This window comes from Phytophthora infestans, genomic scaffold (assembly GCF_000142945.1).
Source record: "Phytophthora infestans T30-4 supercont1.40 genomic scaffold, whole genome shotgun sequence".
In the NCBI taxonomy this organism is placed as follows: Eukaryota; Oomycota; class Peronosporomycetes; order Peronosporales; family Peronosporaceae; genus Phytophthora; species Phytophthora infestans.
Window position 1 is genome coordinate 1138824 of NW_003303719.1, and position 212424 is coordinate 1351247.

The following is a 212424-nucleotide window of genomic DNA, read 5'->3' on the forward strand; positions in this document are numbered from 1 at the left end:
CAACTTCACTCCAAGGTCGACAGAGACCTTCGACACAGTTACCAGTGTCCCCGTCGCGAGACGGACAGAGATCGTATCTCTCGTTGGCACTTCCAGTGCCTCAGCATACAGCTGACTCCCTTCCAGGGTGGAGCGGCGGGCGTAGTTGCCCGAGGCTCCCGAGTCAATCAAGACTCTCCATGGCTTTGCAAAGCCCTTCACGTTCGCTTGAACGACCAGCAAGCCCGGCTTGCACACACTCTTCTCGTAAGAGAGCTCAGCTCTCTTCGGGGCTGAGCCCCGTTGTCCTCTACCTCTTCGAGGCACAACAGAACTCAGTTCTTCCCCAGTAGGCCGCCCCGCGCCTACTGGGAGTTGCCGTTTCCCGGCGATGACCCGGAGGGTTGGCTCGCCGGAGCCTCGCGCTTCTTGCGCAGAGGGCAATAGGCCCTCAAGTGCTTAGTGCTATTGCACACAAAGCATCGGCGGATGCCGGCGCGCTGCTCCGCAGCAAGAAGCTCCGCTTCTTCGTCTTCAGCATAGCTGAGGTCCATCGGCTCTGGACCGCTCGAAGAGCTTGCGCTACCAGCGCTCCAACCAGGTCGCGCCGACCTGAAGTTGTGCTCGGCATTTAATGCCACATTCACCGCCTCTTCGAAAGAGTTAGGGTGTACACGGAACACTTCCGTTCGAGCTGCGCTCACACGAAGTCCCTCCATGAACACGGTCACGCTGACCAGTTCTGGAAGAGGGTCCGCCGCCATTCCGGCGATAAGAGTTCTCAACTCTTGGACATAGTCCAATAACTCCTTCTTACCCTGGCGGGTAGCAAGGAACTTCGACCGGATACGGTACGCCTGATTAGGCGGCGCGAACACGCGCGAAAGCTGTTGCTTCAGCTGATCCCAAGTGGGAAATGCAGCGTCAACAGACGTGCCGCACGTTAGTGCCCATTCGCGAGCGCGACCTCCAAGCCTGGAGATAGCCAGCGCCACGCGCTGATGCTCAGACTGGAGCAGGGCCGATCCCATGGCCATCTCGACCTCACGGGTCCAGAGAAGGAGATTCTCTCCATCCTTCCCCTCGAAGGTTTTTACGCTCACCATGAGCGGTTTCAGTCTCATAGACTCTTCACGCGTTATCGACGCCGCCGCCGTTGCGGCGCTCATCTTCTCTTGGACATGCTCCAAGAGCGCGTTCTCGTAGCGGGAGAACGATTCCAGCCTGGCAGTGACCGCCTCTGGACCTTGCGATGCAAGATGAGCCACGCCCTCCGGGCCAAGCAAGGACATAAGCTTAGTAAGCGCGTCCTGCTGCGCCGGGGGCAAATTCGCGAACACGGGGTGTTCCATCCTCGCAGAGGATATAGTCAACCGACTCAGGAGCGGGATTGACTACAAGTGCTACCAAGTGCGGCGGGGCTGCCGTAGCTTTAGCGTCAGAGGAAGACGTTCGACTCAAAGAGTCACTAATACTAAGTTCCTTATCCAAAGGACACTTACAGCCCAAGACCAGGGCTCAAAGTTAACACCTTAACTTTTATGCTTCAAAACCAGAAGTGATTTATTTACTATTATTGCGGCCAAGCCGCCTAGGGGTAAATGTATCTCTTTAACTATCTAGCATAGTTAAACCTAATCAAATGCATAACGTGTGGCTTTCAGCCAACGTACTGAGAGACCTTGTTAACTCTCCAACTTATGTACTGAGAGTTTGTTAACTCGCCGGGTACTTCGTACCCCTGTGTGTTCCACACCATGTAACCCCGTTACAAGAAGTGTACACTTGTACACTTCGGACGCAACGCGACAGAGAGCGACGACCCTATCAGTGTCGCGCATGTCCCGCAAGTTGCATTCGATCCCACCGTTGGAGCAGCACCTTACGCTGCCGCCTCCTTTGCCCATTCAAAAGTCGCAACGTCTAAGGCAGTCGTTGAGTCAGTCTCAAATCGGATTGAGACACGTTCTTACTTCAATGACCGTATCAAATTTGGGAGTTGATCGACCAAATATGGTAGAACTTCAAATCACAGACAGTGACTGTGTCGGTGGTGCGTCAGTCCCAGCAACTGACACATCACCTAGAAACGGTAGCTGCGATGTCGGCGTGTCAGCTCCGGGAGTTGACACGGTCGTGAATGGTTCAAAAATCGCGAAGGGCTCCGACGAAAGGCGTCGAGGTGACAAGGACATGTCGACTCCGGTAGTCGACACAAACTCGATTTCAACATCGAGAGGGGACTCCGCCGAAAGGCGTCGAGGTGATGACAGCGCGTCAGCCCCGGGAACTGCCGACGCGGCAAGTAGTGTTGTAGACTGCAAACGTCCAACACTGAAAACGCTTGCGTGCTCGCGTGCAGCCGGACTGAACGACGAAGCGGAATGTAATCGAGCCGGGCTTGATCATTCGCGTCCGCGGAAAGAATCCGCCGACGATTACAAGGGAAATCCGTTTAAGACCGGGCCTGGACGAGGAACATGTGAAGCCGGGCTAATGCAACTAGGCACGTTATTTTGAACATGCACGTCGCTCACTGACTACCACGCTCACATAGCCCCGCTGGGAGCCGAAGATGCAGACTCCTACCGCAACTATCTCGGCCGTCTACTATCCATTGGTGAAGAAGTAGTTACTAAGCGCAAAACGGCACAGAAACGCTATCGAAAGCGGCGCGAGCTTCGTCTTCAGAGCATGTTCCGCACCTGTCCCGACAGCAAAGAGGCATCACGTCGCTATTCACGTGGTGGTCAACGTGGTGACAGCTGCGACTTCGACAGTGATGTGACTGTTTTAGCCACGTAAGTTAGTTCTTGTAGTTGGCTTACACAAATTCACATCGAGAATTAGCGTACACTTAGCATTCTCGATATTCTGGTTGTTGTCTTTGACTACTGACTTACTTCGAATTGGTTTTAGCTCGTTTGCTTTAAAATTGCCTCGTGATTGAAGTTGGTGAGCAGCAAAATTACTATGTAGGTACAAATACATTGCCATATCTCGCAAGAGCTAATCTATTCGTTTGAGGTCTAAGAAGTCATGAGCCCAAGTTTCTCTATCGCATAGATAGACCAGGTTCGGAAAGCCCATGTCGACAGATAGATCTAAGAGGTAAAATCGTGTGCTGATTCCGAATCTCCGGTCCGTGTTTCCTAATTCTTAGCGGTTTTGAAGCTACTCGAGCTTAAATAGAGCGAGCTCGCAAGGGCGAAAACTCTGGTGAGTAGGGTTTCCTTGTTTTACGTGTCCTTATTGGTCTAGACAGCCTTTTCATCCGATTTGCTCTGCGCGAGCAATCACTGACTTGGGTATTTTCTTTGTACCTTTTCTATCTGACAAGATTTGTTATAACTTTAAAAAGCATTTCGAATCTTATCCTTGCTCTTAATACCTTTTTCTAGCGAATGTAATAGATATTTGACAAAAGTTTTGGGCCTTTGAGTTAGGCGTTTCTCAGCGCTGATAGCATTAAAATCGCTGCGAGTTAGGAAAAACGGACTAAAATTTCGGAATTATCACACGATTCTACCTCTTAAATATTACTGACAATTTGGGTTTTAGGCCTATCTATGCGATAGAGAAGGTTGGGTATCGTGATTTCATACCGAATAACCTTAGTTGTGAAATACGCTTTTTAAAGGTATACCTCTCTGGCCCACTCCAATATGATGGTTTCTGTTTTTAGTCGATTGCTCGAGAGCCAGAGCTCGCCCATTAACGAATAGCGCATCAACTCAAAGCCCCAGTGAGGACGCACATGTGCATATTTTTAGCCTGATTTAACATCGATTATGGTAGAGTAATCTCCGCTCAAACACCTCGCAATCTAGAGGCCGTTAGGGTTTTTGTCGCAGTTCAATCAATATTTAGTGATATTAAACCATATTTTAAGGGCAGGTAGACCAGACAATTATCAACAGTAGAACGCGTTCTTGTACGCAGAGATGCGCCAGATGCGCTACGAATTCGAAGAGACGGAAGCGAGGTTTTATTTATAAAACCAGAGCATTAGTGTAAGCCAGCGATAATTATTGACCAATCAGCGATTGAGTAACAAATAAACCAAGAATTTCGAATAAAATAACTGAAATTAAGATTGTATGATTAAAATTAAGCATAGCGCTGCTCGTACCCGAGCGTTACCGCATCGACAGCAACTACCACCGACATAGGCATTCGCCCATTGACCGCAACATTCCTTGAAACGTGCGGGAGCGTATAGTCATTGCCACCACGGCTAATCAGCACAGATTCCATGGCCTTTTGCAAAGTGACAAAACACTTGTCAAGCGTTTGCCACCTCAGCTCGTCAAATGCCTCTTTTACTACCCCAATGAGGCTGTCAGAGTCGTACGCGGCCTTGCGATATTGTAGAGCTTGAATAGACAAAAAGTATTCCAAATCCAATACGTTCAGGTCTGGCGATCGCGCTGGCTGGCAACGCATCTTCACCTTCCAGCCATCAATATCCCCTGCTTTCTCTAGCTGAGCATCATTTTCGAGACATGGGGTCCCGCATTATCTTGTTGGACGATAATAGTAGAGCCCCTGCGACCTAATAAATTTTTAAGTTTGAAAACAGTTTTTATAAAAATAAGTACATACCTGGCATCTTGGCTCGGATTGCAGAAAAAGATTTGCTGACAAGATATTCCTGGTAAAGGGACCGAGTCATTGACACACTCTTAGTAACAAGTGTACCTTAAGGTCGATTAGCAGAGCTACGAAGGGCTTCAACCTTTTTAGCTATAGGCCAAATTCTGATCTTACCATCAAAGTGCTGCTCTTTGTGGAAATCGTATCGGGGCCGCGCAACCGCAGCCAAAAACATGTTTTTACCGATGTTCCTTTTGTTCGGACATGACCGATAGAGAAGTTGTTCATTTGCAGTCAGGTAATACTTCGTGGCACCCTTATAAAGGTTAAACCAGTGTTCATCGACATGAACGGGGTCATACATGTGATGTATTCTATACGTCCTAGCACTTTCACATTTTAAAACACAATAAGTTTTTTTAGTTAAAAAACAAAAAAATTTAAAAAAAATTACATGCTACTCTACCTAGCGGCAAGTCAACGTGACTTAACACCCATTGAAGACGCTTGCTCTTGTGGTTATCCGTAAGTGTAGGCATTAATTAATGAGAGGAAGCGCGGCGTAGTGTTTCGTCGGTAAGGTGGCGCTGGAGTGTACTTCTTCCGGTTACAGCAGCGAACGAGAGCTGAGTTTAACGTAGGCACAGATCCACGGAGAAGCTTACCGCGGACACTCCGCTCCACTAGGAATAGCACAATACGAAGACGTAAAGTTGGTGCAATATCCTGCTTCCCGGGTGGTTTTGACATCTCGACGATTGTATTTCGAAAAGTGACTGAGTGCGTATAAGCCTCCGCCAACCATGAATTTAGTGGTCTGTACCCAGCCATGTAATTAGAACAATTTAAGCCAACGGAATGGTCGTATTCGTTTAGGTGCGATTTAAAAAAAATACCCCAATCGTCATATTGGAGTGGACCAGAGAAGTACACCATAATTTAGTCTATCAAAGACCACAGATGGAACCAATCTTGCATCGACTTTTCGTAACGCTCCCGTACTTAAGCTTAATGTTTGTAAATATTTCCTTTTATGTAGATTTAACCTTCAGCTTTGCTCTGCAGATCAGGTGTACCGGTATTGCATAACTAAAGCTATTCGGTAAAATACTTTGGAATTAAGTGCCTTTTTATGAACATTGGTGAATTATAAAAAAATAACTCTAAGAGAAACACAAAATCATTTAAAAACACAAATACACATTTCGCGGCCAAGTTGCCAGTTTATACCATCGTGCAAATGGTCGTTCTTGTATGATCTAGTTCAAGGCTGTGTGGAGTCACACCATTTATAATTTTAGGCTACGGTATTTGGGGATTTACATGAAAAAACCGCTTTTCACACGACTTGCATTTCAGAAAATTGCAGACCTGCTCATATGCGTAGGGCCTACGCTACCGCATCAAATCGTGTGGCTCATGGTGCTTCAAGAAAAAAAGCCCTCCGAACCGGGCCGGGAAATTTTGTATACAAGCTAAATAGAGACTTTAGCCTAGACCTAGCTAAGCATGCTAGTACAGTAGCTAACGTTAAGCTAAATCAGTTATCCTTTTATTTTTCTATCGTAAATGTGAATTTGCTGTAAACATCGATCACAACGTCTCGAACTGCCATCTGTCTAGAAATTGCACCGTCGCTTTTTAAAAAAGGAATAAATGTACCGTATTAGTAAATCCGTGGTTAAGAGAAGCGTGGCATTTTTAGGGGGTTAGGCTCGGTGTTATATCGTCTCAAAGAAGTATCGAGCAGGGTGAGCAATATCGCGAGTAAGGAAAAGGAACAAGTAGTCGCAGAAGAAGGAGAATAGTCGCACAAGACGTTAGGCTTAGTTAGGGATAAAAATTAATCGATGGATCTGGTACCACCGCTAGAATACGGTAGGCATCCTTCAAGCGCCACGTGAAACGTGAGCCAAATTTGAGCACATTCATCGTTTACACCCGATTCTTGTAGCCTCTACAGTCGGATAGCGATGGATCTGTCTTATTATATATAGCCCTGCTTCTCGCAATGTAATAGCATTTCCACAGGTAGTTAAGTTAAATTATGCGCAAACCCGGATCAAATAAATAAATTTTTGCAGGGGAGCCTTGTTTTCAATAAACAATGTTCATGCCTGTTTATCCATGCCATCCAAGTGCGACTCCCACATCCTAAAACTCCATCCCGTCATTTTTTGGTACATCTCTGTATTTTTATCACCAGTAGCATAAAACCACGGGTAAAATGAGAAGGGAAGAGGCAGGCATCGAATTGTTTTATTTGTGATCGAGTTACCATTTCAAAACGGCAAAAATGGTTGATTTACAGGATATCAATGTGGATTTGGTGGTTGATCGATCCCGAGCGGACGATTTGACTGCCGTAGCTCGATTGATCAGCCAATCTAGTTAGATCGATTTGTACCTTTTTTAAGTATTATTTAAGAAAAGAAAGTAATAATTTATAATATACATCGATTGACTAAAAAAACCTATATTTTTGTAAATCGAGCATCAGGCTTAGAGAAAAAGACAAAAACATTAAAACGTACTGTTGTTGTTGTTAAAGGTAAATGCCGAAGTAAGTAGATTACAGTCAATTAACTTTGGCCTCTAAACTTCAGTTCTCCTGGCCATCCACCAGATTAACCGGTTTGGGACCGGTCCATTTTGGAATGTCACGCCGGTTGGCCGAACCGTGCGGAGTCGGTGCATATCAACACTCCCACTCACCGCTACTGCACGTCGTTCCTCTTCTTGATTCCACTTGCTTCGCGAAGGAACGCTAGCGACTTCGTTCCCAGTGCTTTCGTAAGCATGTCAGCTAGCTGCTGCTTCGTGTCGATGTAGGCCACCTTGATTGTGGAACGTTCCACATTTTCTCGAATAAAGTGGTGACGGATATCCACGTACTTGGTCCTCGCGTGATATCCAGCGTTGCTTGCAAGTGCAACAGCACCTTGATTGTTTTCCCTGACCTGCGTCGCTCCCAGTTGCTCGCGGCCCATGTCCTTCGGCATGGCACGTGTCCACAGTACCTCTTGAGTACAAATGCCTAGTGCCATGTACTCTGCTTCCGCTGAGCTAAGCGCAACCGTCCTCTGGTACTTGGACTTAAACATCACCGGAGCGCTCCCAAAATGACCATGACGCCAGACACTGAGCGTCTGTCGTCAATGTTGCTTCCCCAGTCTGCGTATGTAAACGCTTCTGCCTTGACAGCTTGCGTTCCATATCCACTCGTTCCACTTTTGTAAGCGATACCACGATGGCGAGTGGACTTCAAATACTGCAGAACACGAATCGCTGCCTTCCTGTGTTGCGCTCCAGGATTCTCTAGAAAGCGTGACAACTGCGTGACAACGTAGGCAATGTCCGGCCGAGTGCAGGTTGTGATGTACATGAGGCACCCGACTAAGGAACGATACGGTCGTGACCGCATTTTGGCACGTTCCTTTTCCGTAGTCGGCGACATCATCTTCGAAAACTTCAGGTTTGCTGCTTAAGGGTTCTCCACCATCTTAGCGTTCCGTTGATTGAATAGTCCCACAATGTCGTCAATGTACCGAGTTTTCTTGATCATCAACGTTCCACATTCTATATCGTGGTCAATCTCCATTCCCAAAATGAGTTGGCCTCGCCAAGCTCCTTCATCTTGCATGCGCTCTTCAGGGCGTCCTTGACCTCGCAAATTTCGTCGCGCGTCTTAGCCGCAATGATCATGTCGTCCACATATAGACATACGTACACGAATGCGTTTTTGGAACGAGTTGCCATTCCACGCTGAAACTGCGTCCATGTTCCGTTCCAAGAATGCGAATTCAGCTCTGACTTCATAACTCGACGCCACTCTCCTGCTTCATCACTAGCAATAGCTTCTGCGTATGTGTTAGGTGTATCTGGAACGCCACCAATGCTGGCCGCGTACGCCAACACTGCCTCTGCGAGCAAACCATCTTCGTCGATTCTGGCACGCTTAGGAGATGGCGGTCCATCACTTCCACGTTCCACATCTTCATCGTCACCGTTCCCAAGAAATAACGGTTCACGAGGGCGCGTAGATCGTTCCGTTTCAGGATGGAAGATCATCCGGTCCTCGTGGAACGATGGAGGCTGCGAATGGAACGTTGCCAAATCCAACCCATTTAACCTGGGTTCCTCCGGCGCGGGTAGCTGCTGTATTTCTGCGTTCCGTTCCGGTTTAAGGTCGTCCATCTCAATGTCTTGAGCAGGCACCTCTGCTTCTTCCATCGGCTCATCCTGAGCAGGCTGACGCTCCACTTCAGATATTGGAACGATCGTATCATCGTTCCTCGTCACATGAATGACCGTTCCTGAAGCTGGCGACTGCGTGTCATAGATTCCGCCCACCTCACGCTCGTACAGCTTGACCGACCGTGTCACCTTGACCTTCTACGTATCCATGTCGTACACACGATATCCTTTTACGCTCTCAGGATACCCGAGGAACGTGCAATTGAAGCACTTGGGTTCCAGCTTCGTTCTCATCACGTCGTCCACATGAGCGTACCCTTGTGATTCAAATACACGTAGGTGTTCCATCTGTGGCTTCACCTGGAACGCCAACTCGTACGGCGTGACATCAGAGTTTGATGTGTTCGTGGAACGGTTGATGAGATACACTGCAGTACTAACCGCTTCCGCCCACCACTGCGTCGACATAGACTTGTAGTGCAGCATGCTTCTTGCCTTCTCCGTGATGGTACGGTTCATGCGTTCCGCCACTCCATTCTGCAGAGGGCTGTATGGAACGCTACGCTGATGCAGGATATCGTTCCGTTTGCATAGTTCCAAAACTGTCTTGTTCACGAACTCCGTTCCATTATCGGAACGTAGACATTTTAGACGTTCCCCCAACTGGTTTTCGTACAATGCCTTGAGCTCCTTCGGTTTACTGCCCACCTCGCTCTTGCTCTTCATAAAGTACGCAACGACAAACCTTGAGTAGTCGTCTACGAACGTCAGAACATATTTCGCACCACGCTTTGAGATCGTTCTCATTGGGCCCATTACGTCCGCGTGTACTAGTTCCAACACACGCGTCGTTCTCGTTAATGATCGTGACGGGAACGTCGTCACGGTCTGCTTGCCTTTCATACATCCACCGCACAAAGTCTCGTTCCCATTTTTTACATGTGGGTAACCAAATTGTGGAACGTTGAGTCTTCGGCAGCGCGCCCTTGTTAGGGTGACCCATGCGAGCGTGCCAAAGCCCCCACTCGCTGTCAGGATCGGTGTATTGCACGAAATGTGCCTCCTCCTGTTGACAGTAAGAGGAATGCCTTACCGACCTTCTTTCCTGACGCTATTGCAGCGTTCCGTCCCCAAATTACACAGCTGGAGCTCTGGAACACCACGCTCATGCCTCGTTCCGCGAGCTTCCCGACGGATAATAACCGTCTATCGAGCCCCGGAATGTGGAGCACGTCCACCATTCGGATGCGTTTACCGTCCAAACCAGTCAACTTGACCGTTCCAGTTCCTGCGACGCGCAGCTTCTTACCATCTGCTATCGTCACGTTGATGCCACTGTCTAGTGCCTCGTACCCAAATAGGTCGTTCCGGTGAGGGGTCACGTGCGACGTCGCACCACTATCAACCAGCCACCCGGCCGAGCGTTCCCCACCAACTACAAACCCTGCATCGTCTTGACTGCTCTTCTTCGCAGCAGGACAGTCCCGCTTCATGTGACCCACTTGGTCACAGCTGAAACACTTGCCCTTGAAGCCAACGTTCCATTTCGGACCGTTCCATTTTCGATCGTTCCATTTTTGACCGTTCCCTCGGCCGTTCCGGAACTTGCCTGCGTTCCCATTCTTTTGGAACGCCTTCTCCGTGGTTTCCTTCTTCTCAAGTCGCTCGTACTCCTTCAACAGTTTTTTCTTGGCCTCAATGAGCGTCACACCCTTGGCGCTCTCCACGATAGACGAAATGAGCTCGTACTCAACGGGAAGGCTGCTCAGCAGCACCACCAGCTGGCGTGCCTCGTCCATGGGCTCTCTCAGCGTCTGCAACCCGACGACCAGCTCGTCAAACGCATCCAGATGCTTGGCCATAGTCGATCGACTCTTCATCTTGAACTCATGGAGGCGACGCGTCATCGTCACGCGGGTGTGGAGCGTGGTGCGGTTGTAGAACTCTCGCAGCGTTCCCCAAGCTTCTATGGAACGAGTGGCCGATCGAATCTTGGTCTGATGCTGGAGCTCCACTCCCTGAGCGATGATGCCGAGCGCCTTGCCATCATTGACGAGCCACGCCTCGGTGATCTCATCTAGTTCTTCGGCTTGACGGCTTAAATATGCGCAAGCAGGCCCTTCCTGGCTAGCGTCATGCGCATATTGTACTCCTAGTGAAAATAGTTCCCACTCCCGAGAAGGACTTCGGCGCGCTTGGACGGCGTCATGTTTTGGAACGTTCCGGTAGAGTTGAGTGCGGCTGTTAGCCTATTGTTGCTGTTAAAGGCAAATGCCGAAGTAAGTAGATTAAAGTCAATTAAATCTGTCCTCTAAACTTCAGTGCTCTTGGCCATCCACCAGATCAACCGGTTTGGGAACGGTCCATCTTGGAACGTCACGCCGGTTAGCCGAACCGTGCAGAGTCGGTGAAAATCAACACGTACATTTATTCCATCCAAATAGAGGGTGTACTTGCATACTCTTACAAAATTAAGATAAACTGACCTCTAAGCTCTCAGTAGTGAGCAGTGATAACAAAATGAAGTATATTGTTTTTAGAGGTGCTTAGCTATCTATTGGCTCCGTTATGTCAAGGTCGACTCTTAGATCCATCGGCATTCCATATAAATATAATAGAACAGCGTCTTTTGCCAGCCAGCCGACCCAATTTGAGTATAACTGTGGAAAGGGACCGAACGGTGCGACTTTGCAGTCAGAGCTTCCAATGGTATGGCTTCGAGTAGGTGTGTGTGCATTAGGATGATTCTAATCGTTGTCTGTGATAAAGCGCGCTGTAAACACGTTTTGAGCCCACAACGTAAGCTGGGCCTCGCTCATTGATGGATATCCGGCTTTGTGGCGGCAGGTCTGCCATCGCTGTTCATTCGTTAGCCTGCCTTAGTGGGCGAAGGTGTACGCGGTATTGCAGTGTTTGGCGGGAAAAAGATAAATGCCATCGCTAGCCGGTAAAAATTAAGACACTTTGCGTTACGAACGCTAACGATGGTCGTGCGCACTTAACATCGGGTACATCTCCTTATAGTGATTCATCTATTTAATGTGGCCTCCCGACGCTATCAATACAGAGATGATCGTCAGTAGACGGATACAAAGCCGTATGTCACGGATAAGCTCTGGATTACACAGCTGTGTGTAGGGCAGTTGCTTCACCATTGGTCATACATGTACAGTGTCACTGACACCGTACATGACGCTGTCAGTAAGGAGCTTAGCATAACCAAAGTGACATAAAAAAGTATTTTTTTCAATTTGATCTCTACAAACTTTTCAAGAATATTAGCTCCTTATTGCCGCACCTTACAGTATACTCAAAGTGCCTGTGTACTTGTCAATTTGTTCTATTTATATAGAACAAATTGACAAGTACACAGGCACTTTGAGTATACTGCTTGCAAATATATTAGTTCCCATGCGCTCCTTATTGACGAATTACTGTAAAATACTACTGCAGTCATGTACCACTGGTCCAGAGGATATTTAGTTATACACAATAATTCTTCTAGAATAAAGAAAAGATTATGTTTCTGCTACTATCTGAAGAGAAAACATTATATACACCCGATAGGATCTGATCAACACAACAACCCCAGCACAAAACGACAGAGCCGCGGTCCAAAATCCCGCCCTTTTAAATGCACAGCGCTTGTGCTGCAGGTCGCATCTGCTTAGGCGATGACGCCCCAAAAGTAGTGCCAGAAGCTCGAAGTAGCTATAAGTGAAAGTAGCTCTTATTTAAAGCTACTTATGAAAGCTCCATTTCATCTTTTCAAACCGGAAACCGCAGCACCAACGGCGCGACGTCGCAGCGCTCGGCACCCTCCAGCACCTCCGCTTCAGGCATGGTAGGCCTTAGCGCCTCACAGCTACCCCCGGCGACGCTTTCCGCTGGTGATACAATCGAGTATTTCTCGCGTGCATTTGTGCTGTTCGATTCGCGCGAGCACCGGACTACAATCGTTCTTCGTGTTGCCCCTGATGACGACCCCGACTACCCAGTCACTGTGGACACCGGAGAGCCGTTCCCACTGGACATGTGGTGCAGGCTGGTGTCGGACCGGGCCGGCAACAAGTACAAGCCGAGCTACGCGTTGTGGCGCACGTTGAGGACCTACTCATTGCGACCAGGGACGTTTGACGCCCCCACGCGGTCCAGAACGCTCAGGACAGCACTACAAGATGCGGTCAATGATGCATTTGAGTCTACGTGCCGCCAGCTTCGCTTAGAAATTGAGGGTTTGGCGAACACCCACGCTGATGAGTGTAACGATGACCAGGCAGCGGTGGAGTCAGATACTTCGACGTCCAGAGCATCTAGTACGCAGAGCCAAGTACCTCCGAGTGGATGTATACGCGACAGCGATACCGACGAAGGCCGCACATGCGAGGAAACCGCAATCGAGAGCCCCATAACTGATGATGCAGAAAATGGTATTATTCCAGCTGAATCCATTATTTTGCTGTCCAGTACATCTACTTTGCCCACTAGAGCTACAGAAAGTGGTGCAACAAGTGCAGAGTTGTCTGACCAAGCGCATACACCCGAGGGTTCCACCGACGAGACTGCAGGAGGTTGCATCGCGACTGATGTAGAGCCACGATTTGTTCCGGCCTCCAGCACAGTCATTCCTGACCAGACTCTCTCTGATAATGATCCATCTCGTGCTGTGGCGTGTGCAGAAGGTCGTCCATGCGGGGGTATTGGCGTTGAGCAAGCCAAAGCCCAGCCACCAGTACTAACTGCATCTGCTGCTGCTAAGACTGCTTAGAATCAAGATATTCTGGACGCCAATGAGTATATGAAGACCATACCGACGCGTTATATGCTTGAAAAGATTCGTCAACGAGAAGAACAGCCTATACAAGAATGAAAGCAGAACAGCGGGTATACAATGCTATACAACACCAAGTCCGTGAAGAACTGGTTTGTTTACGTGGAGGCACTAAAGTTTGGTGCGATGACGCGTTTTATTGGCCACGCCTGTGAACCAAACGCTGCATTCGTGGAACTACAGAACCGCAGTACGGTGAAGGTATTTACTGGCCATCCACCCCACGGCTGCCCTTGCACCTCCATACGAGCGTAGTTTGCGCCCATCTGCGCAGACACTGCAATACCGGCTTCAGATCTCTTGTGTGGGACAACTGTCACTCTCTTAGCCAGGTTAGATACTACGTAAACTGTATTGGAGCGTACAGCACACGCAGGCGGTGGAATGGCGCCGGTCCACACACCTATCAGGGACTCTTTGATCATCTCGGACACTCTGCGTGTGAGGGACTGCGCCACCGCGATCTCGAAGCTGAAGGGACGCATACTCGACAAAACATCGTGGCAGCAAGCTGATAGCTCTCGCAGGAGCGTACCCATCTTGAGCCGGCGTCGGAGCGTGTAGTCCCGTTTCAGCCGCGCGTTAAAAGTCTCCACCGGATTACTCGTAGCAGCAAAATCTGGCAGTGTGGAAAAGCGTTGCCATCTCCAGAACCGCCCGTACATCCACTGGTTCGTCCTGTACTGCGCGAATCTAACAGTGTAAGGATTTCCTAAGCTCCCGAAGGCGCTGAAAGTCTAACTCGGATCGCGTGAAGTTTAAATCGTACACCCCACGTATTAATCCAGCCGATATAACCGAGGAAAGCTCTTAATCGCCTTGTATATGTTTTTGACGACATGAAAAAAACACATAAGGAATGTTAATCCCTGCGTCTGGCCAAACACCGAGTTAAGTGCGTTATACTGGGCTTGGTCTGCATCTGCCATCGCGTATCGAACTACCAGATTCTTGTGCGTAATAAAGTAGAATACGCACTGCAGTGATAGTAGTACAGCCTCGAATACCTCCTGGGTTTCTTGAGAAACCACAAACAATGCCACTAGATGAAAAACTCGTGCACGATCAGACACACCGACGACAATAACCGGGTAGCCACGGTGATTCATCTTGTACGTGGCATCCACGCCATGACGTGACTCTTAACAACATCGAAGGACTTCGGTCCCTCCAGGAACGCGTCTGCGACGGACGCCTCGGCCGCGAAGGCCTTCTCTTACCACGGGATACGCTTTGGCATTTAGGCGAGTGCCAGACGGCCACCATGCAGGTTCTGGAAGGCCCCCATTGACTAGTGGTCCACACACTTTCTGCCTACGCACGCTGTGTCACGCTCATGACGCCTCCCCATGCCACGATCTCATTGGCTTCTTCCTATCCTCTGCCTTCAACTCGATGCACAGCCACAGAACGGCCACAGATTTCATAGACGCCACTTTTAATTGTGCTGCTACCGTAACGTGTTGTGTTCCCCAACTTTTGAGGTGCTGCCGCAGATCTAAGGTGCCGAAACGTAGTGTAGTGTGAAATTGACGCGTTCTCCTATCCGAAAGGACATGTTATGCACATTTAGAGAAGAAAACACGCTATTTTTGGGTACGACAATCCAACGTAGATCTTATATAACAGGCATATCCAGTGCTGAAGTAAATTTATTTAATTTTTGTTTTGAAAACGTTAGTTTGGGATCTTAGTATTAGAAGTTAGAGTAGTCTTGGGTCAGAAGACTCGCCTCCTAAAACTCTGGATATAAATCCAAAGAACAGTACTTTTAAGAACTTTATTAATAAAAGTTCGGTCCATGTCCGGTAACCTTACTTGAATTGCGGAGCGCAACAAAACAAAATGAACAGTACTATTTTGTGAGAGAAGGAAAATGTCATTTACAATGTATTAAATTATCATAAACATAATCGTGGGTCCCATCTCGCCTACTTTCTCAAAGGAAACTTCTTTCAGTAAGGGTCAGTCTTTTATCCGCCAACAAACTGAGAAGGGATTAATACAATTTCGAGACTCCGCAGGACCTTTAACCCGACATGAATGCTCTATGGTGTGGTCAACACATATATTTTTACTAGCCGGCGCAACATTGTGAAGACGGGATTTGTGGATCCCAAGACCATGCCACACAAGTTGTACCGGAACGTTGTGTGACACAACGTTCCGGTGGGGGACAAGAAGGGGTGTCGCCCCTAAAAGCGTTGTCAATGACCCGCAAACTCGATTGATGATTGGTCCCATCCGTGAGGCTCGTACCGCATCGCCCCTGTCCTAAGCGAAGTTTTGTATAGCAAATGAATATAAACAGATGGCTGCAGGTTAATGTGTCCTTCCGTGAGCTAATTATAGGCAGCAGTCTGATTAGGGTTAATAAAGAGGCAATAGGAAGAGCGACGGCATACAAATAGCTAGAGAGCTGTTCGACCGAAATGTTATTAACAGCTCTCATCAGCGGACCACTTTAAAAATTAATGGAGGCAGGTCATTCACGAGCGTAACATTCAACCGGACGAGCTTGAGGAAACGTTTACTTTTTAGCACTAGCTGTGAGATTTGCTAGTAATCTTACCCCGTAAACGTCGAACATGGGCGTTCGCTTAGGACAGGTGCGATGCGGTATGTCCATACGGATGCCTGTTACACCGGTATCCTATTTAGCTTAACTTTTGAACCCGCACTTTTTAAAACTTGCAGCATTGTTTTGCGCAAATCATCCGTATGTTGCCGCCACGAGCGTTGGTTCGTTTGTTTACGGACTTCGTAATACGTTGTGTTCCAGCGCTTTTCCTGCAGCGGGTGTGGATTTTAGTAAGTATTTTACTTCTCCCCCCCCTTTCCTCACAGTGATGGCATAGAAATATTCGGTTTGGCCACTTATGATTGGTCAGATTCAGTATCATAAAACGGCGATTATCTCTTCAATGATGCGCAAACCCAACCGATCCTCTGCAGTGCTTCTGCGTTCATTTTTCTATCTCCGAACTCGTGGCAACAATCACAAATTGTCAGCAACACAATCTGCAAACCAAGCATAACACTCTCTCTCCAGCGAGCTACACCGACGTGGTAGAAATTATGCGCTCATACTTCGTAGTTATCCTCGCTGTTGCTGTCCTGATCAGCAGCAGCACTGCTGCAGCAGTCAGTCCGCAGAAATCACAAGACTTCGCTCAATCGATCGATGCTGCCGGCGTGGAGCCGAGAAGCAGAAAACTGCTGCAAGCACAAACGACGAGCAATCAAGCCAATGGCTCCGTTGACGAAGAGAGAGCCGTGATACCGAGTGTGTTTAAAAACTTTGGTTCACGCGTGTCAAAATGGTTTGGCGACAAGAAGCTATCGACAAAGCTGAGGTTCTACGCAGCAAAGATGGACTTGGACACGGAAGTGCAGAAACTTTTGAAACAAGGTGTCGATCCTAACATTGTATACAAGAGACTCAAACTCGGCCGCAATGGCAATCGGAATGTCGGCCTGGACCCCTCCCCCGAGTTCAATCTATGGTATAAGTATGCCGCAGCCTATAAGGTTAAAAACCCCGCCTGGGTGAATACTTTTGCTGTCGCTGTGTGAGAGCAACTGGCCACCACACGACGTTTCCCATGGGCTAATTACAATACGTCCGACGAAAAGGTAACCAGGCATCGTCATTGCTTGTGATCAGGCGTCAATCGGTAGCGCTTTCATTCGTCCTCTCGAGTTCTAAGACAACGTCGTCGAATAGAGAGAGCTTGGTTCCCACCGATACAATGTTTCGCTTTGATAGTCGTAGCCACTCCATAATCAGCTCAGCGAGTGTAGGTGCAAGTCTCAAGTTTCCTTTGGTCCAGATCGCGCGTGGCGATATCTGCATGCAGTAAGTACAATTTGCGTGCGCAGCAAGATGCCCATTGCCCAGTGATTTCGCTCGTTTGCGCGCCTCAACTAGAAAAGAATTTGACACAAAACAAAAGGAGTAAAAAATGGATTGGTTGCCATTACACGACTCGACCATGAGTTGTTGAACAAAACAAGATCAAGGAGTGAATGTAGAGGTCCTAGAAGCTCTAGTTAACAACAGTCATTTTTCATTTTTGCCACAAAAGCTTTCTCAATCTAAAACATCATTTGTGGTCGACCACAAGCTTGCTGCTGCCACTTTTTACCTTAAAAAAAGGCCAAAAAATTACAGGGAGAATTCTAAATTTTACGGAAACCTTTCTGTCTTTTTAATCAAAGCAGATTCGAACAATTACTAGTAGGCACTAAACTCCGTCCCGTGATCTTGTTTAGTCACTAAATTCCGTCTCGTAAGCTGACCGTAAACTTTACCGTAAACCGTACCCATTTTTAGGTACCATACTTTTACATGTCCGGATACGTCATAAATGACTAGTTCATACGAGAGCAACTACCACTCTACTGCGATTAAGCACAATTTGCAGCCCGGGGTAGGTCCATAACCTGCTAAACCTTTTATATTACTAATAAATATAACAGATTTCGGGTCGAATAAAGTTAATAGGAGGTCACGTACTCTCCTGTACGAAACCCAAATTACTGTCTTGTGCCGTTGCCGGCTCATTTCGATTGGCGAAAGGACCCCCCCCCCCTACCACCACCAGAGCGTGTTATTAATAATGGCAGTGGTGTGTAGCGGATTGGTAGGGTTGTTCGGAGTAGCTTGATCCCTAACCTAGCAATACTCGAAATAATTGCAATACTTATTTTTGGCTCCGACAAGATTACAGTAACGTATTACGTTTTTCAGTGAAACCAGCTCAATTTTATATTTACTTGTCCGGGCAAGAATCTCGAGTTCCGAAAACCATTTTTTTTACAGGAATAGCTGAAAGCAACCTTTTACTAGCTCTAAGAAAAACTTCAAAGAGTTTTTGCAATGTATAATTGAAAAAAAGTGGAATCGCTAAACAAACAATAACTGTATTACTTAGTTCCCTAGAAGAACGTATTGTCGTAGGCATCTTTTGCGAGGAAAAAGTTACGAAATTTGCGCTACCTCCACCCATCAGAAGTAGTTTCGTACTATTCCACGCAGGTTTCAGCCACATTTTTGCACATAGCGTTAAATACGTTTCATGGGTATAGTAGCAGTGGTAATATCCAATTTTCTCTTGCAGGGAAACAAATATTTTTGAAAACACGAAATCCAGTTCCTTAAGATTTTAGTGGAACCCTAACGATGTTGGAAGCGATAGCAGATTGCTTGAAGATGTTGTTGAATGTAATCTGGAAGTAAGAACCTTCCTTTTGCAAAGCATGTGACCCATGCTATTGCGAGCACATGGCTACCTCGTGTTGGACTCATTATCAATCGGGTCATGCGGTCGCATGCGGGCAACTAGAGGTGTCTGATTGGCTTCGACATAATTAAGGAATATGTGGTCGTATGGGAAGAAGTTAAATAACGAAGCTCGAGCAGCGTCTTTGCCAATGTGAAAAAAAGTGTCGTTCGATCATGGCTAGGGGACGCATGGTAAAACATACTTCCTCCGTCCGAAAATATAAGACCAGCGCCACACATAACATTGTCCAAAGATATAGGTCTAAGCTCGGTTCGTATCACCCGAACTTAGCATATTTATTGCCTTCCACGGCTACCCGTCATAGCGGCTTTCGAAAGAGTACTTGTTGCCTCCGTCAACGTCCATAGAAGCCATCAGCACAGAATTTAGGGAAACGAAAATGCTATCTAGAACGCTGTAATGAAGCTGCTTGATGGCTTCGGCGATATTGCTGACCAGGTCTTCGATAGTTTTAGCCTTCTCCTTGTGCTGGAGCGACTGTATGGAGTAAAAAAACTGAGGTCGAGGGCATTAAAATCCGGTGAATTAGCAGGTTGTGGCTGAAGGCGCATCCCCCACCCGCCCTCCGCGCATGCCGCTATCACAACAGGATCATCCGCAGCCACATGGGGGTTTGCGTTGCCGTGCTGCAAGATGACTCGTTTGCCCGAAGGCCAAAGGCCCTTAATGCAGGGAATGACCGATCGGCAAAGCCACTGGCGATAGATGTCACCATCCACTGCGTATGTCTTCAATTCCGAGGTCGATGCTAGAAGATAGCAAATGGCCACACGCCAATTTTCTCATCCCACACTTTATGCCGCCTTAGATCCCAACGTGGGCGAGTCACAGCAGCGAGAAGCATCACCTAAACAATATTTTTTTGTTCTTGACCGGCAAATGGGGATCCTCCTCGAGCTCAACCAAATAGAAGCGTTGCTTCACCTTAGCTAGGTAGAGCCACGTTTCATCCAGGTGCACATACTCCATCATATTGTCGAACTGCAGCCCATCTCTCCCCGTCTTCTGGACAAATCCAGAGGCAAAACGAGCTCAAACAATTCTCTGATTGTCACTTAGCATGAATTTCAGGCATGCTGTGTGACATCTAAGTACCCCCGAGAGAAAGTAGTAATGCAGAGTAAATTTAAGTATACCGAAGTAGTCAGAACGGACTGCACAGGCCACGACCTCTTCTTTGGGCGGCTGCAACTTCACGCTCGAGCGCAGATAAGCTGCCACGACTTCAGCACGCTCTTCCGACGTGAGGTTCTTCCTTTTACAACGTGCGCTGTCGGCTCATCTGGGCTTGCTGCGAAGAATAAAAGCCAAAATGAGGAATGACGCCGTATTGGGACTACCACAGCTCGTCAACCACTCATTCAAAATGCGCGCGAAAACCGCCAGAAGGGCCGCCAATGTTTAACGCAACTTTTAGACCAATCATACATCAATAAAATGCGATTTTGACGCTAAAACGTTTTTGTTTTCTTCTTCTAACCCATGCATTATATTACCGGACGGAGGAAGTATTGTGGTTTTCATCCATTTTGGCAAAGCGGATGATCCGAGATCCACTATATCGGATCCGATTTGCTGAACGCCGTCGAAATAGAAAGTAGGGGTAAGGTAAGATTGCTATCTCGGGCCGGATATGTCGATGGGAACTTCGAATTAAAGGGGAAGTGCCAGAATTGCCGTCTTTGGAAGGCATAAGTGATCTGCCCAAACTCATTCGCTAGAACACTTCCAGTCTAACCGCCATAGGGGAATTATAGCACCCTTTTACTCGGCAATCGCGCTACAGTATGCATACGTTTAGTGTTTATCTCTTCCTCAATAAGTAAAACTGAGTTGTGGGCGGTAAGGTCGTCTGGAGATGACGTCACCCATATCATTAAGACCTTAAGTAGGGTCACATATAGCTAATTCGAGCCTAATTACCCTACACCCTGCCCAATTTATTTAAATCGGGCCCCGAGATAACACAGCAAATCGGGCGGCAAAATTGATGAAAACCACAATACTTAGAGAGAAGATAAAAGCGACTACAAACATTTGTCATATTTCAACATGAGCTTATTTGCTTCTTCGTTCTATCTAAAAACGTTTATAACACTTCGCTTCACAAGCTGCTACAGTATAGCTCGACCAGAGCTCTATGTTTTTTTATTAGCGGTATTGTGCTACTGACTCGGTCGGAACTCCTATACACATTCCTTTCCCCACATCCCCTTCAGCAAAGCACCTAGTTTGCTGGCCTGGACGGCCATCACGCACTTTTGCACTCCTATTTGCCTTCCAAAACTACAACCCTTGTGTCCCGTGTGACCAGCCGCTTTAACCTGCTGTGTTTCAAGATCCGGCAAAGACTCTGGATCAGAGAGCATCTGCCTCCGCAGCGGACAATAGACCGGGAAATCTTGATATGACGGCATGCACACCAGCCAACGCCACCTGCAAAACCGATTTTAAGCTATTTAGCGCCACGTTACCCTTTTCGTACAGCAATCTCATTTCCGCCGTCTCCAACTCACGCATTGTCTTGTAGCTAACCAACATTACTTCGTACAGCGCCTCACGCTTCGCCCAGTTGTCACAGCGCATGGCACTGCTCTTTCCAGCATCTGTCATCTCCGCAACTTTCTCCTCAGAGGACGAGGTGATCAAGTTATTCTTCTAAGCCACACGCGTTGCAGGCTTTTCAGAGGGGTAATTTCAGCTAGCTCATAGACTTAGTGCGCATACTGTAGTATCCGTTTCCCGGGATTGCAGTAAGCAGAGTCAACAAATTTGTTAATCTTTTAATCCACTGAGCATACATGTATGCTCACCAGCGTACCGATTTTTTTAACCATAGATTCTCAGCAACGCAAGCCTCATTTGAGATCAAAACTTAGCACAATCCATACCGAAGGGCCCTACAAGTACATACTTAGTTTTCAGCTGGATTGCAAGCCGGAACTGGGGTTCGCAGCAAGTCGTAGAAGCTTAGGGGGAAGGTTGGTGTTGTCCAGAATGTCCGCAGGGCGTTCCATCAGCTCAGATACGACGTGAAATGGTCTACAGGGGGGCATCAAAACAGTAGGAGGGAGATATATAGAAGCTAATACGGCATTGTACATGAGTGAATCCAACTAAGATCAGCCTGATGTCATTAACGACCCTGCTTACACGACTTTGGTAGAACGCTTGCGTGCATCGAATGTAGTTTGTATTGGTAAATTGGATGCGTCAACTTCTTCGGATGCGAACGATGAAGACGGCGAAGCATCGGATACCTCAGGAGAGGAAGAGGGTAAATCATATGACTTAATTACTGTGAAAGGTCGTCAGTAGAGACGGTGTCCATTCATACTCTTTGATCAAGGGTCCCCTGTGCAACCTCGGCCGACTTGCTTTTCAGTAGGGGTAATTGGCGAGCGTACGTTTGCTAGCTACTTCTATCAAGTGTACCCGATACAGACATTGAGTAACACAATGACATTTACTAATTCGAATCTTTCTCGTCGACGTTGCCGGTCTATCCTTCTCGATGACTGTGTAACGGATCGAGCCGTCGAGTGGACCACATGGCTGCAAAGTCAGGTGATGAGTGGCAGTACACGTGGAATGCGAACGACGGGTTTTGCATGGATGATGAGAGGGAGGTGGACGATGTGTGAGCGTGCCGGCTGGCAGCCATGGTCGTGAAGCCAGCCGGGAACGATGGGTGCCTCGCACACCGTGAGTGCAGTAGTCAAAGAGGTGATTGGCAGCACGAGTGGGATACGACGCCAGTAGGAAGGACGAAAGAGGCCGACATGAGTGTGCTGGCTAGTGGTCAGGCTCATGGGAGCCGAAACGAAGGACGGAAGAGGCCCACGTGAGTGTGCTGGCTAAGTGGCCAGGCTCATTTGAAGCCGAAATGGATGATGAGGAATAGTGGGGTGGGCTATGTTGAAGTACCGCGCAGCAGCCGCACTGCAATGAACAAAGGAGGGGAGCAGTGTGGGGCGAAGAACCGGGCAGCTCACTTTTGGATCGGCGGCATTAGCACAGGACCTGACACGTGTGTGGCGGAAGACGCACTTGGGAGACGGAAGAGGGAACGAGGACCGGCAGACGAAGGCCGTCCGAGTCACCGAAACGGAAGAGCGAGCGAGCAGGGAGGGGGCGGAGGCCGACCAACTAGCGAGCGAGCTACAGCCAGCGGAGCACGTGACGACCGCGCGGGCAGCGCCAACGGCAGGAGGGTTAGCAAGGGGCTGAGAGGCACCTGAGGCCTGTGTGAAGATTCGGGTAGCGTTCGGTGCGGGGAACACACGGGTGACGAAGTAGCGCAGCGGCGTGAAAGGCTGGTGCTTGGAATAGTACACGAGGGTTAAGAAGGAGCGAGTAGTGCAGCAAAGGTTGTGTTGCGTAAATATAAATAGGAACGGACACTTCTCAGTGGACGTTCCGGCGCAGACTCGAGTGGGTTCTGTCGGCCAGTTGAGTGAGGGATTTCCGTACGGGCGGCGACTAACCAGGGCGAACCCCCCCCAGCGCAGTATTTGTGGGAGTAGTACGACCTGCCCCACGGCCGGACAAGATAATTGGCTCGTTACATGGTGGTCATACAGGGGCCTAACGCAAGCTAACGACAAGCATTACGAGACGAGATGGCGGCCACGAAGACAGCAACGACTAAGGGGTCCAGGGTAAAGCCCAGGATCTCACCACGCTACGCGAAGAGCCAGATACTGGTTTAAGAGGAGGAGAAGTCGCGAGAAACCTTCAGTGAGAACGCGGAGGGAGAGGGCGACCGTGCGGAGCAGCAGAAAGAAGTTAAACGAGAAGAATGGGTGGCGGGACGCACGGTAACGCTGCTAGAGTCGACGGAGGAGAACAGCAGGACCCGACAGACTCGTGACGACGCTGAACTTGTCGCAGATGGTGACGAAGATACTCCGACGGGTGGCGGAGCGGCGAGCCAATCAGCGGTAGTTACGATGGCCTAGACCATCAGCGAGTTGCGGGAGATGGTGGCTAGGTTGCTGCCGGCTCCGGTGGACGCCGGACACGAGGAGCGGCGGTCGGACCTCAGAGAGTTGAATGCTCAAGCATCGGCGCAGCTCTGGTCGCTCGAGACGATCCGGACAACGTTTAAGTAGGGGCGACGACCCAGGAGACGCTTACGATCAGCGACGGCGAGTGTCGGCGCGTCGATCGGTGCGCGGAAGGTCATCCAGGTCACCCCACCGCGCCGATAGTAGGGGAGATTTGGAGGACGGGTCAGGCGACGATCCTAGCAGTTCGAGCAGTGAGAGCGAGCCCAGTGACGACGGCAGTAGTGACGAGGCCTACCCGAGAGCTATTCTGACTCGAGCGAAGGAACGGAGCGGCTAGGGCGGCCACACCGGCGGTATCGAGATTATGAGCGCTATGGACGGCGAGGGCGACGTGAACGATGGGAGCGGTACGACGCACGGGAAGATCCACGAAGGAAGAGCGTGAAGGACTTATATCTCCCCACGTACACACCGTCCCCGAAGGTGTCGGTGTCCACCTGGATCGACCGGGTGAATTTGGCGCTTAAGGGTGCGGAGGAGTCTGGACGCGGTCGAAGGACGGATAGAGCACTCTATTTCGTCCTCGGCACAAGCTGATGGAGACCGCGGCGCGTTGGTGGCTTAACATGGATCGTAGGCTTCCTGACAAGAAGCGGTTGTGGACGTACCTGAAGAAAGCATTGCTGCACCGCTATGGGGAACGGCTCGACAAATCGGCGGCGGAATGGCGCGTCAACGGTAGGCGCATGATGCCAGGTGAGACATATGCTGATTACGCGGCGGTACTTCGTGAGCTGGTGGGTAAGAACCGGGTGAGCGAGCGTGTTCGGTTGGCTCAGTTCTACAGGTATATTGATAAGACCACGAAGAAGCTGGTGCAACAGGAACCGAAACCGAAGACGCTGGAGAGGGCGGTAACTAAGACACGAAGATTGACGAACCAATGGACAACGTTGCGCAATGCATCATGAACATCGGGCAGGCGTGGGCAACCGCGCCGAGTCCCTATCTCATACCAATGACTGGGACGACCGGCCAAACGATGGTGATTCCGGGAATAGGCGGTCTGCCTTCACGTATGATGTCCATGGGGCACGGTATAGGATCGGCAGAGGGCGAGGCCGGGAGCGTGGCCCTCTTCACAAACCCTCAGGTCGTGTGGAACGACTACCCTGGCACGTGGGACGTGCCACCGGGCCATACGTGGAATGGGAAGTTCTGGGTCGAGACTAGAAGCGGGATGAAGCAGTCGCAGCAGTCCGACAAAGAGGCGGCGGACCGAAAGGGACGGCACCAACGAGAACGGGACTCAAGCGGTGACGACTCGGACGTACAACCCGTGAAGAAGAAGACGAAGGCGACAGTGAGGCAGTTGAAGGGAAGTGACGGCGGCGCCGCGGTGGCGGGATTACCCAAGGGTGGTGGTGCTGTCGTTGGTTTCGGCTGTGGGCAACCCCTGCCCGAACCCACCCCGGTGCTTCGCGTGTGACCAGCCTGGACATTTCGCGCGTGAATGTCCTGATCCGGAAGCAAAGGCGCGGAAGGACGAGCATATGAAGAATCGCAAAGAGAAGGGGAAGGAGCCGGCGGAAAACTAGAAGCGGACGCAGTGGGGGGACCACAGCGTTCGACACCAACGACGGATCCCCAGCAACCGGTGCAGGTCAAGAATGGAGGCGACGGCACGGGTGGTGATAAGGCAACGGATGAACGAGGAGAGGTAGAGACGGAAGAAAGCAGTGGGAGTGACGAGGCTGAAGGCAAAGAGGAAGAAGAGGGCGGAGGTCCAGGGGTGGAGGCTGTAGTGCAGCGTATGGAGGAGGACACGCAGTGCGAGGATCAGGAGCGCGCGCGGCGTTCTCGGGAGACAGTGAGACCAGCTATGACGACCACACGATACTCAGGTGCGAGTGGTGGGGAGACGAGCGAGACGGGACGCATTGACGGTGCGGCTCCACATCAGACTCAAAATGGCGCAGTGTGCAGTACAGCGGCCGGGACCGGAGGGCGTGCGAGCGACACCAACGATGAGGGCGTCGCTATCGCACAGGTACTGTGGGAACGTCGAAAGGCGCAAAAAGCTGCCAAACACCAGTAAGTTAAACGAGCGGCGGAACGGCTGCGGGTTCGTAGCCGGGCGGCGGCCGAGGAGTTGCAGCGCGTCGATGGCAAACGTGGGGCTGCCCGTCGCCAGGAGCAAGATAAGGCTATGCAGGAGCTGGAGGCGCGACGAGCGGTGCAGGGAGACGAAGCGGTGGTGAGGTGTGGTGACGAACCGGCGAAAGTCCGATTAGTCCAGCGGCAGCAGGCTTCGAAGGCGCCGGACGGTGAAGACGAGTGCGGAGTCGTGTATGTCGGTGCGGACGACGGGTTGCCGACGGCGAAGCATAGAAGCATAAAGCTGGACAGCGGAGCCCGGTACACGATCACTGGCGCGGGCTGGATGCGATATGGAGATCGGGTGCAAGGCGCGGCACCAGTTGACTATGTCGAAGACATTGGTGAGTTTCTGCTCGATGGCGTAGGAGTATGGCAGCTCCACCTGCGCAGCGTGTTTGGCGAAGACATCGTGGTTGACGCGTGTATTGTGGCTGGGTGCACGGACGAATTTCTTCTTGGTGTAGATTTCATGCGAGGACGTGGAGCGGTGATGGACTTCAATAGCAACGAAGTACAGTACCGTGACAACGGGCGCCTGGTTGCTATACCTTTCCGGACCTTTGACAAGGAAGGAGGGGCTAAAGTGGCTATTGTCCGCATTGCACGACGAATACAACTTACGGGTAGTGCAGTGACTCCGGTGGAAGTAGCGGTGGCCGCGGAAGATGGCGAACACGGCATTTTCGTACCCACCCAGCACACGGGACCGGTGACGCTGGCCGCTACGGTAGCACAGGCGCGTTACGGCAAAGCCTGGGTCCCGGGCGGAGACAAAGCACGGCTACCACCTAAACGGGAGCTGAATAGGTGGATACCGTTGGACGAGGGCATGACGGTGCTGGCGATTAACGGTGCGCTGCGACGCGAAGATACTGAAGTGGCTGGGTGAGCTAGGAGACGTGGACACGCCGCTGTCAAACGAAGGCGATGTCCGAATTGGCGAAGGAGACGAGGCAAGTAGACAGTTGATGATGAAGTTGCTGCGGGCATACCGAAAGACAGCTGAGAATACCGGCGACTGTCCACCCGCGACGACCCTAAACATTGAACACCACATCGACACGGGAGATGCGGCCCCAATCATGTCAAAGAGGAGACCTTTGGCGCAGACGGACGACCCGGTGGTGACCAGTAACGTGACAAAGATGCTAAGGGCAGAAGTAATCGAATAAGGAGAAAGTGCGTGGGGATTTCCGGTAGTTTTGGTCAAGAAGAAGGACGGTGAGGTGCGCTTTTGCGTCGATTATCGAGCGCTTAATAAGGTGACGAAGAAGAACGTTTATCCTTTGCCACGAATAGACGAGACCTTGGAGGCCTTAGGCGGTGTGGTGCTGTTTACGACGCTGGATCTGAAGGCGGGGTATTGGCAGATTCGGGTCGTCGAGGCCGACCGGCCCAAGACCGCCTTCACCACTAAGTAGGGGTTGTACCACTTCGTGCGGATGCCATTTGGTTTAACGGGTCGCCCTCTACGTTTCAGCGCATGATGAACAGCGTGCTACGGAGGCTTACATGGTTAACTTGCCTTGTCTACTCGGATGGTTTTGTCGTCTTCACACAAGGAGGCATTGAACGGCATGTGGTGGAGGTCGCGTGCGTGTTGGAGCGTCTGGCGGCGGCTGGATTAGCTCTAAAATTGAAGAAGTGTATGTTCGCGACAAGAAAGATGGAGTACTTAGGACACGAGCTCAGTTTCGATGGGGTGCGACTACTAAAGCGTCTAGTGACGGCGGTACAAGACTTTCCGAGGCCGGTGGACGCCATTAAAGTAAAGCCGCTCGTACATCTCGCCCGCTATTATCGTCGGTTTATCGAGGGCTTCGGGTCGCTCATGGCGCCCATGATGAAGTTGTTACGCAAGGATGCAGCGTGGGAATGGACAGTGGCGCAAGAGGCTGAGTTTGAGCACGTGAAAGTGGTCTTGACGACCAAGCCGCTACTGGTCTATCCCAACTTTAAGCTGCCATTTCGTGTGGTAATGGACGCAAGTACTGTCGGATTGGCGCTTGCTTGATGCAAGACCATGGACACGGGTGGCAGCCGGTGGCCTACGCAAGTAAGGTTAACAGTCGCACGGAGTCAAACTACGGCATTACGGGGCTTGCGTATTTGGCGGTAGTTTGGTCAATTAAACTATTCAGGCCGTATCTGTATGGGCGGACGTTCACAATCGTGACCGACCACGCGGCCTTAAAGTGGCTGATGATCAGCCCTAATTTGACGGGCAAGTTGCACCGCTGGGCCTTGACCCTGCAGGAGCTTGAGTTCACCGTGGAGTACCGACCAGGAAGCACGAATGTAGTGGCCGACGCCTTGTCGAGAGCACCGGCAAAAGTGGCGGCAGCATTCGGGCGGCGGCGACGTTCTCGTCAACTGGTGGCTATAGAGGGAGACGCACAGACAGCGAGTGGTGTACGGGCGGGGGCAGGTAGGAGTCACGACGGCGAAGTGGAACGGGCACCGACCAGTCGGGCGAACGTGGTGGCGAATGCGGCCGGGTCGGCGCCGGCCGAATCTGAGGCGGCGAAGACAATAGTACGGGAGGTCAAGGATACTGTAGAGGAAAGTACGCGTGTCACTACCAAAGGTGAGCCACTGGTTCGGGCGTTGCCCATACTGGAGACGGCGCATGGTGTCGATAAGTCGATGCGGCTGGAGAAGGCGCGCGAAGACCATCGACCTCGCCAACGCGACAAGGTGTGGGACTGTCGTATTGAAGCGGCGGAAATAGAGCCTACGCGGCCACTCACAAGGGCGGCCAAACGACGTCTGGAAGCGGCTCTAAGCATTATGAATGGGCGAAGCGATGGGCAGCAGTCCCAGGCAGCAAAACCCGCACAATCAGTCGGACAAGACAGGCAGCAGACGCAGCGCCGAGTACGGTTTCAACAGCCACTGGAGCAAGACGCGCTTGGACATACAATGCCCCGAGGTGCTGAGTGGCGTCGCGATGAGCAAAAGAAGAAGTCGGAAACTACGATACAGAGGCCACCGGCGATGACTGTAGTAGCCGAAAGTGAGTGGGGCGATGGTAGCCAGACGGCCGAAGCGGCGGTAGTAACGGCTCGGCGAAGAGAAACTGGAGGCACGTCGCGGTCTGAGGGCGGCGGCCGACAACGCAACGTGCCGGTGGCCAGACAGCTTGTGCCGGACGAGGAATCGGCGGTGGGCGGAGAGGAGCGGAGCTACCCGATACGAGGTGGAGAAGGCCTGCAGGACAGCCAGCGACCGCAGAACGTGACGCGGAACCCAGTAGACGATGACGTGCTCGATTCGCACGAGCAGCAGCGACAACTGCCGACGCTACAGCTGACAGATGACGCGGTGATACGGCGCAGCTGCGGCGTGGACTGGTGCAGCGCATGGTTAAGGCACGTTCGTACAGAAAGATGGCGGTATAGGTGCGGCATAACTTGGTGACGGTTGAGACGTCGCAAGGGCGACGAGTGGTGCTTCCACCTGAGCTGTGGCCGGTGGCATTCAAAGTGCATCACGATTCAGTGTGGGCCGGCCATTTACGACCGCCACACACGTACGAGAGGATATCCGCGCACTATTGGTGGCCGGATTTACAGCGGAAGGTGAAGCGTGGGGTGCGTGGCTGCCAGGAGTGTGGCAGTCGAAAAGCTAAACCGCGTGATGTGGTGCCACCCTTTCGGAGTATTAGAGGAGGTGCAGTCTGAGATAGGTGGGCTTTAGATGTGGCTGGCCACCTGCCGGTGGCCGACGGTGGGAAGAGATACGTTATCGCGTCTGTCGTGTACGTGACCCGTTATGCGGTGGCAAAAGCGGTCGATCGGCACACGGTGAAGAATGTAACCAGGTTCCTAATGAAGGAGATTGTGCTTAAATTTGGTGTATTTCGGGAATTATCGACGGATGGTGCGCCGGAGTTGACGGGGATTGCGATCGAGAGGCTGGTTGCAATGCCGCAAGCTGAGCAGATCAATCCGGTGTTGTATAGGCCTCAGATGATTGGCTTGGTGGAACGCTTCCATCGTACATGGAAGGATTGTGTGGCCACGTACATGCAAGCGGACGCCCAAAATGACAGGGCTACGTGGGTGCCCTTCGCATTCTGCGCCTACAATTCCGGCAGGCATTTGACGGTGGCGCTTTCACCAAATGAGTTAATGATGGGCAGGCGGTTAGGGAGGTTAAACGAGTTGTTAAGTGTGAACGGCGTCACGGAGATGGGAGAGTTGTCTGTCTATCATAAGCAGTGAGTTATGGCGATGCGCAAGGGTTACGAGGCAGCGGAGAGTGCGCGGGAGCGTGAGCAGCGCCGCCAGGCCTCCTACTACAGCCGAAAAGTGAAGAAACGGCGTGAATTTAAGCCAGGCGATCGGGTGTGGGTGTACCGACCGCTTCAGGACCAAAAGCAAGTAAATTTGCCCACCAATATATGGGGCCGATGAAGATTATTGAACCTGCAGGGTTTGAGATCTTCTTGGTCAAACGAGAGGATCAGAACGGGGCACCCGAGCGATTTATAGCTCACGTGGCCTTCCTGATCACCTACTATTATTCGGTGGACTTGCTGAAACGTGGCGGCAGACATCGCGGTACAGCTGGCGTATGAAAATTTGGGCGAGTCAGGTGAAGATGTCCAGTCAGCAAGCGCGACTGCTGGATCAGCGAAGGCGCCTGTGCAAACAGCAGTGGGAGGAAGAGTGGACAAACACGAGGAAAGGACGATGGACCGTGACGAAGCATTGCGAGTCACGTGTGGCGCAATGGTGAAGGTCCGAAGAAGATGACGTCGAAACAAGGCCGGATGTTATATTTTCGAGTACGGGTTGCGACCAATACAGCGAAAGAAATGTGCCACAGGAGCCCCTGAGAGCGTGTGGGTCTCCGGAGCGGTGTACGCCGAATTGTACGCGGCCGATAGAGTCGTGGAAGACTCTGTGGCGGAAAAAGGCGTGTAAAGGATTGAGCAGTCGAGTGGACCACATGGCTGGAAAGTCAGGTGATGAGTGGCAGTACACGTGGAATGCGAACGACGGGTTTTGCATGGATGATGAGAGGGAGGTGGACGATGTGTGAGCGTGCCGGCTGGCGGCCATGGTCGTGAAGCCAGCCGGGAACGATGGGTGCCTCGCAGCCTCCCCAATCAGCACACGGAGCTCATCAGGCGTCGAAGTACCACCATGTCCGCCGTATTTCACTGCACCCCGGTTTACTCAAACTCATACAGGTCCGGTAGACTGTCTAACAACATAGGCTTCATATTTATGTTCTTGACTTCATATCCGTAGCTCGCTAAGTCGGCTTTCAGATTGAACATCTTGTTTACGTGGGCCTGTACAGCATCTACGGCTAGAGCTGTCGACGTCGCGACCCTTGGCACTGATTCGACGTCGACGACGCCGGACGTCTGATCTTTTGCACTCGATGTCGCGTTGCACCACGCCGACACTCATACGATTCTCGTAGTGTGATTGGTCGAAACTATGTGAGAGAGCCCAGTCATAACCTGCCATTTTTCAGCTTGCCAACTGCCATATTTACATGCGCATGACACCCACTTCTAAGAAGATCCTCATGGATCTTGGCAAGCCACGAAGGTTTACTCCGCGCCCAGCGCATCGTTCATTTTAGACCCATTCAGCGCCAATTCAGTACAGCCAGACTGATTTGGCGCCAAACTTGTGCACCTGTTCCGACCAAATGACAGGAAGCACTCGTGTGCACGAAACCAACGCGGAGCAGTAATTGATGTCTGGGCACTGCCGATATTGCCAATCCCTGCTTGCTGCTGTGCGACCTGCGCATCGGACGGCTTGTATCAATAGATGAATTGGGCTTCAAACGGCCATGGAGCATGAGCAACAACGCCACATTTGGTGAGGTTGCTCTCCACAAACAGCAGCACAAGAGTGACCCAAAGGTGGGTGTCGAAGGGGTGTATTTTTTACGTCGTTTGCATTTCTGGATGTCGAGGTGTAAATCTTCGAATACACCAGACGTCGACAGCTCTATCTACGGCTGAGCACTTCATGTTTGTTAACTCATCTGAGAGTCTCAATATCGTGCTTCGCGAATCGTAGCATTCTGCTTTTTCTCATAAATCTCACAAAGTGCAACCCACATCTCTGTCCCGGCCTCGTGCTTGTCCACCTGCTGGAGGCTATTGGATGGAATTGTTGTGCTATCATTCGCATGATCTTATACTGCTTCTTATCAGATGCAGCTTCTGACTCTTGACTAGTGAGTTCCGCTCGCCTTCAGCGATCTCCAGCAAGTCGTGTTCACGGAAGATCGCCCGCACAATCCATTTACAACACCGCCAGTCCTAGCCATACCAACCGTACGGGGGGTCGTTCTGATCGGGGTTTTCGGCATGGGGAGCCCAAGTACGGCTTGTACTGGAGGTGAAAGGCCTCTGGGATGCGGCCCAGGAACCAACGCCGAATGCGGCGGAAGGCAAGGCTGAGAAGGACGTTGCAGCGGCGGCGACTGCGTCGGCAACGCCGGGATCGTCAACTACAATGGATACAGTGCCTATTCCGCTGCACGATCGACTCATGAAGCAGAAGATGGCGATGTCCATAATACTGGCTGCACTGAGTGAAAAACTGGCTTCGGCGTGCTACTTGTTGACCCACCCGATGTCGATCATGCATCACTTGCGTATGACGTACAACGTCAAATGCAGTGCGAGCATTGGTGCGGCCAAGAGAGAGTACATGGGGCTCGATTTGAACGGGGATGAGTCGATACTGGAGCACATTCAGACCACGCGTCGTGTCCTGGAGGAGCTTCAATAGCTTCACTTAGAAGCTGGAGACGAAGAACCGCGACAAAACTTTATGCACAGTCTTGGCCCTGCACGGAAGAGGTTTGTCGGTGTCGCCTACTCTCGAGAATATGCTAACGCGCTGCCAGGCAGAAGCAATCCGTCGGGAGCAGCAAAAAGGACATCGCTCTTCAAGTGGTCCGCCTAGCAGCGGCATGGCAGCCGCCGCTTTTAATCCTGAGCAGAAGACCAACAAGTGAGGTGGCACCAAACAGCAGCAGACGGAGAAGAACATGTCGAATATCAAGTGTTTTAGCTGCAGTCGAATGGGACACTTCGCGAGAGACTGTACTAACGAACACGTGACGTTTGGAGCGGTAAAGAGAGAGGCTGTCAGCATGGCATTCTCAGTGGAGGACGATGCAGCTGACAACCGACGCGAGTGGATCGTAGACAGTGGTGCTACGAGCCACATGACGCGTCATATGGACAACCTGATAGGAGAGCGCGAGCTAGAGGAGCCACGTACACAAACGGTTGCATCTGGTAACAATTTGGTGGCAACCGCCATTGGGCAGGCGCCTTTGCTTCTTAACGGACATGAAGTATGTGTGCCGCAAGAAGTGTTATTCGTCCGCGGCTTGGCGCGTAATTTGGTTTTTGTGGCTGCTGCGTCGAAGAACGGGATGGAGGTCGTGTTCAAGGACGTAACGTGTGTGATTCGCTCGCGTAGCGGTGTCACATTGGAAGCATCACGTGCTAATCAGTCGATTAATGTAGTGGACGCAGTGAGCGAAACAATTCCTGGTACAGCTTTAATGACAAGCGAGGCACCGCACGTTGAAACGTGGCACCGTCGTCTGGGTCATTTAAACACTCAGAGTCTTCACAGCGCTCTGACAGATCTGAAGCTTACGTGGCTTGGGGCCGTGGAGCAGTCCTGCCCAGCCTGTGTGAGCGGAAGGCTCGCTCAGCGACCGTTCCCAGCTAAGAACAGACGCGTCTTGAAGAAGGAGCAGATGCTGTTGGCGATTGACTACGTAGGACCAATGCATGTGACGTCATGCGAAGGGTACACGGGCTTGATCAATATTGTTGTGGAACCATTTCATTTGGACATGGTGTATCCATTACGTGAGAAGAGCTTAAGTGCACAGCTGGAGGCAATCAAAGATTGTATCGCCAGGCTGAAGGCGTACGTATCGAGCTATCGATTGGCTTTCTTAAAGTCCGACAACGCCCTCGAATACGTTGGCAGCGACATAGCTACATTCTGTAAAGAGAAGGACATCCTGCAGGAATTCGGCACCCCTTGCAACCCACAAAAGAACGACAAGGTTGAACGCTGCAACCGGGTGATTGTTGAGATGGAGAGATCAATGATGTTGGGTCCCAACCTTCCTGTACACTATTGGGCCGATGCCGTGGTATGTGCTGCGTACATATGCAACCGCTGTCCGAGCAAGGTGCTCGACGGGAAGACCCCGATGAAAGCACTGCTGGGCTCACCACCAGACATCAGCAGCCTACGAGGTTCTGGGTGCAAAGTACAGGCGCTGATCCCAAAGGAACATCGTAAGAAACTGAATGCAAAGACCCGCAATGGTGTCTTCATTGGCTACGCTGCCGGTACTCGTATTTAGTGCATATTTCCGGGCAAGGACGAGGTGAAGTTGCTACAGCACGTACGGTGGTTTTCTATGGAAACCAATTCCTCCCTCCCGCTGATGACGATGAGATCAAGATCAGTACGGAGCTTGAACTTGAATTGGTTCAACACACTGAGCGTCAGCTGCAGCTTGTTCCTGCCGAAGAAGAAAAGCAAGACGATGTCATCATGACTCCGGCATTTTCCGACTGGGAGACACCCTTGAACCGACCTAAACGTTCCGGGCCAGTGGGAGTCCATCGTATAGAAGCCCGTCTGCAAGGCGACCCCAGGATTGAGAGGGCTAAACCACCGGCTCGACGTTCAACACGGATGTCCAAGCCAAGCCGACGGCGCCTGGACTACGAGGCGTCGCACCTCTCCTCTGCAAGATGGTGGAGGAGCGCTGCACTGACTTCAAGATTGAGCGTGTAAACGTTGCAGATGCGTTCATTTATGGCAAGATGGCTCCAAGTGGTGTTGGAGAATGGGCACTTTCGTTGGACCCAGTTTACCTCGATGAGGTGTGCCAAAGTGATAATCGGAGCGAGTGGGAGCATGCGATGGATCAAGAAATTCGAAGTCTCGTCAAAAGTGGCACGTTTGTGGAAGTCCCACTGCCTTCAGGACGCAAAGCCATCACTTCAAAATGGGTCTATAAGAGGAAGACAAATGCTGACGGTACTTTGGATAAGTACAAGGCTCGTGTAGTAGCAAAGGGCCACAGTCAGCGCTGTGGTGAGAACTTTACCGAGACATTTAGTCCGGTGGTGCGTCACAGCACGCTGCGAATTGTGCTCGTAGTTGTGATATCAAAGCGTATGAAGCGCCTGTAATTGGACGTCAAGACAGCGTTCTTAAACTCGGGACCTAATGGCTACGCCTAGCGCCTTCTTCGAGCTTTATATGGGCTAAAACAGGTATTCCGCGCCTGGTACGAGAACCTATCTTCGTTTCTGTTAAGTTTGTGTGTTTCGTCAAGGCAATGCTGACTTCTGCCTGTTTGTCAAGGGGTCCGATGCTGATTTGATGAATGTTGTTGTGTATGTGGACGACATACTGGCTTTCGCCATGAGAAACGAAGATTAGGAGCAAATATAGTCTGCCATGGAGAACGAGTACGAGGTGAACAACTTTGACGACATCACCTACTTTCTAGGGCTCGAATTGCAGTGGTCGCCTGCTGGAGATGGAGTTTGCATTGGTCAACACAAGTACATCTCAGCAATTCTCGAACGTTTTGGCATGAACAAAGCAAAGGCGGTGCTGACACTCATGGAGGAGCGCTACAGGGATCTGCTACTCCAGAGCTAAGAAGAGTGCTCATTTCGGCCACGACCTGTCGTTGGAGCTCTGCTTTATTTGGCTGTCATTAGCAGACCGGATGTGACTATGGCTGTACGTCTACTTGCTCAAGAAACGGATCGTCCGTCAATTGCAGTGAAGAAGAGCGTCGACCGTGTCTTCCGTTATCTGAACGGAACTCGTGATTTTGGCTTGATGTTTCAGAGTCACGGCGATCAAGGTCTCGTTGTGTACTATGATGCAGCGTTTTCCAGGGAAAGAGAGTCACGCTCATCGACCGGATACGCTATCTTCTACAACGGAAATCTGGCTGAGTGGGGATCCAAGAAACAGTCCATGGTAACGCTTTCGTCGACTGAAGCAGAATACATTGCTATGAGCAGCGGTGGGCAGGAGTGTATTGAACTTAACTCGGTGCTAGACGGCTTGGAATTTGCTGAGGAAGCGATTCTGGACATGGAGGATAACCAGGGTGCGCAACAAGTCAGTCACTCAGCGATCCCGTTACATCAGCACGAATACCCATTGGCTGCGCGAGAAGGTCTCAAGCAACGAAGTTCGCGTGCAATACTGCCCCACTTACGAGATGGTGGAGAATCACTTCACCAAACCGTTAGGCAGAGTCAAGTTCGAGTATTTCCGTAATACCTCGAGTTTCATCGAGTGGGAGTGTTGGGCATTTAGCAAACCGATGGTGATGACGAACACGCGACTATCGGAATGCGTGTGGCCTAGGAGAGGCGCACGTTGAAGTTTGTGGTGAGCGAAGATGAAGCTGGATACTACGGTACGTGTGTACCCTATTTACATGGGCGAGCTGCAGCCAAGAACTGCATCATCACTGTAGGAGCAGTACATTGTAGCCAATTGCAATCACGAGAACAAGGTTGGGCGCCATGGAGGCGAGCGGGAGCACGCCATGGCCTACATGTGTAAGAGCATCCAGTAGTTTGAATTTTCCGTATGTCCCATCATTAATCACTTTCCTACTTTCTTCCTGACCACCAAGTGAAGCCTCGACACCCTTTCCTTCGCGCATACTTCGCTGTCACTTCCTCTGCTGGGCATCTTACAATACGTAGACACGCCGCGGGTCATGGTATCACCAATGATGGTGCTCTGACAGTCGAGAGCGGCCTTGTTTTTACTGAAGTAAGGTGTCGTTCTATCCCGTCAGGTATGTCTCTCCTCCCGTCCACCTTCCGTCCACGGCCACCAACCCTAATTTCACACTGTGGACGTGGATCAAACGGACCATACGGCGTCCACTGCCATATGGATCCAAGTGAAATGATTGGGCCATGGAAGCATAATCCACCGTTATTTTTTTGGCTAATAAGTCTTCGCCGTTGAGTGAGGTGGCTCAAAGATCTGACAATGTAATCTTGTCGCGCGAAGAAAAATACTACATAGCTTTAATGTTGGTTCTTTGGAGACGCGGCGGGTGGCTAGGTCCGACGATATGCGCGTGAGCGGCTTGGATAAATAGTTTCTGGCAGGTTTCAATACAGTATCATCACATACAAGTTTATTAAATAGCAAAGTAATTTGTCTTATCTTGGTCAACCTACGTGCATAAGATTATTTGTGCAAAGAGAGGTTTTAGCTGAACACTCAAACAATTCAAAACGGTTATGACTGGGTACGAAATCACTGGATTGTCACGTCCTCTGGATTTATCCAGTACCGTATTTGAGATCTCCTACTTCAGACCCAATATTTTTGAAGTTGTATTGTTGCAAAATACACAAGATCTGTACATGTACCGACGCATCTCTATCACGTATTATTTAAACAAAACAATTTAGTTATCAAGTTATTCTTCGGGAACTACGAAGTTATCTGTCGTGACGCGTATCCACAGCATGGCGCACTACTCGTAGCAGCTCCCAATCAGGTTCCCTCCACAACCGAAAGCTTGTAGGCGTATGAAATGGCAACGCGCTTGAACTTCTTGGGAGGCTTGCCAGTGCCAGAAATACGGGTTCTCCCTTTCCGTTGGCCGTGAGGGGAGTGCGCGCCATTGCGAATTTCTGGGTGGATAGTTACAGTCTAGCACGTTTTTTGTACTCTGAATTAGGAGATCTAGACTTGTGCGCTGTTCCATTCTCGATATGTGATTGGTTGGAGGGCAGTCTGAATTAGGAGATCACTCTGAAGTAGGAGATCTCAAATACGGTACTGTTTTCTTTCCAGCAAAGCTGTCGTTTTTGGAAAAAGTGCTTTTCTTAGAAAAATCACTTTTTTAAAAAAAATTATGTATCGACTTTGCCAATCTTCCCCTCAGATCCGAATCATCCGACCCCCGCATCCAAAATGGCGATGGCAATTGGGATAAAAAGCATCACGGGCGATGCGCACTTCTTCGAGGAGAGCATGAACCTGGACCGCATCCGTAAGCTGCTGGACAACAAACTGGGTGTTGCCGGTCACAGCGAGAAGCTCGAGGCCATGAAAACTCTGCTCGCCAGCATCTCCAAGGGCGAAGACGTGTCTCCATTCTTCGCTGACGTGGTGAAGAACGTGATCGTGGCCAGTGTCGAAGTCAAGAAGCTCGTGTACATGTACCTGGTGCACTACGCAGACGCCAACGCGCAGTGTCGCGAGCTGGCGTTGCTCAGTATCAACAGCTTCCAAAAGGATCTGGCCGACCCGAATCAGCTCATTAGAGCGCTGGCGCTACGGGTAATGACCAGTATCCGCGTCCGCGACATCGTTCAGATCCAACTCATCGCTATCCGCAAATGCGCGGCCGACGACTCCGCTTATGTCCGAAAATGCGCCACAAATGCGATTAGTAAAGTGTTTGTGCTGGATCCGGAACAGAAGGACGTTCTGGCTGAGATCATTGGGGAATTACTCAATGATTCCAGTACAATGGTGCTGGGGAGTGCCGTACAGGCCCTTAACGAGGTCTGTCCGGACAGACTGGACCTGCTACATGGTCCTTTTCGGAAACTCTGCCATTTATTGGCAGATATCGACGAGTGGGGGCAAACTGTGACCCTCCATGTGTTGATACGGTACTGTCGAGAACAGTTCCAAGCCCCTGCTGTACAGGAGAAGAAGGAGATGTTCCCTAAAAGGAAAAGTAAGAAAGGTTTCTATTCGGATGAAGGCAGTGGCTCGGACGACGACGAGAAGCAGAAACTGATGAAGAACCGGTCGCCGTTTCTATTGGGAGGAAATTCCATGCCCTCTGTTGGCTCCGTGTTCCGTAGTGACGCGCTGGCTAGCGGTATTGGAGGAGGAGAAGAGCTGGATGAAGACCATCGACTGCTGCTACGCTCGTCCATCCCGTTGCTTAAGTCGAGGAACAGCGCGGTGGTGCTGGCTGTGGCTACACTGCATTACTATTGTGGCACACATAGTATGGCTACATCCACGTTGATTGTGAAGTCGCTTGTAAAGATCATGCGGAACCAGCGTGAGATCCAGTACGTTGTGCTGTCCGTCATCTCGTCTATGGGCACGTCTCGTCCGGACATGTTCCGGCCCTTTCTGCAAGAGTTTTTTGTACGTGCGACGGATCCTGCGTACGCACGGAAACTCAAGCTGGAGATCTTGACGTCTTTGGTCACGAACGACAATGTGAGTATCATTTTACGCGAGTTCCAGGCCTATGTGCGTCACGTGGACAAGTCTTTCGTCACGATGACGGTGCGTGCTCTGGGGCGTGTAGCTGACGCGATGCCGTCAGTAGCGGAGCGCTGCTTGAGCGGCTTGATGCGTCTGGTTCGCAGCTCGAACGACCAGGTCGTGGCGGAGAGTGTGGTGGTGATCCGTCAGCTACTGCAGCAGCAAGCTATCAGGAAGGACCGTCTTCTGGTCGTGCGCTCTTTGGCTGCAATGATGGTGACTGGCCGTGTGACGAGTCCATCTGCGCGTGCTTCGATCGTGTGGATGCTGGGAGACTTCAACGATGATGGCAACGGCACGACGTGTGCGGCTGAGTCACTTCGACTGCTGGTTAAGGAATTCTCGGACGAATCGACTGAAGTCCGGCTTCAGCTGCTGAATTTGTCAGTCAAACTGGGTCTACGAGAGCCTCAGAAGCGCACCATCCAGCTGCTGCTTCAGTACGTGATGGAGCTGTGCAAGTTCGACATCGACTACGACGTCCGTGACCGTGCGCGGTTGGTCCGTGCTGCGCTCTCTGGAGACGCGAGTGTCGTGAACCCGCACAAGTTGTTTGCGAGCCAGAAACCAGCCCCGCTGATTGGCTACGACGACGAGAGCAAGACGCGCTTCACGCTCGGATCCATGTCGAATGTGGTGCGGCACAGTGTCCCTGGGTATCTGACGTTGCCCTCGTGGCGATCGGCCAAGCCAGATCGATCTCTACGTGATGAAGCTGTGGTTGTGGGCACGACCCGCAGCAATTCGTCGCGTCCTGGCGCCACGAAGCCGACGAAGAAGAAGGAGAGTGGCTCGAAGGGCTTTTACAGCGACGAGAGTTCCGGATCCGAGTCCGAATCGCAGTCGGAATCCGAATCGGAATCTGAAAGTGGATCCGACGATGACTCGGAAAGCGGTAGCGACGCGAGTGGCTCCGACTCGGCTTCGGAATCCGACAGCGACGTCTCGTCTTCGGAAAGCGAGTCCGAGGCCTCTTCCGAGGAGGAAGAGCGTTCACGTCGACGTCACAAGAACAAGACAAAGTCCCCGTCACAGTCGAAGAAGACGAAGCCAGTCAATGCATTCGACTCGCTGGATCTCGTGGGTTCTCCCGGTATGGCTCCAGCCAGCACGCCTTCCATGCAGCCATTCCCTCCCACGGCTGCGTCCACTGGCGCATCTGCTAGCAATCTGCTGGGCGATCTCATGAGTCTCAGCGTGTCTTCGTCGACGACGCCACCTCCGCGTCACGAGCTGCTGTCGTCGCTGGCTGGGAACGGACTGGACGTCCACTACGCGTTCCTCCGTCAGCCGTCCACGCACTCACCTGGCCTGAATGTGGTCCAGTTGTGGCTGGCGAACAACTCGAACGAGCCCATTGCACGCGTCCAAGTGGTCGGGAAGAACCCGCAGCAGGTGGTGTCGTTCCCAGAGCTGCCGGTCTTGTTCCCTGGCGGCTCGACGTCCACGGCGCAGCTCCACGTGGATTTCCAGGGACGTGTGGACAACATCCCGCTGGAGATCAGCACGAGTGCAGACACGTACGACGTGGATCTGTCTCCGCTTGTTGGCGAGCTGCTCGTGCCGCAGCAGATGAACCTGGCAGACTTTGAGCGTCGCATCTCGATGACGGACGCGACGTCACTCCACACGAGTGAGCTGACGCTGTCTGCTCCAGTGCAGATGAACGCGGTGGTGCAGGCTGTCCAGAAGCAGTGCAACGTCGCTCAGATCTACGAGATCAACAACATGAATGGGGTCGTGGGGAAATGCAAGTTCGCGGGTCGGTTCCGTAGCGGCGACGCCAGTGCGGAACAGGTTCTGATCGGCTTGGAAGTGCAGCTCCAGAGCGGCAAAGGACGTCTCCTCATCGTCATGCGGGACTCGGTACTGGCCCACCGACTTGGTGCGAGCATCAAACAGTCTCTACCACTTCAAGTGGAGTAGAAAAAGCAGTGAGAAGTCGTGGTAGGACGACAATGTAGACTGTCAGAGGAGACATGGACATGTACATGGGATGAAGACAACTCGGTGCGTGTTTTGTCATGATTGTTGGAGTTTTGTAGCGAAAGGTTTCAGTCCAAAACAGCATCGCCGCAGTCGTGCCGAAGAGTGCAAAGGTCAATTGTGTTCCTTTCGATATTCTCATCTGACTGGAACGTTGTTTGTATCCTCCAGCTAGATACACGGGGTAAGCACGAGATCGGGGTATTGGCATACAAGGAGCTAGAAACTCTAAATGTAATACAAGATCATGTCCTCGTCAGCTTAATTTATTCTTCTGCTGATGAGGGGATGAACTATGTGGGGACGAACTTTGTATGTAAAATTAAAGTTTGTAGGAACAGACTGAGTTTGTGTTTGTCGTTGCAGGAGCTGCCAAAGCAAGTTTTGGCACACGATACTCTATCAAAGTGCGCTCGAAAATCATCCCCACCCCGCCAATTGCTCGAAACCCCGAATACAATTTCAGATCATGTCTTCCTCAACTACATTTGTTTTTATTAACCCCTTCCTTACCGACGTCGTAAGATACGCCATAGAGGAATTCCTATGTCGTATTATACGACGTAGAGCACACGACAATAGGAAATGGCTCAGGCAATACTTTATCCAAGTCATTATAAATTAATAAGATCCGAAAGGTCAAAACGAGAAAAGTTAGATACAGGTCAGAATAGGGTGCGGAAAGGAGAGGCAAAGATAACGGGAATGCGATACGCGGATACAGAGGGAATGGCCAGCAATGCCAGTCATTACAGAATTTGCCGGATGGCCCGCATCCGCTCCAGCTCCCGAGTTAAACCCGCTGCTGTTGCTGCAGCGGCCCGTGACATAGATTTCAGACATCTCTGGCGGCAATTGCGAGGTGTAGGATGGACAGCCAAGCGTCCTCGTGGTATTCAGCGTAAGTGGAGCTACGTAAGGCCTGACGGCGCGGAAACGTTTGTCGGTGAGGATGCAGTAGTACTGTTTGCTATTAAGTCTGGATTGATCCAAGACATTGAAGGCAGCGAGAACGCAGACGGAGATAGCGGGAATGAAACAGCCGAGGCCACAGTGACCGAAGGAGTCCAAGTAGGTGTTGAGGATGCTGTGGCTGACGACGTCCGTCCGTCTCAAATCGGCACTACCGCTCAGCTATCCGAAAACAGCTTGTATGAGTTTTTTGGAGCATCCAGCGACTCGGGTGTGGAACTTTCGCAGGCGGCGGTGGCTTGGGCGTTTAACCTATTGCTAAGTAGCGTACCGTCGGCGGAGCCAGATCGAAAAGCAGCCACCAACCTGCAACTACTGTCAGAAGCGTCTGGAGCCGAAAGCGATGCTACCCCAGCGGCGACGCCAGCTGCACCAACGGACCGCAGAGAAACATCGTCAAGAGCGACGTGAATTTTGTTCCAGACGACGAGGATTTGGATGCTTATGAGAGCTTCAGCTCTGAGGATAGTGCCGCAGAAGACTTTGACGATGGAAGTGATGATGTTGGCCGCCCCGCGGCTACATGGATTTGGTATCGGACAACGATGCAGTGGAGATGGACGAAGCTTATGTTACGTCGCTTCAAATTGGTGCAGAGACGCTGAGCAAGAGCGCGATTCAGCAGCGAGCTGGGGCCTTACGTGGGATGCAGTGGACACCAGCAACGTCGTCGTTCGAGGAAAACGTTCCCGCGTATCCTGGGCTCAACATGGAAGATGTCAGCCGACGCAAGAGCTGCAACGCATTTGCTACTCGCCGCTACTTACCTTTTTCTACTTCATGCTCAAGTCACTATGGATAATGATCGGAGCGGAAACCAATAGATACAGTCTACAAGAAGTGGACCATCGAGCACGGCGCATACTATCTAGGCAAGCCGACCGCCCGCACGAGAATCGCGAGACCATTGTCCAGATCCGCCGCCGTTTGAGAGCGTCTCCTGCCTACCAGACGCACGAGATCCTGCATGTGATTGGGCTTCTCGTTGCCCGTATGCTGTGTCCACAGAAGTGCCGTTTCTCAGCTCACTGGTCGATGTCAGTCGATGGCGCTGCTCTCGCCGGAACGTTTGGTCAATTCATGGGTCGTAACCGATGTACGGATATTCTACGTGATCTCCATTTCGTTGACAACGAAGCGGAGCGGACGCGCGACAAGCTCTGGAAATTGCGTCCCATTGTCGACAGCGGTTTTTGGCTGGCTGGTCGCTACCGGGCGTTTTTTCTTTTGATGAAGGCATCCTGCCCTCTACGTCAAAGCGGAACATCACTCGTATATTATGCAAGATAAGCCTCATAGATACGGATCGAAAATGTTCATGTTGTGTGACTCCAGGACAGCTTATTGCCACATGTAATGTGTATGTCGTAAGTTTCTACTTACAAACTAATATCTAACTTCTTATGTCGTAACTATCTAGATTCGAGATGTACGCTGGCAAACGTAATGTTGAAGAAAATGGTGATAGCTCATTCGACAACAAGACAGGTGCTGCTGCTGTCGTGCGTAACCTGAAGATAGATCTGAATGAGAGCTCACGTCACCAATGGCATCTTGTCGTAATTGTCAGATTCTATCCGTCAATTTTACTTGCTGTGGAGCTGCTAGGAATGGGAGTCTACGTGATTGGCACCATTATGACGGACCGGCTTGGATACCCGAAAGAAGTGAGAGCGACCCGGAAGACACGACCAGCAGCAATCCCCCGCGGCACTTTCACGTTTGCCCGTTCTGTTGATGTGCCGCATATGATTGCTTCTCACTGGTGGGACCGAAAGCCGGTGCATTATCTGTGCACCGGCTCGGCCTTGGCTGCTTCTACTATCAACCGGATGATCAAGCAGGTCGGCTCGGTCACCGTTCCATGCCCAGCTGCAGTCAACGACTATCAACGCTGGATGGGCGGAGTTGACGTGCATGATCAACTCCGCCTCCAGTCGTTCTCACGCCAGACCTCTACCCGGTTTTCCAAGTACTATAAAAGCTTGTTCTTGGGGTTCGTCGACTTGGCGCTGGTGAACGCATACATATCGCATAAGGAGACGGCTCGGCTTGCCGGTACAACAGCGATGACTCGGGGCGAGTGGTTTTGCGTCCTGCAAACCAACTTTTGCAGCTCAAAGTGGAAGACTTTGCTGGTGTAGTGGTTACGCCGCCGCCAAGCAGTCAGAAGTGTAGGCGTGCACCCGCTCGGTTGACGCACGAGCTGGAGCAGTCGGAGGACTGGGTGACGGTAAGTGGAGCTCAAAAGAGACGTCAGAGGTCTTGTAAGGTGTGTGCACTCCTGAGGGCCAACCCGAAGAAAAATTCTTTCGCGACAACTTACTTCTGTGAGCGCTGCTCGGTCGACAACGCCAAGTGCTGGCTGTGTAACAAGCTGCGGCATACTTACAAGGGTGAAGCGAAGACGTGCTTCGCTATTTGGCATGATGACTTTGACCGTGGTCAAAGTATTCCTGTGGCGCTGGGCAAGAAGGTCGTCCTGCGCCGCCCTGGTAAGACGGCGGGTGAACGGAAGAAGACGCGACGATAATTGAAGCTCCGCGGCGACGATGCTGATGACAAAGGAACGGGAAACGTAGCTGGCAGTGACGAGGATTAGTACTGCCTGGGCCACAGGCTTTGGAGCCAGCACGATGAGCTGACATGCAAGCGATGTTGAGTGTTAGGTGCTAATGTACTTTTTCTCAATTTATGTCTTTTTTGCTTCCTGTTTTAACATGTGTTTCGATTGGTTGTGCCACTCTTTTGGTCGCTTCTGCTGTCAACAGGGGTAACTTACGACATCTAGGAGAGGAAGGCCGCCATCTACGTAGTATAATTGACGACATCTCTAACAAAACCTGTTGAAATCTTATGCAGTTTCCCGCAGGCGGTTATGTACGCCATACAAATATACGGTGAAACTCTTCGTCGTATTATACGACGTAAAAGTACCGTGATTAACGTGTTCGGAGGCCTGAATTCCGGTATGGAAGAGGTTAACGAAGCGCTGTTGGCCAAGGGATAAGCTATGTTTATACAGCTCAGTTGTATTTAAAAAAAATGCAGGCTTCATTTTTCACAACATGATTACCTATTTCAGTTTTAGGAATTCTGGGATCGTCCTAGTCCAACAGAAAATGGATAGACGAAAATAAGGTCTCTCACACACGCGTGATGGGTAACGTACTTTTTTGCGTGCAACAGAGAATGGGCTTTCAAATAAATGACGAAGTGGCAGTAAATTACGCGGTAAGTGCTCGGTAAGTGCGTAAGTTTGATGTCGTTTATAGTGTACATGTCGCCTTTTATAGTCTACATAGTTTCTAGCGAATCCAATCTCGTCGTTTGCTTATGTGTCCTATACAATAATATGGCGCTGAGTATGAAAAATTGAACGCACAGCCGTTTTTCAAAATATAGACTTGACTGGGCTTCCCTGGAGCAGGAACACCTCGCAAAAAAACGCTAAGTCCCACGGGTTCCGTATAAATTTGGTTTGGTTCTGTTTGGCTTCAAAGTGATACCAAAATCAATTCGTGTTGAAGTTACCAGTAACTAATGTCTGCACTTACTTCTCTTCTTCCGGTTCGTCTTCAGCTGGAAAGTGGCTCTGCAGCTTGATCACCTTGTGCAAGTACCGCATGCGCAAATAGCCACCTGCTTCGTACAACAAGTCGCTCAAATAGTTGCTCCACTTATCGTGAGTTGCTCCAAAGAGCAGTAGCTCTAACACGACCAAGCAACAGAGGCCGCAGGACGAGCTATCCTGCTGCTCACAGCCAGTGATAGTTTCGTACTGGATCTGGTCCGTCATCTTCAGCATTGGCTCTACGACAGTGCACACCGCCGTTCTGGGCGACGTGATGTTGCTCTTCAGCTGCATCGGGTCGAACAGGAAGCATTGCTTTCTCTCCACGTCAACGTAAAAAGCACCCCAATGATATCCGAGATTGACCGCACTAATAAGTTTCTTGACCCCTGGTTCAGCAGCACCATACGAGCGAGCGATCCGCTCCCTCTTACAACTTGAGCGAGAGGGGGCAGTCGTCTCGCTGGTGGCTCAACGTCTTCTTGCGCAGCGCGAGTGGCGGACCGTATCTTCACGCGGTTTGCTTCCGCTTGCTGCTGGCGCGACAGCACGACAGGATCCCGGGAAGGGGTCTAGCGCTGCTTGCTGTGGCCAGAATAAGGAGAAAGCTCTTCTTCTGGTGGCTGTGCATTACACAACAGCACGTTAGACAGGTAAGAGCACTGCAAGGAGCCATACATCACGGCTTACCATCGATTTGAGTGGGTTGTCTGGGAGCGGGAAAATCTTCGAATGAGCGGTCCAAACGGCCTCACAGACTTTCAAAATTTTGAATGTCTCAATTTTGCTGACACGGCAGGCCGAAGCTATTTTTTTGTCCTGCGCAACTGCGGGATAGTAGCTGGGGATCTGTTACTCCATATATTTTGAAAAATACCGAAATCATACCGAACCAAACCGAATATGCTATTTCTGTAGTGTGGATATTCTGTTGCTCTAGACTGCTCCGGAATTCTGCGCAGTGTCTCTCAACTTGAAGTGTACTACGTTGCAGGTCATGTATAATGCATATTAAGTCTAGAAACATCAAACAGAAAAACAATACAATCACCCAAAAAATACAGAAAAGCCTTGCATCTATGGCAAAGTAGCTGGGCATCTGGTTTAAATACTCTTATCTTACAATAAGACCATTAAAAACTCTACTGTTGAGGATGCTTTTAGTGGTTACAGCTGGTGTGACCGGACGTGCTTTTCATCAAGAAATGCCGACTTAAAAGCGCCACTAATGTGCCGCCTACAGAAGAATTGCCATCCATTCAGCGTGTTTGGTCGAATTCTGAGAAGCTCACTTTGGTCGTCAGTCTTGAATAGGATGAAGGGCAGGGGGTGCTAGCTACTGGCAGCGGCAATGAAGGTAATGGCGATGACGCAGACGCCGAGCTGCTGTCTTGCATGGCCGACACGGAAGTTTTAGAGCAGAAGGCACTTGCTGCTGCGTTGGCACACACAAGCATCGCGTCGATACCATTCTCTTTCTGTTTCACAAGAAGTTACAGAATAGAAATATTCTCAGCATAATAATCACGCAATACAAACACTTTTAAAAGAGCCGGATCGGTGGCTCTCTGTTTTTGTGTTGGGGGTCGGTGTTGCGCCCTTCTTAGCTTCGGTGATGCTGTACAAGCGATAGGGATGGGGACGTAAGAAAACGTAAACTTAAAATCCAAAACGACTAGACGTAAGGTTAACGTTTTCGAGACGTAACAGAGGATTTGAAATCTGCTTTGGACCAGAGCCTCTGTCTACTCCCTATCGCTGGAGCAGAATCTACAGCAAATTGACCGGGGCTACAGCTTGCTCAACCAGCCACCACTATAGAAGACACACCTTTACCATCATCACCTTCTATACTTCCGCTGTTCAAGATGCCACGTGTTCACAAGCAAGAATACTGGTCATTCGTTCGTCTTGTAGCGCCCAGCACAAAGATGCCACCAGGCCAAACGGCGTGGAAAACAACGGATGCAAAATTAGCCTACTGTCTCAAGTGCAAAATTACGTTTAAGTACAAGTCCGGAAGTAGTGCAAGTATTCGCCAGCACATGACCCATGAACATCCCCTCGAACTCGGAAGCGTTGGCTGGGACGCGGCCCTTAAGCGTGTGATGTGCGCACTCGCTTCAAAGCGTGAATCAAGCGCAGTGATATTCTTTCCAACAAAGAGAAGAAAGAAGATCAACCCAGCTGAAGAAGATATGACTACTCGAGCGCTGATTGAATACACATTTGCCTGACCAATATTACAGTATCACCTCTTTCTTCGTTTTAACAGGGTACGTAGCCCTAAGTGTACCCTGGTTACATGAAGTGTGACACTTCACACTTCAGGAGTATGACACGTCATACTTCGGGATATTTGGTACAAAGTACCAAGGTCGTTCAAAGCCAACCATTGGTTAACGACATTGAATTTCTATAGGTGACTTATAGTTTGTATTAAACCCAAGCTTTATCTTTCTATAAATATACTCAGTTTATCACTTCGCTCTCTTTAACTAAAGAGTGGACCTGTGAGCTGCCGTTCACTGAGAGTTTGTATACTCTCGGAAGATAACTTCCTCAAGCGCAAGGTGCTGTGTGACCCCGTCACACTTGGTAGCACTCGTAGTCTATCCACGCCACCGCGGGTAGACTATCTGAACCTCTCCGAAGCTCGTTGCCATGGACAGGAACGACGTCTCCCATATGAACGACTCTCAGTTCGAGTCGGTTCGGAAGATTGCAGACATCTTCGGGATGGAGGTCCTACAGAGCGTGGTGGTGTCAACACCGGCCGAGCCGCTCGAGCGCGTCAATGCGTTCGACGTGTACGAGCAGAGCCTCATCGCGCATGTGCGGGAGAACCTGCAGGCTCCGGCGGCGGAAGCAAATCCGCCTAACCCGAAGCCAATACGGCTGAAGGTTAAGCCGTACGAGGGGAAGGAAGGCGAGAACCTTCACTTCCGGGTCCGAGAAGTAGAGCTTGCGATGGATGCGGGTCTCATCTCGACCGAGCAACTTCGTGTTGCTTTTGCACTCTCCAACCTTAGCGGCCGTGCTAAGTGTTGGGTGTACACACGGGAAGCAACATCCCCTGGATGTTTCACATCCTGGGCTCAGCTGTGTGAACAGCTGCGAGCCGCGTTCCTCCCGGCGAGCTACGGGTACCGCCAGCGTTCGCGCTTCCTCTCGTGTAAACAAGGGAGGCGCGAACTGCACGAGTACGTGCAAGAGATACGGGAACTCACGGCGTCCCTAGTGGGAAACCCACTCAACGAGCACATCAAGATGACTGTGTTCATGAACGGCTTACGAGTGGGCCCCGCACGCACTCAGCTGTTCCGGGTGCAGTCAAGCACCCTTGAAGAGGCGATTCAAGTGGCTCTTCAAGAAGCGTACAGCCATCGCCACATTGCGTACGCCGGCCTCAGCATGGCCTGGGAGTTCCTTGTCGGCTCCCGGTCGAACAAGCCCCAACGGACCAGTTCCCATGGAACTCGGGTCCGCCGAACAGCGTGACATCCGCTGCTTCGGCTGCGGGAAAATGGGCCACTTCAAGCGCGACTATCCCGCGGAAAGACTCAGCGGACGGGCCTTCCCCAAGCCCGTCCTCAAGGGTCGCCGGCGGAAGCCAGGATTTCGGGGACAGGGGAACGCAGGGAACCAGTAGGGGCGGGGCGCTCTACTGGGGAAGAATCAAGGCTTCGTGATGGGTGCGCGGGTGGCGCGTACCACGGGGACTTAGCCCCTGAGAGTCTTCGCACTCTCGAATCGGCGAAGAGCAGCGGCGGGTTACTCGTAGTACACGGATGTGTACGGGGATACGATCATCCCTATAGAATCTTGATCGATTCTGGGGCGTCGAAGAATTTCGCACGCCGCCAGATGGTTGCTTGCAACAGCAACAAGTTGTCCGATGCTTTGAGAGAAAGCAAGGACAACGGGACGGTGTCAGTGTGACTGGCCGACGGGAAGGTCGTCACTGTCCCCAACGTCAAAGTGGATCTGGCTGTCAAGTTTGAAGACTTTGACAGCCTCGGACAGTTCACTGTTCTCGATATGGATCCATATGATATGATCCTGGGCATGCCCTGGCTTGAGAAGCACGAGCCCTGGATCGACTGGCGAGGCAAGGCAATCGGTGCCAGCCGCCATGCGCAGGCCGACAGAGCATTGGTGAGTCATGTTCCCACCTCTGTCAGGACCCGGGGCGCCCGCAAGGGCTGCCAGGGTACCAAAGCATTCGGCAGATGCTTGGGAGTCGTCGACGTATATGACGACTCCGAGGATGTTTTAATGGTGGCAGCGCCCAGAAGAGGCGCTGGCCAAGTGGGTAACTTAGGTCCACAGGCGGGTAACTTAGTTCCGCAGACAGCTGCAGCTGTCACGAACACTGAGAACAGCGTGTTCAGAGTGGGTAACAGAGTTCCACTCACGGTCGCCCAGACCTTAACCGAAGAGGAAGGTGCTGAACACGCTTCATGTGTGGGTGGTGCAGTGCCACACGCGGTCGCCCAGACCTTAACTGAAGAGGAAGGCGTAGAAAACGCTTCCTGTGTGAGTACCACAGTACCACATGAGGCCACGAGTGCCTCGGATGTCGTAGCGACGACATCCCTAGGCGTGGACAGCAAAGCTCCATGTCACGGTCACCGTCGTCAACGACGACGCCGCCCCAAGTCGGATCCGAACTTCGCTCCGATCGACGTCGCTCCAAGCGACTCGGCGTTCTGGGCCCGGGCTCCTCCGACAAGGCCGGTGGAAGAGTGTTATCACATCTTCGATGGCGAGACCGTTTTACGCGTCAAGGCATGTGGTGTCCACTTGGAACCGTTGCTAGAGGTTGTAGAGATACTGAACCTCGAGGAAATGACGGCTGAGACTTTCCTGGCCAGCCTCAAGGCTGGAGAGATTGCTGAGATGGTGCTCATGAGACCGGAGACCACTCGGGAGGAGCTGAACTCCTCCTCTGTCTTGGACGAGAACGTCCTGGAAGACTTAACAAGCAGCGTCAGACGCGCTTAGGTTCTGAGATCCTTAAGAACCCCAAGGATCCGGTGTATCCTTTGGTGACGGAGTATGCGGACGCGGTGAACAAACACCCACCGACCCAACTCCCACCGGATCGAGGCGTACGGCACGAGATTGATCTCGTGCCCGGAACAAAGTATTGTGTCACGAAGCAGTGGCCTCTCCCGCGCGAACAGTGCGAGGTCATTGATGCCTTCTTCGCCACGAAAGCGAAAGCAGGCATGGTGCGGGAGTCGAAATCCCCGCACTCGACGCAGACTTTCTGCGTTCGGAAGCCTAACGGAAAGTGGCGTCTGGCTCACGCCTATAACAAGCTGAACAACGCAACGGTGCCGGCCCAAACACCAATCCCACGAAAGGATGTGTTGTTGAACAACATGGCTGGGAGCGTACTGTACCGTGCGCTGGATTTGGTAGACGGATAGCACCAAATCCTGATGCGAGAGAGCGACATCCCGCTCACCGCGGTAAGCACTCCAAGCGGCATGCTTTGGGAGTGGCTCGTCATGCCACATGGCTTGTCTAACGCCCCGGCGACGTTCAATCGCCTGGTGACGCAATTGTTCCGCCCTTTGCGCACCTTCGTACAGACGTACTTCGACGACATATTCGTCCATAGCCGTGCCGAGGGAGGCAAGACGGCCATGGAGGTGCATCTAGGACACCACCGTCGAGTGTTCGACGTAATGCGAGCAAACAAGCGCTACGCCAACATCGACAAGTGCGTTTTCGCGTCACCAGAGATGAAAGTTCTCGGTTGCTTCGTAAGCAACGTGGGCGTTCGAGCTGACCCAGACAAGGTCAGGGCCATAGCAGTATGGCCGACGCCCCGATCCCAAAAGGATCTTTGAAAGTAGTTGAGCTTGGCCAACTACCTTCACAAGTACCGCACGGGGTACGCGGGCTTCGCTAAGCCCTTGTCGAGCCTCCTTCAGAAGGACGTCGACTGGCGCTGGGAGCAAGAGCACCAGGATGCTTTTGACTGCATCAAGGCCAGTCTCCAAGAGGCCCCTGTCCCGGCCCTGCCGGACGAGACGAAGCCGTTTAGCGTCGCCTGCGATACCTCCGATCACGCCATCGGATGTGCATTGCTGCAGGCCGACACGGCTGGACATGAACGAGTCATCTCGTTCCAGTCCAGGCAGCTCAAAGCCGCCGAGCAGAACTGCCCTTTCCATGAGCTCCTGGCAATGAAATATGCCCTTGTGAAGTTTCATGTTCACCTTTTTGGGCTCGAGGCCCTTCGTGATCTACACAGACCACGCATCCTTGAGGACGGCGACTTACTCGCCTCACCTCTCCCAAAGGATGGCGAGGTGGCTGTCCTTCTTCGCGGAGTACAACCTCCGCGTCGAATACAAGCCGGGCAAGCTCAACGTGCTTGCTGGCGCCCTCTCTCGGCGTCCTGACTATGAGCTGGCCCACATCACGCTGGTGACAACGGATCTATATGATCGGATACGCATGACGTATCGCGACGATGAGGCTGTTGCGCCTATCGCCAAGTTCCTCATGGCAGGAACGAGCGCGAAGTCCGACTGGCATTCGTCGCAACAGCGCTCCCGGCTTCACCGATACGAGTTTAGGGATGGCCCCGTCTATTACCGGGTGGAGTCCAATGAACTTCCCCTTCCCGGGTGGCCGTACCCAACCAGGACGATCTGAATTTGGATATCCTCGCGGAGGCGCACGACGCGCCCTCCAGCGGCCACTTGGGCCGCGAGAAGACCTTTCTGTCGGTCTCTCAGTCCTTCTGGTGGACCCACATGTACAAGTGGAGCGCCCGATACGTTAAGACATGTGAAACATGTCAGCGGGTCAAGCCCGCAGGGCACTCTTCGGCTCCACTACAGAGCCTGCCCGTACCGGCTGACTGTTGGAAGTCGATTAGTCTTGACTTCATCTTTGGGTTTCCCGCCGACGGACACGGCAACACTGATATTTTGGTGTTCGTGTGTTGGCTGAGCAAGATGGTACATCTTGCTCCGGTTCCCGTCACTGTTACAGGCGAACAAACCGCAAGGTTGTTAGTTGATGGCGTGTTCCGCTATCACGGTCTCCCGGAGACGATTGTCTCGGACCGAGACCCGCGGTTCACGGCTGCGTTTTGGAAAACGCTGTTCCCTTTACTGGGACTCGTCTGCAGATGTCCACTGCGGACCATCCGCAGACAGACGATCAGACAGAGCGTGTCAGTCGAGTGCTTGAGGACACTCTGCGCAGTGTGTGCGCGGCTGCGCCACGTACATGGTCGACGCAGCTTCCAGTTGTTGAGTTTGCGCTCAACAACGCGGTGCACGCGTCCACGGGGTTCACGCCGTTCTACTTGAACGGCTTCCGTCACCCCAGCGTGCGCCTCACTTATCGAGGAGACACTGACTCCTCTATTTTAAGGGGGGGGGCTCGGAAAGCCCTTTCCTCCCAGGTCTCGGATGTGAGACCAGTTTCGCTGCAAAAACAAGTGGAGTCCTTTATGGATACCAAGCTGAGCGTTGTCAGCAGCGTCCGCGATGTCATGACAGCGGCCCAAGATAAACAAAAGGAGTACTCCGCCAAACATGGAAGTGGAAACTTAAGTATATTTAAGGCGGGGAGCTTAGTGTTGCTAGACACGAGGAGCCTACCTCTTGACACTGTCAGCTCTGTCGGCAGCAACAAGCTGAAGCACCGCTTCATCGGACCATTTGCAGTCCTGGCCAGACATGGTGCGACGTACACCATCGACCTGCCAAAGTCAATGACGACGCACCCGACGCTCTATGTTGGACGTCTTAAGCGGTACATTGATCCGCAGGGGGTTGCTGACTCGCAGACCCACCTTGACCCAGCTCCTCGAAGCGAGGGCCGGTCACAGACGCCGACGAGGGCGTCGGAGCAGGCACCGAAGCCTCGGTCGGAACGGCAAGGCTGCGGTCAAAATCGTACGCCGGAGGGGCTCCGTACGAACGGACCCCGGCGCCATACGCCGAGTACGCTGAGTACGCCGGGTACGCACCATACGCGTACGTCTGGGAGTGCGTCGAAGGCGGCTCTGGACGTGGCAGCAGGGCCTCGATCCGTCAGATCAAGCGAAAAGCCTCGTCCAGATCGGACGAAGAGGCCCGGCGATCCACCCGCAGATGCAGGCTCGCGACCTCTCGCTCCAACAGGTCTAGGCGGCCCGCAAGACGAGCGAGCTCGCCCTGATTCCCGGCCGGGGCGGCAGCATCACCGCCAGTCCCAAGGCCAAGTGCAATCTCAAGCACGAGGACACGTTGACGGAGGCGGGCAGCCTCAGGGCCCTGTGTCGGACCCGCAGTCGGAGCACTCGGATGAGAGTGGCGTTCGGGAGGCGCCGAGTACTCGTACGAGGGCACCTCCGCCCCTGTATGACCGGAATGGGGAAGTCCACTTCCACGTGGAGCGGATCCTCCAGGAGCAACGGCGTCGCGGTAAGTGACAGCTCCTCCTGAAGTGGAGGGGTTATGCCCACTCCGAGAACTCGTGAAAGCCGATTGAACGTCTCCTGATTGACTGCCCGAAGGCTGTCGCAATCTGGGAATAGAAGCGGCGGCAGCTTCATAAGTAGTCCGGGGCTTTTTGCCCGAACGGGGTACGGACGATGAATACATTCCGTACCCGCGCTCATCGTGAGAGCTGGAAGCCGCGCGCTTCAGGATGTCCCTTGGCAGCATGCGCTTGCCGACCAAGTGGGCAAACCAAACACGAAGATCACGCTGGTCCAGGATGCGGGACAGCAGCTGATCTTCATGGAGTTCCCGTAACTCCGTGGGTGAGTACTTAAGAGACTCTACCCATGCCCAGGACATGTCCTCACAAGAACTCCACGTGGGACAGTTGTCGGGCATAACCCAGGGGTATCCCCAAAGAGGATAGAGACCACCCCGGGTCTCGGGCTTCTTACGACAAGTCGTGAAGTCCTTGAGAGGGATGCGGTGTGCCGCGAGAAGCACACAACGAGCAGCCTCCGAGCTGTCAACGAACAACTGTTCTCTCTGAACAAGGGCACGTTCTTAGATGCACCTAGAAGTGCGGCCGCCCACAAGGCCACGAGGAGCGACGAGAAGCTCTAAGAAGAGGTCAGCCCCAGAGCTCTCCTCGGGAGGCCAATACCCTCTTGAGTTGATGACAGCTCCCTGGCTGACGGGTGCCACCACCGAACCCCCACGCACATGCTGGGCAGCTTGGAAATCCTATTGCTGCTCGTCGAGGTCATTCGAGACCTCCCGGGGCTCAGCGATAGCACCCGCCTCCTCCTCTTCTTCCTCTTTCTCCTCCTCTTCATCCGAGGAGTCGAAGATACTCTGATAGGAGTGTTGAGTCTCCTTCTTCTCACGGAGTGGAGACTTAGAGGTTATACGCTTCTTTGGGGGCTTGGCGCCTTCGGCTTTAGAGGGCTTAGCATGCGCAAGACCCTCGGCAAGCGAGAGGCGTTTGCGAGGATTCTCTTCCTCATCGCCACCGGCTTTGAGAGTGCCCTTAGCCTTGACGGCCGGACTCTCAGAGCGCACAGGCGTCCGGGGACTGTGATCACATTGATCACAAGCGAGCGACTGCACGCTGTCATCCTTGTGCTCACTGGGCACTGGGCTGTGCCCTCCCGCAAAGCCCGCAGGAGCATCGTGCGTACTCTCGGACTGGGCTTCACCCTTACTACCAGAATCAAACTCACGTTCTACGAATCGAGGGCTCGGACGATTGTCTGGAGAGGCCGAGGGCGACGGGCTGCGGCGCTTGCTTGCTCGCTTGCCCACAGCCGCGTCACCCGAGGAACCGATCGCCTCGGAGGCCACCTGAGTAGCCTCCAAGAGTGCCGAGACTTTGCCGTGAGGCTTAGTGCTCTTGGCTTGCGCCTTACCGGCCGCAGCCTTGGAGCGTGTCTGAGCACCGCTCTTTGCTGTGCCACGAGGCATGATAACGGTCGAAGTGGAGACCTAGACGAACAGAGCACATATTGCTGCTCGAGGCTCTAACTGAGAAGTGAGCCTCCGCCGCGCTCGCGCGGCCAAGTCGAGGGTTTTCGACTTTGAGAATGAGAGTTTGTGACGAGCACCTCTTTATCCTGATTGGTCTGTAAACCGAACCTAAGTGGGGGAGGATGTAACGGGGTACGTAACCCTAAGTGTACCCTGGTTACATGAAGTGTGACACTTCACACTTCAGGAGTATGACACGTCATACTTCGGGATATTTGGTACAAAGTACCAAGGTCGTTCAAAGCCAACCATTGGTTAACGACATTGAATTTCTATAGGTGACTTATAGTTTGTATTAAACCCAAGCTTTATCTTTCTATAAATATACTCAGTTTATCACTTCGCTCTCTTTTAACTAAAGAGTGGACCTGTGAGCTGCCGTTCACTGAGAGTTTGTATACTCTCGGAAGATAACTTCCTCTAGCGCAAGGTGCTGTGTGACCCCGTCACATTCGCACTTCATCAAAGGCTGCTACGGTAATTATATATCACACAGTCTTCCATCACTGTAGCACATTATGACGGTGGAGGTGGAGCTCGTCACCGATACCGTGTCGCAGCCACCTTGGTCGAGTCGAACAGTCCGAGGTCTCCTTGCCCTGCCTGGGAGCCTTCTCGATGAGTTTTTCTGCTGCTCGTCGAAATAAAGCCTTCGTGTGAAATAGCATAGATTAACAAAAGACCTATCATAATGATTGACGTAAACTTTACGTAAGAAAAAACACACGGGAACCACCAAATCATTACGTTAAATCCGTTTACGACCCCATCCCTAACAAGCGAACGTTTATACATCCATCAGAGTCTGCATTGCATTCCTATGCATGCAGCTAGTCATCAAGGAGAGACGACTACAGTAGAGACTACGACGAGCAAGCTTTGAACAGGATTGTGTAAACTAAACTCATCGGAACGAACCTACTGCTTGTCCAAGATCGCACTTTGCAATGTTGCCCGAACAAGGAATGTCTTCCCAAACTTTGTGGATGACTGGGCGGCAAACGCTCGTTAGCTACACCCACTACCTCCTTATATCCTTTTCAAGCTGATGGCGTATCGTCTATCTTTCACGCTAATCCCTGCAGTCAATCATTTTTTAAGCTAATACCATGTTGAAAAGGTCCCATCCGAGTTGAAAACCTGAATTTGGGATCTGATTATATGCAATTAAAATAGTTTTGGATCAGAATAACTCGAAATAAAAATCCAGATAACATTTGTCAGTAAAGGTTTGCACCTTAGGTTCCCTGGTTGTGGTCACCCGGTCTCGTCTGGATGCGCAGCTATGCTGGCACAGCTCGGTCACTTGCACGACGAATTTGGTCATCCGTGAACTTGAACGGAGAACTCAGTAGTGCCTCAAGCTGCCGGTCGCGGATCTCGATATTGCGAGACAGCTCTTCGACAATCGTGGGCAGGTCCCTAAGATTCGTAGCCAGCGTTGTCACCTGGCCCAACACCTTGTTCACGGTCTCGAAAATGCCTTTGAACATGCTACTTGAGCTGTAGGTTTTTAGAACACGAGTGCGAGCATTCCTGTGGCGCTGCATTTCTCGCTCTATCTCCAGCCACAAAAGCGAGCTGGCAGATAAACAGCACACATCGGACCCCTTCTCATTGCTTTGGAGGAGAACACCAAAGAAATAACCGCAATTCACACTCAGAATGGGCCCTCCAGTTTCTCCATTCCCCGCCAAGTAAAGTTGCATGGACATATTCAATGCTGACGAACCAACCGGATAGCTCGCAGGGGTTCGAGTAAATGCGCATACGGGCAAACGTATCGACCACATCGATTGCTGCTCCACGTCGTCCTCCGACGGCATACAGTTACCGATATTTGGAATCGGTCTCAATAGTGGCGCGTCACTCACCCCTTCCACCTTCATCAGCGATAAATTGAGATACGGAATATCGACGACGTGCTCGTACCCAAAGGTGATGCCGAACAGCCCAGTAATCTTGCACTCTTTTCCTTTCAGATGACCTGACGTGAGGAAGAAACCGTCGCGCGATATAAAGAATCCCGCTTGGATACGCTCGAGACTGGGTATTTCAATTCGCAATAGAGTTGGTTTGGCACGCTCACGGGCTTCGTCGACTCGTCCGTCGAGAACGGACTGAATAGTCTCAGTCTTTGCTTGATCGCATGTCACCAACGGCTCTTGGTCAATCGCCTGCGGTCGCGTCTGCATCGAGCCCATCGCTGTTGTGAAGCCCGTTCACTTGCAGTTGTGAAGCAACGAACAGCAAGATGAGTGATAATAAGTGATCTGTTGCCGGTTAGTCAACAAAGCCCCATCAGTTCTAATACAGGACCGTATTGAAAGTAACTTAGCTCAAACGTCTTGTTAAACTCAGATTAATTAGGTGCGCTCCATAGCTCGATGGCATTGACAAAAGAGGGACCACCTTCCGTGAGACTACTCGTCTGCCCCGTTGTCGGCACGATGAATATCGCGATACTTTCCCACCGCTTCTTGAATGGCCACCCACATAGGTGATTGTGACGTCACCAAAGTGAAGGCAGCTTGCCCGTGATCAAGGAGATCGACTACGGTCCGAGTGAACGCAACGCCAACGAAGCGTTGGGAGGCCAAGTTGATCACGGGCCCTCCTGATACCCCTTTGTTCATATTGACATCGGCTAGTTGATGAATGGCATTTGTCGCTTCAGGAGTCACTACACGAGTACTGATCCTTCCACCAGTAATGTTTGGCCAGTACAGCATGCCCGGGTTTTCCAGACTGAAGCCACTGATGATGACCTCGTCACCTATCGTGAGATCGGAGGCTGGGGACAAAAAAGGTAGAGATTCACACCCGTCCACCTTCCGGATGGAAATGTCGACTTCCGGAAAATCGAGGACAAGCTTGCACTGCACGTTGTGTCCAAACAGTATCTTGGCCGCACAGTCACCACTCTCATCACCATTTATCCCTCGGCTAACGTGGCAAGCCGTCAGTAGGAAGCCATCGGAAGAAATGAAAAAGCCCGTCCCATGGCTGTGGCCACTCGGTGCTTGGATGCGCAGTAGTGCTGACGTAGCTCGGTCACTTGCACGGCGAACTTGGTCGTCGATGAGCGTGGACGGAGAGTTCAGTAGTACCGCGAGCTGCTGGTTCTGGACCTCTATTTTGCGAGACAGCTCTTGGACGTCCATGGGCAGGTCCTTGAGATTCGTCGCCAGCGTTATCACCTGGACCAGCACGTTGTTCACGGCCTCGAGAATACCTCCGAACATGAAACTTGGGCTGTAAGTGGTGAGAGCACGAGTGCGCAGAAGAGCAAGTGACAGCTTTCAGCTTAGCAGCCGAGTTCAGTCTACTGTCTAACTCACCGCTTCACGATGTTGTATTTCTTAATGATGACTGATTTATTGCGCCATTCATTTTAATTAAGACACTTTTGTAAGCATTTTCGTGCAAGTGGATAAAACGTGACTAGCATCCCGGTGGCAATGCATTCTCGCTCTATCTCCAGCGACAAAAGCGAGCAGGCAGATAAAAAGCACACATCGGACCCCTTCTCACTGCTTTGGAGGAGAACACCAAAGAAATAACCGCAATTCACACTCAGAATGGGCCCTCCAATTTCTCCAAGTAAAGTTGCATGGACGAATTCAGTGCTGCCGAACCAACCGGATAGCTCGCAGGGGTTCGAGTAAATGCGCATAAGGGAAAACGTATCGACCACATCGATTGCTGCTCCACGTCGTCCTCCGACGGCATACAGTTGCTGATATTTGGAATCGGTCTCAATAGTGGCGCGTCACTCACCCCTTCCACCTTCATCAGCGATAAATTGAGATACGGAATATCGACGACGTGCTCGTACCCAAAGGTGATGCCGAACAGCCCAGTAATCTTGCACTCTTTTCCTTTCAGATGACCTGACGTGAGGAAGAAACCGTCGCGCGAAATAAAGAATCCGCTTGGGTGCGCTCGAGACTGGGTATTTCAATTCGCAAATAGAGTTGATCTGGCACGCTCACGGGCTTCGTCTACTCGTCCGTCGAGTACGGACTGAATAGTCTCAGTCTTTACTTGATCGCATGTCACCAACGGCTCTTGGTCAATCGCCTGCGGTCGCGTCTGCATCGAGCCCATCGCTGTTGTGAAGCCCGTTTACTTGCAGTTGTGAAGCAATGTGATCAAAGAAAAAATTTAAAAAATAGATTGCAAAACGTTCTTTAACGTAATTATCATTTCAAAATGCTCGACTCCAATAATAAAAAATTCGATTGAAAAATGTCAAAATAATGATATTACTGCCTGAGTTGGACAAACGATTTGTATGCCTTGAAAAACTAGACTCCTCGACAGACGTATGAATTTATATGACTTCGACTGGAGCCGTATGGCAATGTATTTAACGAGGTGTGCTCACTAACAGCGCGTCACACAGAGCACACGTTCAAGTGCGCAGTAACAAACTATATACTTCCCTCACTCGCGCGCTGATTATATCCTACAAGCTATGACGCTCGCGTACGGAGACAACGTTGCGCACAAATGGTAGCGGTGTAGCTCACCACGATTTCTTTTATTTTATCAGCTGCAGCGGTCATGAGTGTGCGCGTATATTATCGATGTTAAGCATAGCCCACTACAAGTACGTATATCATAAAGAAGATTTGGAATGCACCACAAAAATAGTCCCAACATTTGTGATCCGTCGGATTAAAGGAACAAGGCACGAAGTAGTCCTAATCTGTGTGACTCTTCGGATTCATTCTGACTTGCTGCGAATGCACAAAAAAAATACCAGTAAATAGTCGATAGTAGACGAGTTTACTCCGAGTAACGTGGTTAACCTGATTGTCCCCTTGTGCTGTTGCCGGCTCAATTAGATGGCGATGGAACCTAGCTAGGGTCATAAGGACCCCCCTTCCTCCTCAACCAGCAGCGTACTAATAGCAGGTGTGGGATTCGAACCCATGTGTGGTGGATTGTTATGATTAACACTTTCAGTAAGATATTTTTTGGTATCGTCATAAATTATCTGTAACCCAAATTCACAAAACAACTCAATCCCAGCAAAGCAAAACTGGGGACCAACCACTTCTTGGTTGGCTGGCAAGTCCTTGGGAGTGCATCCAGCTTAGCTCTCCCCATTATCCAATTCAACATATTTTTTTACAACCCCTTCACCAGCAAGCAATGCATCTTGGAAGTAGTGGCGTGATATTGCTCTTATTGAGACAATTAAATATTTTTTTAAATATCGAGTATTTCCCTGCAATTACTGATTTCAATAAAAATCGAGAATCTCATTGCAGTTGTATTATCGGAAGGCCTGATTACAATTACACGACTCGACCGTGAAGTTGCAAGGGCTCTACGACTAGCAGCATTCAACGGGGGCTGGGACAGATAAGTCACTGGATTCTTTGTGCACTACAGCAGATGTGTGTGTGGGACATACCGATGTACGGAGTTTTCTGCTCGAGCATTGAAGGGAAGAGTGCAATTTATGAGCTTTGGTTGAAGCTTCTGCTTACGTTCATATCGAAGTCGAGAAGGTATTTGGCTTTGCGCGATGTAGAGCGGCATCAAGTCACTGCGATCGTGAGCTTAAGCGAAGCTGAGTGGTCATGTGGAGGCTGTAAAGTTTACAGTGCACGCCGTTGAATAGTACAGTAATGAATGTGGTAGCGACAGGAGAGCGGCAAGTGCTGAAACGGCTACGTCGATATTCTAGTTGAGGCGAGCAAACCAGCGAAAGTACTGGACCAGGCGGATACACAAATTGGCATGGGCATCCCGCTGAACTGGTTATGACTACAAATGCAATTTACTGAAGTTTGTCTATATTCGACGACGTTACCTCAGTAATTGAGAGGACGAATGAAGGCGCTACCGATTGACGCCTGGACACAAGCAAAGACTATCTCTGGTTTCTTTTCCGTTATACGTTTTGTGAATATTCCACGGGAGACGCTGCCTGCTGGCCAGCTCTCACACAACACCATCAAACTTGCTCACCCAATTGGGGTTTTTATCCTTGTAGGCTGCGGCAAACTTAAACCACAGATTGAACTCGGGGGGGGGGGGGTCCGCACCGACACTCCGGCTGTCGAGATGGAGACGTTTGTATACTGAATTAGGATCGTAACCTTGTTTCAAGAGTTTCTGCACTCTCCTGTCCAAGTCCACCTGTGCTGCGTACCACATCAGCTTTGCCGATAGTGTCTTGTTGCCAGCCCACTTTGACACGCCTGAACCAAGTTTTTTTAACACGTCAGGGACCACGGCTCTCTCTTCGTCAACGGGGCCACTGGCGTGATTGTTCGTTGTTTGTGCTCTCAGCAGCTTTCTGCTTCTCGTCTCCATGCCGGCAGCATCGATCGATTGAACGAGGTTTTGAGATTTCTGCGGATCGACTGTGACAGCAGTGCCTCTGCTGATCAGGACAGCAACAGCGAGAATTACTACAAAGTATGAGCGCATGAGTCGGTGTAACTCGCTAGTGAGACGTGTTGTGTGTTGCTCGTTTTCCAGATTGTGTGTCTGACAATCTGTTGTTGTGGCCGGATAAAAGCAAATGACCGCGATACTAATAGTATCACGTTCATTTTTTAGTATTACAATCGTATGTATTCAAATATGACCTGCTCTTTATCTAACGATTTCATTAAATGAAAGAGTTTTTTGCCGTTTTATGATGATGTATTTGATCCAGTACATGTACACTGGATATTAGTAAGGAGTACTGTACCCCCCCCCCAATCCCCGCAGGAAAAGCGTTTGTAAACAAACGGGTTACAAACCGACGCTCGTGGTGGTGAAGAAGTGCGGGCTCAAATGTTAAAATGTAAGCTTAAGAGGATAGGTATCCTTCAGCGCAACGTTGGGCACATTAATTGTTTGTTGTTCCCACTCCAGTCAGATAGCGAGAATTTGTCTACTAAGCCCTGCTTCTCGCAACGTAAGAGTTAGTTACGTAAAATTACGCGCAATCCCGGCATTGCCGGATCAAAAATATAAAAGCGTGCAAGAGCCTTGTTTTGATTGACCAATGTTCATGCCAGTTTTTCCACACCATCCAGACATCATCCCGTGGTACCGGTACCATTTATTAATTGGTGGACAGCCACCGTTACAGTACGGTACTGCACTCCTGGACACATTTATACGGAGTGCAACACGTTACGTATAATACTATTGTGTACATCTTCATGCATCTACTTTGAGCTTTCGATCCCTAGTGTTCTTTTAATCGCCAATAGAAACTCAGCCCTTACAAATTTATAGTTTGCTAAAATGACACATGTTTTATTTATATAGTTTTTTTGTAATAGGCCGTAAATTGTGTCCGGTTTGACAAATCTCTTTTTTGTGTGTGAGTTTTTTTGTGTGTGAGCCTCCCTATAAAGTGCAAAAATGCGAGCGTTAGCACATTTTTGCTATTTTGAAGCGTGTTTTGCAACTTGTGTGAAAACCGCACAGTCAAATAATAAAAATTGACTGACTCGACACACCTTTGCTTGATCGATATTGATGGAGAATTTTTATCTAAGGTAAACTGCCAGTTTAAGTCATTCAGATTAGATTAAGACCGACCAATAGCAGTTAAAGATGCAGTGAATTCGCTATAATTAAAAAGGCAGACGATTCCATTTATACCTCTCGGTTTCGATCTCGCTTCCAACCGCTTCCAATCTTGAAGCGCCCCAAGGCTTATAGCAGCAAGGAGAAATTGTAAAGTCAATTCGAGAAGGAGGCGACATTGGCGAGCAAAATTGCATTTCGGTCCGAAACTTCACGATCTCATCGACGGGGGGCTCGTGCGAACGGAGTTGATACTATCAGCAAGAAAAAAGCTTTACTAAATAACTACATTAGCATGGACAAGTTGCAACTTCGAGTAAAATATTTTTCTGACTTTCGCAGTTGTGGGATTTTCCTGTTGAATCTCGTAGAAAACAACACAAGAAACTCCACAACTTCCAACACAACGGCGTTCCTGCCAGCCTTAAAATAGCTTCCTGATTAAGATACAAGGAAACCGTGCAGCACGACATCTTGCGGCTACCTGCTCGTCAGCGCAAGCAGAGTAGAAAACGAAAAACAAAGACACTAGCAGGTAGACTGCTAACACACGAGATGCTTCAGCAACCGGACCAACACGCCAAACCAATGACCAAAAACGAAAACAAAACACTCAGTTATGAGTAAGAGAGCAACGAATAAACCGTCTTGGTGACAGCATCAGGAGGAGCATAAGCAGGAGCATAAGCACGACCACCGGAGTGTACAAGACCAGCGGCATGAGCTATAGCTGAATACAGAAGTGTCGACCCAACAAAGCAGCCATGCCGAAACAGTTCTGTATGTGGTAAGGTTGTAGATATTTTTCTTTTAATACACTCCATCCTTTGATCGTACTCGCGATTATCACTTTATAAAGCTAAAATGGGAATTTTCAAGCAACGGGTGAAAATAGCTTTTGAGTTGAGGTAGCAAAAGATGAAACCAACGCAGGAGAGCACAGGAGCGAGCGGCCGTAGTTAGTTTCAGAATTTCCTAATCGCGCTTAAGCCCTCTTGCTTCCGCCCTTCAGCCTCCAGCACTCCGGAAAATGGTTCGCCTTGCAGCTCGATCCTACCTGCATTTGATGCCTAAAACCATTGAAACAGGTTTTGACGCACCATTCTACGCGAAGGTCGTTCGAGTCGAGGCAGATACAGTAACGTTTCATATAGTCTCGAAGGGGGGGAAGAAGGAAGTGTAAGCCGGGTAGTTGCGGAAACCCACGTGGTGTCGGCCAGCGAGGTGAACAGAGCAAGAAATCATTCACTCATGCGACGTGCAGCTGCTGTAAAGGGCTCTGATCATGTTTACTACGGTCAAGTGGTAGAAGCCGAAGGCGATCAGCTGTCGATTCTATCCGACGGACAGCAGCTCACCGCTGAATGGAAGGCAGTGTCGGTCGTAGCACCGATTGTAGCCCTTCTATTGGAACATATTCAATTTGACAGTGATGAATGGAGCGCGCGCGAAATCGAGGCTGTCGAAAATACTGTTCTAGACCGAGTACTCGGACAAGATATCGTGGGCTCTAACCAGATACCGGATATATTAGAAGGCTTAATCGCAGAAGCTAACTATCCCAGTGCAACGAAGGTCTGTAAGTGGACCGACCCTTCAACGGGTCAACAGACCGAGTTTTCGCTGCAACACGCCCTTGACTTTGCGTATTATGTCGATGGAGGAGTGAAACCGGTGCCACCAACTGTGGGGCAGGCGTTTTGCTGCCCGCCACAGTCACAATCACCGATTGGTGGTGGTGATGGTGAGGAAAGAGAAGGAAGTGAACTTTTCGATCCTTTTATCGACGACGATGATACTCCCCAAGACCAATCGGAGCCGATTCGTGAGGGTACGGTTCAAGTCACTACGCGGCCAGAACGACCAAAGCGTTCCCGACAGCCGGTTAGCTCGTCGGATGATGGTGTTCATGAGGCAAAGCGACGTCGCACAGCGGTAGACCAAGATGCACTCATTGTCGAGAAACTCAGCGATGACCCCGAGCTACTGGAGCGGTTTCTAGCTATTAGACAAGCCAACAGACAGTCTCAAACGGTTCCGAGGACTCAAGTGAGCACGAGTTCTAAGATGATTGGGCAGCCGCCTCCGCGGAAAAGAGTGACCGTAGCATCAAAGTACGCATTTGCTCCACGAGATGATCAACAGGAGGTACATGAGCGAGTGACATCAGAAAAGCATAAAGGTAAGCCTGCTACTATATTTGTCAAAGGTATGGTTCGGTCCGAATTTGTGAAGTTTAAGGCGCTACCGGGTGTCTGCACTCGGGCATATGATATTCAATTTAATTCTGGTGGGCTGTCAATTCGTCACTTCGCCCGACTGACAGAGGACGAGAGGATGTCGTGGCTAGAAAGTGGAGGATCAAATTTTGGCAACCTGTCGGCGACGGCAGAGTTCGCTGCAGCTACTCCTGCTTCGCGCATAGAGGATGCGGTAGAAGCAGCAAGAGTGTTCCTCACGTATTGCCGGGAATACTGCTGCTCAGAGCTGATCGAACTGGTCGAACACATCGTTTAGTTCATAGAAGAAACACTCATGAGAGTTAGCTGGAGTCAAAAAGAGCTGTCGACACTTGTTTACTGGGTAAACGATGTTTTAGAGGACTTTAGAAGTGTTGCAGAAAGCGATGGTGACTTAAGGCAAGTGATGAGACGCTGCTCAACGGATGACAGGCTTCTGAGGGATCTGATGTTCGTGAAAGTACATCAACACGTCAGCGAGATCAAGAACGAGAGATTAACGGATGAAGCTCGAACAGGGGGGACGAAGCGCGCACCAACTTACCAGTTTACTCCTCGGCAGGACGGTAAAAGGCGTCTCGGTCGGATATCGAGGGACGTGCTGCGCCAACTTCCAGTCCAAACCGAGCCAGGCTCGGGCAAGTCTAAGAGTCTGTGTATGCGTTACCTTTCAAAGGCAGGCTGTGCACCCGACGCAAATGGCGCGTGCCCCAGTGATCATGGTCATTTTGCTCCACATAAGCTGCCGGCCTGCGTGAAAGAAGAGATCACTAGACGATTTGGTGGCTTGAAGGAGGAGCACCGACAATTATGACTATCCAAGATCAGCGGGGCAGTACGGCCATCTTTGCAGCTCAAGTTTGTGGCAGCGGCCGGAAATCGACCTGAGAAGCAGCAGAAATGGGTATGCTCACGCCTTAGTTCGGACGCTACACAAGTGAATGGTGTGTTGAGTAACGACCGATTCACTGCGGTGGATGTGTCCCACATGACTGCATCGGACAAGGTAGTATCAAGTCTGCGCCCAAAGAGGACTGCTAGCGTCAACGCAGTATCAGAGAACAAGCAATGCAAAATTGGTAAAACGATGGTGTCAGCAAAGAGCAAGGGTGATAGAGTACGCTGTCTCAAAGTAGCGGGTCATGGAGAATCCACTTTACCCCAGAACGAGATACTTAAGCGAGATACAAGTACTAGTCACCAGAGGCCTTGTAGACATCCAACTATTGGAGCAAAGAGCACGACTGGCAAGGTTTCCTGTCCCGAAAGATCGCTTTGTAAGGCCGGACAAGCAACACCGGTAGAGACGGCGAAAAAGGGTACAAGCGGTTGCCGGTCAAGACCTTGTTACAACGAAGTGTCATCAGTCCGTGGCATACAGCACCAAATGCCTCCACATATTAACGGTAGACAGTATGGTCTATCGTTGATGTCGGCACAGAAAATCAAACACGCATTGGAGGAAGAATTACTCGCCGATGAAGCCCGAATATCAATTACACATCGTGGAGTGGGATTTGTCCGCGCAAAACAGCTCGAGATTTCGCCGTACGAGATCGACAACGTAGCGCGTAAGTCGCTGTCCCATTTGGTTCGGACACGCAACATGAGTGTCGAAGAAGCAACACAATTTATCCGTGGCGAACGCAACAATGACAGAAGGCCGAGCAAAGCAATTGACCCAGAACGACTACGTCGCGTACTCAGAGGTTATCCACATCTCGATGAACTAACTAAAATTGCAGAGGTCGGCATCGATGTACAGTGGCGTCAAGGACCGATGAAGAATCGTCCACCTCCTAAGAATCACGGCTCGTGTCGTCGTTATTTGCGCGCGGTGACCAGGTCAATTCGCGAAGGCCAAGACTCTGGTCAGTATATGGTTGTGGAGGCCGATATCCTCGACCGATGGCCTGAAATTATCTGCAGTCCTTTGGGGGCTGTGGTAAAGAAGGGTGTAGATCCGAACGAGGAAGTTCGCACTATTCATTACTTATCATTTCCGAAGAACGACTCGGTAAATTCCGCGTTGGTAGCGGATTCGATTCCAAAAGTGCGCTATGAGTCGGTCGCGATTATTGCAAGGCGAATTGAATACTTGGCTACATGCGGTTACACGGAGAGAATTATGATGCTTAAAGGCGATGTGAAGGGTGCTTTTCGGCATTTACGTACCCGAGCTAACCAGGTTTTCCGTATGGCAGCCTTTATCAAGGAGCTAGAAATTATTATTATCGATCTGGCAGCTCCGTTTGGGTGGTCGGGGTCGCCGCCATGCTACGCGTTATTTGGCCGGGCAATATCATGGCTCATGGGCTCAAATTCACCTGCGTCAGTGTCAGATTCCAAGGACAATGAACCATTTTTCCCTTACGAGTGTATTGACGATCATATTTTAGTGGAACCCGACGCAGGTGATAGGTTACAGTTAGCAGAAGCAACACTTCGTCACGCTATGCTAGCCGCTCTTGGACCTCGCTCAATCAATGAGGCAAAATTCTCAGCCTGGCGCTCTGAGATAGTGGCGCTCGGGTTATTGTGGAACACCGTGCGGCGTACGGTATCAATCCCTAGCGACAAAATATCTAAAGCACACCGACGCGTACAAGCGATACTTCAGCGAGGCACCGCTACGAAAACAGAATTTTACCAGGTCCTCGGGTCTCTTCGACACGTAGCTACATGCTTGCGAGCTGCTAAACCATTTTATCAACGGATTCAATCTCAATGCAACGCAGTGCCACGATTTGGCAAAACACGTCTGTCCGGTGGCACAACAACCGATTTGCGGTGGTTCGACCAAATCCTTATGCATGGCTGCCTAGCAGAGCTACCGTTGACGATATTCGGAAGTATGGAGACGATTGCGCCTCACGTTGAGTTGTATATGGATGCGTCTAACGTCGGATTGGCCGTGCTTGATCCTGCGGCTAATGCATTTATTCAGATACAATTTGATGACAAAGAACTATTGATGATTGACGAGCTACACAAATCTGGATTTTCTATCAATGTCCGTGAGCATTTGTGTATTGCTCTTGCGTTATGGACTTGGGGTGCGAAATGGTGTCGATTAGCCAAAGGGAAGCTTCTACTTATAAAATGTTGGAGTGACAATACTTCCGCTGTTGCGTGGTGCAACAAGCTGCATTCTCGGAACTCATTCAGCCAAGAACTTAATAGGTGCATTGGTCTGGCCGAAGTGTACTTTAATTTACGTGTATCCGCCGACCATATCCCAGGATCGACGAATTGGATGGCGGATGCAGCTTCACGAGCTTGGACCGAACCTCATTTAACCAGATGGACTAACTTTTCTTCTGGCTGGACACAGAGCACAGTGCCGCTGCAATGCAGAAGACTCTACATGAACTTCTCGAACAGCTTCAATCCTGCTCATTGGCCGCGTCGTCGGCATCGCAGTACAGCAGTACATGGCGACAATGGTGTAAATGGTGCAAGTTGCTTAACTTCCCGAGATGGCTACCCGAAAGCCCACGAAAACATTCCTACCAACTCGCTTTATTCGCTATTCACTGCTGGAACTATGGATGGGGACACACAGGATCAGGGAATTCTGCTGGCACCGTACTCTCGAAAATTCGCCATATCTCTCGTGGCATCATCGACGGATGCTCGGTTTCAGCGTCGCATCCTTACCAGGACACCAACTTGCAATCACTGGCATGCGGAGGAAGGACAAACCTCGTAACCCAAAATCTCCTGTTACAACCGATATCCTCAAGAAACTCCACGGGTTCCTCGATTTCAAGTCCGCCCAGCACCGAGTCATTTGGGGGGCTTCGGTGCTGGGTTTCTTCTTTCTTCTCAGAAGATCGGAGTATTTAGCCCAAGGAGCAAAAGTGTTGCCGTATGCAATACAGCGGTCAGATATTTCATTTGTGGATTCCGACGAGAGACCGACTGATAAACTACACGAGGTAGTGGCAGTAGTGATTACATTCCGCGGAAGTAAGTCCGACCAGTTTGGCGATGGAAGCAGTCGTAGACTGGAGCGTTCAGGGTATCAATGGTGCTGTCCAGTTTTAGCAGCATGGAATCTTGTTCGACATCACAAGTCACTCGGTGTTGCGGAAAATACGCTATTGTGCAAGATCAATGTGGCTACAAATCTGCAGGTCAAAGATGTCGTAAAGGCGCTCAAATGCGCTGCAAGCCAGGCGGGTTACAATCCAGAAAGGTTTGGGTCTCACTCACTGCGCAGTGGAGGTGCAACCGCACTCTTTAATGCTGGATTTGATAGTTTGGCGGTCAAGTTATTTGGAAGGTGGAAGTCTGACGCTGTGGAGCGTTATACCCGTATTGGGGGACGGCTAACATCGCGAATGGCAAAAGACATGATGAAGAAGCCTGCCTTTGTAGCGAACTTTGGGGCATCCTCCACGCCACACCCTGGCAGCGGAGGCGCAACAATACATGCTACTTAATGTGTGCCAAGTTGGCACAACCCCCCGAATCGATGGCGACGACAACTGAAATGGGAATTTTCAAGCAACGGGTGAAAATAGCTTTTGAGTTGAGGTAGCAAAAGATGAAACCAACGCAGCAGAGCACAGGAGCGAGCGGCCGTAGTTAGTTTCAGAATTTCCTAATCGCGCTTAACCCGCCACGCCACACCCTGGCAGCGGAGGCGCAACAATACATGCTTCTTAATGTGTGCCAAGTTGGCACAACACCCCGAATCGATGGCGACGACAACTGAAATCGGAATCTGCAGACCCGCCAATGTACGTGTGAGATCGTACATAAAACGTCGTCGTCCTTAATAAATCAAGTCAAATTTGGACCTAAACTGGCACATCTGCAAAATGAGCTCGAACTTTAAGCCGCTCCTACAAGCTAAAAATAGCTCGTTCACGTTGCTCCACACCTAAATACAATGTCGTTTTAAATCTCAAAACGTCGGCAAGCGGAGGTTCGCAGTTCTCGCGTGCTACGTGGAAGCCAACATTCGATATTATGTGTACGACCATTTCAGTGTTAATGATCAGGCGTCGATACGATTACACGTGGAGCCCTGAATATTTGAAGCCCGAAGTCCGATTTGTTTTTATGGCAGAACATGGGTTCCTTATCGCTCCAACCAGGGATCTACGATGTGGAGGCTTCGATCACTGCTCAAAGACGTGTCGTCTAGCTTGACACTTATGCCCTATCACGCCGGACACTTATGCAGCTTCAAGGGTGTGCAGACCTGAGATAAATCAAAACAGCAATCATTTCAACAGTTGCAATGACGTGTAGTGCGATCCCTTTTTGCCGACGGTTCCCCGGCGGTGACACCAGGGAAGAACAGGTTCTGATCGGCTAGGCTCCAGAGTGTCAGAGGACGTCTCTTCTTGGTGTATTTTAACGGGAGGTTTCAGTCCAAGAACATCATCGGGGAGATGATATTGCTGATCACCACAGTCGCTCCAAAGCGCTCAGCTAGGTACGACCCGAGGCCGTTGATCCAGTCGAACTCGATGCCTGTTGTGATTTCCAGAACGACGTGTAGTCCACCACGATCTCGACCACAACTTGCAGCAGGAGTTTGTACAGCTGACTTGTCTTCGGAAAGAACATGAGCAAACACACTCGTGCGTATTTTGTGATGGCAAAGAGAGTGCTACGCTATTTTAAAGGCACTCGTGACTATGGACTTTTGTGGAGAAAGCCTGCTAGTCCGGATTTGCATTTCATTGCTAATGCTGATACAGATCTCGGTAGTAAAAAGAATGATCGGAGATCGATCACTGGCTCTGTGCTTCAGATGAATGGGTGCACGTACGTCTACAGAAGCCACAAGCAGTCAAATACCCAGGACGATACTTGCAGTGCGGAATTCATTGCTGCTGCTGAGTGTTCGGTCATAACTGTTTGGACTCACAATCTTTGCGAAGAGTTGAATCTCTGCTGTCGTTGCCCGACTGTACTGTATCAAGATAACCAGTCTACGATCAAGGTGATCAAGGCAACGAAATGCAATTACAAGATCAAAAGTATGGACTTGAAGTATCACAAAGTGAGGGACTTAAACGAGCGCGGAAACTTTGACGTCAAGTACTGTGATTCAACGGATATGCTCGCGGTCATTTTTACAAAGCCGCTGGAATCAATGCAATTTGCGAAACTGCATGAGCGACTGAATGTGGAGCCGATCCCAGTTCTGGAGAGCAGCGCTGAGGATTAGTCATACCGCTACAGCGCAAACCTCGAGGTGAGAGTGTCTGAGCATGTATTAGTAGGTCGAGCTCGGCTGTGAAGTGTGTGGTGCACACTAACTGGGATATGTTCAAGGCGTATGACAAAAGACGCTCGTAGAGAATTCTGGCTCAGTCGAGAATATACCTTCTGTCCGAGAGGTGGCTTTTGCTGCCCCTGTGAGCGTGTCCACGGCCTTTGATCCCTCCTCTGCGATCCCTTGTCGCAACAGATTGTCGAACAGAGGGACGTGAGTGGCGTTCTGGGTTTGGCATTTGGACTTGTGGTTTGGAGTCTCCTGTACGTAACCTTGTTGACGACGGATTCTATAGGTGACTGCGAATGCCTCCCCACACGCACACTAATAATATTTGTGTTGGCTGGGCTATTCTAGATATTATCTAGAATAGCCCAGCCAAAGATCTCAGCTGCAGCTAAATACGAGTCCTGTACCCCTAATAAGACAATTTTTGATTGGGTACTGTATCAATCAGTACAGTGGGGACTGCCAGTATGATGTACTTGACTTGAATACTTCGGATTCGTTTCTTGACGATGAAATGCTTAGCAGCTTCTTGCAGGACCAACTTTGCCAATGTGCTGAATGTCATAAATCACGCCACAACAACGGAACCCTGTTCGGCTATTCTCATCTGACCTAAACGATGCACGTAGCCTCCAGCTAGAAACACGGGTAAACACGAGATGGCGCTGCTGATAAATCCTCGCCAGAAACTTGGAGATATATACATGGCTCAATATCCGACGGTATGGGCAAAACCCTAGAGCTCAAGAGAAGCCCTACTGCGATGACTGGAGTCTTCCGCTTCTGTCTTCGTTGATCCAGACGCCCCTTATCCTTGTGTGTTATCTGCAAGTAAATTTTTCGTGCTGTAAGAATTACAGAGGTGTTCATAATGTGGTTACAGATAATTATGCAGTACTTGAGCTTTAAAATCTTTTTTTTCGGTTTGAGAGAGCCAAAATAATGTCACCCAAACTGAACATTAGCAGTACAGAAGCCAAGAGCAAAACTTCAGACACCCACACGAGTTCCATGACACAGTATGTGATGCGTCTAGGCTGACTGATGAAGGGGCTAACATCGCTGGAACGTGAGCTGGTACGATAGTTATTGCGTAAAAAGAACGCACCACACAACATTTGCAACAATGGGCTCGTATCTAGACTGGTCCCGAGAAGCCTTGGACGCGGATATATTCTCAGCTGAATTACAGGCATTAGCAGCCCATGCACATGCTTTGCTACCTTAACATTCCGGATCAGCATACGCTGCACTCGCATAGCTTGAGCCCTTGTTCCTTGCTGAAGAAGATCTTGAATAGCGCGACACCACAAGGAAAGCCTGGAGCTTGATCAAGCTCGTGATAGTCCGTCACCACTAAGCCACAACCAGTCGCTAAAAATGGTGCTGGTGTAAAGCTGTAACAGACTGAAATTATTTTGCTACCATTTTCAGGTTTCGTGCTCAGTATTATAAACTTGTTCGGTCCGATAGTACGTACTTTGTACCAGAGTAGGTAAGCTTGAATGGCGTAAACGCCGGGTGAGATCAGATGTTAAGAAAGGATGATCATGAGAAACGCTGTAGCGCTTATAAAGGTCAATGCCTGTCGTCGTCTTCAATGCAGTGGACACAAAGTCGACCACGAACTTTACTTTTACTTGAAAGCCCATCATTTGAAGTTGCGTTGCTCGTTCGATAGACTACACGCTGAGGAAAAATATTTGTTAAAATAATTGAGAGGATGGCTGCCGAAGAAAACGAGATTGGAAGCAGCACAGCCGATTCCAATGTATGCAGCGTGTGTATTATCGTTGATCTCAGCGTCAAGGTAGGCTTGAGCACGACTACGCCATAGCTCGAATCTACTCGTGACGGAGTCGATGACTTTAATGCCACAACCTGTTGTAGAGACTTCAAGGTTGACAAGCGACTGCAAATCTTTTGAAACGAATAACTTTCTACTAGAAAGTCTCAGTACTCTTACTATACGCATTATCTATTTCAAAAGAAAGCTGCTTTGAGGGAGGGCGCGCAAAAAGGGAAGGTGCCGCCCCCACAGTTCAGGCGGATGGAAGCTTCTAGAAGCTTCCTCAGCCGCCTGTGTCAATTTAATAGTATATTACTATGTCATGCTAGACCACAGTAATTTCTAGACTACACCTTATTAGCTATAAAACTAACCACTCACATTCTTAATACATTCACTCATCCCCGAAGAGTCGCGCTCCGCCTATCCCAGCTGTCACTTGGGAACTTGCTTGGATGAACCACAAGTGGCTTTCTGGCTTGGTTGTCTAAGACTAGCGCTAACGTGCTATGGTTTTGACTGAGGCTTCGGCTGAAGCAACGCCTTGTATGGGAGGCGCAGGTCCTGCCGATAGACTTCCTCCTGTCATCGCCATCGTCCATCAGGCTGCCTCTGAAAGGGCGTCTGTGCCGCCGCTCCTCCAAGGAAGAGTGGCGGCGAAACCTGACTTCGGCCTTGTGCCTGATCTCCTCGCGGAAACAGAGTCTCCGAGTCCGCCTGCTACGGCATCTTCGTCGGCCCCGTTGCGCCAGCGCATCTCGATCTTGGAGGTAATACTCTCGCCGAGCGCTCGGAGCTCCTTCCCACTGGATCGGAGCTCCTTCCCACTGGATCGGAGCTCCCGCTTGAGCTCGACGCTCCATGGGTACCGCCAACACCGTTATCTTCTGCTTCTGTAGACGCGTCCGCGTCGCTCGATGTTCTGTTGGCTTCACCGTGCTCGTCTCCGGCGTTGCTTGTGGTTCCGTCATCGAAACTAGGCTGCAATTAGCGAGACCATAAAGTCAATACATGTTGGCCTTGCGCCCTGTTTAATGATTCCGTGTCTTTCGTCGGCGCTTGGTACGGCGCTGGCTAAAACTACAAGCCAGGTACTGAAGCATAGTTATCGATGGGCACCCACGAAGGCTCCTCTTCGCCCACCCACTCCACAAGTAATTCGCTTCGTCGTTTTTGAGTTTGCTTGTTCAGCAGACGTCGTACATGTCCTTTTTGGCCCAAACTTGGTGGAGTTCGGGAGTCCCGTGTGTTTGGGATCGAGGTGCTTCGTACTCAGATATACTCGATCTCCAACGTCGAATGCTTGATCCGTTTGATTCCGGTCGTAGATATCGCGCATCTTCTCCTGTGCTTCTGATAGAGCTTCTCGACAACGAAGTAAAATCGCGGCTTGACGTTCATGAAAGTGGGTTCCACTCCGATTCTTTGGAATCTTTTCGAGTTGCTCCGCAGCAAGTTGAAGCTGGTTCAACGGAATATATCCGAGATCCGCTTCGAAAGGTGCAAGCTTCGAGCTCGAGCTAACAATTGAGTTGACTGCAAGCTCAGCGTTAGCGAGATGGACATCCCAATCATCCTGCAATGGTCCAACGAAGCAGTGAAGATACTCTTCCAGAGCTCGATTCATGCGCTCTGTTTGACCATCCCCATGGGCTCGATGTGCAGCAGTCATGCTGAGCTTTGTACCAATCGACTTAAGGACATGTTACCTGAACGAAGACACGAACTTTCGGTCCCGGTCGGACACAATGTTGGTTGGCATGCCATGAAGCTTCCAGATATGATCCACGAAGAGTCGGGCAGCGCCTGCCGACGTGACTGTCTTCGTAGCTGGTATGAGGTGACACCGTTTTGTGAGTCTTTTGACGGCAACCCAGATGGAGTCGACTTCGTTCTTGGTCTTTGGTAAATCCGTGATGAAGTCCATTGAAATCGATCTCCATCGCTCGTCGGGTATGGCGAGAGGTTCCAGCAAATCTGGCGGTTTAGTCGAGCGCGGCTTGCTCCTCCGGCACGGATCGCAGTCTACTATAAACCTCTGAATCGACTTCAACATTCGGGGCCAATACCATCGTCGAGCTAATGTTAAGTACGTATGGTCGGCTCCAGGGTGACCACTATAATTGAAATCATGGCACTCTGTAAAGGCCCTCCCTTTCCAACTTGAGCTCGTTGGATACGACGACAGGCGGTACGTCGTCTTCCGGGGTCTGGTACCACAGTAACCCATTCTCTTCAGAGTAATACCGGTACTTCTTCTGCTGTTGCCGCTCAACCTTGGACCGCAAGTTGGCTGTACGGTGCTTGATGACCGCGAAGATCGCTTGTACATCACGACCCTTCTTGTCTTCGCTCTTGATACCCGTGGCAAGATTAGTGTTCGTAGTAACTTCGCTGATCGCCAAGCTACACGACGTATCATCGAAGCTGATCACACTCAAGGCTTGGAAGAACTTTGTCTCCGGTTGAAGGTCTGGCCTCCGGTTTAACGCGTCAGCTATGCCGTTCTTCACACCCGGAAGATACGAGAACGTCGGCTGGTACTCGGCTAGGATATCATACCAGCGTGCTAGTCGACGGCTAGCCATCTTCTGTGTGAAGAGACCTTTAAGACTTTGTGGTCGGTTTCAACGATCGGAGGTTATTCCAGGCAGTAGATACAGAAAGCCGCAAGTGCATGAACGATAGCTAAGAGCTCTTGTTGCAGCGTCGGGTAGTTAAGCTCCGCTGATTTCATCTTCCTGCTAGTATACGCAATTGGACGCTCGACACCATCGACGATCTGGAATAGTGCACCACCGACCGCGAACTTGCTGGCGTCTGTACGAAGACGCATAAGCTGGCTGAAGTCAGGCAGATGCAACACGGGTGGATTGCACAGTCGCCGCTTCAACACTTTAAAGCTCTTAGCTGGTCGGCATTGAAGTGGAGCTTCGCGTTACGCTTATCTTTTTTTATTAAGAAGAGCGAACATGGTAGCTGTCAGTGAAGCATACTCTGGACAGAAGTGCTGCACGTAGCCTGTTAGACCGAGAAAGATGTGAAGCTCTTCTTGCGTCCGTGGTACCGACCAGTCCTTCATCGTCTGCACTTTGTCGGGGTCCATACGTACACCGTTGCGCACGACGAAGTCGCCAAGGCACAAGATATCTACCGCGCACAAGACACACTTGGACAGTTTCACAATCAGCTCGTTGTCGCGCAAAATAGCGAGAGTCTTGCGCAACGCTTCCAGATGATCTTCGATGCTCGGTGACCTCGTGAAAATGTAGATATCATCGTAAAACGACTTCGTATTCTCCAAGCTACGGAAGAGCTTCTACGTCAACCGATGCATTGTTGCCGGCGCGTTACAGACTCCCCTAGGCAAGACCAGGTATTTCCATAGTCAATTCGGCGCTTGGACCGCGGTGAATTGAATGTCTTTCTCCCGTATACGCACTTGATAGCATGCTGACATCAGGTCCATCGTGGAGAACCAGTGCGCTCCCGACATAGCGTCCATGATGTCTTTCTTTTGGGTCATCAGGATGCTTTGACGCACGGTATTGGAGTTCAAGTACCGATAGTCGTGTACGATCCGCCAACCGACTAGTTTCCTCACGCAGAGCGTTGGTGCAGCGTGTATACTGATACTGGGTCGTTCAACATTTTCTTCATCATATCGACGACCCAAGGCACGATTTCACGCTGCTGTTCTGGTGACTGTCGCCAATGCTGACGAGACATTGCGAGGTTTGAATCTTTCACGTCGATTCGATGTTCGATATCGCGTTTCTCGGGTAGTTCTTCTGGGAGTTCGGGACGAAACACGTTTTCTTTATACTACAAGAAAAGATCGAATGCTGGGTTGTCGCGAAACAGCGTTTCCCAGTCCGTTTCGAGATACCGCTGTGCTTTAGCATTACCGACATTATCAAGTTGGTCTCTCCGCTGCAATGCGCGCGCCACTTGCATGATAGTCTCGTTTGTCAGTACCAACATGAAGTCTGGTTCATCCGACGACTTAGTCTTGATTCTTAGAAACTTCCGAAATTTCTTTCGTACTTCGTCTGCACACCACTCTCGTCTACAGCACCCATCGTGAACATCTTCTCCACGACGCTGTCCTTCCCACGGGTACTGCTGCTTTCATCAGCGTTTCGGAGAGCACACTCGCGCCCCGATGACATCTTGCCATCTTTCTCCACCGAACCCTTGTCGGCTAACGCGTCTTTTCGTTGATCGCGAACAACACTTGGGGATTCTTCTTGCGCTCGATCAAAAACGCGTCCGGCCGCGGACGTCATATCCGTTTCCCAGCGCGGCGCCTCGACGAGGGATCGGGTAGTTATGCCGATAGGCCTTTCTCTATGACAGATCTCCGAAGCCCGGAGGCAATTACGGGTCTGCCTTCCTCGATCGGCTCGTAGAGCTCGCCTGTTCTGCTCCAAGTGCAGGTCTTGATTCCAGCTCCTTCGATTTGTCAACCCCTCCAGTTGATCTGCGGTTGCATGTCCTCAAAAAAAGGGATTTTTTAAGGATGCAGTCGAATTCGTCGGGGATCGCGTACACGACATCGACACATTTGTACGCTTAGTGCATACCAGACACCGCGGCGCTAAGAGGTAGGACCTTCAGCCCTGTCTCGATGATCTCGTTGTCTCCAACTTTGACTCGGATGTTCTTATCAGCGAGCTTCGTTGGCTGGAGCTGATGCTGCTCGACCCAACGTTTGGACACGTAGATCGTTGTAGCACCACAGTCCAACAGCATACGCTGAGTGGAGAAACTCCGAGCGCTCACGCGGATTCCTCCTGTTATCGAGAGCAACGGGCGTGAGTTGTAGACTAGAGGGGCTTCGCACAGAACGTTAAGGCTGATATTCTTAATCTTAGATGTTCTGGTTACGCTCTCTGCCATTTCAGGACCCTCTTTCACTGGCGTGATTGATCGTTTTCCCGCGTGCCTTGTTCTTTCTTCCAGGCAAAGCAGTTGGCCTTGATGTGGGTAGGCTTCTTGCAGAAATGGCAGATACGGCTCTCGGTCCGCTTGGTGTCCGGCTTTGGTTTGAACCGACCCCTTCCGCGAATCGACTTTCCCTTGGCTGGCCTGTCTTGTCCCGAAGACCGATGATCAACGGTGCGTTTCTTGCCCTCGCGGGAAGGACGATCGCGCATTTCGTCCACGGAGTGGGTGACTTCGTATTTAACCGCTAGGTCCATGACATCGCTCAGTGTCTCAGGGTTCTCCAGCTTGACGTAGCCACGTGTTCGTTATAACAGTCGAAATCTGCCGTCTGCTTGGGCCGCTGAAGCGTTTCACGCAGTACAGCTTGGTAGTTCGACGCCTCGAGGTGTTGGAGCACATGGTCACGGAAAATACCACGTGTGCTCCTCGCTCCGAGTAGTCGATGACCAATGTAGGAACCACCCCGAGGCTGGCTTCTCCATCGCTCACCCAGCGATTCCTGGGAGGCGCGTGTTCGTGTCCTCGATCGGGATGTTGTTAATGCGGCAGGCGCTCTCGATCTGGAACGGTTATTCGCGTATGTCCTCTCCCCTCTTGCCGGTGAACTTGGGTAGATTGGTCGGCACTCGCGTGCGGTCTGCCATAACTTGATTAAGCCGGTCGATCTCAACTTGCAGCTGGGCGTTCGTCGCCATGGGCTCCGTTTGTCAGGTCACTGGGACCAATAGGTGCTACCAGTATTTCAAAAGGAACCTGCTTTAAGGGAGGGCGCCAAAAAAGGGAAACTGCCGCCTCCACAGTTTAAGACGGATGGAAGCTTCTAGAAGCTTCCACAGTCGCATGTGTTCAATTTAATAGCATCTTACTATGTCGTATTAGATCACAGTTATTTCTAGACTACATATAATACTAATCACTCACATTATTGATACAGTATCTGTGTCATGTGTGCAGCAGTGGTGTTACCTACGGCTCTCGTCGATACAGAGAGCCCAAAGTATGCACTTATTGACATTCGAAACGCTCTTTTTTGAAACGATCACTGCATTTGATTGTAAATTTCTTGGTAGTCAATTTAATTTTTGCGAAGACTAAAAAAGCGGTCTTATTGTCAGATGTCACAAACTTTCTTCTCTTCTCACAGATTTTGCGTGAATGGCGAAGATGACACTCAGCTCTGGCGAGGTGAGAAGAGCATTTACTGTCACCATTGACACCGTGGAAATCCAGTCCGTAGACAAGCTATGAGAAGAGATCAAGTCGCAAAGCGAAGGCATTTAGACTCCAGCATGTCTCTTGCAGCTGCTCTCGGTAAAGAAACTAGCCGGACAGTGGCTTATTACTGACAATGCAGACTTTGTGACGCTTGATAGGCACGGAGACCCGGTGGGCTTTGACGAGATCCATCCGTCGTTGCTAATAATTGACGACCTGGTTTTTGGAACAAGGTTGCAACCATCCGAAAGCGATATCCACGTGCTGGCTAAGTTTCGCCCAAACGGCCTTGTCTGGGTAATACTCATGCACTTGAGACATTTCCTCAGATTGATACCAAGGCTGGAGATTACGTGGCGTTGCCAAACATTACTCAAGGTTTGTAGATTATCTTCGGGTGAGGACATGATGCTGTATTGTCGTCCTCAAGTGCGTTAGATATGGACGTTTCTGAGTGAGAATGTGGTTAAAAAGGAAAAACAGGATTTATTGCGGGGCCACTGGCAGACAAATCTGCGTCTATTTTAAATTTTGCAGCTTCTTTGGATCGTCAAATTTGTCTGGGTTCGTTGCAGTATTTTGGAAATATCTTTCGTGGATATCGGAACAATGGAACATGCGAAATCTGGGCGTGCCTGGATGGAGTTAACCGTACTAACCAGAGAAAACTGTATCAAAACTCGAGAAGGACGACAGATTTGTCATTTGCAAGCTCGCTTGGGAAGTTCAATGAAGTGCATGATACCCGTGCCGAAAATGAGTGCTTCTTCTTCTATTCATGGACACAAGACGATTGCCACCAACCAAGAATTCGGTGATAAGGTTGCGTCGAAGTTTGACACAAAAAGTTCCTGTTCTGTGAATGACAGCGACAGCGACGAATAATTCAGTGAGGATGAAAAGAAAGATCGCGTTGATTCATGCTCCAGTACACTACCAAGAAGGTGAAAGGATGTTGGAGCGTGTCGACTCATGCTCCAGTACACTACCAAGAAGGTAAAAGGATGTTGGAAACGGGAGCGGAAGCCGCTGTCAAGATGGATATGGTCAAATACTTTGATGGCAATAGTCACATTGGTGTGATCAATCATCTATATGGTATTTCCTGTTAGCTCATACACTGCGTCTCTTTTTGCGGAGAAGAAGTCATCAGGGGTTGATGAAGCGTGCCAACTAATTCCTAAGTGGATGGGTTTGTAATTGAATAACTTCAGCTCTCCTGACGATCCAGGTTTAAGGTATGCTTGCTTTGAGAAGCACAACGTTAGGAGAGAGTAGCGACCCCAGTTATGCGTTATTTCGAGCCCACCTTTACGGCAAGGAGTCTTTAGCTACTAAGCTTGTTTTTGACACATCTCACTTTCGCGACGTGAATCTCCCATGAGATTATTCGTGTATTTCCAATCTGTAACAGCAGTACGAGAAAAAGATCATGGCTGATTATGGCAAGTGCGTTGCGCCCAATGCCATTTTCACACGTCACAGATACTTTTCGCAGTTTATGTAACGTACACATTCCTCTCTTACAACCCCCAAGTCTAAATTTCCCCCCGGCGCCCATATTCATCTCATTATCGTATCAATCGCCAAGGACGGAAGAATCTCCACACAAGAACCACCAAGATCCTCCTCCCGACACTTAAAGAGCCACAATGTTGCTAAATAAGCTCATGTTCTGGCTCATGATAACAGAGGCCGTCGTGTGTCTGCTGCTGAGCCTCCCGTTCGGCCAGTGGATCGCGCACGCCGTCATCACCTTCCTAGCGAAGACTCTAAAGGACACCCCAGCCAGTACAGTCGCCACCGTGGTGCTCTCCATAATTTCGCTGCTCTTTATTTGTACGTACACGAGTATCTGTGTTTGCACAGCTGCATCAGCTTCAAAGATGCACTACAGCCCGAGATCTAGCCAACTCTCTCTAACTGTTTTTTTTTCCTTCTAATTTTTACAGCGGATGTCATGACAGTTTACAAGCACCACTCTTCGGACGAGGTGTTGGGCGATGGCTTGCGTATCCGTCTGCTCACAGCGCAGCGGGACATGTACATCACGGGCTTCTGCCTCTTCCTGTTCCTCCTTCTACGCCTCGTATACATCACTTTAGCCACTAACCTGCGCTTGGAGAAGAACTTGGCAGCTATGAAGAAGCAGGCGGAGGGCGCTGCAGCTGGCTACAAGTCGCTATTAGCGGAGAATGAGTCATTTAAGATACAAACAGAGAAGCTGCACCAGATGTTTGGAGATGAAGAAGGAGAAGAGAAGAAGAAGAAAGTGGACGCTCTCGCCAGATTGGTGCAGGAGAATGCGGATCTGGAGCGCAAGATCGAGACCTTGGACGAGAAACTTAAGAAGGCTGAAGACCAGGTCGCTGCTGTGACTAAACAAGCGGAAGGACAGAGCTCGGCGTTCATGAAACTAATGGACGAGAAGAATGAGTCGGACAAGCAGCTTGAGACGGCCAAGGCGCAGGAAGAAGAGATCAAGCGCCAACGCGACGAGATCGCGAGTCTGAAGGCGGAATGCGACTCCTTGAAGACTCAGATCCAGGACTACGACTTTATGTTCGCCGAAGCTAAGAAGAAAGCTGAATAAGCTGAAGAGAATTAAAGAGCGTGACATAATGAAGGAGAAACAAAAAATTTGTCTGAAACTGTTTTATGATTTTAGTAACACAGAAGAAACTACTACTGTAATACTACTGAACAGTTCGTAGTACTATATTAATATTTCTATTGCCCAAAGCTGATCGAGCTGAAAATTATGCTTCTACATGTACTACATGTATCAGCAGTACACAGTACACTACATGTACAGTACATCAACAATACGTACTTGTAATGTAATCAAAGTACGAAACTGTCATACTTTAAAGTATTAGTACAAGTTTAGTTTCTTAAGAAGCTGATGCAGGTATCAGATCTTATTTTTTAAGCATATGAGTGCTACTCATACATTCTTGTGTATTCCTATGCTATTCCAGCTATCTTATGCATTATTGTGCAAATACTGCAAGCGTTCTTGAATAATCTGCAGTCTCGAGCTTGCCGAACTGGAAGTGGATGATGACACTGACGACGCTGGAGAGTTGGGTGCTAGTGGCCTGGGTGAGTCATCAGTGCTCGTCAGTTTGAAAGAAGTTGGGCGAGACTTCCTGGTTTGTAGAGTGACAGCACTCTGGACATGGATCCGCATGGCCCACACTTTCCCAGTACCACCATCACAACTTGATGTGCTTCCGCGGTTTTCAGTATAACGTGTTAACACACGCACATGTAGCGCTCGGTTCTGCTTCAAGATCGGTATCAGGAGCAACAGAAACGCATCTTTCACCTCCGGCGTCATATCTTCCAGCTCCAGTGTACAACTCTCCGGAGGAAGTTCCAGGACACGGTTCGACGACGCTCCTCGAAGTGGCGGGACGCCAGGATACGCTTCCATCCGTGCCAACCAGCGTCTCACTCCCAACTGCTTTGTCCGGTCACTGGTCCAATTCTGTAAAATGAGTGCTGTCTCTCGAGAAGTGGTAGTAAAAGTGGGTGTGGGCATGGACCCATTTCCACTTTGGTCACAACCATCCACGCCACACTCGTACCATTGCGCGAGAGCATCCAGCACGCGTTTACGGAAACCTTGGACCGCTTTTGAAGTCACAACAGCGTCGTCTTGCTGGACCTGAGTCTTCAACACGGCAGCAAAGCGTACCAGCTTTAACGCCATAACCAACACCGGCTGGGTCTTGTCGCTAACTGTCTTGTCTTCAAAACGCTCACATAGCGTTGGAAGAAAAGTCGCATGGCTCTTGCACAAGGCTAACACGTCTTGTAATGCACTACTCAGTGCTTCAAGATATGGGAAGAAGTCTTCCAGCTTGGTTATTGCAGAGTGTAATATAACCCACGCCTTGGAAGAGGGCAGCGCGATGATTTCGGCGTCGTTAAGACCATGGAAAGTTCTCAACTCACCGCTTGGATTGCTTTCGTACACCTTGTGGTCTTCAGATGATAATAGTTGAGTCTCTAGACGCTCACAACGCGCTTGATACTGGCTTAAACGCTGCGAATGGTCCCCAGTTTTCTGCTTCATCATCGACTGGAAATGAAGAAGCTCTTCGGTCTTGACTTTCGATGTCTGTCGAGCTTCACGAACGTCTTGTTGAAGCGCCTTCTTCTCCATAGCTAGCACTCGAGCTGTCTTTTCATGTTCAGCAGCAAGTTGGCAAGTCTGCGCGAGTTTTTCGTCGAATAGTGTCACGTTTAGCTGTAACTTGGCCTCCGTATCCGTGAGTTGCGTCTGAACTCGTGCCAGCTCGTTTTCCACGTCACGCAGAGAACTTACGTGCTGTTCGTGGTCTTGTTCTTGAACAAGTAGCTTCTGCGAGGCCTGAGCAAGTTGTTGCTCGTATTGCTTCACTCCATCAGCCAATTTGGTCTCCGCTATCGTGAGTTTGGCCTGCACGTCCGCGAAATTAGTCTCCAAGTCTCGCAGTGTCGTCGCCTGTTGCTCCTGCTGCCTCAATTTGTCCAAAACCGCTTGAAACTTGACGTCTTGCTCTTTCAATTCGATCGCTCGGCTAGTTGTCGCTGCTGTGAGTTGTTTATGAGTCGTTTCCAGCTCATTTTCCAGTTTGGCCACCTTGAACGTGTATGTTTCTTGAATATCTGCTAGTTTCGCTTCATACTCCTTCGTTCAGCACTTCGTTTGGCCTCAGAAGCCGCATCTTGGGTCTTAAACATCTCACACGTATTCTCCAAGTCTCTCAGCGTCGTTATATATCGTTCTTGTCTCTCTTTTTGTTCTTGAATAGTTTTCTCGTGCACAGTGAGCTCCTCGTCCTTCTCCTGCACTTGTTGTTGCAATATTCTACTCGTCTGGGCATGCGTCGCTAGGTTCTTGTGGAGTGTATGGTTCTCCTCCTCCAACGTCTTCTTGTCCTGCTTCAAGATCTCCACTTGAGTCTCCAAGAACTCATACCTCTCTTTAGCTGCTTGTTGTTCTAATAGCGCATCAGTCGCCCTGCTCTTCTCTGCCTGGAGCTGGTGCTGTGTGTCCTCCAGCGTCGTCTCCAGCTCGCCCTTCTGCAGCGCAAAAGCTGCCTGTTGCGCCAGCATCGTCTGCGTCTGCTGCTCGACGGTGGCGGTCAGACTGTGGAGCTTGTGAAGCAGCGCGAGCTTCTCCACTTCCTCGACTTCTTGTTGATTGTCTTCAACTTCGGGAGTTGCCTCCTTCTTTTGACAATTATTGTGCAATAATTGTATTTCCATTTCCGCCAATCGACTTTCGTAAATTGCAGCGAGACGCCATAATTGCGCATTGGCGTCCTCGTGTTGCATCTGTTGCGTCTCGCGACTCTCGCGAGCTTGTGCAGCGCTGGGAGGCGGCCCGTGGGTCTGCAGGTGGGACAGTGAGGCCTCTAGAGCACGTTTATCGCGGCGGGTCTTCACAAGGTCTGCCCGAAGCAGCTTGAGTGCTGCATATGCGTCGCGAAGATCCTTCTCCATGGTCAGACTGATAATGACGCCAGAGGGCTGGTGAGGTTGAGTTTTACTTGAAGTTTGTATGGTGTGGGATAAAGAAGTTTCCATAATTATAAAAAAGGTATTTGACGGGATAACGTGAAGCACCCGATAATGCTTGTGCGCCCAACAATTTCACTGTGGGTCGCACTACAACGTGCGCAGCCATCTTTGAAGCCAAACACTTGTGTTCTCGCCCAGTGATTGTCGCTGGTTATGCTGGACGCAAGCGCCGTGAGAGCTTCTGAGAAGCTATTATCTATTTTGACAACGGCAGTCTATCTTCCACATTGCAATTTTTATGAATGTCGCGAGCTGTCGACGAATGATTCCAGATATCGCAATGTGGAAGCTTACACCATGTACGTCGCAGAGCAACATGGTGGAAATGCTTTGCAGGATAAAGTAAAACCATTGTTCCACAACAAAGATCTTGTCGTTGTAATTGCAGCCGCTTCGACAGCTTTTTAGTAATGCATGCAGTAGAAGTCGATCGACATACCTGTTCACATTGTCATCTATTCCGTTGTGACCCGGGTCCGTGAGCTGTCAAGATAAACGAGAAACATAAACATCTCCCGAAAGGAAGATGGTCAGCATGGAAATTGAAGCGTGGTGTAAAGGGATCTGGCCAAACTGAAAGTGTATAATAATTCAAGCGCCACAGTCATTCGGTAAACAAGCCTCTGAGCCTGCACAGTTGCAATAATTGTACTTCATTTTTTTCACTTTGATAATATCTAAAGTAATTGCGTTTTTGCAAAGAGCCGTTTTTTTGCGGTGTTTTTCGGGTCAAAACGGGGTTTAATTTTCCTCGGACAACACTCCATTATACGAGCTTTTTGTGACCTTGCCGTGCTTTGGGTTACATGTATCCATTCAATTGATACAGGATCTATCCCGGATTTAGGATGGCTTCACAATAAGCTCACAAAGTCTGTAAGCTTCTTGTGAAGCCATTTAAAATCCGGTGTAGACGCAATGAAAAATGAAACGAAGTTTTTCATCAGAAGAAAAACAATAGTGCGGTTCAGTTTTGGTGCTGTAAAAAGGGTTCCTACCAATGTTAAATATCTTAGAAACATCACACTTGGCTCTCCAGACGGCTGCGCACGCCGAAGTAAGTATCGTAGCAATTGTTGGACTGCAATAGAAAACTTCGCTAATCTTGCGATGGGATATTAATCCCTAACACTTTCGACCAGCTAAAGTCAGGAATCTTTAACCTTTTGCAGCGGCTCAACTTGCAGCGTATGGGTCCTTCTTGGCGAACAATATTGTCACGATAATGCTGTTCCTCCCCAGTACTCAGCGAAATACGCCGTGAAGCTTTCCAAATTGCGGTACCTGGCATCACTCTTTGGGAGTTCCGCGAAGTTGATTGGATACGGTGAGCCAAATATTTTTTCGAGCTGCGATGGGGTTAGCCAATCTGCGTTTGTAAACCTTTTTGCGAGTTTCTTCAAATCTGGGATGTCCTTTAACGACTGAAGAAATATTCCAAATCGCGGCAAGGAAGCAAACTCATGTAAAAAGTCGAACACATGCACGTCTGTGAACGAGTCGCCTCCATTCACAGCTCTGTATGCTTTAATGTATCTGAGCCACTGAATAAACAGGGGATTACCGTCGAGAGCGTACAGAGGTTCATCCTCAAGCCGCAAGATATTGAAAACTACTTCGGGGGTTTCTCGGAATTTTAACCATGCCTCATTCATCAGTCTGTGACTAGACGCCGAGCTCAAGATCAGGTACGCCTGCATATCATCGGCGATATTCTTGATGTCCGGATAATGTCGAAGCGATTGAAACAGAGACACCAGTTCTTCTTCCGAATTCAGTTTCCGCACCAAATCAAATAGCTTGTCGTCACTGAACGAGGCCTTGTCTTGTAACTTAGCTCTGTATCGATTCACGTACAGAAGCCACCAAACAAATTCCTTGTCACCCTCCAGCTTACCGCCAGTTTTCACAGTACGTAAAAGCTTGAAAATTTGCATCGGATTCCTCGTGTTCTTCAGCGCCCACTTGGATGCCAGATTACCAAGCCATGCTATCCCAGAAACCCCTGCTCTCTCTTCGCTATTATCATCAATATCATCGTGCTTAGATGCGTCGCTGAACCTTAGAAACCTTGTTGTGGAATACGATCTCTTCGTTGCAGGGATGGACGTTGACCTGGTGTGGCTCAGGCCCTTGAGCTGGTTGGTGCTTATCAATGAGTTGAGCGAGGAGCAAAGCGAAATCCGTACGATGAATGTGATCAGCACGACATTGAAGAACATTTCTTCTCCTCACTTTTCAATAGTGAAGAGCTACTTTAAATCCCACTCTTATTACTGATTACGTTTTTTAGTTTTAAGATTACGGACTTCGATTACTCACTTGCTAAGAAATGAGCGTCAATAAAAGTGTCGTTGCCGTTCTGTCGATGTGCAATTCAGATGAGAATTTATATTCCACCTCTCCAAAAAGGTGTCCATATTATATTTTAAAAGTCTTGTGATGAGTATTTCCTTAATACTTCCCAAGAGGTAACATTCGTAAACGGAACGATATTACTTTCGAGTGCTTTTTTTTTTAGGAAATCGAGTGCACCGTTAGTTTTTTGTTCGAAAGGTGTGAAACCGAGTGTCCCTTGTTCAACTTGAGGGAATGACCGAGTGCACTGCTGAGGTTAAGGCTTGAGCACGGAAGAAGATGCGTCAAGGCTCTGCCTTCATTAGTTCAGACGTAGCTAATGTAAGCTACATGTTGCAGCAACGATAAGCAGGCGTTCGTCTACAAAGCGATCCACGAGCTAGGGTTAGTGTGCTTTCATCGCCAACTTCGCTCGCCAGCTACGCCAGCCCACAGTGTAAGAGTTCCTTTCGTTCAAGCGCTTCTCCGTCAACACGATAAGAGCAAATTCAACGCTCGCCGTACGTTCACCGTAACACTCTAAGTTGCTTCTACTTCATACTCATCTATCTACCGTGTGCAATTCTCATTGTGTTCAGGGCAATGGTGGAGAGCTCCACGGGAGAGCATAGCCCGAGTCGTCCATCGACCAGAGGACGGTACCAACGCATCTCGGTTCATGAAACGATGCAAAGCGCGCAAGTCGCGATATAGATGGCTTGTCGACTTCGAGGGAGGCAAGCAAGTCTTCCTAGAGTGCCAGGAATTGGTGCAGCTGATCGTAGAATCAAGACGTACTGGCCTCGATGTTACGAAGAGTGCTGCCGCCCACGCAAGCACACACGAATCGCATCCCCGCAGTGTCGACCGTGACGCCGACGACGATCAGTACTTGGACAGCTAAGACGATCAGGAGTGACAGTTTGCTTTGAGCATGTGGGCGTAGGACTGGACTAGCGGAGCTCAGCGTACCTTGTGTAGGAAGTACCAGGATCCAAGGCTCATTCATGTTTTCTTCTCACAAATTTATGTATTTTTCTCCTCTTACATCCTGGTGAGCTCTGCATCCGGCCCCAAGGACAGTGTAGTAAATTCAAACAAGCATAAACCGGACAAGACAAGTATAGAGCCGACGATATCGCCATGTGTTATCTGCACTCGGCATTCCGCCATTTCGTGGCAAAAATGTCTGCACTCGAAAACCCCTCAACGTGCACTCGAATACCATCCGCGCCCTTCGTAAACTGACCTCTTTTAAAATAGAAGACTGAGTGTAGAACTATAAATCGTCTTACGCTGAAAGTGTTTAGGATTGCGCGATACACGTGCCGCAAATCTACGTAGACAATTGGGTCGCCTTGCATTGAGCCTGCATCACATGTTGAGGCTGATAATACAACTTAACTGACGAGTGACGCCCCGCCAGAGCCAGCTTTTCAGCTCATAGTAGGGGTATAAACTTCTTTTAGTAAATGCGTTTAAATTCATATTCTGGATGTAAAAGGCTACACGGCAACTCAATTGTAATTCCTTCACCCAAATTATCTCCTATATGCGTGATTTATCCTATATTTCAGCAGGCTGGTTCTCATGAGCATTCCTCAAAATCTGTCGGACATCGTACCCATCTGATTGGTTCGCGTCGGACATTCTGTCTGACATTTTCTGAAAAAAAAACTGTTTTTCCCTTAGCTTGTGGACGCCTTCCGGCAGTCGTCCTCCATGGCCTAAATGGCTCAGTGGCGAGCAGTGTCAGCGCGCCGCGCTGTCATCGGCGCACATTACCGCTATGAAGAGCAACTATCAGATTGAGTGTGCTTAGCTATGATATCAAATAGCATACTGATATCTTAGATGTCTCGTACGTGTATATTGAGTTGTCTGTCATAGCTTTTCAATGTGCGAGCACTGTTGTGTCAACTTATAAGAACCATTTGTGAAAATGAATAATGCCAGCAAGACACGGCAAGCATTTGCCAAACTCAACACGGACTGTATGACGTTCTCTAGGTAGCCTATCAAACTTCATGAAAATAGCGATGACTGACGAATGTCCGACGAATTCCGTCTAAGAATCATTAATTTAAGCAAAATGACTGTATCTTTTTAAACGTTGTATTAAATGAAAGGGTGAAATTCCTTGCTAGGCGCTCGAAGCGGCAGACAGTGCTGCGTAGGGATCGACATCCGTGAACAGCGTTTTCAATTTATTCAACAAAGGCGTACCACCTCGGCTTTCAGCGAAGTACATGGTGTAAGCTTCCAAATTGCGGTATTTGGGATCACTTCTCGCGACTCTGGTTGTCTCTAGAAGACCCAAGAGCTCAGATGGGGTAAGCTGGATCTCGATCATCCATTTCCGATAGAGGTGGGTCTGTAAGCTTAGTGCGAGTTTCTCCAAATCTGGGAAGTTCTGCAACGATTGAATTAAAAAATTTAAATTGTGGTACAGTCGAGAAACGCTTAAATAGTGTTTCCAAATCCGTCCGTGTACAGCCCTGTACATCGTAACATATCTGAGCCACTGAATAAAGAGGGGGTTATTCTCTAGCCGACTGATGCTGTTATCGCCAAGTCGCAAGATTTTGAAAACTTCGCCGGGAGTTTCTCGGGACATTAACCATGCCTCATTGATCAGTCTGTGACTAGACGCAGAGCTCAAAATCATGGACGCTTGCATATCGCTAGCCATCTTCGTAATGTCCGGGTATTGTCGAAGTGATTGGAACAGGGACACGAGTTCTTCTTCTGCTCTCGTTTTCATTAGAAGGCTGAGCAGCTCATCCTCACCGAACTTGACTCGTCGTGTCGCCTTGTATCGATTTACGTACTGGAGCCACCGAATGAATTCCTTGTTGCCTTCCAATTTGCCGCCAGTTTTCACAACATGTAAGCGCTGGAATGCATCCATTGGATCCCTCGTATTCTTCAACGCCCACTTGTACGCAAGATCGTCAATCATGGCTATCCCAGAAATTCCAGCTCTTTCGTCCGTATCATGACCGATGTTGTCTTGCTTAGGTGCGTCGTAGGATCTTAAGAACCTTTTTGGGGTCTTAATTGTTGAGATGAAAGGTGGACTGGGGAGAGAATTGGTGCTGGTGTGGCTTCGTTCCTTTAACGTATTGCCACTCCAATTGAGCGAGAGACACTTACAAATTCCAGCTAGGAAAATGATCAGAACGAAGCAGGAGCGCATAGTGGCTTTACAGTTTAAATAAGTGTTGGGCTACAGGAAAGTGAAATTGTGATATTGCTGTGTATCATGGGCCATGACTCAGGGGTCTTTCAAAGTCGTTTTACCGTAAACATAAATGAATCAGGTAGATTTGCCAAACGCCTTTTTTTCTGAATGCAATCAAGTAGAGCTCGGAGAATTTTAATTTTATGTTGAATTGGATGAGCCCTTTGTCTAAGGAAATAGAATCAGGCACTGTATTCACAGAATTTTAACGCTATCAGGATGCCAGATTACGGACCTCGCTTGTAATCATTACGGCATTGATTAGTGCTCAAATGCCAACATCATCAAAAATGTCGTGATGGTGCTGCTGATGTGCAATTCAGATGAGTCTGCATCAAAGCATCTGCTAAGAACCTTTGAGTTTCAAAGTGCAGAGAAATACTCTAGGACGATTTAAATATTTTCACGGATAAAATTCTGAGAATTTAGTCAATAGTTGGCAATTTGAGGAAATTGAATTCTGGTATGGATTTGGCACACGCGCTGAGGGCATTTAGTCAAGGCTCGTGTCTAAGAGAACTTAATTATTTAGAGAACCCTGCCATTGCCAAGCAGTCGTTGGATCGTTTAGTCTACATGCTTGGCTTAAGCCTGGGCCGGACATTGATACTTGTATGTACGCAACAGCCATTTCGCTGGGCGCTATTAATTACTTGCTTAATTCACTTTTGGGCGCCTTGAACACATTAACATTCCGCGTGTACTGGTTTCCGGAGTTGAAACAGGAAAAACACCGCCAAGGCAGGTGGCGAACCTGCCGGAACGGATAGCCTAGTGTGCAATTGCTATTCTGGTTACTGGTAAAATATAGAGTGATAGTCAGGAACAACTTGAGGCTGCCCTTCTTTCTCAAGCACATAGAGGTGCAGTTAGGGGACATACAAGGCCTAAAGTAAATCCACAAGGACAACTGGTTGCTAGCTAAAAGAATCTGTTATATAAATGACGTGAGGAAACGTCACTGACCAAGATGTACCTGGCCCGCCTCGTGTACTCCAGGGTCACTACAGATGGAGGAAGCTTGCTTGATTCACCAATCCACCACACTGTCCCTAAAGCGAAGTTTTCGCCGCTGAAGTACGCCTTCTCTACTAAACACCCAGTCAGCAGTCATATCAAGCACCATGTAGGTACTTCCTGGCCTCCTGTGAGTCTAGTAAACCCGTTCCTCTCCTTCAGTGTCTGCGGGAATGTGCTGCATCCTGCTGGGTTCTGGCTGCGGATTGGTCGGCACCAGCAGTCCGCGAGCACGTACATCGACCGACACGATCTCCATCGGCGGCATCCGTTGGAGATAAGCGCTGCCCTGAAGATAGTCGACTTCTTTGTCGATCCTGTGCTGCTGAGAAGGGGTATCAGTCGTAGACAAATTTGATTGTTGGTTTTCAAACCCAGGTCGGTTTACTAATGTTTGAAGCACTGCATCAGCTGAACCACCTCTGTTAGGCTCTTTAGATTCGACAGCCGAAATACCAGGGGCGACCGGGCGCGTTGAAGGTTGTCCATTGCGGTTGGCTTTGCGACGTCTATTGCATCGTCCAAGCCTTCCAATTGTTGAGGCCTCGGCAGCTTTTGGCTGCTGCAATTCCACACGGGTCACTCGCTGCCAGTGTTCTTGCAAATCTTAGTCAGCGGTGCTAACGTATTGTTGTATCAATGTTGCAACATCACGAGCTAGGTTGGTGAGCGGCTCGTACGAGGCCTCGATTGACTCAAGTCCTTCCACTGCACGAGAATTTCGAAGTCATTAATGCTACTATTCCACCGATTCCTTTGAGCTTATCCACAGCGAGAATAACACCTTGAGACGAAATGTGCTCCAAAAGCTCTTTAGTGACGTTAAAACTGGAATCCGCGTAAAATTTGAGCCTGGACATCCAGCTCTGTACCCGTGATCAGATGTTGAGCGAGGAAAGAGCGTGCATCTGCTCGCACAATACGATAAGGTCCGACTCAAGTTACCAGGCGTTTGCTTCCGCTTTTTCATCAACTCGGGAGAGTAACACATAGTCCTCTTCAGTAAAGTTGACAATATTTCCCCCTCTTTCTCGCTCTTTGTTCAGCAACTGCTGCTTCAAGCGCTGATCCTCTAAATCCTAGTGCATGGTGTGAATACTGTTCCGCAACTTACCGAGATAATCTTCCATTTTGTCACTAACAGGAACCTTCACCAAATCTCCACTGCTGGGCATGTAAAATTCACGAAGAGGAGATGGACACGGCAATCCTGTGAAAAACATCAAAGGAGCGCTGTTCCCAAGTGAAGGTATCGCAGTATGATTGAGGCTTGACTGTACCATGGGCACCAGGTACACTCAATCTTGATGGTTAATCTTGTACTCGAGAATCATCGCTCTGATCACTTGCAGAACGTCTCGATTAACGCGCTCGATAGAGCCGTTTATCCAGGGACAGTAAGCAGGAATAAATTGATGTTGCACCCTAAGTCTTCGAGACAGCTCCTTCACCACTTCATTCTAGAAGTGCGTTCCGTTGTCGCTTACCCAAAGAGATGCTAAGCGCGCGTACCACGCAAGAAGCGCTTCCACAGCAACACTACTGCCGGCTGTGTCTACCACAACCAATCCACAACAATGTGACGCATGATCCTTGAGAGCCAAAAATGTACTCTGAGTCACCGAAACTATTTCCTATGAAGAGAAAATCGAAATGAAGAACACCGTTGCGCTCCGAACACTCGATCGTTTCACTCCAAGTCCTAGTAATAATCCTCCCACTTTCGAATGCAGCCACAGCCGGCACTGCCGAATGAAGGTGGAAACCAAAGAGTTGAGAGAATCGATCAAAAAGATTCGGCGAAGATGCTTGATCATGGCAGATCGACTACGGTGGCCTCGGGCACCACAATGCGCAATAACGAAAAATCTCTAAATCAGCTCAACAGCCTCCGACGGTATAAAAAACGGCTGTCGAGAGTAAAAAAGCCGTCGGCATTCTGCAGCTAGAAATGGGGTGCGTGTTAATTGCTAATACAGACCGATGGAGGATCACACAGCGACTGCGCAGCAGCAGTATCCTCGAAAGTGGGCCAGATAAACCCCTCGTCATCGAGCGGGCGGAGGGTCGAGATGGTCGGCTCCGTTGTCGCCAGAGCCGTCACCTCATCCGTAAGGATATGGCATGGATCGACGAGAATCTATGCTAGAAGGATCGTGTCGGACACCGTCCGCGCTTATAATTCTACCACACCACTTAACTTCACGCTGGTAGAGGTTGGCTTTGTTTGCACTGCGTTACAGGCCGAAATCATTCATTAGCGAGAATAGCTCAGCAAGCTTCTCCAAATACTCATCAATGTCGTCGGCGTAGAGTAGCAGGTCGTCAATCCACACAAGAAGGTGTTTGTATAGAAGACTAGGAAAGCACTACTCCATGGTTTTTTGGAAGTAAATGGCTGGATTCTCACAACCTTGTGGGACTCGACGTGGCGTGAAATGTTTCTTGTCAATCATATAGGACAGCCACACCTGGCAAATATCGGCTAGAGAGGAAATCAAAAAGACCCAAGTGTTTTTCCGCTGCCATGGTGTCCGTCATAGCATTGACAACGCGATAGTCAGTCGTCTGCCGCAGATCCTTGAGCCTGCTTGACGTTTTGACGGGCAGTACGGGACAACCCCATCTACTTGCTGGATTCTCGTAGACAACTTCTAGTTTCACAAGCTCAGCGTTAAATTCTCGTAAAAATTCACGGATATGCGGGGGATACTTCCGGGGCTTATATATGGATTGTTGAGCCCCTTCCTTCAAGCGCACTTCGAGCGGTGAAACGCGTGCAGGCGGGTCATCACGAAGTTCCAAACGCCACACATCATAGGCATATACAATAACACGCAGCTTTTCCACTTTATCCGCTGGAAATTCATGCTCCAGAGCTCGTTCGATCAAATTCTCGACTGCAGCACGAAATTCTTCATCGGTAGCAAGTTTATTCGAGTTAGCAGGAGGACCGTCCGCTTCCAAATTGAAAGGGTCACCACTAGTTTCATCTTCACCATGGCCAGCAATCATCTCCAGCTGCCGGTCCACATCGATCCCCAGGGCTCCCAGCAAGTCTCTGCCAATAATGACCTCGCTGTCGCTCGAATTCACGAGCAGGCACGGCACCGGCTCAGCGGGCTCCTTAGCGCCTGCCGCCGAGTGGGTTAGGATGTGTAGTACGACCTTCTGATTGGCTACCACCGTGTGACCTCCATAGGTTATACTACGCACTGGGGTATCCAGTATTTCTGCTTGAACCGTCGGATCGGCAGCGCGTAATAAATCCCAATGAGGCTGGCTGATCACTGTGTTGTCCAATCCCGTATCTGGGCAACATGCAAGCTCGAAAACGCCATTTATAGTCACAGTGCGGTTAGAAGTTGGCATAAAAACACCGAGTCGCTTCATACGTGACTTCCGCGCCTTGGTTTCTTGGCGCAACTTCTCACAGAGCGTCACCTTCTCTTCTTCAGTCGCCTTAGGACAGTCGCTCAGCCAGTGCATGACGTTGCACTTAGGGCATGGAGACGGAGGATCACGCGTAACCTTTGTAGGTGCAGCGCTTTTTCTCACTTTCCTGTCAGTCTTCTTGTCAAATTTCTTGTTATGCTTCAACTGCGGCCGCTTTTTCTTCTCCTGAGCGCCTTCTTTCGCATTCGGCTGGGACTCCTTGCCGTTCGACCGCTGCTCAGCGGTCTTCACTTTCTTCTTAGTGCGGCCTTGCTGACCAACACGCATCCGCTTGTTCTGTTGGAAATGACGCTCATGTTCAACAGCCATATCGAAGACGCGAGCATTAACTGCACCACATCCTTATCAGTACTTTTGTTTGTCCAACGAACAGCACCCTTAACATCGGCCTTCAGCACCGGGGGAGCAAGACAGGAGATAAGAAGCTTGCATTTCTCCAAGTCGCCACCGGGTCCGGAGAAACATTCGCCCAAGCCGCTCTCCTCCACAATCCGAATGCAATTTTGGAAGTAAGAGAGAATCCGTGCATTAACGTCTGTCTCCTTCAATTTCATGTACAGCTCCAATTTGAGAAGTGCCTTTACGTCCGGTACGTCGTCATTTTTACATTAGAGAGAAGGGCTTCTAGCTCAGCGATGAGTATTGCCTCGGTAACATTAGTGACGTTCTTACGGAGGCGTAACATGCAAAAACCCTGCAGGAGCTCAGCATCAAAGCTCTTCGTGTTTGGCTGCGTGACGGTATTGCAGAAGCGTGGCACCTAGCAGCCACTTTGGCTTCATGTTCACGACGCTGCTTGCGCCATTTCACAAGGGCTTCGTGTGAGATAGACGTGATCTTGGGGGGTACCACGGGAGTGAACAGTGGTACTGTGTATTCGCTGGACCTCTCCTCGTTATCAGATTCTGTGTTGTTGCCACTCACAGCGCAGGTTACACGTCGTGTAGACATAGTAGTAGCGGTAGCTCGACAATTACGAGGATCAAAGTCGACTTGACGAGATTCCACAAACCGCTTCGTAGCACTTTAAGTACTAGTCGTACTAAAGTGTTCTTTGTACTGGTTTCCGGAGTTAAAACAGGGAAAACACCGGCAAGCCAGGTGGCGAACCTGCTGGAACTGATAGCCTAGTGTATTCAACTGCTATTCTGTTTGCTGGTGAAATGTAGAGTGAGAGTCAGGAACAACTTGAGGCTGCCCTACTTTTTCAAGCACATATAGATGCAGTTATAAAAAATGTAAGGCCTCCAGTAAATCCACAAGGACAGCTGGATGCTAGCTAAAAGAATCTGTTATGTAAATTACGTGAGGAAACGTCATTGACCAAGACGTACCTGGTCCGCCTCGTGCACTCCGGGGTCACTACAAATGGCGGAAGCTTGCTTGTTTACCGTGCCTACTACGCACTGGTGTTTGACGACTTAGATTGACGTCGTTTAGGACCACGGCAGAAACCGAGGAGGCGCAGACTGGAATTTTAGGCCACACCCCATCTATTATAGCCCTTTAATTTCTCTATCACAGCGTTTTCAGAACCCTTCGGCGCCTAATATAAAAATGTTAGTTACACGAATAATACACGAAAAAATACCTGTCGGAATGGTGGGTAAATGCGGGCATAAGGGTAGTTTTGGGCGCAAGGCCATGGAAATACGACACCCGCTACTTGTACGTACTCTCCAAAATTATCCGACGATAAGCGCCGTAAGCAAGCGAAGGTCGAAAGGGTTGCTTTGCATGCGGCTCCTCACCAACTTGATCTCATGCTGTACTTGCATAAAATGTAGAATCAGCAAGCGACAGCAAGAACATCACCATCGGATTCGAGTAAACTCCGAGATTTTGATGACCAGTTGCAATAACCGCGTTTTGTAAATTTAAGAGCTTCGTCGGGTGAAGCACGACTTTGTTATACCCTCGGTTTAGAGGGGTTAAGCTAGTTTAATTAACCCCTCCAACCCGGAGCGATTTTTGTTTTTTTTTTCTAAATTGCATACCATGACTTGATGTTTGTAAATAAAGTGTTGGGCCACTGGCGGGAAACGGGGTAAAGTCAGTCGTGAATGGGTATGGACCAGACTAAACCGTTCATAAGGTGCATATTGGGAGCTGAATTGACCTGGACAGTCTGCATAATGCAGCATTTCAGGACCGGTAATAGCCAGACGCTGTACAGATACGAGCCATCCGCATTGGTCTGTGCATCTGGTAGAGTTTTCATTTTTAGAAATTTTGACGTGAAAACTTTCATACAAAGTGTCATAGTGTCTGGTGGGGGGTCACCCACAGAATGTAACGCCATCAGATAATGCGGTGCGACAGCTCGAGGTACATTTACTCAAATCATGTTAGAAGATCAACTGACAAAAGAATCTGATGGATTAGGCACAGTGTCAGATGAACAAGCAATACCTTGTGCGGGACGTTCGCGCAAGCAATCATCCTGATCTCTTAGACTGCATATATTCTGTTCAAAGCTTTTATTTAAGTTACACCAAGCACAACAATGCAGTTTACCAGCTAATTGTCCGTCCTACGTCGCTTTCCTCTACTAGCCGGATCCAGTGGTGTGATAGGCGTGACAGGCGTTTCAGGCGTTGACGGAGCTCCAGTTGACGTGTCTGCGACGCACTCTGATATTTCTACCAGTGTCGACCGGAACCAACTTGCCGTTCATCCACTCTCGGTGTCAGACATCCCAGCATGTCATAGCTACTCCACCTATCTGTCGGCGCGGCTTCTTACACAGGAGCTTTGGCCCCGGGCTGCTGCATTCTTGACAAAAGAACGATGTTGTTGTCGCGGGTTTGTCCGCAACACGGAGAAGCGAGCAGACGTTACATGCGCGCTGGCGGCGCTTCGGCTGCGCCCTCGTATTGCGCCACTCATCAAGCTTGCGGACAGCGTGAGTAGTTTCCATACCTCCAGATCCCGGAACTGAAGCGCCTTGTGAGGGTTCGTGTGTACCAAACGTGTTGCCTTCATACATGCCAGACGCGCGCAGCTGCGACAGCAGCAAATGTAGCTTCTTCATGTACTTCACCTGCGTCAATGGGCGAAACGAATTCTGCTTGTAGTAGGCTTTGTGGACTATGTAGCCATTCACGATTGCTAAATCAATTAATCCCAACACCAGCGACTTGTAGTACTTCTTGAGCCGCACGGCCCGCTGAATAGAGTACCGCTGCAAACGTAATTGGCCGTGAGCATCCACGCCCCCCATGAAGGCGTGGTAGTCCTTCACAACGCGTGGGCAAGGAACTTCGACTTTATCTGCGAATTCTTGGCGAGCAACACGATCCATCTCTAGACTCCCGCCAGTGCAGGAAGTGAACCGACCGCGCGTTCCACCAGCTAAAAGCAGTCATGTTTGGCACTAACCTTGATCTTGAAACTTTGAAAAAGCCGCGAGCAATAGTAGCAGGTCTAGACTTCTTTTTTTCAACGACTCCTTTGCAATAGCCCAACCGGTTCATTATAATAGTCCCAACACAGTAGAATCCCATGAGCAGCAACTGAATTGCCAAGGTCACCGACGTATAGAACCGATCCATTACAACAAGTCTCATCCCATTCATCCGAGAATCTGGCCCAAACACAGCAAGAAGATTGCGGACTACTGCAGCAGGCCGTGACTTCATATCTGTCTTGTGTGCATCACTGGAGTGCTGTTTCTTACCGCAGTAAACCTCGAACCTGTATAAATACAGCATACACATAGCAAAATATCCAGCTTTAGTCTGCATTATTCAGCATAAGAAAAACTTAGAACAAAAAAAAAAACACCTGATGCAGTAGGCTGTCACCGCACTGCACAGCATAAAGAGCTTCGTGCCCCACTTGTGGGGTTTGGCTTTCATATAGACACGCATCTTGTTGAACGACGAGCGACTAGGAATCATCGCTTCATCAAACGCCAAGTGCGCTGGAGCCACATACCCTCGCTCAAATGTCCTTGGTAACTTCAACAACTTTGCGAATCTACCATGCTCTATCTGTGACCGCCCTCGGATCAGAGCTTGTATTGAAATGTAGGTTTCGAAAAATCTCCATCAATCTATCGCGACGGAGCACGAATCCAAACGTTCCACGTGGAATACCGCCTTTATCAGTAGTATCCCAATGGTTTGCAAGTTTTTCGCGGTAGGAGGCCGATATAGCGACAAAGCTCGTGAGGTTGTATCGGCTTCGCGCCTTCTAGCTATGTCTGGATGTCTCGCTTGGTTTGCTTTGGTAGTGAGAATTGAGCTGGCACTTGCTACGGTAGCGTTTGGACTGTTTATCAACACGAAGGGGTGCCATTTCACGCCCATACTCGTTTGAGCACACCGCAATGTGCTGCCACAGCACTACTGGTAGAAAGCAAAAAGAAAAGCGCAAGCGGAGAGTCAGCATTGCGCAGTGCATCAGCTGTAGGGCCCGAATACCCTTGCCGTAGCCCAGGGTAGCTTCGTGTGTTGTCCACAGGCTCGTACGGCGTGTTCATGTAGTCAAACGTATCTGGTTCCTCCACATCTTCCCAACCAGTCGCAGCCACTTCACGTAGAACATCGCTCTTGAGGTTACCAGCTAACACTGCGTCCTCTCCTCCAAAACTATTCAAGAATCGCTCCGCGAGCAGAACTTCAGCGGCAATCTCAGTCTCAGAAGCTTCAGATTCGTCTTCATCAGGTGGAATGTACGTATCAGCGCATTCGTCATCGTCTCCACTGTCTTCATCCATAACCAAATCGTCTTTTGCAGCATCATCACCAGATTCCATGGCAGTATACTCGGCAGCGTCGTCTCCATCACACACCGTATTGAGCGAGTCGTCTTTATCAACAAGTAGCTCACTGCTCACTCCTCCATCTTTATCTTCATCGTCAACTCCATCTCCAACACTACCATCTATAAAGCAAATAACCATACATAAATCAGTGAAATGCACCACAAGATGCATCACTATAAGCAGCACAAGATGCGACATAATATAAAGCGTACCAGGCTGGAAATCGCTTCCTTCCTCGACCGATTCCACCGACACATCGTCCACAGTCTCCCCGGCATCAAACTCGGAGTCGTCGCCCAAGTCGTCCGGACTACCAACGCTGACATGGGGTAACGAAGCAATCAGTGTCGTGTGTGGTAGAGGTGTGGCCGCCATAGCACTCCCAGTATCAGCCAATGAGCGCCTCGTAGGGCGCGAAGACCGTCGCCCAGCTCCAAGACTTTAGACGGTGGGGTTGTTGGGGCACTTGCAGGGACATTAGGAGGTGCACTTCGAGGTGGTGGAAGCGTTTGAGATGGTTACGAAGGCTGTGGAACGCTCTCAGCTTCGTTGCGACCAATAGTGTCTTCAAATAGGTGGCCGTAGGTTTCGCGAGCGACTTGAGCAGTGCGCTCTAGATCAGCATCACCACGGGTAGGCAGACTGTATGTTCGCGCTTGAGTACGTAGCTCTGTATACGTAAACATGAAACGTTAGTCAACAATTAATAATCACATCACTCATGTACCTTACGGTTCGCACAATACTCCAGCACTGCTTTTTCTCCCAGGAAAACGTCGACTCCTTCGACTCCGTCGGGGTTGCATCCGGGACGGACGTAGCGATATCTGTTGTCAAGGCCACAGCTTGACGGACGCTTGTTAGTCCAGTCTTGGGCTCTCAGCTCACGCCACACCGACCGCCAGGAAAGGTCACTCGACGTCACGTCGGCGTCACGAACTTGTTTGTGTCGGGCTCGCACCATCTTGGGTCTCCACTTGTGTCCTAGGCGCGCAAAATCTCGAATGAAAAAGAAATCCCTCCGTCGGCGAGTGGCTTGTCAGCCGTTACCTGTCAAATTTGCTGATCCGCATCAAAATCGTTTGTCTCAAATTTTTTTAAATATGAGCGACTTTCTCATACCAGAAGACTGATCGTATTTTGGTTATGTAGCAGAAAAAGATCATTTTGTTAAGATCGCTTATCTTAAAGTTTGTATACCCGCTGGCGAGGGAAAATACGCTCTTTACAAATTTTAAGTCTAAATTGCTCTTACGTAGCATAAAGTTTATAAAAAAAACTACATTATGCAGCACGTCGGGTTGGGGTTAAAATTAGACATCAATTTTCTTGACGCGCTAATTTTAAATGCCGATAGCACGTAGCCAAACTACTTTTAAAAAAATAGAGTAAAAATGTGGTGGCAATCTTTAGTTTCGGTTTTCTACGTTAGAAGTGCTGTACAGTCAGAACCCTAAGCTTTCGATGCTGCAGAAATTGCGGAGTAGGGATAGTTCTGGGCGAACAACGCTTTCACGTTGTCCAACAAAACTGGCCCACCTCGGTGTTCTAAGAAATACATTGTGTAAGCTTCCGTGTTGCGATAGCTGGGGTCTGTCTCCAGTAGTTTCCCGGACGTAATTGAAAACGGGGCGCCTACACGATCTTCGACCATTCTTAATGGAGTTAACTTGTAATCGATCAACCATTTTTCATAAAGATGCTTCTGTAAGTTTTTTGCGAGCTGCTCCAAATCCGGGATGTCCTTGATTGAATGAATGAGTGCTCCAAACGTTTATTTGTTATAGGACGGCGTTGCCTTCAGTAGGAGGTTGAGAGTTTGGACGTCGTTAATTAAGTCATCCACCACTGCCCTGTACGACTTGGTATATCTGAGCCACTGGATGAACAGATGGCTCCTGTTAAGACTCTCGAAAGCTTCACCTTTCAGCCGCAATATTTTAAAAACCTCTTCGGGAGTTTCTCGGGAATTCAGCCACGCCGCATTTACTAGTCTATGACTAGATGCAGAGCTCAAAACCATGTCCATCTGCATCTTCTCCGCGGTGTCCTTGAAGGCTGGATTTTGCCGAAGCGATTGAAATAGTCGCACCAGTTCTTCTTCCGATTTCGTTTTCCTCAGTAAGTCTAACAGAACGTCGTCGCCATAAAAAAGTCGCCTCCTCGTTTAATTCGGTACTGCTTCACGTACAGAAGCCAGACAAGAAAACTTCTGTTGCCATCTAGCTTAGCACCAGATTTCACAACGTGTAAATTCTTAAAAACCTTGTTGGGTCTACCTTCAGCTTCAAAGCAAGCTTAGGGACTAGTTCTTCGATTTTTGTCATCCCAGGAATGTCAGCTCTGTCCTCCTCGATCTTTTCCTCGTTGCTGATTTTATTGACTTGCTTATACGTGTCGTGGGATCGCAAGGATCTGCTTGAGGTTATTGAGCTCTTGGTTTCAATGAAGAGAGGTGTCCCAGGGAGAGGACCGAAGTGGTGTGACCCGGGTCGGTTTGCTGATTGGCGAAGCACATGCCAATACCAATAAGAAAGATGGCCAACACAAAAAGGAGGGCATGCTTATTCTTCGGAGGGCGGGTAAATTGGACAATGAGGAATCGATTTTTTTAGTCAGGGTGATACAGGTGCCACTGCATCGGCGCGATCAGCAACACTATACCTGGTATTAAATATGCTATCATTGTAAATCTGAAATATGTGTTCTCACTGATAATTTCAGGACGGATGTCACGGTCCTGCAAATCATAAACACCCCCGGCTTATTTAGTCTACACCATTTCAGGTTCGTTCTCCCCACCGCAGGAGCTCGATACAACCGCCCCGGAGCCGACTTGCACATAGGACCGGGCAAATCTCAGTTCAAAACATTCAGTGCCTGAGTTCAATACACACAGGTGTCTCTTTTATTTTTTTTGCCAATTACTGCGAAAGTACCAGCTTTTGTCATTTCGAGACTAAAGCTTACCCTGAAGCAGCATCTCCTTGGTTATAAGACGCCCTACAAAGTCCACGGTGCGTCGTGAGCGTTTGCCTTTAGTGCGAGGTGCTGGTGGCAGCTGTAATATGCTGCTACGTATATCTTCTTGAATTTCACGCTTTCGCTTGAGCCATGCCGCCCTTCCAATGTCTCCGCGTGCTCCACCGCTCGCAAACAGTCGTAAACGAGCCTGCATACTAGGCAAGGATGGTGGATAGATTCCCGTGGTTCTGAAGCCATTTACAGCGTTTTCAGGGCTTGTCATCACCGCGTTACGATACGCATGGCACGCTATCTCGATGGCATCCGATTTTGCAATAGTACAGTCCGAACTGTGCAGCATTTTGGCTTGTAAAGTAGATTTCACCATGCTCCTGAAAGGCTTGAAAACAGCCACGTCAAGAGGCTGATAGAGGTGAGTGGCATTTGGAGGGAGGCCGACGAGCAAAATTCCTCTGTGTGACCAAACGGAAACTTCACCTGAAATAAATTAACCCGTCAAAATTGATTTTTTACAAAATCCTTGTTAATAATTAAAATAATTCCAATAAAATATAAAAGCTCTTACCGATTTCGACATGAGTCGAACTGTTGTCCAGGACCAGCACCACGGAACGCTTCACGTTGTGGCTTGTCAAATACGAGTCAAACGTCTTCATCTAGAGCTTAAATATACCGGTATTACTGAAACCTTTGGGTGCACCAGTCACAGTTGTGTTGTCAATGGATATGGCAGCCATTTCCTCTCGATAAATCCTCTGCCCCGGCAAAATAAGCAAGGGAGGTACTGCGTCGCGTGCCGCATTCACAGCAGCTACCACGGTCATGTGAAAATTTGCCTTAGACTCTTGTGTCCACACATTGGACGACCCTTTCAACGCCACAACCTTCCGCGTAGATGCCTTCGGCATAAACGCCGTTTCGTCCATGTTGAAAACGCGACTCTTATCCCGCTTATGCTCGATAACAGGCTGCGCCATAGTGTAGAAGAGGCCACGCACAGCCCCTGCCTCAACGTTATTGCGGACGCAAGCGATCTGCTGAGCGACCCGAGGTGTCAGCTGTGGGTGCCTCCCTAAGAAACGTCGGTACCAGCCCGCCGTGAGCGGCGTCGCTGGTTCTGTCGAGCGAGTTGGCATGGGCAGCGTTGCAATGTAAACTTCGTTAGCCTTGGCCAATATGGCAGACGGCCCAACAGGTAAGCCAACTCGCTGCATAGCACACACCCATTCCACCAGGTCATCTTCTAGCTCCGTAGGCAACGTCGGCTTGGTCCCACGACGACTACCCGTCAAATCCTTCCCTTCTCCCTGCTCTTTCGCCTTCTTGAGCAACGTTCTCAACGGGATGTTGGTCATGCGCGACACAACAGCATATTTCTCCCCTTTCGTAACTCTTTTGAGAACTATGAGGAGGTCTTCAAGCGTGTAGGTTCCCCCTCGGCGCAGCGTTGTAGACTCGACGTCTTCGACGTCTGCTCCCATGGCTTCGTGGCTTGTGAATGAATGGGCTGCGGTTGGTCAGAATCGAATACCCTTTTAAAAATGATGAGTCGGAGTAATGTGGATTATATTCAGTTGGTTGTGGAAAAGCGTGTACTGATGTGACTTAAATGAGATCAACCAATCTAATTGCACATTTACCCTTTTTACAGTATATGTTTTGGAAAAGAGGTTAGAGTATAGAGTTTGAAGGATTCAGGGGAATCACCTTCCGCGAATGTGCTAGCTGTGACGGGGTCACACAGCACCTTGCGCTAAAGGAAGTTGGCTTCCGAGAGTATACAAACTCTCAGTGAACGGCAGTTCACAGGTCCCCTTTTATTGAAAGGGAGCAAAGTCACCAATTTAAGGTAGAATGTAAACTGAGTATATTTATAGGTAGGTAAAGCTTGAGTTAAATACAAACTATAAGTCACCTATAGAAAGCAATGTCATCAATACATTTTGGATTTTGATTGCACCCGACAGTAATATATTAAAGTGCGAAGAGTGGGATATTAAATAGGTGTATTCCGTAGCGAAGCAAGGGAATTGTGTTTTCCACAATAGTTTAAGTACCGGTATACCGCCGACCTTCTGGTATATACTCTTTCCCTGTTTGCTGCTGGCCACACGCGGCGTCTTCCCTCACTTCGTATTTGGAAGAACAAGCAGCAAGAAGCCAAGAAATAAGGGGATATTTCAACTTAACATCGCAATGACAGCTCAAGAAACCTTTGAAGCACCCAGCGCCCCCAGCTCGCCGGCGTCCAGGGCAGGTACTGCCCCCTCGGACAGCGTAGCTCCGGCCAGTAGAGCCGACGTCGTGGATGTCACCGGCGGCGTGGAGCCATGGACCGCCGCCTCAGTGTGTAGTACGACGGAGCCCCCACCTCTGCGTACGAGCAAGCGCGCTGCATCACGTGGAGCGACCGCTGGCGCACCAACCGAAGCCCGGAAGGGCAAGAAGAAGGCTACGAAGCGCGTGGCCTCGACGAACGCGTCTGGGACAGGGCGCAAGAAGGTCGACGAAGGTGCGGACGACGCGTCGGACCAAGACCTGGAAGAGAAGGCGGCCCCACCAGAACCGAAGAGGACGAAGAAGGCTGCTCCGCCCACGGAGGCCGCGTCAACCGATGAGATCGCGGCACCAACAAGGCCTGAGCTCGTTTCTGGCTCTCGCGAAGACTTCGACCTGAACTGGTTCATGGCGTCCTTCGAACCCGGCCGAGGTACGGCGACGGGTAGCGTACCTACTCCTGAGCTTCTCGCGGAAGATCAACCGGGATCAGTGCCTGCTGCAGCCCCCACGACTCCTGAAGTAAGCGTAATGACTGACCTGTGCGCCCTACGCGAAGTGGTAGTTCGACTGCGCATGATTCACCGTCAAGATCGCAACCGCTGGGACGGAGCTCCCCAAGGCATGACGACGGCACCCAACTCGAAGGGAGAGCTTCCCCCGCTAGACGTACGCTTCCTGTTAAGTGCAAGTTTCCCGGAAACTTCCAAGAAGACGAAGGGCGACTACAATCCGCCGCAAGCCCATCTGCTGGCAGCCAGTCGGATATTTCGAGAGACTTCGGGACGGAGACAAGTACGGTTACAACTGCTATGGCGTTTGTGCTACGGGTGCGGGAGGTAGAGTGAGTCGAGTTTCGTGTGACACCGGCCGTGCTGATGGCCATCTTCAGCGGCCGGCTAGGGTCTCGCGGGCTGACGATCATGCACTTCAAGGAGAGCAGCGAGATGGCATGCCTGGAAGATGGCTCGACCAACGCGAACCTCCTCAGCGACTTCAGCCCTTCGGCCGGGCTACCTACCGTTGGTGTTGAATGCGGTTCATACGAGGTCATCCTCGATGCCATCCACGGACTAAACGGGCTGGGGCAAGATGTTTGGTACGACTATGTGCGAAAGCTTACAAGTCGGTTGCGAGTGTTCGTGTCGAAGAACAAGTCAGCCGACCCGGACACGACGCCGGTGCGTGTGCGACTTACTCTCCTGTACGTGAGCAAGTTCTTGGGCTCGGCCCTGGCGTACATGTAGGACGACAACCCACAGTGGTGGTCGGGCTTCTGCAAATCGCTGCGGGCGATCGAGTATCACTTCACGGAATGGGCTATGGCGCTTGCCGGCGTACTCGCCCAGGAGAAGCAAGGATCTCGCGAGACGCACGGCAATGATAAGCGCAACAATGAGCGCACCCCGGCGATTGCGGGTGCTATTCAACGGCTAATACCACTCAACCGTCGCGGACAAGAGCCTCGCCCCTGAATGCGGCGGGGCTGCCATGCTCCGGAGGCTCGCGAGACCGGTGCGGCAACTCGAAGCGTGTACACCACTGGCCGGATTCGCTACCTGCGCGTCTACAAGACGGGGTGGACCGCACGTATGGCTCCCACCACACGAACCAAGGCGACCGTCGTTGATGGGGCCGAGAGGATTGTAGCTCGACATCCTTTCGGTTCGAGGACCAGATAAGGCAGGATAATACACAAGATTCTGCTGAAGTTCTGGCGACGAGCATCCTTAGCGAACTGTGTTCGGACTCGCCCTTCCCGACCGAAGAGAGTCTGGGGGCGGAGGTTAGGGTGGGAGCGAAGGGGCGGGGAAGATTTTGCCACGCGAGCGAGAATTGTCTCCGGTACGCCTCCGTTTCGCTAATGAAATCCTCTCCTCACCTGCCGATGTACCGGGTTCCTCGCCTTCCAGGTTCACCCTAACCTGCGGTGGATCGAGACAAGTGACGTATTCGGCTATACAGTTTCCTCTGACTTTACAGTCCGGGTCGACCATACAGTCACCCACGGCTATACAGCCTCCCTTGACTATACAGTCCGGGTCGACTATACAGTCACCTACGGGTATGCAGCCTCCCTTGACTATACAGTCCATGTCGTCTATACAGCCATCCAAGTATACACGTCCTCCGGGGGGCAGCCCATCCAGGTCAGTCGATCTGAACACTAGCGTGTTCATTCGACAAAACGACCGATGCGACAACACGAAGTCTACCAAGGTCAAAGTCCTGATGAATCCCGATGTATCTGCACGCATGCCTTCGACGTCGGGTACACGTCAAGCAAATCCAGCTAAGGTATACTCGGCTAAAAGAGATGGCACAGGAAACATACTTCGGATCGGAAGAACCCCACGTCGCCCTGTAGTCTCAAGTCAAAACGCGGACCAACTGCACGCCGGTGACGGGACCTGAACCGAGAAGTTCAATTGGCTATGCTCGGGAAGGTTATGGACAGCTTCGGTATAAAGCTACCAGCGACTGATTTCCCTACAACGCAAGAAGGCACTGATAAACCTGTTTACTTGCTTAATAAGCCATTGCAACGCTCTCTATCGGAGCTCGCACGCCGTTCAGCGTTACTGCTACCGGCGTTCGTGGAGCTGGTTCGGGGACAAACGGAGCGGGGTTATTGCCCGAGCAAGAATCTGGTCCCAGCGGTTCTTGGCGGCATATGCAGAGAATACAAGCACTTGGCGCAGGTGCAGGAGATTGCTCGAGAAGGCGTCGAAGTTCAGCTTAAAGAAACGCCGCCTCGGCAGTCTGTTCGTTTAGTGAATCATGGTTCTGCTCGGGACAGGATCAACATCCTGCGCAAGAATATCAGAAAAGAACAAGATGCTTGGAGGTCCTGGCCCTCGACATGGATCTTCTGAAGCAGTGTCCAGATATAATCATTAGCCCCTTCGGCGTCGTAGACAAGGGCAGCGAGGACACTAAGGTTTCCGGCCGTACGATCCACGATCTGCCATACCCTGAAGGAACATCGATCAACGATTGCACTGATCAAGACAGCATTACTGCAGCGGGGCTGCCGTAGCTTTAGCGTCAGAGGAAGACGTTCGACTCAAAGAGTCACTAATACTAAGTTCCTTATCCAAAGGACACTTACAGCCCAAGACCAGGGCTCAAAGTTAACACCTTAACTTTTATGCTTCAAAACCAGAAGTGTTTTATTTACTATTATTGCGGCCAAGCCGCCTAGGGGTAAATGTATCTCTTTAACTATCTAGCATAGTTAAACCTAATCAAATGCATAACGTGTGGCTTTCAGCCAACGTACTGAGAGACCTTGTTAGTTCTCCAACTTATGTACTGAGAGTTTGTTAACTCTCCGGGTACTTCGTACCCCTGTGTGCTCCACACCATGTAACCCCGTTACAATTACCAAGCCTGATTACGTCCATTGCGATGCAGTAGCCCCGGAGATTTGGAAAACGAAGCTAACATTCCCCGGTGTACCAGTATACGTGATGGAGGGCGACGTGGCTACGGCCTTCCGCATCATTTGCATACACAGCAACAGTATCTACCTGTTTGCCGGGATGATCGAGGAGGAGAACGCACTGGTGATCGAGCTGTCCGCGCCTTTCGGATGGACAGGCTCTCCTGGATTCTACGAGATCATCGGCGGAGCGATTTCCCACGTTCATGGCTGTCATACGAACGCAACTTTCCCGGACGGTTTCTTTAACTATCACTGGGTGGATGACCATATCAACGTAGCTCCGGACGTAGGATGACGTGCTCCGACATGGACCGTTCCATCCGCTACGCCATGGTGGCCATTCTTGGCGCTGACGCCATAAACACTGAGAAGTTCACTGAGTGGAAGACACGCCAGCGCGTTCTCGGATTTGAGTTCGATTCCGTCGATGAAGTGGTCGGACTACCCGTTTCCGAGATCGATAAGGCACGCAAGATTGTCGCATCTGCTTGCTGCCCCTCGCCACTGACCCGAAAAGGGTATCAGTCGTTAATGGGTAGCTTACGTCATGTAGCGACCTGCATTCGGGCCGCACGACCGTTCCTACAGCGTCCCCGCCACTGCGAGGCCCAGCTCCGTCGATTTCAGTGAATCGCCGTGCCAGACGCAATGCGGGAAGACTTGCTCTGGTGGTGGCTTATCCTGCACAGCCCTCAGCTGAACGGCGTATCTCTGGAATACTTCAACGGCCTCCCACCTCCAGATGTTGTGGTTGAAACGGACGCGTCGGATTTCGGGTTGTGTGCTCTTGACGTACACGCAAAGACTGCGCTGACCTACGTATTTACTCCATCCGAGCGAAAGCTGATAGCGGAATTCAAAACTGGAGCGGGCAACGGATTCGACATCAACTTTCGCGAGCCCCTTTCTTGTGCCGTCGCAGTGCACGCTTGGGGAGAGCGATGGTCCACGGACTGTCCTATCGACAGCAGGCCGTGGCATGTGCATTTCCGTATCGACAATACATCTGCTGTCGCATGGCAAAACAAGCTGGCCTCGTGCAACCCCAGGGCTCAAGTCATTATCCGCCTGCTAAGCTGGTGTAAAACATCATACCGGCTTCGGTTTTCTGCATCACACATCGCCGGATCAGAAAATACTCGCGCTGACGCCGGCTCCCGCTATCCCGCTTACACCATTTCCGCTCTGTTTGCTTCGCTAACACCTGGGTGGTCACAGGTAGCCTCGTCGGCGGACATCCAAGGCCTGACCAGTATCTGGCAGCATATCTCCGTGCGCACGCCGTTGCCGTCTCCACGTTTGACCAGTACAACCGAGCCTTGAACAGGTGGAGAAGGTGAGCTTCGCGTCGAGGAATTTCGTCTTGGCTTCATGACATGGCCATAACTGACAAGGTGCAGCATATTTGAGACTTCGTTTTACATGGATTTCAGTTTGGCTTCGAGTCTGGTGGCCCTATCCGGAGCGACGCCATCATGGCGGTGCTTCATGGTGTTTGCCATTTCTTTGCAGCCTGAGGATAAGTGTTTCCGCTTGAACACCCGCACGTCCGCATGCTTCTCAAGGGAACAAGCCGTCTCGACACACCGTGACGTCGCAAGGGACCGATGTCAGTCGACTTATTAGAAGCCTGCTTTCGCGGCTTGGCCATGGATCATCCCCGTGACCAAGCCCTATGGGGGGTAGTGTGCTTGGCGTTCTTCTTTCTTCTGAGACGATCAGAGATCGTAACCATTCTTGGAGGATCCTTCAAGTGGTTCGCGCTCCGAGCTCAAGACATCGTGGTTGTGGATACCACAGGATACCCGACTCAGCGCCTGTCACAGACGACTCAGTCCGTTTGGATTCGCCTGACCGGATCCAAGACAAATCAAGATGGGGCTTCAACGACAAGAATGTTATCTCGCTCTGGCCATCAATTTTTGTGCCCCGTGTTCGGAGCGCTCATTCTCCTTCAAGCTAGGATGACCCTCCCCTCAAACATTCCAGCCGCTGTGTACATCTCGCGTGGGGGCCGACCAGCCTGTGACGTGTCCGGAGCCATCAAACGCGCTGCCGCTCGCACCGGCCAGGACCCTCGCCGGCTCAGCTCTCATTCCCTGCGTGCCGGTGGATCTTAGTACATGTACTGATCCGGCACGGATGCACTCACAATCCAGCTCCACGGTCGCTGGGTCTCCGACGCGTTCAAGACATATACCAGGCTCTGCATAGAGTCCATCGCCACGCTCTCGACAAACATGGTGGCAGGTCCATCGGGGGATTATACATTTTATTAGTGGAGCCGAATGCATGACCATTAAAGGGGGCACCGCTCTCCTCGTCCCTTTTCGGATAGAGCTGATGGTCATTGCATAAGCTCTCATTAATGTATTTGTTCGTGTGACCCCTAAAGACTGTGGAAAGGTTTTCCACAATAGTATTAGTACCGGTATACCGCCGACCAACCGGTATATACTCTTTCCCTGCTTGCTGCTGGCCACACGCGGCGTGTTCCCTCACTTCGTATTTGGAAGAACAAGCAGCAAGCAGCCAAGAAATACCCGCCTCTCCTCGTCCTTTTTCGGATAGAGCTGATGGCCATTGCCTAAGCTCTCATTAATGTATTTGTTCGTGTGGCCCCTAAAGACTGTGGAAATTGTTTATAATCTCCCTGCTAATCGCAAAGTGAAAACTTATACGCCTATCCACAAGTGGAAAGACTGCTTCTTACACATATCAAATGCCATGGCTATGTCGTACGTACGAAGTGTTTTCAATACACTTTTCCGAGAACTAAGGCCGAACTCGCAAACTCAAGTTCAAGTCGGTTACCGGTAAGATATTTTCCTTCTCGTCCAAACTTTTGTTGAAAAAAATAGGTCATGCGTCTTTCGCTGGCTCACAAGAGAACAGTCTGGTCTTACTAAAGTACTGTAGTAGTTGAATTTCACGGCTTAGAGGGTTTAAGTAAGTTCAGGTAAGCACTATTAATTGCAACGATCCGATTTGGACAATCTTCTTGAAGAGCTTCTTTTAATAATCAAGCTGCCGATGGCACGACGCGAAATTACTAGTAGAAATCGAGTAGAAATGTGTGTGGTCGCCAATTGGTAATAGTAGAATATCGTGACAGTATTCTACGTTCGTTAAGCTAGAAGTACAGTTAATTCAACACCCTAAGCTTTCGATGCGGCAACAATTGCAGCGTAGGGATTGCTATTGGCAAACAACGTTTTCACATTACCCGACAAATCTGACCCACCTCGGTGTTCTGAGTAATAAATGGTGTAAGCTTCCATGTTGCGATATCTGGGGTCAGTCTTCGGTAGGTTTCCGGACACAATTGTAGCCGCAAGGCCAGAAAAATCATCGACCATTCTTTTTGGGGTAATCTTGTAGTTGATCATCCATTTTTCAGCCGCAATATTTTAAAAACCTCTTCGGGGGTTTCTCGGGAATTCAGCCACGCTGCATTTACTAGTCTGTGGCTAGACGCAGAGCTCAAAACCATGTCGATCTTCATCTTCTCTGCGATGTCCTTGAAGGCTGGATTTTGCCGAAGCGATTGAAATAGTCGCACCAGTTCTTCTTCCGATTTCGTTTTCCTCAGTAAGTCTAACAGAACGTCGTCGCCATAAAAAAAGTCGCCTCCTCGTTTAATTCGGTACTGCTTCACGTACAGAAACCAGACAAGAAAACTTCTGTTGCCATCTAGCTTAGCACCAGATTTCACAACGTGTACATTCTTAAAAACCTTTGTTGGGTCTATCTCCAGCTTCAAAGCAAGCTTAGGGACTAGTTCTTCGATTTTTGTCATTCCAGGAACTCCAGCTCTTTCCCCCTCGATCTTGTTGTCGCTGCCGATATTATTTTTTTGCTTAGGCGTGTCGTGGGGTCTTAAGAATCTCCTTGATTTTATTGAGCTCTTGGTTCCAATGAGGAGACGTGTCTCAATGAGAGCACCGAAGCTGGTGTGACCGGGGTCCGTGAGCTGACTGGCGAAGCACAGACCAATGCCAAAAAAGAAGATGGTCAACACAAAGCAGGAGGACATGCTCGTTCTTTGGGGGGGCGGGAAAATTGGAAAGTGAGGAATCGATTCAGAGTGATACAGTGGAAAAATGACAGAAACTGTTTTTTTAGTAGTTGACTGTATCGGTGTGCAGCTGAAGATTGTAAAGTTTGCATTTTGCGTAAAACGTTTATGCCTATGGTTTAAAAAATTAGTACAAGTTGAAAATGTGCAGCAACATGTATTGTAGATGTGATGAAAGCAGAATTGGTTTTCTCGCACGTCCATCCCGCGTAGGCACGCGTCTAAGTCTAAGAACATTTAGTTGGTAAAAAGGTTTTGAAGCATCAATGAATTCGATTTTATATCGTGATACTGGCGCTACATGGTATGGCATATGGACAACAGCAAGCTCGCAGGGGCATATGGACATCACGTTGGTGGTGATTATGTCTCTAAGCTGTGTTTGTCGTAAATTCTGCAAGCTCTCTATTTAGACTCACTGGTTATTCTTTAACTGTCGCTATACACGTATGCTAATACTGAAATTGCAAGCATGTCTTTTATCAGTAGAGGGGGCACGTAAACATGTTACATACGTATTTCGTCATTTCCAACTAGAAATTGGTTCTGGATTACCTCTCCGTCCACGTTTTCCCGATAACCGTAAGCCATGAATTGCTGCAGATTACGATTTCTCTAGTGTTCCTGAGTCGCGAGCGAATCGTGACTAATCTCTTACCACCTTGCCTCTGGGATTGTTATTTGGCCAACGGGTTTCCCTATAAAGTACGAAATAGAGAGGAGGGGGTGAAAGCCGACTCGCTCGGCTACACGAATCCATGCCTCTGGTTTAAGATCCGCGTGCAAAGCACGCGGGCTTAAGCCCAGGACCAAGCATGGCTAAATCTCGCTCGGCCCTTCAGGGTTAATGCGCAGGAAGGTACTGTATGGGTTCGGGTTTAGGAGGGTGATAGAATCTACGCCAAATTCTCCACTTTTGGAAATTTGCAGTCTCCTGACACCCATTCCCCTCCCTTGTGTCAATAGTATCTGCTTTATCAAGACTGTGCAGTACACGGTGCACCATGCTGCAAAGGCTCTAACCGCCAATCATCCATGGCTGATACATGTATAACCTCCAAAAGAATGTACAATTGTATTAGACCAGTTTTAGACCACAATACAATACTTATGACTTACTTTAAAAATGTTCTCCTCCTTACTCATTTATTTACTATCGCTGCGCAAAATTACTAATATTTTTTTATGTACAGACGTGCACTATGTTCAATTACAATGTCGTTCAAATTGTTTTATTTCATTTAACTTTTACTTCGAAGTGTGGCACATAATCAGAACCATACGAGCCAAATCCGCAGGCCTGATTGTAGTAAGGTGCAGTGCTACAACAATCCAAGCACAGTTTTACTACACATCTCGAGGTCTTTTTTTCTAGAATCGCGTACCAAATTAAAATGGTCAGGCTCACAACTCCCACATATGATTGTATGTGGAAACGTACGTCGAGCTACATCATACTTCAAGTGCATCAACATTAAAAACGATCAATTTTGCACATCAATATGTGAAAAAAATGGGAAAGGGTAAATAACGCTAAGAAGTGTGCCAGGCCGTGAAAAGATTGTCGTCCTGCAACATTACGCCAACCAAGCAAAGTTGTGCAAACCAGCGATGTTTGCCACAACGGATTTTCAAAGTTGCGAAACCAGTTGAATTGGTTGTCATCCTGCACCATCGTGCAAGCATAACTAAAGCTGCGTAGCCAGCTGAACGCCAGTGAGTTTATATAAACAGTAAAGTGCTCGTCAACTCGCCGACAAAGACCAGCACCTCGGCCCAAATGATATGTTTAGCATCGTTTCCTCTGTTAGGGGTACGTCAAAGACTACACAGTGTCTTGAACTCCTTTATCTCTACATGTATTTCACGTTACTCACAGCGTCGTGTGGTCCGTAGCTGAGCTCGTCATGAAACTCAAGAGCAAGTATGAGTTAGATTATGTATCACTCGTAAAATCATACTTTACAGGTACAATTTCAGGCGAATAAGCTATATTTTTATTTTGCTAAGAACGTAGCTTGTTCCATTTTGTTTTAGGACAAAAATCGATGGTACCCATACTGTGTTGATAACTTGGACGCTTCAAGCATACCACACTGAGATACAAATGAATTATCGGTGTGAAGCTGAGGCTAAAAAATAACCCGCTCGGTTACGTCTGTATAAGCAAAGAAAATAGTAAACGCAACATTCCATGCAATCTCAGGCAATCATGTATTAGCAAAACCTTAATTTTGCTAAAACGAAAAAGAAAAAAATAACATCAAGAAGCGCAACGTCTTCTTTGGAAAGACTGGTGGTGATCAGGCACCCTTAGTGTAAATAAGATCAAATTTTGGATCAGGTCAAAGCTCAAAGCTGCTGAGATCGAGGCAGGATCGATGAGCCCAACAGAGCTAACACTTCAATTGGCAGATCTTGAATCGCGGTAAAGGATATCCGGTCGCTCAAAAGCTATCATCGGTATTATCACGGGCGAGCTGGTCCCACGAGGTACAAGCTAGAGACGTTAAAAAAACGCCTGCGCTCGGTGTCCCAATTGGGTCGGTAGGGGCCATACTGTACAGTCAGTGACGCCAATGTGATTCCGTTCGAGCTCGTAATATAGCCAGCGAGACGGTGTTAGTTACTAAAAAAATTCTAAAAGGTCCTAATTTAGTTTTATGACTAATATTAGATACGATCGATGTTTCATTGGCTTTTTTTACTGTGACTGCTAACTAAATACAGAGTGAAGTTCGTTTAATTATGCACTTACCTTTTGTGCTGACCAAGAAATGAAGAATAAGGTGCTAACGGAGTTGGTTCTCGAGCGTATGCCATCTCCTCGCGGTTTGTGTAGTACCGCCGAGCACATTCGTCACCGCCGTGAGAAGAGATACTATAAGCTACTCCGTCTTTTTGCTGATCGAGTCGGTCAGCATCAGTTGAACAACCGAAAGTATTTGGCGCCAAGTCCAGCCTCAGTTGGTCAGTATTGTGCAAGGCAAAAATCGGTCAGAGTCGAGACGATTTCGGCAGCGTGGAAGCAATCAGCAATTATCTACAGTGCGTTATGTGAGCAGTTGATGCGATCATTAAAGGTGCGAAAGGCTCTTCGTGTGGACCATTCTGTAAAATTTTGTAATCGGCTCAAAGTGTGGCCTGGGGGGACAGGCCAAAGAGAGACCATGTCGGATGCGAAGATGTTGCTGCTGGCCCAAAATGAGATAGGCCAGGTCGTCGGGCGGCGCCTGACGCGCTCAGAAAATCATGACGGATGCTCTTGCGTAGTACCGACAAACACGACGCGCGAAAGAAGTTGTTGGTCACTCCTGAGTTAAGGAGCGCGCGCAGCGGTCGCCGGGCACCGGTGACCTGAAGGCTGACGATGCTCAATCTCGAGTCGCCCGGCGTAGTGGTGGCAGTGGTGTGTGCTTGAACCACGGGAGGGGGGGGCTCGAAGGCTGGGCTGCTACAAAAATGAGGGAAAGATTGCTTCGCCCACCGCTACCGCGGTAGGGTCCTGCGACGGCGATCACTCGACGCGTTGATGGTGTCGATATTTATGGGTCGGGGGTAGACTCTCGGGCTTCTGCAGGTATGGCTGCGGCGTAAGACGCAGCGATCATGTTATCCTCGCGAATCTCGAGTGCAAATGCCTCCCCGAGAGAGTAGGGTTCAGCTCTGGTAAGACAATAACGAGTCATACCCTTGCGCATGACGAACAAGAATACGTGGACTTGCGAGGCCATGTCGATTGGCTTGGTCACGATGCATGAGGCCAGATGTCGCGTCTTCTGAACGTAATCGCGCATGGACATCTCCCCTTGCTGAAGGGCGAAGAACGCTGAACGAACGCCAGACTCATCTTGAGGGGGGCTCGAACGCGAGGCGCAAGTCGCACTGGAGCGTTTTCAGAGCTGGAAAGCCTCGGGTCGGCAACCAGATTGCCAGGGGCCCATTCGTTGGCCTTCCCGGCAAACCGGGAGGAGGAAGGGTCACCTTGGCTGATGACGCCTCGATGGGTCGCGAGGCGTTAGCGATGTCGATCTCGCGGAATCACCGGTTTAGAGGAAGCCAATTTTCGCCGGCGCCAGAATACGTAGACGTCTCCAACTTGACGACGTCATTCTGGGATGGACGCGAGGAAGTTGACACCCGCCGATTCGCATCGGTGATCATGCGTTCCATGCTGCAAGACGTTGCTGGTCAAGCGTCGCTAAGCTCAGCAGCGATGCAACAACGCATCTTGGGACACCGCCACGAGGCGATGAAGCGCTTTCCACCCCACGCGAGTGAGATGGGGGGATGCAGCGAGCTCCAGGGTCGCCTTAACTTGGCTCATCGTAGACTCAGTGGTTGGAAGGACTTCGAAATGCTACCAGGTGTAACGAGGTGAGAGTTACTACACTATAGTGTGGAGGATGCTCGCAATGATATAAACAAGTCTTAGGCTTGTGTAAAATTCAACTCTGATTTATTTGGGCTACCCCTGGCCTCGTGTGAACCACTCAAATACCGGTATACACCTGATTGGTAAAAAAAAATGAGTCTGGCTCTTCACTATCAACCAATCAGATGATGACACCTTGGCACACGCTACCCGTGTGCCACGTTACCTACTTATGTAAAAACCCAAAAAATATCTACCTACTTATGTAATTTTGACCTGATCTGCCGCAGCTAAAGCAGCGCAGGCCACCCATCTCGGAGGAGAAGATAGACAGTTGATTTCACAAACACGTTTACGTTGATGCGAGCCACTGATAAAAAGAGCAGAGCACTAGCAATAGAAGGGCTAGCACACACCAGCTATTTGGTAGTTAATCCCTTATCATATGCGCGGGGCACTTACAGAAAAGACTTCTACACCGACATAAATAAAGATTCCGTCATCATGGATCTGACTTGATATGTTGAGGTTTATATACAGCGGGCAATGACGACTCCATAGCACCAAGAAGCAGTCACAAGTGGAGTTATTGCTATGATGATTGTAGTCGTCACTACAGAGCTATAGGAAGTCGGATCATTATAATCAGGCTAGGTAATGTTTAAACGACGTCAAATACAAAGATGGTCAGTGCCCACTCAGCAAGTCTGTTAAGTTTCACAAATCGTTTTGCAGCACAGACTTATTTGTACTCTGGTTGTGGGATCATGTAGATTGTGTCGTGAGCCGCAATGACGATCCAGAAGCTGTGCCCGCCTATGGATCGACAGTATGAGTAGAAATACTGAGGCATTCCAGTTACGTAGAGCATATGTAGTCGACAACAGAGTAATGTGTACGTGCTAAATTTAATGTTAAAATTGCATATCGAGCGACGAAGACCTAAGAATATTATCGTTGACAGTACAGTAGCCAATCACCACTTTGCTAAATTGCTGTAGTAATTGATGATTTGGCTATACAAATCGAAGCTAAATGCTTCCTCCTCAGCGTCTCTCCGGTCTCCAGAGTCGACTGAACAAGACATTCCAGCCTCCGCGAGAACATATCTACTTTCCCCAACGCGAGTCCCTCCCTGCGGGTCAATGACGGAGATACTTGGTGCGCACTTGTTCTCTTTGTAAGTCTCGGCTTGGAGCACCGACTCAAATGCATGTAGTAATGGAGACGGTCATCCTCCGCCTTCTTCTCTTGTCTCACCGCCGTGTCCCTCACCGGACCAACCGTGGGCACTCATAGCGCTACCACTTCCTTATTCCTCCGCCTTGGCGCTCTATTACCAAGGGGGGCTCACTCCGCGCTTACGTTCCTAAGATTCTTCGGGAAGATACCCTGCTTGTCCACCAAATTGTCGCGGTAATCCCTCCTAGGTCGGGGTCGTGTATCTAGCAGGCCCACGTAGGAGCTTAGGATAGTCATTTCTTTTTTATTTTATAAGTGCATCGTTTCATATAATACGTGTATACTTTAAGTGATCATACGCAGAAGGCAACCAATTTTCATGGTATCCTTCACGATCCCGGTGCGCATCACACGCATGAATTGATGGACCGACGCGGCCTAGTTGTCCTCTGCGCCTGAGGCAAATGCGTAAATTACGCGGGCTGAATGATGACAGCCTTCAACATCCTCAATCGCAGCATCCGACGACCACTCAGTCAACGGCCGATGATAACCATTCTCATGTTGCACTTCGCTTGGTCCTCGTCGAAGCTGTACACGATGCGGCCAGAAATTTTAGCATCGAAGTTACGGCAGGTCGAGGCCAGGACGACCACACGGACTCCCGCTACGTAATTGCAACCGCGGTCATCACGGCTTCAACGAGCGTCTCGACGCCAGAGTTAACCGCACTGAAGTGCTCGCCAGCCTTACCGGAGAAGTTGGCCTAGTAGCACTTCTCCACCGTCATCAGCGCCGCCAGACGCACCAAACCGTTTGTCTCCACGCGACTTTATGAGCTCCGTATTGTGCAGCGGCTTCCACAGCAGAACGCTTGGTCAGACACGCCGCCACAGTATCCAGCACGAGCTCGCGATTTGATGCGTCGTACAGCAAAACGTTCAGCACGTCCTTGGGCGGGGTCAATAACACGTCGAATCGGTTGTTCATAATAAATCCGTCGTTGTGCACGGAGCAGACGCCCAGAGAGCGCACTACGGCGGTCTACATCAGTTTTCTCCGCTCGCGCTCGGACTTTACATCTAACGGCGAACTATGCTCCAAGCTTTGGCGGTTTTGGCCGGAGGCTCATAAACGAAGAAGGCTTCGTCATCACGGTCGCTGTCCTCTGAATACCGACACGGCATCTGAATGAAAACCTTCCGCCCTATCACAAAGTGCCGACTTCGGGAACTCTCGCACGTGGGCGTAGTGCAGCACGAAAATGTCAGGTAGACGCTCCGACAGCTTGACGATGAACTTGGATAACGATATTCGACGAGACACACTCGTTCTCCACTTCCTCCAGGTCCTGCAACCTCGAAGCGTCGACACGACGATCATTCAGCGCCGTAGCGAAGAGGCGAGCGAGCATATACAAATGCTAGCAGGTAGCCGACAAGTCCAAGTCATTCACCACAGTTATTAAAGCTAGCAGTCATGTACGGCTTAAAGCTCACGCTGTTGTCGAAGCCTCCAAAGCTCTTAGAATGGCATCGAGCTCCATGCACTTGCCAAACAATACGTCACACTTGCGGAATCACTGACGACGCATGTAGTTCTAACGAAGCATGTAGTTATGCACCTCGTCAAACCGCGTAAACATGTGCTTGCAGACTCATAACACCAGTGTTGAACCTATTGACCATGTTAGCGACGCTCTTCATCGCATCGACCTTGGGCATCTTGTGTCAAATAGAACTTCAGAAGACCACACAGTATGACACGCTTAAAACAAACGATATACTTCTCCATATACTGCGCGGAGATCTCACGCGACCTCGTGCGAAAGTGATGGAGATCGGCCGTCTTCTAGCTTGGTACACACGCCGAAATGTGCTCTAGCCGTGGATTAAAGTGAATGAAAAAAGCATAGGCGATGTATTCATCAGCTGTTATGCATGTAAAGGCCCAACCCAACCTGCCCAGTATTCAGCTCTTGTAAAGGCTGCTAGCGGATCCATCGGGATGCAGATAGGCATGCGGCTGTGATGTGCATCTCCAAGACAGTACATTTTAAAGTAGTAAAAATGTAGGAGGTTACCATCGACAACGCTTGGTCTGGTTTCCGGGCTCTTGCGCTCTGTGTGTCATAGCCGTACCCAATACCGCCATCATTGCATTCATCTTTACTCGGAGAAATAATCTCGGGTAAAAACAAATTGTTGCCAAACTCGACACCGCTTTCTTGAGGCTTTCGGTTAAGCTCGACACCACCTCCTTGAGGTTTTCGGTCTAACTGGACATCGGCGACGCAGGCTACTCTCTTCTCCTCTTTATCATATTGGAGAAAAGCGAAATGAGGCTATTTAGTTTGTGACGCTTGATGAAACTGGTCGCCCGTGAGCTTTGCGCCACGGGATCACGCTCACAAAACCCCGGAATAGTCACAGCAGCATCCGCAATATCGTCGCTCCGGTAGACTTCCTCGCCGTCTGTCACTTTTTGATTGATGCGCTCAACAATATTAAAATCTTAGGACAGTGTTGTCGCGGCCACATCAGGGGTTTAATGAGCTATAGCGATAGGTCGGCCGCCGCCGAGAAAGTTTCTATTCTGGTCGACATCCTGCCGTGCAAGGCTGTGCGCTGTATACCAAGCTGTCGGGACCCTTTCGTGGCATCCCAGCATCCCATCACACTTTAGCAGAACCTCGATATTCACTGCATTGTTGTGCTGTAGAGTCTGCCATCTCGTCAAATTTTGAAATGACGTATTTCAGGCAAATTCCACAGAAGGCGAGGTTTAATTGGCTAAAATGTATCATTAGCTATCAACAAATCAGTGAGACCAAACTTCGCCACCCTTCATTCTGCATTTGGAAGGCCATCGGATAAACCGGACCCTGCCTAAAAAAGGCTCAGTATCCTCGACCTCCAGCTACTCTTTGCCTCTCGAAATTTCAGCTAAATTCGGCGAAAGGGCGTTTCGAGTATACTCGACTGTTAGTATTTCGGGTACAATCGAGTGTTAGCAGTTTCGGGTATAGGTATTTCGGCTATATTCCACAGACAGAGCTTTTGCGTTTACTACACATTTAGTACATGTATTCACGGCAGTCCAGCTAAGGCTAACATATCCTGGGTTTCTCCAGGGGCTGGGTCTTGAGTCCGTCCATTTGCGATAAGCTGTTTATAGGCAGCGATTCGCTCGTCGAGGGCCCCCGATTTGTGTAGAGGTCGCAGCGCACGCAATACACTACCCGCTCCCTTGGCCTTAATATATTTTTACTTTATGAGCTCAAGTGTGGCATTTTCAGCGTGGCGGCCGGCGTCGAAGACTTGATTTTTAAAATCCTCCGCCTTGGCATCGAGCACAAAACCGTCGTCGAGAAAGAGCTCCATGAAGGCGACGTGACATGGCGAGACTTGGACTTCTTGTGGCGATCACTCAATTCCCACCCACGCACCATTCATACCACGCGGACGAAAGGTAAGTTACTTGCTTTTTCCTAGCTCAGGTTTAAGATCTTGATCTGATGTGACTTGTACTTGCTCATCTTCAGTAGGCTCTTGCGCTTTATTAGGGTTGATTAGCGAAGATTCGACGATAGTCAACCGTGCAGCAAGTGCCTTGTTCGATGTGATGGTGTTGAACGACAGAGAGAAGACGGTTCAATGCTGGACAAGAGTGCTGCTTCTCTTCTTTCTCTTGAGCGGGTTGCACCGATTCTTGGCTCAGATCCACCGACCATGCGATCATGTGAGCGAGCGGAATATCAGCCGCAGCTAAATTGTCTTCAACGCGCGTGATGATTGGGGGCATTAGTGCTAGATCCTTCGTCTGCGGATTAAAACAGATGGGATACGCAGTGAGGACGCTGAGGGCCTTGATGTTAACGTTGGGTCGTTGTTGCTTTAGATCAGTACAGACACTGAGCAGAAACATCTGCAGACCCCCAAGTCGCTTCCGACTTGCATGATCTATTGCTGTGATATAAAAAAATGTGAGCAACTCGTCCGCTCCCCATCCACTCACTACACGATCCACCTTCCTGTCTTCGCGTGCCATGTTGGAGATGTAAGCGAAGGCTTTGCTGGTCTTCGTCATATCCCACGCATCGCGGTCAAAGATCCACCGGGAAGCTAGCCGGTCGTCATCGTTTGCATTCTCGGCTTCGCCGCGTCTAAAATAATGCGACATCAATGTGGAGGTAGCACCAACAGGTTCGGTTCACGTACGCATGTACGCCGTCTCCTCCGCGCTTGGTACTTGAATTGGTCTTTGTTGGTTCTTGCCTGTCTGCATTTGTAGATAACAGGGCGGTCTCAGTAGCGCAGCGGGGCGCGACACACGATGCAGATGTGGTCTCCACATTAGTGGCAGGGATCCTTGTTGTCACCACGCCTACCTGTAGGAATGTTGGATCAGCGGCAACAATATCGTGCCGTGGGTCACCTATGTCGAGGTTTATAGACTCTCCGGTAACCAGCTCGAGCAGCAGATCAAGCGGTGCCACGCACGGAGCGTCTTGAGTTGCCAGCGCCACAGCAAGAGCGTGCAAGAGACACACCAAGAAACCGTTCTTGTCCGAGATTAAGGTGAGTCCCTGTTCTTCGGAGATTTTGACGCGCAGGATTCGAAGTTACAAGGTACCATCCGCAGATACTGCCTACTGAATTGATACTGTTCAAGCATGGCGAGACGCTAGACAAACATTGCAGGAAAAGAGAAAAGAGTGGCTTGATTAATAAGGCTCCTCATTGGCTCTAATCCGTTATGTATACAACACAGCATGTGTGCATGGTGACTACCAAGACGCTGCGCTAGCGTGCCTGATGTGGCACTGCTTTGGTCGGTCGCCCGACTTGGAATACATTTAAAAGCAGCACACACGAAAGTTTGGATACCTGTCAAATAGCCATAGCTTCACATTTTTATGGTATGAAGTCGCCGTATTACGTGCAAACTTACCTTTGTTACCATCGTTCGTGGCAAGATAGAGGCCGAAGCGACCCATTGTCGCAGCTAACCGTTTGCCGGAGGTGTCCAGGCGGATGCTTGCGTGGACAAAGTCCATACTAACATCCTTCTCCTCCAGCATCCGCTTAAATGCGACAATCGCGATGGTGCACGCCTTCTGCGTGTTCGTAGGCACGAAAGCGGCTACCGTCTTACCGCGCACCAGCCGCCTAGGCGTACAATTACAATAGACAGCCCAGTGGACGCTGTATTTCTATGGAACGAGTAGGCGCTCTATTGTAGTGCGTTTACTAAAACCAGAAGAAAATTAAAGCAGATATTCATTAAAGTTTAAACGTCCATGCCATCCACCTTCAACGCAAAGTAGAAGCCAAGTCGAGCAATCCAAACCGTTCTCGAAGCATCAGCAAGGGTGTATGTATACGTAGATATGACCTTGCACTCATCATCGGGTGTTTTTACCTGAATGTTGCAATTATGCAGTCGAGATGCGGCGAAACGTTCAAGCTCGCTTCCGTCCTTATCTCTGTTACGAATTGAGTTTACGTAGTCGTCGTCAAACAACCCTTCCAGCTCACCCAGTTCATGCATGTAGCTCGTCCGGACACTGGCGTAATCAGCTACAGTACTCGCTAGTGAGTGCCGTAGACAGCAAAACAGGCTTGAACTGCAGTCTTCTGGCAGATACCAAGCTGGTGGTTGGAGACATATCTCCTCTCTGTCGCTGTCTTTCACCGTCGATCAGGTGCTGATAGCGGAAATGCCACTGATTCATGTCGATGCTTGAAAAGAGGAGCTCCTTCAGCGGAGGATGTAGATCCTCTTTGTCGAACTCAGAACTTGGCACAAGGCCGCACACCCTAAAAGTCTTCTTGATCTCGCCCGGTTCCTTGGTAGATATCCAGTCCAGCACCCACTGGGACACTACACAGTAGTGTGGTTATTTTGGGTTTCCTGCTTTTGTTTGAAGGCTCTTGTCGTCTAGTGCTCGACCGATGTACTCGTCTAACTTGTTAGTGTACTAAGTCTGAAAACTACGGTTGACCGCGACATCCAGGGCTGCAGCAGATTGGTTAAATTCGGTGGCACCAGTAAAACGAAGATGTTGTAGCTCTGTAGTAGCTTCTCGTTAAACAGCGTAGCGTGACAAGCGTAAACTGGTTGTCGATAAAACTGTGTTTCCTTTCTTTTGCAAATAACTGCTTTGGCGTGATCGAGAAGAATTGTGTCATTCCACATTCCAGTGGGGTTGACATCAACAAGAACGCCCTCTGGGACAACTGGTTTTCTTTTAAGTTTTGAGAAGAGGACATGTGGCGCCAGAAACTTTCCCTCACCAGTAATTGCGAACGTGGCAGTAAATCGTTTGTGGCTGCTGCCGCCTTTTCGACGAAGGACTTATCTGGTACCTCGAGTAGTAATTGTGTGTTTTGGCTCTGTTTCAAAATACCTCGGGACTTGATTCATGTTTATAATATTTTGTGGCTGAATGTTGTGTTTTCTGATAATTTTCTGTGCGTTTAAAATAAACTCCAGACATACTTTTTTCGCGTCGCTTGGAAGCGTCCTTGTTGTGGTATGCCGCCGTGACACGAGATTGTACCTCTGCTTAAAGCGGTCGAGCCACCCCGAAGAAGCGGCAAAAGGCTGACGTTGCGCGTCTCCATCGCTGCTCATGGAGCGATAGATATTCAGTGCATGAAGTCGAATGTATTTGTCTTTGACCAGCAAACCCCTTGTATTTCGGCTGGCTATCCAGCCGTGAAGCTGCTTCTCTAGGTCGTGGTGCTCTGCTTTACGCCCAGCTCCGGACATTCGGCATGCCAGGCGTGTGCCGACTTGGCGGTCTTTCGATACTTGCTGTAGTTTGTCGAGGTTTTTGACCCAGTCGCGTACCATGGACGGCGAAAATTTGTACTTTTTTTTAGAAAGCGCGTGGTATCCGCAACCGTTTTTATTAGGCTTGTACTCACGAGCGACGTTGAATTTGAACTGAAGACTGTAGCTGGCGCGTTTTTTTTTTCGGCCAACATTGTGGACCGTTGTAGGAGAAGGTCTTTTGGAGAATGGCGATGGAAGTTACGAGCGGTCAAGCTTGGTTTTAGGGTAGCAAGAAAGACTGTAAAGAGGCTGCTAAGAATGGTTGGCGCTGGCGCTTTTCCCGCAACACCTGGTTACATTTTAGGGGTTCGTTCTATTAAACCATGCGTTCAAATTGAGGGCACTTCGCGCCAATGAAAATATATGCTCTCGTTTTCAGCGCCTAGGCGGCTGGTGCGCGGTAAGACGGTAGGCTCACCAGATCTCTCTGCCTTTCTTAGCTGTTTGAACAGTGTGGGGATTTATTATTATCGCGTAAACTGGATTCCTAGTTTATGATCGCCTAGATGTCTGAACTGCAGAAATACATAGCAAATATATTTTTAAACTGACTATTGTAAAGGCATATACATTTCGTCACTGGTTCCGACAAATTTTATTAATTATCGAAATGTGTCGAAGCCTAAAGCCCCTACACCAAATAATATTAGCTGGAACAGATTGTTCTAGATTTATCATGGGATAATATTCCTAATACCTTTCCTATCAAACACGGAAAGACAAGTACAGTTAAGTATATTCATCATTATCCCAGAATGGGTGAATGCTGGTCCAGACGACATCCAAGTTTTGCACAAGATCGAAGAAACTTAGTGGGGGAAACAACTGCATAAAGTCCCAAGTTCCTATTGAAATTCAAACAAAAAAACGTCTATTAAGTAAGACTTGGCTTCCCGGGCAACGCACGGCATCAGGTCTAATTACTCTATTCGACAAATTACTCGCTACTTTAGCGCAAAGATACCGTTTTACCATCATCCATTGGCGAAGAACATGTTGGTAGTAGCCGCATAAAGTCCAGAGCTGTTCCGTGCGAAAGCGCAGCTTATAATTAAAGCTTTGTTTTAAAAAATTTAATTACAATAACGGCCGCTCTGTAGAACTTCTACGTCAACAGTGAAAAGCATCTCGCCACGTCACCCTTGCTCCTATTGGTTGAAATCCAATCCATTTGCATTCACTATGCCACAGAGCCACGTGTCGGCCGTTGCAATAGTTGCTCGTTCCGATACAGTATCCTCGCCGCATTCCGCATTCGGCATCAATAGGAAACAAGACCATCACTCTTTCCTCCGAAAGTATGAAGACTGTGAGGTTGCTACTGCTCTCGCTATTGGGCGCCGGCCTGCTGGCCACCTCGATGGTGGAGGCCATCGTGGCCGGCGTGGACTTTGGTGGTGAGTTCTTCAAGGTGGCGCTCGTCAAGCCCGGTACACCTTTCGAGATCGTCACTAACGTACACAGCAAGCGCAAAACCGAGACGATGGTTGCTTTTGACGGTGATGAGCGTCTCTACGGCGCTGATGCTGCCACTGTGGGTGTGCGTAGGCCACAGACAGCGTACGCACAGATCCGCCGCCTACTAGGCACGACACTGAGCGACCCACAGGTCTCTTCCTTACTGGACGAGGAGCACTTCCCTTATGAGCTCATTCAGAACGCCACTCGCGGTGGCACTATCTCGCTAAAGCACGGCAAGGAGCAGACTTATCATGCCGAGGAGCTAGTGGCCATGGTCTTCACTCACGCGCGTCAGATCACCGACACGTTCGCGGAGGCGCCTGTTAAGGACTGGGTGCTTACAGTGCCTACTTTCTTCTCGCAGGCGCAGCGTCAGGCAATGCTTGATGCCGCCGAGATCTCGGGAGTTCGTGTCCTGTCTCTGATTAATGAGAACACGGCTGCGGCTCTGCAACTGGCTGTACACGCAAGCTATGACCCTGAGGACAAGCCCAAGAAGATTTTGTTCTTTAATATGGGATCCACTTCATTGCAAGTGAGTATTGCCGAGTTCTCTAGTCAAGTGGTGCCCGATGGCTTTAAGAAGAACAAGACGATCTCGACCTTCCAGACGATCAGCAATGCGTGGGATGAGTCTCTGGGTGGTGCCAAGTTCGACTTGCGTCTGGCTGAGCACCTGGCCAAGGAGTTTAGTGACAAAATCGGTGAAGATATCCGTAAAGTCGCCCGTCCGATGGCCAAGATCCGCGCTCTAGCCAAGAAGACCAAGACGGTTCTCTCGGCCAATGAGGAGATCCCCGTGGTCATGCAAAGTTTGTACAACGACATTGACTTCTTCACGTCCATGACTCGATCCAAGCTCGAGGAGCTCTCTTCGGACCTGTTCGAACGCACTTTGAAGCCTGTGGAGGTGGCTCTGGAGAAGGCTGGCCTGACTGCTGCCGATATCGACGAGGTTGAGATCATCGGTGGCGGTGTGCGTATGCCCAAGATCCAGCAGCAGCTCTCCGAGTTCTTTGACGGCAAGGATCTGGGTGTGCACCTCAATGGAGACGAGGCTATGGCTCTGGGTGCCGCGTTCCGTGCAGCTAACTTGAGTAATTCCTTCCGAGTGCGTCAAGTGGGGATGACGGACATTGCGTCATACCCGATCGGTGTGCGTCTCGTCGACTTGTCGGCTACAGAGTCCTCGGACAGCAACAACGATGATGAGGTGGAGACCAAGCAGTGGATGAAGCGAGCGGCGCTGTTCTCCGAGTCGCACCGTCTTGGTCTTCGTAAGTCCGTGTCGTTCTCGCACTCCACTGACATTTCGTGTACCTTCCGCTACGACAAGCCGTCGATGCTGCCGGCGGGTGTGAGTGTCCAGATCGCCAAGTGGAACGTCACAGGCGTGGAGAAGTTTGCTGCTCGCATGGCTGACAAGAAGTTGGGCGAGCCGAAGGTGACGCTCTCGTTTGAGCTGGACAGCAATGGTATTGCTCAGATTGCGAAGGCGGAGGCCACGCTGGAAGAGGAGGTTGAAGTGGAAGTGGTCGTGAAGAAGGACAAGAAGAGTAAGAAGACGAAGAAGGACGAGAGTGCTGACAGTAGCGCGGCTGGCGACGAGGAGGAAGCCGAGGAGAAGCCCGAGACGAGGATGGAGAAGCAGGTCGAGACGCATCGTGAGAAGTTGACGGTCGTGCGAGCCCACGAGACGCGTGAGCCGGAAAAGGACACGAGTGTGATGCCTATGAGCGAGACGGTCAAGAAGGAGTCGATGCGGATGCTGAACGAGATGGAGAAGGCCGACAACAAACGTCGCGCCGACTTGGAGGCCAAGAACAGCCTCGAGACGTTCATCTACAAGGCGCACGACGCGCTGTCCGCCCAGGAGAGCGACATGAAGCTGGTTACGGTGCCCGAGCAGATTGAGTCGCTCAAGACGAAACTGGACGAGACGGAGGAGTGGCTGTACGATGACGGCGACAAGGTGGGGGCTGCTGAGTACAAGAAGAAGATGGACGCGTTGGACTCGGACCTCAGCGCCATCCTCTTCCGAGTGGCGGAGATGAAGGAGCTGCCGATCGCCATCAACACTGCGCAGGAGTACGCCTTCAGCACGCGGGAGCTCATGAACGAGTGGAGCACGAGCAAGCCGCAGGTGACGGATGACGAGCGTAGTGACGTCGTAGAGAAGCTTGGCGAACTGGAAGCGTGGCTGACGGAGTCCGAGACGTCGCAGAAGGCTGCACCCAAGCACGAGAAGCCGGTGGTGACGTCGGCGGATGTCGCCAAGAAGGTCCAGGGAGTGAAGAAGTTTGTCGCTGTCCTAGCCAAGCGACCGAAGCCGCAACCAGTCAAGATCGACAAGAACGACACCGAAGAGGAAGAGTCCAAGGGTGACGCTAAGACTGAGCAAGAGACCTCGAAAGATGTCGACACGGAGACTGAATCCGAGGTCAAGGAGACAGAGGAGAAGGAATCGATTGACGAGAAGGATGAATTGTAGAAAAGACACAGCAAGGAGCTTATCAAACTAAAGAATCTTCACCCCTTGCATCCAGAAATTACTACTCTTCTACCGGTATGATACCTGTCGGTGCTTGATCCTGCTGGCCTTGCTGAGTACCAGTAAACGCATTACCGTTTTCCACTCGAAACGTTCTTTTGGTAATCGGCACGAAACCTTCCAGGAAGCGCGTGTATAAGGCCACCACTTCATTCGGATCTAGTCCAAGCCACAAGACGAACGGTGCCGCCTTCACCACGTCTTCCAGCTCCTCCGCATGTCCCAATTTGCGGTATCTCCGTAGTAATACCCCTTTACCCTGTGGTTTGAATTGCACATACATCGTGCCTTGTCCATTCTCCACTGGACACTGGTAATACCGGTTTACACGCTGACGATCTACTTTGCAATGCAAAGATGTCATCTTGTAGAAAACGTCTTCACGTTTTGGATGAAATTTTTTATCTAGCACCACCTTGCAGTACAGCTCGTACAGTGCGAAGGGACCAGCGTTCGGTATGAAGTTCATATTGTCCTCGTTGGCAATGGGGCGAGTGAAGGTATCGACAAACTGTGCAATAATTGTCGCAACTGGTCGGTGCGGTGCAGACACACGACGAATAGGTGGGGTGATGGCAGAAACGGGATCGACGAGAGGAGATGCAGGCGATGGGGGAGTAACAGCGTCGTCATCCGTCTCTAGCCTCCTCCTCTTGGGACTTGGTGGTGATATGACTGTATCCATTTCATCATCATTTACTGACATGATCGGTCTGATAATACTGGTAGTCGCGGTATTTGCATTGCTCGTGGTGTAGCCATCTTCGTGTATTACCACCGTGTAGTGTTGGCCATTGGGCAACGTCGAGGACACCGGCACCATGTCGCCGTCAGCGTCTCGTAATAGGAACTCTGTCTCTCGTGGCAGACGCAGCTGTATACGTATTGCCTTCTCCACTTGGGTATCCGATGTACCCATGTACCAGCAGATTCGACGTGCAGCGCCACCACCTTCCACCGCAACGTACACATTTATCTTCATGACTGCAAAATGGCGACACAAGAAAAGATGGTGTGCTACACATAATGAATTGTTGCTGTTGTTTAGAACAACATGGCTACATTCTTACAACTCGCACTCCATGGCCTTCAGATAGGCAGCCCAGGACGCTTTCTGCGCTCGTCTTCTAGTGGAACGAGCAGATTGCATGTCCTCAAAGTCGCATGCGTCCAAGTTGAGGCGGGAGCTGTCGCGTGACCGCAGCCATGCGTCCTCCATCTTCTCGGACTTTAACGGGACGATGTAGCTCTTGTCATTCTCCTTTAGAAGCAGCTGCTGTCGCTGCCTGGAAGATGCGTTGAGAGAGTTCACGTAGTTGGTATTAATAGTGCGTACACTTTCGATATTCGAGCGCTCGTTTCTCGAACCGACGTAGTCCATCGAGGACTCGGCGAGTGATGATGGAGACTGTTGCAAGGACAATGCTCCAAGCACCGGGACAGGGGAACCTGGTACGCGTGAGCGCTTCACTTCTGGCCTGGAGGTTGGCGAGACGCGCATTCGGTTCCGCTTGGATCTGCGGTTAGATTCAGAGAGACTAATCTTCCTCACACGAGTCCGTAGGCGCCCTGCGCTACTATTAATAGTTCGAGCTACTGTCACCTCGTGTAGAGTGCTGGAAGAGGATAGTGGGTCGATGGGTTTAGTTGATCTAGAGACACTGCGCCTCATTGCAGGCTTTGTGATGCTCACAGGACGCCGTTGCAGGCGAGTCCCTACTTGTCTTGGACCTGGCTTTACTACAACACTGACTTGTCTTGGACTTACTCCATACACTGCGGCAATGTCTGCTGGAACAGGCTTAAGTGCGGATTCCTCAACGACATTCGCCTCGGGAGGCGCGATAGCTTTAATGGCTGTAGCGACAGTAGGTGACGTGGGTGTGGGTGGTCGTTTACGAGCTTCCTCGACCACATCTGTGTCAAAGAACGAATCAATAGACGGAGCTTTTGACGACGTTAAGGTGCTCGAAGGAGTGCAGCAGTTCATCTTGACGCCCTTATTTCCCTTGTTCTTCCCTTGGGATTCCATACACATGCGTAAAGCCTCTGTCCACTGCAGATACTCCTTTGCGTCTCTAGCACGACAGGTGAGAGTCCGACGACGCCCAGATGGACCAACACTCCCGTACACGATGCTAAACTCAAATCGGGTGCTTAGTAAACCGTCTTCCCCCCAAATAAACTCGACGGGATCTCGAATACTTTCCAACTCGATCTTCTCTCGACGTGCATAGCCCATGAGCGATCGATGACAACAAACAAGCGTGTAGTGATGCGTCTCGTTCGGCTGAGCCATCGTAGTCACCGTATCGACATCATTATCGTCCGAGTCATCCGAGTCGTCGTCACAATCATCAAAATGCGCTTCATCTTCGTCTAAACTACTAGTTGTAGTGACCATCAATTGGAGAGCTGCTGGCTTCCACAGTAATTTGCACGAGCGAACACGGAGACTCCCTGTACACAAAACCTCCTGTCGCACCACTCGCCTGTTCTCCGTACTCTTCGGGCGGTCCCTTGATGCAACACATCGAATGACTTTGCTCTTACTGTTCGAGCTCATGCTGCTTACAGAAGCGAATCGGTTTGGCGAACGACCCCGAAAATCGGGCAGATGTGAGGCGGCAAATTCAGTAATAACGGCCGAAAAAGACTCCCGAGACTCTCGCGATGGAGCAGTTATTAGCTCGAAACAGCCACGGACGTTGCAAATCCCAAGCACGTAACGGGATCCATCAAATGCACCCTTCAAGCTGACGGGGGGGGGGTCCATGGCCCACGAGCGACTTGTCCAGTTCAGTGATCATAGACTAATGTAACGCACACTGAAGCATAACGGACACCTTCGGAGACTTTCGGACGGGCTCGCGATGATGAAATATCCCATATATTACACACTCGACCTCGCCAGGCCTCCTTCAGGGCTTTGTATCGAAGTCGTCGCCGTTACTACTGAGACGCTCAGTGGAAAGATGCTGGATCGACACCCAAGTCGAGCATTTAGACTGGTGGCTTGTTGCATCCCACGGAAATCGCCCCGCAACTTACTGGATTGTTCAATGGCTTTCGATGCCATCTTTAGTTAGTACTTGGTCACACCGAGCCATATGAAAATATTGTTATAAAGCAACGTTGTAGAGCATAAGCTTATCATTTTCGCTTTCGCAGGCGTAAATCCAGAGCTTTTTTGGGCGCCAGCACGGCATTGTGCTACCACCACCATATAAAATTTAGTCGGCTATTTTGCTGACCCTATTATTCAGTCAAAGGGCCTTTATCCCGTCAGTCACAGAGCTGGTCCTTTACATGTTGAAAAAAAAAAACTGTCAGTGAAAGCCTAAAAACAAAGACAACGAAAGTGACGATCGAGCCGTCTCATTTATAGAAACAATACTTCCAAGTAAGGATTACATGTAGTTCCGACAAAATAAACTGTCGAAGATCCAATACTATATTGGTACTACAGAACAAAGTAATGAAGTATTAATAAGTATCTCGGAAGGTATGTAGAGTGGGTTCTCTGTCTAATTTTCTCTCAATACCATATCTCAAGCTCGTCAGGTACAGTAAAATGCATCCATTTTCACGGCAAAGCGGATTCTATTCTATCAAGGGCCACTTTACTTGTCCGTGTTAAGCGCAACTTGCAGGATCTGCTATTCTTCGCAATTACCTAGAGCCACTTCTTGTAGAACTTAAAGTACGTAATCGTTCCCGTGGCAATTGTCGACACGACGCCCCACCAGATCATGTATCCGTGCTCTAACTGCAGCTCTGGCATATTCACGAAGTTCATACCATACAGACCAGTTAGGAACTGCGCCGGTAGGAATACAGTTGCCACAAGTGTCAATGTGTAGCTCACTTCGTTCTGTTGGGCATGTCGTGCATTATGGTAGTCGTTCACTAGGCTCTGACATCGATCCAGAAGTCGGTCGCAAGTCTCGTCGATAACAGTCACGTGATCTTGCACGTCTCGAAAGTACCGCAATGTCTCGCCTTCAAAGTCGCTTGATTCTATGAGTTGCGTGATCATTTCACGCAGTGGTTTGCACAATAGCTTCAATCCCTTAATTTCCTTGGAGCATTGCGCTAGACGATCGACTTTAAAGTTACGTGGATCGTGACGTAGAAGTCGAGACAACATGGCAACTTTGGCTCCATGCGTGTGTGCGATAGGTGACAGTTCGTCCACACACACGTCCACTATGGAATAGACCAAGAACGCTGTTCCGCTGTGGCGAACCTTAGAGTATGACGTGTGTAGTCGCTGCTTTAACGTCGGCCACAACGTGCTCGCCGACTCTTGCACACTTATAACCACGTTCTCCATTATATACAAACTCAATTGTTCCGGTGGAGCCATGATACGTCCCATGGCCAAGTCGTCGAGTCTTTTTTCCAGCTCAGCCTTACTCATACTTTCAAACGGTGAGACCTTGTTATCTCGAACATACAATGAAAAGCGATACATGCTCTGATACTCCAAGGCCTTTTCTAGATCACGCGCGTGGATTGTTTGAAGGATCAACGAAGAGTGTTCGTCGTAATGTTCGTACTTTGGTCGTTCCAGATCGGAATCCAGCGTATCCTCGACTGCGAGTGGATGCAGTCGGTACCGTACCGCCAGCCTCCTCATCATCAAAGGGTCTGCTCCCTCTACATTAATCCATCGGACACTCGCCCAATTGGGTCTTTTCGAGTACAAAAACTTCTCCACCCCTTCAATCGGATACGCACTTCTGATTCGATCAGGTGAGTACTCGATTGATCCCAGTCGCGCAACTGGGACGTCGGAGCCGTACATCTTACGGTACTCTCGGTTTAAAGGCTGGACGAAGTCCGGGCTAAAGAGCTGTGCTAACTTGATCTCCTGAATTGCATACAGAAACTCCTCGTACGTGATTCCTCCGCTCTTATCGTCGTCTACTTGGCCGATAAAGGCCATGAACTCGCTCTCGTTCTCACACGAGATACCCATAGCTTGTAGACCCCGTCGAAACCCGTCGTACGACACCATCCCGTGCTCTGCAATTACGATTAAATTAGTAAAAAGCTGCGATAAGTCTCCGCCTCTTACCATTGGGTTGGAAGAGCGAGAAGAGCTTCGTTAGTTTGGCTGTGGTGAGGTCGTAGTGTGGGTCCATGAGGTCCCATTGCTCCGTCTCCTCGGCAACCCCCGGACCCTCCGACCAGTCCAAAGGGTGCGAGTCTCTCGCTCTGGATACGAGACTTAAGAGGTCCTTCCCGTGTAGTGTCGGCAGCTCTGGTGACGGTTTGTCGGGTGTTAACGAGGTGAGCGAGCGACATGCGAGGCGGTTCCAGAGCGGAAAGGAGCTAGAGGACGGGCGTTGACTGCTACGGGTTATTGAGGACTTGAATATATTGGGAGGACCGTGGGGGGAGCGCGCACTGACACGGCGCAACAACGACAACATGTTGCGGGTAAACTTCTCTGTCGTAAGATATGCAATCATGCAGGATATGCAAGAGGGTGGGGTAAAGATCTAAGGTCGGATGACACGTATGTTGCGGCTTGAAGGAATTATGTTGCGCCTTTCCCACAAAGTTGCGACAGCAAATGCCCCTTTAGCTTTCACTTGTTTCGCTGTCGTAAGTCCATTACATCGCACGACGATGTTTATGTTTGATAAACATTGAAAATATTCTATCTCTGTGTATCATACGCTTACCTCATGAGTTATTAATACCAAGCTGCCAACAACCATTTTAACCTTCTGCTAGATTGTTATAATATACACCGTGACACACTCAGCACGCTTTTAAGATTATTAGCTCAGTAGCTCAGTAGCTGCTGTGGCATCTCTTAACTGTATACTGTTCTACGCCCACGCTATCAGATGCGGCACTCTTGATGCCTCGGTTGCATTGCGCTACAAACTTCTGCTCTACATCGTCGTCCATAAAATTAAAAACGTGTCACTTTATTCGTCTACATGTACAGTATGTGTACACTATCGCTGACCGACTGTCGGTGTCGTCGCCTCCAGGTACTCGAGAAGCCGGAGAGCCGTAGGCCGCTCGACCGGGTTCAGTCTGAGCAGCTTGTCCAGCAGCCCAACTGTCTCGGCAGATATCCGATCCGAGAGTCCCCACGAATCAATGACCTTCGCCACGCCCAGCTCGCAGAAAGCGACAAAGGCCTTATTGTCGCGCCATGCATTTGTCGTGAGCGGCGAGCCCGTGAGCATGATGAAAAACATGATGCCGAGCGACCACATGTCGGCTGCGAAGGCATCGTACGCCTCTTGGTTGACCACCTCGGGCGCCATGTAGTAAGCCTTGCCTACACCCTCACCAATTCCTCTTAACGGCGAGTCCGTGCTGAGCCCGAAGTCGCCGATCTTACACACGCCGCGACAGTAGAAGACGTTCTCGAGCGACAGGTCACGATGCGCAATACCGTGCGAGTGCAAGAACTGCACACCACGCACGCACTGGCGAAAGAGGTGGCGTGCATCGATCTCGGGCAGGCGGTTCTTGGGTGCTCGCTCTAATAGGTCCCACAGGTCGCCGCCTGCACAGAACTCCATGACAACGCACCAGGTACCCTGTGCGTTTAGAAACTCGCCGCGGAAATGCACGACATTGGTGTGCGGCGGCAGTGTCATGAGGCGAGAGACCACCTTGTGCTCGCTCCAGGGGTTGTCCACGTTGGGGTTACGACGCAGCGCCGCCACTGCACGCGTGAGTGACACCTGCTTGATAGCCACAATTTCGCCGCACTCTGCGTCCTCGTAGAGACCCACAGGTCCATAGAGTGCGTCACTCAGAGGACGACGTAGGCGAAAACGCTCGGCGAACAGCGTTGATAGCGGCATTGCTGATGCGAGCTGTTGACTTGTGAGCTCTGTGCGGCCAATTTGGTTGTGAGCGTTCGTGGATGCAACTTCATGAAAGCGTCATCTTGCAGCCGCCACTGGCCTCTGTGCCTGGCCGCCCAGACACTTCTAGCGTCGCTGGAATTCCTATTGCCCGGTGCCGAATTCGAAAGAAATGGTTTTGGCACGCGATCGGCAACATTTGACATATTGCAGCAACTTAACAAGGAACGGCACACTGTAAAAAAATGGTAGCGTTAGGTCCAAACGGCACATCCACCTCGCGTCTGGTGCCTGCCGGTGACGATCGGTCCGGCACGGCGCTTGGCTCACGTCCGTCGATGGCAACCTGGCCACGAGCACGATCTGTTGGTGCATTTCGGACTAATTTTCCGGGGTGATGACGCGGGCATTGGAACTTCCAATGGAAGAAGATAGAACAAAGGTGCCAATCGGCACGGTGCCGGGCACCCGGTGGGTGATCCGCCCCTCATGGGAGTGTCACTGCTTCACGACCGTAAGACAAAAATTCCTGGCGCCTCTTCTGGCAATGTCCCTCGGAAGTGGTTCAAAACTCTTGATTCAAAAGGTGGCCAAGGTTTAAAGACAACCAGCGATTTAGCTTGCAGTCGCAGACAATCTAATGACGTACGGTGCTGGATATGACCTGCAATAGCTTTAGCGAGAAGAGAACAGTTGCAAGTTTGAGAGAAGGCGGTATAGGTTACACCAACATACATCACCTTGTTCTTTCACGACGAAGCCATTCAATATACCGTTTCGTTTAATGAATGTGCGGTGTTCGCTATTGAGGTACATTACTGTACTGTAGTCACATTACTGTCACTGGTTAGCACTGTCCATCGCGCTGACTATCCTAATGTCCTAATGGTGTATGACATTCGCTGTTGCGTCCAACTGATGGGACGGATAGACTTACATTGCATACTGTAAATTCTACCCTTCGTAAGTACACCAACCTAATGACACTCGTTATTGACTGTTGACAACGGGTTACTATTTTAATGGGGGGCTCTATTTTTGGGAGGGATGTGAGTCGTGTTGAGACCTCGGGTCTTCCTACGTACACATCGCTGCTTGTTTCTTCGTCTTGGTCCGCATGCGTTTCAGTAACCTCGTTGCCGCCCTCATGCAGTGCAGTGACCCCCTCTTCCATAATTTTGAGCGCATACTTGTCCGCATTCAAGTAATAACATATTGTTTCAACGTTTTGTTCTTGGTTCTGGGGCATAATGCACTTCACTTGAGTGATTGCTGACAAACGAAATTGCTATGCTTCGCTCGAGAAGCACTTCCTGCCAAGCTCTAAGTTTGTTGGACAATGGTAGACAAGAAAAAGCGATAGCTTGATTTGCTTTGAGAACGAGGCCGCAGAGCCAGAGGGACTCTCTAGTTCTGCGGCCTGGTTAATATTACTAGTATGTTGGAGCTCTATTAATATCTCCATGGAGCACCGAATGTGCCGGTAATCGAACCTAAAACTTTTTAAAATAGTGGCTTGTGTGTGATATATTTATTTAAAGATGATAGTAAAATTGGGCCTGTTTTGTAAGCAAGATGACTGTCCTACCCGGAAGGCTTGTTCGTCCTCAACCATATGTTATTTCAAAATTTGAATGTATCTAAATATCAACTGTAAACTATATTTTTTAGCATTTTCATTGACTGCTGAGCAGCAGCCCCGATTGGCCAAAAAAACTGGTAGAACAGTCTACAGATAAGAGCTGATACAGCAACTACTGAGCTAACAATCTTAAAAGCGTGCTGAGTGGGCCTTCTTTTTTGTTCTAGTTGTTTTCTTTTTCTATAGAGGCCTTAGATGCATTCAGGCGCGAGACAACATCTTGCGTGTTTCGATGTGTATACAGAAGCCCATCGGGTGTCTTTGGTTCCGTTTTTCGGATGTATTCCTTTACGAGAGTTGGGGTAGTTTCTGCATGTCATTTTTCGTGTTGGTGTGTCTTGTAGCCAAAAATTTAGCGGCTAGAAAAAAAAACTGTTTCTGAGCGCAGTGAGGCGGCACTTTTATTAATAATAGTGTTGGTGCCGGACGACGCCGAACGCAAGTGTTAATGTATGATGTATCAGCTAAGGTAACAAGTGTTGACGACAAAGATGGTGGCAGCAATAGTGGCATGCTGCAGTAGCGCTGCTCCCCGTCCTCTTGGAGGTACAGCTTCGACAGGGTGGGTCGAAGCTGCAGAGAGCAAGTGCGCAGAAGGAAGCGTCTTGAGTGCAGTACATATATCCAAGTAGCTCAATGTTTTTCTTTTTCATCGCTCTCTGTTTATTCACTTTTCAGCTTACCTTCCTGAGCCCAACCTCCTCCACCAAACTTCGGTCTTCGCCACCTTCCTCTGTCAAGTCCTTCCCAGCAGGTTATGATGTCTTCGACAACGGCTTCGAGCTACACTACAAAGCTGAAGCAGTTCAGCAGCACTGGGCACCCAGCGTGGGGTGCCCAGGTGAAGCTAGTGCTGGAGATCAAGGGGCTGTGGAATACTATCCAGCTACTCACGCCTACGGATTATGAGCTTCAGGCTGAGAAGGATTCTGCAACGCGTGCGGCATCGGAATCGTCAGCGGCTGATGTGGTAGCACACCTTAGATCGATTGTTGGGGAGACTTCAACACCGTTTCATGACCTCCTGATCAAGCAGAAGATGTCCTCACCGATCATCCTTGCTGCGTTGAACGAGAAAACCGCTGCTGAAGTGCACATACTGGATCATCCTATGGCCTTGCTGCGCCATCTACGGATGACCTACAACGTCAAGTGCAGTGCCAACAGCTAAACGGGAGCGCATCGGTCTGTACCTAGATGGTGACGACTCGATGGTTGACCCCATCAAGAACACGAGGCGTGTGATTGACGAGCTGCAAGAGCAGCGTGAAGTCTTGTCTGATGACGAGAAGAAGCAGAATTTAATGCAGAGTCTGGGACCTGCGTGGAATGGCATCGTTGGAGTACTCGAATCCTGTGGAACTTTCAAGCTAATGACCCAGCGCTGCCAAGCCGAGGCAATCCGCCGCGAGCACCAGAAGAATCGGCGTTCGGCGGTTGGTTCTAATAGTGGCAAAACGGCTGCTACGTTCAGTGCAGATTATGAGACGGTCAAGTACAAAGGGAGCAAGCTCACGAAGAAATGGGACATGTCCAAGGCAAAGCGCCACAGCTCTGACAAAATGGGACACTTCGCTCGCGACTGCAAGTAAAAGCGAGTTTCGCAAAAAGCGGAAATCACCAGCATGGCGTTCACTGTGGACGACATGACTGAAGAGAACAAGAGAGGGTGGGCTGTCGATAGCGGTGCCACGAGTCACATGACCGAGCATCTCGATAATATGACCAATGTGCACGAACAGGAAGAGCCTCGCGTGCTGACGGTCGCATTGGGGGATAATTTGGTGGCGACGGCAGCCGGTCAAGTGCCACTGGTGAAGAACGGACGAGAAGTACGTGTTCTACAAGACGTACTGCTCGTGGAGGGGCTCGCTCGCCATCTGGTGTCAGCTGCCGCTGCGTCGCGTCGCGGCATGACAGTCGAGTTCAGTGACGCGTCGTGCATTATTCGCTCGCCGAGTGGGGTAGCGCTGGTAGCGTCTCGTGAAGGGCATTCAATGTACGTGGTGAACGCTTTTAGCGAAGCTGTGGAGCACATTGCCTTGATGACGACCAAAACGCTGCACATTGAGACCTGACATAAACGACTTGGTCATCTCAACTCACTCAGCGTGCACCAATTACTTGAAGAGCTGAACGTCCCCTGTCAAGGAGCTATATCGCAGTCGTGCCATACGTGTGTAAGCGGAAAGCTCGATCAGAAGCCATTTACTGCAAGCCGAAGCATGTGCTAAAGGTCGGCCCAATGCAAGTGACAGCTCGAGAAGGCTACACCGGCTTAGCAAACATCGTTGTGGAACCCTTTCATCTGGAAATGGCGTACCCGCTGCGAGAGAAAAAATTCCGTGCACAGTTGGACGCAGTAAGAAGACTGCTAAGCTTAAAGCCTACGCCCGAGCCACCGCGTGGCGTTCATTAAGTCCGTCAATGCTGCTGAGTACGTGAGTGGTGAGTTCGCTGCGTACTGCAGATTGTGCAAGAGCTCTCAACTCCCTACCGTCCTCAGCAAAACGGAAAGGTGGAGCGCGGCAATCGAGTCATTGTTGAGATGGCTCGTTCGATGATGATTAAAGCAATCCTGCCAACTGCCTACTGGGCTGACGCGATTGTATGTGCCGCGTACATCAGGAATCGCTGCCCGACCAAGATATTGGATGGCAAGACTCCAATGGAAGCCTTTCTTGAAATGCCTCCTGACATCAGCAACTTACGTGTGTTTGGCTACAAGGTGCAAGTCTTAGTGCAGAAGGAGAATATGAAGAAGCTTGACTCCAAGGATCGAAATGGTATTTGCCTTGGCCGCTACAGATGACGCGTACCTTGAACACATTCCGCATCACGGTACAGGAGAAACGATTACTGCTCGCACAATAGTGTTTTACGAAGTCAGTTCTTGCCAGCTAATGACGGAGAAGAGGTCACGATTACCGCACAGCTGGATCTGGCTCAACAGGATCTCGTGGACCGCACTGAGCGACAGCTTAGTCTACAAGATGCTGACGATAGAGATCTGGACGTGGTCATGAGACCGGTAGTCAATCGACCGATCAACTTCGAGGAGCAACTGATGACATCAGCTCACCCATAAGCTTTTTCTAAACCAGTGGTCGCGCGGCAACAAGCTCGACTACGAGGCGATCCTCGCCCAGAAAAAGCCATTCCTCCGCCCCGTCGGTCGAGTAGAATACCCAAGCCTAGTCAGTGACGATTGAAGTACGAAGATAGCCATTTCTCTCTGAACGAAGTCTGCAACATGGTCGAAGAGCGACTGGCGCCCTTGCGCATTGAATCGGCCAATCGGATGCATTCATCTGCGATGAACTGAGTCCGAGTCGGGTGACAAATTGGGCACTTGGTGTGGAACCCTTCAGTCTGGACGAAGAATATGAATCCGAGGATCAGAGCGAGTGGGAGCGTGTCATGGACGCTGAAATTGCGAGTCTCGTGGAGAACGGGACATTTGCGGAAGCCCAACTTCCTGCTGGTCGATCTGCTATAAAGTCCAAGTGAGTATTTAAGAGGAAGACCAACGCAGATGGCACCTTAGACAAGTACAAAGCTCGTCTTGTTGCGAAGGGCTTCAGCCAACGCTATGATCAAGATTACTCCGAGACTTTCAGCCCGGTGGTACGCCACAGCACACTTCGCCTTGTATTAGTTATCGCTGTGGTGAAACGCATAAAGCGCATGCAGCTCGACATAAAATCGCCTTTCTCAGCTCCGACCTCAACGAGGAGATCTATTTGGAACCTGCTGAAGGATATCAGAGCGCAGACGGCAAAGTATGGCGTCGACTCAAATCCCTGTATGGTTTAAAACAGGCTTCAAGATCTTGGTAGAGAGTCTGACTGCATTCCTGGCTGGTGAAGGATTTTACCATGGAGAAGCTGACTACTGTCTGCTTACGAAGGGCAGCACGGACAATCTTATGATTGTTCTTGTGTACGTCGGTGGCCTTTTAGTGTTCGCTATGCGCAGCAAGGATTTAGCGTCGTTCAAGGCTTTCATGGAGGGTGCTTATCAAGTGAACAACTTCGAGGATGGGAGCTATTTCCTTGGCTTGGGGTTACAGTGGTCGCCAACCGGAGACCAAGTGTCGATTGGTCAGCAGAAGTACACTGAAACGATTCTCTAACGATTCAACATGGACAAACTCGACCAGCACGCACTCCGATGGAAGAACGCTTTCGGGATCAATTAATGAAATTGCAAGAGCCGACAGAGTTTCGTCCTCGTCCTGTTATTGGAGCACTGCTGTACCTAACAGTCAATTTGAGGCCGGATCTGGCCTCTGCAGTACGAATCCTTGCTTAAAAAACCGAGCAGCCAACAGACACTGCTTAGCGCGGCGTGGAGCACGTGTTCATATGCTTGAACAGTAACAGAAACTATGGTTTGGTATACAAGAGCGGTGCTGACAAAGGTCTGATAGTGAATTGCGATGATGCGTTCGCCGTGGAGCGATATTCAAAATAGGCTACTGGATATGTTATCTAAAATATGGTTGCTTAGTGGCAGGCCTTCCGATAATACAACTGCAATGAGATTCTTGCCTTTTCGTGAAATCAGTACTTGCAGGGAAACATTTGATATTAAAAAATACGTAATTGTTATGGTTAGAGCAATATCACACCACTACTGTCAAGATACATCTCGTCTGGATGCATTAACGACATCGGCGACGGTTTTCACATTCCACAGGTGGCGATTTACCTTCAGACACAGTATTATCGCGAGGTTGATAGGGAGCAGTCCTTGGCGATTGTTTCCCATGACATGTTTGGTTTGACTAAAAACCGCTCGCACATGTTGGAAGTCGGCGGGATTACCGCAATTTCTGGGTACTCACAAGGCGTCTCACGTTGTAGTTTGCGTTTCTTGAGCGCTCGGTCCGCAAATCAAGCTCCTTGCCCTCCGACAATTGTGGCGTCGCAACGTGAGAAGCGAACGGTAAGAGCAGTGAGCGCTGAGACTCCGTGAGATTATCAGCCGTTCCGGTGAGCACGGTAACACAGGCATCCTCGAACTCAGGTTGCTGGACGATACCTGCGTCCGAGCCCAGGTACCCCTCGACACCAGGATGTTCGGCGATCAGCGCGTCGAAAATGCCTCGTACGTCGAGAAGTGACAACCCGTCGGCACTTTGGAGCTTCTTCGAGGAGGATTCAAATGCTTTCAGCTCCTCAAGAAGCCCCCTCAGCTGGTTTTCTTCGCGCCGCGACGGCATCAGCGCCGCCGTGGCGTCATCCATCGCATTAATTGCATCTTTTAGATCAAAATATCGTCGGATCATGTTAAACGTTGACGACCACCGTGTTGTTTGACGGAGAACTGGCCTCAACTTGGTTTTTTTCTAAATTTTACCAAAACAAAACCCAATTAGATAAATTACCGAAAATACAAAAAATACATTCTGCACTCACCGCAAACTATCCGAAGCGTTTTGACCGCGTAATTTACGCATCAAGAGCTGGACTTTGTCCAGCAGATCCTCATAGCTCTCCATGTACTCCACGACAGCCAAGTTAAGGCGGTGGCTCGCACATCCCACGAAAGGAACCTTCATGATTGCAGCGATGGACCCATTCGTGGGACAGTTGTCCGCGACGATGTACAGCACGTCAGCCAGCGCTCGGCCAAAGTAGCCCAACACTGCTTGGAGAAAAGAAATGTGAGCAAGAGCAGAATGGTCCACGATGTCATCATCCACAAGAGGAGCCATGGCGAGCAGGATCTTCTCCATCTTGCTGTCATGGCCGAAGACCCCAAAACCTGCCACATAATGCTCCGATCGAAACGAACATCCATCCCAAACAATGCCAAATGTTTTAGGGAGAATGCCTGAAATGTAGCTCTCCAGCGCTTTCACTACCAAGCCCATGTACTTCTCAGCTGTCTCTGGTGAGATCGTGGGTACAGCAGCATATTTAGCCACCGTCTCGTAGTCGAGAAAGCTGAATGGGAGATTGCATTTCACAATTCAGTCAATCCAGCTGTAGATGACTTGACTCTTCTTGTCCACGAACCCAATCAGGGTGCCACTGGCAAGCCCACTGCTGGCAATGTAGACTGCATAGCTGGAGTGTTGTGCACGAATGTGGCTTATCAGGTTAGTGTAGCCAGTTTTACTGTCTTGTTTGCGAATCTTGGAGCAGCGACAGCGAAAATATCCCGTCGGCTCATCCTGGTTGTCAAGAACGGGCTTGAAGAAGAAGTCACAGACTTGCTTGTTAGTGAAGGGAGCTGTCAAAGACATGGTGAATCGGAAAATGAGGAGGACTGAGCTCGATGCACGCCCAAGGACTTGCCAACCAACCAAACAGTGGTTGGCTCTCAGTTTTGCTTAGCTGGGATTGGGCAGTTTTGTGAAGCATGGGCTACAAATAATTTATGACGATACCGGAAATACGTTACTGAAAAGCTTCATCATAACTGAAAAGTAAATTATTCCATACTAATATTTCCATATTATTTTCACTGCAATGTATTATTCGGAAGGCCTGCTAAGTGGATTGGGGGTCAAAGAAGCAGAGAATGGTAGCTTTGTCATCTACCGAAGCTGAGTACATCGCTATGGCGACTGGAGTCCAAGCAATTTAGGGCTCAACATGGTGCTTCGGGACTTATATCTTGAGGACGACGAAATTTTAGTTTTTGAAGATAATCAAGGAGCTCGGCACTTGGCAAAAAGCAGAGATGTGACGCAACGCTCGCTCCACATTAACACCGAGTATCATTGGCTACGCGAGAAGGTAGCACAAGGGGAAGTTCAAGTGAAGTATTGCCCCACGAACGACATGATCGCCGACCACTTCAGAAATCCACTTGGGACTGTGAAGTGCGATTGTTTCCGAGGTCAACTCGGAGTTCGCCGAGTGAGAGTGTTGGAGCCGGACGACGCCGAACTCAGGTGCTGGCTGATGCATGATATACTAGATAAGGCAACGAATCTTGGCGAGAAAGAAGGTGGCAACAGTAGCTGCATGTTGCAGTAGCGCTGCTCCGCGTCATCTTGAAGGTACAGCCTCGACAGGGTGGGTCGAAGCTACAGAGAGCAAGTACGCAGAAGGAAGCGTCCTGAGTGCAGTACACATAGCCACGTAGCTAAATGTTTTCTTTTTTCATCGCTCTCTGTTAATTCACTTTTCAGCTTACCTTCCTGAGCTCAACCTCCTCCACCAAGCGTCGGTCTTCGAAATCTTTCTCTGCCAAGTCCTTCCCAGCAAATAGATGCGACCTTGCGGGGCCAGAGGGTCTGCACTAGCCCCAGCTCATTAACTAACCATGCGAGTAGTGTAGCGAGCGAAGCAAAGACGTAGCACGGTGATTAACATGCGCCACTTCCGCGACGCGGCGGCGATTGGCTAGAAGATATAAAAAGAATATGCCGCCGGCAACGATTTTGCCACCAAGACCGCACGCAGTTTCTAGAATCCAGGCATTGTGCATTATCGATTCGATAACTTATCCCGGAGTAGTACGCAGTAAGCAATAAAAGGTGGGGGTCGCCGTGAGCGGCTCAAAGTCATTAAGCTGACGTTTTTGCTCTAGCGAAACGCCAGAGTAAAAGCGTGTCCGTCCCATTGAGGTGTGTCCATTCATCAAGGCTTGTCGTTGACGCCATTATCGCCATTACACCCAATCTCAATCCCATTCTACCTAAATGTGGCTATCTAGGGCTCTTTTTCGAAGTGCCTTTAACTTTACAAGCTGCAATTGAGTCGTGCACCTATGAGGGTGAGCTCTCGACAGCTGGTGGTAAGCACAGCAGCGAATATGGCGACCAATTCCACGCCAAGAAGGTGTCTGGCGTGGGTAACAAATTGATACTAGCCCTTTAGGCGGTCATCGCTTGTCTTAAATCAGCACGAATCCTTACGTGTTTTCAACTTTCAAATTCGGTGGTGTTCAACAAGAGAGCCAGAAAATATTCCCGCAGGGGCTAACAAAGCCAAAACTAAGATGAAGGAAGTTTCTATTATGCGGGGCTAGGCTCCGTATATACGATGAATGTACGGACACAAAGAGTGAAACTAAAGTGCGCATCATAACTCTTTATATGGAAGGGGGTCATTTAAAGTGGCGATTTAATCTACATCGGAGTAGGTTGATACGCGGCGCTTGAGTGGGGGTCCGAAATCAATGCCTGCGCCATTTTTCCTTATTTTTACTTGTCATCATTGTTATAAAGCTGGAGACTCGAATGTTTTGCAAAACGTCTTTGAAGCTGTTCCAAAACCCCTGCCGTTGCAGCAAATGAGAGGACACCTTCAAAATCTACCAAATCAGGTAGTGGAGTTGCAGACTATGAGCAATAATAAATCCATCACTTTCTAGGCGAGCAAATATAGCCTTCAGGACAGTGTGTATCGCTAGTTCACGACATCAAGTGTCATTGCTATTAATAGATGTATTGAGACGTCACACATGATTCTGGATCGACCGCTAAAGGGCTGGCTCCTACCGGGGGGTCTGGGGTCTCGGAAAATAAAGCAGCGAATCTATTGGACAAGAATTGATTTCGAGATAGGCAATTAATTTCTACACCCATGGGTGTGGAAATTAAAACAAGATATTCTTTTGAGAGCAGTATTTGATGCAGGAGGATCTGCAATATCCACGCAGGACGAGCATCTCGTAGTGGCAATCGTGGAGTCGAGGTGTGCCGTGCTGGTTCTGCGCGCACCGGCTGGGGTGTGCTGAGCTATGGCTCGTACGCACCGCTGTCATGGAGCAGCAACTCCTCCATGAAGTTTTAGCTGCGCGCACTCGTTTCCTCCTCGCTTTGTGTGGTTGCTATTATGAAAGCAATTTACTACCCTGTCAACCAGTTCTGTGAGCTACAGAGCCATTACCGGTTGCAATATGACGATGGTATGCTAGTAAACAGTGATTTCCCGAAAAACGACCTCCGATACTAGTGCTCGGGGGTAGAGGAATGTTTATTTTCCGAGACCCCAGACCCCGCGGCAGGAGCCAGGGCTTAACAGACTAGTGCATCAGGCCCCGCCGTAATTCGTCTTGCGTTTTCAATGGCTGTTTTAAACTCGGACGGCTTTCGATGGAGGGTGACTGTGAAATCAGCTTTTATTTCTTGTATGCTCGATCATCCGCGGGCAGCTGGGGTCCTCTTTACTATCAGCTTCTCCTATCGTTTCGATATGGGAACTATCCTCACCTGACAGTCTTATCAACGGCTTCATCGGACGAACACGCTTAATTTACTTCTTTAGTACTATAAAACATTCTTTTGGAAAAGAACGATGCATGTCCTTGCTTTGTAAAATGACCCTCCGACTGCCCTGAACTCATCTTGGCTCACTTCTACAGCGTTAGCACAACCTTGGTCAACAGAACTTGATCTAGTATGTGCGTGTAGCAGCGATGATGCTGACTACTTTTGCTATTACCGAATTCCCTATGTTATGGCATACGAGTGAAATTAACCAAACAGCAGGCCCCGGGAAAAGTAAGTCGTGTACAGCCCCTTTTACAGCGCACTCTTGATGTTTGTATAAAAACATTTTCTTTGGCTAGACAGGACACCAAAACGTCGACTCTTTGTTTTACCTTAACTGTATGTGATCTCGACAGCTCACAGTGCAGGACTGTCAGCAACTTGATGCCGGATCTGTACTCCGTAATATGCAGAATATTGTCATCTATGCCGTTAAACTGTCGTAGGTTAATTAGTATCGTTTTTTAATGTCCTGCGCAAATCAAGAAGTACCGTCCCTTCTTTACCCCTCCCTCTCTTGCTACTGCTTGCTATTTTCGTACTTCGGTCGTCCTGTGATATGCCCACCAAGTTCCTCTCAACATCCGTAGTGTTGGGCCCCGTGTACGATGAGGGCGGTCGAGCGCTGATAACGTGGCTCTAAGGAAGCAAGTAAACGATACATGTGATTTTTGCCTGCTACAACTCTAAGCATCGAGCATCACACTGACACAGGCGATGCAGCATCTATTAAAATCCGTCTGGGCCTCACGTCTTCATTTTTTTTAAACATATATTAAATTAAAATGAGGACGTGAGGCCCAGACGGAAGACACATAGGTGCCCTGAAAGTATTATCAGCCGGTGTGATCGAAGAAGAAAGCGCGCCATAGAGTTTTCCAGTCGTGCTAGTCAGGAAGAAATATGGAGCAGTAGGATTCGGTGTAGATGATCGTGCTCTGAATACGAAAAGACGTCTACCCTCACCTTAGAATCGATAAACCTTTTGGAGACGTTAGGAGACACACCCTTGTTCGCTACCTACAGAAACAATTGAAGTTCAAAAATGTGTACATTGGGCTGGGTATAATGGTAGGTGTGTGGAGGGCTCGGATCAATTGCGGCGCCCATGAACAAGCTATTTAGGAAGGATGCAAAATGGGAGTGGCCGAGGTCCAGGGGGCAACCTTTGAACATGTAAAAATGAGGCTGACGCGGATACCTTTGTTGGGCTATCCAGAGTTTGCGTGCCTTTCCAAGTAATGGCAGATGGTAGTCCTACAAGATCGACATGACGGAGCCGGTGCACGGTGGGTGTCCACCGCCAAGTACAAGTAGTATTTCCAAGTCGATGGAGTCGTGGAGGTCTCTTCAAATGAAAACCGCGTAGATAGAGCTGGTGTGGCACGATGTAAGTGTAACGGCAGTTACTGCGACATTCTAGTAAGACGGTGAGCGTGCGATTGTGGCGAAGTTTTGGTTGAATCCAAAGCGGTCGGAGAAGTCGCGGTTGTCGGCAAAGATTGCACGAAATGAAAGGGCGGAGGGTCGCTGAAGGAGGTGGCGAGCAGCATGGAGAAATGATGGAAGAGCTCATTTGGAATTTGGTGATAGCGGAAGAGCCGACCGAGATGTTGACACAGGGTGCGACAAGAAAAGCATTACAGTACGAAGTGAGCAAAATGCACCTCTGACATGCGGAGGTACAGGGGGCAGCGTGTTCTTAAGAGCCGTTGAGTGCCTGACGTCAGAGGGCGGGGCATCGGAGAGAGGTGTGAGAGCTGAGAAGACGTACGAAGAGCGATCGAGGCCGAGGGCGAAGCGGTCCGTGGTATCAACTGCTGAATGGCAAAGCTATGGTGTTGAAGGCTGTCGTAAAAAAGTTGAGTACGCCAAGGTCATTATGAACGTCGTCCTCATATCGCTGGCGGAGCCTCACTGCTGTCTATTTGACCTAGCTAGTCGAGCAACTACACACGTTCTAGCACTAAATGCATCTCTAGCACTTCTACGTCGTTGAGCGGGATCCACACTCTCGTCTTTTTATGAGTTATTGGTGTTTGCATTAATTGCATATAACCGTACCTTATCCTCAGTAAGGATGGCCGCTAACATCGCTGAGCCGAATCGAACTGTCGGTACGAAACTACCTTTCTCGCCATTCTCCACGGCTACACTGGTGTTATCGTGCTGCATCCGAGATACGTCACGGCAGCCATGCGTTTCACTGCGTTGACTGCTCCTCCGGCAATGAACGGAACAACAACTGTTTGGCTGTACGCAATACCTTATTATAACGCGTTCGTCCTGACGTCCATAATCGTATTGTGCTTCTTCATGAAGTAGTAACGCGTTCGTCCTGACGTCCATAATCGTATTGTGCTTCTTCATGAAGTAATGTCGTCGTGTTGTGCTTGTGTTGCAGGAACGACCCCGGAACGAGAAGGACGTTACGATGGCAGCTAAGCGATATCTACATGCTGATAGCGTTGCGATCCAGGACGAAGAGAAGGATGATACAAGTTTCTCCGAATATTTCAGCTATAATGATAAAGGTGATTCAGAAAAGAACACAAATGCGGAGTCAAGTAAGGTGTTGACTTGCATGGAGGGTGTACTAAGCGGTAAGGCTCCCACAGCTGTGTATACCGGTATGTTAATGGATTAAGACGATAAACAGGAATAGCAAGACGCCACTCAGACTCGCTCGGCACGAAGGTTGGTCAAGAAAAAAAAGGTCAACAAGCCATGCGCGCCCTGATGAGACGTGACGCGGGCAGTAAAGTTGCAGCGCGTGGAAGAAAAAGGATGACGCCTGAGCCGACAACGGCATGCCGATAAAGCCATGAAGAGGTTGCAGGGTCAATGACAGCACGAAATAATGCAGCATCAAAGTGCGCTCGCTAGAGTTTGAATTGCAGAGCGTCAACAAATACGACAGGGTCGATTGACTGACGATGACACCGAAGAGCACGCCGTTGCAACCGAGGTTGGATTACTGATATCATGCACGAAAGTAGGTGGCGTGGCTAGGGCTTAAAGGAAGCCAATGGCGTGAGATTCAAGATCTAAGGCACGAACTAGATGAATTATGGAGAACTAGTGTTGTACGGTGTTCACTTTATCTACGTTGAAACAAATTTCGGCGGGATACGGCGGCGCTTTAAGATGAAGTACGTGTTTGGTCAAATCATGCAAATGGGCGCAAGTTTTTTTAAAAGATGTTACAAGTGCTGATACGTCACTTCGCGGAGACGGCGTCGAGTACAAGGACTTTGACTCCCGCACCATGCCTGCCTTTGCCTTCGCGGCGAAGAAGGCATCAATGACCTAGCACTATTCGCGAGGGATGTGCCACTGTCTCGTGACACAGTACTTTGTGCCGGGCACGAGATCAATATCATGCCGTACATCTCGGTCTGCTGGGAGTAGGGTCGGTGGGAATTTGTTCACCACGCCTGCATACTCTGTCCCCAAAGGGTACACCGCTTCTTAAGAAGCCTCAAGAGCCCAAGCGCGCTTGACGCTACTTGTTCAACTCCTCTAGAACGCCCTTGGCTAGGACTCAACACGTCCCGAGTGACATTTGGGCTTATGAGCACCATCTCAGCAAACTCCACAGTCTTAAAATTGGCCAGAAAAAAACGCTGCCGTCATTTCGTTGAGGTTCGGTATCTCTGCAACCTCTAACAATGGTTCTTAGTGAACAACAAATGCCTTAAGGGATAGACCAGTCTCGCCATCGAAGGTGCGATAACACTCTTCCACCGGCCGCATCGGAGGAGCCCGGGCCCCGAGCTCCGAGTCACTTGAAGCGACGTCGATCTGAAGGAGATTCAGGCACGACCAGCAGCGGGGGTCGCCGTGTCGTCGACGGCGACGGTGGAACGTCGTTACCCACGTCTGGGGGTGTCGTGATGTCGACATCCGAGGCACACGAGGCATCGTGTGAAGCTATATTACCCACACAGGAAGCGCATCCCGCGTCTTCTTCTTCAGTTATGGTCTGGGCGACCTCATGTGGCCCTATGCTACTGACACAGGGCGCTGTCCTTCGTCGATTTGAGAGGGCGAACACGCTAACGGATTAAGTCAGGGTGATACGACGCAGCCCGTACCGCTCACGAAGACTTAGTTCTTCCCCAGTAGGGCGCTCCGCCCCTACTGGTCTCCGGCGTTTCTATGACCCCGGGGTCCTGGCTTCCACCATCGACTCTTGAGGACGGGCTTGGGGAAAGTCCGCCTGCGGGGAAGTCGTACTTGGAGTGGTCCACCTTCCCGCAGACGAAACAGCGAATGTTACGCTGCTGTTCGGCGGACCCGATCTACATGGGAACTGGTCCGGTGGAGTTGGCCCGCCCAGGATTCGACACAGAATTCTCTGGCCACGCTGAGGCCGGCGTATGGGCCTGGCGATGGCTGTATTCTTCCTGAGGAGCTACTTAAATCGCCTCTTCGAGGGTGCTTGACTGCACTCGGAACAGCTGAGTGCGCGCAGAGTCCACGCGAAGGCCATCCATGAGCACTGTCACTTTATTGTGTTCTCTGAGTGGGTTGCCCACTAGGGACGCCGTGGGCTCCCGGATCTCTTGGATGTACTCGTGCAGCTCACGCATTCTTTGCTTGCATGAGAGGAAGCACGAGCGCTGACGGTACTCGTAGCTCGCCAGGAGGAACGCGGCTTGAAGCTGTTCACACAGCTGAGCCCAGGATGTGAGACATCCAGGCGATGGCGCCTCCCGCGTGTACGCCGAACTCTTAGCACGACCGCTAATGTTGGAGAGTGTAACAGCAACGCAGAGTTGCTCGATCGAGATCAGAGCCGCATTCATCGCGAGAGCTATCTCTCGATCCCAGAAGTTAACCCTTTTGCCGCCAAAATCAAGAATATGCTGTGTTTAACAAAACTCGTTGCTCCCACTATGTTAGAGAAGTTTACGGCGCTGACAACCCACCTGCTTTTGAATAAAAAAGTGAGCCCCGGGTATATCTTTAATCATCCAATAGCATTCGAGATAATGTGCAGAAATTCAGTTCGAAGAACAACATTCACATTAGTAATTTGAGTGGTTTATCGTTTACGAGTATTCGAAACTCCATACAAATACTCCAAGACGTCGCCCGTACAGCAATTTATACGGTTACCCCGTTCAAAGTGTATCTGGGCTACAAGTAATCACTCTCTGAAACCTCGTCAACAAGAATGTCGGACCTTACAGACATCCAAGACGCGACCTTACTTCGCTTACTAAGATCCTAAGTGCATGTATTTATCCACGGCGACCTGAACGCGACTCATATAACTCTTACGTACGACAATGTCAGGCTTGCTATACTATCACCTGGAGCAATATTGCACGTGGAACAGACCACAATCTGCACTTCGTCCTGTAAGCGTTACAGATACATATTATCTAAGCTACTCTACATGCTAGACAGCGAAATTGAGGATGTCATCATTAGACGCGTTTTGCTGGACGTTGAAGATGTTTTGCATTCCAAGCAGTTCGATCGTCTGAGAACACTTTGATTATCTGCTCCAGCGTGAGCGACACGTGTTACCTATACAATATTGCGATTCATTTATCTTAAGTATTGTAAGTCGCCCCTTCAATACCCATTGTTATTTCTCCGAGATGCCCAATACACAGTAGATTGGTCAGAATCTGCAAATGCCAAATTTATAGATGCCTGCTCATCACAGAATATTGTCCGTCATAAAATGAATCGAAAATTTTGGAAAGGTGCAAGCGGATGTACAGTAATTGGCAGACTCCGGACAATGTTCTGGAAGGTCGCCATACGGAATGACTGAGCCATGCTAGATAAAATCCAAAATATTTATTCCGGATGACAGTGGATAGGTTTAAATTGCCATTCAATAGAATAAAAACAAATCGTTGGTTCGCGTTGCGACAGTCTTCTCTTTCCTTTATTCTGCTTTTTTTCAGCGCGGACCCCTCAAGTGCCGAAGGTCAAGTACAATCCCTCCACATCCTCACGCCCCGGTAGCTTAGCGGTAGAGCGGGAGACAATGTCTCCAGGCCACTGGTTTGAGCCCAGCCGGGGGCAACTATAATGTAATGCGCTCTGTGCTGTGCTGTGCTGTGTAAATGTGTGTATGAATGCGTGCTGCTGTGTGTTATGGTAGGTCTACTGCTGCCCACAAATATGACGATCGAGTACAGGCATCAACAGCAGCTCCGCTTAATTTTTGTGCAAGGAATAGGACGTCAAGTGTCCAGTACGCCTCGGGATGTGACGCGCGCAGCTGTCTCCAACGCATACGCAGCGACGATGCCTTGCGGGTTGGCTTTTTGTGGTCGAAGGCATGGAGTTTCTCGTTTGCGGGTGCATCCATTTAAATCGCCAATTTCCAGACTGAGTGCTTCCAAGCCTGGTACGCAGTGGGCCGGCTCGTGACGGTGGCGTAGCAATGCTGAACGGCTTCTGATACAGTATCATCATTATGTTTACTGCCGCTTTTGCATCTGCACGCTTGTTCTGCTCCTTTTTACCTTTCACTGTCTCCCAAATGTTGTTTGTGTACCAGTTTAGGAAGCTTCCCGCCAGTGTCGGTGCTGTTGCGGGTGCTACAGAAAGTGTGCGTGTGGCTACAGGAGGCGCAGTTGCCTCTGTTGGTCGCAGAACACCTTCAAGTGTGACAGGACACTTGGGTGACGCAGCCAAGGCATCTTCAACGCGAACAATACGGTCGTTGATCGCCGCTAGATGGGCCAACATGCTCTCCAAGCTCGATGCAAGCTGCGAGTCGCCTCCAGTAGCAGTGCGGCTGAGCTGCTCGTGGTTCATGGTGCGCCAACGATATGACAGCTGGAAGCCTCATTCACGGCAAGTCGCGGCTGTGATCGAGCACCCCAGGAGTGCGTTTGTGGCTGCGAGAGCTCGCCCCATCTCGTACAGGTAGCGTGACACGTACGCTGGAGTGGTAGCACTTTTTGTTGTGGTATCTAACACTGTGCCCATGTGAATTAGCAGCGCTGCATACGTAGCATTCACGACGCCGACAGCGACATTCAGCCGAGCCCAGCACGTGCCGGAACAATTCATTGCGCAGCGTCACGGGCTGCCCAAACTCCGCTGTCGAAAGACGCTGCGCAGATCATTAGCAGTGGGGGTTGAGACAGGGAAGTCTGGAGCCTTGTATCCTGCCAGTACTTTTGCAACACTTTGATCATCATGCGTGGCTGTTCCTATGTAGGCAAAGGCATTCGTAAGTGACGCCAACAGCCAAGCACCTCTTGTCGATATCCACTGGATTGCCAGCTTCGGGGACGCATTTGCGTACGCAGCGGCACCTCGACGCAGCGGGTGGCTGCTCATATTCGGCGTCACGGTCTGGCGCACATTGGGAGGCATGTTTCGGATGCAATCGCGGATGACTTCAATAATATAAATCGCTATGTTTAGCCGCTTCCTCTCCCGTTAGGTGCAGGCCAGGTCTCCTTTTCAATGTTGTCCTGCAAGCTCCTTCAAAAGATCACAGTTTCCTCTTGCGTGTATGTGTGGCCCCCTGGAAGGTCCGACACCGCGCAACGAAGCACTAGTGGGAAGAGGTATTCGGATGAGTCATCGAAGCAGACAAGTAGCATACCAAACGCATGCAACATGCACTGTTGCCATCTCTCTGCGGACTTGTAAATAGATACACCTTGGACAGCGGATTGCTTTAAACGAACGATATGCAAAACAGCTCTCCAGATGCAAAGATCAAAATCTGTTGCTCCTGGGCGAAACACGTATCGATGGCCCTTCCAAATGTATGCCTCATCATAGCTAGCATAGCTGCATCATGAACACCCTTAATTGATGTGACCTCATCAGCATGAACAGCAAGATGTTCCACCAACACACATAGATCAGATAAAGTCCAGCCCGGAGAATCATTGCTCTGCACATTTGAACGGATTTTCCGTTCCTCGATAGCACTAGCCATTTTGTCTCGAATTTTAGCAGCTTGCTTGGCGTCAGAGAGATCCACTGTATCGTTCGCGTAATAAATTCAAAATTTGAGAGAGGTAGCCCAAGGCTGTTGCCTTTGCTAGGAATCCATCAGCAGCAGGTGTCTGTAAAAAGATTGCAAAGACTGTTAGTAAAGAGTAGAAGCTTTGCATCGGCATGTTAGTTGCATTGGATAATGAGGAGTGCATTTTGTCTATGGCGCTATTGCGTAGATCTGTTAATAGCAGGAATTCGTTGAAAACCTTCACTGCAGCAAGCTCCTGCCCTACCGTGCCAACAGGCATGTCAAGCTCGCGAGGCGCCATCCTCATCTTTTTTGTAACAGCTGGAAGGGATAAAAGGGAAGCCTCTTCTTACAAATGCAATTATCTCCTGCCTATTAAAATGTCTCTTGAAACTCCTTTCCGGTACGCAATGCAATTATCGGGTACGTATCGTTTTGGCTTGACTTCATTATGGTAAACCTTATTATTAGACCCGGTAAAAATACCGAAAAATTCCAGAAATAGTTTACCCCTACCCCTATTTATGCATGATTGGTATAATTCTGCTCTGGGCATGCCTATTGGTTATCGAGGGATTACAGCTACAGTAGGGGTTGGATGTCCGGCATAATAGAACTTATCAACAGTAAGCATCGGAGAACAAAGTGTAGATAATATTTTTTTATGAGTGCCTGCCCTAATAAAAAAAGTCGTAACATCGGCGGCGGTGAGCTCGTTTGGCTTCGTCGTGAAAGAACAAGGTGATGTATGTTGGTGTAACCTATACCGCCTTCTCTCAAACTTGCAACTGTTTCTCTTCTCGCTAAAGCTATTGCGGGTCATATCCAGCACCGTACGTCATTAGATTGTCTGCGACTGCAAGCTAAATCGCTGGTTGTCTTCAAACCTTGGCCACCTTTTGAATCAAGAGTTTTGATCCACTTCCGAGGGACATTGCCAGAAGAGGCGCCAGGAATTTTTGTCCTACGGTCGTGAAGCAGTGACACTCCCATGAGGGGCGGGTCACCCACCGGGTGCCCGGCACCGTGCCGATTGGCACCTTTGTTCTATCTTCTTCCATTGGAAGTTCCAATGCCCGCGTCATCACCCCGGAAAATTAGTCCGAAATGCACCAACAGATCGTGCTCGTGGCTAGGTTGCCATCGACGGACGTGAGCCAAGCGCCGTGCCGGACCGATCGTCACCGGCAGGCACCAGACGCGAGGTGGATGTGCCGTTTGGACCTAACGCTACCATTTTTTTTACAGTGTGCCGCTCATTGTTAAGTTGCTGCAATATGTCAAATGTTGCCGATCGCGTGCCAAAACCATTTCTTTCGAATTCGGCACCGGGCAATAGGAATTCCAGCGACGTTAGAAGTGTCTGGGCGGCCAGGCACAGAGGCCAGTGGCGGCTGCAAGATGACGCTTTCATGAAGTAGCATCCACGAACGCTCACAACCAAATTGGTCGCACAGAGCTCACAAGTAAACCGCACGCCTAAGTAATGCCGCTACCAACGCTGTACGCCGAGCGTTTTCGCCTACGCCGCCCTCTGAGCGACGCGCTGTATGGACCTGTGGGACTCTACGAGGACGCAGAGTGCGGCGAAATTGTGGCAATCAAGCAGGTGTCACTCACGCGTGCAGTGGCGGCGCTGCGTCGTAACCCCAACGTGGACAACCCCTGGAGCGAGCACAAGGTGGTCTCTCGCCTCATGACACTGCCGCCGCACACCAATGTCGTGCATTTCCGCGGCGAGTTTCTAAACGCACAGGGCACCTGGTGTGTTGTCATGGAGTTCTGTGCAGGCGGCGACCTGTGGGACCTATTAGAGCGAGCACCCAAAAACCGCCTGCCCGAGATCGATGCACGCCATCTCTTTCGCCAGTGCGTGCGTGGTGTGCAGTTCTTACACTCGCATGGTATTGCGCATCGTGACCTGTCGCTCGAGAACGTCTTCTACTGTCGCGGCGTGTGTAAGATCGGCGACTTCGGGCTCAGCACGGACTCGCCGTTAAGAGGAATTGGTGAGGGTGTAGGCAAGGCTTACTACATGGCGCCCGAGGTGGTCAACCAAGAGGCGTACGATGCCTTCGCAGCCGACATGTGGTCGCTCGGCATCATGTTTTTCATCATGCTCACGGGCTCACCACTCACGTCCAATGCGTCGCGCGACAACAAGGCCTTTGTTGCTTTCTGCGAGCTGGGCGTGGCGAAGGTCATTGATTCGTGGGGACTCTCGGATCGGATATCTGCCGAGACAGTTGGGCTACTGGACAAGCTACTCAGACTGAACCCAGCGGAACGAGCAACAGCAAACGAACTACTTAAGCAATTAGAGATGACGGCAACGCCGATCACCCAGCGATAGTGTAATATGTAATAAAGTGTCGTAGTTGATACTAGTATTGGATAGGAAGAACCATGACGATACGACGGAGCGCGTAGAAATTATCAACGACTTAGGACATGGTATGTGCTAAATAAAGCTGAGGTGGAAATCCGTTGAGAGAATGCTGGGCGAATTGAGACATTGTGAGCTATAATGCTGCCTAGAATAATACACCATTTCAGGTTCGTTCTCCCCACCGCAGGAGTTCGATACAACCACCCCAGAGCCGACTTGCACATAGGACCGGGCAAATCTCAGTTCAAAACACCCAATGCCTGAGTTCAATACACACAAGTGTCTCTTTTATTTTTCCAATTACTGGGAAAGTACCAGCTTTTGTCATTTCGAGACCATTCGAGAGTTCAAAGGCATCCATCCATTCATCGCTTCGCCTCGCGCCCCTTTCGCTTTGGCAGAATGGGTAACACTTACTCTGAAGACGTTCGTGCACGTGTCCTCGAGGCAGCGAAGAAGGGTGAGAACTGGCGATTGGTAGCAGCTCACAACGGCGTTGTGGTGGAGACTGCGCGGGCTTGGGTGGAATGGTTTCGAATTCTCGAATGGTCTCGAAATGACAAAAGCTGGTACTTTCCCAGTAATTGGCAAAAAAATAAAAGAGACACCTGTGTGTATTGAACTCAGGCATTGGGTGTTTTGAACTGAGACTTGCCCGGTCCTATGTGCAAGTCGGCTCTGGGGTGGTTGTATCGAACTCCTACGGTGGGGAGAACGAACCTGAAGTGGTGTAGTAGGTCGGACGGTCCGACGCATGCCCAGTTCTCAAGTTGCCGATTTATGGGTTGTTGTCTCTGCTTTGATGCTTATCTTTCCTTTTTGTCAAATGGCCTCAATAGTATTTCATGCCACGAATCAAGGTAAAAAAGACTGATGTTCACTGGCCACCGCTGATAAGAAGCAGCGCTCATACTAGCATGTCTTCTAGTCTTCCTCACCGTAAGACAAGTTCGCCAGCTGCTAATTTGTCATAGCTTCCTTCTCGTCCTGTTGAGTGGCCTGTCGTCGACAAATGCAGCCAGCTATAAAGCTGAGGTCATCTCGGAAATCCGTTGAGAGAATGTTGGAACGATGCTTCAGCCTTTCATTTTTGTCAAATGGCCACAATAGTATTTCATGCCACGAATCAAGGTAGGAAAGACTGATGATCACTGGCCACCGCTGGTAACAAGCAGCGCTCATACTAGCAGTGCTGCAACTGTCTTCTAGTCTTCCTCACCGTAAGACAAGTTCGCCAGCTGCTGACTTGTCATAGCTTCCTTCTCGTCCTGTTGAGTCGCCTGTCGTCGACAAATGCAGCCAGCTGCTCCCATTATCTTATTGGCAACAAGGCGCATAGGCGGCTGGTCGAGTGCCAAAGCTTTTCAAGGTAACCCAGAAGGCAATTCGATTTGGGCTTAGCAACACGTAGTGTACCAAGTCTTATCGCAACTTAGTCGCAACAGAAATTAATTCGGCAAAGCACGGCGTATTTGTTAAACACACTGAGGAGATTGTCCATGTTGCTGGCTTCAAGGCGCTCGTAATTAATTAAGGTGGGGTATTGTACGGATCCGCGTACAAGTATCGCGTGATCGCACAGAGGGTGCGAGGTCGTCAAATACCTAGATGAGTGACGAGTGCTTGTGGCTCACTAGCTAGCATTATGTGAGACCAAAACAACTCAAAAGCGGGCTCTGAATATAAGGCGCTGTACATGTATTGCCGCAAATAAAGGACGTTTAGAAACATGGCTGTCGCAATAATAGTGCAATTGAATTGGTAATAAGGCGGATAAGACGAAATAAACACCCGTAATCTCTAACCGAGCAACATAAGACATCCAACTTCACCATCTTATGTTGCTATGAGGGGGTCAGAAGACAAAGGGCCGCTATCTTCCAGCACGACTTCTCGCTCACATTTACTCGTCCTACGAAGTGCAGCCAGCCACTATCGTCGTTGAAACTGTTCATTCTTCACAGGGCTTGACCCCACGATGTTGCTGAAAAGGATTAGTATTCATTAAATACATCTTCACATTCTCAACACCACTGTACGTTTGCATCCTGCCCACGTGGAGTAGACTCGCAGACAAAAGATTACATAGCTTATAGTAAGCTCATTTTAAAGCGAATGGCCCAGAATGAATAAAGCTCGAGCGCCTAGTCGGAGAGAGCGTGACTTACTTCGCGTCGTGGCTCGTCTTGTTGGCCTTCTGTACACCGTGTACTACACGCTGTCGCTCAGTACATGTACCGGTAAGTTTGAGTCTCGGAAATTGTCCAAGTGCAACCTTCTCTGAACATTGTTTGGTGACGGGTTTATGCACCGGCTCCAGCTTTCGGCATTGCGTTCTTCATTTCCCATTTCGTGCTGAAAAATCTAAGGTTATAAATATCCGAAGCGTCCTGAGTTGCTCAAGGACCACCCTTGTCATTCGACTTCACATCACCAGAACGGCTATGATTCGCCAGCGCTACCGACTTGAGCGCAAGATCAGCGACGCGCTTTATGGTACAGTGTGCGCCTGTGAGGACACGCGCCACAACAATGAGCTTGTGGCCATTAAGCAGGTTTCACTTGAACTAGCCACCAGTCTGCTCGAGGTGCACCCTAACGCTGACAACCCGTGGCAAGAACGCCGTGCTATCAATAAGTTGATGGCGTTGCATCCACACCCAAACATCGTGCACTTCCGGCAGGAATTCCTACACAACGAGTCCTGGTTCGTGGTCATGGAGCATTGCCCCCAAGGGGATCTCTGGGACCGTGTACAACGCTCGTCGAATGGGCGAGTGCCCGAGCATGAGGCCCTGGTGCTCTTCCGTGAGGTGACGGTCGGCCTGGACTTCTTACATGCAAACGGCATTGCGCACCGAGACGTGTCACTCGAGAATGTACTGCTGCGCAATGGAGTGTGCAAGATCTCGGATTTTGGACTAGCTACGGACGCCGACCGCACGTGCAAGAACGATGTGGTGGGCAAAGCCTACTATATGGCACCTGAGGTGGTGGCAGGCAAGGCCTACTCGCCAGTTTACGCCGACATGTGGTCTCTGGGTATCGTACTATTCGTCATGCTGACGGGCTCACCACTCGTGCATCGCGCATCCGAAAACGAAACCGGCTTCATAGGCTTCTTGCAGCTCGGTGTTCGTCGTGTAGTGCGCGCATGGAAGATGTCGTCCTTCATTTCAGAAGAAGTATGCGACCTAGTGTCGGCGCTCTTGCAGCGCGACCCGACCCAACGCCTCACGACAGCCCAAGTGCTCGCCCACCCACTGTTGCAGTTACCATGAAGTGTTTGCCCTAACGTATCAAGATACATTAGGGCAAAAGCTGTCCAGAAGCGCGTTAAGATTCGTATCTTATCGCGCGTGTGGTGTTGCATGTCCATTTCATCTCGATGTTGAATACACAAATACGGGAATTGAAGCTATTAACAGTAGAGCAATGGCTGAACAGCGTACCGCCTCACAAATGCAAGCAGGTACTGTTGCTAACGCGGGCACCAGCGTTACCTGCAAGCCATGTCAAGGTTGTAAAAAAAGTTTCGTTGTGAACTTCAATCTTGGTGTACCACACAACGCAAAAGTTTGTGCAGCATGGAGAAAGAAGGCGACAGCACCGCATTCGATCCACTCGCGGCGCTCGAGGCTGAGTACGCGGCCGTCGTGGCGCAGAGTAGGCACTCTACAGAAGCACCAGCACAGTCAAGCGATGCGGAATCCGCGGACAGTGACAGTGAACGCGAGGAGAGCGCCGCAGTAGGGGATTTTGAGAGCTACGCTCTTTTGCCTTCATCCCCTTGCAATAGCGACGACGCGGCGCCCGACGCGGCCCCGGGTTTTGAGGACGACGCAGTTAATGAAGAGGGCACTGGAGAATACAGCCAAAGTGAAACGAAGACGGAGGAAGCGTCTACTCACGCGGTGGACTCCCGGTTGCAGGAGGACAAACGTGTAGCCATCATGCAGAGTATGCAGCAGGTTAATCTGCGCCCGCCGCCATGGGCGGAAGCTGCTAATCTGACGGAGGATGAGCTGGTCGATCTGGTGCAGAAACAACTCGAACTGCAGAGCAACACAAAGTAACAAGGAAAAGATTTTTATTGCTAGTGACAGTGTGATAATTTTCTATGCCTGCGTGTTCAGGCTCTAGGAATTTACTTTCGCAACAGCACGATGCTCGTCGCTGCTGCTGCCGCAAGTGCAGTGGCCAAATAACGCAGCGCTGGTTCTTGAGGTAACCAAAAAAATGGCTTGGAGAGCGGACAACCATTCACGCCAGTCTTCTTTAACCTATCCTGATGGTTCGGTAGTGGCTCGCCAGTGACCGAATCGACCAGCGCTTCGTCCGTAGATAGCACGCGCGTGCCACCTCCGACGCGAGACACGTACATCGTTTTCACACTATCAGGGATGCGCGGCAGCTTGAATGTCTTGCCGCTCTCGAGCGAGGCCTCCATCCGCGATAGAAGCGCTTGGGATGGTGTACGGTTCACTTGTATCGACGACTTGATTGTCATCTCTGATGACGTGGGGAAGCAGTGATGCACAAGCGACACGACTTCCTGCACGTGTTGCTCCTCGACAAAGATCACTGCGTTCGGACCGGCGTCGAACGTGTAGGCAGCTTGCACACGACCAGCCTGCTTGTTGTAGCGGTGCACTAGGTGGATGATTTGACGAGACACGTCGTTAAGATAGAAAATCGGCGGTGTGGTGTCTAGACACGTGGCGTGAAAATGGTTGCTGTCTTGCATAGTAAGTGTACCGAACGCCTCAAAATCCCTGGCCAAGATTGCCTGCTCCATAGTCTGCATCCGCTCCGGCACCAAGTGCTTCGCTCGGTACGCCAGTAGCGAACTCGTGGCCTTGGACGTCTGCATACCGGTGGTGCTACTTGTGTCCTTCTGTGCATCATTTACTACACACACGACGGCGCAAAGTTCCGGCCAATGCAACTCGTCCGCAACCTGGACGGCGATGGAATCGTGTCCGTCGGGTCGCTCTCCCTTCTGCCAGGCAACGAAGCCTCCATCTAAACTTCTACAGGCAGATCCTGAGCCCTGTCGCGCGATAGCCGATAGCTGGCCGGTAAACTCTTCGTCGGCTTTGGAGACGCCGTAGAACTCAGCCAATGCCGCTACGAGACACGCGTAGCCCGCGGCGGACGACGCCAGTCCCGCTGCGGTCGGGAACGAATTCGTTGATACAATGTGTAGGTGCTGCGGATCGCTCTCGCCGTGTACGCGTTGCGCTAGCTGTTGCATTTCGCGTAGCACCACAGTCACGCGCTTGTTAATCGGCTGCTCCTGGCCATTGAGCCACAGCCGCGTGGACTGCAGCTCCGAGCCTCCGGCCACGGACGTTGTGGTGCGCAGCTGATTCTGATGCAACGTCACGCTAACCGACGAGTTGATAGGAGTATTAAGTGCCACATCGTCCTTGCCCCAGTACTTTATCACCGCAATATTCGTAGGCGCCGAGCACGTAGCCACCTTCATGTTGCCACCTTGGACGAAGATACTCCAATGAGAGGTCCATACGACACCAACGTGGCAAAATTACGTTGAGCCACACAAAGTATGACATAGCCCCGCTCCAATTCCATACGATAGGTCGCATTTCTCGCCATACAACCTCACCAAGTCCGCAATGGGCGTCATCTCTGTGGGCGCGTCATTGGGTGTGCGCGAGGCACGAGCGCCTCCCGCGCCAGCGTCCGCCTCCAGCTCATCAACACGTCGCTCTTCGACCACTGGCCCGTCCTCTGCGGCATCAACAGGCCGCAAGAAATCGTCTCGGAAGAGAGTGGCCGGTGCATCTGGAGCCAAGAAGCAGCGCTCAAATTACAGCGCAAATACAGCCAGAAACGAGCGTGTATCTACAGCACCAAGTGTACCTACAGCACCTACTCCCAATGTTCGTGAAACTGCGCCGCCTAAGCACACAACCGCCAGCGTAAAGCCGTCTGTCTCGATGGTGATCAACACCAAGAAACCTGTGGGACGTATGGTGCATATCAAGACGACGATGGACCCACAACGACTCGCACCGCATGTAATTGGCGATAACGGCGATAAACTTACTGATATTATGTCACGCGCACGGTGCAGCATCAGTTATCGCAAAACACAGTCAGTGGAACCGAATGAGGACGAGGCGTTGTCCATGGCCTTCATGATCTCAGCTAACACAGTTAAGCGAGTGGACGACGGTGTCTTGTTATTACAAGCAGTAGTGGAGAGCACGGAACAGCAGCTGAGGAAGCACGGAGGGAGCATGGAAGAGGTCCAACTGGAAGAAGAACGTGACGTGCAGGACGTGGCAGTGGCTATGAACGAGAAACACAAGTCTACCGCGGAACAACAGCAAGCAGGGACTAGTGAAGTGATGAGACACGTTAGTGAAGACACAACAAGGAACAGGAGTCGGAGTCGAAGTGCAGCAAGAGACGAGATGACACAGCGGCACCCTAAACGTAAATGCGTAGGAGGTGCTACAAGTAGCGTGTCGAAACGTGGAAGAAGTGAGGAGCTACGTACTGTGGATGATCGTCACTCTCAGCGATCTGCTAGGAGTCAGGACGAAGAGTCCAAAGAAGACAGAGATGCGGTTGTACATGACGCTGTGGCCAGAGCCGAAGAAGAACGGCGTCTGCGTGATGATAGAGAGGCGTATCGGATACGCTTAGCGCGTACTGTAATGATCCAGCGACGATTAGAAGCTGAGGCGAAGCGTGCTCGCGTACAAGAATATTTGGAGCGTGATAAGTATCTGCAACTTCGACGCAAGTATGAGGAGATGGAACATCGTAAGAAAGTGGCAGAGCTTGTGGTGAAGAAACAGTGTAGTGCAATGACCGCGTCCTTGTCTACGTCGTCACCTAGCAAGACAAAGCGATGTCTTCGAGAGATCGAGAGACTTAGTATCGCTTATGATGCATGTCCATCTGCACTTGTCCCCAAGTTGCGAGTACGCGCCTTGAAGGCTAAGCGCGTGGAGAAGGATACGCCACGCTTAGCTGGGTTTCAGCTGATTGCACGAGATATCACGGAAGACGACGACTTGATGCGATTGGTCAAGAGAGTGAAAGCCTTTGGGAAGATGATCACGTCTGACTCAGTGGAGCCACTTGTGGAAGACGTGGATGTGGAGAATAATGAGGATAGAACTGAGACGTTTGGATTCCCCAGAGAGGATGCAAATATTTCGATGGATGTTTCGATCGATGGGGCAGAAGTTGATGTGTGTGTGGACTCTCATGCTGATGATAACGAGGAGAAAAGCAGTTCTCGTCGTGATTCTTTCCGGTCGACATGGGACCTTCCTGGCTTTACCCGCGACCTTAACTTGATTCAAGATTATACTACGGAGACGGACTGCAAGTTGTTGCGCTTTTTGGCAGGAGAGCGTCAGTACTTCTACTTGGAACCACTTGGAAACAACAACACGTACTCACATGACGTGGAGAGATGGCTACTTACGACGCACGATCTTCATATATTGCATCGATATCTACTGGACCGCGCGGATCTCGGCAAAGACTTGGTGTTGTGTGCTGAACGTCTGCGTGCACTTGGGAACTTGGTGCCTCCTCTACCTTCCTCAACGACCGAGAACCCGTTGACCGGTGAGTTGGGTGTGTTCGAGTCCTCACGACACAAAGGGTGGAGTGAAATGCAGGATATGATTGTGACATTGCATTCGCTTGCACTTGTGGCGCACATGTTGGGGAAACACTATGTGGCTCGACAAGTTATGGGCAGTAACCGCACCATAGGCGCCAATCACGAAGATATTTTAAACGAGAGAACACTGCAGTCGGATCTGTTCACGTACATCCTGCGTCCTATCCGATCTTCTGCCATTGAGTCGAGTTTATTCGACTCGTTGCCAATTTCTCTCGTCCGTGAAACCATCGAGCAATGCCCCGAGGTCGTCAACCATGTGTTGCAGTGGAAAGGCAAGGGCGACGTACCGGAATACCTTCGTGAAGTGGATTCCTTTGAATCTGAGGCGGGCGACGTGACAGCTGACCAGCGAATGCATCCCAGCAGCAGCTATTTTTTACGGAATCTGTTGGGGAGACTTACGACACATATGCGGGCTCTGGATAGACTAATGCAGGACTTGGTGGCCACTTTGAGAGAGAAGCGACCAGAAGTTCACGTGGATAATGCCAACTCGGTTGTTTTACGTCGTCGACGCATCATTGAGCATGTAAATCGCTTGAAATCCGTGACGACGCATGTGATTGTGGAGAATACGAAGCTGCAGCTACACAAATGGTGGCTGCTCTTTGCAGAGAACTCGTGTGCGTGGTTTGATCCGGACGATGTGGACGAATTGGACGACAGATCCTACGACAAATTCACTTGTCTTCAAGACGCCTTGTACATATGGCACAACGAGGCACTGTTGTACACAACCAAGGACGATTTCGTGGACCCTGAGCGTCTGGTTGAACGAGACGAGTCGTCGATTTATCCTACTGAAGAGAACTCAATTGACAGTGGATATATTGGCGTATCGACGGGTTCCAACCGTACGTCCATGCCACGCGAAGAGGAAGTGGCTGCTCTACTTCGATTAACCCCGACAAGCATGCGTGACGAGGTACAGAACCGGCCATTTACACGAAAGGAGGCGAAGAAGTGGATAATGACGCCGTCGCATCTTGAAAAAGCGCGCTCTAAACTTGAGGAATCGCTAGCGACCACGCGAGATTTGATATAGGAATTGGGACACACTGGACTGTGACGTACGCACGTGGATCATTCCAACACCTTGAAGCGTGAACTAGCAAAGCAAGTGGCGATCCAGAAGAAGCTCTTAAAGCATCAGTGGGCGAGATACTCCCTGAAGTACCAGGAGTTCGCACCACCACAGGAAGAAATGTTGGACCTGGAGAGTGAAGATAAGGCTCCATGTGAAGGGATCGAGGCGCAACCGGAAGGTGAACCCACGTCGGAAAAAAGAGGCGATTCTATGGCCATGCCGATCGATTGGACTGGTGTGTTCGACGCTGTGAATGACCCTCCGGACGTGATTGAGATGAAGAAGCTTCGACATGAAATCACGCTCGCTAAAGACCAATTATTGCGTGATATTAGTGGAGATAGGGATCAGGACTCTGGTGCTGCGCTCAATGCAGACCAGAAAGCTCTTATTGAAGAATGCAACGGACTTGCGGCGTCTTGTATGCAAGCACTAGGAAAGTTTCTGGGTGTGGAAGAAACCGTGATACCAGTGCGAAAAGCAGCCTCGCGTTCTGCAACGAAATCTGCGAAGCGAGCCGCGTCGGCTTCGATGAGAGACAAGGTTTCTCGAACTGCGTCTAGCAGACGACACTCGCATGGTTCGAAGAAAGCGAGTTCGCATTCGAAAAGTCCAGGGAGGAGTCGACGAATCGAGTCGATCCGTGTTGCCAAGGCCCTCGCAGCGTCAAGTGCTGCTCTCTTGATCCCTACGACGCGAGCGAAGACGTCATCGTCCAGAGCGATGTCTGTGCGTAGTATTGGCAACAGTCGTGGTCAGCGTACCGACGACAACTCACCGCTCCGCATGGGATGCTCCGGCTGTCGAGATACGCGTCGTCGTTGCACCGGTTGCTCCGGTTGCTGTCTGCATTGCGTGTGTGTGAGATGTGGATGTCGTATGTGTTGCTCGTCTCGGCTTGCTGCGGTGCAGAAAACAATGACACATATGCTGGATACGATCGAGGAGAAGGAGGCTTGTAAATGGATGAGCAACGCGTCAGCAGGAAGTCAAGGTCATCACTGTGGCATGTTATTCTTCTGTGCACAGTGTCATTGCTGCGAAGATCATTGCCCGTGTCTACTGACTTCTTCCGTGGCATCCGAGGCCGCAGCTCCGACAGCGTCAGACTCGTCGTCTGGATTCATCGCATCACTTAATGCAACTTTAAGAGGAACAGCAGCTGCAACAGCATCACGGAGAGAACGCCGCTTTAAGATCAACCCCGTAGCAGCTCAACGTCGCGGCTCCAACTTGCCTACGAACGGAAAGGAAAAGGCGACTCCAACGTCAACACATGGACGCAACGGCGGACCGGCATTCGCGCGCCAAGCACATGGACGGGCCCCGCTTCCTACGTTCGACTACGGTATTGAAGGTGCCTTCGGCCTTGGGCCGATGGATCAACGTGGCCAGTGTCGCACGTGGCGCCCCGCGCCATCGGATAAGAATGAACAAGAGGACTTGTTCCGCGCAGCGCGTGTACGCATGAAACTCGTGCGCTCCGCATTTGCTAAGAGTTCTGGTTCGTCGTCAGGTTCGAGTTGCTTAGACGGTGAGCAGTTGTGGCAGCCAGAGCGAATCCGAATGATGTGGGAACGTCGTGACTTTCATGGAGTGTTGGGACTGCCGCGTGATGCCACGACGCAACAGATTAAGCGGCAATATCGCAAATTGGCACTCAAGTTGCATCCGGATAAAGCGTCTGATACGTCGGCGTCGTTGGAGTCGACAGTGGCAGAAGCGGGCAAGAATGTTGCGGCTGGAAACTCCGGTAAACGTGTAGATGCCTTTGTGGCCGCGACACACTCGTACAAGATTTTATTGGGAGACGTTGATGCCATGCGGGGACTTGGTTAAAAATGAATAGACGTGGTTCTTTGAGGGTCGTTTCGCTCTATTTCAACTTTTTACTGGGCACAAGCAAGATGGATGTGAATCGCATCTTCTCGGCGGAGCAGATCGCGGTGCCTCCAGACCTCCCGCACGTGTTGAAGGACTGGACGAAAGCTGTGATCCGGGAGAACCCCACCGACTTGCTATCTTTCTCGCAACAATGGTTCCAGGACAAGGCTGCGCAAGTGTCGCAACGGAAGGCTGTAGAGAACCAGATCCGACGTATGCGGCAACTGTTTGAGAGCTACGATGTGGATGGTCAAGGTCGCATGGAGGCAAAAGACCTCGGCAAATTTCTGGGTGAAGATCTTGGCATGGACGGATACGAAGATGGCAGTCCTGCTGAGTTGCTGGATGATCTGGTCATGGAGTTAGACCCAGATAACACTGGATTCGTTGAGTTGCACGACATTATCCAGTGGTACCAGCAACGGTAGTGCCCTTATGCTGAACGAACATTTGTCGCTTTTTTCACATTTTATTTTTCAGTTTTTTTTTCTGTTGCTCTGTTGCCATCTCCTCTAAGTTGCTGTAGTTGCATATCTATCGAGTACACCAGACCAGAAGATTGCGTTGCTTTTTTTTAACTCGAATTCGTGGCCGTGTCCGCAACGGACGTAGCAGCCGCAGACTTAGAGTCATTCTGCCAGATGCGGATCGTGCCGTCTTCCGAACCCGTCGCGAACGAGTCGCCCGACGGCGAGTAACGCAGACATCTCACCGGTCCGTGGTGTCCCTTATGCGTCTCCAGTAGCTCTCCTGTCTTGAAATCGAACACACGCACCCATGTGTCTGAGCCACCGGCCACAAACTTGCTCTCCGTTGGATGGAGCGACGCGCCTCCTTCTTCTGCGAAAGAAATGGGCATCGGGAACGAATTCAACAATGCGAAATCATTCTTCACGTCGTAGAAATACACCTATAACAGCAATAACAAATGAGTCTTCAATAGTAAGAAAATTAACGTCATCTCCTGGGTTTTGTACCTGTTTGCCGGCCGCGACCGTAAGCACCTGTCCGTCCCTGGACGCCTCCATGTCCATAACGTCTGCGTCCACCTTCAACTGTCGCGTCTGGGTGTACGCGTGCAGGTCCCAAATGGTTACTGTACCGTCCACCTCGCCCGTAGCTGCCAGTCGGTCACTGAGAACAACAACCTTGCGAATCTGCTGGACTGTAGGCATCTCTGCGAGTGGCGGAGGCGGCAGCACTACGATGCCCGTGCGTCCTTCAGCCTTGTAGGTCTGCAGCTGTTTTTTGACGCCCTGTACATCGAAAACTCGGAGAAGCTTCTCATGACCCGCAGTTAACAGTCGTGCGCCGTCCGACGTGAAGGCCACACTCTTGACCACGTGCTTGTGCTCCAGTGTCGTTACCACGTCGCCCGTGAGCGCGTCCCAGATTTTGACCGAGAAGTCGGCACTGCCTGTAGCTGCGAACTCGGCCTCGTTGTCCAGTTTAGCGCTCCACACTGCGCCCTTGTGGCCTTCGAACGTGCCGATCCAGTCACCAGAGCCGCCGTGCCGCAACATTGGCAGCTTGTCGTGACATGCCGAGATCAGAAGATTACTGCGACTGTAGTGCAGCTCTGCCAGGGGACGAGAGTGACCCGGACACACGACCGGGATCTGGCGCAGCGCTGCAGGCGAAGGAGGAGACGCCACCGGGGAGCTCATGGCCGGGACGTTACTGTTGGGGAAGGGGACGCGGACTTGGCGTATGTGAAGATCACTTGACGGATGTTGCTCCAGTGCAGAACTGCGTGTTGCGCGAATATTCGTGCAACATACCTCAAGTTGCAGCGACAGGACAAACAGGCAGACACCCCACTTGTTTATCTACTACGTTTGCTGAATGGGAAAAGGCAGGCATCGATTTGTTTTATCTGTGATCGAATTACCATTTCAAAACGGCAAAAAAGGTCGATTTACAGGAAATCGATGTGGATTTGGTGGTTGATCGATCCCGAGTGGTCGATTTATCAGCCAGGCTTGCTTGATCGACTTGTACTTTTTAGAGACCTCGATTTAATAGAGCGACCTCTATTTATAATAAATCGAGCATCAGGCTAAGTGAAAAGGAAAAAAGCATTAAAATGCACAATAATAGTACTTATAAATTAAAATGATAATTGATGTAGTCGTCTACCATTGAAACATTCGCGAGATGGCAACATTTTTCCAGCGTTTCTAAACGCGTTGGGTCTCCATGCCTTATTTCAGACAAGGGCGGCACCGCGGTCAGTGAGGAGAGATGTCACAGCTAGTAATGTGTCTGTCCTGTCATAAAACCTCAAAAGGTTTATTTTTTTAATTAGGAATCCAAGCAAAAATGTTGTCTCACTCCGACCCAGTGCTTGCCAACATTTTTTAAAAAAAGAAAAATAGGAATTGATATATATGAAGGCCGAATAGATTAATGTGCTGTAACCCAAGCAGTCCAAAAAGACCACAAATCCAAGACACAAAATCAAAAGGGACTGGATAAAGCCACACAACCAAACCGCGAAATTATAAAATAGTTTGCACTTGAAATATAAAACTCTCTAAATTTGCACTATGCGAAAATCTCTAAAACACCCCTTCATCACGCTCTCCTCCGTCCTAAAAACCACCCCGTCGACCCCTTTTCGCCCGTTTCCAAAAGATTTTGAGCCTTTCATTTTGAAAACGCGGACGGTCGCCATGTCGAGCGAGGCTAGCGAGGATAGCGTGGCGAGTGTTGCGAGCGAGATAAGCGACGTGTCGCGGCTTGGAAACGGTGTACAGGAGGCAGAATCACCCGAGGCCCACGTTCCTGTCGCTCGAGCGCCTCATACGTCGGCGCCTCCTTTGCAAGACCGCTACTTTGACACGTGGGACGACTTTTTTTTATCGCCTGCCACTTACCAAGACGGGACCCACCAAGTCTTCAAGAAGCGAGCTTCCACAACTACTGCTGCGAGAAATAAGGATCTCGTCAAGCGCGGAAACGCCTCCAAGACGACTTCGATCCCGCCCTGTTTTGATAAGTACTACCGGCGATTCGTTTGCACGCACGGTTGGAGCCGTCCAAGCCGTTCGAAGGGCAAGCGCAAGAGCTATTTCGCTAAATCTACGGACTGCGAGGCTCAGCTATCGGACACTGTGATTTGGGTCAGCGGAAAAGGCTTTCAAGTGAAAGTTATTCAGCAAGTTACGACCCACAACCACGCTCTGGGGCCGGTTTCGTATTCCAACCACCCGGACAACCAACGCGTCGAAGACCCCGATGTTATCGACTTCGTCGACGAGCTACAAGCTGCGGGGGCCAAAAAGGAGACGATCATGCAGTTTATACGACGACGAACCGGTATGCTTCTACATTGTACGTTTATTTATGTAATTGGGCTGCTAAGCATTGAATGTCTGTAGGCAAGAACGTAACGCTGCGTGACGTTCACAACCTCGTGGCGAAACTGAAAGAAGGACGACGGGGGACGACAGCGGTTACAGCGAGGCTGGAGGGTGTGCTGCGTAGCTTTTGTCAAGGGAAGGGGAGCACTACTACTGTGTACGTGGATGATGATAAGCTGGCTCAGACTATCACGTTCCAAACACATCAGATGCGGCGTTTTTTTAAGCATTCCCTGAAGTGCTGATGGTGGATGCTACTCACAACACCAACGACGCCCGCTACAAGCTATTCAGCTTTATGATCCACGACGTGTTTAGCCATGTACGTCGATGTGTCTGTATTGTACTCGTTTGGGGCTTGACTAACGTTGTGAGACTTTATTGGACTCTGTGTGAATTTTGTGACATTGTGTGCCGTGTGGATTTTGGATGCGTTTTGTGACTTTTGTGTATCATTGGCTCGACTGGGTGACTTCTTGTCGAAGGGCCAGTATGTTCAACACGCACTGATGGAGAATGAAAGTGCTGAGTGCTTGGGCGACGCCGTGAAGTCCTTTAAGACTTTCAACTCTACATGGGACCAAGTTCGCGTCATTATCGTGGCCAAATATTTTGGAGAAATAGCACTTCTTCGAGAAGCTTTTCTGGGTGCTAGGGTGTTACTTTGTGAATTTCACGTGGTAAAATACCTTCGTGGCGAGGTTGGAAAACGCGACTACGGGGTTCTCGACAGAGAGAAGGTGGAGGATGCTGTTTACATGATGTTGAACGCGCAAACAAAGGTGGAATACGATACTGCGCGAAAATATCCCTGTTACATCGTCGATGGGAGGCAGATCACACTGGAAGACGACCTGGTCCACAACATCCGTTTTGAAGTATTTTTACTCGAACTGGCACATGTGTCGTGAAATGTGGAGCGGATACGGTCGGATCGACGTTCCTCACTTGGGAAATTCTACTAACAACCGGTTGGAAGCGGCTGGGGGGCATTTAAAGGAAGTTCTCAAGCTAACGATGATGCTGGATGAATGCGTCAATACTCTGCTGTTCCTCCAGTCTATCGCCGAGCTGGAGTATGAGAAGAAGATCACGGATGTGGGTCAAATGCGTTAGCAAGGTGCAGACTCTGAACTCCAGAAGCTGGCAAAGGAGGTCAGTCGGCACGCTTACGAGCTGGTTGAAAAGCCGTATCGTGTTGCCAATGACCGGAAGACGAATTATGTGGTTCGGGAACTACAGCCCCACATGTTCGAGCTCACGACTTTGGTGGAAAGCTCTGCGACTTATCATGTTGACACAAGGGTACATATCTTTAAACATGAATGAGTATTTGGAGTAATGCGTTATTATCCATGTTGTTTCTAGACGTATCGATGTTCGTGTACATTTATGCGAACGGAGTTGTTACCTTGTCGCCACGTGATTTATTGGCGCTTGATCTCGAACAAGAGCTTCATCCCGATCAAGTACATCCACCCGCGGTGGAGTCTGACGTGTCCGTTGAACATTCCGGTTCCCGACGACGAGCCGCTCGAAGATAGCCGTGTGTCACCTTTTCCGAGTCCGAGATTCCGCATTGACCGCCTCGCGACATAAGGTACTCAATGGTACATCGAAGTTTCTGACTGCGCGCGATATTAGTATCCGTATTGCGGATATTATGAGTCAAAATGGGACTCCAACGTTCGAGAAAATGTTGGCAGCACTGAAGAGGTTCGAGGATGGGGTGACGGATGGCGTGGCTCCGACCATTCTGGCTGGAGTTGGAGTTGGAGTCCACACATTACAAGACATCGATATCCGCTAAAATCACGCCGTCCGCTGAGACCACGTGTCCCCCCACTGTGAAAGCCGACAAGCGAAAGATCAAAACAGCAACGAGGGTGAGCAGGAGCCCGAACAGCCGTGCAGACCCTCAGTCAGAGTGCCGCGCCCACCCCGTCTCTCCATCGAAGTGACTGATCCACCCAGTCCACCAGTCGAAGTGCCGCGAGATTCAAGTCACACCGACACAGTAACAGAAGATTTACCGAAAGAGGAAGGATCTGTGGCTGGCAGCACGTCTACACCTGAAAGCTCTCCACAGAGCGACAAAGTAGTCATTTCGAAAAGGCCCAACAGTGAGGTGGCAGCTTCGAGCTCTAGCGACGAGGCTTCGTTTTTCAGAGCACCAAGACACAGGGTAGATCCAAAATACGCAAGAAGCAAATGCAAGAAGCGAAACGACAGCGCATGGATGGAGCCCAAAAAGAAGCAAAACAGCTCGTACAAGGTACTCTGATGCCAGTCTTCACTTTAAACGACGTAACCAGAGTGTTGAAGTCGTCGTACAGCTACGAATCAGCGTATGGCTTTCTCAAGAACGTTCCAGTGAAGGAAGTTGGTCCTCGCAAGCAGGCAATGGCGAGGGAGGTGAGCAGTAGTGAATGCATGAAGAGCGTACAATTCGCGCCGGAGTTCTCGAGAAAGTGTTCTCGAGCCGTGGAAGATTTCAAGAAGACTACTGGCCAGAGCAAGGAGACTACGGCGAAGCAAGCAGCAGTGGGGGCTCGCGTTTCTAAAATTGGCATCTTTCGCGATAATCAGATTGCGGTCATGATTGATTATTACAGGGCGATAGATTAGCTGACTGTAGTCGCAGAGACAGTGGAATGGATTGAAGCAGCGTCCCTTAATCGACTGCACGTACCTGAAGGTCTCGATGAATTTGTGAATTTGGACAAAACGAAGGCTGCCGCTGCTATCCAGCGTTTAGTCTTGCCAATGTCGCGGCAGTCGCCCTTCGGAAGAATTGCAAATGAGTCGCTGTTGCTGTTTTGCAAAAACTTGTGGCTCAATGACGACAGTATAATGCATACTATGACTACTTTCAGTGAAGAGATAAATGAACTTGAAGTCATATCGCCAGAATTTTACCGCAACGAGGGGCATGTCAACCACAGGCAGTGTTCTCGCCGGCTCAGAACAATTTGCAAAGAAAAAAAAGCTCACGCTGCTCCCGATATGTATCCATGGCAGCCACTGGTGCGATGCGGTGTTCAACTTTGTGGACGAACCAAACAACATCTCCCCTTACGACTTCCAGCAGCGAAGCGAACAAATCGAGGAATGCGAGAACATCGTCCAGAAAATTTTCCAGATAAAGTCGGCGCCTTTTGAGATAAAACATGAAACTCACCTGAAGCAGACGGACGGTGTGAACTGTGGTCCACTGGTGCTTCTGTTCTTTGAGTGCGCTATTCGAGGAATCCCATTGCCCACGAGCTTTGCTGCGGTACCTCAGTCTGCGGTTTTTGATGAAGTCCTTAACACAGAAATTGGCCAGCAAACTGAACATAAAACACAATCCTTAATTAAATAGGGCAGATTCTGTCCCGAAGCGTCCTAGATTAGTCACATCAATAAACTCATGTGAAACACAAACCTATAGCACTACAACTGCTTTTAAGAGGCATGTTGCGCTTCTTTCCGACCTCAGTTGGGCTAGGACAAGATAACGAATGGAGAGGCAGAGACAAGACTTGGAGAAACGTTTTCAACGGATCCCGCCAAGCCTGTGGCTGCACCTATGTGATGAAAACGTTCCGGTAGTAGTTACGAGCGATTCAGCGTCCACGCTCACCATGTTCATTTGCAAAACTCACAAGTTATTTTTACATTCATACAACATAATCTCCTCGAGCCGTTACATTCACACGACAGGCGCATTGCGCAACCGCTCAGAAGCTCCCCACCATCCATACACCTGAGTCTAAATAAAGTGAAACATTTGAATTTGACGCGGTTATTTATTGGTATTATACGCCTAAGTGTGTCTCCATTGTGCCTTTGTGACTTTGTCATTGACATCCTCGTTCACAGTGCCTGATCTGTGGTGCCAATACGCACTTAAGTACGAAGTCACAATCACACTGTGTGACTCTAACATCGACCAAATCAAAATGCTACTATTCTGTGCATCGAAATATGTCAAATTTGTTTTATCCGCAAATTTTAAATGTGGTCCACATCGAAGCGCTAAAATCGACTGGTTAATGCTGTAGTAAAGCCCGAATCACTTTGCAATTCAATGCTAGAGACCAACTTTCTTCTTAAGACGTATAGCGACCCAAAACGGGAGGTCGGCACGCTTGAGCCTTGGGTTGGCGAGATGGTGACATTAAAGTTCGTTCTTCTCGCGAATGGTGAGGTGCTCGCGAGATGATCCCATGTGTGCCGAACGCGTATTCCGGCACTTCTTGGCTTATCGTTGCGGATGCGGCTCACAGATCTCGTAAGAATAAAATAGTATTGTTATTATAACGGCTGCGTGACATGCTTGTAAAAGGAAATCGCCTAGCTGTTGATGCACTCATAGATCCTTCTAAAAGTTCATGGCACGTCTTATACATGAGTTGAGATCGCGGAAGCTATAGATCAGTAGATTCTATTGATAACCATTCGACGGCGTTCTTCCTGTTTAAAGGAGATGGTGCGGCACAATCATCTTATAAAATGAGGAAAGCGTTGGTCGAATATTTGAGACTTTCTGTGTCCAACGAAGCGGACGGATACTCATTGTAAACATTCGACTGTTTGTCGATAAGCCCAACGAGATGGGGAGGCCATCCAAAGAACCGATTACAGACAACTTCGGATATAGGGGCGGCTTTTGGTTTGCGCCTAAGAGGGCGCACTAATACATGTAAGGACGAAACCATAATAGATCATAGTATTGACAATAAACTAATGTTTTTCATGAAAAAATGAGGTAATTGAAGACTGGCGCTTGGAAGTGAGCGTCATCGTCCTGCTAGTATCGCAATCTTTGGCACGGAATAATCTTGAAGTCCGTGCGCAAACATGTAGAGCTTCAGCCTTTCAGCTGCCATCAGCGCCTCGCCATGTGAAAATTGTTTTTCCTTAGCTTCACTACTGTCACTTGAAGGGTAGTCACGTGCGTCTCCATCGTCTAGACCTTCTTCAACATCATCTTTAACAGCAATGTAACTTGAAAAGACTCATCGCATCGTGTAACCGTAGTCTAGATAAGAGCACTTCTAGGTTTCCCTACCCACTCTCTCCGGATGGCTCACTGTCTTGCTCTAACGTTGCACTCATACCTGCTGCCCAGCAAGCTTGTTAACACCGGTCAGGTGGTGCAGTGGTTAAACACTGGGCTTCTGATCGGGAGGTTGCGGGTTCAAACCCCGGCGCGTCGGAAAATTACGATTCGCTTAAGTACGAATTCGTGGCAGCAAAACCGACTGGGCCATAGAGTCGCAGCCGGTAGTTGATGTGAAGCAAGCGTGCACAAGTTACGCCACGGAGACGCAAATCCTGTAAGTAATTGATAGCAGGTCTTAGGTAGATAAGGATTGTAATAAAGAATCTACCTTGGGTAGAAGGAATTTACCCAGCAAGCTTGTTAGCATCTCGTCATCCGAGAGGATGCCGATGGCTTCTTGACTATGGTCAAATGCCAATTGGTCAGGCTCAATAGCTGCGTGCTGATACTTGCGTTTTTTCTTGGTCTGGTCGTTGAGAGAGCCATTGAGAGGCTCGTTTATTATTCTTCCCAAGTCAAAGTGAGCCACGTGTAAAACGCTCTTACGGCCAAACAAGTGGGGGGGGGCTTAAAGCCGTATAGCCTTATATACGATTTGACTTCATTTCACTATGCCACTCGTTTGGATATAAAACTAGCGCCCTAATAACCGAACTGACCCTATATCCGGTGGCCATATAGCCGGTATTGTTTGTATTTTCAGACGAGCACGATAAGTGTTATGATTTGCAATGATTAATTAGAAAGGCCCACCAAAAAAAGGAGCAGCACACCACGCTAAAAATATGGGAGGTTTTACAAAAAGCACCGGTGTATCCACAAAGCGAGTTCACAACACCGTAGAATTATTTGCAGCACTATAACACAAGGGTATAACTACGTAGCCCTCGTTTTCAAGCAGGCAGCATGGATGATGAACCCGGCGGTCATGCTGGGCGCCTGCCATGGCTTAACGTGGGGAGTTCAGGAGACACTGTTTCATATAGCAACATTTTTGCGGGCTTGCCAGCCTTTTCCCGACCGACTAGTGAGCTACATCACTGTACAATAGACCACATAGCTCGCTACGAGGACAACTTAGCGACTACTTGGCACGAAATGCGGTACGTAGTTACAAAGTGTACCTCCAAGCGTTGCAAGGCGTCTGGAGAAACCTGCCGCTGCCGGTACAAGCTTCTAGAATGCCAAGAAAGTGTTCGCAAAATGGTATTAGAGCAAGGTGTACACATCATGGCTGAAGATGTGCCGCCTTCGCCTACAGCAGCTAAGCTAGCTCCAGAAATGAAAGCCTATCTAGACACTAAACTCGAAGACACCCCTTTAGTTGTGGCCCAAGCTTTGTACGCGTTTCGGTGTCGTGAGATAAGAGACTGGCGCATTAGAGGGCCTGATCCAGAGCTAGCCAAGGTGCAGAACTATCAAAAAGTCTGGCGGCGCAAACGTAGGCCGGACTCAATGGAGCCTGTGCTAGCAATTTGGTGACAATGCATGTACGATTGTGAAGATTCTCGTAGAGTTTGGGATCAAGATCCCAATTCGCTAGTTTCTCTGCGATTGCAAAATGGTGGATGGTGTAGTTGAACCAGCTCTTAGCATCGGTGCGTTAGGCAATCCATTCCGTATTGTATTAACATGTAGACGACTACTAGAGAGCTATGTGGATGTGCAACAAACCCCGGATCTTTCACGGCTCTACGTTTGACCCTACGCACGACTGCGTAAAGCAGAAATTCACTGTTTCTGTTGTTCATATATAAGATCGCGCTGAAAGTTTCCTGTCAATTATTTACTGCTGTACATCGCAACGTCGCAATGAAGACGTTGCTTTGTATCTGGCTTTTTTAAAACGTGTGAATTCTGATTTTTTTGACGTGCGATTCTCGCCCAACTTTGTCACGATGGACGCTGACAAAGCTCAGTACAACGTCGGCACAACTAAACTACCTGATTGCACGGTCTTAATGGCGCGGTCTCGACACTTCAAGACCGCCTTAGCAAGTAGATCAACGCTACGATCGGATTGACCATCGTGGTGTCACGACGACCAGTGTGTGACGATGGCCCGTCACAGTTAGAGCCGAATGGGGCCAGCCGCCGCGGGCGTCACTAGTGGTGGTCTCGATTGGCCCAGCGCTTCCTCGCTCAGTGCGTAGGATATTATTGTGCTTTACGGATGGAATGTCCATCCGTTTTATAGCCTAGATCGAGCATGGTCGAAGCGTAAAATCACGCGTAAATATGAGATGGGAGGAGGCAGCATCGATTTGTTATATCTGTGATCGAATTACCATTTCTAAACGGCAAAAAAAGAATTGATAAACAGGATATCAATGTGAATTTGGTGGTTAATCGACCCGAGCGGTCGATTTGGCTGCCGTAGCTCAATTTATCAGCCAGTCTGTTAATAGCAACCGAATCCGCCGATGAGCTGTGCCCCTTAAATTTCATCGGTGAGCTGTGTCCCCACACGAATTAGCCATGGTACGTGATGTGCACGCTGTGAAGGGGCGTCTTCGGTAAGCTAATTTAAGCCAATAGAGTCACAGCATCATCAGGGACGAAGCGCGTAGAGTCAATCGGAAAGTAGACGAGAATGGTGGGGTCAACGCGATTTGTTTGTTGCTTCATGTGCTATGGTGTAACGATACTGCTTGTATTATACTCTGGAATATGCGCTGTTGCCTCTGGTATAAGCTGTGGACGTCGTTGGCTGTGACGAAGGTGGTGGAGGAAGTAGGTGTGCTACGCACTAGATCTGCGGGCTGCATGGGAAGGTTAACGACGTTCTGATCTTCTGTGAGGAACTCGTTTTCTACATCGAAAATAATTTATAAGGTCACCTGAAGTACGTGGCTAGCGTCTTCGTCGTGCGTTCAGGGTCCCAGGCATGCCACATCGGCTATCTCCATCACTGTCTGCTTCGGATGAGAGAGAGTACGCAAATAAGATGGCCACTGTAGTTGAGGACCTTCGGAAGTTGGACAACTCATAAAAACGGCGTCGCTCGGAGCGCAATAAGGGTATAGCTGTAATGGGCCCAATTCCAAAGAAATCAGAGTTAAATTTGACACAAACCTAAGACTTGGTTTTACTATTGCGAGCTTCCTCCACACTATAGTGTAAGCTAGTGACGGTATCTCTTACCTCGTTACAATAGTGCGGTGGTTGCTGCTTAGTGAAGTTGAGCAGCAGCTTAGAGGCTAATTCTCGGTACACCGTATTCTAGCTCTTCTACTAGGTAATCACCTTCATCGCTTTCTTGATCTTATTGATCAACTTCATTTAGTTGTGCATTAGTGGAAGGCTCTGCATTCTCATCATCAGGATAAACACCGAAACCAATTGATAAAAACATATTCCTTATTGCTGCTTCAAGTAATCGAATCCCATGCGGCCGCGATCCATGGGATCACATCTTCGCGCTCAGGCACCGGGGCATTGTCATTTGCGGCTAGATCAGTCATTTTCTCCACATCCTAATCGTTATAATGAGAGCGCAGTCTGTCTTTCAGGGGCTTGTTGATGTCGACATCACACGGCTGCAAGACGCATGTGTATCCCACCGATAAAAATTTCCACCTCTGTCCCAACGTCATTGAGGAGCCGAATAAAGTGGGCTTGAGTATGACATTTGAACGCATCCAGCATAAGAAAAGATGAAGGCTGCAAAGCGACGTACGGCTTCCAGACCTGCTCTAACAAAAGCTTGCAGCCCCGCTCATCCATCCAGCCCTTTTCTTGGCAACAGCCAAACACCCCAGATAGGAGCAGCTTACTTAATTTGTTTTGATTGTAGCACCCGGTTTTCCTTTGAAGACGAGAAAAAGCGGAAGCTTGGTACCGCCCTCAGCACATGCAACTCAAGCTGTTAGCCTTCGATAATTTGATCCATGTAACGGGGTTACATGGTGTGGAACACACAGGGGTACGAAGTACCCGGAGAGTTAACAAACTCTCAGTACATAAGTTGGAGAGTTAACAAGGTCTCTCAGTACGCTGGCTGAAAGCCACACGTTATACATTTGATTAGGTTTAACTATGCTAGATAGTTAAAGAGATACATTTACCCCTAGGCGGCTTGGCCGCAATAATAGTACATAAAACACTTCTGGTTTTGAAGCATAAAAGTTAAGGTGTTAACTTTGAGCCCTGGTCTTGGGCTGTAAGTGTCCTTTATATAAGGAACTTAGTATTAGTGACTCTTTGAGTCGAACGTCTTCCTCTGACGCTAAAGCTACGGCAGCCCCGCTACACTTGGTAGCACTTGTAGTCAATCCCGCTCCTGAGTCGGTTGACTATATCCTCTGCGAGGATGGAACACCCCGTGTTCGCGAATTTGCCCCCGGCGCAGCAGGACGCGCTTACTAAGCTTATGTCCTTGCTTGGCCCGGAGGGCGTGGCTCATCTTGCATCGCAAGGTCCAGAGGCGGTCACTGCCAGGCTGGAATCGTTCTCCCGCTACGAGAACGCGCTCTTGGAGCATGTCCAAGAGAAGATGAGCGCCGCAACGGCGGCGGCGTCGATGACGCGTGAAGAGTCTATGAGACTGAAACCGCTCATGGTGAGCGTAAAAACCTTCGAGGGGAAGGATGGAGAGAATCTCCTTCTCTGGACCCGTGAGGTCGAGATGGCCATGGGATCGGCCCTGCTCCAGTCTGAGCATCAGCGCGTGACGCTGGCTATCTCCAGGCTTGGAGGTCGCGCTCGCGAATGGGCACTAACGTGCGGCACGTCTGTTGAAGCTGCATTTCCCACTTGGGATCAGCTGAAGCAACAGCTTTCGCGCGTGTTCGCGCCGCCTAATCAGGCGTACCGTATCCGGTCAAAGTTTCTTGCTACCCGCCAGGGTAAGAAGGATTTATTGGACTATGTCCAAGAGTTGAGAACTCTTATCGCCGGAATGGCGGCGGACCCTCTTCCGGAACTGGTCAGCGTGACCGTGTTCATGGAGGGACTTTGTGTGAGCGCAGCTCGAACGGAAGTGTTCCGTGTACACCCTAACTCTTTTGAAGAGGCGGTGGATGTGGCATTGAATGCCGAGCACAACTTCAGGTCGGCGCGACCTGGTTGGAGCGCTGGTAGCGCAAGCTCTTCGAGCGGTCCAGAGCCGATGGACCTCAGCTATGCTGAAGATGAAGAAGCGGAGCTTCTTGCTGCGGAGCAGCGCGCCGGCATCCGCAGATGCTTTGTGTGCAATAGCACTAAGCACTTGAGGGCCTATTGCCCTCTGCGCAAGAAGCGCGAGGCTCCGGCGAGCCAACCCTCCGGGTCATCGCCGGGAAACGGCAACTCCCAGTAGGCCGCCCCGCGCCTACTGGGGAAGAACTGAGTTCTGTTGTGCCTCGAAGAGGTAGAGGGCAACGGGGCTCAGCCCCGAAGAGAGCTGATCTCTCTTACGAGAAGAGTGTGTGGAAACCGGGCTTGCTGGTCGTTCAAGCGAACGTGAAGGGCTTTGCAAAGCCATGGAGAGTCTTGATTGACTCGGGAGCCTCGGGCAACTACGCCCGTCGCTCCACCTTGGAAGGGAGTCAGCTGTATGCTGAGGCACTGGAAGTGCCAACGAGAGATACGATCTCTGTCCGTCTCGCGACGGGGACACTGGTAACTGTGTCGAAGGTCTCTGTCGACCTTGGAGTGAAGTTTGAGAGCTTCGATAGCGTGGAACGCTGTTTGGTCTTAGACCTGGATGCGAGGTATGACCTCATCCTTGGCATGGCATGGCTGGAACGTCATGAGCCATGGATCGACTGGAAGTCGAAAACGCTGGGTGCGTCGCACCCTGCTCCTAGTGGAGCTTTGGTGAGTCATGAACCCACCTCTGCTAGGAAGCAGAAGCGCTTTTGGCGCGAGCACGAGGCCGAGGCGGCCGTAGCGCTGGACATTGGTATGTCCGAAATTGTTAGCAACGAGGTTGCTGTTTGCCCTGAGGGCGTGCGTGGTGCGGCACGTTATCCGCGGAGCGGTGCAGGTCAGGTCAATGACCAACTGCTGGGTCCTGGTGAGGACGAGCGCGGAGTGGCGCGTAATCCACTGAGTGGTATGAATCTGGTCGATGACCTACCGCTGCGTGACCCGAGGGTCGCGGTCGACTGCGAGTCGAGGCATCATGGGCGTGGCCCAGGAGATGCAGGTGAAGTGACACCTAGTTCACTGTGTGAAGCTCAAGAACCTCTTGGCTTTCAGCCGAGTGTCTTGCGAGACACTGTATCCTCTTCGAGGAGTGATGGTGCTGCTGCACCCGGTGGTGGTGACGGAGATGTCGCCACACCGCCCTCATCCGGCCGGGCTCGGTCGCGGAGGGAGAGGAGAAGAAGACGCACGGCGTCTGTGACGTCTTCGACGTCGGACGATGCGTCCAACGTGACGAGCGGTGATGCTCCACGTGACTGCTGTGAAACAGCTGTATACACTCGTGAACGGAGTGACGGGGGAAGGTAGAAAGCGATATCAGCCCTTGATACTCTGCCCCGCTGCAAGATGCTCTGCTAGAGCTGGACGAGATGTTCATTGCCGAGTTCCGCGAATCCTTAAAGGCAGGCGAGCTAGCCGAGGTGGTCTTGCTGGGACCTGAGGAGGAGTTGAACTCCTCATCCGTCGTGGACGACGCGGTCCTAGAGGACACCAAGAAGGCGCTGAGCGCAAGAAGTGGATCGGCGATCCTCAAAGATCCTTCGGATCCCTTCTACCCGGTGGTGAAGGAGTATGGAGACGTTGTCTCAAAAGACCCACCGACGGGCCTGCCTCCGGATCGAGGCGTGTGTCATGCGATTGACCTGGTTCCTGGAACCAAATACTGCGTAACAAGGCAATGGCCTTTGCCGAGAGAGCAGTGTGACGTCATTGACGCATTCTTCCGTGCGAAGCACGAGGCAGGGATGGTGCGTGAGAGTAAGTCTCCGCACTCGACACCCACGTTCTGTGTCAGAAAGCCGAACGGCAAGTGGCGCATTGTTCATGCTTTTAACAAGCTAAATGCGGCCACTATCCCGGCGCAAACGCCGATTCCTCGCAAGGATGTTCTGCAGAACAACATGGTAGGCTGTACGCTGTACAGCGCGCTCGACTTGGTCGATGGCTACTACCAATTGCTCATGAGAGCGAGCGACATTCCGCTGACAGCGGTGAGTACTCCGAGCGGTATGCTCTGGGAGTGGCTGGTGATGCCCCAGGGGCTGTCGAACGCACCAGCAACGTTCAATCGTCTTGTGACGCAGCTGTTTAGGCCCCACCGGGCGTACGCTCAAACGTACTTTGACGATATATTCGTCCATAGTCGTGCCGAGCACGGAAAGTCAGACGTGGATAACCACATTGACCACTTGCGAGCGGTGCTCGAGTGCATGCGCACTAATAAGTTGTATGCCAACTTGGACAAGTGCGTCTTTGGCGCGGAGGAGATACCTTTCCTCGGGTGCTTCATTGGGAAGCGTGGCTTACGGGCAGATCCTGCCAAAGTCAAGGCCATCGTGGACTGGCCGGTTCCCAAGAACCAAAAAGACTTACGCAAGTGGCTAGGCTTAGCCAATCACTTGCACAAGTACAGCGCGAATTACGCGGAGATGGCTCGGCCATTATCAGATCTCCTTAAGAAGGATGCACCATGGTGCTGGAGCGTCGAGCACGACGGAGCCTTTAGGGCTGTGAAGGAGAGCCTTCTCCAGGCTCCGATCCTTGCGCTATCGGACCCGGATAGTCCGTTTAGCGTCGTCTGTGACGCCTCCGATTTTGCAATCGGTTGTGCTTTACTACAAGCAGACGCCGAAGGCGTGGAAACGCGTGATCGGGTTTGAGTCTCGCCAGCTCAAAGCTGCAGAGAAGAACTATCCAGTTCATGACAAAGAGCTACTTGCAATGAAGTATGCTCTAGTCAAATTCAGGGTACACCTGCTAGGCTCTAAGCCTTTTGTGATCTTTACTGATCATGCGTCGTTACGCACTGCGACACAGTCGCCTCATCTCTCTCAGAGAATGGCAAGATGGCTTTCCTTCTTTGCCGAGTATAACTTCGAGGTGAAGTACAAGCCGGGGCGGCTTAATGTAGTGGCCGATGCGCTCTCGAGCAGGCCGGACTACGAGTTAGCCCATGTCACGACAGTGACGTCGTCAGTGCCTGACTTGATACGCGGAGCGTATGCACAAGACGACATGTGCGTAGCGCTGCTACGGGCTCTTGGGAGCGAAGAGTTTAAAGACTCTGACAAGGAATTGTCTGAGCGCTTACGCGCGAGGCTGCATCGATACTCACTCGATGGCGGCCTGCTGTACTACAGCACCGACTCTGAGGATAACCCTCGTGTAGTCGTTCCTCATGATGAGGATCTAAAGTATCGAATCCTCTATGAGGTTCATGATACGCCCGTGGGCGGGCACTTAGGTCGGGAGAAGACCTATGGCTCGGTGAGCTCGATGTACTGGTGGCCCAAGATGTATAAGTGGGTTGGCACCTATGTACGCACGTGTGAGACGTGTCAACGGACGAAGTCCGCGCCGAGCACGGCAGCGCCATTGGCGAGTTTGCCTGTCCCCAAGGGATGCTGGCAGTCCATGAGTATGGACTTTGTGTTTGGCCTTCCCAAGGATAAGGCGGGAAACACAGGTATAGTGGTCTTTGTAGACCGATTGAGCAAGATGGCTCATTTAGCGGCGGTGCCGGACACCATAGATGGTGAAGGTACAGCTTTGCTGTTTTTAGACCGAGTCTTTCGCCAACATGGCTTGCCTGAGGCAATTGTCTCGGATCGAGACCCGCGCTTCACCGCGAAGTTCTGGACGTCCCTCTTCAGAGTGCTTGGCACTCGGTTGGACATGTCCACAGCGGACCATCCGCAGACCGATGGTCAAACCGAACGCGTGAATCGCGTTGTGGAGGATATCCTCCGAAGCGTATGCGCTGAGGCGCCAAAACGCTGGAGCCAGATGCTCCCACTCGTTGAGTTCGCATTAAATAATGCAGTGCACGCCTCGACAGGCTACACTCCGTTCTATGTGAACGGCTTGGTTAACCCTCGCGTCCCACTGACGCCGCCACGCAGTGGCTCAGGGCTTGGTGGGGGAGGGATAGCCGAGCGGCTAGCTGATGTCAGCCCTGTTGCGGTTCGCAAGCAAGTCGATGACTTTGTCTCTTTGAGACTAAGCGTAATGCGTCAAGTACGCGACGCTATGGCTGAAAGCCAAGACATGCAAAAAGAACATGCAGATGCCAAAGGCAGACGCAATGAAGAAAGGTTTGAGGTCGGAGACCTAGTTTTATTAAATGCCAAAAACCTACCTACTCATGCAGTGTCTGCAGTCTTTAAGACAAAATTGAGACCACGGTTCATAGGGCCGTTCAAGGTCGTGGCCAAGAAGGGCCTAGCGTATACGCTTAACCTTCCGAAGAAGATGCGCACGCATCCAGTTTTCTACGTTGGCTTACTCAAGCCGTATTAGGACCCTGCTCAGGTGAGCGCGGAGGCGTTGGCGCCAACGGTGGCTGGGCCACGACAGGCTGCGCAGCAGCGGGAGGCCGAACCACGGCAGGCTGAGCGACAGCAGGTGGCGGGGCCACAAGACGCAACAGCAAGTCGATCTGACCTTGCAGCTGAGCGACTTGACGCTCAAGGTCCGCGACTCGGTTCTGAACCGACTGTGGTTGTTCAAACCAGTCCACGCGGTGGTTCGTCTCATCGAGACCATCTGCAAGGCGACTCAGAGAGTCAGTCGTATCATGGAGATACTGGTTCAGAGAACCCACACGCTGCTCCAGCGCGAACACGTCGCTGCGACTCGCGACGCGAGAGTCCAGCTGAGGCTCGGCCTCCTCCTGCTCTGCTCGACGAGCACGGCGAGCTTCACTCCCATGTGGAACGCCTGGTGGCGAGGCGCAGGCGCCAGGGTCGTACTCAGTACCTTGTGAAATGGAGGGGTTATCCTCACTCACAAAACTCTTGGGAGTTTGAGGTTGTCCTCCGGCAGGACTGCCCTGACGTCGTCGACGCTTTTGATCGGGCACACTCACTGCCCCGCCGCTACGGCGTACGACCGCGTCGTCAGGCGCCGAGCGCTTCCCGCCGCTAGAACGCGGGGATGACAGGTCGGTGGCTGAGCTCAAGCTCCGACCAGTGGCTGGAGCAGCCGGCTCATAGGAATGAGCGGTGCTCGCAGCATGAACAAGAGGTGGTGACGCCTCGAGGTGATGGGGACGGGGTCCCAGTGTCCGTCGACGTGCCTTCGACTTAGCGAAGTCTAAGCGCAAACGTCTCTCAAGACGAATATCAGTTTCAGAGAAACTTGCTCGAAGAGCATTGTAGGAGGGGAGCCGTCGAGCTCCCTCCACCCAGCTTCGGAATTGTGCTTCATAAGCACGCTGGGATTCCCCAGGGTTGAGACAACCGGAATGGTTCGCATGGAGGGAATCCGGTTGGCGGCTGAGCTGCATATGCAGGCGCGCCTGATACTCCTGAGGAGTTGTGACTTGTGGAGTCAGATATCGCTCTCGGAGCCGGTGCCGTTGCACTTGCTCATCAGCAGTCGAGGCCGCAGGCCCACACGTGTACGTGTTCAGCGGCTGCTGCGCCGCGAGGCGGGCCGCTTCGGCAGGGTTCCGCGGCTGGAAGCCGTAGTCACGGCGTGACGTTAGAACAAGTGGTCGGACCACAGGTCGGAACGACTGCGAGCGCTGCTCATTGGACAACTGACGGCCTTGGGCCTCGTCCAGGTCATTCGTAATGACGTTGTGATCGTATCGATCTTCCTCGTCATACCGCGACGATAGCGGTGGCGCATCGCGTAGCGAGCGAATCGGATTCGAACGCTCAGAGAACGGATGCGGTGTCCGCAGGTCTCTTCTTGTTTGAGATTGCGCCGTTGAGCGGCTAGACCTCACAGAGGAAGCTGGGGAAGACGCGGCACCAGTGTGCGACCTCGGAGAGGTTGGGTTGGAGCGATCCTCACTACCCATGGGCTCGTCGTAATCGACTTCGCCCTCTTCGAGTTCCGAGAACAGAACATCGTTCCCTCTGGGCGGCGCCCGCGGTTCTGACGAGTTTTGAGCTTTGCTCTCTTCTTGTTGACGGCTCATGGAGCGTTGACCGTGGCGACGGCGATACTCTTGGTGGTACTGTGCCACCGAAAGAGACGAAGATGCTCTTGGAGCAGTTGCGGAGCGCAGTTGGGGGTCTGGGACCGACGAGGCAGGGGTGGCGCGACGCGCTGGAGACGTTGGGCCGTGGGCCGGAGTAAAAGTGCCAGGCATCAAGGATGCGAACGCGTTTGTGAGCTCGTGGAGCTGCAGAACGCAGAGGTGAGGTCTAGTGACCTCCGTCGTCTTGACAAGACGTGACCTCGCTGAGGAAAGTTCGAGAGCGGTATGTTCTCATCTTAGTGAGGGAGAGTGTAACGGGGTTACATGGTGTGGAGCACACAGGGGTACGAAGTACCCGGAGAGTTAACAAACTCTCAGTACATAAGTTGGAGAGTTAACAAGGTCTCTCAGTACGTTGGCTGAAAGCCACACGTTATGCATTTGATTAGGTTTAACTATGCTAGATAGTTAAAGAAATACATTTACCCCTAGGCGGCTTGGCCGCAATAATAGTAAATAAAACACTTCTGGTTTTGAAGCATAAAAGTTAAGGTGTTAACTTTGAGCCCTGGTCTTGGGCTGTAAGTGTCCTTTGGATAAGGAACTTAGTATTAGTGACTCTTTGAGTCGAACGTCTTCCTCTGACGCTAAAGCTACGGCAGCCCCGCTGCAATCCACCTCCCCTAATCGAAACTGTGCGAGCATTCTTTTCGTCGATGATGCCGTCAATTAAAAAAGTGCAGTGCTCTCATCCAGATTAACCCGAAGTGACGGAGATTTCCTCTGCAAAGTTCCCCCAGGCTCAATTCTCTCGTTCGCTCCTTCTACAAACTCTCGCCTTGTTTTTTTGCAAGTGGCCACTCAAGTTTTGGCCAACGTGCGTCCTACGTCGAATACTTCATCATTGCAGGCGAAAAACGCATATATTCAACTCCACATAGCCGATCGCTTTCCTTTACGAAAGTTGCGATCCATTGAAAGGGCTTTAGCCATCACTTGGTTTGAGAAGACTACAATTTCCGCGCTTCGGCGCTCTAGAATCTGGCGATCAAGGTTTTCTTCCAACTGAGGTGCTGCGCAGGGTCTGCCCCGGCTTAGAGATCTTGCACGCGGATTTCTTTTCACAGCAGCCTCTAACCCAGTCTTCTTCCTTTTCCATATCCGAGCTTGGTACAGTGCCACTTGGTTTTGCCGCGCTGTGCCCTTGATAGTGTCTCGTTCAGCTTCGAAAACGATCAACAGCCTATCCTACACGGTGAGTCTGGTGTCTTTCATCGGCATAATTGTCGTCCTGCAATACTTCAAGCCATTTCAGAAGTGCTTGCAAGATCCTCTCGATGATATCAGCCAATCGCTGAGTAGCCAGTCAACTTTGGCTTCATCGGTAAGCATCTACGAACTCGGTAGATCGATTTGTACCTTTTCAGACCTCGATTTAATAAAACGACCTCTATTTATAATAAATTGTGAGCAAAAGCCTTGAAATGCACAATAAATGAGAAATTATAAGTAGAAGTACATGTATAATTAGCGAAGAGGTTCCGCAGCAGCTCACGCACCGCGACGGTGACGAAGTATAGTGCCCTAAGTCGGGCTGTGGTCGTCGCAGCAGGTGAGCTCGCTGATAAATTACCGTTGTGAGCTTCTAAGAAAAACATTCTTTTCGATGATAGATAATGGCAGCCTCGCTCAAATCATATACATAAATCTGCCTGAATAAGGAGCGCCTGGTATAAATTAAGAAAGAGCTCGCTAAAAACAGACTATGATATCGGATCATGTGCATGTATTGAATTAAGTTAGGATAAATTGAAGATTTAACTTTTGAGTGAGACCAGAGTGATTCCAGCAGTGTTAAATCGTGGAAGCGCTAGCTTTAGACCATGCAGCCTCGCATCAGAGCAGTGCAGTTAGCTGGTCGACGTTGTACGGCTTGTCGAGGCCTTCGCCTAGGCGATCCAATGCGAACATCATTTTTTGCGATAAGATGTCCTGCATATCAAATATTGATTCACGTCAATTTCTCTTAGCGGTTAATGCTAATGATTCCCTCAACACGGACGTTGCTTAGAGAGAGACCAACCTCTGCGCCTTCTTGCGTACAGCTTTTTTCCACAGGCCATCCGCGCAGCACAGCACTTAATTTGAGTAAACGGTATATTGTCCTTTTGCCAGGGGCCGTTGGAAGCCCAAACTCTTCAACCGCCCACTCAGCTAGCTCATTTAAGGTGAGCGAGCAGCCTTCTCGAGGATGGCTACCTTTTCGGACTAGGTGAGGCGGAGACGATTGGCGGACATGGGGGTACTGAGGACGCAGTCGCATAGTGAGCATGTAGGAAAGAAGTTCGGCTCGTAGGGCTTGAAGCGAAGGAGGTTTACCTACTGCGCGCCATTTTTTTAAATTGAAAACAAAGTCAGTGCCTGGATTGTTTTGTCAGTACCTTGCCCATCACTATCCCATCTCCCTAAAATCTTTCCCAACTATAAAATTTGCGAGGTTATTAGTTGAAACCCCGTTCCTTATTCAGGCAGATTTCTGTATCGTTCTTAACAAATTTAAGAGGTGTAGGAGCTTAACTATGATAACGTATTTACTACAGTTTATTATTTTTTAAACAGATTTATAGATACCGGTATCGCTAAATCCAAAAGGTGCACCAGCACAAATTTCAACTTCGGTACATGCAGTGCATGATGCACCCCCATAAAATAAACCTTTAAGATTTCGCTGTAAGTTATCGATCGAACATCTTTTGGAGAAGATGCAACTGGTCGCTTGATTTTAATTTGGCACTGCTCGCTATCTGTTGTCTTTTGTGTGTTGCAGCAACGCATCCAGTACTGACGCCTGAGCATTCAGCTCAGTGACGTGAAGTGATCTCAAGCGACGAAGTTCTTGTTTCAATTGTTGTAGCTCGTCTTCAAGCAGAGGACATTCACTACAGGGTGAGGGTGGGGGGTCTTTAATGGAAGCGTGAACATGGTCACAACTCTCATTCACCTGGTTCTCTTGTTCTTCTTCGTCGCTACTGTAAGTTACTTGTAGCAGCATCTCAACAGGAATCTGATTTCTAAGTCGATGACGACGAGTTTCCCCAATAGCAGAACGTGCCATGCTACGCTTCTTCACATCCTGAAGAGAGCGTAGTCTAGTCTTACAGACGGCTAAATCGTTGCGAAGCGTGGCTTCAGTACGGTGTGCCTTGCGCAGTAGAGCCTCGAGAGTTCGTACTTCGTTTGTTCGACGTTGAGCCGTGTCATTAGCAGATGAGAGTTCGTGCTTGCATTGCTTCAACCTTGCTTCCAACTTAGCTGTCGTGGCTTCTGCCATTCGTCGCTTCTTACCAGCTTTCTCCGCTCTGTCCTTCGCCTCACGGAACTCTTTTCTCTCTGCAGTTTCGAACTGAGTTTCTAACTTGTTTTTATCGTGTTCAAAACGCTGTAAAGCAGCTGTCAACCGGTTCTTCCAAGCAAGTTTTTCGTGGGCGTACGTGGTCTTGAGTTCGTTCATGTCGGTCTCAATTCGAATCGCCTTCTCGGTCTGTTGCTGCAATGCTGCAGTCTTCCGCTTCAAGTGTTGCTGACACTCTCGTAGCTGTTGTGTCAGCTTGTTGTTCTGCGTCTCGAGAGAATGAGTTCGAGTCTGGAGGACATGAGACCGTGCCTTCAGCTGTGATAATACCAACTGGGTCTGTACAGAGTGTGCCTGTGTTTCATCTACTTGCGATGTCTCTAGTAAAAGTTCAGCTTGTAATTTCGGTAGCTTCGTAGCATAAATTTCGTTCTCAGTCTTTAGTTTCATCATTTCAGCATTTGATCGCTGCAGATTTGCAGTCGCTAACGAGAGTTGAGTCTTTAAACGAGTATTCCGTTCCGATAGTTTCTTGTTGTCGCTCTCAACCAGCGACAATTTAAGTTTGAACGTGCGTGTTGCGTTTACTAATTCGCTCTTAGCTGCTTCGAGTCGTGCTTGGAGAGAGGCAATACGCGAAGCAATAGTCTTATCCCGGTTACTATCGGTTCTTCGTCTCCGAATTGTATCGTTTGATATTGGCTCTACTTGACCTATTTCATTGGGTGTTGAGGGTGTGTTGCTTTCGTATACCACAGGAAATAAGGTTTCAACGGTATACACTGATTGCTTTGGAGCGTTCGTGATAGGAGTAGAGTATGTCGGGTTGGTGTCAGCTTGTTGCAGACTTCTACGCTCATTTGCATCTTCATCCAGTAAGGTTTTTGTGTGGTTTAGTTCTTCAATTATTTCTTCAGAGACAGCAATTAAGGGCACCGAGTCGTCATGTTTAAAATGCACTGCTTTGTGCTCACTTGCGTCTTGTGTCGTGTTCGTAATTTCCAATGAAGTGGCCATTTTTGTGTTGTCGGAAGGAGTAAAATCATCATCCAGACGGTCGATTTGAGCAGTATCGTGCTCGTTGTCGAGCTTTTCATGCCCAAACGTCTTGTAATCTGCATCGACCTGTTGATGATCGTTTATCTTTGGACTTTCACAGTGCGTTACTGTGGCCGGAAGCTGATCATCTCCGCTTCTACCAGCATCCTTTTCGGTTGATAGCTCATCGCTCAATCGGTTTGTTTGACAAGGTTCCAATTCCGCTTGGCCTATATCACCATAGTCATCTCTTGCTGAATTATCTTCGTGGTCGAGCTCGTGCCCTTCTTCACGTTTTGCTGGACTTAATGCGTCACGAACGTTAAACTCACCAACACTTCGATCTCCAGCGCAGTCAGTATTTTTGGGTAGTTCTCCGTCGTCAAGAGGTAGCGAAGGTAAGGCGAGTGAGGTGTCAACTTTACTGACTTGATCATCCGAGTCACTTTCGAACAGGTCGGCACCGTCATCGTCGCTCAACTCGCTCATCTCACCGAATGCACTATGGCTACCTGGGTGTGTGTGATGTGCATATCAATAGACAAGCATCGACCGTAACGACAACGACACATCGTCTCATACGTATTTCAACACTGCACGGGTTCAAACTTAACAACTTAACTGCAGCTCAATTATAGCGTCAAACCTTGATTCCAAGTCGTAATTACTACGTTACAGACCCAGTACAGCCCGTATTGACTCCAGTGCTTCCACTGGATCGCACACCTTCGTTGCGTTTAAGTCGCTAGAAGCCACAGCCACGATAGCTCGGTCTTCTAAATTGCCGAGAAAACACAAAGCCTGTCCAAAAACAACAGAATTCAGAAAACATACACGTGATAGCACTTGAGAAGGGGATACGTTACCTGAGCATATTGCTTCCACCCCGGCAGTTTGATGAATTCCCACAACTTTGGGTCCATCTCACCATAGTCATCTACACCAGTAGATTTACGCTCAGCAACCCACGGACAGAAGTGTCGGTGCTGGGACAGTAGATCAACTGACTGCACTGCGTCAGTCTTCATACGCTTTGCAGGGGGTTCACTCTCTTCACCATCATTCTTCTTGGTCGGGATAGCTTGCCACCTTCGATTGCAGGATCCGCACCACAGCATTTCCTCGTCTTTATCATCAAATTGCCATCCACACACGACCAGGAATGCAGCGTTAACAAGCACTTCAGAGCTCACGGAGGCGTCTCTGAGCAGTGGACTCTTCGCTAATAGCTTCGATGCAAACGTCGTAGTATTCTGAAAATCTGCAGCATCCTCAGAGTCATCTGCTTCTTTTAATATCTTGGCTGCGACTGCATCCATGACTTTAATACTTTTCATTCGCTCATCTTTCTTGTGCATTTGCGTCACCAATTCCTCTAGTCGAACCATAAACGTCTCGTATACTTGGCGTTTACTCGCGATAGGAAGCTGTACGAACCTCGGTTAGTAAACAAAAAAACTTGCATGCTTAATTGTAACTTCCTCACCGTCGTGAATGCTTCTGGGGATGGATTTCCACGCCATGGACACAGCTCAGTGTGCCCAGTTATCAACTGTTCAGCAAATATATGAGCCACTTTAAGTGCACCTGCCGTACTCAGCTTATCGTTGATCTTGAAGCACAAAAACTGCTTGCAACTGCACCAAACAGCGTCAGTATCAACAGTTCGTCATCGTATCGTTTTTATTCTCTCGTACCAGTTGCAATGCAGTTGATCTGGAGCTGAGTTCATCCATCCATGACGAGCACACTCGAATGCACTGATAACGTCTGGTTTGGCGAACCAGGAGGCGATGGAGAAGCTGCTGACTCGTGCTAGGAAGTCCTCGTGCTCCCAGGGACGACATTGGACATTACAGGCAGGTTTCTTGGGGTGTTTAGCAAGAATTTCTGACACAGATGCAAATAGCAGAGGGTCCTCTCTCACACGCGAATCTATCGGCGCCGTGGCGTCGTCCCAGGACGCCAGCAGCGTCTCCATCTGCGTCCCCAGCGTCGCCATTGTGCGAAGATAAACTGACGACTACATAATCTACACATCGGTAACCTATTATAAGGACTATAAAATCATTATTAGAGGGTTTTAAGTGGAGTCCCTTGCCACTTACAAAAAGCAAGACAAGTAGAGATGGCGGACGAAGCGGTGGACGTGAACAAGCTGGAGGCTGAGGCGGCGAGTCTTGTGGGCGAATCGGAGGCTTCCAAGACGGATGGAGAGACCGCTGCTGCTCCCGAGGAGTCTACCGAGGCGGTAGATGCCGAGATCGAGGACATGAAGCGTCGTGTGAAGGAGATGGAGGAGGAAGCCGCCAAGTTGAGCGAGATGCAGTCCGAGGTGGAGTCCCAGATGGGCAAGAACACAGCTTCAACGCTTAACGAGATGAACGGTGGAGCTGCTGGGGCGGCAGCCAACGCACAGCCGGCACAGATGGACGACACGTCCATTTACATCGGCCAGGTAGACTACGGTAGCACACCCGAGGAGCTCCAGGCTCTCTTCCAGTCATGCGGCACCATTAACCGCGTGACGATCCTATGCGATAAGTTCACGGGCCAACCCAAGGGCTACGCATACATCGAGTTTGCCTCACATGACGCCGTGGAGAGCGCGCTCTTGCTGAACGACACCATGTTCCGTGGCCGACAGCTTAAGGTCACGCCCAAGCGACAGAACGTGCGTGGATTCAACATGTCCCGTGGAGGCCGCGGAGGTCGTGGCCGAGGACGGGGACGAGGACGTGGCCGTGGCCCACCCCGTGGAGGATTCCGTGGAGGTCGTGGACGCGGCTTCCACCCGTACTACTAGGTTGGTAGGTCATAATGATGCTGATGAACAACGAGCTCATGAATCTTGAGAAAAGAGGGAGAAGAGGGAGAAGAGAAGAAAAGAAAAGAAAAATCCCCCCATGAAAAAAGTAAAAAAAAAAGTAAAAAAGAAATCCCCTCCTTAGGATATGTCCAAAAGAACAAGAGAGCAAACCGCTACGCATGATCATCAGCAATGTAGATTAGATAGACTTGGTGAATGATGCAGTGTTGATATGTTCGATATTTAATGAAGGTAACAGACACTTGGTATTTAGAACTTAACGCAACACTTTCTTGTTGCGCTTAGCAGGAAGACCAGGATGGCTACTCGAGCTGCGTCTCTTAGCTGTGCGAGGAGCCTTTTCCGAGTGCTTTGACGTCTTGCCTACAACCACATCACCACGTTATAAGCAGAGCTTAACCAAAAACACAGTAGAAAAACGCACCTGTAAGCGTATAGTTCGCCGCTGAAGTACCGGAGTTGCTACCGTCAGCCAGCGCAGCATCACCTGGTCGTTCTGCATATAATACATTTACGTTAGCATAAGTACGTCATGAGAGCACACAGCGTGGACGAAATTCTTACCAGACATAGTGACGGCGGTTGTGATCGGCTTGTACTCTTGTCCAGTGAGCGCGTGGTAGCGATCCCGTAGAGCTTGAGCTTCGTTCTGTTTACTCTTCAGATGCTTCCGCAGTGATAGTAATCCCACAGCATCTTGACGTAGCTTGTCAAAGGTTTCGCACACTGGTTTCGTAGGCATTGGACGCGCAGGCACACCCATCTCATCTAACAGAAGCTGCAGCTTCTTCAGTAGCTTGGCACTCAGTGCGTGTTTCTGTTGAGGTAGGGCCAGCAACGAGCTCCGTAGAATGACACCAGTCGGGAGTGTGCGCTTGATCTCGTATGGCACATCAGCCAGCTCCTTCTTCTTCTTGAGATCAGCTCTGACCGCCACCTTCTTAAGTTGCTGCTCCACACCACGTAGCTCATCATTAAGACGACGAATCTCATTCTCCTCCTCGACTGTGCGAGAGAAGGCAAGATCCAGTTGTTTCTTGCGTTGTTTCTCATAATCAATGTTGAATTTGTAGTGCTCTGACGTTGACGACGTTGGCGTCGCGGGAGTTGGCGTAGACGTATGCTCAGCAACTGCAACTGGAGTGGATACTGCGGTTGCTGCAGGAGAGACAGCTGGTGTAGCAGCAGAAACCTTTCTTTCCAGCTCCTTCTTGTCTCGGTATTCAGCTATCAATCGCGTCGCTTCGTAGTAGCAGTACTTGATATCTTCGACAGATCTAGGGGAGCCTTTGGCAACTGGGTTGGAATTGTACTTGTCCGAGATCACGACCCACCTGTACAGTACACAGGCATGATTGTCTCTATTACATACAAGTTTAAATAATATGGATAGAGGTTTTATAGCTTACCGCAGATCGAAGCGTTGGCAGAGTTTCAGCAGCAGATCCATCTCCTCTTTACTCCACTTCATCATTGGGTCTTGGTGATGTGCTAGCACTGCCTCGTATTCCTTATTAGAGCAGCTGGTTGTCTCGCTCTTGACGTTGAACCGGGCGAAAACGTAGTCGGGCTGTTCCAGGTGGGCTTTTCCCCAGTGACTAAGCGTCAGACCTTCCTCCCCGTTCTCACCCGCCAACGCTGCACGCGCCGGGTTTCGGAAGGACTTGCGGATCCACTTGACAGCTGGTGACTTCTTACGCTCTTGCCACTTTTGTTTCAAGCTAGTTTTGCCAAAACCCTGATACAGAGCGTGACTGGCGCGGTGACTACTCTCAAGTAGCTCGAGCACCTCGCGCTGCATGCCAGTGAGCTTCTTCTGCTTGCTGCTGCTGCCACTCGCCTTCCCGCGTACCGAAGGCGACGCGCCCGATGGCTTAAGCTGGCCCAGATCACCCGCTGCAGCCCCATTGGCGCCCGTCTTAGGCCCCGCAAGCCCCAGGATCTGTGCGACGTCGCTCATATTGACCGTGGGTTCCTGCAAATTGCCAATTTGCTCAGAAAAAGTATGATGTAAACGGTAGTAATTTCTGCTACTACGGTTTAATAGGACTAGGAATTAATACATGAAGTGTTTTTATAGTGTTAAAGAGTTTGACGGTCAAATGCATCGTGCGTGCTGCGGCCGACGTGCCGCTGTGTCACCGCCAGCGACACTGGCCTACAGCCTATACACCGTAGTGGTATTATCTTATGCTTTTACAGTTTATGCAGAAAATGACTTGCCTTACTAGATCCTTCTGTCCTATCTCCATTATTGCAACATTGAATTGGAACAGTGTTCTCCTGCTATAGTGGCCACTTCCTCTGCTCTAGTTTCTTGTCGATTCTTGTGACGCCGAAGCTTGCACGTTTTGTGCTGCCTGATTCGCCTTGCTGACCTCCGCTGCCACATATTCGCCTTCAGAAATCTGCCAGCGTTGCATCGTGTCCTTGAAGATATACACGCCTGTTACGGCACCCAAGACGACCGCGAGACCAACGTCCATAAGAGGAGTCGCGCGTTTCACACGCGGGCGTAGCGTTCTGCCATCCTTATTCTTGCCGAACAGCGACACCATTGTCCGCACTTGCTTTACTTTGAGTGGCTGACGCGGTCAATATTCACTTAAGTGCGAACATACAATCATTCCTTCCTTGATGTTCTGGAAGGATCCAAATAAGAAATCGTGGTAAGCACATATTGAAACGGACCCAAATTTGGCGTTGGCAGAGTAGCATATTCAGCTCTATCACATTGCGTCCATGGCGCATTGACTATGCCGTTTTCAATACCGGCGGAGTTTTCTTCCGTTCTCGAAGGCAACTTCGGTCTTCATCGAGACGTCTCCGATAAGATTGGAAAGGTCCACAAGAAAAAGGTCCGGCCCGCATTATCCAACATAATTGGTAAATCCGAAAACAAATGACCTATCAAAAAGCGGAAGGGTTTTGCTCTTGTTATAATTCGTGAGCCTCTTAAATCAAATACATCTGTTTAAAACACTGAAAACAGCATGTTCTAGATTACAGACTGCGACAGTAATTTAGGACACTAAAGCTCAAGTACGTATGGCCCAGCGAGTGGCTGACGAGGCTCTTTGCTTCAATTGCAAATTTGCGCATTTCCCCACATCTCCAGATCCCAGCCCCTCACACAAGAATGCTGCGTCTAGCCGTCCGCAACCCCGCTCCTGCCGCTGCCAAGCGCATGTTCTCGGCCGCCGCCGGCTCGGAGGTCATCGGTATTGACCTGGGTACGACCAACTCGTGCGTGGCTGTCATGGAGGGCAAGACCGCGCGTGTGATTGAGAACTCGGAGGGTGCTCGCACGACGCCCTCAGTTGTGGCCATCCTGGACAACGACGAGCGTCTTGTCGGCATGCCTGCCAAGCGTCAGGCTGTGACTAACCCGGAGAACACGTTCTACGCCGTGAAGCGTCTGATTGGCCGTAAGTTCGAGGACAAGGAGACCCAGGAGGTGTCCAAGGTCGTGTCATACAAGATTGTCAAGGGCAACAACGGCAAGGACGCTTGGGTTGAGGCTAAGGGCCAGAAGTACTCGCCCTCGCAGATCGGATCCATGGTTCTGACTAAGATGAAGGAGACTGCCGATGGTTTCTTGGGTAAGCCTATCACTCAGGCCGTTGTGACGGTCCCTGCCTACTTCAACGACTCGCAGCGTCAGGCCACCAAGGATGCCGGTAAGATTGCCGGTCTGGACGTGCTTCGTATTATCAACGAGCCCACGGCTGCTGCTCTGGCTTACGGTATGGACAAGGCCGACGGTAAGGTCATTGCTGTCTTCGACTTGGGTGGCGGTACCTTCGATGTGTCGATCCTGGAGATCTCTGGCGGTGTGTTTGAGGTCAAGTCGACCAACGGTGACACTCTTCTAGGCGGTGAGGACTTCGATGAGGAGCTGCTGCGCTACCTTGTGAACGAGTTCAAGAAGGAGACGAGCATCGACCTGTCGGGAGACAACCTGGCTATGCAGCGTCTCCGTGAAGCTGCTGAGAAGGCCAAGCGTGAGCTGGATGGTCTGGCCCAGACGGACATCAGTCTGCCTTTCATCACGGCCGACGCTACAGGCCCTAAGCACTTAAACATGAAGATCACACGTGCCACATTCGAGAAGCTGGTGGGCAAGCTCATCGAGCGTACTATGGGTCCTTGCAAGAAGTGCGTCAAGGACGCTGGTCTGGACAAGAGCGAAATCAACGAGGTCATTCTGGTCGGCGGTATGTCGCGTATGCCCAAGGTGCAGACGACGGTGGAGGAGTTCTTCGGTAAGAAGCCCTCGAAGGGTGTGAACCCGGATGAAGTCGTGGCTATGGGCGCTGCTATCCAGGGTGGTGTGTTGCGTGGTGACGTCAAGGACATTTTGCTGCTGGATGTGACTCCTCTGTCTCTGGGTATTGAGACTCTGGGTGGTGTGTTCACGAAGCTGATTCCGCGTAACACGACCATCCCGACCAAGAAGTCGCAGGTGTTCTCGACTGCGGCGGACTCGCAGACTCAGGTGGGCATCAAGGTGCTGCAGGGCGAACGTGAGATGGCTGCGGACAACAAGCTGCTCGGTAACTTCGATCTGGTGGGTATCCCGCCTGCCCCTCGTGGTGTGCCTCAGATCGAGGTGAGCTTCGACATTGACGCCAACGGAATCGTGAACGTCGGTGCTCGTGACAAGGCCACGGGCAAGGAGCAGAACATTGTGATCCAGTCCAGTGGCGGTCTGTCCGAGGCGGAGATCGAGAAGATGGTTGCTGACGCCGAGGCCAACGCTGCTGCTGACCAGCAGCGTAAGGAGCTGATTGAGGCCAAGAACGATGCTGACTCGACGTTGTACTCGACCGAAAAGACACTGAAGGAGCACGAAGACAAGATCGACGCGGAGACTCTCGAGCAGGTCAAGACTGCTCTCACTGACCTGCGAACCAAGTCGGAGGGCGACAACACGGAGGAGATCAAGGCTGCTCTTGAGGAAGTACAGAAGCTGTCGATGAAGATCGGTGAGGCCGTCTACAAGTCGCAGCAGGGTGAGAGTGCGGCCAGTGATGACAACAAGGACGAGAACGTGCACGACGCCGAGTTCAAGGACAAGAAGGACTAAGTCTGGTAGCCGAGCGACCTGTTTAGACGACGTTTGCCTTTTCGTATTTTGCTGCTTTCGTTGTCGGGGTTTCTCTTATTAGATGGACACATGTAGGAACGACGCCGACAAGTAATTTACTGTTTGCAATGAGATAATCCAAAGACGAAAGCATTTGGGTGTTGTGTGTTGATACTGCGGACGTCTTGATGTCCTCGATCGGTTTATTTACACGCTCTCGCCTTTGTTTTTGGCTGCTGCTTCCCCTGTCGCAGGCTCCAGGTTCTTGTCGCTGCCATCTTCAGTTGTCTGGTTCAAGAAATGTAGGGTGTCAGTCTGCCCCCTTGTTGTGTCGTATTTGTTGATGATGTTACCTGTTCCATGAGGTCTGCAATGGATTTCTCCAAGTCGTCGATACGCGAACCCATTTCATCGAGTGGATTTCCAACAGTAGCAAAAACGCACAATGAATAGTCAAGGAAAACCCAAATACGAAGACTCTTATCTCTATCCTGACGGGCATATTTAAAAATGAATTTCGTGAAAAGGATATTTCTTCCGATGATAGCGTCCGACATCTGCGCAAATCGCGATTGCTAGAAGAGAACAACACAGTCAGCAATTACCAGAAGCTGCAGAGATTTTTGAAGCTAGCTACGCACCATTTGTTCCAGCAGACTTTGCACCTAGCAACAGTATCTTGCAAATTAGCTCATGCGCAATTAGAACAATAGTTATGAAAAAATCACGCACGAAAACGGAGAGATCTTGGCCGTCCGTTGGACCGCCCGCCGACGTATTCGATGCGGAGTTGGCGTTGGCGTTCTTGGAGGCTTCTGAAGAGCTCTACACGAACATTCACAGCGACAACAAACGAGTCAGCAGTCGCCAACACACGCATCTTTGTCATCCACTCCCACAGAGCCTTGATACACAGATACACGGCGCTTGAAAGACGCACCATTTTTTTCAGACTGATCTTTGCGGTTTCTGGAAGGACAGGCATGTCTCGGAACGGCATATCTTATTCTTTTCGATAGTGTTGACAGTATCAGATCTGAGGGTACCGGTATGTAATATGAAGTTCCGAAACAAATCATCTCAACCCCATCACTTCCGAATTCGCCAGCTCGAGAACAAATCTCACGTCTCATTATGGGCTGGACTTGTGCGCAGTGTACGCTCCTGAACGCCAACAACTCGGCCGCCAATTGCGGGGCCTGCAACGCCATCCGTGTGCTTCAATGCCCCACGTGCAAGGGCGAGATCAAGTGCGTTTTAGCTCTTCTTTATCGCTTTGGACTTAGAGCATTTCTCATCACCTTTTTCATTCTTTTGATGCAGATACGGCAAACGTCTCCACGTGAACGGCATAACGTATCATCCAGACTGTTTCTGCTGCACGGGCTGCAAACGTCCGCTTCCCAGTCGCTTCCAAGTGGTCAATGGCGGCAATTATCATCCGGAATGTGCTCCGAAGCAAAAACCAACCACTACAACTACTACAACGACCAGAACGGTGGGAGGTGGCAAGCCAGTACAGAACGGAAAGCACAATAGTCCAGTGCAGAAAGAAAACTGCTGCAAGAACGCTGACGTTAAGACAAATGGCAGTGCCAAGACCAATGGGAAGGGGGGCTGGAACTGCCCTAGCTGCACGTACTTCAACGCGAACGATACAGCGCCCACCTGTGCAGCATGTGATGCTATCCGCATCATGCAATGTCCAGGATGCAAGGGAGAACTCAAGTGCGTTGATACTTTTTTTTTTGTGATTCAAAGTATTGTTACTAAACACATTTGAGTTGACACAGATTTGGCCAACGCATCAATGTGGATGGCAAGGCTTATCACCCAGACTGTTTCCGTTGTGCTGCATGCAACGGGAAGTTCACAACGAGCAAGTTCCAAGTCAAAGATGGAGAATATTATCACCACGAGTGCTACAAACAACTCTACCATCCACGGTACGTGACATTACGCTGATTACTAGCCAGCATACTGATTCAACATATGCAACTACAATCAGCTGTGACGTGTGCGAAGGATTCATTCCCTACCAACCAGGCACACAAAAAATCTCGTTCAAGGTTCGATGGATTATTAACGATATCTATCCGTTAAAACTGACTCATGGCTTCACTTTCATTCTTGCAGGTGATGCCCTTTGGAGAGCACAAATACTGCGCCGAGCATCAACACCGTGATCGATGCTGCAGTTGTCAGCGTGTTGAGGTTGGTACAGCTACGACACAAAACATGTGCCCAGACATTGTGTGTCATTGTACCTTTAGCCGATTATTCCAGGACGGGAGTTCCACAAACTCAGTGACGGCCGCAAAATTTGCCACGATTGCTGCAACTATTTGGTCCTTGACTCCCATGAGGTAAGCTATTGCGTATCTCTTGCTGCGAATACCATAAGAATAATGTCGTTGTGTCTACAGGCTCAGGGTGTGGTGAAAGAGGTGTGGGCGTACATGCGGGATATCGGCATTCATCTCCCAGAGGTCTGTCAACCAGTGTCTTTGCAGCTATTTAGCAATGGTCTGAGGTACTGAAGCGGTGTATATTCTCTAGATCCCAGTCTACCTGGTGGAGTCTCCTGTCCTGAACGAGCAATGCTGCGCCCATAAAAAGAGCAGAACGCTTATAAAAGGGAACAAGCCTGTGGAAGGCCATGTGACTCGAGGTCTTTGCATTTCGGAAGTGTCCCAGATCCAGCACATGGTTCGTACTGGCAAGCACACAGCTCCTCGAGTGGCCTCGATCGAAAAGGTTTGGTCTTGTTTAGTGTACAAATTACATTCAGGCTGTAAAATAACGTGTCATTGCGTTTGTTACGGACAGAAACGCTCGGTGAACGCGATCCTGATTCTGCACGGACTACCGTACGATCTTACGGCTTCTGTTCTCGCACACGAAGCCACGCACGCGTACATTAAACTCAGCGACAATTTCCCTGAACATATCCCTCCCAAGGTATGCTTATTGTGGTATGGAAATAGTGATGATTGTAGTGAGCTGATGTGGTATTGCTTGGATCAGGTGGAGGAAGGGCATTTGTCAGCTGATGAGCTACCCTGTTTTTAAGGTACAAGCACATGATGGAACGCAAAGACTCGAAGAAACGCACCTACGAGGGCCGACTGCGCAAATTTTACATGCACCAACTCAAGAACGACATTTCTCCTGTGTATGGCGATGGCTTCCGCGAAGCGTACGAGGCCTACAAGCGCGTGAACTCGCTGCAACGAATGTTCGACGCGATTAGACACCACGCGTCATTTCCATGATGGTGGCGTTTTCGTCAAGCTCAAGTTACATATTCTTCAAAGATACGTTCCACAAAATATTACTTCAAGTACCGCTTAATGTGTATTGTGCAATGCTTTTGTCCTTTTCACTTAGCCTGATGCTCGAATTATAATTAGCCAGCCGAGCGCCGCCGCTACGCGGCGGCAATTTAGGTTTGGTTCTACTTGCTTTGGCCTTCCCGCCTCCGCTACGCTTCGGCGGGATAACTATTGAAATAACGCTGAACATATGTGTATCTAAAGCGATTCTTTTTAATTTCATTAATTTGGGTCAGCATGATGCTTACCGAATTTAAGAAATAATTATTCTAATGATCTTGAATCAAGTTTTTTATTGCTGGCTATCACTGTAACTTCATCTTCCACCCAAAACTATCTGCACTTCAAATAACATTTATACAAACGCTACACAATATGTTTAGTTTAGCGTCGTGCGGACCATTTCTGAACCGCTCTGAAACTTAGCTCACATGATAGTAATGGTCTGTCCAGCGCACTACTTATCCGCTTGTACTGCCTATTTTAGCTTGTGAGTAACTAAAGATTGTTCACTTCACACACAAACTCAATGAAAGCTAGAAAATATTAAAATTGTAATATTTTTTTATGCGTGCTGATTCAGAATTAGTCAATAGACACTCGATTCTGTACCAGTTATGATTAAATCATTCGGATAATGTGTCGCAAGACGCCTTGCTGCTGTCGTTGTTGACGGTACAGTAGTGCTTTCAATTTGATAGTTTAGCGATAATTTCAGGATGGCTAAACGTCATTTAGGCTCCAAGTTTATTAACATTTCTTTATGGTGTCCACTTAACACCTTGCTTACGAACGTCGTGTAAGACGACATATTATTTTTGTTACGTCGTATATTACGACATTGCACGAAGGTCATTAGCAAATGGCTCGGAAAAGTTTTTTCAATACTTTAATCAAGTTACCACAAAAATATAATCTGCAAGAGTCATTTTGCTACAAGTCAAAACCAGGCCAGGGAAAGGGGATCAGCCACGTCGTGAGCAACCACTCATTCGACATTTTGCTGGATGGTGCGCATACGGAATAGTCGACGCGAGAAACCCGCCGTGCCGGCTGCCGCTACACACGATATTGACTTTGGCCACTTATGGCGGCAGCTTCGGGCGGCGGGGTGGAAGTCCAAGCGTCCGAGTGGCCTCCAGACTGAGTGGAGCTACTCGAGTCCTGACAACACGCACGTCTTCGTAGGGGAGAAATCAGTCGTGGACTACGCGTTCGACAGTGGCTTGCTGGAAGAGGCGAATGCTGATGCTCAAGTCCGAGATGAAGGAGGTGGGGAACTAGACCAAGCAGGAGCTGGTAGTAGTGGTGAAGAGCAACAACACGAGGGGGAAGACGTCGTTCGGCCTTCCCAGATCGACACGAGTGTCCTTCTTTCGCAGCATACCATTGATCGAATGTTCGGCACCCCAAGTGATGATGACATCGAGCTGTCGCAGACTGCAGTGAGCAGAGCATTCAATCTATCCCCAGGAGATCTACAAGACGGCGGTGCCCGCGAGGCCGCTGCTGGACTGCATTTACTTTCGGAGGCTTCTGGATTAGAGAGCGAGGGTGATGTAGACGAAGAAGAAGCCGCTGCGTCTCAACCTCGACGACAGACACTTACGCCGTTATCAGGCAAAGAGGACGTGAATGTTTTGCTGGATGAGGAGAAGCCGAGTGACTACGAGAACTACAGCTCGGGTGATAGCGACGACGACGGCATGAGTGATATTAACAGCGACTCCGGAGCCGGGATGTCCGAGGAAGATGACGACGTCCTGTCCGACAGTGACGCAATTGAAATGGACAAGTCTTTCATTGCGGCACTACAGGTGGGCAATAACGCACTTAGCAGAACCGCTGCAATGGAGAGAGAGCAGACACTACGAGGAATGCAGTGGACGCCAGTGTCTTCGGAGTACGAGACAGATGCTGCTGCGTACCCTGGACTGGGCACCGAAGAAGCAAGGCCTGTGCCCGACCTGCTGCAATTATGGAGATCGCCAATCCTCACCTTCTTTTATTTCATGCCGAAGTCTCTGTGGGTTTCTATCGCGGCTGAAACGAACCGATATGGTCTACAGCAAGCTGGCAAGCGCGCCCGTAACATTCAGGCACGGCAGACTGACCTTCGGCGTGAAACTATCAAGCAGATTGCACGTCGTTTGAAAGCTAAGGCAGCATACTCTACACACGAGATTCTTCACGTTGTTGGACTCCTCGTTGCACGGATGCTCTGCCCTCAAAAGAAACGATTTGGTGCGCACTGGAGTATGGTGGAAGACGGTGCTGTTCCCGCCGGTCTTTTCGGGCGGTTCATGACGCGTGACAGGTTGCATAGTATCATGCGAGACTTGCACTTCGTCGACAACACGATTGACCACGGTAACGATAAACTCTGGAAACTTCGCCCCGTTGTTGACAAGGTCCACGAGCGCTTTTTGCAGGGGTGGTCTCTTTCTGCTATTTTTTCGTTTGATGAGGGTATACTGCCGTCCACGTCGAAGCGGAACACGACCCGGATGTTCATGGCCGACAAGCCTCACCGCTACGGGTCCAAACTATTTATGGTCTGTGACGCGCAGACGGCATACTGCCACAGGTACGTTTAAAATTTGTATATCGTAACTATCTACTTTGTGTTTGCCTGACAACAGTGAATGTCGTAACTATCTAGGTTCGAAGTTTATGTGGGTAAGCGTGCATCTGCTGGTGGACCTGACACCTCAGTTGACTTTAAGACTGGAGCTGCAGCCGTGGTCCGGAATTTGAAGATTGTTCTCGCCCAGTCTCGTCACAAGTGGCATACCGTCGTAATCGATCGCTACTACTCGTCCGTGCTCCTTGCGATTGAGCTCCTGAGTATGAAGGTGTATGTTATTGGCACGATCATGACTAACCGGCTTGGATTCAACCCGAATCTCAGGGCTACGAGCAAGACACGCCCAGTGAGCATACCCCACGGTACATTCTCGTTCTCTCGCTCTATCGCCATCCCGACCATGATTTCCTGTGTTTGGTGGGACCGGAAGCCCGTCTATTATCTCTGTACGGGCTCCATTATGGCGGCGTCGACAATTGAGCGAAAAATAAAACGTATCGGTGCGGTTCGAGTGCCGTGCCCCTCTGTTGTAAATGACTACCAGAACTGGATGAGCGGAGTTGATGTCCACGATCAACGCCGTCTCCAGTCGTATTCACTGCAAATGTCGACGAGGTTCACGAAATATTATAAGAGCCTATTCTTAGGTTTGCTGGACATGGTCATGGTAAATTCGTATCTTACGCACAAAGAGGGGGCCAAGATCAAGGGAATGGCTGCTATGAAGCGCTCAGAGTGGTTTTGCGCTCTTCAAAATCAACTTCTCCAACTCAAAGCCGAAGATTTTGCTGGAGTGGAGGCAACACCGCCTCCTGCGAGACAAAAGCGCCAGCGCACCCCAGTACGCCTCACGCACGCGCTGCAGCAGTCTGAAGATTTGGTTACCGTTACTGGGGTCCAGAAACGCCGGCAGAGATCGTGCAAGGTCTGCGCGCTCTTGGGTACTGAAAAGAAGAAGTCCTTCGCAACAACGTTCTTTTGCGAACGCTGCTCCGTTGATAATGCAAAATGCTGGTTGTGCAACCGTATTCGACGGGAATACAAGGGCGTTGCGAAGACATGCTATGATATCTGGCATGATGACTTCGACGCCGGGCAAGCTATCCCACCAAACTTAGGGAAGCGCATTGTACTGCGTCGGCCCGGCCAGAAAGCTGGCCAAAGAAAGAAGACGTCACAGGAGAACTTCGGATTGGGGCAGACTCCTGGCTAGCTTCGGTCGGCAACAGTTGTGACCAACGAGAAATGGGTAGTAATGACCGAAGTGAGCTTTGGTTGCGGTTCAAGTTGATTTAGTGAATTTGTTTCAAAATACACAACCTCCTTGAACCCATTCGTACCTTCGTCCTTGCGTTTCTTGATTTAAGTGGACTGCCTGTGAAGCAATTTAGCCATCTGTTGACTGCACTTGCAGTCAGTACCGACATTGAGCAGGCAATACTGTCGCTGAATCCCGTCAGAGTTACGACATTGAAAGAAAAACCTGTTGAAAATTAATGCACCTAACCTCACGTCAAAAAGTGCACCCATACAAATACGTAGTAACATTGATATACCGTATCTTACGACATGCGCTTACGCGTTCTGGGCAAGTACCGTCCGGACGCAAGGTGTTAACCAACTATAATTAACACCTATCGTGTCTTGTTGTTGTGTTGCCGCTCCATTTAAAATCGTATCCTACGCCCCTGTCGGCGACACGTCTCGGATTTTGCTGCCTAACAACTCTTAGAAAACAATGGCTCACAGCAGTCTCTTAGAAAACAATGGTTACAGCAGTAACACATATGAGTTCATTCTATTCAATCAAAACTATTTATCTTTATGGATCAGGTGACAACGTTTATTTGCACAGCGTTGTTTTTACGGCCAGCTTTGGTTGCACGTGTACTACTATTTGGCAGTACCTCATATGTTCTTAATATTTCTACAACAAAACAGTTGTAGTTATTCTTTTAGTCATTGCTTCTTGCAGAAACTATAAAGAGCATAATAATTTTGTGTATTAATAGTATGGTCTCGAAACCACACGTGTACGCTAAGCACCTTGCAGCATAGAAAGCGTCTTTAAGGGCTATTTTATTTGAGAATAAGTAGCACTCAAATATTAATAGCAACATCCCATATTAAAATAGTACAAATTAAAACTTCGTTCCCGTCGCTCTTGTGCGCTTCAAGCCTGGTGTAGTTAAACCATAACATCTAGCAATACCATCGCTCATTGAAAGAACAACTAGCAGCCCCAGATCGATTACCGGTAACACAAAGATACTGATTTTTTAATTTGTTTATCATTTAAACGATGCCGCCATCGGTAATGGATAGCCTGGTGCAAATCTCCATATGTGCTCTGTGAACCACATGAATTTCCTGATGTAAGCTACATAATTTGGTTTTAACCAATTAGAACCGCCTTCGCTTCGCTCGACAGCCAATGATAAAGCTCAAAAACCTGAGCGTTTCGTGTGCCGGACGGACAGACACCGTGCTAGCATTGATAGTTTAGGACTAGCCAGCCGCTGCCGCTGCGCGGCGGAGTGACATGGTCTGTCGGAGATGATGTAGCCCCAAATTTAAGTGCTTCTTGGTGTCGCGTGCTTTATGAGCGTCGTTTGCCCCCAGTATGTATTGGCTTCGTGTACTTAACTACTTACCATTCCGTAGTCTCATGTGGATCCGTATAATATCGTGGTTTAGTACGCTTCCGTTACCCCGTACTACAAGTTGGATGTCATGTTCTTCAGTGGCCGGCGGTCTTCCGTGATCTTCCTGGCTTCGTGGCTTCCTGCTCACCCGTGGTTCGTGTTGCTTAGTGCCTATGCGTCCTCTTTTGGGTTCATGTTCTTCAGTACGGCCTCTTTCTACCTATTCCCGGTATTCACAGTTTATGTGGGTTGAACCGGTTTCGTCAGACGTAGTCGCCCGTGGCCGTTATTCTCCCATCGCCGGTACCCTAGCCGAAGGACGCTACTTCGTGGCTTACTGCGTCCCTGCAGTCATGTTGTTCCGTCGACCGTGTATCGTGCTCTCCTGGTGAGGTTCCAATGAACGCGTTATCACGCTATCGTTCAATCGCAGTGTGGTAATGCTGTCTAAGGTATTGTGCCCCGCGTAGTACATTTGCATTGCGCGTGTTATCGTGTTCTACAATGGCATCGTGCTCTACGTTGTGCAATTGTAGTCACCCCAAGCCCCCCCCCCGTGTATATCATGGCTGACCCGCCGTCCGTGCAATTCAGTTCTAATGCACTACTGTCCTCCGCGGCTCGCGGGTCTCAGAATCTACACTGGTATCGCTCTCCGCGGCTCGGTGATTTCCGCCTATAGCTCCGCGGCTGCATTCTCTTTTAATTTAGTAGTCCAGTTTATGCTATCTAGCTATCTTGTGGTGCCACGGTTGGTCTGTCGTTTGTGCTTCGTATTCTACCGTGCTTCACGGTCTACCGTGTTGTATTGTAAGTGAATTTACTTTCGTGCTCTGTAGCAGCTACGCGCTCTAACACGGTTTAAAGTTGAAACTGTAACAGAGTCCGTGGCTCTTAGTGCTTTCATAGTTTTACATGTTAGTTGCATCGGTCCGCTTCCGTGCTCTGTAGCTCTGTGTCCATAAAAGTTTCCCTCGCATCGTACATACTACTTCTTACTGCCCTACAAATCAAGTTCGATAAGCTCGCACCCTTCTCCTAGGCTCACTCAGCTCCCATACAGCGCACCTAAATACGAAAGTAATTGTGACCAATGGAAAACGTTTATTTTTAGCCAATCAGTTTTTCTGGTGATTACGCGGATGCTTGTTGCGCTGGCGCGGCCGACGGCGGCGGCTAATGCGCTCCTGGACATCACGCTGCGGCGGTTGTGGGGGGCCCATAGCGGCGGCAACTAAGGTCAGGCTTTGTTGGCGCGAACCAGTGGTTGGCTGCGGTGCTGGTGCGCGTGGGCGGTGCCAAAACGCCTGGCTGTATGAACCAGAGGCGCACGCAATGCACCTGCGGGCACCCGCTCGATCCTTGCCCTGTGCGAATGCATCCCATGCTAAGAATTGTTCGCAACAAGCGCACAGCCGGAGCTGCAACCCGAGACCGTCTGGGTCGAGCGGAGTTGCATAATGACCGCCCGGCACGTCTAGCACATGGGAGGTAAACGTTCCATTGGAGAAATGCTCTATTTGAAACGTTTATTTATATTAGTATTTTGTAATATTATTTTTCAAGTATTACAAAGTCAGTCTTTCGAGGTATAAATTACTACTTAGCTAAAATGCGACCCAGTGGTGTCGCCAGGGCCTAAAAAAATTCAACAGCGCCAACGACGATATATTATTACGTGTGTACACGTCGGCGAGGTCTATCAAAGCAAACTAACCCGCACACACGCAGCGCCCTTCGCGTGAGGTGGCTGTCCATAAAAAATGGGGGCAAAACAAAATTTGAAGGGTGCATTTAAGTACGATGTGTAGACCACATACAATGTGTACACCGCTTAATGATAGTTTAGCCTATCGACGCCGCCTTCGCTGCGCTCGGCAGCCAGTAGAACGCGCGTATTAGCGTTACATTTTAGAACCCTACCCTCGGACAGACTGACAGACGGACAGACACCAGACTTCACTAAAGGGGTCAGACTAGCCGTTCGCCGCCGCTACGCGGCGGAGTGGCATGGTTTGTTGGAGATGCGGTGGCCGCAGATTTAGATGCTTCTTGGTGTCGCGTACTTTGTTAGCGTCGTTCACCCCAGTAGATCTTGGCTTCGTGTACTTAACTATTTGCCTCTTGCGTGGCCGTTGGCCTCCCATCGCTGGTACTCTGGCCGAAGAGTGCTATTCCGTGGTTTGGCGCATTCACGCAGTCGTATTATTCCATCACCCGTGTATCGTGCTCTCCTGGTGAGGTTCCATCGACCGCGGTATCACGCTATCGTGCAATCGCGGTGTGGTAATGCTGTCTATGGTATTGTGCTCGCGTAGTGCACCTGCGTTGCCCGTGCTATTGTGTTTTGCAATGGCATCGTACTCCACAATGTAGAATCGTGGCCCCCCTAAGAGCCCCCTCGTTTATTTCGTGGCTGATCCACCGTCCGTGCAATCGTGTTCTCATGTACTACTGTCCTTCGTGGCTCGGTAAGCTCAGGTTCTACACTGGTATGGTGTTCCGTGGCTTGATGGTCTTCGGTCTAGGGTGCTATTCCGTGGTTTGGTGCCTCCATGCAGTCGTGTGGTTCCGTCGCCCGTTCCATCGACCGCGTTACCATGCTATCGTGCAATCGCGGTATGGCAATGATGTCTACGGTATTGTGCTCGCGTAGTGCATCTGCTTTGCCCGCGTATCGTGTTCTACAATGGTATCGTGCTCCGCGGTGTGCAACCGTGGTATCCCGAATCGTTTCCCTGTGACTTCGTGGCTGGCACGTCGTCCGTGCAATCATGTTGTAATGCACTATTGTCCCTCGAAAGGATTTGTGCAGAAGTACGGCATACCTACACCGAGACGTTTTCGCCGGTGGTCAAGTACGTCACGCTGCGAACGATCATCGCTGTGGCCAAGTTCTTCAATTGGCCCCTCGATCAACTTGATGTCGTCACGGCGTTCCTGTACGGCTTGATGAAGGAGAAGGTGTTCTGCAGTGTTCCAGAAGGCGTGGAACTTGATGACGGCTACGACTGCGTGGAACTGCTCAAGGCGATCTACGGTCTCAAGCAAGCTTCTCGAGTATGGAACGAGACCTTCGACGAGTATGTGCGCTCCATCGGATTTCGCGTTTCGAGCTACGATCCGTGCCTCTACATCAAGGTTGTCGACGGTGACTGCGTTATGATGCTGGTGTACGTCGACGATGTGTTGGTGACCGGAAGCTCTTCGACGATGATCTCCGAAGTGAAGAAACAGCTCAAGGCACGATTCGAGATGACCGACAGCGGCAAGTGTTCCTTCATTCTGGGCATCGAAGTGGTCGACAACGCAGACGGCAGTGTCACGTTGTCCCAAGCTCGCTACATCAACGACATCCTGGAGCGCTTTGGCATGCAGAACTGCAAACCTGCTGCCAGTCCAGTCGACCTCAGCATGAAGCTCGTTGCCAGTGACGCCTCGACCAAGTTGGATGCGCCGTTCCGTGAAGCTGTGGGTGCTCTCATGCACTTGATGACGTCGACTCGCCCGGACATTGCTTTTGCTGTTGGATATGTTTCACGATTCATGGAGAACCCTCAAGTCGAACACTGGATCGCTGTCAAGAGGATCTTCCGTTACCTTCAAGGTACAAAAGCGCGCGGGGAGGAATTTTTGCCCGGGAAAGGGGGACGGATTTTCGTGGGCTATTTTAGAGCGAAGTAGGGATGTAGAGCACAGTGGACCGCAAAATGACTCTACGCTAGCTGTTTTCGAGATGCTCGCTGGACGAAGTATCTGGTGAGGGACTAAAATCACATCCCGGGATGTGCTCTCTC

General features: G+C 50.1%; 29 protein-coding genes and 2 pseudogenes across 31 annotated transcripts; 17 read left to right on the plus strand and 14 right to left on the minus strand.

Annotated features, from left to right (window-relative positions):
- Positions 1–16681: 16681 nt before the first annotated feature.
- Positions 16682–17179, plus strand: PITG_15753 (secreted RxLR effector peptide protein, putative; the record flags this gene model as incomplete). Its single annotated transcript, XM_002897970.1, has 1 exon — positions 16682–17179. The coding sequence occupies one exon, from the start codon at positions 16682–16684 to the stop codon at positions 17177–17179; it is 498 nt and encodes a 165-aa protein (XP_002898016.1).
- A 14732-nt stretch (positions 17180–31911) lies between these two features.
- Positions 31912–32857, plus strand: PITG_15754 (uncharacterized protein; the record flags this gene model as incomplete). Its single annotated transcript, XM_002897971.1, has 2 exons — positions 31912–31933; positions 32439–32857. The coding sequence occupies 2 exons, from the start codon at positions 31912–31914 to the stop codon at positions 32855–32857; spliced, it is 441 nt and encodes a 146-aa protein (XP_002898017.1).
- Positions 32858–38090: 5233 nt separating this feature from the next.
- PITG_15755 (AP-3 complex subunit beta, putative) lies at positions 38091–41344 on the plus strand (the record flags this gene model as incomplete). The annotated part of the gene is made up of 1 exon (XM_002897972.1): positions 38091–41344. The coding sequence occupies one exon, from the start codon at positions 38102–38104 to the stop codon at positions 41342–41344; it is 3243 nt and encodes a 1080-aa protein (XP_002898018.1).
- Positions 41345–61900: 20556 nt separating this feature from the next.
- Positions 61901–62392, minus strand: PITG_15757 (secreted RxLR effector peptide protein, putative; the record flags this gene model as incomplete). Its single annotated transcript, XM_002897973.1, has 1 exon — positions 61901–62392. The coding sequence occupies one exon, from the start codon at positions 62390–62392 to the stop codon at positions 61901–61903; it is 492 nt and encodes a 163-aa protein (XP_002898019.1).
- Positions 62393–64257: 1865 nt separating this feature from the next.
- PITG_15758 (uncharacterized protein) lies at positions 64258–68165 on the plus strand (the record flags this gene model as incomplete). Its single annotated transcript, XM_002897974.1, has 7 exons — positions 64258–64273; positions 64758–65675; positions 65820–65926; positions 66587–66850; positions 67175–67304; positions 67479–67750; positions 68133–68165. 7 exons carry the CDS (start codon positions 64258–64260, stop codon positions 68163–68165), a joined length of 1740 nt encoding a protein of 579 aa, XP_002898020.1.
- A 579-nt stretch (positions 68166–68744) lies between these two features.
- PITG_15759 (uncharacterized protein) lies at positions 68745–69445 on the plus strand (the record flags this gene model as incomplete). Its single annotated transcript, XM_002897975.1, has 2 exons — positions 68745–68750; positions 69068–69445. 2 exons carry the CDS (start codon positions 68745–68747, stop codon positions 69443–69445), a joined length of 384 nt encoding a protein of 127 aa, XP_002898021.1.
- Positions 69446–81498: 12053 nt separating this feature from the next.
- On the plus strand, positions 81499–82530 carry PITG_15761 (uncharacterized protein; the record flags this gene model as incomplete). The annotated part of the gene is made up of 2 exons (XM_002897976.1): positions 81499–81776; positions 81890–82530. The coding sequence occupies 2 exons, from the start codon at positions 81590–81592 to the stop codon at positions 82528–82530; spliced, it is 828 nt and encodes a 275-aa protein (XP_002898022.1).
- A 400-nt stretch (positions 82531–82930) lies between these two features.
- Positions 82931–85436, minus strand: PITG_15762 (uncharacterized protein; the record flags this gene model as incomplete). The annotated part of the gene is made up of 3 exons (XM_002897977.1): positions 82931–83038; positions 83209–84596; positions 84677–85436. The coding sequence occupies 3 exons, from the start codon at positions 85434–85436 to the stop codon at positions 82931–82933; spliced, it is 2256 nt and encodes a 751-aa protein (XP_002898023.1).
- Positions 85437–86731: 1295 nt separating this feature from the next.
- On the minus strand, positions 86732–87736 carry PITG_15763 (secreted RxLR effector peptide protein, putative; the record flags this gene model as incomplete). Its single annotated transcript, XM_002897978.2, has 1 exon — positions 86732–87736. The coding sequence occupies one exon, from the start codon at positions 87734–87736 to the stop codon at positions 86732–86734; it is 1005 nt and encodes a 334-aa protein (XP_002898024.1).
- Positions 87737–89994: 2258 nt separating this feature from the next.
- Positions 89995–91050, minus strand: PITG_15764 (secreted RxLR effector peptide protein, putative; the record flags this gene model as incomplete). Its single annotated transcript, XM_002897979.1, has 1 exon — positions 89995–91050. One exon carries the CDS (start codon positions 91048–91050, stop codon positions 89995–89997), a length of 1056 nt encoding a protein of 351 aa, XP_002898025.1.
- Positions 91051–112434: 21384 nt separating this feature from the next.
- Positions 112435–113085, minus strand: PITG_23061 (secreted RxLR effector peptide protein, putative; the record flags this gene model as incomplete). Its single annotated transcript, XM_002897980.2, has 1 exon — positions 112435–113085. One exon carries the CDS (start codon positions 113083–113085, stop codon positions 112435–112437), a length of 651 nt encoding a protein of 216 aa, XP_002898026.1.
- A 2790-nt stretch (positions 113086–115875) lies between these two features.
- Positions 115876–116383, plus strand: PITG_15769 (uncharacterized protein; the record flags this gene model as incomplete). Its single annotated transcript, XM_002897981.1, has 3 exons — positions 115876–115890; positions 115941–116250; positions 116337–116383. The coding sequence occupies 3 exons, from the start codon at positions 115876–115878 to the stop codon at positions 116381–116383; spliced, it is 372 nt and encodes a 123-aa protein (XP_002898027.1).
- Positions 116384–124659: 8276 nt separating this feature from the next.
- Positions 124660–125461, minus strand: PITG_15770 (uncharacterized protein; the record flags this gene model as incomplete). The annotated part of the gene is made up of 3 exons (XM_002897982.1): positions 124660–124680; positions 124736–124926; positions 125056–125461. 3 exons carry the CDS (start codon positions 125459–125461, stop codon positions 124660–124662), a joined length of 618 nt encoding a protein of 205 aa, XP_002898028.1.
- A 1333-nt stretch (positions 125462–126794) lies between these two features.
- On the plus strand, positions 126795–129537 carry PITG_15771 (hsp70-like protein; the record flags this gene model as incomplete). The annotated part of the gene is made up of 1 exon (XM_002897983.1): positions 126795–129537. One exon carries the CDS (start codon positions 126828–126830, stop codon positions 129477–129479), a length of 2652 nt encoding a protein of 883 aa, XP_002898029.1.
- A 3-nt stretch (positions 129538–129540) lies between these two features.
- PITG_15772 (uncharacterized protein) lies at positions 129541–130521 on the minus strand (the record flags this gene model as incomplete). The annotated part of the gene is made up of 3 exons (XM_002897984.1): positions 129541–129543; positions 129625–130214; positions 130263–130521. The coding sequence occupies 3 exons, from the start codon at positions 130519–130521 to the stop codon at positions 129541–129543; spliced, it is 852 nt and encodes a 283-aa protein (XP_002898030.1).
- A 2694-nt stretch (positions 130522–133215) lies between these two features.
- On the minus strand, positions 133216–135240 carry PITG_15773 (CorA Metal Ion Transporter (MIT) Family; the record flags this gene model as incomplete). The annotated part of the gene is made up of 3 exons (XM_002897985.1): positions 133216–134570; positions 134623–134879; positions 135236–135240. The coding sequence occupies 3 exons, from the start codon at positions 135238–135240 to the stop codon at positions 133216–133218; spliced, it is 1617 nt and encodes a 538-aa protein (XP_002898031.1).
- Positions 135241–135517: 277 nt separating this feature from the next.
- PITG_15774 (protein kinase) lies at positions 135518–136418 on the minus strand (the record flags this gene model as incomplete). Its single annotated transcript, XM_002897986.1, has 1 exon — positions 135518–136418. One exon carries the CDS (start codon positions 136382–136384, stop codon positions 135518–135520), a length of 867 nt encoding a protein of 288 aa, XP_002898032.1.
- A 16830-nt stretch (positions 136419–153248) lies between these two features.
- Positions 153249–153318, plus strand: PITG_28732 (annotated as a pseudogene). Its single transcript has one exon. The product of its transcript is annotated as a tRNA-OTHER (tRNA).
- Positions 153319–156719: 3401 nt separating this feature from the next.
- On the plus strand, positions 156720–157586 carry PITG_15776 (protein kinase, putative; the record flags this gene model as incomplete). The annotated part of the gene is made up of 1 exon (XM_002897987.1): positions 156720–157586. The coding sequence occupies one exon, from the start codon at positions 156720–156722 to the stop codon at positions 157584–157586; it is 867 nt and encodes a 288-aa protein (XP_002898033.1).
- A 2393-nt stretch (positions 157587–159979) lies between these two features.
- PITG_15777 (protein kinase) lies at positions 159980–160903 on the plus strand (the record flags this gene model as incomplete). The annotated part of the gene is made up of 1 exon (XM_002897988.1): positions 159980–160903. The coding sequence occupies one exon, from the start codon at positions 160067–160069 to the stop codon at positions 160901–160903; it is 837 nt and encodes a 278-aa protein (XP_002898034.1).
- Positions 160904–161769: 866 nt separating this feature from the next.
- Positions 161770–163113, minus strand: PITG_15778 (diphosphomevalonate decarboxylase; the record flags this gene model as incomplete). The annotated part of the gene is made up of 2 exons (XM_002897989.1): positions 161770–161865; positions 161941–163113. 2 exons carry the CDS (start codon positions 163111–163113, stop codon positions 161770–161772), a joined length of 1269 nt encoding a protein of 422 aa, XP_002898035.1.
- A 475-nt stretch (positions 163114–163588) lies between these two features.
- PITG_15779 (uncharacterized protein) lies at positions 163589–168229 on the plus strand (the record flags this gene model as incomplete). The annotated part of the gene is made up of 2 exons (XM_002897990.1): positions 163589–166228; positions 166406–168229. The coding sequence occupies 2 exons, from the start codon at positions 163589–163591 to the stop codon at positions 168227–168229; spliced, it is 4464 nt and encodes a 1487-aa protein (XP_002898036.1).
- A 68-nt stretch (positions 168230–168297) lies between these two features.
- On the plus strand, positions 168298–168702 carry PITG_15780 (radial spoke protein 11; the record flags this gene model as incomplete). The annotated part of the gene is made up of 1 exon (XM_002897991.1): positions 168298–168702. The coding sequence occupies one exon, from the start codon at positions 168298–168300 to the stop codon at positions 168700–168702; it is 405 nt and encodes a 134-aa protein (XP_002898037.1).
- Positions 168703–168728: 26 nt separating this feature from the next.
- Positions 168729–169974, minus strand: PITG_15781 (WD domain-containing protein, putative; the record flags this gene model as incomplete). The annotated part of the gene is made up of 2 exons (XM_002897992.1): positions 168729–169184; positions 169252–169974. 2 exons carry the CDS (start codon positions 169939–169941, stop codon positions 168849–168851), a joined length of 1026 nt encoding a protein of 341 aa, XP_002898038.1.
- Positions 169975–176771: 6797 nt separating this feature from the next.
- PITG_28733 lies at positions 176772–176843 on the plus strand (annotated as a pseudogene). The gene has a single exon. The product of its transcript is annotated as a tRNA-OTHER (tRNA).
- Positions 176844–190551: 13708 nt separating this feature from the next.
- Positions 190552–191556, minus strand: PITG_15782 (uncharacterized protein; the record flags this gene model as incomplete). The annotated part of the gene is made up of 1 exon (XM_002897993.1): positions 190552–191556. One exon carries the CDS (start codon positions 191554–191556, stop codon positions 190552–190554), a length of 1005 nt encoding a protein of 334 aa, XP_002898039.1.
- A 1208-nt stretch (positions 191557–192764) lies between these two features.
- On the minus strand, positions 192765–194143 carry PITG_15783 (uncharacterized protein; the record flags this gene model as incomplete). The annotated part of the gene is made up of 5 exons (XM_002897994.1): positions 192765–192942; positions 193008–193568; positions 193628–193778; positions 193839–193966; positions 194039–194143. The coding sequence occupies 5 exons, from the start codon at positions 194141–194143 to the stop codon at positions 192814–192816; spliced, it is 1074 nt and encodes a 357-aa protein (XP_002898040.1).
- A 117-nt stretch (positions 194144–194260) lies between these two features.
- On the plus strand, positions 194261–195001 carry PITG_15784 (polyadenylate-binding protein 2; the record flags this gene model as incomplete). Its single annotated transcript, XM_002897995.1, has 1 exon — positions 194261–195001. One exon carries the CDS (start codon positions 194270–194272, stop codon positions 194945–194947), a length of 678 nt encoding a protein of 225 aa, XP_002898041.1.
- Positions 195002–195227: 226 nt separating this feature from the next.
- PITG_15785 (uncharacterized protein) lies at positions 195228–196959 on the minus strand (the record flags this gene model as incomplete). The annotated part of the gene is made up of 5 exons (XM_002897996.1): positions 195228–195334; positions 195396–195467; positions 195536–196094; positions 196164–196305; positions 196381–196959. The coding sequence occupies 5 exons, from the start codon at positions 196929–196931 to the stop codon at positions 195228–195230; spliced, it is 1431 nt and encodes a 476-aa protein (XP_002898042.1).
- A 1199-nt stretch (positions 196960–198158) lies between these two features.
- Positions 198159–200060, plus strand: PITG_15786 (heat shock 70 kDa protein, mitochondrial precursor; the record flags this gene model as incomplete). Its single annotated transcript, XM_002897997.1, has 1 exon — positions 198159–200060. One exon carries the CDS (start codon positions 198159–198161, stop codon positions 200058–200060), a length of 1902 nt encoding a protein of 633 aa, XP_002898043.1.
- A 1134-nt stretch (positions 200061–201194) lies between these two features.
- On the plus strand, positions 201195–203335 carry PITG_15787 (uncharacterized protein; the record flags this gene model as incomplete). The annotated part of the gene is made up of 10 exons (XM_002897998.1): positions 201195–201310; positions 201384–201788; positions 201854–202006; positions 202069–202129; positions 202197–202274; positions 202334–202426; positions 202487–202549; positions 202620–202817; positions 202890–203021; positions 203141–203335. 10 exons carry the CDS (start codon positions 201195–201197, stop codon positions 203333–203335), a joined length of 1494 nt encoding a protein of 497 aa, XP_002898044.1.
- Positions 203336–212424: the final 9089 nt, after the last annotated feature.